Below are 288,358 nucleotides of genomic sequence, written 5' to 3'. Positions count from 1 at the left end.
TGCTGGCTAGCTTAATTTTCCCACATGAGCATGTGATGACGCTTTATTTGCTGAGGGAGTCAAGTTCCTAGTCTATTTGAGCTGGCTTATTTTCCTCCTTCAGAGCCTGCTCAATAAAAAAGATTCATTGGCCGGCAGCATCGAAAAGAATTACCACACTTAAGACACTCGCATGTAGAACTTTCCACCCCCACGACCATGACTAGAGTTTTCGGGCACTGTTGAGCCACATCCTTAAACAGCAGTTATGCCATCAACTGCTACAAAGTTGAAAAAGTAGATCTTTCCCAGGAAGATTTTTTGGCCAGACACCAGCTCCTCTCTTTATTGCAAATCTCACCACCCACGTCCTATGATGATTAGTGATGAGCGAGCATGCTCGCTACTGCTCGGTGCTCGCCCGAGCAGCTCACTGCTCGAGATGCTCGGCGCTCGCCGAGTATTTCCGGGGTTGCTCGGCGGGAGCTCGGGTCCCCTCTCTGCATGTTTAGCACTCTTTAGAGCACCAATCAACATGCAGGGATTGCCTGCCACTCATTGTAATGCTGCTGCCATGGTGATTGGATGGCCGCACAGCGTCATCAGGTCTATATCAGACCTGGCGCCACTGTGCTCGTCACAGTCACTCCGGAATCAGGCAGAGTAGGGAGAGGTGCTGCTGCGTCAGGGAGAGATTTTCTTGTGTATTAGGTAGTGTAGGGAGAAAAACCGTACATTACACATATCCATCTTAACAAACAGTCCTTTTGAGGACTAACTAATCCATCTGCAGAGAAATCAGGCAGGCAGTGTATACAGGCAGGCAGGCAGACAGTGTATATAGCACAAGAGGCTCCATTCCAATTCTGCCTTCTGCTGCTATTAGATATTTCTATACAAAGGCCCAGGTCTCAGAGGCCAGTAATACTTTTTTTTGGATCTTAATCCTCATTATTTGCTTAAAAAGCAATCCAGAGAACACAATTTTTCTGCGCTGTTTGTTTGTTGGCACTGCAGAATAGAGCCAGGTCCTTTCCATATTACAGCGTTAGAAATCCAACTATTTAAAACTGTGCTTTCTTTGTCACACGGATCACATATACGTTTTCAGAAAATATTGCCATTTTTGGCCTCCATTCCAATTTTTTTCACTGTGTCAGCGACATTTTTGACACCGGTTTGCTGTTCAAACTAGTTACCTACAGGCCAGGTATTTGAAACTCTGTTTTCTCTGTCACACGGATCACATATACGTTGTCAGAAAATACTGCCATTTCTGGCCTCCATTAAAAAGTTCGCTCAAAACTCAGTCATTTGTAGTGAGCGTGGAAGATACTGTCCTCCATTTAAAATGGGCAAGGCACGTGGCAAGGGATGGGGAACTGGACGTGACGGTGATGGTGCATGCAGAGGCTGAGACAAGGCCGTGGGCAAGCTGAAATTGTGCCACAACAAACACCCACATCTTCTCGCCCGACCTTCCTGTCCCAATAACTAGGGGACCGCAGCACACCACTATTGAACCCAGAGCAGTGTCAAAAGGTTGTTGGTTGGATAGTGGATAATGCTTCCAGTCTCTTAGCCACCACCACCACCACCACCCTGTCTTCCACACGGTCAAGTCTCAGTAGACGTGAGTCTGGACCCCATATTCCTCACCCTGATCCTCCTTCCTCCCACCATGCTGAGTACCCGGAGACAACTGATCCCACACTTGGACACTCTGAAGAGCTGTTCACTTTTCCATTTATAGATTTGGGCCTCTCGCCCGGTCCACTTGAAGCGGGGCAAGAGGAGATCGCGTGTAGCGATGCCCAAATATTTGAGCAGCCACGGTCACATGAAGGCGACAGTGAGAAAGTGTCACAAGAGGTGGACGACGATGAGACACAATTGCCAGAAGGTCAGGAGGAGGACCAGGGTGCGGAAGTGGAAGACTAGGTGGTGGATGATATAGTAACTGACCCAACCTGGCAGGAGGACATGCAGAGCGAGGACAGCAGCACACAGGGGGGGGGAGGCAGAGCACCCCAACAGGCAGGAAGAAGCAGTGTGGTGGCCACAGACAGAAGGCAGGCAAACGTTGCCCGTAACACCAACACGAAGGAAGTTGCCAGTACAACTGGTAGGTCTACCCCAGTCTGGTTGTTTTTTAAAGACTCTGCCGATAACTCCAAAAAGGCCATTTGCACCACCTGCCACGCCAGCATCAGCAGGGGTGGCATAACAACCAGCCTGACCACCACCAGCATGATCAGGCACAAGGCAGCAAAGCACCCGACTTTGTGGGCCGAACCTCAGGGTTAAGGAACAGTGTCTGCAGGTGGCACCATTGCTTCTTCCGCTGTTGTGCATGCAAGCAAATCCCCTATCCATGGTGCATGCAAAGATGCCTCCTGCCCTGCACAAGTCGTTGTGCACTCTCAAGTAGCAGCATCATGTCCTTGTCCTAGCGCAGCATTCAGTTGTCCATACCCCAGTCCTTGGAATGCAAGCGCAAATATGCAGCCAACGCCCCACAGGCCACACTACTAAATTCTCACGTTGCACGACTGCTTGCGCTTGAAATGTTGCCTTTTAGGCTCGTGGAGACGGAAGCATTCCGCAACTTGATGGCGGCGGCGGTCCCTCGGTACTAGGTCCCCAGCCGCCACTATTTCTCCCGGTGTGCCGCCCCGCTTTACACAAGCACGTGTCCCAAAACATTAGCCGTGCCCTCAGCAAGGCAGTTACAGGGAAAGTCAACCTAACCACGGACACGTGGACAAGTGCTTGTGGGCAGGGACGGTACATCTCGCTGATGGCACACTGGGTTAACATAGTGGAAGCCGGGACCCAGTCGGACCTTGGGACGGAACACGTCTTCCCGACGCCAAGTATTGCGGGCCCTAGGTCAATCAGGGTTGCCCCCACGGTTTACAGCTCCTGCACCTCATCCTCCTCAGCCACCTCCTCCTCTTCAGCCTCCATCTCCAAAATGACCACATCAGTCACAAGCTGGAAGCACTGCAGCACTGCCTCGGCCAAGCGGCAACAGGCTGTGCTGAAGCTAATATGCTTAGGTGACAAACTGCACAATGCTGAAGAATTGTGGACAGCTCTGAAAGAGCAGGCAGATCTGTGCCTCACACCGGTTGAACCTACAGCCAGGCATGGTCGTGTGTGACAATGGTCGGAACCTGGTGGCAGCTCTGAGGCGAGGCGAGCTCACACACATACCATGCCTGGCCCATGTGCTTAACCTCGTGGTTCAGCGGTTTCTCAAATCCTAACTGGAGCTGCCGGATCTGCTTGTTAAAATATGCCGCCTGTGTGCCCATTTTAGAAAGTCAGCTACAGCTTCCGCCGCCCTTGCCGTGTTTCAGCAGCGTTTGCAGCTTCCGGCTCACAGACTGGTGTGTGATGTCCCCACGCATTGAACTGAACACTGCAGATGTTGGGAAGGATTTGTGAGCAGAAGAGAGCAGTTGTTGAGTACCAGCATCAACAAGGCCATCGGTATTCAGTTCAGACTCCACACATAAGACCTCAGGAGTGGACATGGATGTCAGACATATGTACCATGCTCCAAAACTTTGAGGACTCCACCAAGATGGTGAGCAGCGATGACTCCATAATTAGCGTTACCATCCCGATTCTCAGTCTTCTGAAACGCTCTCTGCTCACAATCAAAGAGGATGCATTGCAGGCGGAGCACAATGAGATGGAGCAAGGAACCATACAGGGTGATTACACACAGCCCAGCCTCATCTCATCCCAACGTGGATTGGGTGACAATGAGGAAGAGGAGGAGGAGGAAGGACAGGAGCTAGTTTCATGCACTATAGACAGTACTATCTGCACAGCTGTCATATCGTCTGTTCAGCATGGATGGCCAGAGGACAGAGAGGAGGAGGAGGAGGAGAGCATGGTCAGTCATCCTCTTGGTGAGGACACGGAAGTCTTGCCTGTTAGTAATCTGGCACGCATGGCTGAGTTTATGTTACACTGCCTTTCCCATGACCCTCGCATTCTCAAAATTTTGGGTGACAGTCATTACTGTTTTTGGTGACACTTTTAGACCCACGATACAAGGAGAACTTTATATCTTTTATTCCTGAGGCGGACAGATCTACAAAAATGGAGCTGTACCAGATGGCCCTTGTTGCGGAACTATTAAAAAATTCCCATCTGAAAACGCTGGCGGCAGAGGGCACACTTCTTTGGAAAACCAAGGAGTACAGGCGAGAGAGACACAACTTCAGTTCAGCAGAGGCAGGGGAACACTGTCAAAGTTCTGGGAGAGTTTTCTCAGCCATTCCCATCGCACAGGCCCTGAGGCACGGGGTACTCTCACAAGGAGCACAAAGTTTGAGAAGATGCTGAGGGAGTACCTTGCCGACCGTACCAACATCCTCCGTAATTCCTCTGTGCCTTATAATTATTGGTTATCCAAGCTGGATACGTGGAATGAACTGGCTCTCTATGCCTTGGAGGTTCTGGCCTGCCCTGCTGACAGCGTTTTATCAGAGCGAGTTTTTAATGCCGCTGGTGGAATTATAACTGATAAGAGCATGCGCTCTTATCAGTTATAATTGAACAAGGGCTGGATTGGGCCAGACATCTCAACACCACCGAATGATAGCAGCGTAACATAAACTCAAATCCAGTGTCTTTTCTTGGGAGGTGTATTCCCATGCACCTTTTCACACCCACACATGGGTATACGCTTCCTGATTTTGGCTATTTGCTCTTGTCCTCCTCCTTCTCCTCATCCTCCACCACCATATCACCACCATATAATTTTTTTAAAGGGTGTTTATGATGCCCGTAAAAAAAAATAATTTATACAGTATGTCCATGTATACCCCACTGGGGTAAATGTTTGTTAGCCCATACACTTAGTGCATGGGCATTACAGGTATAGGAGGCCTGCTCCTTTCTAATGGGAGCATTTTTTTTTGAGGCCCTCCTTCACGTCTCTTCCAAGGGGCATTGAAGTGCCTCCAAATTTTTGGCAGCCCTTGCATTCACTGCATAGGCCAACACTATGGGAGACTCTCTCCTTTCTAATGGGAATTTGTCATTACTGTGGCCCTGCTCTATGTCTCTTTAAATTGTTAATGGGGTTTTTCCTAAATTTGGTCAGCCGTTAGACTCACTGCATACCCTATAACTGTATAGCAGACTCTCTCCTTTCTAATGGGAATTTGTCATTACTGTGGCCCTGCTCTATGTCTCTTTAAATTGTTAGTGGGGTTTTTCCTAAATTTGGTCAGCCGTTGGACTCACTGCATACCCTATAACTGTATAGCAGACTCTCTCCTTTCTAATGGGAATTTGTCATTACTGTGGCCCTACTCTATGTGTCTTTAATATCTTAGTGGGGTTTTTCCTAAATTTGGTCAGCCGTTGGACTCACTGCATACCCTATAACTGTATAGCAGACTTTCTCCTTTCTAATGGGAACATGTCGTTCTCGTTAATGTGGCCCTGCTCTATGTGTCTTTCAGAGTCCCTCCATCATCAATGAAACAGGATGTGTCTGATGATGTGTCACACACCACATTGCCAGATAAGGTTGTAAAATGTTAAAATGACATTTCCCGGTGAATGCATTTGCCTTAAAAAATAACGTAAAAAAAATAAAAAACAGTAGGATTTTTCTTTAGTATTAAAAACAGAGTCGCCAATGTAACCTCAATGTAATCACATTGTTCAGCTCCTGCACCTCCTCCTCCATCTCCGATATGACCACATCAGTCACAAGCTGAAAGCACTGCAGCACTGCCTTGGCCAAGCGGCAACAGGCTGTGCTGAAGATAAAATGCTTAATGCTTAGGTGACAAACCGCCCAGCACTGCAGAGTTCTTGAAAGCTGTAACACAGAAGCTTGATCTGTGGCTCTCACCGCTGAACATACAGCCAGGCATGGTTGTGTGTGACAATGGGCGGAACCTGGTGACAGAAAAATGACAGCCGGAGTAGATACGGTTTCCAACTATGCCAGTCCTTTCACCGAGCTAAAGAATATGGCTGTGGTGAAATACAACTCCCACTGAGAAGCTGTTTCAGATTGAAAAACATTGTGCCCACCAGAGGATTTGATTCTGAGGGCTCACCTTTCTCCCCTGATCAAGAGCCCCATAGCAGCTGCAAAGTTAGTGCTATCATGAATAGTGTTGAGCCACCCCCCGTATTGTTCGAGTTTGGTTCGGTTCGTCGAACACTCGTATGTTCGCCGAACTGTTCGTCGAACTGTTGGTCGAACACCTTCGAACACCGTTAAAACCAATGGCAGGCAAACAAAAACACATAGAAACACATAGAAAACACCTTCAAAGGTGTCCAAAAGCTGACAAACTGCACAGAAGACACAACTAACACATGGAAAAGTAACAAGTACATATAGTCATGCGAAAAGAAAAGAGGTGGAGGAGTAAAAGGAGGTGGAGACACAGATATAGCCATGTCATGCCCTTCTAAAACCAAAAAAGTGCGAAGCCGACACGGCCAGTCCGTTCCTGCCTGTGCGACCTCCGTGTCGCCGGGTTTGTGCCAGAGCTGCAGTGGACCCTGAAGGCCAGCCCCCCTCTCCCAATACTGGTGCCTGTCCGCTGGTGGGTCGAGCGAGCCCCCCTGCGGTGGAGGCAGGTCTAATCTTTTTAATTTAAATTGTCTCTCTAATTTGAATGAGTACACTTTAAATCCTTTTACAAGGATCTATTGAAGGGCAAGTCTCATGCCAGCAGCCGCGGTAATTCAAGCTCCAGTAGCGTCCACTAAAGCTGCTGCAGTTAAAAAGCTTTTATAAGGATCGAGCTTGGCGGTCCACCGCAAGGCGTCCTACCGCCAGTCCTAGCCCCTGTGCCTTGGGGTGCCTCCCCGATGTTCTTCACTGAGTGTCCAGGGGGCCCGAACCATTTCCTTTGAAAAAATTAAGTGTCCAACAGGTGGTGTAGCTTGCTTAACAGCTGGGATAATCCGCTGACTAGCAGACACTGCTACTAGGCACAAAGTATTTCCTGGGTTAGATGCAGTTAAAAATTTGTAATTAGATACTCTCGTTGGATGCTGAGAAAGCATTCCATAGAGTCCCCTGGCACGCCATATATTATTCTGTTAAAAAGCTTGGGGTAGGGGTCTAGGGGACCCTTTTATAGGCAAAATCACGGCCCTGTATCGTAATACGTCACCTAGGCTGAAGATAAATGGAACTTTTTCATCACCTTTCACAATCACTAATGGGACAAGGCAGGGATGTCCTCTGTCCCCTCTCTTATACATCCTAGTGATGGAGCACCTGCTCTCATCAATTCACCATAACCCCAATATTAGGTGGATTGAGGTGGGACGCACTGAGTACAAGTGCTCTGCATTTGCTGATGATGTCCTAGTATATATCACTCAATCACATATATCCATCCCTGCTGTTATGGCTGAAATAGATCACTTTGTTACATGGTCAAATTTTAAAATCAATGCAGCGAAATCTGAGGCCCTCGATGTCTCCCTCCCCAAATCCATACAGGATTCCATCCAGTCCAACTTTCCCCTTTGCCTGGCCCTCACAGGGTATCAAATACTTAGGAATTCGTATTCATAGAGACCTCTCCCGTCTATGTTATCTTAATTTTGGGCCCTTTATTGAACAACTCCATACAGACCACGGTTGGCAAGTTAGAACTGTAAGATTCACTACGTGAACCACTGGTGTTTTGTGGAAAAGCACATGTACACTGTGTTCCAAATTATTATGCAAAAAGTGTTTAGGAGTGATAAGGTAAGAATTTTTTTGTTTGTCAGTTAAACTCATTGATGGTGATGTGTGTCAGGGCTCTTTATATCACTGTAAGCAATTGCAGACACCTGTGCTAATTAGTTTGGCAGGTGTGTCCAATGAAAGTCAAGACTACTTAAGAAGGCTGTCCCACATTATTAAGCAGCCTACATTTTCTGCCAAAATGGGAAAGAAAAAGGATGTGTCGGCTGCTGAGAAGCAACAAATTGTGGAGTGTTTAGGTCAAGGCATGACTACAATCAACATTGCCAAGACACTTCATCTTGATCATCGCACAATCAAGAAGTATGTAGCTGATTCACAGTACACACGTGTGCGTGCTGATAAGGGAAAATTGAGGACTCTTTCCTACAGGCAATTACGTCAGGTTAAAAGAGCAGCGACAAAAAAGCCTTGTCATAGCAGCAAACAAGTTTTTGAAGCTGCTGGTGCCTCCAACGTCCCCCGAACAACAAGATACAGGGTCCTTCAGAGGTTTGCAGCTGTGCATAAGCCATCCTGTCGATCTCCTCTATCCACTGTACACAAGCAGAAACGGCTCCAGCGGGCCAAACAATACATGAAGACTGACTTCAAAACTGTTTTGTTCACGGATGAGTGCCGTGCAGCGCTCGATGGTCCAGATGGATGGAGTGGAGGATGGCTGGTTGATGGACACCCCATGCAAACACGGCTACAGCGCCATCAAGGAGGAGGTGGAGTAATGTTTTGGGCTGGAATCATGGGGAGAGAGATTGTTGGCCCCTTTAGAATCCCTGAAGGGGTAAAGATGAACTCCATAATGTATGTGGAGTTTCTCAAACAGCACTTACTGCCATGGTTCAAGAAGAAGAACAGTGTATTCCGCAGCAAGATCATTTTCATGCATGATAATGCACCATCTCATGCTGCGCATAACACATCTGCATCTCTGGCTGATATGGGCATAAAAGGGGACAAACTTATGGTGTGACCCCCATGCTCCCCTGACCTCAACCCCATTGAGAACCTCTGGAGCATCATCAAAAGGAGTGTCTATGATGGCGGGAGGCAGTTCACATCTAAGCAACAGCTCTGGGAGGGTATTCTGTCCTCATGCAAAACAATTGAAGCAGAAACCATCCAAAACCTGACAAATTCAATGGACGAGAGAGTTCAGAAGCTCCTTTCGAACAAGGGGTCCTATGTGCAAATGTAACATCACCTAGAATAAAGTTTTGAGTTGAAAACTGTTTGATTTCAGTTTCTAATAACCTGCTAATGCTTATAATTTCAAAAATGACCAATCTTTTGTACTTTATTAAAATGAAAAGGTTGATCGAAGAGTGTGGAGGATCTAAGAGTGTGGCAACCCAGTAGTCAGGATTATTTCGAATTCTGACAATCTGAGGGTCATGTTGCAGGTAGTACAGCAAGAAGGCACTCATGTGTCTTGCGCATCTAGGAGCCCCAAAATTATTTTCCGGGCTAGATGCAGCTAAAAATTATTATTAATTTGAAAGCTGGTGGAGCTTAGTATAGATGGCCTAATAGAATCAGTACTGCAAACTGCTACAAGGCCCAAATTATTTTCCAGCCAAGATACAGATAAACATGATTAGTAGTTTTAAATCTGGTGGAGTTTAGTATAGATGGCCTAATAGAATCAGTACTGCACACTGCTACAAGGCCCAAATTATTTTCCAGCTAAGATACAGATAAACATGATTAGTAATTTTAAATCTGGTGGAGTTTAGTATAGATGGCCTAATAGAATTAGTACTGCACACTGCTACAAGGCCCAAATTATTTTCCAGCCAAGATACAGATAAACATGATTAGTAATTTGAAAGCTTAAAACGGTTGGTGAGGTGATTTTAACAAATCATCAAGCTATTACTCTCCCCAGGATGACACAGGGGTAGAAAAGTCGTTTCGGATCCATGATTTGTTCATCTTTATGAACGTGAGTCTGTCTACATTATCAGTGGAGAGCCGCGTGTGCTTATCTGTCAGCACACCACCAGCAGCGCTGAACACACGTTCAGACAGAACGCTGGCTGCGGGGCATGACAAGATCTCCAAGGCGTAAGTGGCGAGCTCCGACCATATATTCAGATTGGGAGCCAAAAAGAGCAAGGGTCCAGTGACGCAGTCAGGGCTTCAATGTTTACTTTGAGATACTCCTGTACCATCGTCTCTAGGCATTGACTATGTGTCAGACTTCTTGTCTCCTGTGGCCTTCCAAAGGATGGGCTAAAAAAGTGGTGAAATGATTCCGCAAAATTGATGTTACCAGCAGATACTGTGTTTCTGTTACATTTTGAGTGCTGAACACTCGACGGTCCCACGGCTAGCAAATTGGAACTGTGAGATTCACTACGTGCACCACTAGTGTTTTGTGGAAAAGCACATTTAAGATTCTGCAACAGTCTCTGCTGATACTCCTGCATGCGTGCATCTCTTTCTATGGCAGGAATAATTTCTGCAAATTTACTTTTGTACCCGGGATCTAAGAGTGTGGCAACCCAGTAGTCAGGATTTTATTTCGAATTCTCACAATTCGAGGGTCATGTTTAGTGTTGAGCCACCCCCGTAGTGTTCGAGTTCGGTTCGGTTCGTCGAACACCCGTGTGTTCGCCGAACTGTTCGTCGAACTGTTCGTCGAACACCTTCGAACACCGTTAAAACCAATGGCAGGCAAACAAAAACACATAGAAACACATAGAAAACACCTTCAAAGGTGTCCAAAAGCTGACAAACTGCTCAGAAGACATAACTAACACATGGAAAAGTGACAAGTACATATAGTCATGTGAAAATAAAAGAGGTGGAGTAGTAAAAGGAGGGGGAGACACAGATATAGGCATGTCATGCCCTTCTAAAATCCAAAAAGTGAGAAGCCGACACGGCCAGTCCGCTCCTGCCCGTGCCACCTCCGTGTCGCCGGGTTTGTGCCAGAGCCGCGGTGAACCCTGACGGCCAGCCCCCCTCTCCCAATACTGGTGCCTGTCCGCTGGTGGGTCGAGCGAGCCCCCCTGTGGTGGAGGCAGCTCTAAGCTTTTTAATTTAAATTGTCTCTCTAATTTGAATGAATACACTTTAAATCCATTTACAAGGATCTATTGGAGGGCAAGTCTCATGCCAGCAGCCGCGGTAATTCCAGCTCCAGTAGCGTCCACTAAAGCTGCTGCAGTTAAAAAGCTTTTATAAGGATCGAGCTCGGCTGTCCACCGCAAGGCATCCTACTGCCAGTCCCAGCCCCTATGCCTTGGGGTGCCTCCTGATGCTCTTCACTAAGTATCCCATGGTCCCGAAGCATTTCCTTTGAAAAAATTAAGTGTCTAAACTACAGGTGGTGCAGCTTGCTTAACAGCCGGGATAATCCGCTCACTAGCAGACACTGCTACTAGGCACAAAGTATTTCCTGGGCTAGATGCAGTTAAAAATTTGTAATTAGATACTCTCGTTGGATGCTGAGAAAGCATTACATAGAGTCTCCTGGCACGCCATATATGATTCTCTTAAAAAGCTTGGGGTAGGGGTCTAGGGGACCCTTTTATAGCCAAAATCACGGCCCTGTGTCGCAATACGTCACCTAGGCTGAAGATAAATGGAACTGTAGCACCCTGAGGGCTCGGTTGCTACAGACGTATTGCACCTCACCCAGAGGTGTGATATCTCACTCTCAGGTAAGGATGGAGTGTGGATCAGGACCCGACACCTGCATGCATTACACCACATTGCCGTGGGGCAGGGCGACCAATATGCCCCTGAGATGGGCACGACAGTCCCTGTCCCTGGCTGGAGTGGGGGGAGGGAACACTGAGGAAGGGGAACCCTGTAGTGCAGGAGCAGGGAGGAAGCAGTTCCTGGGTGCATTGAGAAGGGAGTATAAAAGGTGGGCACCATCTTAGTTCAGTGCAGAGAAGTCTGAGCAGAAGTGGTAGGGAGCAGGGGCTCTGCATGAGCTCTGCTCCGGAGGCGGGCCTAGTAACAGAGGCCCAGGCCTGGAAGAGGGAGAAGGAAGGAAGAGGAGCGGAGAAGGCTCCAGGAACGAGGAATGAAGGGATCCCAGGGGTGCGGACGGGCGAGTCGCCACCGCACGCCCGAATCCACCTGCGTGGAGGGGTCAGGCCAAAGGGGGAGACCGGTCCCCGAACTAGTGGAGGCAGGAAACGACCCTCAGCTAGAAACCGGAGGCTCTGACATTTTATGTGGCGCAGCCCCTCGCTACACCCGCTAGGAAGGCACCACATAGGGTCAGGGAAACTGGCGCCAAGTTTACCAAGAGGAGGCCCGAGGCAGCCGGACAGAAGTGTTGGTAAGAAAGGCCAGACAAAGGACACACAAAGGGGGTCCTGTGAAGTGCTCCAAAGTTATCTGGGAGTTGTCTGAGCCCCTCACCTGGTGAGCACAGTACGACGTGTGCAGCCGTTACCTGCAGACGTGGTCTGGATAATAAGAACTGTGAGTAAAGGCCCTGAACTGCATCACTGACTCCGTGTCGTTACTGCTGCTGCCCTGCACCATCACCCCCATCCTCCGCATACACTGCCCTGAGGCTATACTCCTCCCGTGGGGAGTTATGCTACGCTCTGCTGCACCCACAACACCAGCCTCAGTGGTCTGCCCTGTAGCGGCGGTTCACTCTGACCGCAATCCACGGGTGGCGTAGTCGGACATTTAAACATGAAAACCACATAAATAGTTCCGCCACTGGTTTGACCGCCCTGAGCCACGGAACCGGGTCGCCGCCACGAAGACTACAACCACCAGCATCCACCAAAAAGGTTCCGGCTCCGGGTGTCCCAAGGCCCAGGGGGTGCGTCAGAACATTTTCATCACCTTTCACAATCACCAATGGGACAAGGCAGTGATGTCCTCTGTCCCCTCTCTTATACATCCTAGTGACGGAGCACCTGCTCTCATCAATTCGCCATAACCCCAATATTAGGTGGATTGAGGTGGGAGGCACCGAGTACAAGTGCTCTCTATTTGCTGATGATGTCCTAGTATATATCACTCAATCACATATATCCATCCATGCTGTTATGGCTGAAATAGATCACTTTGTTACATGGTAAAATTTTAAAATCAATGCAGCGAAGTCTGAGGCCCTCGATGTCTCCCTCCCCAAATCCATATAGGATTCCATCCAGTCCAACTTTCCCTTTGCCTGGCCCTCACAGGGTATCAAATACTTAGGAATTCCTATTCATAGAGACCTCTCCCATCTATGTTATCTTAATTTTGGGCCCTTTATTGAACAACTCCATACAGACCACGGTTGGCAAGTTAGAACTGTAAGATTCACTACGTGAACCACTGGTGTTTTGTGGAAAAGCACATGTACACTGCGTTGCAAATTATTATACAAAAAGTGTTTAGGAGTGATAAGGGAAGAATTTGTTTGTTTGTCAGTTAAACTCATTGATGGTGATGTGTGTCAGGGCTCTTTATATCACTGTAAGCAATTGCAGACACCTGTGCTAATTAGTTTGGCAGGTGTGTCCAATGAAAGGCAAGACTACTTAAGAAGGCTCTCTCACATTATTAAGCAGCCTACATTTTCTGCCAAAATGGGAAAGAAAAAGGATGTGTCGGCTGCTGAGAAGCAACAAATTGTGGAGTGTTTAGGTCAAGGCATGACTACAATCAACATTGTGCGATGATCAGGATGAAGTGTCTTGGCAATCAAGAAGTATGTAGCTGATTCACAGTACACACGTGTGCGTGCTGATAAGGGCAAATTGAGGACTCTTTCCTACAGGCAATTACGTCAGGTTGAAAGAGCAGCGGCAAAAAAGCCTTGTCATAGCAGCAGACAAGTTTTTGAAGCTGCTTGTGCCTCCAACGTCCCCCGAACAACAAGATGCAGGGTCCTTCAGAGGTTTGCAGCTGTGCATACGCCATCCTGTCGACCTCCTCTATCCACTTCACACAAGCAGAAACGGCTCCAGTGGGCCAAACATTACATGAAGACTGATTTCAAAACTGTTTTGTTCACGGATGAGTGCCGTGCAGCGCTCGATGGTCCAGATGGATGGAGTGGAGGATGGCTGGTTGATGGACACCCCACGCAAACACGGCTACAGCGCCAACAAGGAGGAGGTGGAGTAATGTTTTGGGCTGGAATCATGGGGAGAGAGATTGTCGGCCCCTTTAGGATCCCTGAAGGCGCTAAAGATGAACTCCATAATGTATGTGGATTTTCTCAAACAGCACTTCCTGCCATGGTTCAAGAAGAAGAACCGTGTATTTCACAGCAAGATCATTTTTCTGCATGATAATGCACCGTCTCATGCTGCACATAAAACATCTGCATCTCTGACTGATATGGGCATAAAAGGGGACAAACTTATGGTGTGACCCCCATGCTCCCCTGACCTCTACCCCATTCAGAACCTTTGGAGCATCATTAAAAGGAGTGTCTATGATGGCGGGAGGCAGTTCACATCTAAGCAACAGCTCTGGGAGGGTATTCTGTCCTCATGCAAAACAATTGAAGCAGAAACCATCCAAAACCTGACAAATTCAATGGACGAGAGAGTTCAGAAGCTCCTTTCGAACAAGGGGTCCTATGTGAAAATGTAACATCACCTAGAATAAAGTTTTGAGTTGAAAACTGTTTGATTTCAGTTTCTAACAACCTGCTAATGCTTATAATTTCAAAAATGACCATTTTTTTGGTCTTTATTAAAATGAAAAGGTTGATCGAAAAGTTTGGGGGATCTAAGAGTGTGGCAACCCAGTAGTCATGATTACTTTGAATTCTGACAATATGAGGGTCATGCTGCAGGTAGTGCAGCAAGAAGGCACTTATGTGCCTTGCGCATCTCGGAGCCCCAAAATTATTTTCCGGGCTAGATGCAGCTAAAAATTATTTTTAATTTTAAATCTGGTGAAGCTTTAGTATAGATGGCCTAATAGGATCAGTGCTGCACACTGCTACAAAGCCCAAATTATTTTCCAGTCAAGATACAGATAAACATGATTAGTAATTTGAAAGCTTAAAATGGTTGGTAGGGTGATTTTAACCAATCATCAAGCTTTTACTCTCCCCAGGATGACACAGGGGTAGAAAAGTCGTTTCGGATCCATGATTTGTTCATCTTTATGAACGTGAGTCTGTCTACATTATCAGTGGAGAGCCGCGTGCGCTTATCTGTCAGCACACCACCAGCAGCGCTGAACACACGTTCAGACAGAACGCTGGCTGCGGGGCATGACAAGATCTCCAAGGCGTAAGTGGCTAGCTCCGGCCATTTATGCAGATTGGAAGCCCAAAAAGAGCAAGGGTCCAGTGACACAGTCGTGGCTTCAATGTTTACTTGGAGATACTCCTGTACCATCGTCTCTAGGCGTTGACTATGTGTCAGACTTCTTGTCTCCTGTGGCCTTGCAAAGGATGGGCTAAAAAAGTGGTGAAATGATTCCGCAAAATTGATGTTACCAGCAGATATTGTGGTTCTGTTACGGTTTGAGTGCTGAACACTTGACGGTCCCACGGTTAGCAAGTTGGAACTGTGAGATTAACTACGTGCACCACTGGTATTTTGTGGAAAAGCACATGTAAGATTCTGCAACAGTCTCTGCTGATACTCCTGCATGCGTGCATCCCTTTCTATGGCAGGAATAATTTCTGCAAATTTACTTTTGTACCGGGGATCTAACAGTGTGGCAACCCAGTAGTCAGGATTATTTCTAATTCTCACAATTCGAGGGTCATGTTGCAGGTAGTGCAGCAAGAAGGCACTCATGTGTGTTGCGCATCCAGGAGCACCAAGTCCCTGTTGTGTTGGTGGCGAGGTAACAATCATGCATCTTTCCCCCCAACCTCGCACAACAGAAATGTGATCAAGGTCTCCCTCATCTGATGAGTCTTCCATCAGTTCGTCCTCCACTTCTTCCTGGGCTCCTGCACCTTCCTCACTAGTTTGGCTGCTACCATGCGCCCTGGTAAAACCATCTCCCCCACCCTCACATGCCTGCCGCCTTGGTGCTGCCGACCATCTGGACCTTGCAGATGTTAGCCCTTCCGCATACAACTCCTCCTCCTCTACTTCCTCCACCTCCTCTTGTGCCACCACCTGACTCCGAATTCTGTTTAACATGTGCTCCAGCATGTAAATCACCGGAATAGTCATGCTGATAATGGCATCGTCAGCACTAAACATCTTCGTCGCCATTTCAAAACTGTGCAGAAGGGTGCATAGGTCCCTGATCTGAGACCACTCCTCCAGCGTGATTTGCCCCACCTCTGAATCTCGTTGGCCCAGGCTATACGTCAGAACGTATTGCACCAGGGCTTGTCGGTGCTGCCACAGTCGCTGCAACATGTGCAGAGTTGAATTCCACCGGGTAGGCACATCGCATTTTAGCAGGTGAAGTGGCAGGCCCAACGACTTCTGTAGAGATGTAAGTCGCTAAGCTGCGGGATGCGAACGGCGGAAGTGAGCACACAGCGACCGTGCCCTCTGCAGAAGGCCATCTAGTCTGGGATAGTGGGCTAAAAATTGCTGGACAACCAGGTTCAACACGTGAGCCATACAAGGCACGTGTGTGACATTGCCCCGGCGAAGGGCCGCACCCAGGTTTGCAGCATTGTCGCACACGGCCTTCCCTGGTTTCAGGTCCAGTGGAGACAACCATTCATGAAATTGGTTCTCCAGAGCTGACCACAACTCCTCAGCTGTGTGACTCACATTTCCCAGACATTTCAATGTAAAAACCGCCTGATGACGTTGAGCCCTACTGCCAGCATAGTAAGGAGGTGTGCAGGATCCCTTCTGCGCAGTTAGAAAGCTTGTGGCATGACCAGACAGGCTTTGGGTGCAGGTGGAAGACCGAGAGGAGGTTGAGGAGGCAGAAGCAGTGGAGGAACTTTGACATAAAGAGGATTGACGCACAACTCGTGGGGACGGCAAGACTTGGACAGCAGCCCCTTGTCCTGCTGTCACCATAGTTACCCAGTGCCCAGTCAGCGACATGTAACGCCCCTGTCCATGCCTACTCGTCCAAGTGTCTGTGGTGAAATGCACCCTGTCACACACAGAGTTTCTCAAAGAAGCGGTGATGTTGTGTGCGACATGCTGGTGGAGCGCAGGCACACCTTTCTTTGAGAAGTAGTGCCGACTGGGCATCTGGTACTGGGGCACTGCGACGGACATAAGGTCTCGAAAATCCTCTGTGTCCACCAGGCAGAAAGGCAGCATTTCTGTAGCCAAGAGCTTGCAGATGGTGAAATTCAACCTCTTAGCTTTCTCATGGCTAGGAGGAAATGGTCTTTTACTTGTCCACATCTGAGGGACCGAGGGCTGGCTATTGTGCTTAGACGGGGTTGATAAGGGTGTCCCCGGCAAACTGCCGGTCTGTGAGGAAGATGCAGGCGGACATGTTAGGTTGCCTTGATCCAAAGGTGGTGCTATCGATGTCGGACAGCGCTCAACACCAGCTGGTGTTACCACCTCCAAAGAAAATGATGACCTGCCAATCACGCTGGCTGTTGCGGATAAAGAGGTGGCAGGTCTGCGCCCCAAAACAGGTGTGACTGCTGTCCCCCCAGTCACAGAGGATGAAGAGGCCGCGGATGCACAAGATATGGCAGAAGGTGATTGGCCCGGCCGGCTAGGCCGCATTGTAGCACACTGAGCTTCCCACTGCAACTTATGCTTCATGTCCATGTGCCGGTTCATGCATGAAGTACTCAAACTATGTATTTTTTGGCCTCTACTTAGCTTTTGCTGACAAATGTTACAGATAACACGAGTTGGGTCATCTTTATCGATCTGAAAAAATGCCCAGGCTATGCAAGGCTTAGCACCCATGCGACCTGAAGAGCCACCACCACTTGTGGTGAGAGGCAGAGTTGTGTTTGAGGATGCAGTTGTTGACGTGCTTCCAGTACTACGTCTCTGTCCAGGAAGGCGCAACCTGACCTCGTCGTCACTAGCATCTTCCTCCACCTCCTCTGCTGACCTCATCTCTTGGCTGACTGTGGGTTGACAGTAAGTGGGATCTCCGACCTCATCATCATCACCCTGTGCGTTATCACACCCGTCGTCCTCAGAGCCAACCTGTTCCTGCCCTGACAAAAAACTAAAGTTGTCGCTCCAATCAGGTATTAGAGTCTTATCATCGTCTTCCTCATTGTCTCCACCAACAGGAGTTACAGTTTGGGAATGAGGGTCTACATTATGGTCAGAACCTTCTGCGTCTGGTCCTGGATCCGACTCATAAAGATTCTGGGCATCAGTGCAGATCATTTCCTCGTCTGGATTCACAGAAGCGCTGGAGTCGACCTCTGATTCCCAGGCTATAGTATGAGTAAACAGCTCTGCAGACTCAACCATCTGTTCTACCTCATACTCAGACGGGCAGCTGGAGATTTGGGAGCTGTGAGGAAGCAAGTGCGATTTGGGTGACACCTTTGAGGACTGGAGTATTTGTGATGTTGAAGTTGATGTGGAGGAGAGCCCACTTAAAGGAGCACTTGATATCCGTTGAAGCACCTGCTGTTTTTGTGCCTCATCTGGAATTTGTAGCGATTGGCGTGGCCGTAAGAAAGGGATCTTATCACATTGTCCGCTAAAAGAAGTAGACATTTTAGTTTGGCTGGAAGATGGTCTTTCTTCTGCAGATGTTACTGTTGCTTTAACACCTACCCCACGGACACAACCTTTTTTCCCCTTCCCAACACGCCTATTCCCCTTTCCACCAGCAGCAGGCCTTTTTCCACTCATTTTGGTGGTTAACTAATTCACAACTCTGGAGTTGTTTGCACAAAAAAACAATGGATGGTAACCGAGCAGAGCTGAGTGGCCAAACTGTGGTATTAGGCCAAAACTATTGGCTGGGTTAGATGCAGAAAAAAATTATTTTGAATTTGCAACCTGATGGAGGTCAGTATAGATGGACTAATACAAATAGTCCCACACACAGCTAGAAGCCCAAATATTTTTTCAGAGGTACTGTAGATGCAGATAAAAATTAGTTTTAATTTGCAACCTGATGGAGGTCAGTATAGATGGACTAATAGACCAAGTCCCACACACTGCTAGAAGCCCAAATATTTTTTCAGAGCTAGATGCAGAAAAAAATTATTTTTAATTTGCAACCTGATGGAGGTCAGTATAGATGGACTAATAGACCAATTCCCACACACTGCTAGAAGCCCAAATATTTTTTCAGAGCTAGATGCAGAAAAAAATTATTTTTAATTTGCAACCTGATGGAGGTCAGTATAGATGGACTAATAGACCAAGTCCCACACACCGCTAGAAGCCCAAATATTTTTTCAGAGCTAGATGCAGAAAAAAATTATTTTTAATTTGCAACCTGATGGAGGTCAGTATAGATGGACTAATAGACCAAGTCCCACACACCGCTAGAAGCCCAAATATTTTTTCAGAGCTAGATGCAGAAAAAAATTATTTTTAATTTGCAACCTGATGGAGGTCAGTATAGATGGATTAATAGACCAAGTCCCACACACCGCTAGAAGCCCAAATATTTTTTCAGAGCTAGATTCAGAAAAAAATAATTTTAATTTGCAACCTGATGGAGGTCAGTATAGATGGACTAATAGACCAAGTCCCACACACCGCTAGAAGCCCAAATATTTTTTCAGAGCTAGATGCAGAAAAAAATTATTTTTAATTTGCAACCTGATGGAGGTCAGTATAGATGGACTAATAGACCAAGTCCCACACACTGCTAGAAGCCCAAATATTTTTTCAGAGCTAGATGCAGAAAAAAATTATTTTTAATTTGCAACCTGATGGAGGTCAGTATAGATGGACTAATAGACCAAGTCCCACACACCGCTAGAAGCCCAAATATTTTTTCAGAGCTAGATGCAGAAAAAAATTATTTTTAATTTGCAACCTGATGGAGGTCAGTATAGATGGACTAATAGACCAAGTCCCACACACTGCTAGAAGCCCAAATATTTTTTCAGAGCTAGATGCAGAAAAAAATTATTTTTAATTTGCAACCTGATGGAGGTCAGTATAGATGGACTAATAGACCAAGTCCCACACACTGCTAGAAGCCCAACTATTTTTTCAGAGCTAGATGCAGAAAAAAATTATATTCAATTTGCAACCTGCTGGAGGTCAGTATAGAAGGACTAATAGAACAAGTCCCACACACTGCTAGAAGCCCAAATATTTTTTCAGAGCTAAATGAAGAAAAAAATTATTTTTAATTTGCAACCTGATGGAGGTCAGTATAGATGGACTAATAGACCAAGTCCCACACACTGCTAGAAGCCCAAATATTTTTTCAGAGGTAGATGCAGAAAAAAATTATTTTTAATTTGCAACCTGATGGAGGTCAGTATAGATGGACTAATAGACCAAGTCCCACACACTGCTAGAAGCCCAAATATTTTTTCAGAGCTAGATGCAGAAAAAAATTATTTTTAATTTGCAACCTGATGGAGGTCAGTATAGATGGACTAATAGACCAAGTCCCACACACTGCTAGAAGCCCAAATATTTTTTCAGAGCTAGATGCAGAAAAAAATTATTTTTAATTTGCAACCTGATGGAGGTCAGTATAGATGGACTAATAGACCAAGTCCCACACACCGCTAGAAGCCCAACTATTTTTTCAGAGCTAGGTGCAGAAAAAAATTATATTCAATTTGCAACCTGCTGGAGGTCAGTATAGAAGGACTAATAGAAAAGTCCCACACACTGCTAGAAGCCCAAATATTTTTTCAGAGCTAAATGAAGAAAAAATTATTTTTAATTTGCAACCTGATGGAGGTCAGTATAGATGGACTAATAGACCAAGTCCCACACACTGCTAGAAGCCCAAATATTTTTTCAGAGCTAGATGCAGAAAAAAATTATATTCAGTTTGCAACCTGATGGAGGTCAGTATAGATGGACTAATAGAATGATGCTATGCCCAAAAGATTTTACTTCACTAGGTGCAGTAAAAAAATTGGTATTCTATACACAGGTGTTATATCTTGCAACACAGATAGGCTACTCCACTGACTAACACACTCTGCAATAGGCCAAAAAGGATTAGCTTTGCTAGATTCAGCCAAATGCTGTGAAAAAAACTTGCACAGCACTGGCACAGACCTGCCTGGCAAAAACTGATAGGAACTCATGTAACCTAGTCCTGAAAAGGACTCCAATTACAATTAGTCTTTACTCCCACAACCTATCTATTTAAGAGCACAGACCTCCCTGATAAAAGTCGTAGGAAATGCTGTAACCTAGTCCTTTAAAGGACTGCAATCACAACTATTCCCTACTCCCAAGCTATCTGTATATTTGTGCGAAAATTGGCTTGAAATTAACAAGGTATAGCGCACACAGCAACAGCGGTGCCGTCTAACACGCAGCTGCAGCAGTGAGAAAATGGTGGCGACGGGGAAAATGGCTTGGTCTTATAGGGCAAGGACATGTGACATACACTGCCAATGACACATGCCCTTGCTTGTGTGAAAAAAAGCACTTCGCTCCGTGTGTGCGCTGCTGATAGGCTGACAGATTGCACCTCCCCACTGCAAATGCGGGAAAGAGAAAAAAAAATGGAGATCTTCATTGTTCCTGCAGAGATCCATCCCCTGCCCCTCCCCCCACCCCGCTGTACACTCAAACTGCGTATTAACATTAATTTTCATCATTACTGAGAAAAAATCCAGTTATGATTTTGGTGCACGAACAGTTATCGAACATAACCTCGAACAGCCGAATTTTTCTCAAATTGTTCGTGTTCGCCGAACGGCTCGAACACCGCCCAAAACAGCTCGAATTTGAGATTGGCGAACAGTTCAAGTAGAACAACGCTCATCTCTAGTCATGTTGCAGGTAGTGCAGCAAGAAGGCACTCATGTGTCTTGTGCATCCAGGAGCACCAAGTCCCTGTTGTGTTAGTGGCGATGTAACAATCATGCTTCCTTCCTCTGCCCTCTCCCCCCAACCTCGCACAACAGAGATGTGATCAAGGTCTCCCTCATCTGATGAGTCTTCCATCAGTTCGTCCTCCACTTCTTCCTGGGCTCCTGCACCTTCCTCACTAGTTTGGCTGCTACCATGCGCCCTGGTAAAACCATCTCCCCCACCCTCACATGCCTGCCGCCTTGGTGCTGCCGACCGTCTGGACCTTGCAGATGTTAGCCCTTCCGCATACAACTCCTCCTCCTCTACTTCCTCCACCTCCTCTTGTGCCACCACCTGACTCCGAATTCTGTTTAACATGTGCTCCAGCATGTAAATCACCGGAATAGTCATGCTGATAATGGCATCGTCAGCACTAAACATCTTCGTCGCCATTTCAAAACTTTGCAGAAGGGTGCATAGGTCCCTGATCTGAGACCACTCCTCCAGCGTGATTTGCCCCACCTCTGGATCTCGTTGGCCCAGGCTATACGTCAGAACGTATTGCACCAGGGCTTGTCGGTGCTGCCACAGTCGCTGCAACAAGTGAAGAGTTGAATTCCACCGGGTAGGCACATCGCATTTTAGCCGGTGAAGTGGCAGGCCCAACGACTTCTGTAGAGATGTAAGTCGCTAAGCTGCGGGATGCGAACGACGGAAGTGAGCACACAGTGACTGTGCCCTCTGCAGAAGGCCATCTAGTCCGGGATAGTGGGCTAAAAATTGCTGGACAACCAGGTTCAACACGTGAGCCATACAAGGCACGTGTGTGACATTGCCCCGGCGAAGGGCCGCACCCAGGTTTGCAGCATTGTCGCACATGGCCTTCCCTGGTTTCAGGTCCAGTGGAGACAACCATTCATGAAACTGGTTCTCCAGAACTGACCACAACTCCTCAGCTGTGTGACTCACATTTCCCAGACATTTCAAAGTAAAAACCGCCTGATGACGTTGAGCCCTGCTGCCAGCATAGTAAGGAGGTGTGCAGGATCCCTTCTGCACAGTTAGAAAGCTTGTGGCATGACCAGACAGGCTTTGGGTGCAGGTGGAGGACCGAGAGGAGGTTGAGGAGGCAGAAGCAGTGGAGGAACTTTGAGATAAAGAGGATTGACGCACAACTCGTGGGGACGGCAAGACTTGGACAGCAGCCCCTTGTCCTGCTGTCACCATAGTTACCCAGTGCCCAGTCAGTGACATGTAACGTCTCTGTCCATGCTTACTAGTCCAAGTGTCTGTGGTGAAATGCACCCTGTCACACACAGAGTTTCTCAAAGAAGTGGTGATGTTGTGTGCGACATGCTAGTGGAGCGCAAGCACACCTTTGAGAAGTAGTGCCGACTGGACATCTGGTACTGGGGCACTGCGACGGACATAAGGTCTCGAAAATCCTCTGTGTCCACCAGGCGGAAAGGCAGCATTTCTGTAGCCAAGAGCTTGCAGATGGTGAAATTCAACCTCTTAGCTTTCTCATGGCTAGGAGGAAATGGTCTTTTACTTGTCCACATCTGAGGGACCGAGGGCTGGCTGTTGTGCTTAGACGGGGTTGAGAAGGGTGTCCCCGGCAAACTGCAGGTCTGTGAGGAAGATGCAGGCGGACATGTTAGGTTGCCTTGATCCAAAGGTGGTGCTATCGATGTCGGAAAGCGCTGAACACGAGCTGGTGTTTCCACCTCCAAAGAAAATGATGACCTGCCAATCACGCTGGCTGTTGCGGGTAAAGAGGTGGCAGGTCTGCGTCCCAAAACAGGTGTGACTGCAGTTCCCCCAGTCACAGAGGATGAAGAGGCCGCAGATGCACAAGATGTGGCAAACGGTGGTTGGCCCGGCCGGCTAGGCCGCATTGTAGCACAGTGAGCTTCCCACTGCAACTTATGCTTCATATCCATGTGCCGGTTCATGCATGAAGTACTCAAACTATGTATTTTTTGGCCTCTACTTAGCTTTTGCTGACAAATGTTACAGATAACACGAGTTGGGTCATCCTTATCGTTCTGAAAAAATGCCCAGGCTATGCAAGGCTTAGAACCCATGCGACATGAAGAGCCACCACGACTTGTGGTCAGAGGCAGAGTTGTGTTTGAGGATGCAGTTGTTGACGTGCTTGCAATACTACGTCTCTGTCCAGGAAGGCGCAACCTGCCCTCGTCATCACTAGCATCCTCCTCCACCTCCTCTGCTGACCTCATTGACTTGCTGACTGTGGGTTGACAGTAAATGGGATCTCCAACCTCGTCATCATCACCCTGTGTGTTATCACACCCGTCGTCCTCAGAGCCAACCTCTTCCTGCCCTGACAAAAAACTAAATTTGTCGCTCCAATCAGGTATTTGAGTCTCATCATCGTCTTCCTCATTGTCTCCACCAACAGGAGTTACAGTTTCTGAACGAGGGTCTACATTATGGTCAGAACCTTCTGTGTCTGGTCCTGGATCCGACTCATAAAGATTCTGGGCATCAGTGCAGATCATTTCCTCGTCTGGATTCACAGAAGCTCTGGAGCCGACCTCTGATTCCCAGGTTATAGTATGAGTAAACAGCTCTGCAGACTCAACCATCTGTTCTACCTCATACTCAGACGAGCAGCTGGAGACTTGGGAGCTGTGAGGAAGTAAGTGCGGTTGGGGTGACACCTCTGAGGACTGGAGTATTTGTGATGTTGAAGTTGAGGTGGAGGAGAGCCCACTTAAAGGAGCACTTGATATCCGTTGAAGCACCTGCTGTTTTTGTGCCTCATCTGGAATTTGTAGCGATTGGCGTGGCCGTAAGAAAGGGATCTTATCACATTGTCCGCTAAAAGAAGTCGACATCTTAGTTTGCCTGGAAGATGGTCTTTCTTCTGCAGATGTTACTGTTGCTTTAACACCTACCCCACGGACACAACCTTTTTTCCCCTTCCCAACACGCCTATTCCCCTTTCCACCAGCAGCAGGCCTTTTTCCACTCATTTTGGTGGTTAACTAATTGACAACTCTGGAGTTGTTTGCACAAAAAACAATGGATGGGAACCGAGCAGAGCAGAGTGGCCAAACTGAGGTATTAGCCCAAAAGTATTGGCTGGGTTAGATGGAGATAAAAAATAATTTTGAATTTGCAACCTGGTGGAGGTTAGTATAGATGGACTAATAGAACAAGTACCGCACACTGCTACAAGCCCAAGCCCAAATATTTTTTCAGAGCTAGATGCAGATAACAATTATTTTGAATTTGCAACCTGGTGGAGGTTATTATAGATGGACTAATAGAACAAGTCCCACACACTGCTACAAGCCGAAACCTAAATATTTTTTCAGAGCTAGATGCAGATAAAAATTATTTTGAATTTACAACCTGGTGGAGGTTAGAATAGATGGACTAATAGAACAAGTCCCACACACTGCTACAAGCCCAAGCCCAAATATTTTTTCAGAGCTAGATGCAGATAAACATGATTTTGAATTTGCAACCTGGTGGAGGTTAGTATAGATGGACTAATAGAACAAGTTCCACACACTGCTACAAGCCCAAGCCCAAATATTTTTTCAGAGCTAGATGCAGATAAAAATTATTTTGAATTTGCAACCTGGTGAAGGTTAGTATAGATGGACTAATAGAACAAGTCCCACACACTGCTGCAAGCCCAAGCCCAAATATTTTTTCAGAGCTAGATGCAGATAAAAATTATTTTGAATTTGCAACCTGGTGGAGGTTAGTATAGATGGACAAATAGAACAAGTCCCACACACTGCTACAAGCCCAAGCCCAAATATTTTTTTAGAGCTAGATGCAGATAAAAATTATTTTTAATTTGCAACCTTGTGGAGGTTAGTATAGATGGACTAATAGAACAAGTCCCACACACTGCTACAAGCCCAAGCCCAAATATTTTTTCAGAGCTAGATGCAGATAAAAATGATTTTAAATTTGCAACCAGGTGGAGGTTAGTATAGATGGACTAATAGAACAAGTCCCACACACTGCTACAAGCCCAAGCCCAAATATTTTTTCAGAGCTAGATGCAGATAAAAATGATTTTGAATTTGCAACCTGGTGGAGGCTAGTATAGATGGACTAATAGAACAAGTCCCACACACTGCTACAAGCCCAAGCCCAAATATTTTTTCAGAGCTCGATGCAGATAAAAATTATTTTAAATTTGCAACCTGGTGGAGGTTAGTATAGATGGACTAATAGAACAAGTTCCACACACTGCTACAAGCCGAAGCCCAAATATTTTTTCAGAGCTAGATGCAGATAAAAATTATTTTGAATTTGCAAACTGGTGGAGGTTACTATAGATGGACTAATAGAACAAGTCCCACACACTGCTACAAGCCCAAGCCCAAATATTTTTTCAGAGCTAGATGCAGATAAAAATTATTTAGAATTTGCAACCTGGTGGAGGTTAGTATAGATGGACTAATAGAACAAGTCCCGCACACTGCTACAAGCCCAAGCCCAAATATTTTTTTCAGAGCTAGATGCAGATAAATATTATTTTGAATTTGCAACCTGGTGGAGGTTAGTATAGATGGACTAATAGAACAAGTCCCACACCCTGCTACAAGCCGAAGCCCAAATATTTTTTCAGAGCTAGATGCAGATAAAAATTATTTTGAATTTGCAACCTGGTGGAGGTTAGTATAGATGGACTAATAGAACAAGTCCCACACACTGCTACAAGCCCAAGCCCAAATATTTTATCAGAGCTAGATGCAGATAAAAATTATTTTGAATTTGCAACCTGGTGGAGGTTAGTATAGATGGACTAATAGAACAAGTTCCACACACTGCTACAAGCCGAAGCCCAAATATTTTTTCAGAGCTAGATGCAGATAAAAATTATTTTGAATTTGCAACCTGGTGGAGGTTAGTATAGATGGACTAATAGAACAAGTCCCACACACTGCTACAAGCCCAAGCCCAAATATTTTATCAGAGCTAGATGCAGATAAAAATTATTTTGAATTTGCAACCTGGTGGAGGTTAGTATAGATGGACTAATAGAACAAGTTCCACACACTGCTACAAGCCGAAGCCCAAATATTTTTTCAGAGCTAGATGCAGATAAAAATTATTTTGAATTTGCAACCTGGTGGAGGTTAGTATAGATGGACTAATAGAACAAGTCCCACACACTGCTACAAGCCCAAGCCCAAATATTTTTTCAGAGCTCGATGCAGATAAAAATTATTTTAAATTTGCAACCTGGTGGAGGTTAGTATAGATGGACTAATAGAACAAGTTCCACACACTGCTACAAGCCGAAGCCCAAATATTTTTTCAGAGCTAGATGCAGATAAAAATTATTTTGAATTTGCAACCTGGTGGAGGTTAGTATAGATGGACTAATAGAACAAGTCCCACACACTGCTACAAGCCCAAGCCCAAATATTTTTTCAGGGCTAGATGCAGATAAAAATTATTTTGAATTTGCAACCTGGTGGAGGTTTGTATAGATAGACTAATAGAATGATGCTATGCCCAAAAGGTTTTACTTCACTAGGTGCAGTAAAAAATTTGTATTCTATACACAGGTGGTGTAGCTTGCAACACAGATAGGCTACTCCACTGACTAACACACACTGCAAGAGGCCAAAAAGGATTTGCTTTGCTAGATTAAGCCAAATGCTGTGAAAAAAACTTGCACAGCACTGGCACAGACCTGCCTGGCAAAAAGTGATAGGAACTGATGTAACCTAGCCCTCAAAAGGACTGCAATTACAATTAGTCTTTACTCCCAACCTATCTATTTAAGACCACAGACATGCCTGATAAAAGTGATAGGAACTGATGTAACCTAGCCCTGAAAAGGACTGCAATTACAATTAGTCTTTACTCCCAACCTATCTATTTAAGAGCACAGACCTGCCTGATAAAAGTTGTAGGAAATGATGTAACCTAGTCCTCAAAAGGACTGCAATCACAACTATTCCCTACTCCCAAGCTATCTGTATATTTGTGCGAAAATTGGCTTGAAATTAACACTGAAAGTATAGCGCACACAGCAACAGCGGTGCCGTCTAACACGCAGCTGCAGCAGTGAGAAAATCGTGGCGACGGGGAAAATGGCTGGGTCTTATAGGGCAAGGACATGTGACATACACTGCCAATGACACATGCCCTTGCTTGCGTGAAAAAAAGCAGTTCGCTCCGTGTGTGCGCTGCTGATAGGCTGACAGATTGCACCTCCCCACTGTAAATGCGGGAAAGAGAAAGAAAAATGGAAATCTTCATTATTTATGCAGAGATCCATCCCCTGCCCCTCCCCCCACCCCGCTGTACACTCAAACTGCGCATTAACATTAATTTTCAGCATTACTGAGAAAAAATCCAGTTATGATTTTGGTGCACGAACAGTTATCAAACATAACCTCGAACAGCCGAATTTTTTTCAAATTGTTCGTGTTCGCCGAACGGCTCGAACACCACCCAAAATAGCTCGAATTTGAGATTGGCGAACAGTTCGAGTCGAACACCGCTCATCTCTAATCATGAACTCTCCTGATGTAGAAGCTAGGGCACACCAGAGGATTCTCTGGTGGGACCGTCCAACCCTGCTGAGAAGCAGTCCTGGCTAAGAAAAGTGTGTGAGAAGGTTCCCGGACACTCTGTGGCTGCTTTTTTACTGAGGTGGAAACCCACGCAACCATGGGGAGAACAAACAAAGTCCTTGCAGATGTTGTCCTTGCTGGGATTTGAACCCTGGATCCCAGTGCTGCAAGTCTTCAGTGCTAGCCACTGATCCAATGTGCTGTTGTTCACCCTCTAATATCTAATATCTAACAGGCTGGAGAAACTTCACCTACTGCCACTCTATCTTCAGCTCCTTTGAGAGAAACTAATGTATTTGGGCAGCCACTCAGTCTACCAAATAAAATTCCTGAGAAGGAAATTGGGGATGGCTTCGCTACTGTTACTGGAGGTAGTGCTAATACCATGGCGTCGTACCATAGTTTACTGGAAATATTCCAGACTGGTAGAAGGCAAGCAAATTCCCACAGAAAAGTACCAGCAGTAATGTTCAGGGACCCGTGATTGTAGAACGCGGAGACAACACTGGGAGAAATAGTGACGGCTGGGGACCGAGTAGGGACATGAGGCATGAGGCATGAGGTTGTGAAAAGCTTCCGCCTCCACGAGCCTAAAAGGCCACATTTCAAGTGCAAGCAGCTGCCCAGAAATCTGGCAGTTTAGTACTGCAGCCTGTGGGTGGGTGGCTGGCTGAATACTTGCGCTTGCATTCCAAGTAACAGAAAACTAAGCAGATGGTGGCCTCTATCATCATCATGGCCTTGGCACTATGAACTCACCTGAAGGAGAAGCCAGGGCCCACCGGAGGAGTCTCCGGTTTTCTGGTGGGTCCGTCCAACCCTGCCGAGAAGCATCCCTGGCTAAGAAAAGTGTGGGAGAAGGTTCCTGGACAATCTATGGCTGTTTTTTTAATGTGGATCGGACGTGCTTATGCATGTTATTTCTCAAACCGGATTGCAGATCAGGCCATTGCCCATCTCTGTAGTCATGAAATTAAATGCGCAAAGAAAGATGTTTGTGTGTCAAAGCACCACCAAGAAGTGCGAGTTGATGTTGGATGGGCTGCCATTGCTTCTGCAAAGGCTGCTTTAGAGGACTTCCTGCGAGAAATGACACCCAGAGTAGATACGGTTTCCCTCTATACCAGTCCTTACACCAAGCTAAAGAGTATAGCTGTGGTGAAATACAACTCTCAGCAAAAAAAGCTGTGGACTGGCTCCGTACCATCCCTGGCCACATTCACCTGTCCACGTGTTTGGTTAGGCGGTCCGTCCCAGTAAGTGCACTGGGGAGGGCACGGGTAATGTTGTGGGACCCGTGCTTGTGGAAGGCGGAGACGACACCGGGAAAAACAGTAACGGCTAGGGACCGAGTATGGACACCCGGCGACCACCGTCATGAGGTTATGAAAATCTTCCACCTCCACGAGCCTAAAAGGCCACATTTCAAGTGAAAGCAGCTTTAGAGGACTTCCTGGGAGAAATGACAGCTGGGTAGATATGGTTTCCCAAGTCCTTTCACCAAGTTAAAGAATATGGCTGTGGTGAAATACAACTCAGCAAAAAAAGCTGTGGACTGGCTCCGTACCGTCCCTGGCCACATTCACCTGTCCACGTGTTTGTGGTTAGGTGGTCCTTACAAAGTAAGTGCACTGGGGAGGGCAGGGGTAATGTTGTGGGACCTGTGCTTGTGGAAGGCGGAGACGACACCGGGAGAAACAGTGGCGGCTGGGGACCGAGTATGGACACCCGGCGACCGCCGGCATGAGGTTATGAAAAGCTTCCGCCTCCACGAGCCTAAAAGGCCACATTTCAAGTGCAAGCAGCTGTCAAAATGTGGCAGTATAGTATTGCAGCGTGTGGGTTGGTGGGTGGCTGGCTGTATACTTGCGCTTGCATTCCAAGGAATGGGGTAGGGACAACTGAACGCTGCACTGGGACAAGGACATGGATGGTGATTGTTGCAAGTCTGCAATGACAGGTGCATGGCGGGAGGCATCTTCGCATGCGCCAAGGATCACTTATGATGGGCACACTTTTGGCAGTGACCTGGGAGTCAGAAATGCTTCCAGAGGTCTTCCCCATGCTGTTCCCATGTCTTTTCAGCACTGTATGCATGTGTCTGATGATGTGTCACACACCACATGACCAGATAAGGTTGTAAAATGTTAAAATGACATTTCCTGGTGAATGCATTTGTCTTGGTTGAAAGCAATGCAAAAGTGCAAAAAAGCATCAAAAACACTACATGTGAACATAGCCCAAGGTGTGGAGGAGTATTTTTGTTTTTGGTTATTTATTTTGCCTTATATACAAGTCATTACCCTGGAAAGGATGTTCCTTAACATATTTCCCAGGAAAATCCATTTTGGTTTCGTTTTTGTATGTTTCATTGTGAGTCCATAAAAGTGGCGCAATACTCTGCCAACATTGTTGACAGCAGTGATCTGGGAGTCAGAGATGCTTCCAGGGGTCTTCCCCATGCTGTTCCCATGTCATTTGAGCACTGTTCCCATCGATTTGGGCAATTTTTAGGCCCTCTGCTGGCCGCCTGGGGGAGCCGCCTGAAAAATGCTCAAGTTTCCCATAGACTTACATTGGGCTCGTTGCTCGGGTCGAGCACCCGAGTATTCCAATTTGCTCGATCCGAGTAACGAGTACCCGAGCATTTTAGTGCTCGCTCATCACTAATGATGATATTACTTTCTTGTCACCCCAATCTCATTCCCAGGTTTTATACACCACTCAATCATCATCATCATCATCATCATTATTATTATTTATTACTATTTATTTATATGGCACCATTGTGCTGTACATGAGAAAAGGGTTTCATACAAAATGCAAATATCACTTACAGTGAAAGAACTAACAATGATAGACTGGTACAGAGGGAAAAGGACCCTGCCCTTACGGGTTACATTTAACAGATGATGGGGAAGCAGACAGTAGGTTGGGGGCTTGCAGCAGCTCTGATGGTGGTGAGGAGGCAGCATGGTCATTGCAGGCTGCAAGCTTTCTTGAAAAGATGGGTTTTCAAGTTCCGTCTGAAGGATCCAAATGTGATGGCTAATGAGATGTGTTGGGGCACAGAATTCCATAGGATGGGGGCTATTCAAGAGAAATCTTGGAGGCGATTGGGTGAGGAACGAATAAGAGTGGAGGAGAGAAGGAGGTCTTGTGAGGACCGGAGATTACATGAGGGAAGATATCGGGAGATTAGTTCGAAGATGTACTGAGGAGAAAGGTTATGGATGGCTTTGTAGGTCAGTATTAGTAGTTTGAATTGGATTCACTGGGGAATTGGGAGCCAGTGAAGGGATTTGCAAAGGGGGGTAGCAGAGGAGTAGCGAGGAGAGAGATGAGCTAGTCGGGCAGCAGAGTTAAGGATGGACTAGACAGGTGCAAGAGTGTTAGCAGGTATGCCACAGAAGAGGATCATCATCATCACCATCATCATCATGAAAAAATGGTCTTGATGAATTTGGGCCTAAACCTTTACACAGTAACTCTTCAATTCTGGGGCTTTGCATCCTAACAATATATTGCACAATCTATAATGAAGGTGACCATTTCTCCATCCATCCTCCATCCTCTGTTAAGCCTCATTCAGATGTCCATACTTCCCATATATGTTTTCATAGACAGAACATGTACCCATTACAGTCTGTGGGGATGTTCATGTTTTTTCGCAGTCTGTCTGTGAAAAAATCATGGACATGTGTTTGATTTTGATCCAAGTTGCATAGCAAAAATCACCCAATCAAATTTATGGACCCGTGAAAATCACAAACAGCTCATGATGCTGATAATTTTTAACATTGCAATTTTTTTTTTTTTTTTCATCACATGAGAAAATTTCTTATAAAACACTGGTGGTTCCAAATGAGACACTGACCAAACACTGTTGAAAATCTGATCTAAAAACTGATGAAAATTAGACTGTTTCATTTTATGTATGTGACAAAAAATGGATGTCTGAATAAGGCTTAAGGCCACAGCCCCACTCAGTATTGTTTCTCAGCAGTGGGAGCCAAAACCAGGAGTGGGTGATAAATAAAGAATTGGTGACTTGTTTCTATTATACCTTTTCTCTGATTGTTCCTCACCTGGTATTGGCTTCCATTCCTGAGAAAAAATACTGACCAAATACTGATAGTGGGGGAGTTTTCTTAGTCTCAGAAAGGTACAGTACAGGGGCAAACCTACCACCCGTGCAGCCCGTTCATTAAACGGGGGCCCCGAGGGAGAGGGGGCCCCTCCAGCCTCCAGCAGGGCCGCCATCAGGGCATGACTGCCCTGACTCCAGTATGGGGCCCGGCCGGTCGGGGCCCCCTCGGAGCCCCGTTGGGGCCCCCCTCTTGTGCGTCTCCTCATGGGGCCCCGGCCCCATGCTGAGCGCTAAGCGCCGGGACTTCTCAGCGCTGCTTTCCTCTGTGTAGCAGTGCAGCGTTGCTGCGGCAGCACCTTCATGATTCCCCTGACTTCCGGTCATGTGACGACGCCGTCACATGGCCGGAAGTCAGGAGAACCTGGTGGCAGCGACGTGGACGAGCGCCAGGATTCTGCACCAATCGCATGGGGGTAAGTATAACAAGTTTTATTTTTTTTAAATGCAATTAATTAACTAGGAGTGGGGGGAATCAGAGATGCACGGGGGGATGAGAGATGCATGCGGGGGATGAGATGCACATGGGGGAGATGAGCGATGCATGGGGGAGGATGAGATGCACGGGGGGGATGAGATGGACGGAGGGATGAGATGCACGGGGGGATGAGATGCACGGGGGGGTGAGAGCTGCACATGGGGGGGATAATAGCTGCACATGGGGGGATGAGAGCTGCACATGGGGGGATGAGAGCTGCACATAGGGGGGATGAGAGATGCACGGGGGATGAGAGCTGCACATGGGGGGGGATGAGAGCTGCACATGTGGGGGTGAGAGATGCACATGGGGGGGGTTATGTTTACATAACTTTGTTGCCCTATGAAGGGCAGGGGGGGGGCCCAAAAAATTTCTTGCACAGGGGCCCACTACAGTCTGTGTCCACCCCTGGTACAGTAATATAAGATCACTTAGGTAACAACAAAATGTAAAGTTAACTCAAACAGTTATCAAAGTGGGCCCAAGATATACAGTACCCTAGAAATTGTATCTAATTTTGAATATATATTTTTTTTATTATAGCTACTACAAAATAAATCCCTAAAATAGTAGCTGGTCTGAAAATGACCAAGTTAATGTGTAGAGTGATAGATAATGGGAATGTTTCATCACAGATATTTATGGCAGCTCCACAGCATATGCCATTAATGTCTAATAGATGAAGGACCCAACTCAGGGATCTCCCATCTCTTGTCTTAACTGGTGCTGCAACTACAATTACAGGGAAATATCAGATATGCAAATTGCCTCTTCAGAAGAGGACTTAAACTATAGTTCCACCTATTGGAAGTAGAAATCCTGAAAGTCAATATTGATCCTTTAACGAGCTTTGCCACATGTCTTAGGATAAAAGCCAAACCAGAATCTCTGTTTGCAGACATGTGTTTTGAGGTGTTGTCCCTCTTCAGTGCAAAGCAAGAGATCTGATTTGGCTGTATGAGAGGGCTCTGACTGATATTTAAGGGGTAACAGCTCTCCTTGTGGATTGTGACATGCCAGTGTAAAGAGACTTATAGGCTATTCATGCTCCTCTGGGAAATGAAATCGGAAAATTGCTTATTCAGAGCGGAAGAGGACTTGAACTCTAGTAACATCTATTGGAAGTAGCAATCCTAAAAGATAATTTAAAGAGCCTCGTCAAATGACTTAGGATGAAAGCCAAACCAGAATCTCTATTAGGAGACAAGGGTCGATATTGACTTTTAGGATTGTTACTTCCAATAGGTAGCACTAGAGACAAGTCCTCTTCCTCTCTAAAGAGGCAATTTACATATTACATTTCTCAGAGGAGCATTGCATGGCCTATAAGTCTACTTACACTGGCATGTCATGCATGTCACTATCCACATTGAGAGACGTTACCCTTTAAAACCCAGGGAGATAGCAGGGCATGCATGATTTTCTCTATTTACTGCTATGCTAAACAAGTGGACCCACTGTTCTCAGAGTGCCCATAAAATTGAAATTAGAGAACCGCATCTCTCCCTTCACCATCGCTGCAGCACCAGTCAGGACACGGAATTGGGTAACCCCCATTCTGGAGATGCATGTGACGCGCCCCTGGGCCTGTGTCGCGCAGCGTTGCGCACGCGGGAGCTTACCCGGAGCCGGATCTGTTGAGGGTTGTAGTCTCGTGGCGGTAAGTGGTAGTGGGGCGTCTGTTGGTCACAACACCACCTGGTGCCGGTTCTCGGAGCACTCGGATGGCTCTGTCCTTGAACTGTGCAAATCCCAGATGAGGGTCCTGTAAGGCCATTGCCCGCAACTGGGTTCGGTGGGCATTGCAATATAAACCCTCTATAAATTGTTCAGTCAACAGCCTGTCCTCGTCTCCCACGCCGTCAGGGTCGGTCTGCTTAATGGCTCTCAGGGCCTCTTGTAGGTTCAGGGCATAGTCCCTTATACTCTCATGTGCCCGCTGTTTGCACCCGTAAAATCTAAGCTTGATCTCGGCTGAGGTGCGGGTATCAAAGGTGTCCCTCAGCCGGGTTAGTATCTCTGCGACAGTCCTCCTCCCAGGTGGCCAGGACTTTACCTCCCTTTGGGCTGCCCCGGTTAATTGGGCCACCAGGATGCTCACTTTTTGCTCCTCTGTGAGGGGATACACCTGGAAGAGGCTATCCAGCTTTTCTCTAAAGTCATGCAGGGTATGTGACTCCCCTGAGTACTGGGGTAGCCAGGCTGCCCCCGGGATATAGGGCATGGTGAAAGGCATGACCGCAACGGCGGTGGCGCTGGCGGGGGTTGAAGCGGTGAAGCTCTCCTCCGTATCCGACATCCTTCTCCCCCCTAGTGGACCGTGGCCTACCTTGCGATGATCCTCTTCCGTAGGCCGCGGCTCCGCAGTGGATCGTCAGGGTTGAGGACCTTCCGTCGCGCTCCTGTGACGTCAGCGTCTGCTGGGCTCCTTCTAGGACCTTACGCGACGTCTGGACGTGAGGCGGGGCTTCAGTTCTCGCGCGCTTTTGGAGTCCACGCCCCTCTTCTTCCCACGCGGCGTCTTCAAGATGGCGTCCAACGGCGGGAAAACTCCACGGAAGGCGGGAAGAAGGCTGAAGATGGCGCTGGATGGCGGGAATCTTCACCACTGGTAAGTTTGAACAGTCTTTTTCAGGCACGCAGTACCCGGTGGTTGCGGGCACGAGATCCTGCCGACTACGCCAAAGGTTGACGCACCCCTGGGCCTGTGTCGCGCAGCGTTGCGCACGCGGGAGCTTACCCGGAGCCGGATCTGTTGAGGGTTGTAGTCTCGTGGCGGTGACCCGGTCCGTGCCCAGGGAGTCAGACTAAGTGGCGCTGTATTAGCGGTAGATGTTGTACGACTACGCCACCCGTTGAATGCAGCAAAGGAGCTGCCGCTGCAGGGCAGACCGCTGAGGCCGGTGGTAGGATTGTGCAGCGTGATAGTATCACCCCCAACGGGAGGGGTATGGCCTCAGGGCAGCCGATGTGGATGATGGGGGTAGCAGGAACCACTCGGAGACGGTACGGTGTAGTTCAGGGTCTTTACTGGTGACAAAGATAGACCCTCCCGGAGTACTGGCTAGCGATTGGGGCCTGGTCAGTCCTTGAGCAGATGGGATCTCCCCTGGCCAGGTGGAGTTGTAGGCCTCCCAAACTAACTGTACTCTTCTGGCTACCTTGCTAGAGGCGGGTATAAGTAGCCCACGTCCCTGAGTGTACCGTGTGGTGCTCACCCGTATGGCCGGTGACTCGGGGCCTTCTAGTAGCTTCCGCTCCACGACGGCGGTGCTGGTCCCACGCGTGTGACCGTGCCTTCGGGTTTCTTGGCCAGAGGACCTGAAATCCCCTGCCGGTCGGTTTCTGCTGCTGGATAGGAGTTAGTCCCCACAGCCTCGGACTCCGGGTCCGGTGATAGCTCTCAGTCAGGGCGAGCTCTGCAGCTGCCAGCCCCTGACTCCTTGTAGTACTGCTCCCACAGAGCTCCTGTTGTTTCTTCCTATGCTGCTTCTCTTCTCTGTCTCTACTTCTTCTCTACTCCTGGCATGGCCCAGGAGCTGGGCCCAGCCGGAGCCACAGCTCCCTGTCAGCCCTCCTGGCTGAACTCTCCCTCTGAACTCTCTAACCCTGCCTCAGCCCCAGGTTTATACAGGGGAACTTCTTCCCCTCCCAGGACTGGGCAGGAGGTGTGGCATGCATAGGATTCCTGACCAAGAGACCTCCCACCTGCTCTCAGACATAACATTGCCGTTACTGTGGAAACCAGACCCCTGGGGTGCCACACATGTCCCAGAGGTAATAACTACTTATTTGATGTACTATGTACAGTATGTAACATAAATGTCTCTGATGAGAAAACCCCTTTAAGACAAACTTCACATCTGGATGCACTGTGATTTCTAGACCAGCCACAGGTCTCCTGACTTGAACTCGATTGCTTCATGCATGGCTACCAAGCTGTAGAGAATGAGGCAGGGGAACCACAGTAGGACCAGACAAAGAAAAGCCACCAACTGAAGTACTAGTACTAGATCTGCCAGTCTCTATAATAAGGCACATATTATTGTACTGCATTCAATTAATGTATATACTTGTATATCTTAATTAACAATGTGTAGAAGGATTATTGGCTCCTCTCAGCTTTTTTTTCTAAATTAGTATTATGGGAATACTGGTGCAAGCCAATTAGCTTCACTTTATTAAACCGGAAAACACATTGATCAATTTATAGATGGAACTGCCGTATAACATATATCAGTATTTAGAGTATAAGTGGTCTTAAAGATCTTTTTGTGATATGAACTGTGAAAACATTGTGGTTGAAACTGTGTAAATGCCAACTGCAATGCTGTTGAATGTAATTAATTTCTCCTCAGGGGCGCAAACAATATTATTAATCAGGTTTTGTAAAAAAACACAAGTAGAATTGCTTACGACAGTCCGTGTAATTACTGTTATCAGATATGGTAAGTGAAATTAACATCACCCTTTTAATCAATTACAATTAAAATGCAAAACAGGATAGGTTAATGAAGAGCACGGCAAGTATATTTGGTTTAGATGGTGGGACGAGCGTCATTAACTTTGGTGCTGTTCTGCTGATTATTATTGATTTTCGGAGACCTTTCGCAATAGAAAACCAGGAAAAAAAGACTTCAATTTAGGAACGACTTCCCGTCTGTTAGTTGACAAAACAACTATTTATCAAATCCTACTGATCTAAAGTAATCACTGGGTCTGATCTAGTATGCAATTTACAGTGGTGCGGAGTAGGATTCGGCAAGGAAAGTTAACAATGAAGTTCACGGACTTCCTAATCACTCAGCGCTCAATTAGCCACTGTTTAATAGGGATAATATGCATTAAACTGTTTATATATAGTCAGTTACATATACATTGGTTGTATATACCATTGAGGCAATTAGACAAACTATATGGCTGCCGTAGAGACCTTACAGAGAATTATTCTAGCTCTCCTTGGACTCATCTTCTCCTGGGTGTCAAGAACCTGTGCAGGACTCTTTTCTTCTGGTAAAGTTAAAAAACACAGGTCATAGCAAGGGAGTTGAGGGGAAAGAAGCATCAAGCTCTACTGTTCTGAATGCAAAAATCTACACCATTATGTCGATATCATTTACATATAGGGCTCTTTTTATCTATGTATGCCACTATACATATGCCATAGTGTCACATTAATGACTGACTTCTCATAATATCAGACAGTAGTGATGTAGTCATGCAATATTCCCATGGCATGGGCATCACTAGATTTTAATCAGTATAAAGATCTCAACCCTTTATAATAAAAAAAACTGCTTTCATTTCTCAGTACTACATTTAAAGAGGATGTGACCCTTGCCATACATATTAATTGATGAAAATGTTGCTGTTCTACTGAATCGGGTGGTGTCTTTCTGTTGCTCCTGCACCTTTTGATCCCTGAGATATGGCCTCAAGCCATATTATCTAACTGGGCATGGTCTTCAAGGAGACGCCCAAAGAAAAGAGTTGAGCATCACATCTATTGGGATATATATTATATGGATGCATAATATGCAACACAAAAAAAACAAATCTGATGAGCATCTCCTAACAAAAATAAGGAAATGTGACCAAGTCCAGGCTGTGATGACTGAAATATACTGTATATATATTAAAAAAAATGCAGCCGTACACTGTGTGCCAAGAATATATGCAAACATTGAGTACATGAATTTTATGAAATTTGAACTGTTATATAGACAATTCTTACAAAATTGAGGAACTCTACATAGCACACAAATTGGCCATATCATTTGTGCCCCACACCCACAACAAGGCCTGATGGGCATCTACTCATATCCTCAACCAGTCAGTGCATTGTGGTCTGTACTTTAATTGCAACACACAGGTGTGTTGATCTTGTCTTAAACTGATGAGAGGAATACTCAGCCAACTTTGGATTCAGTCTCTACTTCCAAATGTTAATGAAATATAGAGAAAAATAAAAAATGCCAGACACGGAATAAATATAAAATATAATAAATCTTTATTGAAAACCTTTAAAAACAGATAAGGAATAAAAGGAGATCCAAACTGACATAATATAAAATAAGATAAAAAAGGTAGGTATGTGGACAATTAATGGCTGCAATTATAAGGATCTATAGAAACTTGCAAAGTAGTAGATCAATGGACATACTGTAACCAAATTAATATTAATTAAAATGCAAGTGCAACACAAATTTATTTACAAATGAAACCCTATTAGCTGGAACAAGTAACTAATGAATAAATAGTGACAGTCAGCGGGCTGAAAAATCTGAAAAGTATATAAACAACTTCACAAATTTTGGAAGTTGGAAACAAGTGTCACAAAGTAGAGGAAAAATTGCCAGGATACATACATAGGAAAACCTTCGTTGTCCGACCACCACAACCCATTTGTTTTCCAGACCATTGCCCTTCCCCCATAACCTCCCTCTCCAACATCACTGAAGGAGAGCTTACCCGCCTACTCTCCAAATCACACCTCACCACTTGTGCACTTGACCCCATCCCATCCCACCTCCTCCCCAACCTCACCCCCTACACTCATCCCATCCCTAACCTATCTCTTCAACTTATCACTAACTTCTGGTACCTTCCCCACTGCTTTCAAACATGCCACTATCACTCCTATCCTCAAAAAGCCATCCCTCAACCCAAAAGCTTTGTCCATCTATCGCCCCATATCGCAGCTCCCATTCGCCTCCAAATTCCTTGAGCAACATGTTCACGCTGAACTTTCCTCCCATTTCTCATCTAACTCTCTCTTCAAAAACCAACAAGCTGGCTTCCGTCCCTATCATTCCACCGAAACTGCCCTTACCAAAATTACTAATGATTTACTTACAGCCAAAGCTAACAGACAATTCTCCATACTCCTCCTTCTAGACCTGTCCTCTGCCTAAGACACAGTTGATCACTGCATCCTACTACATATTCTCTCTTCCTTTGGTGTCAAAGACTTTGCCCTATCCTGGATCTCCTCATACCTTTTCAACTGCACCTTGAGCGTATTCCACTCCCACACTACCTCCTCATCCTGCCCTCTCTCTGTTGGAGTCCCTCAAGGCTCTGTCCTAGGACCCCTACTCTTCTCCATCTATACCCTTGGCCTGAGATAGCTCATAAAGTCCCATGGTTTCCAGTACCACCTACACGCTGACAACACCCAGATCTACCTCTCTGGTCCAGACGTCACCTCTCTGCTGTCCAGAATCCAAGCATGTCTATCAGCCATATCCTCCTTCTTCTCCTCTCACTTCCTCAAACTCAATATAGACAAATCTGAACTCATCATCTTTCCTCCATCTCGCGGATCTTCCCCATCTGATCCATCTATCACAATAAATGACATCACTCTTTTTCCTGTACCAGAAATCCGCTGCCTCGGTGTAACCCTCGACTCTGCTCTGTCCATCAATCCACACATCGAAGCTCTTGCCACCTCCTGTCGCTTCCAGCTCAAAAATACTTCCAGAATCCATCCTTTCTTCAGCCCTCAATCTACTAAACTGCTTGTGCATGCCCTCATCATCTCCCGCCTCGACTACTGCAACATCCTCCTCTGTGGTCTACCTGCTAACACTCTTGCACCTCTCCAGTCTGTCCTTAACTCTGCTGCTCGACTAGTTCATCTCTCTCCTAGCTACTCCTCTGCTACCCTTTGCAAATCCCTTCACTGGCTCCCAATTGCCCAGCATATCCAATTCATAATACTAACACCGACCTACAAAGCCATCCATAACCTTTCTTCTCCATACATCTCTGAACTAATCTTCCGATATATTCCCTCACGTAATCTCTGGTCCTCCCAAGACCACCTCCTCTCCTCCTCACTTATTCGTTTCTCACCCAATCGCCACCAAGACTTCTCCCGAATACCCCCCATCCTCTGGAATTCTGTGCCCCAACACGTCTGATTATCTGCCACATTTGGATCCTTCAGACGAAACCTGAAAACCCATCTCTTCAAGAAAGCTTACAACCTACAATGACCACGCTGCCGCCTCACCACCACCAGAGCTGCTGCAACCCCCCACCTACTGTCTCCTTCCCCATTATCCAGTAAGCCCGCAGTCTATCATCGTTAGTTCATTTACTGTAAGTGATATATGTATTGTGTATGTAACCCCTTCTTATATACAGCACCATGGAATCAGTGGCTCTATATAAGTAAATAATAATAATAATAATAATAGGTAAATTAAGTTCAGCCAGCTGAGAGAAAAAAGTTACAAATACTAAATACTAGTCTATGGGTGTGCAGAAAATAATAAATCCCACTTTATAGCATACTTTTTTTATTGGTACAGTACAATTTTTTAACATAAAAACTGTAAATAAAAAATTGCAAATGTTTTATAGCTGCTGCTGAAAAAAACTGACTGCACACGGATGACAAGTGAGAAAAAAATCTTCCAAGTTTTCTGGATGAAACGCTGATTATTTTTATATGCTCATGTGAACCTGCCCTAACACTCACACGGATGTGTGAAATTAGCCTTAGGGCTCATGCAAAAAACCATAGTTTCGGCCCGAGTGCAATCCATCAAAACATTGGATTACACTTGGACCAATGTTATTTAATGAAGCTGTGCACATGTCCAATTTTTTTCTTAGGACCGAGAGGTCTGAGGAAAAAAATCACAGCATGCACGATTTGCCTCCGATCGGATGGCACTTGCGCATTCACGTCAATGGGTCCATGTAAAACATCAGACTGCACCCTGATAACATCCAAGTGCAGTCTGATATTTATGGACTGACAGAATGGAGAAGATGGAGAAACTTTTTTATTTAATTCATGGCTAGAAATGAAATGCACAGTGTGTAGATCCACAAATAGGATAGTAGTCAGTAGTATATTTGGTAACAGAACCTTAGCATGGAGCTGTTAGACGATGGGCACCAGTAGAACCTGCAGTCCCTCCACCCTAATGCACGTTTCGTGTGTAGTACTTCTTCTGGGGGTGTCCCCCTGGGGCTCCATGCTAAGGTACTGTTACCAAATATGCTACTGTCTACTATCCTATTCGTGGATCTACGCACTGCGCATTTAATTTCTAGCTGTGAACTTTGTATATATGAATTTCGTTCATACTTTGTTATTGGCAGTCTGCTATTTTTCTTGAATCTGGCACTTGTAGTACCAAACAGGTTGGATCTACCCATACTTTGATAGCTAGATCTATGTGACATATTTTTGGGCTGATCCATTGTCTGTGCTGTTGTCCCTCACAGTGTGATTCCAATAAAGGTAATTTTTATTTATACAATATGTTATATTGCTGTGTTTGGTCAGTTTAAGGGCTGCGGCCTATTCTGTAAACTCACCCTTTTGATTTATATATCTGCACATACAGCAATGAATAGTGCATGCCTATAAGACATCATTTTTTATTATAAAACTCTACTGAGAGTCTGATTACCATTCAGACCGCTTTTCTCAGATGTACAACATTAGGTCGTCTGCACTAGAGATGAGCGTTGTTCTACTCGAACTGTTCGCCAATCTCAAATTCGAGCTGTTTTGGGCGGTGTTCGAGCCGTTCGGCGAACACGAACGATTTGAGAAAAATTCGGCTGTTCGAGGTTATGTTCGATAACTGTTCGTGCACCAAAATCATAACTGGATTTTTTCTCAGTAATGATGAAAATTAATGTTAATACGCAGTTTGAGTGTACAGCGGGGTGGGGGGAGGGGCAGGGGATGGATCTCTGCAGGAATAATGAAGATCTCCATTTTTTTTTCTCTTTCCCGCATTTACAGTGGGGAGGTGCAATCTGTCAGCCTATCAGCAGCGCACACACGGAGCGAAGTGCTTTTTTCACACAAGCAAGGGCATGTGTCATTGGCAGTGTATGTCACATGTCCTTGCCCTATAAGACCAAGCCATTTTCCCCGTCGCCACCATTTTCTCACTGCTGCAGCTGCGTGTTAGACGGCACCGCTGTTGCTGTGTGCGCTATACCTTGTTAATTTCAAGCCAATTTTCGCACAAATCTACAGATAGCTTAGCTTGGGAGTAGGGAATAGTTGTGATTGCAGTCCTTTTAAGGACTAGGTTACAGCATTTCCTACGACTTTTATCAGGCAGGTCTGTGCTCTTAAATAGATAGATTGTGGGAGTAAAGACTAATTGTAATTGCAGTCCTTTTCAGGACTAGGTTACATCAGTTCCTATCAGTTTTTGCCAGGCAGGTCTGTGCCAGTGCTGTGCAAGTTTTTTTCACAGCATTTGGCTGAATCTAGCACAGCTAATCCTTTTTGGCCTATTGCAGAGTGTGTTAGTCAGTGGAGTAGCCTATCTGTGTTGCAAGATATACCACCTGTGTATAGAATACCAATTTTTTTACTGCACCTAGTGAAGTAAAATCTTTTGGGCATAGCATCATTCTATTAGTCCATCTATACTGACCTCCATCAGGTTGCAAATTGAATATAATTTTTTTCTGCATCTAGCTCTGAAAAAAATATTTGGGCTTCTAGCAGTGTGTGGGACTTGTTCTATTAGTCCATCTATACTGACCTCCATCAGGTTGCAAACTGAATATAATTTTTTTCTGCATCTAGCTCTGAAAAAATATTTGGCCTTCTAGCAGTGTGTGGGACTTTCTCTATTAGTCCATCTATACTGACCTCCATCAGGTTGCAAACTGAATATATTTTTTTTCTGCATCAACCTCTGAAAAAATATTGGGCTTCTAGCTGTGTGTGGGACTTGTTCTATTAATCCATCTATACAGACCTCCATCAGGTTGCAAACTGAATATAATTTTTTTCTGCATCTACCTCTGAAAAAATATTTGGGCTTCTAGCTGTGTGTGGGACTTGTTCTATTAGTCCATCTATACTGACCTCCATCAGGTTGCAAATTAAAAATAATTTTTATCTGCATCTACCTCTGAAAAAATATTTGGGCTTCTAGCTGTGTGTGGGACTTGTTCTATTAGTCCATCTATACTGACCTCCATCAGGTTGCAAACTGAATATAATTTTTTTCTGCATCTAGCTCTGAAAAAATATTTGGCCTTCTAGCAGTGTGTGGGACTTTCTCTATTAGTCCATCTATACTGACCTCCATCAGGTTGCAAATTAAAAATAATTTTTTGTCTGCATCTAGCTCTGAAAAAATATTTGGCCTTCTAGCAGTGTGTGGGACTTTCTCTATTAGTCCATCTATACTGACCTCCATCAGGTTGCAAACTGAATATATTTTTTTTCTGCATCTACCTATGAAAAAATATTGGCTTCTAGCTGTGTGTGGGACTTGTTCTATTAATCCATCTATACAGACCTCCATCAGGTTGCAAACTGAATATAATTTTTTTCTGCATCTACCTCTGAAAAAATATATGGGCTTCTAGCTGTGTGTGGGACTTGTTCTATTAGTCCATCTATACTGACCTCCATCAGGTTGCAAACTGAATATAATTTTTTTCTGCATCTAGCTCTGAAAAAATATTTGGCCTTCTAGCAGTGTGTGAGACTTTCTCTATTAGTCCATCTATACTGACCTCCATCAGGTTGCAAATTAAAAATAATTTTTTGTCTGCATCTAGCTCTGAAAAAATATTTGGCCTTCTAGCAGTGTGTGGGACTTTCTGTATTAGTCCATCTATACTGACCTCCATCAGGTTGCAAACTGAATATATTTTTTTTCTGCATCTACCTATGAAATAATATTGGCTTCTAGCTGTGTGTGGGACTTGTTCTATTAATCCATCTATACAGACCTCCATCAGGTTGCAAACTGAATATAATTTTTTTCTGCATCTACCTCGGAAAAAATATATGGGCTTCTAGCTGTGTGTGGGACTTGTTCTATTAGTCCATCTATACTGACCTCCATCAGGTTGCAAACTGAATATAATTTTTTTCTGCATCTAGCTCTGAAAAAATATTTGGGCTTCTAGCTGTGTGTGGGACTTTCTCTATTAGTCCATCTATACTGACCTCCATCAGGTTGCAAATTAAAAATAATTTTTTGTCTGCATCAAGCTCTGAAAAAATATTTGGCCTTCTAGCAGTGTGTGGGACTTTCTCTATTAGTCCATCTATACTGACCTCCATCAGGTTGCAAACTGAATATAATTTTTTGTCTGCATCTAGCTCTGAAAAAATATTTGGTCTTCTAGCAGTGTGTGGGACTTTCTCTATTAGTCCATCTATACTGACCTCCATCAGGTTGCAAATTAAAAATAATTTTTATCTGCATCTACCTCTGAAAAAATACTTGGGCTTCTAGCTGTGTGTGGGACTTGTTCTATTAGTCCATCTATACTGACCTCCATCAGGTTGCAAACTGAATATAATTTTTTTCTGCATCTAGCTCTGAAAAAATATTTGGCCTTCTAGCAGTGTGTGGGACTTTCTCTATTAGTCCATCTATACTGACCTCCATCAGGTTGCAAATTAAAAATAATTTATAGCTGCATCTAATTCTGAAAAAATATTTGGGCTTCTAGCTGTGTGTGGGACTTGTTCTATTAGTCCATCTATACTGACCTCCATCAGGTTGCAAACTGAATATAATTTTTTTCTGCATCTACCTCTGAAAAAATATTTGGCCTTCTAGCTGTGTGTGGGACTTGTTCTATTAGTCCATCTATACTGACCTCCATCAGGTTGCAAACTAAAAATAATTTTTTGTCTGCATCTAGCTCTGAAAAAATATTTGGCCTTCTAGCAGTGTGTGGGACTTTCTCTATTAGTCCATCTATACTGACCTCCATCAGGTTGCAAACTGAATATATTTTTTTTCTGCATCTACCTCTGAAAAAATATTTGGCCTTCTAGCAGTGTGTGGGACTTTCTCTATTAGTCCATCTATACTGACCTCCATCAGGTTGCAAATTAAAAATAATTTATAGCTGCATCTACCTCTGAAAAAATATTTGGGCTTCTAGCTGTGTGTGGGACTTGTTCTATTAGTCCATCTATACTGACCTCCATCAGGTTGCAAACTGAATATAATTTTTTTCTGCATCTACCTCTGAAAAAATATTTGGCCTTCTAGCTGTGTGTGGGACTTTCTCTATTAGTCCATCTATACTGACCTCCATCAGGTTGCAAACTAAAAATAATTTTTTGTCTGCATCTAGCTCTGAAAAAATATTTGGCCTTCTAGCAGTGTGTGGGACTTTCTCTATTAGTCCATCTATACTGACCTCCATCAGGTTGCAAACTGAATATATTTTTTTTCTGCATCTACCTCTGAAAAAATATTGGGCTTCTAGCTGTGTGTGGGACTTGTTCTATTAATCCATCTATACAGACCTCCATCAGGTTGCAAACTGAATATAATTTTTTTCTGCATCTACCTCTGAAAAAATATTTGGGCTTCTAGCTGTGTGTGGGACTTGTTCTATTAGTCCATCTATACTGACCTCCATCAGGTTGCAAACTGAAAATAATTTTTTGTCTGCATCTAGCTCTGAAAAAATATTTGGCCTTCTAGCAGTGTGTGGGACTTTCTCTATTAGTCCATCTATACTGACCTCCATCAGGTTGCAAATTAAAAATAATTTTTATCTGCATCTACCTCTGAAAAAATATTTGGGCTTCTAGCTGTGTGTGGGACTTGTTCTATTAGTCCATCTATACTGACCTCCATCAGGTTGCAAACTGAATATAATTTTTTTCTGCATCTAGCTCTGAAAAAATATTTGGCCTTCTAGCAGTGTGTGGGACTTTCTCTATTAGTCCATCTATACTGACCTCCATCAGGTTGCAAATTAAAAATAATTTTTATCTGCATCCAGCTCTGAAAAAATATTTGGCCTTCTAGCAGTGTGTGGGACTTTCTCTATTAGTCCATCTATACTGACCTCCATCAGGTTGCAAATTGAATATAATTTTTTTCTGCATCTAACCCAGCCAATAGTTTTGGCCTAATACCACAGTTTGGCCACTCAGCTCTGCTCGGTTCCCATCCATTGTTTTTTTGTGCAAACAACTCCCGAGTTGTGAATTAGTTAACCACCAAAATGAGTGGAAAAAGGCCTGCTGCTGGTGGAAAGGGGAATAGGCGTGTTGGGAAGGGGAAAAAAGGTTGTGTCCGTGGGGTAGGTGTTTAAGCAACAGTAACATCTGCAGAAGAAAGACCATTTCCAGCCAAACTAAAATGTCTACTTCTTTTAGCGGACAATGTGATAAGATCCCTTTCTTACGGCCTCGCCAATCGCTACAAATTCCAGATGAGGCACAAAAACAGCAGGTGCTTCAACGGATATCAAGTGCTCCTTTAAGTGGGCTCTCCTCCACATCAACTTCAACATCACAAATACTCCAGTCCTCAAAGGTGTCACCCCAATCGCACTTGCTTCCTCACAGCTCCCAAATCTCCAGCTGTCCGTCTGAGTATGAGGTAGAACAGATGGTTGAGTCTGCAGAGCTGTTTACTCATACTATAGCCTGGGAATCAGAGGTCGACTCCAGCGCTTCTGTGAATCCAGACGAGGAAATGATCTGCACTGATGCCCAGAATCTTTATGAATCGGATCCAGGACCAGACGCAGAAGGTTCTGACCATAATGTAGACCCTCATTCCCAAACTGTAACTCCTGTTGGTGGAGACAATGAGGAAGACGATGATGAGACTCAAATACCTGATTGGAGCGACAACTTTAGTTTTTTCTCAGGGCAGGAACAGGTTGGCTCTGAGGACGACGGGTGTGATAACGCACAGGGTGATGATGATGAGGTTGGAGATCCCACTTACTGTCAACCCACAGTCAGCCAAGAGATGAGGTCAGCAGAGGAGGTGGAGGAAGATGCTAGTGACGACGAGGTCAGGTTGCGCCTTCCTGGACAGAGACGTAGTACTGGAAGCACGTCAACAACTGCATCCTCAAACACAACTCTGCCTCTCACCACAAGTCGTGGTGGCTCTTCAGGTCGCATGGGTGCTAAGCCTTGCATAGCCTGGGCATTTTTTCAGATCGATAAAGATGACCCAACTCGTGTTATCTGTAACATTTGTCAGCAAAAGCTAAGTAGAGGCCAAAAAATACATAGTTTGAGTACTTCATGCATGAACCGGCACATGGACATGAAGCATAAGTTGTAGTGGGAAGCTCAGTGTGCTACAATGCGGACTAGCCGGCCGGGCCAACCACCGTCTGCCATATCTTGTGCATCCGCGGCCTCTTCATCCTCTGTGACTGGGGGGACAGCAGTCACACCTGTTTTGGGGCGCAGACCTGCCACCTCTTTACCCGCAACAGCCAGCGTGATTGGCAGATCATCATTTTCTTTGGAGATGGTAACACCAGCTGGTGTTGAGCGCTGTCCGACATCGATAGCACCACCTTTGGATCAAGGCAACCTAACATGTCCGCCTGCATCTTCCTCACAGACCGGCAGTTTGCCGGGGACACCCTTATCAACCCCATCTAAGCACAATAGCCAGCCCTCGGTCCCTCAGATGTGGACAAGTAAAAGACCATTTCCTCCTAGCCATGAGAAAGCTAAGAGGTTGAATTTCACCATCTGCAAGCTCTTGGCTACAGAAATGCTGCCTTTCCGCCTGGTGGACACAGAGGATTTTCGAGACCTTATGTCCGTCGCAGTGCCCCAGTACCAGATGCCCAGTCGGCACTACTTCTCAAAGAAAGGTGTGCCTGCGCTCCACCAGCATGTCGCAAACACAACATCACCGCTTCTTTGAGAAACTCTGTGTGTGACAGGGTGCATTTCACCACAGACACTTGGACGAGTAGGCATGGGCAGGGGCGTTACATGTCGCTGACTGGGCACTGGGTAACTATGGTGACAGCAGGACAAGGGGCTGCTTTCAAGTCTTGCCGTCCCCACGAATTGTGCGTCAATCCTCTTTATGTCAAAGTTCCTCCACTGCTTCTGCCTCCTCAACCTCCTCTCGGTCTTCCACCTGCACCCAAAGCCTGTCTGGTCATGCCACAAGCTTTCTAACTGCGCAGAAGGGATCCTGCACACCTCCTTACCATGCTGGCAGTAGGGCTCAACGTCATCAGGCGGTTTTTACTTTGAAATGTCTGGGAAATGTGAGTCACACAGCTGAGGAGTTGTGGTCAGCTCTGGAGAACCAATTTCATGAATGGTTGTGTCCACTGGACCTGAAACCAGGGAAGGCCGTGTGCGACAATGCTGCAAACCTGGGTGCGGCCCTTCGCCGGGGCAATGTCACACACGTGCCTTGTATGGCTCACGTGTTCAACCTGGTTGTCCAGCAATTTTTAGCCCACTATCCCAGACTAGATCGCCTTCTGCAGAGGGCACGGTCGCTGTGTGCTCACTTCCGCCGTTCGCATTCCGCAGCTCAGCGACTTACATCTCTACAGAAGTCGCTGGGCCTGCCACTTCACCGGCTAAAATGCGATGTGCCTACCCGGTGGAATTCAACTCTGCACATGTTGCAGCGACTGTGGCAGCACCGACAAGCCCTGGTGCAATACGTTCTGACGTATAGCCTGGGCCAACGAGATCCAGAGGTGGGGCAAATCACGCTGGAGGAGTGGTCTCAGATCAGGGACCTATGCACCCTTCTGCACAGTTTTGAAATGGCGACGAAGATGTTTAGTGCTGACGATGCCATTATCAGCATGACTATTCCGGTGATTTACATGCTGGAGCACATGTTAAACAGAATTCGGAGTCAGGTGGTGGCACAAGAGGAGGTGGAGGAAGTAGAGGAGGAGGAGTTGTATGCGGAAGGGCTAACATCAACAAGGTCCAGACGGTCGGCAGCACCAAGGCGGCAGGCATGTGAAGGTGGGGGAGATGGTTTTACCAGGGCGCATGGTAGCAGCCAAACTAGTGAGGAAGGTGCAGGAGCCCAGGAAGAAGTGGAGGACGAACTGATGGAAGACTCATCAGATGAGGGAGACCTTGATCACATTTCTGTTGTGCGAGGTTGGGGGGAGAGGACAGAGGAAGGAAGCATGATTGTTACCTCGCCACCAACACAACAGGGACTTGGTGCTCCTGGATGCGCAACACACATGAGTGCCTTCTTGCTGCACTACCTGCAACATGACCCTCGAATTGTGAGAATTAGAAATAATCCTGACTACTGGGTTGCCACACTGTTAGATCCCCGGTACAAAAGTAAATTTGCAGAAATTATTCCTGCCATAGAAAGGGATGCACGCATGCAGGAGTATCAGCAGAGACTGTTGCAGAATCTTACATGTGCTTTTCCACAAAACACCAGTGGTGCACGTAGTGAATCTCACAGTTCCAACTTGCCAACCGTGGGACCGTCAAGTGTTCAGCACTCAAACCGTAACAGAACCACAGTATCTGCTGGTAACATCAATTTTGCGGAATCATTTCACCACTTTTTTAGCCCATCCTTTGCAAGGCCACAGGAGACAAGAAGTCTGACACATAGTCAACGCCTAGAGACGATGGTACAGGAGTATCTCCAAGTAAACATTGAAGCCATGACTGTGTCACTGGACCCTTGCTCTTTTTGGGCTTCCAATCTGGATAAATGGCCGGAGCTAGCCACTTACGCCTTGGAGATCTTGTCATGCCCCGCAGCCAGCGTTCTGTCTGAACGTGTGTTCAGCGCTGCTGGTGGTGTGCTGACAGATAAGCGCACGCGGCTCTCCACTGATAATGTAGACAGACTCACGTTCATAAAGATGAACAAATCATGGATCCGAAACGACTTTTCTACCCCTGTGTCATCCTGGGGAGAGTAAAAGCTTGATGATTGGTTAAAATCACCCTACCAACCGTTTTAAGCTTTCAAATTACTAATCATGTTTATCTGTATCTTGACTGGAAAATAATTTGGGCTTTGTAGCAGTGTGCAGCACTGATCCTATTAGCCCATCTATACTAAGCTCCACCAGATTTAAAATTAATAATAATTTGTAGCTGCATCTAGCCCGGAAAATAATTTTGGGGCTCCGAGATGCGCAAGACACATAAGTGCCTTCTTGCTGCACTACCTGCAACATGACCCTCATATTGTCAGAATTCGAAGTAATCATGACTACTGGGTTGCCACACTCTTAGATCCCCCAAACTTTTCGATCAACCTTTTCATTTTAATAAAGACCAAAAAAATGGTCATTTTTGAAATTATAAGCATTAGCAGGTTATTAGAAACTGAAATCAAACAGTTTTCAACTCAAAACTTTATTCTAGGTGATGTTACATTTTCACATAGGACCCCTTGTTCGAAAGGAGCTTCTGAACTCTCTCGTCCATTGAATTTGTCAGGTTTTGGATGGTTTCTGCTTCAATTGTTTTGCATGAGGACAGAATACCCTCCCAGAGCTGTTGCTTAGATGTGAACTGCCTCCCGCCATCATAGACACTCCTTTTGATGATGCTCCAGAGGTTCTGAATGGGGTAGAGGTCAGGGGAGCATGGGGGTCACACCATAAGTTTGTCCCCTTTTATGCCCATATCAGCCAGAGATGCAGATGTTTTATGTGCAGCATGAGATGGTGCATTATCATGCAAAAAAATGATCTTGCTGTGAAATACATGGTTCTTCTTCTTGAACCATGGCAGGAAGTGCTGCTTGAGAAAATCCACATACATTATGGAGTTCATCTTTAGCGCCTTCAGGGATCCTAAAGGGGCCGACAATCTCTCTCCCCATGATTCCAGCCCAAAACATTACTCCACCTCCTTCTTGTTGGCGCTGTAGCCGTGTTTGCGTGGGGTGTCCATCAACCAGCCATCCTCCACTCCATCCATCTGGACCATCGAGCGCTGCACGGCACTCATCCGTGAACAAAACAGTTTTGAAATCAGTCTTCATGTAATGTTTGGCCCACTGGAGCCGTTTCTGCTTGTGTGAAGTGGATAGAGGAGGTCGACAGGATGGCATATGCACAGCTGCAAACCTCTGAAGGACCCTGCATCTTGTTGTTCGGGGGACGTTGGAGGCACCAGCAGCTTCAAAAACTTGTCTGCTGCTATGACAAGGCTTTTTTGCCGCTGCTCTTTTAACCTGACGTAATTGCCTGTAGGAAAGAGTCCTCAATTTGCCCTTATCAGCACGCACACATGTGTACTGTGAATCAACTACATACTTCTTGATTGCCAAGACACTTCATCCTGATCATCGCACAATGTTGATTGTAGTCATGCCTTGACCTAAACACTCCACAATTTGTTGCTTCTCAGCAGCCGACACATCCTTTTTCTTTCCCATTTTGGCAGAAAATGTAGGCTGCTTAATAATGTGAGACAGCCTTCTTAAGTAGTCTTGCCTTTCATTGGACACACCTGCCAAACTAATTAGCACAGGTGTCTGCAATTGCTTACAGTGATATAAAGAGCCCTGACACACATCACCATCAATGAGTTTAACTGACAAACAAATTCTTCCCTTATCACTCCTAAACACTTTTTGCATAATAATTTGGAACACAGTGTACATGTGCTTTTCCACAAAACACCAGTGGTTCACGTAGTGAATCTTACAGTTCTAACTTGCCAACCGTGGTCTGTATGGAGTTGTTCAATAAAGGGCCCAAAATTAAGATAACATAGATTGGAGAGGTCTCTATGAATAGGAATTCCTAAGTATTTGATACCCTGTGAGGGCCAGGCAAAGGGAAAGTTGGACTGGATGGAATCCTATATGGATTTGGGGAGGGAGACATCGAGGGCCTCAGACTTCGCTGCATTGATTTTAAAATTTGACCATGTAACAAAGTGATCTATTTCAGCCATAACAGCATGGATGGATATATGTGATTGAGTGATATATACTAGTACATCATCAGCAAATAGAGAGCACTTGTACTCGGTGCCTCCCACCTCAATCCACCTAATATTGGGGTTATGGCGAATTGATGAGAGCAGGTGCTCCATCACTAGGATGTATAAGAGAGGGGAAAGAGGACATCCCTGCCTTGTCCCATTGGTGATTGTGAAAGGTGATGAAAATGTTCTGATGCACCCCCTGGGCCTTGGGACACCCGGAGCCGGACCCTTTTTGGTGGATGCTGGTGGTTGTAGTCTTCGTGGCGGCGACCCGGTTCCGTGGCTCAGGGTGGTCAAACCAGTGGCGGAACTATTTATGTGGTTTTGATGTTTAAATGTCCGACTACGCCACCCGTGGATTGCGGTCAGAGTGAACCGCCGCTGCAGGGCAGACCGCTGAGGCTGGTGTTGTGGGTGCAGCAGAGCGTAGCATAACTCCCCACGGGAGGAGTATAGCCTCAGGGCAGTGTATGCGGAGGATGGGGGTGATGGTGCAGGGCAGCAGCAGTAACGACACGGAGTCAGTGATGCAGTCCAGGGCCTTTACTCACAGTTCTTATTATCCAGACCACGTCTGCAGGTAACGGCTGCCCACGTCGTACTGTGCTCACCAGGTGAGGGGCTCAGACAACTCCCAGATAACTTTGGAGCGCTTCACAGGACCCCCTTTGTGTGTCCTTTGTCTGGCCTTTCTTACCAACTCTTCTGTCCGGCTGCCTCGGGCCTCCTCTTGGTAAACTTGGCGCCAGTTTCCCTGACCCTATGTGCTGCCCTCCTAGCGGGTGTAGCGAGGGGCTGCGCCACATAAAATGTCACAGCCTCCGGTTTCTAGCTGAGGGTCGTTTCCTGCCTCCACTAGTTTCGGGGACCGGTCTCCCCCTTTGGCCTGACCCCTCCATGCAGGTGGATTCGGGCGTGCAGTGGCGACTCGCCCGTCCGCACCCCTGGGATCCCTTCATTCCTCGTTCCTGGAGCCTTCTCCACTCCTCTTCCTTCCTTCTCCCTCTTCCAGGCCTGGGCCTCTGTTACTAGGCCCGCCTCCGGAGCAGAGCTCATGCAGAGCCCCTGCTCCCTGCCACTTCTGCTCAGACTTATCTGCACTGAACTAAGATGGTGCCCACCTTTTATACTCCCTTCTCAATGCACCCAGCAACTGCTTCCTCCCTGCTCCTGCACTACAGGGTTCCCCTTCCTCAGTGTTCCCTCCCCCCACTCCAGCCAGGGACAGGGACTGTCGTGCCCATCTCAGGGGCATATTGGTCGCCCTGCCCCATGGCAATGTGGTGTAATGCATGCAGGTGTCGGGTCCTGATCCACACTCCATCCTTACCTGAGAGTGAGATATCACACCTCTGGGTGAGGTGCAATACCTCTGTAGCAACCGAGCCCTCAGGGTGCTACAGTTCCATTTATCTTCAGCCTAGGTGACGTATTGCGATACAGGGCCGTGATTTTGGCTATAAAAGGGTCCCCTAGACCCCTACCCCAAGTTTTTTAAGAGAATCATATATGGTGTGCCAGGAGACTCTATGGAATGCTTTCTCAGCATCCAACGAGAGTATCTAATTACAAATTTTTAACTGCATCTAGCCCAGGAAATACTTTGTGCCTAGTAGCAGTGTCTGCTAGTCAGCGGATTATCCCGGCTGTTAAGCAAGCTACACCACCTGTAGTTTGGACACTTAATTTTTTCAAAGGAAATGCTTCGGGACCACGGGATACTCAGTGAAGAGCATCAGGAGGCACCCCAAGGCATAGGGGCTGGGACTGGCAGTAGGATGCCTTGCGGTGGACAGCCGAGCTCGATCCTTATAAAAGCTTTTTAACTGCAGCAGCTTTAGTGGACGCTACTGGAGCTGGAATTATGCGGCTGCTGGCATGAGACTTGCCCTCCAATAGATCCTTGTAAATGGATTCAAATTAGAGAGACAATTTAAATTAAAAAGCTTAGAGCTGCCTCCACCACAGGGGGGCTCGCTCGACCCACCAGCGGACAGGCACCAGTATTGGGAGAGGGGGGCTGGCCGTCAGGGTTCACCGCGGCTCTGGCACAAACCCGGCGACACGGAGGTGGCACGGGCAGGAGCGGACTGAACGTGTCGGCTTCTCACGTTTTGGATTTTAGAAGGGCATGACATGCCTATATCTGTGTCTCCCCCTCCTTTTACTCCTCCACCTCTTTTCTTTTCTCATGACTATATGTACTTGTCACTTTTCCATGTGTTAGTTGTGTCTTCTGAGCAGTTTGTCAGCTTTTGGACACCTTTGAAGGTGTTTTCTATGTGTTTCTATGTGTTTTTGTTTGCCTGCCATTGGTTTTAACGGTGTTCGAAGGTGTTCGACGAACAGTTCGACGAACAGTTCGGCAAACACACGGGTGTTCGACGAACCGAACCGAACTCGAACACTACGGGGGTGGCTCAACACTAGTCTGCACATGCCCTTACTCAAATGAATGAGGGGAGCTGCAATACCATACACATCCTATGGGCAGGTGGGTCACTTTTTTTGTAAGAAAGATACCATGTTTTCTAATGCTGGACATTTCTTTTGAATAATACCATTATTCCGGAGAAGCAGAATAATCCATAGAGCAATGAATCATTTTTTACATTCCAGCTGTTTGATAATTGCTTTGATGTTCATAGAGGTCACTGTGAAAAATCCCTTCAAGAATGTGTTAAATTTGCAGGAATTAGTCCATGTCATTTCATGTTATTTAATCAAGAGCGGATATGTTTGATGCAAGTGCTTTAACTTCCAGTAATGTATACTAGGGCTGATAAAAGACTGAGCGACTTTTCATATTATTAACTTGGGACTTTTTAATTCACTGATTCGATAAATTTGAATAAGCAGTTGCTCCAGGGTTCCCCTTTCTTGCTTTACTCTGAACAAGTAGAGCAGATATTATTAGAGTACACTCTATCCAAACTCAATATTGCAAATTTGTAGAGCAAACAGATCTTCTAAAAAAATTGCTTGGCAGTGAGGTTGAATGAATAGTAATCGACATTAATTCCTTCATAAAAATGACCATAGATTAAAAGTCAGGAGGTACTAGTGCCTTTGGAGACCCTGTTCTGCTTTGGTCGGTATATTTGCATTTTCCAAGCTGGCAATTCCTTGAAATCTGTTCATGTAATTCATTAAAATCAAACATTTCCTTAACTCTCTTCACTCCTGGCTTCTGTTGCCTTCAGGGCCCAGCAGTGTCATAATCATGTGTGCCTATCTCAAAGGGCCTGATGTGGTAGAGGAGCCTATACAAAACATTAGACTATAGGACCCAGCCATATGGTACACAATTGAACAATAGTACTCTTATTTGTACTCCAATTTCCCACTTCAGTGCCATTCTTCCGCCTGCAGCCTTCTAAATGTAACCTTGCTGTGTCACATCGCTGTGAAAACCAACCCTATCTAACAATCATTGCAGGTGGTGGCTTCAAAATTGTCTTTATGATTACAGTCCTTATGAGTTGCTACTACTGTTTCCCTGACTCCTTAAGATTCCCGTACACATCATACTAATGTTGAAGAATCCACTGATACAGTTTAATGTGCATCGGGGGCTCTCGACTGTCCCCTGACATATGATGTTGGGGAGAACAAAAGGATCCGCTGTGTCCTTTTTCACGCTTTTGTCCTATAAAAGCTAAGATGTCTCCAGAAGAGTCTGACAGCAGCTCTGTGGTAGAGGGCCCAGTAGCTCTTGGTCAATTGAGAGATCCTATGTTTGGGAAATTTGGGGGAGACTGCTGTCCACTGAATGATCAGCTGACACATTGTTCGGCCAACAGCTATTCAAAATGTATGGGAGGGCTTTAGTCTTGCCTTCGTTTTGTCCATCCTGACTTCTCCTCTATTGAAAATCCTTGGCTTTGATCCTGATTTGTCATTCATTTCTGCTTTAGACATTCCCCTTAACATTCCCCTTAGGATGGATTGAGGATCTAGGACATTGGTATTCCCAAGAACCTGCACTTCAGTTAAATTAGCTCCAAACTAATTAAGGTGCCAAAGAGAATTGTAATAGACACCAATTAATTAAACATGTTTGGTGAGGAGATGAGCAAAGCAATGAGAGCAAATGCATCTAGAACACAGCCAAGGCTGGAAATAATGGACTTGCTTTCTACCATCTTATGATTTATTGGAATGAATGGTCACCACACAGAGAAAATGTTGAGACTCTCTCTGTTAGATATTTAAAATCAGTCTAGAAATCCTACTCTGTGACGGGAACCTGTCAGCAAAAAACAACAACAGGTATTTACTTGTAGCCACAGTGGTAATCTTCAGTTAAATATCATTCTACACATGTGCTGTTTAATTAGAAGTGCGGCTGAAGGGAGAAAATTAAATGATATTCTCCCTGCAGCCATTAACTTCCACTCATCAGGGTGGCACCAAGGCAGTGATCAGTCAGTGCTCAGTACACAGCGAGTGTGCTGTAATCACTTCCACCTAACCTTGACTTGCATCCTGCTCAGCACAAATGCTTTTTGTCAAGCAAAATTGGGGATGATTACAATATGCTCACAAAAAAATGGATGGTATTGGCCCCTTAAAAGATGATAGTAGCAAGATGATTATAGACTACAAAGAAAAGGCTGAGATATTAAACAGGCATTTTTCATCGTTGTTCACCAATGAACTGACTATTCCAGGGATCATTCAACACGGCAAAAATCAAAGTTCACCACCTGATATAACTAGTTTAACACAATAAGAATTACTCCTGCATCTGAGCAAATTAAACACTGACAAATCCCCCAGCCCAGATAGCATTCATCAATGGATATTGAGGGAACTGAGCTCAGTAATTGACAGACCGCTGTATCTCATATTCTTAGACTCTCTTGTAACAGGGTTGGTGTCACTGGATTGGAGGATGGCTAACGAGCTACCTATATTTAAGAAAGGTAAGAAGGTGGATCCAGGCAACTACCACCCGGTAAGTCTGACATCAATAATGTGCAAAGTTTTTTAAGGGCATTATAAGAGATGGCTGACAGGAAAGGACATAACTTCAAAAAACATCACAGAAAAAAAAACAGCCTTACCAACACCAGGTCAAATTACCAATGCACAAGCAGCAAGCAGCAGACCCCCATAATAAAGGCGGGGGCAGCACAGGTGAGAAATACTGATGCGACAGCCACCCCCTCCATGAATTGTCAGATATGTGAGGGGCTGTGTAGTATTATAAATGCACACAGATGCGGCTTGCATAGGATATCAGTCACACAGATACGTGTGATGCACAGTGTCTGGCTTAAGTGTCCTATTAATGATACCCAGCATTATATATGTGCACCCCACAAGACAGACACCTCAATTTATCCAACCAATAATAAAGGGCCTTGCTGCATTCTGAAAAAAATGGAAAATGTGCAATAAAAAGATGAAAAATAATGTATAAGATAAATACATTACATGAGGTATTGGTCGCCTTTATCATGGGGGCCTTCTGCATCCTGCTTGTGCATTGGTAATTTGACCTGGTGTTGGTAAGGCTGTTTTTTTCTGTGACATTACAAGAGATGACCTGCAGAAATATATTGCAGAGAATAATATAATAACTGACAACCAGCATGGATTCCTGAAAGGTAAGTCATGTCTAACCAACATGTTTGTTTTTTTTGAGGAGGTACTGTAAGTGCAAATCTGCATATTGGTAGTGCTGCTAATGTGATTTTATCTGGACTTTGCAAAGGCATTTTATACTGTACCACATAACAGTATTATAATGAAGCTCCAGAACAGGGACTAAGGGAAACTATATGCAGTATGGGTAAGTAACCGGCTAAAAGACAAGAAATAAAGTCACGTCGTAAATGATACATTCTCTAAATGGGATATGGTCAGCAGTGGGGACCGCAGGGATCTGTGCTACGACCGATTCTTTTTAATCTCTTTATTAATGACCTTGTGGATGGGATTGAGAGTAAAATGTCAGTCTTTGATGATAACACCAAACTATGTAAGATATTAAAAATTGACCTTGACATTTCAATATTACAAAACGATCTGGATAAGATGACTGAATGGTCAAACACTTGGCAAATGAGGTTTAATGTTGAGAATTGTAGAGTAATGCACCTAGGACGGAGTAATTCTATTGCTGCATATACATTAAATGGGAGTATACTCGGGACTACAGAACAGGAGAAGAACTTGGGTATTCTGGTTACAAGTAAGCTGAGCAGCAGTACTCAATGTCAAGCAGCAGCTGCAGAAGCAAACAATATTTTAGGGTCTATAAAAAGAAAGATAAAATCCTGTGATCCCAAAGTATTGTTACCCCTCTATAAGACACTGGTGAGGCCACATCTAGAATATGGGATCCAGTTTTGGGCTCAACATTTTAAAGAGGATATTCAGAAGTTAGAGTCAGCTCAAAGGCGGGCAATTAAATTATTAAAAGGGATTGAAGGCCTCTCATAAGATGAGAGGTTGGAAAAGTTGGGCATGTTTAGCTTGCAAAAAAGACATCTCAGAGGAGATCTAATATTTATGTATAAATATATGTGTGGCCAGTACCCAGGACAAGCACATGATTTATTCCTTCTAAAGTCCATACTAAGGACCAGGGAGCGCTCATTACGGATTTAAGAAAGGCGATTCCGGCAACTAAATAGGAAAGGGTTCTTTAGGCTATGTGTCCACGATGCAGAAATGCTCCGGATTTTTCCTAAGCGTTTCTGCATCTCCCTGGCAGAAAAAACGCATGCGGATTGTACATGCGGATTGTACATGCCGATTGTACAAGCGTTTTTCCTGCCAGGGAAATTCGGATGTGAAGCGTTCTTCACATGCATTTCCGCATGCGGGTTGACAAGCGCTTTCCAAGCCATTTTAGCATCACTTGGAAAGTGCTTGACAACTTGGTCACACTATATAAATACATGCAAACGGCATGGGTTTATATAGTGTGACCGTAAAAGAATGGTTAAAAATAAAAAAATGAATCTATACTTACCTTCTGATGGCCCCCGCAGTCTTGCTTCACTCTGTTCTCCCTTGTCGGCAGCTCGCGGTACACTGCACTGAAGGACCTGCAGTCACATGACTATGACGTCAGCGCAGGTCCTTCAGTCCACCGTGATCTGCTGGCAAGTGAGGACGAGCGCAGCGGGGACCGTCAGAAGGTAAATATAACATTTATTTTTTATTTTATTCTTTTTTTCACAGGTTCTATGGTACCCGGGTCCGGAGGAGAGTCTCCTGTCCTCTAGACCCGGGTACCATCCGCACATTGAAATGCGCATCTACATATGCAGTGATGCGTAATCCATGCGTTTCAATGCAAGTCAATGGCGGCGAAAACGCAGCACTTCCGCAAAATAATTGGTAGTGCTGCGTTTTTTTCCACAATGATAATCCGCAGCGGAAATTTCCGCAGCATGTGCACAGTACATGCGGATTATCATTGGGGACCATGGCAGACCTTCTACCATGCGTTTTTTAAGCGTTTCTGAGACGTTTTTGCCGCTGCGGAAACGCTTAAAAAACGCATCATGGGCACACAGCCTTATAGTTAGAGCAGTCAGACTGTGGAACACCTGACCACAAGAGGTAGTAATGGCAGACACTATAGCAGCTTTTAAAAAAGGGCTGGATGATTTCCTCATTACACATAACTTTGTGGATTATAGACAATTTAGTGACAAAAATATGTATAATTGGTGGAGAAAGGTTGAACTTGATGGACTTAGGTCTTTTTTGAGCCTATGTAACTATGTAACTATGCAACTAATCACTGCCCCAGTGCTATCCAATGACTGGAAGCAAGGGCTGCAGGGAGAATTTAACTTCATTTTCTTCCTGCAGCTGCACTCCCAACTAGACTGTAACATATGTTTAAAACAGCATATATTTTTGCAGACAGGTTCCCTTAAACATATTAGATTTTGTTTGAAATGGTTTAAATACTCTTGACAAATGTGAACTTCACAACGTTCACCAGTGATTGTCACAGAAGCTCACATATTTGTATGCAGATACTGAAGAGCCTGTCAATCACTGGTGTAAGTCAATCTGCTGTATTAATTGAGTGATTCTACTAGCTTTACATAGTAGAAGCACTCAATACAGAGAGAGAATGGAAATGTTCCCACATTGTGCTGCCCTTAGAATAGCATAGCCTGACCACAGATTTGCTTTTACTTGAACATTTCCCAATCTGGTGGTCTGGGTGTCATTGTTGTGCAACAATTATGTATAGAATAAAAGCTATATCTGTTTCTCGTAACTGGCAGAAGTGGAAGATATTCACATATTATATATCAATGGCCCAAAAGGGGATATTCTCCAGCACAAAAGGAGGGTGATTAATGGATTTTGTACCCAAAGCACATAAGCGTTATTGTTTTTTTTAATAGGTGCTCATTCTGCCATTTTTTAAATCATATATGATTAAAGGCTATGTTTTAACTACTTTTCATTGGTGCTGGAGAACATCCCCTTTTAGAACATTGAGAGCGATTTGACCTGGAAGTCAGACCAGTGCATACTCCATGCACCACACCCAGACCGCAGACAGTTTACCCTGGAAGTTTCAGGGAAAACCTATCTTTAACACAAACGTAATTCCTGATTCCTGATGGGCTAGTCTTTACTACCAATACCCAGCAATGAGTCTTCAGTGTCACTGGTTCACCAGTTGTCCTTCCTTCCACCTCTTTTTGGCACATACTAACCATTGTTGACCTAATCGTCTCACCATCACAATTTGGCCCTTTTCAGAATTGCTTAGATCCTTCCTCTTGCTCATTTTTTCAGCATCTAAGATATCAGCTTTATGAACTGACTGTCCACTCTCCGTCTAATATATTCCACCCCTTGACAAGTGCCATGGACACAAGATAATTTTTACTTTATTGACTACTGCACTCCATCCCAACTTTCTTTCACATTTTTCCTTCCCTTTATCCTACCAACCATATTGACTCTTGCCTTTATAAAGCTGCTCTGTACCCATACTCTGTATTATTGTTTCTTTAGTCTTGATTAAGGCATTGGAACAATAAAAAAAACATTTTGGAACACAAAAGGCTTCTCATTTACCACAGCACAGCTCGTACATTGTGATATCATCCTCCTCTACTATTATACATTTGGAAGAAGATTCTCTCCTCCAGCCATGGGGCCGCCACAGTGGCTACATGGGTCTACATGTGTTGTGACTTCACACAACATCGCCAGGTGAGCCCGTACTCCAGCATTTCACTATCTGTACCAGTTTACATATCAAAAACCAGCTGACAGATTTCATTTAATAGTTCTGTCAAGTAAAGTTATATTGAAGAACTGCTTGGGGGACAAAAGTGCACATACATTGAGCAGTATCAAGGGGTTAAAACACAGAAGTCAACTATGTGTCACCTATCAGGCTGTGTGCTGTTGTTTCCTTTCAGTGAAGGTTTTATCACTAGGCTGGATCTATTCTCCTATCGATTTATTATATTTAATGGGTGAAAAGGAGGGTGATTTGAACTTTTATGTTTTTTTATTTTTTTTCGTATTTTTCAAAACATTATTTTTTTCACTGTTCCTATTAGCTTCCTTAGGGTGCTGCTATCTTGATATGTGTTTTTTTATTTATTTTACTCACTTAGGCACCTTTTACACATCAGTGTCTCCGGCACGTGTGGTGCCAGTTTTCACATGTAGCGGAGACACTTACACACACGTCAGTGTGTTTTCACGGACGGTGTGCCCTTGTGCAAAACATGCTGACATGTCCGTATTTTGCATGCTGCACGGACCGCAAAATTTCCCATACATGTGCACACTGATGATACACGGATGACATCCATGTGTCATCAGTGTGACATGTACTGGCACCTGGGAAACAGAGGTACAGTTTGCGCTGTTCTCCGGCCGGGTGCTGAACGCTGACCTTGTGGCACCCCAGGGGTCTGGTTACCACAGTAATAGAAATATTACGTCTGAGAGCAAGTGGGAGGTTTCTCTGGTCAGGAGCCCTAAGCATGCAACACCGCCCGCCCAGACCAGGGAGGGGAGGAATCTGCCCTTATAAACTGGGTCTGGGGCGGGATTAGGTCAGTCAGAGCCTGGAGACAGTTCCAGACACAGGGAAAGTGTCAGCAAGGAGCTCTGTAGGAGCAGGAGCGAGTGCCAGGGGCTGGAAGCTAGATAGCTCGCCCTGGCTGAAGACATTAAGACCGGACACGGCGTCCGAGGCTGTGGGGACATCCAGGTCCAGCAGCAGAATCCAACCAGCAGGGGATTCCATGTCCTCTGGCCAGAGAAGCCCGGAGGCACGGTCACAAGCAAGGGACCAGCACCGCCATCGTGAAGCGGAGGCTAACAAAAGGCCCCAAGTCGCCGGCTATACGGGTGAGCACTACACGGTATACTCAGGGATGTGGGCTACTTCTACCCGCACACAGCAAGGTAGCCAGGAAAGAGTACAGAAAGACGGGGAGGCCTACAACTCCACCTGGCCAGGGGAGATCCTGCTAGCTCTCAGACTGACCAGGCCTCTACTGCTAGCCAGTACTCCCGGGAGGGTCTGCTTTATAACATCAGTAAAGACCCTGAACTGCACTGCACGGACTCTGAGTTATTCCTGCTGCGCTCGTGCACCATCACTCCCATCATCCACACTAACTGCCCTGAGGCTATACTCCTCCCATGGGGAGTCATCCCATTCTTAGCTGCACACACAACACCGGCCTCAGCGGTCTGCCTTGCAGCGGCGGTCCCCACTGACCGCAATCCACGGGTGGCGTAGTCGGACTATTATCTCACTAATAAGACTGCCACTGAATTGACCATCCTGGGCACGGACCGGGTCGGTGCCACGGAGACTACAACCCCCAGCGATCCGGCTCCGGGTATTCCCTGCACAACACAGGCCCAGGGGGCGCGTCACCCTCATCATTGTCCCCTGCTTGCACTGCAATCAGCGCGAGCAAGGGACAATGTTGAGCGTTGTATTCACCTCCCGCTGTCTCCAACAAGTGTAAACTTAAGAATAAAATAAAAAACACATTATACTCACTTTTATGCCTAATTCCCTGAAGCCATTGTCCCCTGTAAACAAACCAAAAATAAAAAAACACAATATCCCTCACTTGTCCGAATTTGAAATAATCTAGTGTACCGTGCCGTAATCCATCTGTGCGATATTTCTTCATCAGCGTGAGCGGTGGTTTGAGGCAACGGCACACACTGAGGAGCATGACTTGATGCAGCGAGCGGGCCCCTGAACTGATCACAGCGCAAGCAGGGGACAATGATGAGAGCTGCCTCCAGCACCCGGTGCTTTGGAATAGCGCTAACTGTACTGCTGATTCCCAGGCGCTTGCACGTGTGATACTGATGCGGCACATGATTGTCACATGGGTACACACATATCCCTGGTACTGTTTTTTCCAGTACTGGAAATATCAGGTGTGAAAGAGGCCTTATATAGTGCCATTAATTCCACTGCATTTCAGACATTATCAGCACTGTCCCAAATTGGGGCAATCTAGATTCCCTATAAGTACGTCTTTGGAGAGTGGAAGGAAACTGGAGTACCAACGCAAACATGGGGAGAACATACAGACTCCTTGCAGATGGTGTCCTTGGTGGGATTTGAACTCAGGACTCCAAAGCTGCAAGGCTGCAGTGCTAACCACTGAGCCATCGTGTTAAACCACTATTACTGGTACAATATTGCTACAGTGGTGGCCAAAAGTATTGGCACCCCTGCAATTCTGTCAGATAATACTCAGTTTCTTCCTGAAAATGATTGCATTCTTTGGTATTATTATCTTCATTTAATTTGTCTTCAATGAAAAAACACAAAAATAGTTGTCCTAAAGCCAAATTGGATATAATTCCACACCAAACCTAAAAAAGGGGGTGGACAAAAGTATTGGCACTGTTTGAAAAATCATGTGAAGCTTCTCTAATTCGTGTAATTAACAGCACCTGTAACTTACCTGTGGCACCTAACTGGTGTTGGCAATAACTAAATCACACTTGCAGCCAGTTAACATGGATTAAAGTTGACTCAACCTCTGTCCTGTGTCCTTGCGTGTACCACATTGAGCATGGAGAAAAGAAAGAAGACCAAAGAACTGTCTGAGGACTTGAGAAACCAAATTGTGAGGAAGCATGAGCAATCTCAAGGCTACAAGTCCATCTCCAAAGACCTGAATGTTCCTGTGTCTTCCGTGCGCAGTGTCATCGAGAAGTTTAAAGCCCATGGCACTGTGGCTAACCTCCCTAGATGTGGATGGAAAAGAAAAATTGACGAGAGATTTCAATGCAAGATTGTGCGGATGGTGGATAAAGAACCTCGACTAACATCCAAACAAGTTCAAGCTGCCCTGCAGTCCGAGGGTACAACAGTGTCAACCCGTACTATCCGTCGGCGTCTGAATGAAAAGGGACTGAATGGTAGGATACCCAGGAAGACCCCACTTCTTACCCCGAGACATAAAAAAGCCAGGCTGGAGTTTGCCAAAACTTACCTGAGAAAGCCTAAAACATTTTGGACGAATGTTCTCTGGTTAGATGAGACAAAAGTCGAGCTTTTGGGGAAAAGGCATCAACATAGAGTGTACAGGAAAAAAAAGAAGCATTCAAAGAAAAGAACACGGTCCCTAAAGTCAAACATGGCGGAGGTTCCCTGATGTTTTGGGGTTGCTTTGCTGCCTCTGGCACTGGACTGCTTGACCGTGTGCATGGCATTATGAAGTCTGAAGACTACCAACAAATTTTGCAGCATAATGTAGGGCCCAGTGTGAGAAAGCTGGGTCTCCCTCAGAGGTCATGGGTCTTCCAGCAGGACAATGACCCAAAACACACTTCCAAAAGCACTATAAAATGGTTTGAGAGAAAGCACTGGAGACTTCTAAGGTGGCGAGCAATGAGTCCAGACCTGAATCCCATAGAACACCTGTGGAGAGATCTCAAAATGGCAGTTTGGAGAAGGCACCCTTCAAATATCAGGGACCTGGAGCAGTTTACCAAAGAAGAATGGTCTACAATTCCAGCAGAGCATTGTAAGAATCTCATTGATGGTTACCGGAAGCGGTTGTTCGCAGTTATTTTGGCTAAAGGTTGTGCAACCAAGTATTAGGCTGAGGGTGCCAATACTTTTGTCTGGCCCATTTTTGGAGTTTTGTGTGAAATGATCAATGATTTGATTTTTGCTTCATTCTCTTTTGTGTTTTTTCTTTGCAAGCAAATTAAATGAAGATAATAAGACCAAAGAATTTGTGATTGCAATCATTTTCAGGAAGAAACTGAGTATTATCTGACAGAATTGCAGGGGTGCCAATACTTTTGGCCACCACTGTAGGTGTGTGGTGGCATATTTATACAGCCATGGCCGAAAGTGTTGACACCCTTGAAATTGTTCCAGAAAATGAAATATTTCTCCCAGAAAATTATTGCAATTACACATGCTTTGTTATACACGTGTTTTGTGTCCTCCCACAGTGTTTCTACTTGTATATTAATAAAATATTTCATTTTATACTTACTCATTGCCTCAATGAATTTCCAATCTTTTTTTGTGTTTTCTTTCAGTTTTTAATACAGTGAAGCCTGAGGACCTGTAGATCATCTGATATTGTCTGCTGGCCTACTCCTCTGTGCATACAGATTAACTAAATCTTTTGATAAAATTAAAAAAATTAAAAATTCAAAGTCTTTACAATTTTACATTGAGAATCATTTTTGTGAAATTGTTCCACAATTTTTACATGCAATTGTTCACAGATTGATGAACCTCTGGCCATCTTTGCTTCAGAGAGACTCGGCCTATCTAACATGCTCTTTTTATACATAGTCATGTGACTTAGTAGAAAATTGATCCTCCAGATGCTTTTCATTAGTACCATTTACTTTTCCAGCCTTTTGTTAACCCTGTCCCAACATTTTTTTTTACATGTTTTGCTGTCATCAATTTCTAAATGAGGTTTTTTTTTTCAAATGAAATGGAAAAATGTCTAACTTTCAACTTTGAATATGTGTTCTATGTACTTTTTTGAATAAAATCTGGCAATAAGAGATTTACAAATCCAATGGGATTGTATAGTATCAGCAAGACAGGTTAGATATGTACATTTGCTACACCACCTGTAGTTTGGACACTTAATTTTTTCAAAGGAAATGCTTCGGGACCACGGGATACTCAGTGAAGAGCATCAGGAGGCACCCCAAGGCATAGGGGCTGGGACTGGCAGTAGGATGCCTTGCGGTGGACAGCCGAGCTCGATCCTTATAAAAGCTTTTTAACTGCAGCAGCTTTAGTGGACGCTACTGGAGCTGGAATTATGCGGCTGCTGGCATGAGACTTGCCCTCCAATAGATCCTTGTAAATGGATTCAAATTAGAGAGACAATTTAAATTAAAAAGCTTAGAGCTGCCTCCACCACAGGGGGGCTCGCTCGACCCACCAGCGGACAGGCACCAGTATTGGGAGAGGGGGGCTGGCCGTCAGGGTTCACCGCGGCTCTGGCACAAACCCGGCGACACGGAGGTGGCACGGGCAGGAGCGGACTGAACGTGTCGGCTTCTCACTTTTTGGATTTTAGAAGGGCATGACATGCCTATATCTGTGTCTCCCCCTCCTTTTACTCCTCCACCTCTTTTCTTTTCTCATGACTATATGTACTTGTCACTTTTCCATGTGTTAGTTGTGTCTTCTGAGCAGTTTGTCAGCTTTTGGACACCTTTGAAGGTGTTTTCTATGTGTTTCTATGTGTTTTTGTTTGCCTGCCATTGGTTTTAACGGTGTTCGAAGGTGTTCGACGAACAGTTCGACGAACAGTTCGGCGAACACACGGGTGTTCGACGAACCGAACCGAACTCGAATACTACGGGGGTGGCTCAACACTAGTCTGCACATGCCCTTACTCAAATGAATGAGGGGAGCTGCAATACCATACACATCCTATGGGCAGGTGGGTCACTTTTTTTGTAAGAAAGATACCATGTTTTCTAATGCTGGACATTTCTTTTGAATAATACCATTATTCCGGAGAAGCAGAATAATCCATAGAGCAATGAATCATTTTTTACATTCCAGCTGTTTGATAATTGCTTTGATGTTCATAGAGGTCACTGTGAAAAATCCCTTCAAGAATGTGTTAAATTTGCAGGAATTAGTCCATGTCATTTCATGTTATTTAATCAAGAGCGGATATGTTTGATGCAAGTGCTTTAACTTCCAGTAATGTATACTAGGGCTGATAAAAGACTGAGCGACTTTTCATATTATTAACTTGGGACTTTTTAATTCACTGATTCGATAAATTTGAATAAGCAGTTGCTCCAGGGTTCCCCTTTCTTGCTTTACTCTGAACAAGTAGAGCAGATATTATTAGAGTACACTCTATCCAAACTCAATATTGCAAATTTGTAGAGCAAACAGATCTTCTAAAAAAATTGCTTGGCAGTGAGGTTGAATGAATAGTAATCGACATTAATTCCTTCATAAAAATGACCATAGATTAAAAGTCAGGAGGTACTAGTGCCTTTGGAGACCCTGTTCTGCTTTGGTCGGTATATTTGCATTTTCCAAGCTGGCAATTCCTTGAAATCTGTTCATGTAATTCATTAAAATCAAACATTTCCTTAACTCTCTTCACTCCTGGCTTCTGTTGCCTTCAGGGCCCAGCAGTGTCATAATCATGTGTGCCTATCTCAAAGGGCCTGATGTGGTAGAGGAGCCTATACAAAACATTAGACTATAGGACCCAGCCATATGGTACACAATTGAACAATAGTACTCTTATTTGTACTCCAATTTCCCACTTCAGTGCCATTCTTCCGCCTGCAGCCTTCTAAATGTAACCTTGCTGTGTCACATCGCTGTGAAAACCAACCCTATCTAACAATCATTGCAGGTGGTGGCTTCAAAATTGTCTTTATGATTACAGTCCTTATGAGTTGTTACTACTGTTTCCCTGACTCCTTAAGATTCCCGTACACATCATACTAATGTTGAAGAATCCACTGATACAGTTTAATGTGCATCGGGGGCTCTCGACTGTCCCCTGACATATGATGTTGGGGAGAACAAAAGGATCCGCTGTGTCCTTTTTCACGCTTTTGTCCTATAAAAGCTAAGATGTCTCCAGAAGAGTCTGACAGCAGCTCTGTGGTAGAGGTCCCAGTAGCTCTTGGTCAATTGAGAGATCCTATGTTTGGGAAATTTGGGGGAGACTGCTGTCCACTGAATGATCAGCTGACACATTGTTCGGCCAACAGCTATTCAAAATGTATGGGAGGGCTTTAGTCTTGCCTTCGTTTTGTCCATCCTGACTTCTCCTCTATTGAAAATCCTTGGCTTTGATCCTGATTTGTCATTCATTTCTGCTTTAGACATTCCCCTTAACATTCCCCTTAGGATGGATTGAGGATCTAGGACATTGGTATTCCCAAGAACCTGCACTTCAGTTAAATTAGCTCCAAACTAATTAAGGTGCCAAAGAGAATTGTAATAGACACCAATTAATTAAACATGTTTGGTGAGGAGATGAGCAAAGCAATGAGAGCAAATGCATCTAGAACACAGCCAAGGCTGGAAATAATGGACTTGCTTTCTACCATCTTATGATTTATTGGAATGAATGGTCACCACACAGAGAAAATGTTGAGACTCTCTCTGTTAGATATTTAAAATCAGTCTAGAAATCCTACTCTGTGACGGGAACCTGTCAGCAAAAAACAACAACAGGTATTTACTTGTAGCCACAGTGGTAATCTTCAGTTAAATATCATTCTACACATGTGCTGTTTAATTAGAAGTGCGGCTGAAGGGAGAAAATTAAATGATATTCTCCCTGCAGCCATTAACTTCCACTCATCAGGGTGGCACCAAGGCAGTGATCAGTCAGTGCTCAGTACACAGCGAGTGTGCTGTAATCACTTCCACCTAACCTTGACTTGCATCCTGCTCAGCACAAATGCTTTTTGTCAAGCAAAATTGGGGATGATTACAATATGCTCACAAAAAAATGGATGGTATTGGCCCCTTAAAAGATGATAGTAGCAAGATGATTATAGACTACAAAGAAAAGGCTGAGATATTAAACAGGCATTTTTCATCGTTGTTCACCAATGAACTGACTATTCCAGGGATCATTCAACACGGCAAAAATCAAAGTTCACCACCTGATATAACTAGTTTAACACAATAAGAATTACTCCTGCATCTGAGCAAATTAAACACTGACAAATCCCCCAGCCCAGATAGCATTCATCAATGGATATTGAGGGAACTGAGCTCAGTAATTGACAGACCGCTGTATCTCATATTCTTAGACTCTCTTGTAACAGGGTTGGTGTCACTGGATTGGAGGATGGCTAACGAGCTACCTATATTTAAGAAAGGTAAGAAGGTGGATCCAGGCAACTACCACCCGGTAAGTCTGACATCAATAATGTGCAAAGTTTTTTAAGGGCATTATAAGAGATGGCTGACAGGAAAGGACATAACTTCAAAAAACATCACAGAAAAAAAAACAGCCTTACCAACACCAGGTCAAATTACCAATGCACAAGCAGCAAGCAGCAGACCCCCATAATAAAGGCGGGGGCAGCACAGGTGAGAAATACTGATGCGACAGCCACCCCCTCCATGAATTGTCAGATATGTGAGGGGCTGTGTAGTATTATAAATGCACACAGATGCGGCTTGCATAGGATATCAGTCACACAGATACGTGTGATGCACAGTGTCTGGCTTAAGTGTCCTATTAATGATACCCAGCATTATATATGTGCACCCCACAAGACAGACACCTCAATTTATCCAACCAATAATAAAGGGCCTTGCTGCATTCTGAAAAAAATGGAAAATGTGCAATAAAAAGATGAAAAATAATGTATAAGATAAATACATTACATGAGGTATTGGTCGCCTTTATCATGGGGGCCTTCTGCATCCTGCTTGTGCATTGGTAATTTGACCTGGTGTTGGTAAGGCTGTTTTTTTCTGTGACATTACAAGAGATGACCTGCAGAAATATATTGCAGAGAATAATATAATAACTGACAACCAGCATGGATTCCTGAAAGGTAAGTCATGTCTAACCAACATGTTTGTTTTTTTTGAGGAGGTACTGTAAGTGCAAATCTGCATATTGGTAGTGCTGCTAATGTGATTTTATCTGGACTTTGCAAAGGCATTTTATACTGTACCACATAACAGTATTATAATGAAGCTCCAGAACAGGGACTAAGGGAAACTATATGCAGTATGGGTAAGTAACCGGCTAAAAGACAAGAAATAAAGTCACGTCGTAAATGATACATTCTCTAAATGGGATATGGTCAGCAGTGGGGACCGCAGGGATCTGTGCTACGACCGATTCTTTTTAATCTCTTTATTAATGACCTTGTGGATGGGATTGAGAGTAAAATGTCAGTCTTTGATGATAACACCAAACTATGTAAGATATTAAAAATTGACCTTGACATTTCAATATTACAAAACGATCTGGATAAGATGACTGAATGGTCAAACACTTGGCAAATGAGGTTTAATGTTGAGAATTGTAGAGTAATGCACCTAGGACGGAGTAATTCTATTGCTGCATATACATTAAATGGGAGTATACTCGGGACTACAGAACAGGAGAAGAACTTGGGTATTCTGGTTACAAGTAAGCTGAGCAGCAGTACTCAATGTCAAGCAGCAGCTGCAGAAGCAAACAATATTTTAGGGTCTATAAAAAGAAAGATAAAATCCTGTGATCCCAAAGTATTGTTACCCCTCTATAAGACACTGGTGAGGCCACATCTAGAATATGGGATCCAGTTTTGGGCTCAACATTTTAAAGAGGATATTCAGAAGTTAGAGTCAGCTCAAAGGCGGGCAATTAAATTATTAAAAGGGATTGAAGGCCTCTCATAAGATGAGAGGTTGGAAAAGTTGGGCATGTTTAGCTTGCAAAAAAGACATCTCAGAGGAGATCTAATATTTATGTATAAATATATGTGTGGCCAGTACCCAGGACAAGCACATGATTTATTCCTTCTAAAGTCCATACTAAGGACCAGGGAGCGCTCATTACGGATTTAAGAAAGGCGATTCCGGCAACTAAATAGGAAAGGGTTCTTTAGGCTATGTGTCCACGATGCAGAAATGCTCCGGATTTTTCCTAAGCGTTTCTGCATCTCCCTGGCAGAAAAAACGCATGCGGATTGTACATGCGGATTGTACATGCCGATTGTACAAGCGTTTTTCCTGCCAGGGAAATTCGGATGTGAAGCGTTCTTCACATGCATTTCCGCATGCGGGTTGACAAGCGCTTTCCAAGCCATTTTAGCATCACTTGGAAAGTGCTTGACAACTTGGTCACACTATATAAATCCATGCAAACGGCATGGGTTTATATAGTGTGACCGTAAAAGAATGGTTAAAAATAAAAAAATGAATCTATACTTACCTTCTGATGGCCCCCGCAGTCTTGCTTCACTCTGTTCTCCCTTGTCGGCAGCTCGCGGTACACTGCACTGAAGGACCTGCAGTCAAATGACTATGACGTCAGCGCAGGTCCTTCAGTCCACCGTGATCTGCTGGCAAGTGAGGACGAGCGCAGCGGGGACCGTCAGAAGGTAAATATAACATTTATTTTTTATTTTATTCTTTTTTTCACAGGTTCTATGGTACCCGGGTCCGGAGGAGAGTCTCCTGTCCTCTAGACCCGGGTACCATCCGCACATTGAAATGCGTGGAATGCGCATCTACATATGCAGTGATGCGTAATCCATGCGTTTCAATGCAAGTCAATGGCGGCGAAAACGCAGCACTTCCGCAAAATAATTGGTAGTGCTGCGTTTTTTTCCACAATGATAATCCGCAGCGGAAATTTCCGCAGCATGTGCACAGTACATGCGGATTATCATTGGGGACCATGGCAGACCTTCTACCATGCGTTTTTTAAGCGTTTCTGAGACGTTTTTGCCGCTGCGGAAACGCTTAAAAAACGCATCATGGGCACACAGCCTTATAGTTAGAGCAGTCAGACTGTGGAACACCTGACCACAAGAGGTAGTAATGGCAGACACTATAGCAGCTTTTAAAAAAGGGCTGGATGATTTCCTCATTACACATAACTTTGTGGGTTATAGACAATTTAGTGACAAAAATATGTATAATTGGTGGAGAAAGGTTGAACTTGATGGACTTAGGTCTTTTTTGAGCCTATGTAACTATGTAACTATGCAACTAATCACTGCCCCGGTGCCATCCAATGACTGGAAGCAAGGGCTGCAGGGAGAATTTAACTTCATTTTCTTCCTGCAGCTGCACTCCCAACTAGACTGTAACATATGTTTAAAACAGCATATATTTTTGCAGACAGGTTCCCTTAAACATATTAGATTTTGTTTGAAATGGTTTAAATACTCTTGACAAATGTGAACTTCACAACGTTCACCAGTGATTGTCACAGAAGCTCACATATTTGTATGCAGATACTGAAGAGCCTGTCAATCACTGGTGTAAGTCAAACTGCTGTATTAATTGAGTGATTCTACTAGCTTTACATAGTAGAAGCACTCAATACAGAGAGAGAATGGAAATGTTCCCACATTGTGCTGCCCTTAGAATAGCATAGCCTGACCACAGATTTGCTTTTACTTGAACATTTCCCAATCTGGTGGTCTGGGTGTCATTGTTGTGCAACAATTATGTATAGAATAAAAGCTATATCTGTTTCTCGTAACTGGCAGAAGTGGAAGATATTCACATATTATATATCAATGGCCCAAAAGGGGATATTCTCCAGCACAAAAGGAGGGTGATTAATGGATTTGGTACCCAAAGCACATAAGCGTTATTGTTTTTTTTAATAGGTGCTCATTCTGCCATTTTTTAAATCATATATGATTAAAGGCTATGTTTTAACTACTTTTCATTGGTGCTGGAGAACATCCCCTTTTAGAACATTGAGAGCGATTTGACCTGGAAGTCAGACCAGTGCATACTCCATGCACCACACCCAGACCGCAGACAGTTTACCCTGGAAGTTTCAGGGAAAACCTATCTTTAACACAAACGTAATTCCTGATTCCTGATGGGCTAGTCTTTACTACCAATACCCAGCAATGAGTCTTCAGTGTCACTGGTTCACCAGTTGTCCTTCCTTCCACCTCCTTTTGGCACATACTAACCATTGTTGACCTAATCGTCTCACCATCACAATTTGGCCCTTTTCAGAATTGCTTAGATCCTTCCTCTTGCTCATTTTTTCAGCATCTAAGATATCAGCTTTATGAACTGACTGTCCACTCTCCGTCTAATATATTCCACCCCTTGACAAGTGCCATGGACACAAGATAATTTTTACTTTATTGACTACTGCACTCCATCCCAACTTTCTTTCACATTTTTCCTTCCCTTTATCCTACCAACCATATTGACTCTTGCCTTTATAAAGCTGCTCTGTACCCATACTCTGTATTATTGTTTCTTTAGTCTTGATTAAGGCATTGGAACAATAAAAAAAACATTTTGGAACACAAAAGGCTTCTCATTTACCACAGCACAGCTCGTACATTGTGATATCATCCTCCTCTACTATTATACATTTGGAAGAAGATTCTCTCCTCCAGCCATGGGGCCGCCACAGTGGCTACATGGGTCTACATGTGTTGTGACTTCACACAACATCGCCAGGTGAGCCCGTACTCCAGCATTTCACTATCTGTACCAGTTTACATATCAAAAACCAGCTGACAGATTTCATTTAATAGTTCTGTCAAGTAAAGTTATATTGAAGAACTGCTTGGGGGACAAAAGTGCACATACAGAGAAGCCCGGAGGCACGGTCACAAGCAAGGACCAGCACCGCCATCGTGAAGCGGAGGCTAACAAAAGGCCCCAAGTCGCCGGCTATACGGGTGAGCACTACACGGTATACTCAGGGATGTGGGCTACTTCTACCCGCACACAGCAAGGTAGCCAGGAAAGAGTACAGAAAGACGGGGAGGCCTACAACTCCACCTGGCCAGGGGAGATCCTGCTAGCTCTCAGACTGACCAGGCCTCTACTGCTAGCCAGTACTCCCGGGAGGGTCTGCTTTATAACATCAGTAAAGACCCTGAACTGCACTGCACGGACTCTGAGTTATTCCTGCTGCGCTCGTGCACCATCACTCCCATCATCCACACTAACTGCCCTGAGGCTATACTCCTCCCATGGGGAGTCATCCCATTCTTAGCTGCACACACAACACCGGCCTCAGCGGTCTGCCTTGCAGCGGCGGTCCCCACTGACCGCAATCCACGGGTGGCGTAGTCGGACTATTATCTCACTAATAAGACTGCCACTGAATTGACCATCCTGGGCACGGACCGGGTCAGTGCCACGGAGACTACAACCCCCAGCGATCCGGCTCCGGGTATTCCCTGCACAACACAGGCCCAGGGGGCGCGTCACCCTCATCATTGTCCCCTGCTTGCACTGCAATCAGCGCGAGCAAGGGACAATGTTGAGCGTTGTATTCACCTCCCGCTGTCTCCAACAAGTGTAAACTTAAGAATAAAATAAAAAACACATTATACTCACTTTTATGCCTAATTCCCTGAAGCCATTGTCCCCAGTAAACAAACCAAAAATAAAAAAACACAATATCCCTCACTTGTCCGAATTTGAAATAATCTAGTGTACCGTGCCGTAATCCATCTGTGCGATATTTCTTCATCAGCGTGAGCGTTGGTTTGAGGCAACGGCACACACTGAGGAGCATGACTTGATGCAGCGAGCGGGCCCCTGAACTGATCACAGCGCAAGCAGGGGACAATGATGAGAGCTGCCTCCAGCACCCGGTGCTTTGGAATAGCGCTAACTGTACTGCTGATTCCCAGGCGCTTGCACGTGTGATACTGATGCGGCACATGATTGTCACATGGGTACACACATATCCCTGGTACTGTTTTTACCAGTACTGGAAATATCAGGTGTGAAAGAGGCCTTATATAGTGCCATTAATTCCACTGCATTTCAGACATTATCAGTACTGTCCCAAATTGGGGCAATCTAGATTCCCTATAAGTACGTCTTTGGAGAGTGGAAGGAAACTGGAGTACCAACGCAAACATGGGGAGAACATACAGACTCCTTGCAGATGGTGTCCTTGGTGGGATTTGAACTCAGGACTCCAAAGCTGCAAGGCTGCAGTGCTAACCACTGAGCCATCGTGTTAAACCACTATTACTGGTACAATATTGCTACAGTGGTGGCCAAAAGTATTGGCACCCCTGCAATTCTGTCAGATAATACTCAGTTTCTTCCTGAAAATGATTGCATTCTTTGGTATTATTATCTTCATTTAATTTGTCTTCAATGAAAAAACACAAAAATAGTTGTCCTAAAGCCAAATTGGATATAATTCCACACCAAACCTAAAAAAGGGGGTGGACAAAAGTATTGGCACTGTTTGAAAAATCATGTGAAGCTTCTCTAATTCGTGTAATTAACAGCACCTGTAACTTACCTGTGGCACCTAACTGGTGTTGGCAATAACTAAATCACACTTGCAGCCAGTTAACATGGATTAAAGTTGACTCAACCTCTGTCCTGTGTCCTTGCGTGTACCACATTGAGCATGGAGAAAAGAAAGAAGACCAAAGAACTGTCTGAGGACTTGAGAAACCAAATTGTGAGGAAGCATGAGCAATCTCAAGGCTACAAGTCCATCTCCAAAGACCTGAATGTTCCTGTGTCTTCCGTGCGCAGTGTCATCGAGAAGTTTAAAGCCCATGGCACTGTGGCTAACCTCCCTAGATGTGGATGGAAAAGAAAAATTGACGAGAGATTTCAATGCAAGATTGTGCGGATGGTGGATAAAGAACCTCGACTAACATCCAAACAAGTTCAAGCTGCCCTGCAGTCCGAGGGTACAACAGTGTCAACCCGTACTATCCGTCGGCGTCTGAATGAAAAGGGACTGAATGGTAGGATACCCAGGAAGACCCCACTTCTTACCCCGAGACATAAAAAAGCCAGGCTGGAGTTTGCCAAAACTTACCTGAGAAAGCCTAAAACATTTTGGACGAATGTTCTCTGGTTAGATGAGACAAAAGTCGAGCTTTTGGGGAAAAGGCATCAACATAGAGTGTATAGGAAAAAAAAGAAGCATTCAATGAAAAGAACACGGTCCCTAAAGTCAAACATGGCGGAGGTTCCCTGATGTTTTGGGGTTGCTTTGCTGCCTCTGGCACTGGACTGCTTGACCGTGTGCATGGCATTATGAAGTCTGAAGACTACCAACAAATTTTGCAGCATAATGTAGGGCCCAGTGTGAGAAAGCTGGGTCTCCCTCAGAGGTCATGGGTCTTCCAGCAGGACAATGACCCAAAACACACTTCCAAAAGCACTATAAAATGGTTTGAGAGAAAGCACTGGAGACTTCTAAGGTGGCGAGCAATGAGTCCAGACCTGAATCCCATAGAACACCTGTGGAGAGATCTCAAAATGGCAGTTTGGAGAAGGCACCCTTCAAATATCAGGGACCTGGAGCAGTTTACCAAAGAAGAATGGTCTACAATTCCAGCAGAGCATTGTAAGAATCTCATTGATGGTTACCGGAAGCGGTTGTTCGCAGTTATTTTGGCTAAAGGTTGTGCAACCAAGTATTAGGCTGAGGGTGCCAATACTTTTGTCTGGCCCATTTTTGGAGTTTTGTGTGAAATGATCAATGATTTGATTTTTGCTTCATTCTCTTTTGTGTTTTTTCTTTGCAAGCAAATTAAATGAAGATAATAAGACCAAAGAATTTGTGATTGCAATCATTTTCAGGAAGAAACTGAGTATTATCTGACAGAATTGCAGGGGTGCCAATACTTTTGGCCACCACTGTAGGTGTGTGGTGGCATATTTATACAGCCATGGCCGAAAGTGTTGACACCCTTGAAATTGTTCCAGAAAATGAAATATTTCTCCCAGAAAATTATTGCAATTACACATGCTTTGTTATACACGTGTTTTGTGTCCTCCCACAGTGTTTCTACTTGTATATTAATAAAATATTTCATTTTATACTTACTCATTGCCTCAATGAATTTCCAATCTTTTTTTGTGTTTTCTTTCAGTTTTTAATACAGTGAAGCCTGAGGACCTGTAGATCATCTGATATTGTCTGCTGGCCTAGTCCTCTGTGCATACAGATTAACTAAATCTTTTGATAAAATTATGCAATGTAGATGGTGGGATATTCAAAGTCTTTACAATTTTACATTGAGAATCATTTTTGTGAAATTGTTCCACAATTTTTACATGCAATTGTTCACAGATTGATGAACCTCTGGCCATCTTTGCTTCAGAGAGACTCGGCCTATCTAACATGCTCTTTTTATACATAGTCATGTGACTTAGTAGAAAATTGATCCTCCAGATGCTTTTCATTAGTACCATTTACTTTTCCAGCCTTTTGTTAACCCTGTCCCAACATTTTTTTTTACATGTTTTGCTGTCATCAATTTCTAAATGAGGTTTTTTTTTTTCAAATGAAATGGAAAAATGTCTAACTTTCAACTTTGAATATGTGTTCTATGTACTTTTTTGAATAAAATCTGGCAATAAGAGATTTACAAATCCAATGGGATTGTATAGTATCAGCAAGACAGGATAGATATGTACATTTGCGCAAGCAGAAATACTGTACTGTCATTATTCTACGCGACCTTCAGTGTCCTGTGCTCATCCTACTGTGAATGCAATTTATTATTGAGAATTCTCTTTATAATTTATTGTCTAGTTTGGACAGCCTCTAGTTAATCATTATTTCTTTCCATATAGGGGTTAGGAAAAATATCAACTGCTTACTTGGAAATTATCTTTTTTTTATTGTTTTTTGTATTTGCATATAATGTACTTAAACCAGTTAACACGCTTTTATGTGATATATACATATATGTATATACATATATACAGTGGCTGAAATACGTACTGAACATATCACCAATTTTCTAAGTAAATATATTTCTAAAGGTGCTATTGACATGAAATTCTCACCAGATGTCTCTAACAACCCATCCAATCCACACAGGCAAAAAAATCAAACCATAGATGTCCTAAAAATTGAGTTATGTGTAATAATGAGAAATGACTCAGGGAAAAAGTATTGAACACATGAAGAAAGATAGGTGTAAAAAGTCATGGAAAGTCATGATACCAGCTGAAATCTATCAGTAATTAGAAAGCAATTATGCCACTTAGTGAAAAATAAATTCAGCTGGTTCAACTGATGGCCTATAGAAAGGTGTCTCACTACCAAGGTGCCATACAAGAAACATCTCATGATGGGTAAAACCAGTGAACTGTCTCAAGACCTTTGCAACCTTATTGTTGCAAAACATACTGATGATATTGGTTACAGAAGAATTTCTAAATTACTAAAGGTTTCAGTGAGCACTATTGGAGCTATAATCTGGAAGTGGAAAGAACATCCTTTGACCATAAAACGGCCACGATCTGGTGCTCCTCACAAGATTTCAGTCAGAGGGGTGAAAAGAATTATCAGAAGCGTTGTCCAAAGACCACCTGTGGAGAACTATGGAAAAACTAGGAGTCAGCAGGTGTAATTGTTACAAAGAAAACAATAAGTAATGCACTCAACCTCCATGGTCTGTATGCACGCTCACCATGCAAGTCTCCATTTCTGAACAAAAAGAATGTTCAAGTGCTTTTAAAGTTTGCTCAACAACATTTAGACAAACCTGTAAAATAATGGGAGATTGAACTGATTGGATGCTATAATGCACACCATGTTTAGAGGTCAAAAGACACTGCATATCATCCTAAAAACACCATACCAACAGTGAAATTTGGAAGTGGGAACATCATACTGTGGTTCTGTTTTTCAGCATACGGCACTGGCAAACTTCATTTGATTGAATGAAGGATTAATGGACAAATGTACCGAGACATTCTTGCTGCCATCTACCAGGATGATGAAGATGAAATAAGGGTGGACATTTCAAGGAAACTCTCAATTAGTTTCAGAGAAAGAAAATAAAGCTGCAAGAATGGAAAAGAGTTCATAGAAGGAGCCCACAGAACCTTCAAGATTTGAAGAGTGTTTGTGAGGAAGAATGGGTGAAAATCACACCTGAGCAATGCAAGCGACTAGTTTCTAAATACAGGAGACATCTTGAAGATGTCATAACCAACAAAAGCTTTTGTACAAAGTATTAATTACATTTCAGTAAAAGTGCTCAATATTTTTACCCTGGGTCATTTCTCATTATTACACATAACTTAATTTATGGACATCTATGGTTTGATGGATTGAATGGATTGTTGCTGACATCTGGTGAGAATTTCAAGTCAATAGCACCTTTAGAAATATATTTACTTTGAAAATTGGTCACGTGTTCAATACTTCTATCAACTGCTGTATAAAATCACTTCCTTTAAGCACCCTTTAGAATTATTTTACCCATAGGTAGAGCTCATAGCTAGATCACTGGAATATGTACTCTGTTTTGACATCAGAGCACCATTTAGAAATCCAATATAGGAAAAACCCAACTGTTACTTCATTATGTGAATTTAAAGTACACTTTAATTAATATATCTTGGAATAAAAATAAGTTCCACAATTGAATGTGTTAAAAAATGTCCCTGTGCTGAGACAATCTTATGAATGTGCCCCTGCTGTGTACTATGTAATGGCTGTGTCTGATCTGATCATATCACAGCTCCTGGGCAGGGGAGGATGCAAAAAAGAGTATACAGACAGGACAGCATGGTATAGCAAATTATTATTTTTGTGAGGTAAAACATTTCGCTGTCTGTTTTTAAGCAATGTTTTTCATTTAAAGAATCATTTGCGATCCCATGCTGTCCTGTCTGTATACTCTTTTGCTTCCTCCCCTGCCCAGGAGCTGTGATATGATCAGAACATGTTCCTGCACAGTCAGATACAGCCATTAAAGAGTACACAGCACGGGCACATTTATAAGACTATCTCAGCAAGGCAACAATTTTTTTTAACCCTAGAACGCATACCTGGGGCCTCGCAGGCCCGCCCTGTTAATTGTTTTCTATTTTCTGCAAGATTTCTTTAGTTAGAATTTTGAAACTCTAGGTATTCCTCAGGTATATAGTTGTTTGTCATTTTTGTTTGAGTTATTCCATGTTATTTGCACACGGGCCTAAAAGGCCCCAGGTATGTGAAAGTGTAGATTTTTATGGTCATTCGTTCTAGGGTTAAACACATACAACTGTGAAACTTATTATTCTTCAAAGATCTACTGATTAAAATGTTAATTAAAATTAGCTTTGTTTGTGTGAAAACCTCTTTAACTCCAAAGGCTGTTTGCACCTTCATGACCAGGACAATTTTTACAATTCTGACCAGCGTCATTTTATGAGATAATAACTCTGGAACACTTTAACAAATCCCACTGAGTCTGAGATTGTTTTTCTGTGTGACATATTGTACTTCATGATAGTGGTAAAATTTCTTTGATATGACTGGCGTTTATTTGTGAAAAAAAATGGAAATTTTGTGAAAATTTGAAGTCTTATGCCCTTAAATCAGAGAGATATGTCACATAAAATGGTTAATAAATAACATTTCCCACATGTCTACTCTACATGAGCACAATTTTTGAAACAAATTTGTTTTTGTTAGGAAGTTATAAGGGTTAAAAGATGACCAACGATTTCTAATTTTTCCAATAAAATTTACAAAACCATTTTTTAGGGACCACATCACATTTGAAGTGACTTTGATCAGTCTATATGACAGAAAATACCCAAAATTGACACAATTCTAAAAACTGCAACCCTCAAGGTACTCAAAACCACATTCATGAATTTTATTAACCCTTCAGGTGCTTCACAGGAATTTTTGGAATGTTGAAGAAAAAAATGTACATTTAACTTTTTTCAATTTTTTTTTACTTTAGACCCAATTTTTTTTTATTTTTGCAAGGGTAACAGGAAAAAATAGACCCAAAAGTTTGCTGTGCAATTTCTCCTGAGCATGCCAGTACCCCATGTGTGGGGGAAAACCACTGTTTGGGTGCACGGCAATGCTCGGAAGGTATGGAGCACCGTTTGAATTTTTGAATGCAAAATTTGCTGGAATAATTAGCGGGCGCCATGTTGCATTTGGAGAACCTCTAAAGTACCTAAATAGTGGAAACACCTCACAAGAGACATCATTTTGGAAACTAGACCCCTCAGGGAACTTATCTAGATGTGTGGTGAGCACCTTGAATCCCCAAGTGCTTCACAGAAGTCTATAACGTGGAGCCGTGAAAATAAAAATTTCACATATTTCCCACAAAACTGTTTTTAGCCCCTAACTTTGCATTTTCATGAGGGTAACAGGAGAAATTGCACTGTACAATTTGTTGTGCAATTTCTCCTGAGTACGCCGATACTCAATATGTGGAGGAAAACCACTGTTTGGGGGCACAGTAGGGTTTGGAAGGGAAGGACCACCATTAAACTTTTTGAATGTAAAATTTACTGGAATAATTAGCGGACGCCATGTTGCGTTTGGAGAGCCCCGATGTACATAAACAGTTGAAACTCCACACAAGTGACACCATTTTGGAAACTAGACCTCTCAGGGAACTTATCTAGATGTGTGATGAGCACCTTGAACCCCCAGGTGCTTCACAGAAGTTAATAACATTGAGCCATTTAAATATCCGAGTGAAGTAAATCAGATGAAACTCCAAGGGATCCATTCATTATAATGAGGCAGCAAAGTTACTCTGGTCTCCGTCTGGCCTCTATTCAGCAGTGTAGTTTTTTTCAGAGGTTCACAAAACTGTGGCCGAGGGCACTTTTATGCATGCCTAATAAAAAGACGGACACTGTGGGATCAAAGGCCAGACGGCGCCCACGGAGCCTCCATCTGCCTCATTATGGGGAATCTTCTGCCGGGGTTCTGTCTGCATCATGTATTTCAGAGATTTACATGGAAACCCTCGTGTAAACACTCAGCACAGAGCGCTGGATAAACATGAGCCGAGCCTTACAGCTGTCAGCCCAGCAGACACAAGATAGTTAGTTAGATCATGCATTGCGCATGATCTAACTACCTTGCTAGTGCCTGGTGACCCGGATGTCATCATGATGACATCGGGTCACCATGGCAACAATCGGGACCCTGCGATGACATCGCGGGGTCTCCGATGCAAGAGCAGAGGGGCGTCTGTCCCTATGCTCGCTCGCTAAATGCTGCGATCGCAGCATTTAGGGGGTTAAAGTGCCAGGAGTGGAGCGGACACCGCACTTTGCACTGAATTCTGGGTGTCAGCTGTCAGAATCAGCTGACACTCCGTGGTGATCACTGTGCGTTCAAAATCGCCAGAACGTATCCGTACGTCCCATGTCGGTAAGTACCAGGCCACAGGGACGTATGGATGCTTCCCATGTCAGAAAGGGGTTAAACATACTTTTGGGTATTGTATATGAATAAAGAAATTTAAGGATACAGGTATACAGGTCATATAATGACCAGAACTGCAGTGGCATGTAAAAGTTTGGGCACTCCTGGTCAAAATCACTGTTATTGTGAACAGTTAAGCAAGTTGAAGTTGAAATAATCTCTAAAAGGCCTAAAGTTAAAGATGAGACATTTACTTTGTATTTTAGGCAAATTTTATATATATATATATATATATATATATATATATATATATATATATATATATATATATGTATATATATTTTTTAAACTTTTTCATTTTAAAAATTACAAAAAGGAAAATGAGCAGATGTAAAAGTTTTGGCATCCTGCATGGTTAGTACCTAGTAGCACCCCGTTTTGAAAGTATCACAGCTTGTAAACACTTTTTGTTGCCAGCCAAGGGTCTTTCAATTCTTCTTTGAGGGATTTTCATCCATTCTTCCTTGGAAAATTCTTCCAATTCTTTGAGATTACTTACATGCACTGCTGTTTTGAGGACTAGCCAGAGATTTTCAATGATGTTCAGATCAGGGGACTGTGAGGGCCATTGTAAAACCTTCAGCTTATGCCTTTTCAGGTACTCTATTGTGGATTTTGATCTGTAGTCATAGCTGCAACACAACCTCAATGAATGACTGATCCACCCCCATGCTTAATGGTTGGTGAGTATTCTTTTCCTGAAATTCTGTGCCCTTTTTCCACCCCACATACCTTTGATCATTGTGGACAAAGAGTTCTATTTTAACCTCATCGGTCCCCAGGACTTGTTTCCAAAATGCATCAGGCTTCTTTATATGTTTTTTTGCATACTTCTGACTCAGAATTTTTTCTTCTGATGACCCTTCCATGAAGGCCATATTTGTGCAGGTATCTCTGAACAGTAGAACAATGTATCACAACTCCAGAATCTGCTAAATCTTTCTGAAGATCTTTTGCAGTCAAATGGGGGTTCTGATTTGCCTCTCTAGCAATCCTAGAGCAGCTGTCACTGAAATTTTGCTTTTCGTGGCCTCTACTGTTACTGTTAACTGCCATTTCTTAATTACATTTCGAATTGAGGAAAGGGTGACTTGAAAACCTTTTCCATCTTCTTATAGCCTTCTCCTGCTTTGTGGGCCTCTACTATTTTCATTTTCAGAGTGCTAGGCAGCTGCTTAGAAGAACCCATGGCTGCAGTTTTTTGCCACAAGGTTAGAGGAGGCTGGGTATTTATAAAGCTGGAAAATCTGCATCACCTGGCCTTTCCTAACGATGATAGTGAACAAGCCATAACCCTAACAGGCTAATTAAGGTCTGAAACCTTGGTAAAAGTTATCTGAGCACACAAATCTCCAAACTATTGCTTCAGCCCATTTTCCCTTTTGTAATTTTTAAAATGTAATGCTGTGTGCCCACTATGCGTTTTTTAAGCATTTCCGCAGCGGCAATTCCGCCGCGGAAACGCTTAAAAAATGCTTGGTAGAAGGTCTGCAATGTTCCCCAATGATAAACCGCATGTGCTGTGCACATGCTGCGAAAAACTTCCGCTGCGGATTATCATTGCGGAGAAATCCGCAGCACTACCATTAATTTTGTGGAATCGCAGCGTTTTAGCCGCCATTGACTTGCATTGGACCGCATGACATCCGCATGACTACATGTGCACATGCGGATATCATGTGGTTCAATGCGCGGATAGTACCCGGGTCTGGAGAAGAGGAGACTCTCCTCCAGACCCGGGTACCATAGTACCTGTAATTAAAAAAAAAATTAAAATAAATAAAAACCTTATCCTCACCTTTCCGACGCCTCCCGGTCTCCTCTGAGAGGTGCTGCTGTCTCCTTGGCTTCCGGCGGTGGTCTGCAAGGACCTTCCGTGACATCATTTAGTCATGTGACGGCCACGCGACTGCTGACGTCAGCTGTCAGGTGATGGTCACGTGACCATCACATGACTAAATGACGTCATAGAAGGTCCTTCTTAGAGCACCGGGAGCCGCCGCTAAGGAGACTGGGGGCCATCTGGGTGACTATAATGTTTTTTTTATTTTTTTTACTATTGATGCTGCATTTGCAGCATCGTAACTTGGTTACACTATATAAATCCTTGCCGGTTGCATGGATTTATATCATGTGACCAAGTTGTCAAGCGCTTTTCCAAGTGATGTTAAAATCACTTGGAAAAGCGCTTGACAACCTGCATGGGAAATCGCATGTTAAAAACGCTTCACTTACGCTTCTACCTGGCAGAAAAAACACATGTAAAATCCGCATGCGATTTTTTCTGCCAGGGAGATGCAGAAATGCTCAGGAAAAATCTGGAGCATTTCTGCATCGTGGGCACATAGCCTAAAAGATGAAAATATATATATTTTTTGCATAAAATACAAAGGAAATGTGTCATCTTTAACTTTATGCCTTTTAGAGATCATCTCATCTTCAACTTGCTTAACTGTTCACAATAGCAGTAATTTTGACGAGGGGTGCCCAAACTTTTACATGCCACTGTGCAATTGTTCCTCTTGTATACACACACCACAGTTTATTCTGAAAACTCACCTAAAATAACAGGTAATGTTAGAGACATGATATACAGACATGATATACAGCCATTATAATATATCCAAGAATATATTTCCAAATGAAAATAACAGAGGCCAGTGAGATTCAACAAGCATAACAACCTGGAAAGTGTCCATATCATCTTCCTTCTAGAGACCATTCATGGTATTAGTACCCAGACCAATATTACATCCTGACAAGTACAGTTTTACTTTATTGTTGCTTTCACCACATTTACTTAAATTGTAGAATGATAAATGCTACAGATAATCGAATCTTCTGAAATTTGAATTTGCCAGCTTTGATGAATTTTGTTATAAAAACCTAGTTTTTGGCAAATCAATTCACTGCAAATCTCAAGTGCTGCCAAGCCTATAATTGCCTAGAAAAGATGTGCAACATTCTAACATTCTGAAGCTTTCTATGACTGTATTGAACCACTTTCTATCTCTTTAACTCAAACACAGACTTAGAAATGTCAAAGCGACATCAGTATACATGACTATTGTTAAAGAAGCACTACAATTAAGATTTTTCTTAAATCTGTGTATATGTGCATGTAATGTAGTGTGCATGTGTTTATAGACTCACTTACTCCCGCCTTCTGTGAGATCCAGAGCTCTTCTGTTCATCTTCTCAGTAACATCACCATTGTTCGGAGTCTCCGGGCCACAATGCACTCGGCGTGACCTTGAAGTGGCTTTTACAAAGTAAGTCTATAGAGTGTGAGAACGAGGTCCCACAGACTTACATTATAAAAAAGACTTCTGGCTCACATGTAGAACATAGAGTGAGCTAACTAGTCTGAAGAGCGGTCATTGAGAAGAGGAGCAGAACAGAGCTAAATCCCGGAGAAGCCTGTGATAGGTGAGTATACTAATACACTTACCCTGCACTACATGCACATACACAGATTTATAAAAAAAATTATCTTCATGGGAGTTCTTATTTCTACAGTTGGTAACAGGTGTTAACCACCGACCAGTTTAATAACACAGCACAGACAGACTTTTCATGCTTTTAAAAATAAAAAAAAAATGGTCCAATCATTATTCCTCTTACTTTTGTGATTACGTACACCATTCAACAATTAAAATTAACACTAAGGCCAAGACAAGCTATAAGTCACGGCCTGGAAAGAGGAGGCCAAAGAGGATGTGGGTGATCAGGGCAGGGGAAAAGTAGAGGCCTGGAAGATGGGACGACGGGCTTCATGGACAATTTGAACTGTCCATTTAAGTACTAATCAAGGATCAATGCAAAATATCAATAACCCACCCGTCAGAGTGCTTACATACAGCTTATACCGCAGAAGAATTGAGTATAGTAGCACCATACGCTACACCACACGTATGTACTAGCAGTGTTACATACTAACCTGACTCCTAATAGCCCCTAACAAAGAATAGCACAGAGCAGTGTGTTCCATAGTCCATTGGACCACAAGGGAATTACACACCATTCTTCTTAGACAATCGAGCAAATCTATTGTAACATAGTAACATAGTAACATAGTTTTTAAGGTTAAAGGAAGACTAAGTCCATCTAGTTCAACCCATAGCCTAACATGTTGATCCAGAGGAAGGCAAAAAAAACCCATGTGGCAAACACTAAGCTCCACATTGGGGAAAAAAATTCCTTCCCGACTCCATACGACAATCAGACTAGTTCCCTGGATCAACGCCCTATCAAGGAATCTAGTATATATAACCTGTAATATTATGCTTTTCAAGAAAGGCATCCATGCCCTTCTTAAATTTTAATAGTGAATCACTCATTACAACATCATGCGGCAGAGAGTTCCATAGTCTCACTGCTCTTACAGTAAAGAATTCGTGTCTGTGATTATGATTAAACCTTCTTTCCTCCAGACGTAGAAGATGCCTCCTTGTCCCAGTCTCAGGCCTCAGAGTAAAAAGATCAGTAGAAAGCTCTTTGTACTCTCTCATCATATACTTGTACATAGTAATAAGATCACCCCTAAGCCTTTGTTTTTCCACAGTAAATAACCCCAAGTGTAATAACCTGTCTTGGTGTTTCAGACCCCCCCAGTCCTCCAATAAACTTGGCCACTCTTCTCTGCACCCTAGTTTAGCTACAGTACAGACCAAAAGTTTGGACACACCTTCTCATTTAAAGATTTTTCGGTATTTTCATGACTATGAAAATTGTACATTCACACTGAAGGCATCAAAACTATGAATTAACACATGTGGAATTATATACTTAACAAAAAAATGTGAAACAACTGAAAATATGTCTTATATTCTAGGTTCTTCAAAGTAGCCACCTTTTGCTTTGATGACTGCTTTTCACACTCTTGATGAGCTTCAAAACGTAGTCGTCGGAAATGGTCTTCCAACAATCTTGAAGGCGTTCCCAGAGATGCTTAGCACTTGTTGGCCCTTTTGCCTTTACTCTGCGGTCCAGCTCACCCCAAACCATCTCGATTGGGTTCAGGTCTGGTGACTGTGGAGGCCAGGTCATCTGGCGTAGCACCCCATCACTCTCATTCTTGGTCAAATAGCCCTTACACAGCCTGGAGGTGTGTTTGAGGTCATTGTCCTGTTGAAAAATAAATGATGGTCCAACTAAACGCAAACCAGATGGAATAGCATGCCGCTGCAAGATGCTGTGGTAGTCATGCTGGTTCAGTATGCCTTCAATTTTTAATAAATCCCCAACAGTGTCACCAACAAAGCACCCCCACACCATCACACCTCCTCCTCCATGCTTCACGGTGGGAACCAGGCACGTAGAGTCCATCCGTTCACCTGTTCTGCGTCGCACAAAGACACAGTGGTTGTAACCAAAGATCTCAAATTTGGACTCATCAGACCAAAGCACAGATTTCCACTGGTCTAATATCCATTCCTTGTGTTCTTTAGCCCAAACAAGTCTCTTCTGCTTGTTGCCTGTCCTTAGCAGTGGTTTCCTAGCAGCTATTTTACCATGAAGGCCTGCTGCACAAAGTCTCCTCTTAACAGTTGTTGTAGAGATGTGTCTGCTGCTAGAACTCTGTGTGGCATTGACCTGGTCTCTAATCTGAGCTGCTGTTAACCTGCGATTTCTGAGGCTGATGACTCGGATAAACTTATCCTGAGAAGCAGAGGTGACTCTTAGTCTTCCTTTCCTTGGGCGGTCCTCATGTGAGCAAGTTTCTTTGTAGCGCTTGATGGTTTTTGCAACTGCACTTGGGGACACATTCAAAGTTTTCCCAATTTTTCGCACTAACTGACCTTAATTTCTTAAAGTAATGATGGCCACTCGTTTTTCTTTACTTAGCTGCTTTTTTCTTGCCATAATACAAATTCTAACAGTCTATTCAGTAGGACTATCAGCTGTGTATCCACCAGACTTCTGCACAACACAACTGATGGTCCCAACCCCATTTATAAGGCAAGAAATACCACTTATTAAACATGACAGGGCACACCTGTGAAGTGAAAACCATTTCCGGTGACTACCTCTTGAAGCTCATCAAGAGAATGCCAAGAGTGTGCAAAGCAGTCATCAATGCAAAAGGTGGCTACTTTGAAGAACCTAGAATATAAGACATATTTTCAGTTGTTTCACACTTTTTTGTTAAGTATATAATTCCACAGGTGTTAATTCATAGTTTTGATGCCTTCAGTGTTAATGTATAATTTTCATAATGATGAAAATACAGAAAAATCTTTAAATGAGAAGGTGTGTCCAAACTTTTGGTCTGTACTGTATGTCTTTCTTATACATCGGAGACCAGAACTGTACACAGTATTCTAAGTGTGGTCGCACGAGTGACTTGCATAGAGGTAAAATTATGTTCTCCTCATGAGCATCCATGCCTCTTTTAATGCATCCCATTATTTTATTTGCCTTTGCAGCGGCTACCTGACACTGGCCACTAAACGTGAGCTTGTCGTCCACCAATACATCCAGGTCTTTTTCAGTTACAGTTTTGCCCAGTGTTTTATAATTTAAGCATATAATTATACATTTTATTTCCTCTGCCCAAGTGGATTACCTTACATTTATCCCCATTAAAGCTCATTTGCCATTTATCAGCCCAAGCTTCTAGTTTACATAGATCCTCCTGTAATATAAAATTGTCCTCCTCTGTATTGATTACCCTGCAGAGTTTAGTGTCATCTGCAAATATTGAAATATTACTCTGTATGCCCCCTACAAGGTCATTAATAAATATGTTAAAAAGAAGGGGGCCCAATACTGACCCCTGTGGTACCCCACTGATAACTGAGACCCAGTCTGAGTGTTTTCCATTAATAACCACCCTTTGTTTCCTATCACTGAGCCAATTCTTAACCCACATACATATATTTTCCCCTATCCCCATGGTTCTCATTTTATGTATCAACCTTTTGTGTGGAACCGTATCAAAAGCTTTTGAAAAGTCCATATACACAACATCCACTGCATTTCCTTAGTCCAGTCCGGAACTCGCCTCCTCATAAAAACTGATCAAATTAGTTTGACAGGAACGGTCCCTCGTAAACCCATGTTGATATTGGGTCATGAGGTTATTCTTCTTCAGATACTCTAGTATAGCATCTCTTAGGAAACCCTCCAGGATTTTACCCAAAGTAGAGGCTAAGCTTACTGGCCTATAATTTCCAAGTTCGGTTTTTGTCCCCTTTTTGAATATTGGCACCACATTTGCTATACGCCAGTCCTGTGGTACAGACCCTGTTATTATAGAATCTTTCAAGATTAAAAATAATGGTCTATCTATGACGTTACTTAATTCCTGCAGTACTCGTGGGTGTATCCCATCCAGGCCCGGGGATTTGTCAACTTCAGTGATTTTTAGACGCTGCCGTACTTCCAGCTGGGTTAAGCAAGTGACATTTAATGGAGAATTTTTGTTATCACTAATCATGTTTTCTGTCATGCGATTTTTTGTGTAAATACGGTTGAAAAAAATAATTTAGCATATTGGCTTTTTCCTCATCCTCATCCACCATTTCACCCAGACTATTTTTAAGGGGGCCAACACTATCATTTTTTAGTTTTTTACTATTTATGTAGCTAAAGAATATTTTGGGATTATTTTTACTTTCTCTGGCAATGAGTCTCTCTGTCTCAATCTTTGCTGCCTTGATTTGTTTTTTACAGAATTTATTTAATTTTCTATATTTATTTAATGCCTCATCACTACCTACTTGCTTTAGTTCTCTAAATGCTTTCTTTTGGTCACTTATAGCACCCCTTACAGCTCTATTTAGCCATAGTGGTTTCCTCCTATTTCTAGCATGTTTATTCCCATAGGGTATATATTGGGCACAGGTCCTATTCAGGATGCTAATAAATGTCTCCCATTTGCTTTGTGTAGCTTTATGTCTCAGGAAATCGTCCTAGTTTATTGTACTAAGATCATCTCTCAACCGTTGGAAATTTGCCTTCCTGAAGTTTAGTGTCCTTGTAACCCCTCTACTACGCATCTTATTAAAGGTTACATGAAAACTTATTCTTTTGTGATCACTATTACCCAAGTGACCCCCAACTCGTATATTTGAAATGCGGTCTGGCCCGTTGGTTAATATTAGGTCTAGCAGTGCCCCCCTTCTTGTTGGGTCCTGAACCAGTTGTGAAAGGTAATTGTCTCTCATAGTTGTCAAAAACCTATTACCTTTGCTTGAACATCAGGTTTCTGTCCCCCAATGTATTTCAGGGTAGTTGAGGTCCCCCACAATAATGACTTCTCCTTGAGTCGCTGCTTCAACTATTTGCTTTACGAGGATATTCTGTGCTGCTTCTATTATTTTTGGAGACTTATAACAAAACCCTATCAGTAATTTATTATTTTTTCCCCCTCCCCTTATTTCCACCCACAGGGACTCTACATTTTCATTAGATTCACATATATCCTCCCGCAAGATGGGTTTTAAGGATGATTTTACATATAAACACACACCCCCCCTCACTTGTTTGTATGGTCATTTCTGAACAGACTATAGCCCTGTAAATTAACTACCCAGTCATGGCTCTCGTCCAGCCATGTCTCAGATATCCCCACCATGTCATAATTATTTTCCAACAAAATAAATTCTAATTCCTCCATTTTGTGGGTGAGGCTTCTGGCATTAGTGTACATGCATTTTATGTATCCCTCTGTACCTCTATTCATTCTTACTTTATTGACTGTTCTAACCCCACCCCCAATTTCTTTATTTGTGCCCAGGTCACTATCTGCACTATCTTCCCCACCTATAAAATGAATACCCTCCCCCCAATCCCTAGTTTAAACACTCCTCCAACCTTCTAGCCATTTTCTCCCCAGCACAGCTGCATCTTCCTCATTGAGGTGCAGCCGGTCCCTAGCATAGAGTCTGTAGCCAACTGAGAAGTCGGCCCAGTTCTCCAGGAACCCAAATCCCTCCTTCCTACACCAGTTCTTGAGCCACTTATTTATCTCCCTAATCTTCCGTTGCCTCTCTGGTGTGGCACGTGGTACAGGTAGTATTTCAGAGAATACCACCTTGTAGGTCCTTGCTTTAAGCTTGCAGCCTAATTCCCTGAAATCATCTTTAAGGACCTTCCACCTACCTCTAACTTTGTCATTTGTGCCAATGTGCACCATGACCGCTGGGTACTCACCAGCCCCTTCCAGTAATCAGTCAACCCGATCAGTGATGTGCCGGACTCGAGCGCCAGGTAGGCAGCACACTGTTCGACGATCCCTGTCTTTGTGACTGATTGTCCTATCTGTTCCCCTAATAATTGAGTTCCCCACTATCAGCACCTGCCTGGCCTGCCCTGCTCTCCTATTTCCCCCCTTACTGACACTCCTCCGGCTTTCAGGGGACATGCCTTGCTGCAGCAGTGCTACCCCTGTACCGACACCCCCTTCATCTGCCAACTTTGAAAACTTATTGGGGTGTGCCAGATCAGGACTAGCCTCCTTGGCACTCTTCCCTCTACCCCCCCTTCTAACTGTCACCCAGCTAGCTGCCTCACTGTCCTGCAGCTCCCTACTACCACCATCCCTCAGTGAGCATCAGACTCCTTTCCATATTGTCAATGGATCTCAGTGTTGCCAGCTGCTCATTTAGATCCAGTACCTGGGCTTCCAAACGCACAACGTGCACACATCTCGCGCAGCAGTATACAACCCGACCGGCTGTTCAAGGATTGCATACATGTGGCAAGATGTACACTGGATAGCATTGCCAATAATGGAGCTCATTTCCTAATGGGGTTTGCACTAGACAGAAATGTTAGGTAAAAACAAATGTATAGAATTAATAAAATACAGACAGCAATTCAGTCCAAATTCCTCCCTTCCAAACTCCCTGAATCCAAGTCACTGAAAAACTAGTCACACACTTAGTTCCGTTTGCACTTACACTCCGGTCACACTCAGCTCATTCATACTCGCTAAGGAAGAAGATTTAAAGAAGTTTTTTTTTTCCCCTTTTGCAGCAATGCACCCTACAGCTCAATGCACTTCCAAAGGACTGGATGCCCCAACCAGCTGCCCCTTATAAACCCTTAATTATGACCCCTCACCCTCAACAATACAGTGGGGAGCAATATACTGGGGAGAAATGAATTGGGGAGCAATGCAGTGAGGAGCAATACAAAGGGGGAGAAATACACTGGTGAATAATACACTGGTGAGCAATACACTGTGGAGCAATACACTAGGGAGCAATAGACTGGGGAGCAATAGACTGGGGAGCAATAGACTGGGGAGCAATACACTGGTGAGCAATACACTGGTGAGCAATACACTGAGGAGCAATACACTATGGAGCAATACACTGGAAAACAAACTGGGGAGCAATAAACTGCTGAGCAATAAACTGGGGAGCAATAAACTGGGGAGCAAAACAATAGGGAGCAATACACTGGGGAGCAATACACTGGAAAACAAACTGGGGAGCAATAAACTGCTGAGCAATAAACTGGGGAGCAATAAACTGGGGAGCAAAACAATAGGGAGCAATACACTGGGGAGCAATACATGGTGGGGAAAGGACGATGAGAGGGGGTTGGTGGAGGGTTGGGATGGGAGTAAGGGGTGGAAAAGGGACTTCAGGGACATATAATAAACATGTGGAGGGGGGGACGAGGACGTTTGATATGGATTTAAAATGAATTGGGTGGTGGGGAAGGATGCCGAGTCCCTGATAGCGTCATAATGTATTGTGGGATGGGAAAAGAGTCTTCTCCCACCCCATAATTCATAATGACGCTATCAGGGACTTATAATGAATTGGGGTTGGACACAGGATAGGGACTAAGACTATGTGCACATATTTAGGATTTGCAGCAGAAAATTCTGCTGCAAATCCTGATGTGATGGCAGAAAAAACAGTGCATAGAATATGCGTTTTTTCTGTCCTTTTTACAGGTGTTTTTGCTGCAGATTTTTCTCCACTCATTAGAATGGGTGAAATATGCTGCAAAAACACAGCAAGAATTGACATTATGCAAATTTGAATCTGCTACAAATCTGAAAGGAAAAAATATTCAGCATGTGCATGAGACTTCAGGATTCTCATTCACTTTGCTGGTAGTGTAAAACGCTGTGCATTTTCTGAAACAAAAGCGCAGTCTACACATAGCCTTGAAGTTAATTGGGGAAAGAGACTAATTAATTTATATTAAATTATAGTTATTGAGGGGCACAGAGATAGGTTATCACTTTATATTTTTAATGGTGTGTGGCTAATTGTATACAATGGTGTGAAAAAGGGTTTGCCCCTTCCTGATTTCGTATTCTTTTGCATGTTTGTCACACTTAAATGTTTCAGATCACAAAACAAATGTAAATATTAGATAAAGATGACACAAGTAATCCAATGGATGCGTCACTGGATTCAGCTTCTCTTTGCATACATTATGTTGCTCTCAGATAAAGTAGCAAAAACCTGCTGACAGATTTCCTTTTAAGGGATATTCGTATCTCCAAGATCCTATCCCAATGTGTGGTAGGTGTAATATTAACCATATAAGCGAATACCACCAATTAAAAAATTTTATTCTAGTTCTTCTGATTAGCTATATTGCTTACCTCATGTGCAGGGCATTGCAGTAGCTTAGGTATCCATGGTTACAGCCACACACATAGTGACCGTTAATTAAGTAGTCAGCTGTAAGTGGTCATAACCATGGATACCTAAGCTATTACAGTGCCCTGCACATGAGGTAAGTGACATAGCTTATGAGAAGAACTATACTACATTTCTAATTAGAGTTATTTGCTAATATTATTATTATTACACTGACTGCACATTGGGATAAGATATTGGAGATGGGAATGCCCCTTTAATTAAACAGTTTCCTCCTTTATTATATATAACACCATCCCAAATTACGTAGCATCCTCTCTAGTTATGTATGGCGCCATCCCTTATTACGTACCATCCTTTCTCGTTAAGTATGGTGCCATCCCTTATTTTCTAGCGTCCTCTGTTATGTTCAGTGCCGTCTCATTATTACATAGTATAATCTCTTGTTTTGTATAGCGCCATCCCTTACATTGGGCATTCTCATTATACTTCTCTCTATCACATAGAGTCCTCTCTTGTTAGATATAAAATGACTGCTGATGGATCAGCATCTGACCACAAGACCAGTCCATCAGCTCCTCCATTAGAAAAGAAGCTTTCCCATGTGCCATTTCAGTTCATATCTAACAAGAGAGGATGCCATGAAATAAAGGCGGGGTGCTAAAAATAACAAAAATAACGAGAATCCGATATGTAAAGGACAAGAGAGGCCACTATGTAACAGGACTTTTTTCATGCCCTATTGGTTCGTTGTGTTGTAGTTAAATCAAATCTATGTACTAATTCTGCCCCTGTCTATAAAAAAACATATCTGATATATCAAGAGAATTATTACGGATAGGGAAATAAATTTAGAAATTTAATTGTGTAGATCTTTGTGCTCATAAAAAAATATAAAAAAACAGGAACACATTTCCTCTATTCTCCCACCAGCTATAAAAAAAAAATATATATAAAAAACGGAGAGTACCGTATGAACATCGCAGAAACATTACCCCTTTTGTCTTAAAAAACAGATGCAAAAATATCCGAATAAGAACATTTTTAAGAGGTCACTAAACCACATGTACCAAAAAAAGAAAAGGTGCCTGATCAGGAATTGGAGAAAATGGCCTGTTCCTCAACTGTTAAATTATGCAAGTGCGAAGAAGGGTCATCAAAAATTCCATCAATGATCTATTTAAAAATCGACAATCATTTCCGTGAAGTGGCTTCGCCGGAGGTATTGCTGTCGTTCTTACTTTGGCTTCACAACCGGCATCTTTTACTTTATACTGTGAAACAGACAAATGAGCATGTCACTACTTTTAATAGCTTCCTGGTTAAGCAGTTAAACAAAGTGACATAAGACTGAACATGTGCACAGCAATGACATTTTGACATTGCTGTGCATTATGTTCATTTTATAAGGTGTTTTTGAGGAGCCTTTTCAGGCAGATCCCAAGCGGAATCCATGTAAAAAAGACTTCATGTTCATGCATCTTAAACCACACGCTAAACCAACAATTACTACTTTAGAATCATTTGTGGCACTGCTGCTTCTCTTAGAGGAAATTTGTTGGCTCTACATCCCAAGGAAACATACTCTAAAGCAGCAAAATACTCGACCATCGGCTTATCCTTTTAAGCAAAAAATACTAAAAGAAGGCTAATTTTTCCTGTTACACCCCTAATAATAATATTTTATTCCATCCAAATGTTTTTTCTGATTTTGGCCATTGATGAGTAAACAATATAACACTTGGTATTTTTGGTTTTTCGTAGCAACATCATTTCATAATTATGGAGAACGCAATCAAGCACTATATTTTCTTAAAAACACAAAGCCAAATAAAATGTATTTTAGTGGTTAAATAAATACGTATATTGTTATATTAATCACATTGTAATTGGAAGTGTCTTGCTAATGAGTCAGTGTGGCAACAATGACATTTTCACTGTACCTGCCTGTCAAAGCCTCTTAAGTTGACATTCGACAGTGCAGAAATAAAGATATCTCACACAATGTACTATGGCATTCAGTAGAGAAAGAGAGCAGCTTCTACAGTACAATGGTGTGTTACTGTGCAATTAGTTAGACGGGTAATGCTTTACCAGCTTTAAAGTAAGAAATAAAGAAATATAATTTGACCATTATGAAATTGACACAAAACTCGATTTTATACAAACAATAGAATGAATTAATGAAACAAAAAGAGAATAAAATTATATTCTAATTATTAAAGTTTCTAAGGGACGTCTAAACAGTATTTGTATATATACTGTGTGTTATAAACAATATGCTATCATTTACCTTTGGTCATATGAGGTTTTTTTTTTTTTTTAGAAGTTTGTCCAAAAGCTGAATATGATATATTTGTGGCTGTAGAGCAAGATTCCTTGTGCAGTGAAGAGGAATGAACAGATTAGGACCCCTGATTCAGTAATCTATGGAGTTCACAATGATCAGACACTTATCACCTATCCTATGCATAGGTGATAACTAGAGATAAGTGGATATTTTGAAATTCGAATTTGCTGTCTTCGCCGATTTTGTTTTGCAATGGATACATTCTAGTTAATCGCATATTACAAAAGACTCTATTTCCATGGAATATATATACAGTAAGGGAAATAAGTATTTGATCCCTTGCTGTTTTTGTAAGTTTGCCCACTGACAAAGACATGAACAGTCTATAATTTTAAGGGTAGGTTAATTTTAACATTGAGAGATAGAATATCCCAAAAAAAATCAAGAAAATCACATTGTATAAATTAGACACATTTTTTTGCATTTTGCAGTGAGAAATAAGTATTTGATCCCCTACAAACCATTATGAGTTCTGGCTCTTACAGACCAGTTAGACGCTCCTAATCAACTCGTTATCTGCATTAAAGACAGCTGTCTTACATAGTCACCTATATAAAAGACTCCTGTCCACAGACTCAATTAATCAGTCAGACTCTAACCTCTACAACATGGGCAAGACCAAAGAGCTTTCTAAGGATGTCAGGGAAAAGATCATAAACCTGCACAAAGATGGAATGGGCTACAAAACCATAAGAGAAGAGTAAAGTAGGGTTAGGTTTAGTGATGAGCGAACGTGCTCGCCACTGCTCGGTACTCGACCGAGTGCTCGACAAGCTCAGAGTTCGGTGAGTATTTCTGGGTTGCTCGGGCGGGAACTCGGGTCCCCACCCTGCATGTTTGGCGCTCTTTAGAGAGCCAATGAACATGCAGGGATTCGCTGCCACATACTGTAATGTCGTAGCCATGTTGGTTGTGGCATTACAGTGATTGCCTAGCCGCACAGTGTCATCAGGTCGATATAAGACCTGGCGCCACTATGCTCGTCACAGTCTACCGTGGAAACAAGCAGAGTTGGGAGAGCTGCTACTGAGTCAGGGAGAGATTTGCTTGTTTATAGTTAGTAAAAGTATTCCACAACATATATATATATATCCATCTGAACTAATAGTCCTTCTTCGGACTAATCCAGCTGCATATATTCAGTGGTGATAGCAGGAGTTAGGCACGCAGGGTATGTGGCAGACTGCAGTGCATATAGTGCAAGAGGGTCCATTGAACATCCTGTTAGTATAGGTATTCCACAACATATATATATATATATATATATATCCATCTGAACTAACAGTCCTTCTGAGGACTAATCCAGCTGCATAAAATCAGTGTTAGGCAGGCAGGCAGTGTATGTGGCAGACAGCAGTGAATATAGCGCAAGAGGGTCCATTGAACGTCCTGTCTGCTGCTGCTGTAATAATTACAGATATTTGTAGATATAGCCCCAGATATCAGAGGCCGGGGCAAATTTTTGCTTGATCTTAATCCTGGCTATTTGCTTAAAAAGCAATCTAGAGTACACAATTTTTCTGCTCCATTTCCATTTTGTTAGTACTGCAGAATACAGCCAGATCTGTTCCATATTTCAGCTATAAAAGTCCAGAAATTTGAACTGAACGTGGAAAATATTGGCCTCCTTTTCCATTGTGTTGCAGTGTGTCAGTCAAGCTATTCAAACTAGATCTCAGTGAAGAATAATATTAGTAAATTACTAGCCTGCTATTTAAAACCGTGGTTCTCTGTCAGACATAACACATATAACAGCGTTCCAAAATCAGCCATTTCTGCCTTCCATTTCGTTGCAGTGTGTCGGTCAAGCTATTCACACTAGGTCTCTGTGTAGAATAATATTAGTAAATTACAGGCCTGTTATTTAAAACCGTGGTTCTCTGTCAGACGTATCACATATAACTGCGTTCCAAAATCAACCATTTCTCGTGAACATGGAAAATATTGTCCTCCATTTAAAATGGGCAAGGTGCGTGGCAAGGGACAGAGAAGTGGACATGATGGTGATGGTGCATGCAGAAGCTGAGGATGTGGCCGTGGGCAAGCTGAAATTGTGCCTCAACAAACACTCACATCTTGTCACTCGACCTTCCTGTCCCAATAACTAGGGGACTGCAGTACACCACTATTGAACCCAGAGCAGTGTCAAAAGGTTGTTGGTTGGATAGCAGATAATGCTTCCAGTCACTTTGCCACCACCACCACCCTGTCTTCCACACGGTCAAGCCTCAGTAGCCGTGAGTCTGGACCGCATATTCCTCACCCTGATTCTCCTTCCTCCCACCATGCCGAGCGCCTGGAGACAACTGATCCCACACTTGGACACTCAGAAGAGCTGTTCACTTTTCCCTTTGTAGATTCAGGCCTTTCACCCGGACAGCTTCAAGCGAGTTAAGAGGAGAACGCATGTAGTGATGCCTAAATATTGGAGCAGCCACGGTCACATGAAGGCAACGGTGGGAAAGTGCAATTACTGTTGCAAGAGGTGGATGATGATGATGAGACACAATTGCCAGAAAGTCAGGAGGAGGACCAGTGTGCAGAAGTGGAAGACGAGGTGGTGGATGATATAGTAACTGACCCAACCTGGCAGGGGGACATACAGATTGAGGACAGCAGCACACAGGGGGAGGGAGGCGTAGCACCACAACAGGCAGGAAGAAGCAGTGTGGTGGCTGCAGACACAAGGCGGGAAAGCGTTCCTCGTAACGCCAACACGACGGAAGTTGCCAGTACAACTGTTAGGTCTTCCTGACTCTGGTTGTTTTTTAAAGACTCTGCAGATAACCCCAAAAAGGCCATGTGCACCAACTGCCAGGCCAACATAAACAGGGGTAGCAAAACTAGCGGCCTGACCACCACCAGCATGATAAGGCACATGGCAGCAAAGCACCCGACTAAGTGGGCTGAAACCCAGGGTCCAGAAACAGTGTCTGTGGGGGACACCACTGCTTCTTCCGCTGTTGTGCATGCATGCCAATTGTTATGTTCTGCTACCAAAGCTAAGGAAAGAGAGGAGATCTGTCCCTACTATGAGACTCAGCTGAATCCCTACGATGTAACAGGGAACCTGATCCTGCGATCAGACCTGCTAAAGTCCTAATCTAGTCTGTACGAAGACCTATAGATGTGGGGAGGGAATCCCTACAAGTACTAAGGACTGGGAGGAATATGGGACACCTCCTAACAGAAATAGTAGCAGACAGACGAACAAACAAAATAGATAGAACATAGAGGTCCGTAGACCAAGCAAACTAACAGAGTTAGATACAGAGCACAGGCTAGCTAGAAAGTAGATATACAATGAAGTCCAGCAAAGCCAGAAGGGCGGAGCAGGATTAAATAGGCCAACAAGGTCATGTGACCAGCAAAGGAAAAAAAACCTAACAGCAAGGTTCTAACAGTACCCCCCCTTCTAAGAGGATCCTCCGGATCCCCTAGGACCAGGCTTATCAGGAAATCTCCTGTGAAACGCTCTGATAAGTCTGGACGCGGAAACATCATCTGACCTCACCCAAGAGTTATCCTTGGGTCCGAAACCTTTCCAGGCCACAAGATACTGCAAACTACCTCTATACCGTCTAGAGTCAAGGATGCGAGAAATTTCATATTCCCCGTCCTCCACCACCGGAGGAACAGAGGCAGAGGCGTCACCATCCGACACAACAGCTTTTTTTAACAGAGAGACATGAAAGACCGGATTAATTCTCCAGGAGGTAGGAACCTCCAACCTAACAGCAGATTGGTTGACAACCTGAAGCACCTTAAAGGGCCCTACAAACTTGGGACCCAATTTCTTAGAAGGAATCCTCAACCGCAGATTCCTAGAGGACAACCAAACCATGTCACCAACAGCGAACAAAACCTCCTGTCGTTTCCTATCAAAGTAGTCTTTAGATTTTCTGTTGGCCTCCTGAAGATTACCACGCACATCCGTCCAAACTCTTTCCAAATCACCGGAAAAATTCTCCTCCTCAGGCACGGCAGATCCCAACTTGGAGAACGACCCAAACGACGGATGTCTCCCAGAACAACAAAAAAAAGGCGAACAACCAGCAGAAGAAGATGTATGATTGTTCAGAGCAAATTCGGCAAGTGGCAGAAACTCAGACCACCCCTCTTGATTGTCTGCCACAAAACAACGCAAGAACTGCTCAACATCCTGGTTTTTCCTTTCTGTCTGGCCATTAGATTCAGGATGATATCCGGACGAAAACGACAAATGAATTCCCAACCTGTCACAAAAGGCACGCCAGAAACGAGCCACGAACTGAGGACCCCTATCAGAAACAATGTCAGTAGGAACGCCATGAAGTCTGACAATTTCCTTGACAAAGGCCTTAGCAAGAGTTTTAGCGCAGGGCAGTTTGACGAAGGGAACCAAGTGACACATCTTGCTAAAACGGTCCACGATCACCCAGATGACAGTAAAACCCTCAGAGGGGGGAAGGTCAGTTATAAAGTCCATAGCCAAATGTGTCCAAGGAGCACTGGGGACCTCCAAAGGACAAAGCAACCCCGCAGCAGGAGTATGTGAGGACTTAGATCTAGCACATATAGTACATTGACGCACCCACTTAATGACTTCCTTCTGCCATCCAGGCCACCAAAAACTGCGACCCACCAGTCTCTTGGTCTCAGAGATTCCGGGATGACCTGCCAACCGAGATTCGTGACACTCAACAAACAAATCTCTCCTAAAGGTCTCAGGCACAAACAACCTCCCATGAGGAGTGTTAGATGGGGCATTCTCCTGAGCTTTAAGAATCTCATCTTCCAAAACGGAGTCTAAAGCAGCTATCACAACACCTTCTTGTAAAATGTTTTCCTCTTTCTCAGCACCGACTATGGGAGAAAAACTGCGAGACAAGGCATCCGCCTTAACATTCTTAGTACCAGGGATGTAAGTAACGGAGAAATTAAACCGCGAGAAAAACAGTGCCCACCTAGCCTGACGGGCATTCAGGCGCTTGGCAGCATCAAGATATATCAGATTTTTATGATCCGTAAGAACCTGAACGGGAAATTCCGCACCTTCCAAGAAGTGACGCCAGTGTTCAAATGCGAGTTTAATAGCCAATAATTCCCGATTACCAATATCGTAATTCAATTCAGTCTCCGAAAATTTTTTTGAAAAAAAAGCACAGGGATGTAATCCATCCCCGTTATCCTGAGACAATACTGCGCCAACCCCCACAGAGGAAGCATCAACCTCAACCAAAAACGGCCTAGTAACATCAGGCTGCATAAGGATGGGAGCAGAGGTGAACCTCTCCTTGAGATACACAAAAGCTTCAATGGCCTCAGAAGACCACTGAACCGCATCAGCACCTTTCCTGGTGAGATCAGTCAGAGGTTTGACAATACTAGAAAAATTTTTTATGAACTTTCTATAGTAATTGGCGAAACCCAAAAACCTCTGTATCGATTTCAAACCAATAGGCCTAGGCCATTCCTGCACAGCCTGAACCTTAACCGGATCCATCTCAAAACCTTTGCTGGAGATAATGTAGCCCAAAAAACTAATTCTCTGTACAGCAAACTCACATTTCTCCAGCTTAGCAAAAAGCGAATTGTCCATTAATAACTGTAATACCTCACGCACGCTCCGCCAATGAGACTCCAGATCTGGCGAATAAATCAAAATGTCATCCAAATACACAACCACATTTTTACCGATCAAAGGTCTAAGGATGTCATTAATCAGATTCTGAAAAAATGCAGGAGCATTAGTAAGACCAAAAGGCATAACCAGATTCTCAAAATGACCCACAGGAGTGTTAAAAGCAGTCTTCCATTCATCACCCTCCTTCATGCGCAACAGATTGTATGCCCCCTTAAGGTCAATTTTAGAGAACCACTTGGCCCCCAATAACTGGTTAAACAGATCAGGAATCAATGGCAGTGGGTAAGGATTGCGTACCGTAATTTTGTTAATCTCACGAAAATCCAGACAAGGACGTAAACCGCCGTCCTTTTTTTTTACAAAAAAAAATCCAACCGCCACAGGAGACTTAGAGGGCCTAATGTGACCGGCGGCCAAGCTTGTCTGTATGTATTCCTCCAAAGCCTTCCTCTCAGGAATAGTAAGGTTAAATAAACGACTCTTAGGAAGAGTCGCTCCAGGGACAAATTCAATAGAACAATCATAGTCTCTATGGGGAGGCAAAACCTGCGATTCCTTCTCAGAAAAAACTCTCCAAAAATCCTGAATAGGAACAGGCAATTCTCCCCTATCCAAAGCTGCAATACGCCCGTTACAACACTTGTCATAACATTTATGGCTCCAGGATTTAATTTCACTGGTAGACCAATCCAGTACAGGATTGTGAAATTTTAACCAGGGCAAACCCAATATTACTGGAGAAGGCAAGTTATTCAACACTACCAAATCCAATTTCTCATGGTGAACACCATTAATAGTGAGAGGAAATTCACTGACCTTGAGAGTAATATTCTTCAAAGGGGAGCCATCCACAGAAACCACAGCAATGGGGGATGACAAAGGTTCAGGTTTTAAATTGAGTTTTTCCACGAATCCCCCATCAATTACATTCAGTGTAGACCCGCAATCAACAAACACCCAAAATTCCATTAATTTTTCCTGAGCAATCGTGGAAGCAGCTAAAAATATACCCTTGGAATTTAAACAGGCAATACGGGCGTGACTGACCATTTTTTTTTCTTTCTTCATACGAAGCTCACAGCCTTTAATCAAATGACCAGATTTTCCGCAATAGAAATACAAGCCTTGCGAAAAACGACGGTCTTTTTCTTGAGAGCGAGGTGCCACCGATCCAATCTCCATCGGTTCACCACTGTTAGTACACACATTATCATAACCAGAAACTGACATAGCAGAGGATTTGCTCTCATTAACCCTAGCACGCAGTCTTCTATCCACCCGTATAGCTAATTGCATAGCCTGTTGCAAATCTTCAGGTGTAGGATAAGCAATTAGCAGGTCTTTAACCCTTTCACTGAGCCCAGCAAGAAATAGACTTTTCAGAGCAGAATCGTTCCACCCTGTTTGAGTGGACCAACGACGAAAATGTGTACAATATTTTTCCACATTACCCGATCCTTGTTTTAGACGTCTCAACTCAGTCTCAGCTGATGCGACACGGTCAGGATCATCATATAATAGTCCCAAAGCAGAAAAAAAAACTATCCACTGATCTGAAGCATGAATCACTAGGTTGCAAAGAAAAGGCCCACTCCTGAGGCTCTTTGCGCAAAAGTGACATTATGAACCCTACGCGCTGGGATTCATCCCCAGAGGACTTAGGTCTCAAACGAAAATACAATAAGCAAGCATTTTTAAATGAAAAAAATTCTCGGTGTTCACCAAAAAACAAATCCGGCAAACATACCTTAGGCTCCAAGAAATGTGCTCCAGGACAGTTACTCACGTGCTGATGGAGCTCGGCCACCTCCAGAGAGAGTCCCTGCAGGCGATGAGCCAAATCCTGAACCGACACCATGATGGAACAGAAAAATCTTTCCTTAGAGAATTTGCAGGCTGGACTTACTGTTATGTTCTGCTACCAAAGCTAAGGAAAGAGAGGAGATCTGTCCCTACTATGAGACTCAGCTGAATCCCTACGATGTAACAGGGAACCTGATCCTGCGATCAGACCTGCTAAAGTCCTAATCTAGTCTGTACGAAGACCTATAGATGTGGGGAGGGAATCCCTACAAGTACTAAGGACTGGGAGGAATATGGGACACCTCCTAACAGAAATAGTAGCAGACAGACGAACAAACAAAATAGATAGAACATAGAGGTCCGTAGACCAAGCAAACTAACAGAGTTAGATACAGAGCACAGGCTAGCTAGAAAGTAGATATACAATGAAGTCCAGCAAAGCCAGAAGGGCGGAGCAGGATTAAATAGGCCAACAAGGTCATGTGACCAGCAAAGGAAAAAAAACCTAACAGCAAGGTTCTAACACCAATCCCTTGTCCATGGCGCATGCCAAGATGCCTCCCACCCTGTACATGCACACTCTCAATTAGCACCATCAGCAAGCACGTCCACGTCCTTGTCCCAGCACAGCGTTCAAGTGTCCCTACCCCAGTCCTTGGAACGCAATTGCAAATACGCAGCCAATGCCCCACAGGCCACACTACTAAATTCACTCATTTTGCGAATGGGCCGAACCCCAGGGTTCAGCAACAGTGTCTGCGAGTGACATCACTGCTTCTTCCGCTATTGTGCGTGCACGCCAATCCCATGTCCATGGCGCATGCCAAGATGCCTCCCGACCTGCACCTGTCATTGAACACTCTCAATTAGCACCATCGGCAAGCACGTCCACGTCCTTGTCCCAGCGCAGCGTTCAGCTGTCCCTACCCCATTCCTTGGAACGCAAGCGCAAATACACAGCCAACGCCCCACAGGCTTCACTACTAAATTCACACATGTTGCGAATGCTTGCTCTCAAAATGTTGCCTTTTAGGCTCATGGAGACGGAACCTTTCTGCAACCTGATTGCGGTGGCCATCCCTCAGTACTCGGTCCCCAGCCGCCACTATTTCTCCCCGCATTACACGAGCAAGTGTCCTACAACATTGGCTGTGCCCTCAACAACGCAGTTACTGGGAAAGTCCACCTAACCACGGACACGTGGACAAGTGCTTGTGGGCAGGGACGGTACATCTCGCTGACTGCACACTGGGTTAATATAGTGGAAGCCGGGACTAGAACGGATCTTGGGATGGAACACGTCCTCCCGACGCCGAGGATTGCGGGCCCTGGGTCAATCAGGGTTGCCCCCACATTCTACAGCTCCTGCACCTCGTCATCCTCCTCCTCTTCAGCCTCCATCTCTGAAATGACCACATCAGTCGCAAGCTGGAAGCACTGCAGCACTGCCTCGGCCAAGCAGCAACAGACTGTGCTGAAGCTAATAAGCTTAGGTGACAAACCGCACAACGCTGAAGAGTTGTGGACAGCTCTGAAAGAGCAGGCAGATCTGTGGCTTACACCGCTGACCCTAGAGCCAGGCATGGTCATGTGGCTCTGAGGCGAGGTGAGCTCACACACGTACCATGCCTGGCCCATGTGCTTAATCTCGTGGTTCAGCGGTTTCTCAAAACCTACCCAGATCTGCCGGATCTGCTTGTCAAAGTACGCCGCCTGTGTGCTCATTTTAGAAAGTTAGCTACAGCTTCTGCAGGCCTTGCTGTGCTTCAGCAGCGTTTGCAGCTTCCGGCTCACCGACTGATCAGCGATGTCCCCACGCGTTGGAACTCTGCATTGCAGATTTTGGGAAGGATTTGTGAGCAGAAGAGGGCAGTTGTTGACTACCAGCATCAACAAGGCCATCAGTATTCACGTTAAACTCAACACATAAAACCTCAGGAGTGGACATGGATGTCAGACATTTGTACCATCCTCCAAAACTTTGAGGACTGCACCAAGATGGTCAGCGGCGATGACTCCAAAATTAGCATAAAAAAAAATTTCTGTCTTCTGAAATGCTCTCTGCTCACAATTAAAGAGGATGCATTGCAAGCAGAGCATGATGAGATGGAGCAAGGAACCATACAGGGTGATTACAAACAGCCCAGCCTCATCTCATTCCAGCGTGGATTGGGTGAAAATGAGGAAGAGGAGGAGGAGGAAGAACAGGAGCTAGTTTCCTGCGCTATAGATGGTACTACCTGCACAACTGTCATACCGTCTGTTCAGCATGGATGGCCTGAGGACAGGGAGGTGGAGAAGGAGGATGAGGAGGAGAGCATGGTCAGTCATCCGCTTGGTGAGGACACGGAAGTCTTGCCTGTTAGCAGTCTGGCACACATGGCTGAGTTTATGTTACGCCGCCTTTCCAGTGATCCTCCTATTTTCCAAATTTTGGGTGATATTCATTACTGGTTGGTGACAGTTTTAGACTGTTATGCACGTGCCCGGATTGGCTGGCGTGTGCGTGATTAGTGATCCCACTGTACCATGAACAGAGGAGTGCCTGGAGGGGCGTAACTAAGTATCAACCCGAGTCGACCAAGGTCGCACGGCGGCTCAATCGACTCCATGCACCAAGGAGGAACCGGGCAGAGGGACCAGGTGCTACTCCAGGTCAGACCCCGGACACGGCTGTTGGCCCACACCGGGGAATGCAGGAACAAGCAGGTTAGGCTGGCATACAGACAGGTGGGTATTGGCTGGCACAGCTGGTATGCAGGCAGGGTGGGTACTAGCAGGCACGGCTGGTATGCAGACTAGCAGGTTGGAGCGCAGGCTGGATAGGGTCCAGTACAGAATGGGATACAGGAACAGAGCCGCAGATGCAGAAGACAAGCAAAGCAAAGCAAAACCGCCGGAGCGGTGAGCAAACAGAGCAGAGCGAAACCGCAGGTGCGGTAAATGGACAGAGCAGAGCAAAATCCGCGGATGCGGTAAACGAACAGAGCAGAGCAAAACCCGCAGGTGCGGTAAATGGACAGAGCAAAGCAAAACCCGCAGGTGCGGTAAATGAGCAGAGCAAGGCAAAACCCGCGGAAGCGGCGAACAAGCCAAGCAGAGCAAAACCGCAGATGCGGCGAACAAGCCAAGCAGAGCAAAACCGCAGACGCAGTGAACAAGCAAAGCAGAGCAAAACCGCAGACGCGGTGAACAAGCAAAGCTGAGCAAAACTGCAGACGCAGAACAGAGAGGAACCGCTGGAGCGGTGAGCAAGGCAGAGCAGAGAGGAACCGCCGGAGCGGTGAGCAAGGCAGAGCAGAGAGGAACCGCCAGAGCGGTGAGGAAGGCAGAGCAGAGAGGAACCGCCGGAGTGGTGAGCAAGGCACAGCAGAGAGGTTCTGTTCACATGGAACAGACTGGAAGGGAAAAGCAGAACCAGATACACATAAGGTACTTGCAATGAAGTAGCGAGTGGACTCTAAACTCACAAACAGATGGACAGGGACAACGAGTTGGAGTTAGGTGCAGGTTCAGACACTGCAGAAAAAGGGAAGATATGGACATAGAGACAAACAGGCTAGGAGAGTGTTCAGACAGGAACAGACACTGCAACGAGATACAGGAGCGAGTCTGGGTATACAGCCCCCAGAATGGCAGACAAACAGGCTAGGAGACACAGATAACAGGTCTGGGAATACAGCCCCCAGAAAGGCGGGACAGGCAAGAAACAGAAACAAGACCTGGCAACTTCAGAGTAGGAGCACACTGAAATTAGTGTAGCTCAGGCACCTGCTCCAAGGTGGAGTGGGTTTAAACATCCAGTGTCTCACAGCAATAGGCTGGGGAAGTATTAGAAGTGTGCCCACCGCAGCTATAAGAATCAGGAAGTAACCGGGCCGCCGCCCTAAGCAATCAGACCAGAGCATGCACACAGTATGAACAGGAGCACGGCTTACAAACTGGACTGAAGGTTAAGATTGCGATCTTGCATAGTGGGAGATGGTGCACTATGCAAGTACGCCGCCAGGTATGTTACATAGACCCACACTACAAGGAGAACTTTCTGTCTCTTATTCCATTGCAGGACAGGCCTACTAAAATGGGGCAGTATGAGAAGGCCCTTGTTGCGGAATTATTTTAAAAATTCCCATCTGAAAACGCTGGCGGCAGAGGTCACAGTTCGTTGGACAACCAAGAAGTACAGGCGAGAGAGACACAAATGCAATCCAGCAGAAGCAGGGGAACACTGTCAAAGTTCTGGGACAGTCTTCTCAGACCCTCCCATCGCACAGGCCCTGAGGTGCAGGGTACTCTCCCAAGGATGGAAAAGTTTCGGAAGATGGTGAGGGAGTACCTTGCCGACTGTACCAACGTCCTCTGTGCTTTATAATTATTGGGTATCCAAGTTGGACACGTGACATGAACTGGCTCTGTACGCCTTGGAGATCCTGGCCTGCCCTGCCGCTAGCGTTTTGTCAGAGCGGGTTTTTAGTGCCGCCGGTGGAATTATAACTGATAGGCGCATTTGCCTGTCAAATGAAAATGCTGACAGGCTGACTCTTATAAAAATGAACAAGGGCTGGATTGGGCCAGACTTCTCAACACCACCAAATAATATAAGCATAACATAAACTCAAATACAGTGTCTTTTTTTTTGGGAGGTCTAACTCTATTCCCATGCATCTCTGTCTTCACACCCAGACATGAGTATATGCTTCCTGATTTTGTCTATTTGCTCTTGTCCTCCTCCTTCTCCTCATCCTCCACATCCTCCTACATATCACCACCATATCTACGTCTCTTGCAAAGGACATTGGAGTTCCTCCAAACTTTTGGCAACCGTTGCATTCACTGCATAGGCAAACAGTATGGGAGACCCACTTCCTAATAATGGGAACATTGTTTTCAGGAGGCCCTCCGACCACTACGTCTCTTGCAAGGGGCATTGGAGTTCCTCCAAATTTTTGGCAACTGTTGCATTCACTGCATACCCTTTAACTGTATAGCAGACCCTTTCCTTTATAATGGGAACATGTCGTTACTGTGGCCAAGCTCTATGTGTGTTTAAATTGTTAGTGGGGTTTTTCCTAAATTTTGGCAGCAGTTGGACTCACTGCCTACTCTATAACTGTATAGCAGACCCTCTCCTTTCTAATGGGAACATGTCATACTCGTTACAGTGGCCTAGCTCTATGTGTCTTTAAATTGTTAGTGGAGTTTTTCCAAAATTTTGGCAGCCCTTGCAGTCAAAGCATGGGCATTACCACTATAGGAGACCCACTCCTTTATAATGGGAACATTTTTTTTACTGAGACCCTCCTCTATGTCTCTTCAAAGGGGTATTGGGGTGGATCCAAATTTTTGGCAGCCCTTGCAGTCACTGCATACGCAATAACAGTATAGGAGACCCACTCTTTAATTATGGGAACAATAAAGCATAGCTGACTGCTGGCCCTTTAAGAATAGTAAGGCTGTAAAAATAGTGTTTGTGACTTGCACAATCCCTCCTTTATAAATGAAACCGAATTTGTCTGATGATGTTTCACATACCACTTGGCCAGATAAGGTTGTAAAATGTTAAAATGACATTTCTCAGTGAATGCATTTGCCATGGCTGAAAGCAATGCAAAAGTGAAAAAACGCATTAAAAACGCTAAGTGTGAACATAGCCCAGGTTGTGGAGGAGCATTTTTGTTTATGGTTATTTATTTTGCCTTATATACAAGTCAATACCTTGGAAAGGATGCTCCTTAACATATTTCACAGGAAAATCCATTTTGGCTTAGTTTTTGTATGTTTTATTGTGAGTCCGTAAAAATGGCGGAATACCTCTGACAACATTGTGACCTGGGAGTCAGAAATGCTTCCAGAGGTCTTCCTCATGCTGTTCTTATGTCATTTGTGCAGTGTTCCCATTGATTTGGGCAATTTTTAGGCCCTCTGCAGACCACCGGGGGAGCCGCCGGAAAAATGCTCGAGTTTCCCATAGACTTACATTGGGCTCATTACTCGGACCGAGAATTTGAGCATTCCAATTTGCTCAACCCGAGCATTTTAGCGCTCGCTTATCACTAGATATATTAATAAGCTCTAAACATCTCACAGATATGTTCAATTCATCATCCTAAAATGGAAGGAATATGAAAGAACTGTAAAGCTACCAAGACAAGGTCATGCACCAAAACTGACATCCCAAACAAGAAGAGCACTAATTAGAAGCAGCCAAGTGGCCCATGGACACTCTGGAGGAGCTCCAGAGATCTGCAGCTCAGGTGGGAGAATATGTCCACAGGACTACTATTACTCATATACTCCACAAATCTGGCCTGGGATAGTGGCAAGAAAGCCATTTTTGAAAGCAAGCCACAGTTTGCAGTTTGCAAAATGGCATGTAGGGGACACAGCTAGCATGTGGAAGAATGTGCTCTCATCATATGAAACCAAAGTAGAACTTTTCAGGCTAAATGCAAAATGCTATTTGTTGCGGAATACACATATGACGCGCCCCCTGGGCCGTGGGGTACTTGGTGCAAGGCCGGTCGGTGCATGGGATGTCACAGTGGCAGTGACCCGGTCCGTGACCCAGGGCAGTCAATAAAAGGGGATTATAGTTTTTATAGTTTAATGTTCGTGATGCCACCTGTGGTTTGCGGCTATATGGAGCCGCCGCTGTGGTGCAGATCCCCTGGAGCTGATGATGACGCAGCAGAGTTGGTTCAGCTCTCCACAGGTAGAGCTAAGCTCCAGGGAGGTGCAGTGAAGATTAATGAGGCAGATGTTGCTGTGCTGTGTAGTGCAGGGCTGGTGATGGCGCAGCAATAATTCTAGGAGACAGCGGGGTGCAGTCTTTAAGGTTTTACTCACTGTTGTTCAAGACTCCATGTTACCAGCGCTAGTGTGTAACCTCCCACGTCGTCCTGCGTTCACCAAGGAAGGGGTTCAGCAATCTCTCAAGTATCTCAGGAGTACTTAAACGGGACCCCGTTCCATGTGCCTTCCTCGGTCGTCTTCCTGCGCTGGCTCTCATCCTCCTGCCCTGCGCCTCACAATCAGTGTCCCAAGCCGGTAGCCTCGGATCTTGTTGGGTGACGTGCAATCCCCTGAATCCTATGCGGCCACCTTTTCGGCGATGTAATTGTGGTTTTGGGCAGCTGCACCCTGAAAGTACAGAAGCCTCCGGTTATCTACCTGAGCCTTGTAGTTCTCCACTAGTTAGAGGCCGGTCCCCTCTGCGGCCTGATCCTTCCATGTTCCTGCAGATTCGAGCGCACGGGTGGTATCCGCACTTCCCGTGCCCCTGGGATCCCCTCTGTTCCTCTTGGAGCCTTCCCTGCTCCCTTCCTCGTCCTGCCAGTCCTCCTGGGTCTCTCTCTATAGGCCCGCTCCTCTGAGCAGAGCTCCTACAGAGCTCCTGCTCCCACTCCTCCTCCTCAGACAGTCTTTTCTGACTGGACACACTCTCTCAAGATGGCTCCCCTTTTTATACACCTACTGAAGTTCTCCCCTAAACTACTTCCTCCACCCACACCCACTACATGGTTCCACCCTCCAGCTAGGGACCAGGGACTGTGCTCTCCCTTAGGAGCAATCTCGCCCTTCCCTCCTGAAGTGTAATAGATGCAAGTGTGTGGGTCCCGGGCAGTACTCCATCCTTACCTGAGAGTGGGATACCACACCTCTGGGTGAGATGCAGTACCTCTGTGGTGACTGAACCCGCAGGGGCGCCACACAAACACTGTACATCACTCTGAAAACATCATTACTACAGTCAAACATGGTGGTGGCAGCATCATGCTGTATGGATGCTTTTCTGCAGCAGGGACAGAGAAGCTGGTCACAGTTAATGGGAAGATGGATGGAGTTAAATACAGGGCAATCATGGAGGAAAACCTGAAGCAAAAGACTTGAGAAAGGGGCGTAGGTTTACCTTCCAGCAGGACAATGACTCTAAGCAGACTGCCAGATCTACAATGGATGGTTTAGATCAAAGCATATTCATGTGTTTGAATAACCCAGTCACAGTTCAGATATAAATCCCATTGAGAATCTGTGGAAAGACTTGAAAATTGCAGTTCACAGATGCCTTCATTCATTCTTACTGAGGCTAGAGCTATTTTGTAAAGACGTATGGGCAACAATTTCAGCCTCTAGATATGTAAAGCTGGTAGAGACATAACCCAAAAGACTTTCAGCAGCAATTGCAGTGAAAGGTGGTCCTAGAAAGTACTGACTCAGGAAGACTGAATACAAATGCACGTCACAATTTTCAGATTTATATTTTTAACATTTTTATAAAATCATGTATCATTTCCTTTACACTTCACAAACACTTGCTACTTTGTCCAGGAATATCACATATAATCTAAATAAAAATAATTTAAGTTTGTGGGTGTAATGTTAAAAAATGTGAAAAAAGTTCACAAGATATGAATACTTTTTCAAGGCACTTTATATGGCAGTCCTGGGCCAAGACAGCTGAAGAGCTAAAAATATTGGCCAAGTGCTGCACTATGCGGCCTCCCTCCCCCATCTAACATACCATTTCCACCATTATCTGCATTCTCAGGATGCACATAGGAGCAAATATAGGTGGAGAAAGGGAGCCACAGGCTCCTTCTTCCACTATTCAGCTTGTGCGAATGAGTTAGCAGATGCGATGATGTAAATACTGTGCGGAGCCTCAGTGCACACAGCAAAAACACGGAGCAAAGTGCAAAGGGAACAGAAGCAAGGTATTTTTTTTAAATATGTGTGAATGTGTATGAGCTCATACTGTGTATAGGAGATTGGACTGTGGGTTCATACTGTATGTTGGGGGGCTGTGTGTGGTCTCATACCATATATAGGGGGTCTTTGTGTTGGCTCATACCGTAAATAGGGGGCTGTGTGTAGGCTCATACTGTTTAAAGGTAGCTGTGTGTGTGGGCCCATATTGTATATAGGAGCTATGTATGGACTCATACTACACTGCTCAAAAAAATAAAGGGAACACTCAAATAACACATCCTAGATCTGAATGAATGAAATATTCTCATTGAATACTTTGTTCTGTACAAAGTTGAATGTGCTGACAACAAAATCACACATAAATCATCAATGGAAATCAAATTTATTAACCAATGGAGGCCTGGATTTGGAGTCACCCACAAAATTAAAGTGGAAAAACACACTACAGGTTGATCCAACTTTGATGTAATGTCCTTAAAACAAGTCAAAATGAGGCTCAGTATTGTGTGTCGCCTCCACGTGCCTGTATGACCTCCCTACAATGCCTGGGCATGCTCCTGATGAGGTTGCGGATGGTCTCCTGTGGGATCTCCTCCCAGACCTGGACTAAAGCATCTGCCAACTCCTGGACAGCCTGTGGTGCAACGTGACGTTGGTGGATGGAGCGAGACATGATGTCCCAGATGTGCTCAATTGGATTCAGGTCTGGGGAACGGGCGGGCCAGTCCATAGCTTCAATGCCTTCATCTTGCTGGAACTGCTGACACACTCCAGCCACATGAGGTCTGGCATTACCCTGCATTAGGAGGAACCCAGGTCCAACCGCACCAGCATATGGTCTCACAAGGGGTCTGAGGATCTCATCTCGGTACCTAATGGCAGTCAGGCTACCTCTGGCGAGAATGTGGAGGGCTGTGCGGCCCTCCAAAGAAATGCCACGCCACAACATTACTGACCCAATTCCAAACCGGTCATGCTGAAGGATGTTGAAGGCAGCAGATCGCTCTCCACGGCATCTCCAGACTCTGTCACGTCTGTCACATGTGCTCAGTGTGAACCTGCTTTCATCTGTGAAGAGCACAGGGCGCCAGTGGCGACTTTGCCAATCCTGGTGTTCTGTGGCAAATGCCAAGCATCCTGCACGGTGTTGGGCTGTGAGCACAACCCCCATCTGTGGATGTCGGGCCCACATACCACCCTCATGGAGTCGGTTTCTAACCGTTTGTGCAGACACATGCACATTTGTGGCCTGCTGGAGGTCATTTTGCAGGGCTCTGGCAGTACTCCTCCTGTTCCTCCTTGCACAGAGGCAGAGGTAGCGGTCCTTCTTGCCACAGCACGCATTGACGTGCCATCCTGGATGAGCTGCACTACCTGAGCAACTTCTGTTGGTTGTAGAGTCCGTCTCGTGCTACCACAAGTGTGAAAGCACAACCAACATTCAAAAGTGACCAAAACATCAGCCAGAAAGCATTGGTACTGAGATGTGGACTGTGGTCCCCAACTGCAGAACCACTCATTTATTGAGTGTGTCTTGATAATTGCCAATAATTTCCATCTATTGTCTATTCCATTTGCACAACAGCATGTGAAATTGATTGTCAATCAGTGTTGCTTCCTAAGTGGACAGTTTTATTTCACAGAAGTTTGATTTACTTGGAGTTATATTCTACTGTTTAAGTGTTCCCTTTATTTTTTGAGCAGTGTATATATATGGGGCATTGTTTTTATACTGCATATTGGGTGCTATGTTTGGTCAGATGTCAGTGTGAGCCCACAGTTGTCACTGTGACTGTGACCCGCGGTAAAAACCTTACCGTGGATGACTACTACTCTAATCAAACAGCTGTGAGCCGACATTAATAGCAAGGGAACATTGGGCTAATGGACCCTTTCCCTGGCTAGTAATATCAGCCCCTCAGTGGGCTATGTCACGGCTATGTCACTAGACAGGGCGTGGCCTCACTCAATACAAGTGTATGGAGAGCGAGGCTGTGTCCACTTGCTAGGAGTATGTATAACTCATACATACCGTCCGGCCCTGGGTCAAAAACTGACAAATCCCCGCAGCGCACAGTGCATGTGCTGGGGTGATTCATAACACTGCAGTCACACAGAGTGACTGCAGACTTATCTATTTTGTCTGAAGAACCCGTTTAAAATGTACCTTAAAGTTTCCCATGAGGTTTCAGGTCTTCACAGTGCGGTAATAGGATTGAGGTTCATGTAAGCCTTGTATTGGCAGCTGACATGAAGCCCAGGTTAGTGATGGAGGGCATCTATAAGACACCCCCATTACTATCCCCATAGTAAAAGTTTGGAAAGACATGTAAAAAATTCTTTATTTGAAATAAAAGTCCACATGGTTTGACTCATTTATTTAAAAATAAAAGGCTAATTTATACTCCCCTAACGCCTAATCTCGGAAGCAACTGTCACCTGTAAAAAAAACAAAAATAAAAAACAACCATATCCCTCACCTGTCTGATGTGATGAAATAATCCATATTGTCCCACGACAATCTGGATCAGTTGTAGAGCAGTCTCATCAGGAATACATTCTCACACAGGAAGTGTGTAGAGCTGAGCTGCCATGACAGAGTTCACAGGAGTTCATCAGTGGCGGTGCAATAAGTGAGATCACCGGGGTTCGTCAGCTGATGATTTATTATTTTTTCTCTTTTACAGGTGACATGGGCTTCGGGGATTAGGCATTAAGGTGAGTATTATGGTGTTTTTTTATTTTTTACATGGGACAAGGGCTTCAGGGATTAGGTGTTAGGTGAGTATATCTGTGTTTTTTATTTTTGTTTCAATATGTATTTATTTTCATTTTTTTTTACTTTGAGCACAAGTGCCAGCTGATGACTACTTCCATCAGCGGCACCTGTTCTCGCTGTTATCAATGACAGCAGGCGTAAGCTGATGCAAGTAGTAGTACTCTTATCAGCCGACGCCTGTGATCAGCGGTAAGCTACTAACACCAGGTCACAGCCACAGCTGTGGGCTCACGCTGACATCTATGTTACCACCAATCAGAGCCCCGCACGCAGATGGCAGTGTTGGAAACCACGGATGTTTGGGCCCCCCATGAATGGGGTTCAGGTACTGTTCTGGTACCCGAACCCGAACTTTTAGTAGATGTTCGGCCGAACCAGCCGGATCCGAACATCCAGGGGTCCACCTATCACTAAAGTAGACCCCTTGTAAAATGAAAATACCCTATACTCACCTCCTGCATCGGTGCCATTCCAGCGATGTGGACGCCGGGTCTCCTATGGCTCGCATAATACTGTTATGTCACATGAGCCATACAGCTAATTAGCGGATGCTATTTGCCTGCTGTACTCTCACTTTATTTAAACGAACCTCGGACAAGTGGAAGAAGTAAGAATGCAACCACATAACAGTGATCACTGATTGACTAGAGCTCACGTGGCATTACAATGATACGCGAGTCTCGTGAGACCCAGTGCTGACATTGCTGGAATAGTGCCGGTGCAGGACGTGAGCATACAGTGGGGAAAATAAGAATTTGATATACTGACAATTTTGCTAGTCTTCCCACCTACAAAGAATGGAGAGGTCTGTAATTTTTATCATGGGTACACTTCAATTATGAGAGACAGAATCTAAAAATAAAAAGCAGAAATTCACATTGTATGATTCTTAAATTCTTAAATTGCATTTTATTGCATGAAATAAGTATTTGATCATCTACCAACAAGCAAAAATTCTGGCTCTCACAGACCTGTTAGTTTTTCTTTAAGAAGCTTTCCTACTCTGCACTCATTACCTGTAATAATTGCATCTGTTTGAACTTGTTACTTGTATAAAAGACACCTGTCCACACACTCAATAAATCACACTCAAACTTCTCCACCCAGGTCAAGACCAAAGAGCTGTCTAATGACATCAGGGACAAGATTGTAGACCTGCACAAGGCTGGGATGGGCTACAGGACAATAGGCAATCAGCTTGTTGAGAAGGCAGCAACTGTCGGCGCAATTATTGGAAAATGGAAGAAGCACAAAATGACTGACAATCTTCCTCGGTCTGGGGTTCCATGCAAGATCTTGCCTCATGGGGTAAGGATGATTCTGAGAAAGGTCAGGAATAAGCCTAGAACTACACGGGAGGACCTGGTCAATGACCTGAAGAGAGCTGGGATCACAGTCTCAAACATTACCGTTAGTAACACACTACGCCGTCATGGATTAAATCATGCAGGGCATGCAAGGTCCCCCTACTAATGCCAACACATTTACAGGCCTGCTTAAAATTCACAAATGACCATCTTGATGATCCAGAGGAGGCATGGGAGAAGGTCATGTGTTTAGTTGAGACCAAAATAGAACTTTTTGGTATCAACTCCACTCGCCATGTTTGGAGGAAGAAGGATGAGTACAACCCCAAGAACACAATCTCAACCGTGAAGAATGGTAGAGGAAACATCATACTTTGGGGGTGCTTTTCAGCAAAGGGGACAGGACGACTGCACCGTATTGAAGGGAGGATGGATTGGATCATCATTAGTGATTGCCGAGCACTAAAATGGTCGGGGGCTCGAAGCTCGGGTCCAGCAAATTGGAATGGTCGGATGCATGACCCGAGCAATGAGCCAAATGTAAGTCTATGAGAAACTTGAGCATTTTTCAGGTGGCTCCCCCCGGCGGTCTGCAGAGGGCCTAAAAATTGCCCAAATCGACGGGAACAGTGCTCAAATGACATGGGAACAGCATGGGGAAGACCCCTGGAAGCATTTCTGACTCCCAGGTCACCGCTGTCAACAACGTTGTCAGAGGTATTACGCCGCTTTTACAGACTCACAATAAAACATACAAAAACAAAATGGATTTTCCTGGGAAATATGTTAAGGAACATCCTTTCCAGGGTAATGACTTTTTATATAAGGCAAAATAAATATACAAAAACAAAAATACTCCTCCACACCCTGGGCTATGTTCACACGTAGCGTTTTTCATGCGTTTTTGCACTTTTGCATTGCTTTCAACCAAGACAAATGCATTCACCGGGAAATGTCATTTTAACATTTTACAACCTTATCTGGCGATGTGGTGTGTGACACATCATCAGACACATCCTGTTTCATTTATGATGGAGGGACTCTGAAAGTCACAAAGCCTTTTTTTATAGGGCCATCAGGCAGCCCTTAATTTTCTTAGTCGGCCCTTGCTATTGTTAGAGAGCCATCAGCCGGCTATGCTTTGTTGTTCCCATTATAAACAAGTGGGTCTCCTATACTGTTATTGCGTATGCAGTGACTGCAAGGGCTGCCAAAAATTTGGAGGCACTCCAATGTCCCTTGGAAGAGACATAGAGGTCGGAGAGCCTCCTAAAAACAATGTTCCCATTATTAGGAAGTGGATCTCTCATAGTGTTTGCCTATGCAGTGAATGCAAAAGCTGCCAAAAATTTGGAGGCACTCCAATGCCCCTTGGAAGAGACATAGAGGTTGGAGAGCCTCCTAAAAACAATATTCCCATTATTAGGAAGTGGGTCTCCCATAGTGTTTGCCTATGCAGTGGATGCAAAAGCTGCCAAAAATTTGGAGGCACTCCAATGCCCCTTGGAAGTGACGTAGAGGTCGAAGAGGCTCCTAAAAACAATATTCCCATTATTAGGAAGTGGGTCTCCCATAGTGTTTGCCTATGCAGTGGATGCAAAAGCTGCCAAAAAGCAAGATGGAGGATGAGGAGAAGGAGGAGGACAAGAGCAGATAGACAAAATCAGGAAGCATATATCCACGTCTGGGTGTGAAGACAGAGGTGCATGGGAATAGAATTAGACCTCCCAAAAAAAGACACTGTTTTTTAGTTTAGGTTACGCTGCTATCATTCGGTGGTGTTGAGAAGTCAGGCCCAATCCAGCCCTTGTTCATTTTTATAATAGTCAGCCTGTCAGCAATTTCAGTTGACAGGCAGATGCGCCTATCCGTTATAATTCTACCAGCGGCACTAAAAACCCACTCTGATAAAACGCTAGCAGCAGGGCAGGTCAGGACCTCCAAGGCGTAGAGAGCCAGTTCACTCCACGTGTCCAGCTTGGATACCCAGTAATTATAAGGCACGGAGGACGTTGGTACGGTCGGCAAGGTACTCTCTCACCATCTTCCCAAACTTTGCACTCCTTGTGAGAGTACCCCGCTCCTCAGGGCCTGTAAGATGGGAGGGTCTGAGAAAACTGTCTCAGAACTTTGACAGTGTTCCCCTGCCTCTGCTGGCTTGGAGTTGTGACTCTCTCGCCTGTACTCCTTGGCTTCCAAAGAACTGTGACCTCTGCCACCAGCGTTTTCAGATGGGACTATTTTTTAATAATTCCACAACAAGAGCCTTCTCGTACTGCCCCATTTTAGTAGACCTGTCCGCCTCGGGAATAAGAGATAGAAAGTTCTCCTTGTAGCGTGGGTCTAGAAGTGTCACCAACCAGTAATGACTGTCACCCAAAATTTTGAGAACGCGAGGGTCATGGGAAAGGCAGCGTAACATAAAATCAGCCATGTGTGCCAAACTGCTAACAGACAAGACTTCCATGTCCTCACCAAGAGGATGACTGACCATGCTCTCCTCCTCCACCTCCCTGTCCTCAGGCCATCCACGCTGAACAGACAGTATGACAGTTGTGCAGGTAGTACCATCTATAGCGCAGGAAACTAGCTCCTGTTCTTCCTGCTCCTCTTCCTCATTGTTACCCAATCCATGTTGGCATGAGATGAAGCTGGGCTGTGTGTAATCACCCTGTATGGTTCCTTGCTCCATCTCATCGTGCTCCGCCTGCAATGCATCCTCTTTGATTGTGAGCAGAGAGCATTTCAGAAGACAGAGAAGCGGGATGGTGATGCTAATTATGGCATCATCACCGCTCGCCACCTTGGCGGAGTCCTCAAATTTTGGAGGATGGTACATATGTCTGACATCCATGTCCACTCCTGAGGTGTGGATTCTGAACTGAGTACCGACGGCCTTGTTGATGCTGGTACTCAACAACTGCCCTCTTATGCTCACAAATCCTTCCCAACATCTGCAATGTAGAGTTCCAACGTGTGGGCACATCACACACCAGTCGGTGAGCTGGAAGCTGCAAATGCTGCTGAAACATGGCAAGGGAGGCAGAAGCTGTAGGTGACTTTCTAAAATGGGCACACAGGCAGTGTACTTTGACAAGCAGATCCTTCAGCACCAGGTAGGTTTTGAGAAACCGCTGAACCACGAGGTTGAGCACATGGGCCAGGCATGGAATGTGTGTGAGCTCGCCTCGCCTCAGAGCCGCCACCATGCCTGGCTGTAGGTTCAGTGGTGTCAGCCACATATCTGCCTACTCTTTCAGAGCTGTCCACAACTCTTCAGTGTTGTGTGGTTCGCCACCTAAGCATATTAGCTTCAGCACAGTCTGTTGCCGCTTGGCCGAGGCAGTGCTGCAGTGCTTCCAGCTTGCGACTGATGTGGTCATTTCGGAGATGGATGCTGATGAGGAGGAGCAGGAGCTGTAGAATGTGGGGGCAGCCCTGATTGATCTAGGGCCCGCAATCCTTGGCGTCGGGCAACGTGTTCCGTCCAAAGGTCCGACTGGGTCCCGGCTTCCACTATGTTAACCCAGTGTGCCGTCAGCGAGATGTACCGTCCCTGTGCACAAGCTACATGTCCGTGGTTAGGTGGACTTTCCCAGAAACTGCGTTGTTGAGGGCACGTCTAATGTTGTGGGACACGTGCTCGTGTAATGCGGGGACGGCACACCGGGAGAAATAGTGGTGGCTGGGGACCGAGCGCTCCACGAGCCTAAAAGGCAACATTTCGAGTGCAAGCAGTCGTGAAATGTGTGAATTTAGTAGTGAGGTCTGTGGGGCGTTGGCTGCGTATGTGTGCTTGCATTCCAAGGACTGGGGTAGGGACAACTGAACGCTGCGCTGGGACAAGGATGTGGACGTGCTTGCTGGTGGTGCTACTTGAGAGTGTAAAACGACAGTTGCAGGGCAGGAGGCATCTTCGCATGCCCCATGGACAGAGGATTGACTTGTAAGCACAACAGCGGAAGAAGCAGTGATGCCACTCGCAGACACTGTTCCTGGACCCTGGGGTTCGGCCCACTTAGTCGGGTGCTTGGCTGCCATGTGCCTGGACATGCTGGTGGTGGTCAGGCTGGTAGTTTTGCTACCCCTGCTGATGCTGGCCAGGCAGGTGGTGCAAATGGCCTTTTTGGGGTTATCGGCAGAGTCTTTAAAAAACAACCAGACTCGGGAAGATCTAACAGTTGTACTGGCAACTTCTATTGTGTTGATGTTACTCGGAACGGTTGCCTGCCTTATATCTGCGGCCACCATACTGCTTCTTTCTGCCTGTTGTGGTGCTACAACTCCCTCTCACTGTATGCTGCTGTCCTCACTCTGTATGTCCCCCTGCCAGGTTGGGTCAGTTATTATATCATCCACCACCTCATCTTCCACCTCCGCACCCTGGTCCTCCTCCTTACTTTCTGGCAATTGTGTCTTACCATCGTTCACCTCTTGTGACAGTTTCCTACCGTTGCCTTCGTGTGACCGTGGCTGCTCAAATATTTGGGCATCGCTACATGCGATCTCCTCATGCCCTGCTTCAAGTGAACAAGGCGAGAAGCCCGAATCTATAAATGGAAAAGTGAACAGCTCTTCGGAGTGTCCAAGTGTGGGATCAGTTGTCTCCATGCACTCAACATGCTGGGAGGAAGGAGGATCAGGGTGAGAACTAGACTCATGGCTACTGTGACTTGACCGTGTGGAAGACAGGGTGGTAGTGGTGGTGGCAAAGTGACTGGAAGCATTATCTTGTTATTATTGTGTCCCAAAACATTATCCGTGCTCTCAACAATGCAGTTACCGGTAAAGTCCACCTAAACACGGACACGTGTGATACGGATCCGGGTGGTGGAACTTCTGTGCTGCGGTACAAGGAGGGACAAGAGGGGCATAAGTAGGTATCAACTCGGACTGACCAAAGGTCGTACGATCGACTCCGTGACCAGGGAAGGACCAAGCAGAGGGACCAGGTGCTACTCTGGGCCAGACCTTGTATGAGAGCAGGTGACTCCCAAGGGTCAGAAGGCAGGGACTGACCGGTACAGCAGAGGAGCACAGCAGGCAACTGGTAGGAGCCTCCAGGTAGGCTGACAGATAGGCATGGCAGGTAACTGGCAGAAGCCTCCAGGTAGGCTGACAGACAGGCACGGCAGGTAACTGGTAGGAGCCTCCAGGTAGGCTGACAAATAGCCATGGCAGGTAACTGGTACGAGCCTCCAGGTAGGCTGACAGGCATGGCAGGTTACTGGTACGTTCTCCGGGGAGGCAGGCAAGCCAGGCTCATAGACAGACTGGCGTATTTGTGTTATGATCTGCTACAGGGACTAAGGAAAGACAGGAGAACTGTCCCTACAATAGAACTAAACTAGATCCCTACGATGTAACGGGGAACCTGATCCTGCGATCAGACCCGCTAAAGTCCTCGGCTAGTCTGTACGAAGACCTATAGATGTGAGGGAGGGATCCCTACAAGAACTAGGGACTGGGATAAGTTGGACACCTCCTAGCAGAAATAGTAGCAGTCAAAGACAAACACACAACAAAAAGCATAGAGGTCAGAAGACCTAGCAAAACTAACAGAGAACGGCAACAGAGCACCAAGCTAGCTCAAGAGTAGTAAATACAATGAAGTCCAGCAAGACCAGGAGGGCGGAGCCGGATTAAATAGGCAAAAATGGTCATGTGACCAGCAAACTAAAAAAAACTAACAGGAGAGTTCTAACAGTACCCCCTCTTCTAAGAGGATCCTCCGGATCCCCTAGGCCCAGGCTTACCAGGAAACCTCCTGTGAAACGCTCTGACAAGTCTGGAAGCAGAAACATCATCCGCCCTCACCCATGAGTTAACCTCAGGTCCGAAACCCTTCCAAGCGACGAGATACTGCAAACTCCCTCTATACCGTCTAGAATTTAGGATGCGGGAAATTTCATAATCCCCGTCCTCCACCACCGGAGGAACAGTGGCAGAGGCGTCACCATCCGACACATCAGCTTTTTTCAACAGAGAAACATGAAACACCGGGTTAATCTTCCAGGACGTAGGAACATCCAACCTAACAGCAGATTGGTTAACTATCTGAAGCACCTTAAAGGGCCCTACGAACTTGGGACCCAATTTTTTAGAAGGAATCCTCAATCGCAGATTCTTAGAGGACAACCAAACCATGTCACCAACAGCAAACAAAACCTCTTGCCGTTTCCTATCAAAGTATCTCTTAGATTTTTTGTTAGCCTCCTGAAGATTACCACGCACATCCGTCCAAACTCTCTCCAAATCACCGGAAAAACTCTCCTCCTCAGGCACAGCCGAAACCAATTTGGAGAATGACCCAAAAGACGGATGTCTCCCAGAACAACAAAAAAAAGGCGAACACCCAGCAGAAGAGGATGTATGGTTGTTAAGAGCAAATTCAGCAAGTGGCAGAAACTCAGACCACCCCTCTTGATTGTCTGCCACAAAACAACGCAAGAACTGCTCAACATCCTGGTTCTTCCTTTCTGTCTGGCCATTAGACTCAGGATGATATCCAGATGAAAACGACAAATGAACTCCCAACCTGTCACAAAAGGCACGCCAAAAACGAGCCACGAACTGAGGTCCCCTATCAGAAACAATGTCAGTAGGAACACCATGTAGTCTGACAATTTCCTTGACAAAGGCCTTAGCGAGTGTCTTAGCGCAAGGCAGTTTGATGAAGGGAACCAAGTGACACATCTTGCTAAAACGGTCCACGACCACCCAGATGACCGTGAAACCTTCAGAGGGGGGAAGGTCAGTAATAAAGTCCATAGCCAGATGTGTCCAAGGTGCACTAGGAACCTCCAGAGGGCAAAGCAACCCCGCAGCAGGAGCATGCGAAGACTTGGATCTAGCACACACAGTACATTGGCGCACCCACTTAATGACTTCCTTCTGCCATCCAGGCCACCAAAAACTGTGACCCACAAGTCTCTTGGTCTCAGAAATTCCTGGATGACCTGCCAACCGAGACTCATGACACTCAACAAACAAATCTCTCCTAAAGGTCCTAGGCACAAACAACCTCCCATGGGGAGTGTTAGATGGGGCATTCTCCTGAGCTTTAAGAATCTCATCCTCTAAAACGGAGTCCAAAGCAGCAATCACAACACCTTCTTGTAAAATGCTCTCCTCTTCCTCCACAACACCGACCATGGGAGAAAAGCTGCGAGACAAAGCATCCGCTTTAACATTCTTGGTACCCGGGATGTAAGTAACGGAAAAATTAAACCGCAAGATAAAAAGTGCCCACCTAGCCTGACGGGCATTCAAGCGCTTGGCAGCATCAACATAGATCAGATTTTTATGATCAGTGAAAACCTGAATAGGAAATTCAGCACCTTCCAAGAGGTGACGCCAGTGTTCAAATGCGAGTTTAATCGCCAGCAATTCCCGATTACCAATATCGTAATTAAGTTCAGTCTCAGAAAATTTTTTTGAAAAAAAGGCACAGGGATGTACTCCATCCTTGTTTTCCTGAGACAACACCGCACCGACCCCCACCGAAGAAGCATCAACCTCAACCAAAAACGGCTTAGTCACATCAGGCTGCATAAGGATGGGAGCAGAGGTGAACCTCTCCTTTAGAAACACAAAAGCTTCAATGGCCTCAGAAGTCCACTGAACCGCATTAGCACCTTTCCTGGTGAGATCGGTCAGCGGTTTGACAATAATAGAAAAATTTTTTATGAATTTTCTGTAATAATTGGCGAAACCCAAAAACCTCTGTATCGATTTCAAACCAATAGGCCTAGGCCATTCCTGTACAGCTTGAACTTTAACCGGGTCCATCTCAAAACCTTCACTGGAGATAATGTAGCCCAAAAAACTAATTCTCTGTACAGCGAACTCACATTTCTCCAGCTTAGCAAAAAGCGAATTGTCCGTTAATAACTGTAATACCTCACGTACGCTCCGCCAATGAGACTCCAGATCAGGCGAATAAATCAGAATGTCATCCAAATACACAACCACATTTTTGCCTATTAAAGGTCTAAGGATGTCATTAATAAGATTCTGAAAAAATGCTGGAGCATTGGTAAGACCAAAAGGCATAACCAGATTCTCAAAATGACCCACAGGAGTGTTAAAAGCAGTCTTCCATTCATCACCCTCCTTCATGCGCAACAAATTGTATGCCCCCCGGAGATCAATTTTAGAGAACCACTTGGCCCCCACTAACTGGTTAAATAAATCAGGAATCAATGGCAGTGGGTAAGGATTGCGTACAGTAATTTTATTAATCTCACGAAAGTCCAGACAAGGACGTAAACCGCCATCTTTTTTTTTACAAAAAAAAATCCAACAGCCACAGGAGACTTGGAAGGCCTAATGTGACCGGCGGCCAAGCTTGTCTGTATGTATTCCTCCAAAGCCTTTCTCTCAGGAATAGTAAGATTAAATAAATGACTTTTAGGAAGAGTCGCTCCAGGGACAAATTCAATGGTACAATCATAGTCTCTATGGGGAGGCAAAATTTGTGACTCCTCCTCAGAAAAAACTCTCCAAAAATCCTGAATAGGTACAGGCAATTCCCCTTTATCCACAGCAGCAATACGTCCGTTACAACACTTGTCATAACACTTAGGGCTCCAGTACTTAATTTCATTGGTAGACCAATCCAGTACAGGATTGTGCAATTTTAACCAGGGTAACCCCAATATTACTGGAGAAGGCAAATTATCCAATACCACCAAATCCAAATTTTCTTGGTGAATACCATTAATAGTGAGGGGAAATTCACAGACCTTATGAGTAACACTCTTCAAGGGAGAGCCATCAACAGAAACCACAGCAATAGGGGATGACAAAGTTTTAGGTTCTAATCTAAGTTTTTCCAAGAATCCCCCATCAATCACATTCAGAGTAGAACCACAATCCACAAATACCCGAAATTCAATTAATTCATCCTGAGCAGCAGTAGTGGCAGATAGGAATACTCCCTTAGAATTTAAACAGGCAATACGGGCATAACTGACCATTTTTTTTTCTTTCTTCATACGAAGCACACAGTTCTTAAAAAAATGACCAGAATTTCCGCAATAGAAGCACAAGCCTTCAGAAAGCCTGAGGTCTTTTTCCTGAGAGCGGGGTGTCATCGCCCCAATCTCCATCGGCTCTCCATTGTCAGCACAGACCCTCTCAGGACTTGGAGCTGACATAGCAGAGAATTTGCTCTCATTAACCCTTGCACGCAGTCTCCTGTCCACCCGTATAGCTAATTGCATTGCCTCCTGCAAGTTTCCAGGTGTGGGATAAGCAATCAGTAAATCCTTAACCCTTTCACCTAGCCCTGCAAGAAACAAGCTTTTCAAAGCTGAATCGTTCCACCCCACCTGGGCAGACCACCGACGGAAGTGAGAACAATATTTTTCCACATTACCTGATCCCTGCCTCAAACGTCTCAATTCAGACTCAGCAGATGAGACACGATCAGGATCATCATACAACAAACCCAAAGCAGAAAAAAAACTATCCACTGATCTAAAGCACGGATCACTAGGTTGGAGAGAGAAGGCCCATCCCTGAGGATCTTTGCGCAAAAGTGACATTATGAACCCTATGCGCTGTGATTCATCACCAGAGGATCCGGGTCTCAAACGAAAATACAATAAACAAGCATTTTTAAAAGAAAAAAAATCTTCTTGTTCGCCAAAAAATAGATCAGGCAGACGTACCTTTGGTTCCACAAAATGCGCTCCAGAACAGCAACTCACGTGTTGTTGGAGCTCGGCCACCTCCAGAGAGAGTCCCTGCAAGCGTTGAGCCAAATCTTGAATCGAGACCATGATGGAAAACTGGAGGTCTTTCCTTAGAGAAAATTTTTTTTTTCTTTTAGGGCTGGACTTACTGTTATGATCTGCTACAGGGACTAAGGAAAGACAGGAGAACTGTCCCTACAATAGAACTAAACTAGATCCCTACGATGTAACGGGGAACCTGATCCTGCGATCAGACCCGCTAAAGTCCTCGGCTAGTCTGTACAAAGACCTATAGATGTGAGGGAGGGATCCCTACAAGAACTAGGGACTGGGATAAGTTGGACACCTCCTAGCAGAAATAGTAGCAGTCAAAGACAAACACACAACAAAAAGCATAGAGGTCAGAGGACCTAGCAAAACTAACAGAGAACGGCAACAGAGCACCAAGCTAGCTCAAGAGTAGTAAATACACTGAAGTCCAGCAAGACCAGGAGGGCGGAGCCGGATTAAATAGGCAAAAATGGTCATGTGACCAGCAAACTAAAAAAAACCTAACAGGAGAGTTCTAACAATTTGGATCGTAGGCAGACCGTCGGGCTGGAGAGTACACTTGGCAGGCGGAGACAGGGAGTCAGGCTGGCGGGCTGGACTGGTAGTCAGGCTGGCGGACAGGACAGATAATCAGGCTGGTGGACAGGACTGGAAGTCAGGCTGGCGGACTGGACTAGTAGTCAGGCTGGCGGAATGGACTGGTAGTCAGACTGGCGGACTGGACTGGTAGGCTGGCGGACTGGACTGGTAGTCAAGCTACCGGACTGGACTGATAGTCAAGCTGGCGGACTGGGCTGGTAGTCAGGCTAGCAGCGGGACCTGAGGGCTGAAGCAGAGTTTAGGACACAAAGCTACAACCTTGCACGGGCACCTCCATTTTGGAGGAGGTGCCTTTTATATGAGAGGTCCTCCGGCCATTGGCCGGGGACTCCTTAGGACGGCACGAGCGGCTCCTTTAAGAGGGAGGGAGCATGCACTCGTGCCCTAAGCACAGTGCCTGGGAAGCTGCGCACGCCGGCAGCAGCAGCAGGAGCGCCGGGGGATGCCGGGTGGGGAGCATGGCTGTAAGAGGGACGGCGTCTCTGCCTGTCAGGGGGCAGAGATGCCAATACTACAACGTGGACAAGTGCTTGTGGGCAGCGACGGTACATCTCGCTGACGGCACACTGGGTTAACATAGTGGAAGCCGGGACCCAGTCGGACCTTGGGACAGAACACGTCCTCCTGACTCCAAGGATTGCGGGCCCTAGGTCAATCAGGGTTGCCCCCACGGTCTACAGCTCCTGCACCTCATCCTCCTCAGCCTCCTCCTCTTCAGCCTCCATTTCCGAAATGACCACATCAATCACAAGCTGAAAGCACTGCAGCACTGCCTCGGCCAAGCGGCAACGGGCTGTGCTGAAGCTAATATGCTTAGGTGAAAAACCGCACAATGCTGAAGAGTTGTGGACAGCTCTGAAAGAGCAGGCAGATCTGTGGCTCATACAGCTGAATCTACAGCTAGGCATGGTCGTGTGTGACAATGGCTGGAACCTGGTGGCGGCTCTGAGGCGAGGCGAGCTCACACATGTACCATGCCTGGCCCATGAGCTTAACTTCGTGGTTCAGGATTTCTCAAATCCTACCCGGAGCTGCCGGATATGCTTGTTAAAGTACGCTGCCTGTGTGCCCATTTTAGAAAGTCAGCTACAGCTTCCGCCGCCCTTGCAGTGTTTCAGCAGCGTTTGCAGCTTCCGGCTCACAGACTGTTGTGTGATGTCCCCACGCGTTGAAACTCTACACTGCAGATGTTGGGAAGGATTTGTGAGCAGAAGAGGGCAGTTGTTGAGTACCAGCATCAACAAGGCCGTCGATATTCAGTTCAGACCCCACACATAAGACCTCAGGAGTGGACATGGATGTCAGACATATGTACCATCCTCCAAAATTTTGAGGACTCCACCAAGATGGTGAGCGGCGATGACGCCATAACTAGCATCACCATCCCGCTTCTCTGTCTTCTGAAACGCTCTCTGCTCACAATCAAAGAGGATGCATTGCAGGTGGAGCACGATGAGATGGAGCAAGGAACCATACAGGACAATGAGGAAGAGGAGCAGGAGGAGGAGGAAGGACAGGAGCTAGTTTCATGCACTATAGATGATACTACCTGCACAGCTGTCATACCGTCTGTTCAGCGTGGATGGTCAGAGGACAGAGAGGAGGAGGAGGAGAGCATGGTCAGTCATCCTCTTGGTGAGAACACAGAAGTCTTGCCTGTTAGTAGTCTGGCACGCATGGCTGAGTTTATGTTACGCTGTCTTTCCCATGACCCTCGCGTTCTCAAAATTTTGGGTGACAGTCATTACTGGTTGGTGACACTTCTAGACCCACGCTACAAGGAGAACTTTATATCTCTTATTCCTGAGGCGGACAGGTCTACAAAAATGGGGCAGTACCAGAAGGCCCTTGTTGCGGAACTATTAAAAAAAATTCCCATCTGAAAACGCTGGCGGCAGAGGGCACACTTCGTTGGACAACCAAGGAGTACAGGCGAGAGAGACACAACTTCAATCCAGCAGAGGCAGGGTAACACTGTCAAAGTTCTTGGAGAGTTTTCTCAGCCCCTGCCATTGCACAGGCCCTGAGGCGCGGGGTACTCTCACAAGGAGTGCAAAGTTTGGGAAGATGCTGAGGGAGAACCTTGCAGACCGTACCAACGTCCTCCGTGATTCCTCTGTGCCTTATAATTATTGGGTATCCAAGCTGGATACGTGGAATGAACTGGCTCTCTACGCCTTGGAGGTCCTGGCCTGCCCTGCCGCCAGCGTTTTATCAGAGCGGGTTTTTAGTGCCGCTGGTGGAATTATAACTGATAAGAGCATCCGCCTGTCAAATGAAAATGCTGACAGGCAGACTCTTATAAAAATGAACAAGGGCTGGATTGGGCCAGACTTCTCAACACCACCGAATGAGAGCAGCGTAACATAAACTCAAATCCAGTGTCTTTTCTTGGGAGTTGTATTCCCATGCACCTTTTCACACCCACACATGGGTATACACTTCCTGATTATGTCAATTTGCTCTTGTCCTCCTCCTTCTCCTCATCCTCCACCACCATATCACCAGGGTGACCGTGGTCCATGATGCAACACCCACATAATTTTTTTAAAGGGTGTTTATGATGCCCGTGAAAAACATTTTTTATACAGTATGTTCATGTATACCCCCCAGGGGTAAATGTTTGTCAGCCCATACACTTAGTGCATGGGCATTACAAGCATAGGAGGCACGCTCCTTTCTAATGGGAACATTTTTTATGAAGCCCTCCTCCACGTCTCTTCCAAGGGGCATTGAAGTGCCTCTAAATTTTTGGCAGCCCTTGCATTCACTGTATAGGTCAACACGAATTTGTCGTTACTGTGGCCCTGCTCTGTGTGTCTTTAAATTCTTAGTGGGGTTTTTCGTAAAATTGGTCAGCCGTTGGACTCACTGCATACCCTATAACTATATAGCAGACCCTCTCCTTTCTAATGGGAACATATTGTACCTTGTTACTGTGGCCCTGCTCCGTGTGTCTTTAAATTCTTAGTGGGGTTTTTCCTAAAATTGGTCAGCCGTTGCACTCACTGCATACCCTATAACTGTATAGCAGACCCTCTCCTTTCTAATGGGAACATGTCGTACCTTGTTACTGTGGCCCTGCTCCGTGTGTCTTTAAATTCTTAGTGGGGTTTTTCCTAAAATTGGTCAGCCGTTGGACTCACTGCATACCGTATAACTGTATAGCAGACCCTCTCCTTTCTAATGGGAACATAGTAACATAGTCTTCCTTCAACCTTAAAAAAGCTAAGTCCATCTAGTTCAACCCATAGCCTAACTTGTTGATCCAGAGGAAGGCAAAAAAAAAAAACATGTGGCAAACACTAAGCTCCACATTGGGGAAAAAAATTCCTTACCGACTCCATACGACAATCAGACTAGTTCCCTGGATCAACGCCCTATCAAGGAATCTAGTATTTATAACCTGTAGTATTATACTTTTCAAGAATGGCATCCATGCCCTTCTTAAATTTTAACAGTGAATCACTCATTACAACATCATGCGGCAGAGAGTTCCATAGTCTCACTGCTCTTACAGTAAAGAATCCCCGTCTGTGATTATGATTAAACCTTCTTTCCTCCAGGCGTAGAAGATGCCCCCTTGTCCCCGTCTCAGGCCTCAGAGTAAAAAGATCAGTAGAAAGGTATTTGTACTGTCCCCTCATATACTTGTACATAGTAATAAGATCACCCCTAAGCCTTCTTATTTCCACAGTAAATAACCCCAAGTGTAATAACCTGTCTTGGTATTGCAGACCCCCCAGTCCTCTAATAACCTTGGTCGCTCTTCTTTGCACCAGCTCTAGTTCAGCTATGTCTTTCTTATACACCGGAGACCAGAACTGTACACAGTATTCTAAGTGTGGTCGCACTAATGACTTGTATAGAGGTAAAATTATGTTCTCCTCATGAGCATCTATGCCTCTTTAAATGCATCCCATTATTTTATTTGCCTTTGCAGCAGCAGCCTGACACTGGCCACTAAACGTGAGCTTGTCGTCCACCAATACACCCAGATCTTTTTCAGTTACAGTTTTGCCCAGTGTTTTACAATTAAGCTTATAATTATACATTTTATTTCCTCTGCCCAAGTGCATTACCTTACATTTATCCACATTAAAGCTCATTTGCCATTTATCAGCCAAAGCTTCTAGTTTACATAGATCCTCCTGTAATATAAAATTGTCCTCCTCTGTATTGATTACCCTGCAGAGTTTAGTGTCATCTGCAAATATTGAAATATTACTCTGTATGCCCCCTACAAGGTCATTAATAAATATTTTAAAAAGAAGGGGGCCCAATACTGACCCCTGTGGTACCCCACTGTTAACTGAGACCCAGTCTGAGTGTTTTCCATTAATAACCACCCTTTGTTTCCTATCACTGAGCCAATTCTTAACCCACATACATATATTTTCCCCTATCCCCATTGTTCTCATTTTATGCATCAACCTTTTGTGTGGAACCATATCAAAAGCTGTTGAAAAGTCCATATACACAACATCCACTGCATTTTCATGGTCCAGTACAGAACTTGCCTCCTCATAAAAACTGATCAGATTAGTTTGACAGGAACGGTCCCTCGTAAACCCATGTTGATATTGGGTCATGAGGTTATTCTTCTTCAGATACTCTAGTATAGCATCTCTTAGGAAACCCTCCAGGATTTTACCCACAGTAGAGGTTAAGCTTACCAGCCTATAATTTCCAAGTTCAGTTTTTGTCCCCTTTTTGAATATTGGCACCACATTTGCTATACGCCAGTCCTGTGGTACAGACCCTGTTATTATGGAATCTTTAAAGATTAAAATAATGGTCTATCTATGACGTTACTTAATTCCTGAAGTACTCGCGGGTGCATCCCATCCGGGCCCGGGGATTTGTCAACTTTAGTGATTTTTAGACGCCGCCGTACTTCCTGCTGGGTTAAGCAAGTGACATTTACTGGAGAATTTTTGTTATCACTAATCATGTTTTCTGTCATGCAATTTTCTTGTGTAAATACGGTTGAAAAAAAATCATTTAGCATATTGGCTTTTTCCTCATCCTCATCCACCATTTCACCCAGACTATTTTTAAGGGGGCCAACACTATCATTTTTTAGTTTTTTACTATTTATGTAGTTAAAGAATATTTTGGGGTTATTTTTACTTTCTCTGGCAATGATTCTCTCTGCCTCAATCTTTGCTGCCTTGATTTGGTTTTTACATAATTTATTAATTTTCTATATTTATTTAATGCCTCATCACTACCTACTTGCTTTAGTTCTCTAAATGCTTTCTTTTGGTCACTTATTGCACCCCTTACAGCTCTATTTAGCCATAGTGGTTTCCTCCTATTCCTAGCATGTTTATTCCCATAGGGTATATATTGTATACAGGTCCTATTCAGGATGTTAATAAATGTCTCCCATTTGCTTTGTGTAGTTTTATGTCTCAGGATATCATCCCAGTTTATTGCACTAAGATCATCTCTTAACCGTTTGAAATTTGCCTTCCTGAAGTATAGTGTCCTTGTAACCCCTCTACTACACATCCTATTAAAGGTTACATGAAAACGTATTATTTTGTGATCACTATTACCCAAGTGACCCCCAACTCGTATATTTGATATGTGGTCTGGCCTATTGGTTAATATTAGGTCTAGCAGTGCCCCCCTTCTTGTTTGGTCCTGAACCAGTTGTGAAAGGTAATTGTCTCTCATAGTAGTCAAAAACCTATTTCCTTTGCTTGAACTACATGTTTCTGTCCCCCAATGTATTTCAGGGTAGTTGAAGTCTCCCATAATAATGACTTCTCCTTGAGTCACTGCTTCATCTATTTGCTTTACGAGGATATTCTCCGCTACTTCCATTATTTTTGGAGACATATAACAAACTCCTATCAGTAATTTATTCTTTTTTCCTCCTCCCCTTATCTCCACCCACAGGGACTCTACATTTTCATTAGATTCACATATATCCTCCCGCAAGACAGGTTTTAAGGATGATTTTACATATAAACACCCCCCCCCCCTCGCTTGTTTGTACGGTCATTTCTGAACAGACTATAGCCCTGTAAATTAACTGCCCAGTCATGGCTCTCGCCCAGCCACGTCTCAGATATCCCTACCATGTCATAATTATTTTCCAACAAAATTAATTCTAATTCCTCCATTTTGTTGGAGAGGCTTCTGGCATTAGTGTACATGCATTTTATGTATCTCTCTGTACCTCTATTCCTTCTTACTTTATTGACTGTTCTAACCCCACCCCCAATTTCTTTATTTGTGCCCAGGTCACTATCTGCACTATCTTCCCCACCTATAAAATGAATACCCTCCCCCCCAATCCCTAGTTTAAACACTCTTCCACCCTTCTAGCCATTTACTCCCCCAGCACAGCTGCACCCTCCCCATTAAGGTGCAGCCGGTCCCTAGCGTAGAGTCTGTAGCCAACTGAGAAGTCGGCCCAGTTCTCCAGGAACCCAAATCGCTCCTTCCTACACCAGTTCTTGAGCCACTTATTTATCTCCCTAATCTCCCGTTGCCTCTCTGGCGTGGCACGTGGTACCGGTAGTATTTCAGAGAATACCACCTTGGAGATCCTTGCTTTCAGCTTGCAGCCTAATTCCCTGAAATCATCTGTAAGGACCTTCCACCTACCTCTAACTTTGTCATTTGTGCCAATATGCACCATGACAGCTGGGTCCTCACCAGCCCCTCCCAGTAATCTGACAACCCGATCAGCGATGTGCCGGACTCGAGCGCCAGGTAGGCAGCACACTGTTCGACGATCCCTGTCTTTGTGACAGATTGCCCTATCTTTTCCTCTAATAATTGAGTCCCCCACTACCAGTACCTGCTTGGCCTGCCCTACTCTCCTATTTCCCTCTTTACTGGAGCTGACACTCCTCTGGCTTTCAGGGGACATGCCTTGCTGCAATAGTGCTACCCCTGTACCATCACTCCCCTCATCTGCCAACTTTGCAAACTTATTGGGGTGTGCCAGATCAGGACTAGCCTCCCTGGCACTCTTCCCTCTACCACCCCTTCTAACTGTCACCCAACTAGCGACCTCACTGTCCTGCAGCTCCCGACTACCACCCTCCCCCACATCTATCCCAGTGAGCTGCTGCTCAGTGAGCAGCAGACTCCTTTCCATGTTGTCAATGGATCTCAGTGTTGCCAGCTGCTCATTTAGATCCAGTATCTGGGCTTCCAAACGCATAACGTGCACACATCTCGCGCAGCAGTAAGCAACCTCGATCGGCTGTTCAAGGAATACATACATGTGGCAAGATGTACACTGGATAGCATTGTCAATAATGGAGCTCATTTCCTAATGGGGATTGCAATATACAGAATATTAAGTAAAAAGTAAAGTAAAGAAATTAATGAAATACAGTCAGCAATTCAGTCCAAAGTCCTCCCTTCCAAACTCCCTGAATACAAAGTCACTGAAAAACAAGTCACACACTTACTTTCGTTCGCACTAACGCTCCGGGCACACGCAGCTCGTTCACACTCGCAAACTAAGAGATTTAAAGAGTTTTTTTTTTTCCCTTTTCCAGCAATGCACCCTTCACCTCAATGCACTTCCAAAGGACTGAATGCCCAACCAACTGCCCCTTATAAACCCTTAATTATGACCCCTTCACCTTAATTAACCCCTTGTGAGTAAAGCTACACCTCAGGATTTTAGTGCAATGTAGTTAACCCTTAAATACACAGGTAGTAAACTAAGAAACTAAAACTGTAGTGAGAAAATAGGGTTTAAAAAGCCCAATAAATCTAAACAGGTAGAAAAGCACTCGGCAGGTCACAATGCAGCACTCACCGCAATTCACACAGGTATTTTCTGCAGGATTCCCAATCCCTCTTCACTGAAAAACAAGTCACACACTTACTTTTGTTCGCACTAACGCTCCGGGCACACGCAGCTCGTTCACACTCGCAAACTAAGAGATTTAAAGAGTTTTTTTTTTCCCCTTTTACAGCAATGCACCCTTCAGCTCAATGCACTTCAATGTCATACTTTTTATTGCGGCACTGCTCCTTGTGTCTTTAAATTCTTAGTGGGGTTTTTCCTAAAATTGGTCAGCCATTGGACTCACTGCATACCCTACAACTGTATAGCACACCCTCTCCATTCAAATGGGAACATATCGTACCTTGTTACTGTGGCCCTGCTCTATGTGTCTTTAAATTCTTAGTGGGGTTTTTCCTAAAATTGGTCCGCCGTTGGACTCACTGCATACCCTATAACTGTATAGCAGATGCTCTCCTTTCTAATGGGAACATGTCGTACTTGTTACTGTGGCCCTGCTCCATGTGTCTTTAAATTCTTAGTGGGGATCTTCCTAAAATTGGTCAGCCGTTGGACTCACTGCATACCCTATAACTGTATAGCAGACCTTCTCCTTTCTAATGGGAACATGTCGTACTTGTTACTGTGGCCCTGCTCTGTATGTCTTTAAATTCTTAGTGGGGTTTTTCCTAAAATTGGTCAGCCGTTGGACTCACTGCATACCCTATAAATGTATAGCAGACCCTCTCCTTTCTAATGGGAACATGTCGTACTTTTTATTGCGGCCCTGCTACTTGTGTCTTTAAATTCTTAGTGGGGTTTTTCCTAAAATTGGTCAGCCGTTGGACTCACTGCATACCCTATAACTGTATAGCAGACCCTCTCCTTTCTAATGGGAACATGTCGTACTTTTTATTGCGGCCCTGCTACTTGTGTCTTTAAATTCTTGGTGGGGTTTTTCCTAAAATTGGTCACCTGTTGGACTAACTGCATACCCTATAACTGTATAGCAGACCCTCTCCTTTCTAATGGGAACATGTCATACTTGTTACTGTGGCCCTGCTCTGTGTTTCTTTAAATTCTTAGTGGGGTTTTTCCTAAAATTGGTCAGCCGTTGGACTCACTGCATACCCTATAAATGTAAAGCAGACCCTCTCCTTTCTAATGGGAACATGTCGTACTTGTTACTGTGGCCCTGCTCTGTGTGTCTTTAAATTCTTAGTGGGGTTTTTCCTAAAATTGGTCAGCCGTTGGACTCACTGCATACCCTATAAATGTATAGCAGACTCTCTCCTTTCTAATGGGAACATGTCGTACTTTTTATTGCGGCCCTGCTACTTGAGACTTTAAATTCTTAGTGGGGTTTTTCCTAAAATTGGTCAGCCGTTGGACTCACTGCTTACCCTATAACTGTATAGCAGACCCTCACCTTTCAAATGGGAACATGTCGTACTTTTTATTGCGGCCCTGCTACTTGTGTCTTTAAATCCTTAGTGGGGTTTTTCCTAAAATTCGTCAGCCGTTGGACTCACTGCATACCCTATAACTGTATAGCACACCCTCTCCTTTCTAATGGTAACATGTAATACCTGTTACTGTGGCCCTGCTCTGTGTGTCTTTAAATTCTTAGTGGGGTTTTTCCTAAAATTGATCAGCTGTTGGACTCACTGCATACCCTATAACTGTATAGCAGACCCTCTCCTTTCTAATGGGAACATGTCGTAGTTGCTACAGTGGCCCTGCTCTGTGTGTCTTTAAATTCTTAGTGGGGTTTCTCCTAAAATTGGTCAGCCTTTGGACTCACTGCATGCCCTATAACTGTATAGCAGACCCTCTCCTTTCTAATGGGAACATGTCGTACCTTGTTACTGTGGCCCTGCTCTGTGTGTCTTTAAATTCTTAGTGGGGTTTGTTCTAAAATTGGTCAGCCGTTGGACTCACTGCACACCCTATAAATGTATAGCAGACCCTCTCCTTTCTAATGGGAACATGTAGTACCTTGTTACTGCGGCCCTGATCCATGTGTCTTTAAATTCTTAGTGGAGTTTTTCCTAAAATTGGTCAGCCATTGAACTCACTGCATACGCTATAACTGTATAGCAGACCCTCTCCTTTCTAATGGGAACATGTCGTACTTGTTACTGTGGCCCTGCTCTGTGTATCTTTAAATTCTTAGTGGGGATTTTCCTAAAATTGGTCAGCCGTTGGACTCACTGCATACCCTATAACTGTATAGCAGACCCGCTCCTTTCTAATGGGAACATGTCGTACTTTTCATTGCGGCCCTGCTCTGTGTGTCTTTAAATTCTTAGTGGGGTTTTTCCTAAAATTGGTCAGCCGTTGGAGTCACTGCATACCCTATAACTGTATAGCACACCTTCTCCTTTCAAAAGGGAAAATATAGTACCTAGTTACTGTGGCCCTGCTCCATGTGTCTTTAAATTCTTAGTGGGGTTTTTCCTAAAATTGGTCAGCCTTTGGACTCACTGCATACCCTATAACTGTATAGCAGACCCTCTCCTTTCTAATGGGAACATGTCGTACCTTGTTACTGTGGCCCTGCTCCGTGTGTGTTTAAATTCTTAGTGGGGTTTTTCCTAAAATTGGTCAGCCGTTGGACTCACTGCACAACCTATAACGGTATAGCAGACTCTCTGCTTTCAAATGGTAACATGTCATACTTGTTACTGTGGCCCTGCTCTGTGTGTCTTTAAATTCTTAGTGGGGTTTTTCCTAAAATTGGTCAGCCTTTGGACTCACTGCATACCCTATAACTGTATAGCAGACCCTCTCCTTTCTAATGGGAACATGTCGTACCTTGTTACTGTGGCCCTGCTCCGTGTGTGTTTAAATTCTTAGTGGGGTTTTTCCTAAAATTGGTCAGCCGTTGGACTCACTGCACAACCTATAACGGTATAGCAGACTCTCTGCTTTCAAATGGTAACATGTCATACTTGTTACTGTGGCCCTGCTCTGTGTGTCTTTAAATTCTTAGTGGGGTTTTTCCTAAAATTGGTCAGCTGTTGGACTCACTGCATACCCTATAACTGTATAGCAGACCCTCTCCTTTCTAATGGGAACATGTCGTAGTTGTTACTGTGGCCCTGCTCTGTGTGTCTTTAAATTCTTAGTGGGGTTTTTCCTAAAATTGGTCAGCCTTTGGATTCACTGCATGCCATATAACTGTATAGCAGACCCTTTCCTTTCTAATGGGAACATGTAGTACCGTGTTACTGTGGCCCTGCTCCATGTGTCTTTAAATTCTTAGTGGGGTTTTTCCTAAAATTGGTCAGCCATTGAACTTTCTGCATACCCTATAACTGTATAGCAGACCCTCTCCTTTCTAATGGGAACATGTCGTACTTGTTACTGTGGCACTGCTCTGTGTGTCTTTAAATTCTTAGTGGGGTTTTTCCTAAAATTGGTCAGCCATTGGACTCACTGCATACCCTATAACTGTATAGCAGACCCTCTCCTTTCTAATGGGAACATGTCGTACCTTGTTACTGTGGCCCTGCTCGATGTGTCTTTAAATTCTTAGTGGGGTTTTTCCTAAAATTGGTCAGCCGTTGGACTCACTCTATACCCTATAACTGTATAGCAGACCTTCTCCTTTCTAATAGGAACATGTCGTACTTTTCATTGCGGGCCTGCTTTGTGTGTCTTTAAATTCTTAGTGGAGTTTTTCCTAAAATTGGTCAGCCGTAGGACTCACTGCATACGCTATAACTGTATAGCACACCCTCTCCTTTCAAATGGGAACATATCGTACCTAGTTACTGTGGCCCTGCTCCATGTGTCTTTAAATTCTTAGTGGGGTTTTTCCTAAAATTCGTCAGCCGTTGGACTCACTGCATACCCTATAACTGTATAGCAGACCCTCTCCTTTCTAATGGGATCATGTCGTACTTGTTACTGCGGCACTGCTCCATGTGCCTTTAAATTCTTAGCGGGGTTTTTCCTAAAATTGGTTAGCCGTTGGACTCACTGCATACCCTATAACTGTTTAGCAGACCCTCTCCTTTCTAATGGGAACATGTCGCACCTTGTTACTGTGGCCCTGCTCCGTGTGTCTTTAAATTCTTAGTGAGGATTTTCCTAAAATTGGTCAGTCGTTGGACTCACTGCACACCCTATAACGGTATAGCTGACGCTCTGCTTTCTAATGGGAACATGTCGTACTTGTTACTGTGGCCCTGCTCTGTGTGTCTTTATATTCTTAGTGGGGTTTTTCCTAAAATTGGTCAGCCTTTGGACTCACTGCATACCCTATAACTGTATAGCAGACCCTCTCCTTTATAATGGGAACATGTCGTACCTTGTTACTGTGGCCTTGCTCTATGTGTCTTTAAATTCTTAGTGGGGTTTTTCCTAAAATTGGTCAGCCGTTGGACTCACTGCATACCCTATAACTGTATAGCAGACCCTCTCCTTTCTAATGGGAACATGTCGTACTTTTTATTGCGGCCCTGCTCTGTGTGTCTTTAAATTCTTAGTGGGGTTTTTCCTAAAATTGGTCAGCCGTTGGACTCACTGCATACCCTATAACTGTATAGCAGACCCTCTCCTTTCTAATGGGAACATGTCGCACCTTGATACTGTGGCCCTGCTCCGTGTGTCTTTAAATTCTTAGTGAGGTTTTTCCTAAAATTGGTCAGCCGTTGGACTCACTGCATACCCTATAACTGTATAGAAGACTAGTGTTGAGCCACCCCCGTAGTGTTCGAGTTCGGTTCGGTTCGTCGAACACCCGTGTGTTCGCCGAACTGTTCGTCGAACTGTTCGTCGAACACCTTCGAACACCGTTAAAACCAATGGCAGGCAAACAAAAACACATAGAAACACATAGAAAACACCTTCAAAGGTGTCCAAAAGCTGACAAACTGCTCAGAAGACACAACTAACACATGGAAAAGTGACAAGTACATATAGTCATGCGAAAAGAAAAGAGGTGGAGGAGTAAAAGGAGGGGGAGACACAGATATAGGCATGTCATGCCCTTCTAAAATCCAAAAAGTGAGAAGCCGAGACGGCCAGTCCGCTCCTGCCCGTGCCACCTCCGTGTCGCCGGGTTTGTGCCAGAGCCGCGGTGAACCCTGACGGCCAGCCCCCCTCTCCCAATACTGGTGCCTGTCCGCTGGTGGGTCGAGAGAGCCCCCCTGTGGTGGAGGCAGCTCTAAGCTTTTTAATTTAAATTGTCCCTCTAGTTTGAATGAATACACTTTAAATCCATTTACAAGGATCTATTGGAGGGCAAGTCTCATGCCAGCAGCCGCGTAATTCCAGCTCCAGTAGCGTCCACTAAAGCTGCTGCAGTTAAAAAGCTTTTATAAGGATCGAGCTCGGCTGTCCACCGCAAGGCATCCTAGTGCCAGTCCCAGCCCCTATGCCTTGGGGTGCCTCCTGATGCTCTTCACTGAGTATCCCGTGGTCCCGAAGCATTTCCTTTGAAAAAATTAAGTGTCCAAACTACAGGTGGTGTAGCTTGCTTAACAGCCGGGATAATCCGCTGACTAGCAGACACTGCTACTAGGCACAAAGTATTTCCTGGGCTAGATGCAGTTAAAAATTTGTAAGTAGATACTCTCGTTGGATGCTGAGAAAGCATTCCATAGAGTCTCCTGGCACGCCATATATGATTCTCTTAAAAAGCTTGGGGTAGGGGTCTAGGGGACCCTTTTATAGCCAAAATCACGGCCCTGTATCACAATACGTCACCTAGGCTGAAGATAAATGGAACTGTAGCACCGAGGGCTCGGTTGCTACAGACGTATTGCACCTCACCCAGAGGTGTGATATCTCACTCTCAGATAAGGATGGAGTGTGGATCAGGACCCGACACCTGCATGCATTACACCACATTGCCGTGGGGCAGGGCGACCAATATGCCCCTGAGATGGGCACGACAGTCCCTGTCCCTGGCTGGAGTGGGGGGAGGGAACACTGAGGAAGGGGAACCCTGCAGTGCAGGAGCAGGGAGGAAGCAGTTCCTGGGTGCATTGAGAAGGGAGTATAAAAGGTGGGCACCATCTTAGTTCAGTGCAGAGAAGTCTGAGCAGAAGTGGCAGGGAGCAGGGGCTCTGCATGAGCTCTGCTCCGGAGGCGGGCCTAGTAACAGAGGCCCAGGCCTGCAAGAGGGAGAAGGAAGGAAGAGGAGCGGAGAAGGCTCCAGGAACGAGGAATGAAGGGATCCCAGGGGTGCGGACGGGCGAGTCGCCACCGCACGCCCGAATCCACCTGCGTGGAGGGGTCAGGCCAAAGGGGGCGACCGGTCCCCGAACTAGTGGAGGCAGGAAACGACCCTCAGCTAGAAACCGGAGGCTCTGACATTTTATGTGGCGCAGCCCCTTGCTCCACCCGCTAGGAAGGCACCACATAGGGTCAGGGAAACTGGCGCCAAGTTTACCAAGAGGAGGCCCGAGGCAGCCGGACAGAAGTGTTGGTAAGAAAGGCCAGACAAAGGACACACAAAGGGGGTCCTGTGAAGCGCTCCAAAGTTATCTGGGAGTTGTCTGAGCCCCTCACCTGGTGAGCACAGTACGACGTGGGCAGCCGTTACCTGCAGACGTGGTCTGGATAATAAGAACTGTGAGTAAAGGCCCTGAACTGCATCACTGACTCCGTGTCGTTACTGCTGCTGCCCTGCACCATCACCCCCATCCTCCGCATACACTGCCCTGAGGCTATACTCCTCCCGTGGGGAGTTATGCTACGCTCTGCTGCACCCACAACACCAGCCTTAGCGGTCTGCCCTGTAGCGGCGGTTCACTCTGACCGCAATCCACGGGTGGCGTAGTCGGACATTTAAACATCAAAACCACATAAATAGTTCCGCCACTGGTTTGACCGCCCTGAGCCACGGAACCGGATCGCCGCCACGAAGACTACAACCACCAGCATCCACCAAAAAGGGTCCGGCTCCGGGTGTCCCAAGGCCCAGGGGGTGCGTCAGAACATTTTCATCACCTTTCACAATCACCAATGGGACAAGGCAGGGATGTCCTCTGTCCCCTCTCTTATACATCCTAGTGACGGAGCACCTGCTCTCATCAATTCGCCATAACCCCAATATTAGGTGGATTGAGGTGGGAGGCACCGAGTACAAGTGCTCTCTATTTGCTGATGATGTCCTAGTATATATCACTCAATCACATATATCCATCCCTGCTGTTATGGCTGAAATAGATCACTTTGTTACATGGTAAAATTTTAAAATCAATGCAGCGAAGTCTGAGGCCCTCGATGTCTCCCTCCCTAAATCCATATAGGATTCCATCCAGTCCAACTTTCCCTTTGCCTGGCCCTCACAGGGTATCAAATACTTAGGAATTCCTATTCATAGAGACCTCTCCCATCTATGTTATCTTAATTTTGGGCCCTTTATTGAACAATTCCATACAGACCACGGTTGGCAAGTTAGAACTGTAAGATTCACTACGTGAACCACTGGTGTTTTGTGGAAAAGCACATGTACACCGCGTTCCAAATTATTATGCAAAAAGTGTTTAGGAGTGATAAGGGAAGAATTTGTTTGTTTGTCAGTTAAACTCATTGATGGTGATGTGTGTCAGGGCTCTTTATATCACTGTAAGCAATTGCAGACACCTGTGCTAATTAGTTTGGTAGGTGTGTCCAATGAAAGGCAAGACTACTTAAGAAGGCTCTCTCACATTATTAAGCAGCCTACATTTTCTGCCAAAATGGGAAAGAAAAAGGATGTGTCGGCTGCTGAGAAGCAACAAATTGTGGAGTGTTTAGGTCAAGGCATGACTACAATCAACATTGTGCGATGATCAGGATGAAGTGTCTTGGCAATCAAGAAGTATGTAGCTGATTCACAGTACACACGTGTGCGTGCTGATAAGGGCAAATTGAGGACTCTTTCCTACAGGCAATTACGTCAGGTTGAAAGAGCAGCGGCAAAAAAGCCTTGTCATAGCAGCAGACAAGTTTTTGAAGCTGCTTGTGCCTCCAACGTCCCCCGAACAACAAGATGCAGGGTCCTTCAGAGGTTTGCAGCTGTGCATACGCCATCCTGTCGACCTCCTCTATCCACTTCACATAAGCAGAAACGGCTCCAGTGGGCCAAACATTACATGAAGACTGATTTCAAAACTGTTTTGTTCACGGATGAGTGCCGTGCAGCGCTCGATGGTCCAGATGAATGGAGTGGAGGATGGCTGGTTGATGGACACCCCACGCAAACACGGCTACAGCGCCAACAAGGAGGAGGTGGAGTAATGTTTTGGGCTGGAATCATGGGGAGAGAGATTGTCGGCCCCTTTAGGATCCCTGAAGGCGCTAAAGATGAACTCCATAATGTATGTGGATTTTCTCAAACAGCACTTCCTGCCATGGTTCAAGAAGAAGAACCGTGTATTTCACAGCAAGATCATTTTTCTGCATGATAATGCACCATCTCATGCTGCACATAAAACATCTGCATCTCTGGCTGATATGGGCATAAAAGGGGACAAACTTATGGTGTGACCCCCATGCTCCCCTGACCTCTACCCCATTCAGAACCTTTGGAGCATCATTAAAAGGAGTGTCTATGATGGCGGGAGGCAGTTCACATCTAAGCAACAGCTCTGGGAGGGTATTCTGTCCTCATGCAAAACAATTGAAGCAGAAACCATCCAAAACCTGACAAATTCAATGGACGAGAGAGTTCAGAAGCTCCTTTCGAACAAGGGGTCCTATGTGAAAATGTATCATCACCTAGAATAAAGTTTTGAGTTGAAAACTGTTTGATTTCAGTTTCTAACAACCTGCTAATGCTTATAATTTCAAAAATGACCATTTTTTTGGTCTTTATTAAAATGAAAAGGTTGATCGAAAAGTTTGGGGGATCTAAGAGTGTGGCAACCCAGTAGTCATGATTACTTCGAATTCTGACAATATGAGGGTCATGCTGCAGGTAGTGCAGCAAGAAGGCACTTATGTGTCTTGCGCATCTCGGAGCCCCAAAATTATTTTCCGGGCTAGATGCAGCTAAAAATTATTTTTAATTTTAAATCTGGTGAAGCTTATTATAGATGGCCTAATAGGATCAGTGCTGCACACTGCTACAAAGCCCAAATTATTTTCCAGTCAAGATACAGATAAACATGATTAGTAATTTGAAAGCTTAAAACGGTTGGTAGGGTGATTTTAACCAATCATCAAGCTTTTACTCTCCCCAGGATGACACAGGGGTAGAAAAGTCGTTTCGGATCCATGATTTGTTCATCTTTATGAACGTGAGTCTGTCTACATTATCAGTGGAGAGCCGCGTGCGCTTATCTGTCAGCACACCACCAGCAGCGCTGAACACACGTTCAGACAGAACGCTGGCTGCGGGGCATGACAAGATCTCCAAGGCGTAAGTGGCTAGCTCCGGCCATTTATCCAGATTGGAAGCCCAAAAAGAGCAAGGGTCCAGTGACACAGTCGTGGCTTCAATGTTTACTTGGAGATACTCCTGCATTGTAGCACACTGAGCTTCCCACTGCAACTTATGCTTCATGTCCATGTGCCGGTTCATGCATGAAGTACTCAAACTATGTATTTTTTGGCCTCTACTTAGCTTTTGCTGACAAATGTTACAGATAACACGAGTTGGGTCATCTTTATCGATCTGAAAAAATGCCCAGGCTATGCAAGGCTTAGCACCCATGCGACCTGAAGAGCCACCACGACTTGTGGTGAGAGGCAGAGTTGTGTTTGAGGATGCAGTTGTTGACGTGCTTCCAGTACTACGTCTCTGTCCAGGAAGGCGCAACCTGACCTCGTCGTCACTAGCATCTTCCTCCACCTCCTCTGCTGACCTCATCTCTTGGCTGACTGTGGGTTGACAGTAAGTGGGATCTCCGACCTCATCATCATCACCCTGTGCGTTATCACACCCGTCGTCCTCAGAGCCAACCTGTTCCTGCCCTGACAAAAAACTAAAGTTGTCGCTCCAATCAGGTATTTGAGTCTTATCATCGTCTTCCTCATTGTCTCCACCAACAGGAGTTACAGTTTGGGAATGAGGGTCTACATTATGGTCAGAACCTTCTGCGTCTGGTCCTCGATCCGACTCATAAAGATTCTGGGCATCAGTGCAGATCATTTCCTCGTCTGGATTCACAGAAGCGCTGGAGTCGACCTCTGATTCCCAGGCTATAGTATGAGTAAACAGCTCTGCAGACTCAACCATCTGTTCTACCTCATACTCAGACGGGCAGCTGGAGATTTGGGAGCTGTGAGGAAGCAAGTGCGATTTGGGTGACACCTTTGAGGACTGGAGTATTTGTGATGTTGAAGTTGATGTGGAGGAGAGCCCACTTAAAGGAGCACTTGATATCCGTTGAAGCACCTGCTGTTTTTGTGCCTCATCTGGAATTTGTAGCGATTGGCGTGGCCGTAAGAAAGGGATCTTATCACATTGTCCGCTAAAAGAAGTAGACATTTTAGTTTGGCTGGAAGATGGTCTTTCTTCTGCACCTACCCCACGGACACAACCTTTTTTCCCCTTCCCAACACGCCTATTCCCCTTTCCACCAGCAGCAGGCCTTTTTCCACTCATTTTGGTGGTTAACTAATTCACAACTCTGGAGTTGTTTGCACAAAAAAACAATGGATGGTAACCGAGCAGAGCTGAGTGGCCAAACTGTGGTATTAGGCCAAAACTATTGGCTGGGTTAGATGCAGAAAAAAATTATTTTTAATTTGCAACCTGATGGAGGTCAGTATAGATGGACTAATAGACCAAGTCCCACACACCGCTAGAAGCCCAAATATTTTTTCAGAGCTAGATGCAGAAAATTTTTTTATTCAATTTGCAACCTGATGGAGGTCAGTATAGATGGACTAATAGACCAAGTCCCACACACTGCTAGAAGCCCAAATATTTTTTCAGAGCTAGATGCAGAAAAACATTATTTTTAATTTGCAACCTGATGGAGGTCAGTATAGATGGACTAATAGACCAAGTCCCACACACCGCTAGAAGCCCAAATATTTTTTCAGAGCTAGATGCAGAAAATTTTTTTATTCAATTTGCAACCTGATGGAGGTCAGTATAGATGGACTAATAGACCAAGTCCCACACACTGCTAGAAGCCCAAATATTTTTTCAGAGCTAGATGCAGAAAAAAATTATTTTTAATTTGCAACCTGATGGAGGTCAGTATAGATGGACTAATAGACCAAGTCCCACACACTGCTAGAAGCCCAAATATTTTTTCAGAGCTAGATGCAGAAAAAAATTATATTCAATTTGCAACCTGCTTGAGGTCAGTATAGATGGACTAATAGACCAAGTCCCACACACTGCTAGAATCCCAAATATTTTTTCAGAGCTAGATGCAGAAAAAAATTATTTTTAATTTGCAACCTGATGGAGGTCAGTATAGATGGACTAATAGACCAAGTCCCACACACCGCTAGAAGCCCAAATATTTTTTTAGAGCTAGATGCAGAAAAATTTTTTTATTCAATTTGCAACCTGATGGAGGTCAGTATAGATGGACTAATAGACCAAGTCCCACACACTGCTAGAAGCCCAAATATTTTTTCAGAGCTAGATGCAGAAAAAAATTATTTTTAATTTGCAACCTGATGGAGGTCAGTATAGATGGACTAATAGACCAAGTCCCACACACCGCTAGAAGCCCAAATATTTTTTCAGAGCTAGATGCAGAAAATTTTTTTATTCAATTTGCAACCTGATGGAGGTCAGTATAGATGGACTAATAGACCAAGTCCCACACACTGCTAGAAGCCCAAATATTTTTTCAGAGCTAGATGCAGAAAAAAATTATTTTTAATTTGCAACCTGATGGAGGTCAGTATAGATGGACTAATAGACCAAGTCCCACACACTGCTAGAAGCCCAAATATTTTTTCAGAGCTAGATGCAGAAAAAAATTATTTTTAATTTGCAACCTGATGGAGGTCAGTATAGATGGACTAATAGAACAAGTCCCACACGCTGCTGGAAGCCCAAATATTTTTTCAGAGATAAATGAAGAAAAAAATTATTTTTAATTTGCAACCTGATGGAGGTCAGTATAGATGGACTAATAGACCAAGTCCCACACACTGCTAGAAGCCCAAATATTTTTTCAGAGCTAGATGCAGAAAAAAATTATTTTTAATTTGCAACCTGATGGAGGTCAGTATAGATGGACTAATAGACCAAGTCCCACACACCGCTAGAAGCCCAAATATTTTTTCAGAGCTAGATGCAGAAAAAAATTATATTCAATTTGCAACCTGCTGGAGGTCAGTATAGAAGGACTAATAGAACAAGTCCCACACACTGCTAGAAGCCCAAATATTTTTTCAGAGCTAAATGAAGAAAAAAATTATTTTTAATTTGCAACCTGATGGAGGTCAGTATAGATGGACTAATAGACCAAGTCCCACACACTGCTAGAAGCCCAAATATTTTTTCAGAGCTAGATGCAGAAAAAAATTATATTCAGTTTGCAACCTGATGGAGGTCAGTATAGATGGACTAATAGAATGATGCTATGCCCAAAAGATTTTACTTCACTAGGTGCAGTAAAAAAATTGGTATTCTATACACAGGTGGTATATCTTGCAACACAGATAGGCTACTCCACTGACTAACACACTCTGCAATAGGCCAAAAAGGATTAGCTTTGCTAGATTCAGCCAAATGCTGTGAAAAAAACTTGCACAGCACTGGCACAGACCTGCCTGGCAAAAACTGATAGGAACTGATGTAACCTAGTCCTGAAAAGGACTCCAATTACAATTAGTCTTTACTCCCACAATCTATCTATTTAAGAGCACAGACCTGCTTGATAAAAGTCGTAGGAAATGCTGTAACCTAGTCCTTAAAAGGACTGCAATCACAACTATTCCCTACTCCCAAGCTATCTGTATATTTGTGCGAAAATTGGCTTGAAATTAACAAGGTATAGCGCACACAGCAACAGCGGTGCCGTCTAACACGCAGCTGCAGCAGTGAGAAAATGGTGGCGATGGGGAAAATGGCTTGGTCTTATAGGGCAAGGACATGTGACATACACTGCCAATCACACATGCCCTTGCTTGTGTGAAAAAAAGCACTTCGCTCCGTGTGTGCGCTGCTGATAGGCTGACAGATTGCACCTCCCCACTGCAAATGCGGGAAAGAGAAAAAAAAATGGAGATCTTCATTGTTCCTGCAGAGATCCATCCCCTGCCCCTCCCCCCGCCCCGCTGTACACTCAAACTGCGTATTAACATTAATTTTCATCATTACTGAGAAAAAATCCAGTTATGATTTTGGTGCACGAACAGTTATCGAACATAACCTCGAACAGCCGAATTTTTCTCAAATTGTTCGTGTTCGCCGACCGGCTCGAACACCGCCCAAAACAGCTCGAATTTGAGATTGGCGAACAGTTCGAGTAGAACAACGCTCATCTCTAGTACCTAGTTACTGTGGCCCTGCTCCATGTGTCTTTAAATTCTTAGGGTATGTGCACACGATGCAGAAATGCTCAGGATTTTTTCCTGAGCGTTTCTGCATCTCTCTGGCAGGAAAAAACGCATGCGGATTGTATATGCGGTTTCCTGCCAGGGACATGCGGAAATGAAGCGGTCTTCACTTTCATTTCCGCATGTGGGTTGACAAGCGCTTCCCAAGCGATTTTAGTATCACTTGGAAAGTGCTTGTCAACTTCACACTATATAAATCCATGCAACCGGCATGGATTTATATAGTGTGTGATGTCAAAAAATAAAAAATAAATCTATACGTTACCATCTGATGGCCCCCGGTGTCCTGCTTCATCGGTCCCGGCTGCCGGCAGTGAAGACTGTAGGACCTTCCGACGTCAGCGTCACGTGACCCGTCACATGACTCTGACGTCAGCGAAGGTCCTTCATTCAACCGCGAAGTGCGCGGGAAGCCGGCAGGACGCAGCGCGGGCCGTCAGAAGGTGAGAATATATATATTTTTTATTTTATTCTTTTTTTTTTAATGGTACCTGGGTCTGGATGAGAGTCCTCTCATCCACACCCGGGTACCATCCGCACATTAGACCGCATGAAAAGCGCATCAACATATACAGTGATGCGGATTCCATGCGGTCTAATGCAAGTCAATGGCGGCAAAAGAGCAGCGTTTCCGCAAAATTAATTGACATGCTGCGGATTTTTGACCGCAGCGTTTACGCTGCGGAAAAATCTGCATCATGGGCACAGCACATGCGGATTTCCATTGGGGAACATTGCTGCCCTTCTACCATGCGTTTTTCATGCGTTTCCGCGGCGTTTACGCAACTGCAAAAACGCCGCGGAAACGCATGAAAAACTCATCGTGTGAACTCAGCCTTAGTGTGGTTTTTCCTAAAATTGGTCAGCCGTTGGACTCACTGCATACCCTATAACTGTATAGCACACCCTCTCCTTTCAAATGGGAACATATCGTACCTAGTTACTGTGGCCCTGCTCCGTGTGTCTTTAAATTCTTAGTGGGGTTTTTCCTAAAATTGGTCAGCCGTTGGACTCACTGCACACCCTATAACAGTATAGCAGACTCTCTGCTTTCAAATGGTAACATGTCATACTTGTTACTGTGGTCCTGCTCTGTGTGTCTTTAAATTCTTAGTGGGGTTTTTCCTAAATTTGGTCAGCCGTTGGACTCACTGCATACCCTATAACTGTATAGCAGACCCTCTCCTTTCTAATGGGAACATGTCGTAGTTGTTACTGTGGCCCTGCTCTGTGTGTCTTTAAATTCTTAGTGGGGTTTTTCCTAAAATTGGTCAGCATTTGGACTCACTGCATACCATATAACTGTATAGCAGACTCTCTCCTTTCTAATGGGAACATGTAGTACCGTGTTACTGTGGCCCTGCTCCATGTGTTTTTAAATTCTTAGTGGTGTTTTTCCTAAAATTGGTCAGCCATTGAACTCACTGCATACCCTATAACTGTATAGCAGATTCTCTCCTTTCTAATGGGAACATGTCGTACTTGTTACTGTGGCCCTGCTCTGTGTGTCTTTAAATTCTTAGTGGGGTTTTTCCTAAAATTGGTCAGCCATTGGACTCACTGCATACCCTATAACTGTATAGCAGACCCTCTCCTTTCTAATGGGAACATGTCGTACCTTGTTACTGTGGCCCTGCTCGATGTGTCTTTAAATTCTTAGTGGGGTTTTTCCTAAAATTGGTCAGCCGTTGGACTCACTGTATACCCTATAACTGTATAGCAGACCTTCTCCTTTATAATAGGAACATGTCGTACTTTTCATTGCGGGCCTGCTCTGTGTGTCTTTAAATTCTTAGTGGGGTTTTTCCTAAAATTGGTCAGCCGTAGGATTCACTGCATACGCTATAACTGTATAGCAAACCCTCTCCTTTCAAATGGGATCATATCGTACCTAGTTACTGTGGCCCTGCTCCATGTGTCTTTAAATTCTTAGTGGGGTTTTTCCTAAAATTCGTGAGCCGTTGGACTCACTGCATACCCTATAACTGTATAGCAGACCCTCTCCTTTCTAATGGGAACATGTCGTACTTGTTACTGTGGCCCTGCTCCATGTGCCTTTAAATTCTTAGCGGGGTTTTTCCTAAAATTGGTTAGCCGTTGGACTCACTGCATACCCTATAACTGTATAGCAGACCCTCTCCTTTCTAATGGGAACATGTCGAACCTTGTTACTGTGGCCCTGCTCCGTGTGTCTTTAAATTCTTAGTTAGGATTTTCCTAAAATTGGTCAGCCGTTGGACTCACTGCACACCCTATAACAGGATAGCAGACCCTCTGCTTTCTAATGGGAACATGTCGTACTTGTTACTGTGGCCCTGCTCTGTGTGTCTTTAAATTCTTAGTGGGGTTTTTCCTAAAATTGGTCATCCTTTGGACTCACTGCATACCCTATAACTGTATAGCAGACCCTCTCCTTTCTAATGGGAACATGTCGTACCTTGTTACTGTGGTCTTGCTCTATGTGTCTTTAAATTCTTAGTGGGGTTTTTCCTAAAATTGGTCAGCCGTTGGACTCACTGCATACCCTATAACTGTATAGCAGACCCTCTCCTTTCTAATGGGAACATGTCGTACTTTTTATTGCGGCCCTGCTCTGTGTGTCTTTAAATACTTAGTGGGGTTTTTCCTAAAATTGGTCAGCCGTTGGACTCACTGCATACCCTATAACTGTATAGCACACCCTCTTCTTTCAAATGGGAAAATATCGTACCTAGTTACTGTGGCCCTGCTCCATGTGTCTTTAAATTCTTAGTGGGGTTTTTCCTAAAATTGGTCAGCCGTTGGACTCACTGCACACCCTATAACTGTATAGCACACTCTCTGCTTTCTAATGGGAACATGTCGTACTTGCTACTGTGGCCCTGCTCTGTGTGTCTTTAAATTCTTAGTGGGGTTTTTCCAAAAATTGGTCAGCTGTTGGACTCACTGCATACCCTATAACTGTATAGCAGACCCTCTCCTTTCTAATGGGAACATGTCGCACCTTGTTACTGTGGCCCTGCTCCGTGTGTCTTTAAATTCTTAGTGAGGTTTTTCCTAAAAATGGTCAGCCGTTGGACTCACTGCATACCCTATAACTGTATAGAAGACCCTCTCCTTTCTAATGGGAACATGTCGTACTTTTTATTGCGGCCCTGCTCTGTGTGTCTTTAAATAATTAGTGGGGTTTTTCCTAAAATTGGTCAGCCGTTGGACTCACTGCATACCCTACAACTGTATAGCACACCCTCTCCTTTCAAATGGGAACATATCGTACCTAGTTACTGTTGCCCTGCTCCATGTGTCTTTAAATTCTTAGTGGGGTTTTTCCTAAAATTGGTCAGCCGTTGGACTCACTGCACACCCTATAACGGTATAGCACACTCTCTGCTTTCTAATGGGAACATGTCGTACTTGCTGTTATGTTCTGCTATCAGAGCTAAGGAAAGAGAGGAGATCTGTCCCTACGATAGAACTCAGCTTAATCCCTACGATGTAACAGGGAACCTGATCCTGCGATCAGACCTGCTAAAGTCCTAAGCTAGTCTGTACGGAGACCTATAGATGTGGGGGAGGAATCCCTACAAGTACTAAGGACTGGGAGGAATATGGGACACCTCCTAACAGAAATAGTAGCAGATAGACGAACAAACAAAATATATAGAACATAGAGGTCAGTAGACCAAGCAAACTAACAGAGCAAGACACAGAGCACAGGCTAGCTAGAAAGTAGATATACAATGAAGTCCAGCAAAGCCAGAAGGGCGGAGCAGGATTAAATAGGCCAACAAGGTCATGTGACCAGCAAAGGAAAAAAAAACTAAGAGCAAGGTTCTAACAGTACCCCCCCTTCTAAGAGGATCCTCCGGATCCCCTAGGACCAGGCTTATCAGGAAATCTCCTGTGAAACGCTCTGATAAGTCTGGACGCGGAAACATCATCCGACCTCACCCAAGAGTTATACTCGGGACCGAAACCTTTCCAGGCCACAAGATACTGCAAACTACCTCTATACCGTCTAGAGTTAAGGATGCGAGAAATTTCATATTCCCCGTCCTCCACCACCGGAGGAACAGAGGCAGAGGCGTCACAATCCGATACAACAGCTTTTTTCAACAGAGAGACATGAAATACCGGATTAATTCTCCAGGAGGTAGGAACCTCCAACCTAACAGCAGATTGGTTGACAACCTGAAGCACCTTAAAAGGCCCTACAAACTTGGGACCCAATTTCTTTGAAGGAATCCTCAACCGCAGATTCCTAGAGGACAACCAAACCATGTCACCAACAGCGAACAAAACCTCCTGTCGTTTCCTATCAAAGTAGTCTTTAGATTTTCTGTTGGCCTCCTGAAGATTACCACGCACATCCGTCCAAACTCTCTCCAAATCACCGGAAAAATTCTCCTCCTCAGGCACGGCAGATCCCAACTTGGAGAACGACCCAAACGACGGATGTCTCCCAGAACAACAAAAAAAAGGCGAACAACCAGCAGAAGAAGATGTATGATTGTTCAGAGCAAATTCAGCAAGTGGCAGAAACTCAGACCACCCCTCTTGATTGTCTGCCACAAAACAATGCAAGAACTGCTCAACATCCTGGTTTTTCCTTTCTGTCTGGCCATTAGATTCAGGATGATATCCGGACGAGAACGACAAATGAACTCCCAACCTATCACAAAAGGCACGCCAAAAACGAGCCACGAACTGAGGACCCCTATCAGAAACAATGTCAGTAGGAACGCCATGAAGTCTGACAATTTCCTTGACAAAGGCCTTAGCGAGAGTTTTAGCGCAGGGCAGTTTGACGAAAGGAACCAAGTGACACATCTTGCTAAAACGGTCCACGACCACCCAGATGACAGTAAAACCCTCAGAGGGGGGAAGGTCAGTTATAAAGTCCATAGCCAAATGTGTCCAAGGAGCACTGGGAACCTCCAAAGGACAAAGCAACCCCGCAGCAGGAGTATGTGAGGACTTAGATCTAGCACATATAGTACATTGACGCACCCACTTAATGACTTCCTTCTGCCATCCAGGCCACCAAAAACTGCGACCCACCAGTCTCTTGGTCTCAGAGATTCCGGGATGACCTGCCAACCGAGATTCGTGACACTCAACAAACAAATCTCTCCTAAAGGTCCCAGGCACAAACAACCTCCCATGAGGAGTGTTAGAAGGGGCATTCTCCTGTGCTTTAAGAATCTCATTTTCCAAAACGGAGTCCAAAGCAGCTATCACAACACCTTCTTGTAAAATGTTCTCCTCTTTCTCAGCACCGACTATGGGAGAAAAACTGCGAGACAAGGCATCCGCCTTAACATTCTTAGTACCAGGGATGTAAGTAACGGAGAAATTAAACCGCGAGAAAAACAGTGCCCACCTAGCCTGACGGGCATTCAGGCGCTTGGCAGTATCAAGATATATCAGATTTTTATGATCCGTAAGAACCTGAACGGGAAATTCCGCACCTTCCAAGAAGTGGCGCCAGTGTTCAAATGCGAGTTTAATAGCCAATAATTCCCGATTACCAATATCGTAATTCAGTTCAGTCTCCGAAAATTTTTTTGAAAAAAAGGCACAGGGATGTAATCCATCCCCGTTATCCTGAGACAATACTGCGCCAACCCCCACAGAGGAAGCATCAACCTCAACCAAAAACGGCCTAGTAACATCAGGCTGCATAAGGATGGGAGCAGAGGTGAACCTCTCCTTGAGATACACAAAAGCTTCAATGGCCTCAGAAGACCACTGAACCGCATCAGCACCTTTCCTGGTGAGATCAGTCAGAGGTTTGACAATACTAGAAAATTTTTTTATGAATTTTCTATAGTAATTGGCGAAACCCAAAAACCTCTGTATCGATTTCAAACCAATAGGCCTAGGCCATTCCTGCACAGCCTGAACCTTAACCGGATCCATCTCAAAACCTTTGCTGGAGATAATGTAGCCCAAAAAACTAATTCTCTGTACAGCGAACTCACATTTCTCCAGCTTAGCAAAAAGCGAATTGTCCATTAATAACTGTAATACCTCACGCACGCTCCGCCAATGAGACTCCAGATCCGGCGAATAAATCAAAATGTCATCCAAATACACAACCACATTTTTACCGATCAAAGGTCTAAGGATGTCATTAATCAGATTCTGAAAAAATGCAGGAGCATTAGTAAGACCAAAAGGCATAACCAGATTCTCAAAATGACCCACAGGAGTGTTAAAAGCAGTCTTCCATTCGTCACCCTCCTTCATGCGCAACAGATTGTATGCCCCCTTAAGGTCAATTTTAGAGAACCACTTGGCCCCCATTAACTGGTTAAACAGATCAGGAATCAATGGCAGTGGGTAAGGATTGCGTACAGTAATTTTGTTAATCTCACGAAAATCCAGACAAGGACGTAAACCGCCGTCCTTTTTTTTTACAAAAAAAAATCCAACCGCCACAGGAGACTTAGAGGGCCTAATGTGACCGGCGGCCAAACTTGTCTGTATGTATTCCTCCAAAGCCTTCCTCTCAGGAATAGTAAGGTTAAATAAACGACTTTTAGGAAGAGTCGCTCCAGGGACAAATTCAATAGAACAATCATAGTCTCTATGGGGAGGCAAAACCTGCGATTCCTTCTCAGAAAAAACTCTCCAAAAATCCTGAATAGGAACAGGCAATTCTCCCCTATCCAAAGCTGCAATACGCCCGTTACAACACTTGTCATAACATTTATGGCTCCAGGATTTAATTTCACTGGTAGACCAATCCAGTACAGGATTGTGAAATTTTAACCAGGGCAATCCCAATATTACTGGAGAAGGCAAGTTATTCAACACTACCAAATCCAATTTCTCATGGTGAACACCATTAATAGTGAGAGGAAATTCACAGACCTTGAGAGTAATATTCTTCAAAGGGGAACCATCCACAGAAACCACAGCAATGGGGGATGATAAAGGTTCAGGTTTTAAATTGAGTCTTTCCACGAATCCCCCATCAATTACATTCAGAGTAGACCCACAATCGACAAACACCCGAAATTCCATTAATTTTTCCTGAGCAATCGTGGAAGCAGCTAAAAATACACCCTTGGAATTTAAACAGGCAATACGGGCATGACTGACCATTTTTTTTTCTTTCTTCATACGAAGCTCACAGCCTTTAATCAAATGACCAGATTTTCCGCAATAGAAACACAAGCCTTCAAAAAATCGACGGTCTTTTTCTTGAGAGCGAGGTGCCACCGATCCAATCTCCATCGGTTCACCACTGTTAGTACACACATTCTTATAACCAGAAACTGACATAGCAGAGGATTTGCTCTCATTAACCCTTGCACGCAGTCTTCTATCCACCCGTATAGCTAATTGCATAGCCTGTTGCAAATCTTCAGGTGTAGGATAAGCAATTAGCAGGTCTTTAACCCTTTCACTGAGCCCAGCAAGAAATAGACTTTTCAGAGCAGAATCGTTCCACCCTGTTTGAGTAGACCAACGACGGAAATGAGTACAATATTTTTCCACATGACCTGATCCTTGTTTTAAACGTCTCAACTCAGTCTCAGCTGATGCGACACGGTCAGGATCATCATATAATAGTCCCAAAGCAGAAAAAAAACTATCCACTGATCTGAAGCATGTATCACTAGGTTGCAAAGAAAAGGCCAACTCCTGAGGCTCATTGCGCAAAAATGACATTATGAACCCTACGCGCTGGGATTCATCCCCAGAGGACTTGGGTCTCAAACGAAAATACAATAAGCAAGCATTTTTGAATGAAAAAAATTCTCGGTGTTCACCAAAAAATAAATCCGGCAAACATACCTTAGGCTCCAAGAAATGTGTTCCAGGACAGTTACTCACGTGCTGACGGAGCTCGGCCACCTCCAGAGAGAGTCCCTGCAGGCGATGAGCCAAATCCTGAACCGACACCATGATGGAACAGAAAAATCTTTCCTTAGAGAATTTGCAGGCTGGACTTACTGTTATGTTCTGCTATCAGAGCTAAGGAAAGAGAGGAGATCTGTCCCTACGATAGAACTCAGCTTAATCCCTACGATGTAACAGGGAACCTGATCCTGCGATCAGACCTGCTAAAGTCCTAAGCTAGTCTGTACGGAGACCTAGAGATGTGGGGGAGGAATCCCTACAAGTACTAAGGACTGGGAGGAATATGGGACACCTCCTAACAGAAATAGTAGCAGATAGACGAACAAACAAAATATATAGAACATAGAGGTCAGTAGACCAAGCAAACTAACAGAGCAAGACACAGAGCACAGGCTAGCTAGAAAGTAGATATACAATGAAGTCCAGCAAAGCCAGAAGGGCGGAGCAGGATTAAATAGGCCAACAAGGTCATGTGACCAGCAAAGGAAAAAAAAACTAAGAGCAAGGTTCTAACACTTGCTACTGTGGCTCTGCTCTGTGTGTCTTTAAATTCTTAGTGGGGTTTTTCCAAAAATTGGTAAGCTGTTGGACTCACTGCATACCCTATAACTGTATAGCAGACCCTCTCCTTTCTAATGGGAACATGTCGCACCTTGTTACTGAGGCCCTGCTCCGTGTGTCTTTAAATCCTTAGTGAGGATTTTCCTAAAATTGGTCAGCCATTGGACTCACTGCACACCCTATAACGGTATAGCAGACGCTCTGCTTTCTAATGGGAGCATGTCGTACTTGTTACTGTGGCCCTGCTCCGTTTGTCTTTAAATTCTTAGTGGGGTTTTTCCTAAAATTGGTCAGCCTTTGGACTCACTGCATACCCTATAACTGTATAGCAGACCCTCTCCTTTCTAATGGGAACATGTCGTACTTTTTATTGCGGCCCTGCTCTGTGTGTCTTTAAATTCTTAGTGTGGTTTTTCCTAAAATTGGTCAGCCGTTGGACTCACTGCATACCCTATAACTGTATAGCACACCCTCTCCTTTCAAATGGGAACATATCGTACCTAGTTACTGTGGCCCTGCTCCGTGTGTCTTTAAATTCTTAGTGGCGTTTTTCCTAAAATTGGTCAGCCGTTGGACTCACTGCACACCCTATAACGGTATAGCAGACTCTCTGCTTTCAAATGGTAACATGTCATACTTGTTACTGTGGTCCTGCTCTGTGTGTCTTTAAATTCTTAGTGGGGTTTTTCCTAAAATTGGTCAGCTGTTGGACTCACTGCATACCCTATAACTGTATAGCAGACCCTCTCCTTTCTAATGGGAACATGTCGTAGTTGTTACTGTGGCCCTGCTCTGTGTGTCTTTAAATTCTTAGTGGGGTTTTTCCTAAAATTGGTCAGCGTTTGGACTCACTGCATACCATATAACTGTATAGCAGACCCTCTCCTTTCTAATGGGAACATGTAGTACCGTGTTACTGTGGCCCTGCTCCATGTGTTTTTAAATTCTTAGTGGTGTTTTTCCTAAAATTGGTCAGCCATTGAACTCACTGCATACCCTATAACTGTATAGCAGATTTTCTCCTTTCTAATGGGAACATGTCGTACTTGTTACTGTGGCCCTGCTCGATGTGTCTTTAAATTCTTAGTGGGGTTTTTCCTAAAATTGGTCAGCCGTTGGACTCACTGTATAGCCTATAACTGTATAGCAGACCTTCTCCTTTCTAATAGGAACATGTCGTACTTTTCATTGCGGCCCTGCTCTGTGTGTCTTTAAATTCTTAGTCGGGTTTTTCCTAAAATTGGTCAGCCGTAGGATTCACTGCATACGCTATAACTGTATAGCACACCCTCTCCTTTCAAATGGGATCATATCGTACCTAGTTACTGTGGCCCTGCTCCATGTGTCTTTAAATTCTTAGTGGGGTTTTTTCTAAAATTCGTCAGCCGTTGGACTCACTGCATACCCTATAACTGTATAGCAGACCCTCTCCTTTCTAATGGGAACATGTCGTACTTGTTACTGTGGCCCTGCTCCATGTGCCTTTAAATTCTTAGCGGGGTTTTTCCTAAAATTGGTTAGCCGTTGGACTCACTGCATACCCTATAACTGTATAGCAGACCCTCTCCTTTCTAATGGGAACATGTCGCACCTTGTTACTGTGGCCCTGCTCCGTGTGTCTTTAAATTCTTAGTTAGGATTTTCCTAAAATTGGTCAGCCGTTGGACTCACTGCACACCCTATAACGGTATAGCAGACCCTCTGCTTTCTAATGGGAACATGTCGTACTTGTTACTGTGGCCCTGCTCTGTGTGTCTTTAAATTCTTAGTGGGGTTTTTCCTAAAATTGGTCAGCCTTTGGACTCACTGCATACCCTATAACTGTATAGCAGACCCTCTCCTTTCTAATGGGAACATGTCATACCTTGTTACTGTGGTCTTGCTCTATGTGTCTTTAAATTCTTAGTGGGGTTTTTCCTAAAATTGTTCAGCCGTTGGACTCACTGCATACCCTATAACTGTATAGCAGACCCTCTCCTTTCTAATGGGAACATGTCGTACTTTTTATTACGGCCCTGCTCTGTGTGTCTTTAAATACTTAGTGGGGTTTTTCCTAAAATTGGTCAGCCGTTGGACTCACTGCATATCCTATAACTGTATAGCACACCCTCTCCTTTCAAATGGGAACATATCGTACCTAGTTACTGTGGCCCTGCTCCATGTGTCTTTAAATTCTTAGTGGGGTTTTTCCTAAAATTGGTCAGCCGTTGGACTCACTGCACACCCTATAACGGTATAGCACACTCTCTGCTTTCTAATGGGAACATGTCATACTTGTTACTGTGGCCCTGCTCTGTGTGTCTTTAAATTCTTAGTGGGGTTTTTCCTAAAATTGGTCAGCTGTTTGACTCACTGCATACCGTATAACTGTATAGCAGACCCTCTCCTTTCTAATGGGAACATGTCGTACTTGTTACTGTGGCCCTGCTCTTTGTGTCTTTAAATTCTTAGTGGGGTTTTTCCTAAAATTGGTCAGCCGTTGGACTCACTGCTTACCCTGTAACTGTATAGCAGACCCTCTACTTTCTAATGGGAACATGTCGTACGTTGTTACTGTGGCCCTGCTCCATGTATCTTTAAATTCTTAGTCGGGTTTTTCCTAAATTTGGTCAGCCGTTGGACTCACTGCTTACCCTATAACTGTATAGCAGACCCTCTCCTTTGTAATGGGAACATGTCGTACCTTATTACTGTGGCCCTGCTCTATGTGCCTTTAAATTCTTAGTGGGGTTTTTCCCAAAATTGGTCGGCCATTGGACTCACTGCATACCCTATAACTGTATAGCAGACCCTCTCCTTTCTAATGGGAACATATCGTACCTTGTTACTGTGGCACTGCTCTATGTGTCTTTAAATTCTTAGTGGGGTTTTTCCCTAATTTTGGCTGCACTTGCAGTCACTGGATACGCAATAACAGTATAGGAGACCCACTTGTTAATAATGGGAACAATAAAGCATAGCCGGATGATGGCTCTCTAACAATAGCTGGGCCGACTGCTGGCCTTTTAAGAATAGTAAGGGCCGACTGATGTCCCTGTAAAATAGACATTATGACTTTCAGAGTCCCTCCATCATAAATAAAAAAGGATGTGTCTGATGATGTGTCACACACCACATTGCCAGATAAGGTTGTAAAATGTTAAAATGACATTTCCCGGTGAATGCATTTCTATTAAAAAATAACGTAAAAAAAAACAAAACAATATGATCTTTCTTTAGTATAAAAAACAGCGTCACCAATTTAACCATCTCCGAATTGACCACATCAGTCACAAGCTGAAAGCACAGCAGCACTGCCGTGGCCAAGCGGCAACAGGCTGTGCTGAAGATAACATGCTTAATGCTTAATTGACAAACCGCCCAGCGCTGGAGAGTTGTTGAAATCTGTAACACAGCAGCCTGATCTGTGTCTCTCACCGCTGAACATACAGCCAGTCATGGTCGTGTGTGACAATGGGCGGAACCTGCTGATGGAGAAATGACAGCCGGGGTAGATACGGATTCCCTCTATGCCAGTCCTTCACCGAGCTAAAGAATATGGCTGTGGTGAAATACAACTCCCACTGAGAAGCTGTTTCAGATTGAAAAACATTGTGCCCACCAGAGGATTTGATTCTGAGGGCTAACCTTTCTCACCCGCTCAAGAGCCTCATAGCAGCTGCAAAGTTAGCGCCATCATGAACTCTCCTGAGGTAGAAGCCAAGGCACACCAGAGGATTCTCTGGTGGGACCGTCCAACCCTGCCGAGAAGCAGTCCTGGCTAAGAAAAGTGTGTGGGAAGGTTCCCGGACACTCTATGGCTGCTTTTTTACTGAGGAGGAAACACACACAAACACGGGGAGAACATACAAAGTCCTTGCAGATGTTGTCCTTGCTGGGATTTGAACCCAGGATCCCAGCGTTGGAAGGCTTCAGTGCTAACAACTGATCCAATGTGCTGCCGTTCACCCTCTAGTATCTAACAGGCTGGAGAAACTTGCACCTACTGCCACTCTATCTTCAGCTCCTTTGTGAGAAAATGTATTTGGGCAGCCACTCAGTCTACCAAATAAAATTCCTGAGAAGGAAGTTGGGGATAGCTTCGCTACTTCTACTGGGGGCAATGCTAATACCATGGCGTCGTACCATAGTTTGCTGCAAATATTCCAGGCTGGTAGGAGGCAAGCAAATTCCCACAGAAAAGTACCAGCAGTAATGTTCAGGTCACATTTCAAGTGCAAACAGCTTTAGATGACTTCCTGGGAGAAATGACACACAGGGTAGATATGGTTTCCCTCTATGCCAGTCCTTTCACCGAGCTAAATACAACTCTTAGCAAAAAAAGTTGTGGACTGGCTCCGTACCGTCCCTGGCCACATTCACCTGTCCACGTGTTTGTGGTTAGGCGGTCCTTCCCAGTAAGTGCACTGGGGAGGGCACGGGTAATGTTGTGGGACCCGTTCTTGTGGAAGGCAGAGGCGATACCGGGAAATATAGTGGCGGCTGGGGACCGAGTATGGACACCCGGCCGCCGCCAGCATGAGGTTATGAAAAATTTCCGCCTCCACAGCCTAAAAGGCCACATTTCAAGTGCAAGCAGCTGTCAAAAATTTGGCAGTATCGTATTGCAGCCTGTGGTTGGGTGGGTGGCTGCCTGGATACTTGCGCTTGCATTCCAAGGAATGGGGTAGGGACAACTGAAAGCTGCTGTGGGAGAAGGACGTGGACCATGATTGTTACAAGTCTGCAACGACAGGTGCATGGCGGGAGGCATCTTCGCATGCGCCAAGGATCACTTATACATAGTATACATAGTATACATAGTTTATACATAGTTTAATAAATATATTAAATAATATAGGGCCCAAGACAGACCGTTGAAGCACCCCGCTAGTAACCCTGACACACCCTGAGCTTACTCCATTGATAACCACCCTCTGCTTTCTATCACTCAGCCAGCTATTTACCCACTTGCACACATTATCCCCCAGACCAAGCATTCTCATTTTATATACCAACCTTTTGTGTGGCACGGTATCAAACGCTTTGGAGAAGTCAAGGTATACAACATCCACTGACTCTCCCCAGTCCAGCTGTGAGCTCACCTCCTCGTAGAAGGCAATCAGGTTTGTTTGGCAGGAGCGATCCCTCATGAATCCATGTTGATATGGAGTTAGACAGTTATTATCATTAAGATATTCTACAATAGCATCTCTAAGAAATCCTTCAAACAATTTACCCACAACAGACATTAAGCTTACTGGTCTATAGTTTCCAGGGTCACTTTTAGACCCCTTTTTGAATATTGGTACCACATTTGCTTGGCGCCAGTCTAGTGGGACAGTCCCTGTCCATAAAGAGTGCTTGAATATAAGATACAGCGGTCTGTCTATCACATTACTTAATTCTTTTAGTACCCGGGGGTGTATGCCATCTGGGCCTGGTGACTTGTTTATTTTGATATTATTTAGGCATTTCTGAACTTCCTCCTGGGTTAGGTGGGTGATATTTAGCGGAAGGTTTACTTTATCACTCTGCATTTCCTCCAATAAATTGTTTTCTTTTGTGAAAACAGTGGAGAAGAAGCTATTGAGTAGGTTTGCTTTACCCTCATCACCCTCTATGATTTTACCCAGCTTATTTTTCAATGGGCCAACTCCATCAGTTTTAATCCTTTTACTGTTTATATAGTTAAAGAACAGTTTGGGATTCGTTTTACTTTCCTTGGCAATTAGTCTCTCTGTCTCCTCTTTTGCTATTCTTATTTGTTTCTTACAGATTTTGTTTTTTTCCCTATAAGATATTAGCGCTTCCTCGCAATGATGGGCACACTTTTAGGCAGTGACCTAGGAGTCAGAGACGCTTCCAGAGGTCTTCCCCATGCTGTTCCCATGTCTTTTCAGCACTGCATGCATGTGTCAGATGATGTGTCACATACAACATGGCCAGATAAGGTTGTAAAATGTTAAAATGACATTTCCTGGTGAATGCATTTGTCTTGGTTGAAAGCAATTCAAAAGTTCATAAACGCATCAAAAACGCTACGTGTGAACATAGCCCAAGTTGTGGAGGAGTATTTTTGTTTTGGTTATTTATTTTGCCTTATATACAAGTCATTACCCTGGAAAGGATGTTCCTTAACATATTTCCCAGGAAAATCCATTTTGGTTTCGTTTTTGTATGTTTTATTGTGAGTGCGTAAAAGTGGTGTAATACTCTGACCACGTTGCAGACAGCAGTGATCTGGGAGTCAGAAGTACTTCCAGGGGTCTTCCCCATGCTGTTCCCATGTCATTTGAGCACTGTTCCCATCGATTTGGGCAATTTTCAGGCCCTCTGCAGACCGCCGGGGGGAGTCATCTGAAAAATGCTCGAGTTTCCCATAGACTTACATTGGGCTCGTTGCTCGGGTCGAGCACCCGAGTATTCCAATTTCCTCGACCCGAGCAACGAGTACCTGAGCATTTTAGAGCTCCCTCATCACTTATGTTCTGCAGTCCCCTATTAATTGGGACAAGAAGGTCGAACGACAAGATGTGGGTGTTTTTTGTGGCACAACTTCAGCTAGTCCTCAGCCTCGTCCTCGTCCTCTGCATGCACCATCATCACCATCACGTCCACTTCCCCGTCCCTTGCCACACTCCATGCTCACTTTAAATGGAGGACAATATTTTCCACGTTCGCTACAAATGGCTGGATTTGAACTGCAGTAATATGTGATCCGTGTGACGGACAAAACACAGTTTTAAATAGCTGGCCGGTACGTAATTATTTTTAACAGCAACCTCGTGTCAATAACTTCTGACATACTGAAACAAAATTTCAATGGAGGCCAGAAATGGCAAAATTTTCAGCGCACTTATATGTGATCCATGTGATGGACAAACCACAGTTTTAAATAGCTGGCCTGTAGGTAACTATTTTTAACAGTGAGCTCGTGTCAATAACTTCGCTGACACACTGCAACAAAATTTCAATGGAGGCCAGAAATGGCAAAATTTTCAGCACACTTATATGTGATCCATGTGACGGACAAACCACAGTTTTAAATAGCTGGCCTGTAGGTAACTATTTTTAACAGTGACCTCGTGTCAATAACTTCGCTGACACACTGCAACAAAATTTCATTGGAGGCCAGAAATGGCAGAATTTTCAGCACACTTATATGTGATCCATGTGACGGACAAAGCACAGTTTTAAATAGCTGGCCTGTAGGTAACTATTTTTAGCAGCGACCTCGTGTAAATAACTTCGCTGGCACACTGCAACAAAATTTCAATGGAGGCCAGAAATGGCAAAATTTTCAGCACACTTATATGTGATCCATGTGACGGACAAACCACAGTTTTAAATAGCTGGCCTGTAGGTAACTATTTTTAACAGTGAATTGGTGTCAATAACTTTGCTAACACACTGCAACAAAATTTAAATGGAGGCCAGAAATGGCAGAATTTTCAGCGTACTTATATGTGACCCGTGTGACGGACAAACCACAGTTTTAAATAGCTGGCCTGTAGGTAACCATTTTTAACAGCGACCTTGTGTCAATAACTTCGCTGACACACACACTGCAACAAAATTTCAATGGAGGCCAGAAATGGCAAATTTTTCAGCACACTTATATGTGATCCATGTGATGGACAAACCACAGTTTTAAATAGCTGGCCTGTAGGTAACTATTTTTAACAGCGACCTCGTGTCAATGACTTCGCTGACATACTGCAACAAAATGCCAGAAATGGCAGATCCGTGAGACGGACAAACCACAGTTTTAAATAGATGGATTTTTAGCGCTGTAATATGGAAAGGATCTGGCTGTGTTCTGCAGTGCCAACAAGCAAATGGAGCAGAAAAATCATGTTCTCTGGATTGCTTTTAAAACAAATAATCAGGATTAAGATAAAAAAAAATATTCCTGGCCCCTGATACCTGGGGCTATTTCTAGAAATATCTGTAAAAGCACCAGTAGACAGAACTGGAATGGACCCTCTTGCTATATGCACTGCAGTCTGCCACATGCACTGCCTGCCTGCCTAGCACTGATATCTATGCAGCTGGATTAGTCCTCAGAAGGACTGTTAGTTGAGATGGATATGTGTAGAATATGTTGTGGTATACCTACACTAACTAAGAAACAAGCAAATCCCTCCCTAGCTCAGCAGCACCTCTCCCTACACAGCCTGATTAAGGAGTAGACTGTGACGAGCATGGCGGCGCCAGGTCTGATATAGACCTGATGACGCTGTGCGGCAAGCCAATCACTGTAATGCCCACAACCAACATGGCTACTGCATTACAGTGTGTGACAGACAATCCCTGCATGTTCATTGGCTCTCTAAAGAGCGGCAAACATGCAGGGAGGGGACCCGAGCATCTCGAGCAGTGAGATACTCGGGTGAGCACCGAGCAGTAGCGAGCATGCTCGCTCATCACTAGTCATCATGTATCTCGAGATTTTGGCTGACAACCTCCTTCCCTCAGTAAGAGCATTGAAGATGGGTCGTGGCTGGGTCTTCCAGCATGACAATGACTTGAAACACACAGCAACTAAGGAGTTCCTCCATAAGAAGCATTTCAAGGTCCTGGAGTGGCCTAGCCAGTCTCCAGACCTGAACCCAATAGAACATCTTTGGAGATCTTTGAACATCTTTGAAACTCAATGTTGCCCGGCGACAGCTCCGAAACCTGAAAGATCTGGAGAATATCTGTATGGAGGAGTGGGCCAAAATCCCTGCTGCAGTGTGTGCAAACTTGGTCAATAACTACAGGAAACGTCTGACCTCTGCAATTGCAAACAAAGGTTTCTGTATCAAGTATTCAGTTCTGCTTTTCTATTGTATCAAATACTTATTTCATCCAATAAAATGAAAATTAATTATGTAAAAATAATACAGTGATTTTCTGTACTTTTTTTTTTATAGATACCATACTGTCTCGTTAAAGTGTACCTACGATAAAAACACAGACCTCTCCATTCTTTGAAGGTGGGAAAACTTGCAAAATCGGCAGTGTATCAGATACTTATTTTCCCCACTGTATGCTAGTTTTATTTTACAAGGAAGACTAATTCATTTAAAAAGGGAATTTTCTTGCTAATGGACAACTCCTTTAAAACTAAGCTGTGATTGCTTGCTATGTGAAACAATGTCAGTTTGTCTTTTAGACATTTTTCATAATCTGCTGTATAAAGTGAATATTTTTTACTAAAGTAACTTCTTAATCAGTCTATAGAGAGCACACACAAGCTAATTTTTATTTAGATCCTAAATGATGCTGATATCATTAACAACAGAGGTCATATCATAAATACATTGTTATAAGGCATTTGTGAATCCACCAATGGGTTCCAAAGTAAAAATATAAAGACATTTTTTTCTGAAATATTCTAGTAGATAGACTGACTGGAGAACTAAATTGTAGTTGACATTAGTCTGATGTCTTTTTTCTTCTGCTCTGCCATTTGCATATTTCAATGTAAATGACTTTCTGTTTTTACTCTAGAGAATTTCCTTTGATTTCCTGAAAGGTAAACAAGAATAAAACTCATAACTTTTGGCAATGTTACAGCCAAGTGGGAATGAAAGTTAACAAAGCTCCATAGTACATGATCTAAAGTCTAGCTTTTTATATACTGCAGTGTGATGCATCTAGATTTCCATATCAAATATTGTTTACTAATAGCATTAACTACACTGTGTTCCAAATTATTATGCAAATAATATTTTCTCAGATTTTCCCAAATTACCTATATGAATTGCAGTCATTGTAATTTTCCAGTTAAATAACTATTATGGTACAATTAAAAGGTTTTTGTACAAACTGCCTATGATAACAGTATATTTTTAAAAAAATAAAAAACTCAAACTGCACTCAAAATGCATGTTCCAAATTATTATGCACAGCAGAGTTTTCAACCTTTTCATCTTAATAAAGAACAAAAAAATGGTCATTTTTGAAATTATAAGCATTAGCAGGTAATTACAAACTGAAATCAAACAGTTTTCAACTCAAAACTTTATTCTAGGTGATGTTACATTTGCACATAGGACCGCTTGTTCGAAGGAGCTTCTGAACTCTCTCGTCCATTGAATTTGTCAGGTTTTGGATGGTTTCTGCTTCAATTGTTTTGCATGAGGACAGAATACCCTCCCAGAACTGTTGCTTAGATGTGAACTGCCTCCCGCCATCGTAGGCACACCTTTTGATGATGCTCCAGAGGTTCTTAATGGGGTTGAGGTCAGGGGAGCATGGGTGCCACACCATAAGTTTGTCCCCTTTTATGCCCATAGCAGCCAGAGATGCAGATGTGTTATGTGCAGCATGAGACGGGGCATTATCATGCATGAAATGATCTCTTTGGCGCGGGCTCCAGCGATGAGCTCGCACCTTTCCGGGGACATGACAGCTGATCTGATCAGCTGTAATATGCCCCTATCAGCCACTGGTGGTATCGTGATCCACCCATGGCTATTAACATGTTAAATGCTGCTGTCTCTGACAGCGACATTTAACATGGCCGTGGCGGAAAGACAATAGTCCCACCTATCAGCGCCTGTGTCACATGACTGCGGGTCGCCGATGGGTTGGCATGACAACCCAGGGTCTGCAGGAGACCCGTGCGGTTGTAATTGCCAAGATGCTATGAGCGCCACCCAGCGGTCAGCGCTCAGAGCAAGTGAGCATTTCTGCTACGCACAGGCGATCAGATGCAGCTTCTAGTCTCCAATGGAGACTATTAGGATATGTTCACACTAGGCTTTTTTTCAGCGTTTTTTTAATGCGTTTTTTGTGCAAATTTTATGCTGCGTTTTACAGTATCAGCAAAGTCTACGAGATTCCAGAAATCTGAAGCACACACCTTGGTTTTTGTTTCATCAGTATTTTGTGCTTTGCATGTTTTTTTGCAGAATAGAGCATGTCACTTCTTTCAGCATTTTGTCAGCGTTTTTTTAGCGTTTTTCACCCATTGGAAGTAATGGATGGTGAAAAAAACTCACCAAAAAACACAGGTATAAGGTTTTGCATTGTTTTTTGTGCCAAAACCTGATGAAGTAGAATGAGATTTTTTTTTTCACTGAACTTTATGTACATGCCTAAAGAGAAGAAAGGACAGTGAAAAAAAACGCAGCAAAAAACAAGCAAAAAAAAAAAGCAAAATCCTGAACAAACCTTCCTGGCAAGTGATCAGGATTTGTTGCAGAAAAAAAACACTGAAAAAACACCTAAAACACCCTACAAGCATGTAAAAAGTAAAAAAAAATGTTTTTAAAAATATAAAAGTTTAAATCACACATATTTGGTATCGCCGCATTCAGAATCACCCAGTCAATCAATATATAAAAAGAATTAATTCGATCGGTAAACAGTAGTGATGAGCAAGCATGTTCACTACTGCTCGGGCGAGCATCTGACTGCTCGACATGCTTGGCACTCGCCGAGTAATTCCGGGGTTGCTCGGCGGGAGCTCGGGTCCCCTCCTTGCATGTTTGGCGCTCGTTAGAGAGCCAATGAACATGCAGGGATTGCCTGCCACTCACTGTAATGCCATAGTCATGTTGGTTGTGGCATTACAGTGATTGGCTGGCCGCACAGCGTCATCAGGTCTATATCAAACCTGGCGCCGCCATGCTCGTCACAGTCACTCTGGAATCAGACAGTGTAGGGAGAAGTGTTGCTGAGCTAGGGAGAGATTTGCGTGTTTCTAGTTAGTGTAGGTATACCAAACTATATTAGAGACACATATCCATCTCAACAAACAGTACTTCTGAGGACTAATCTATCTGCAGAGATATCAGGCAGGCAGTGTATATAGGCAGGCAGGCAGGGTATATAGCAGACTGCAGTGCATATAGCACAAGAGGCTCCATTCCAGTTTTGTCTGCTGCTGCTGTTATATTTCTAGAAATAGGCCCAGGTCTCAGGGGCCAGGAATAATTTTTTTTGGATCTTAATCCTCATTATTTGCTTAAAAAGCAATCTAGAGAACACAGTTTTTCTGCGCCATTTGCTTGTTGGCACTGAAGAATACAGCCAGATCCTTTCCATATTACAGCTCTAAAAATCCAGCTATTTAAAACTGTGTTTTCTCCATCACACAGATCACATATATGTTTTCAGAAAATTCTGCCATTTTTGGCCTCCATTAAATTTTTTTTTTCAGTGTGTCAGCAAAGTTTTTGACACCGGTTTGCTGTTCAAAATTGTTACCTACAGGCCAGGTATTTAAAACTGTTTTCTCTGTCACACGGATCACGTATATGTTTTCAGAAAATACTGCCATTTCTGGCCTACATTAAAAATTTGTTTCAGTGTGTCAGTGAAGCAATTGACACTAGATAGATTGCTGTTCAAAATAGTTACCTACAGGCCAGGTATTGAAAACTGTGTATTCCCCGTCACACGGATCACATATACGTTTTCAGAAAATACTGCCATTTCTAACCTCCATTAAAAATTTGTTTCAGTGTGTCAGTGAAGCAATTGACACTAGATAGATTGCTGTTCAAAATAGTTACCTACAGGCCAGGTATTGAAAACTGTGTTTTCCCCGTCACACGGATCACATATACGTTTTCAGAAAATACTGCCATTTCTGACCTCCATTAAAAATTTGTTTCAGTGTGTCAGTGAAGCAATTGACACCAGATTGCTGTTCAAAATAGTTACCAAACAGGTCAGGTATTTAAAACTGTGGTTTGTCCGTCAGACGGATCACATATAATTCACTCTAAATTCAGTCCTTTGTTCTGAGCGTGGAAGATATTGTCCTCCATTTAAAATGGGCAAGGCACGTGGCAAAGGAAGGTGAACTGGACATCATGGTGATGATGGTGCATGCAGAGGTCGAGGCCGTGGGCTAGCTGAAATTGTGCCACAACAAACACCCACATCTTCTCGCTCGACCTTCCTGTCCCAATTAATAGGGGACCGCAGAACACCACTATTGAACCCAGAGCAGTGTAAAAAGGTTATTGGTTGGATAGCAGATAATGCTTCCAGTCACTTAGCCACCACCACCACCACACGGTCAAGTCTCAGTAGCTGTGAGTCTGGACCGCATTTTCCTCAACCTGAACCTCCTTCCTCCCACCATGCTGAGTGCCTAGAGACAACTGATCCCACACTTGGACACTCCGAAGAGCTGTTCACTTTCTCATTTATAGATTCGGGCATCTCGCCTGGTCCACTTGAAGTGGGGCAAGAGGAGATCGCATGTAGCAATGCCCAAATATTTGAGCAGCCATGGTCACACGAAAGCAACGGTGGGAAAGTGTCCTAAGAGGTGGACGATAATGAAACATAATTGCCAGAAAGTCAGGAGGAGGACCAGAGTGCGGAAGTGGAAGACGAGGTGGTGGATGATATACTAACTGACCCAACCTGGCAGGAGGACATGCAGAGCAAGGACAGCATCACACAGGGGGAGGAAGGCAGAGCACCCCAACAGGCAGGAAGAAGCAGTGTGGTGGCCACAGAAAGAAGGCAGGCAACCGTTCCCCGTAACACCAACACGAAGGAAGTTGCCAGTACAACTGTTAGGTCTTGTTGTTTTTTAAAGACTCTGCCGATAACCCCAAAAAGGCCATTTGCACCACCTGCCAGGCCAGCATCAGCAGGGGTGGCAAAATGACCAGCCTGACCACCACCAGCATGATCAGACACATGGCAGCAAAGCACCCGGCTTTGTGGGCCGAACCCCAGGGTCTAGGAACAGTGTCTGCCGGTGAGACCATTGCTTCTTCCGCTGTTGTGGTGTGAGCCAATCCCCTGTCCATGGTGCATGCGAAGATGCCTCCTGCCCTGCACCTGTTGTTGCACACTCTCAAGTAGCAGCATCAGGAAGCATGTCCACGTCCTTGTCACAGCGCAGCGTTCAGTTGTCCATACCCCAGTCCTTGGAACGCAAGCGCAAATATGCAGCCAATGCCAATAAATGCCACAGTACTAAATTCCCACATTTCACAACTGCTAGCGCTCGAAATGTTGCATTTTAGGCTCGTGGAGACGGAAGCATTCTGCAACCTGATGGCGGCGGCCGTCCCTCGGTACTCGGTCCCCAGCCGCCACTATTTCTTCCGGTGTGCCGTCCCCGCATTACACAACCACGTGTCCCAAAACAGTAGCTGTGCCTTCAACAACGCAGTTACCGGGAAAGTGCAGCTAACCACAGACACGTGGACAAGTGCTTGTGGGCAGGGACGGTGCATCTCGCTGACGGCACACAGGGTTAACATAGTGGAAGGCGGGACCCAGTTGGACCTTGGGATGGAACACGTCCTCCCGTCATCGAGGATTGCAGGCCCTAGGTCAATCAGGGTTGCCCCCACAGTCTACAGCTCCTGCACCTCATTCTCCTCAGCTTCCTCCTCCTCTTCAGCCTCCATCTCCGAAATGACCACATCAGTCACAAGCTGGAAGCACTTCAGCACTGCCTCGGCCAAAAGGCAACAGGCTGTGCTGAAGCTAATATGATTAGGTGACAAACCGCACAATGCTGAAGAGTTGTGGACAGCTCTGAAAGAGAAGGCAGATCTGTGGCTCACACCGCTGAACCTACAGTCAGGCATGGTCATGTGTGACAATGGCCGGAACCTGGTGGCGGCTCTGAGGCGAGGCGAGCTCTCACACATACCATGCCTGGCCCATGTGCTTAACCTCGTGGTTCAGCGGTTTCTCAAATCTTACCTGGAGCTGCTGGATCTGCTTGTTAAAGTACGCCGCCTGTGTGGCCATTTTAGAAAGTCATCTACAGCTTCCCCCGCCCTTGCCATGTTTCAGCAGCGTTTGCAGTTTCCGGCTCACAGACTGGTATGTGATGTACCCACGCGTTGGAACTCTACACTGCAGATGTTGGGAAGGATTTGTGAGCAGAAGAGGGCAGTTGTTGAGTACCAGCATCAACAAGGCTGTCGGTATTCAGTTCAGACTTCACACATAAGACCTCAGGAGTGGACATGGATGTCAGACATATGTACCATCCTCCAAAACTTTGAGGACTCCACCAAGATGGTGAGCGGCGATGACGCTATAATTAGCGTCACCATCCCACCTCTCTGTCTTCAGAAACGCTCTCTGTTCACAATCAAAGAGGAAGCATTGTAGGCGGAGCACGATGAGATGGAGCAAGGAACCATACAGGTTGATTACACACAGCCCAGCCTCATCTCATCCCAATGTGGATTTGGTGACAATGAGGAAGAGGAGGAGGAGGATGAACAGGAGCTAGTTTCATGCGCTATAGGTGGTACTACCTGCACAACTGTCACACCGTCTGTTCAGCGTGGATGGCCAGAGGACAGAGAGGAGGAGGAGGAGAGCATGGTCAGTCATCCTCTTGGTGAGGACACGGAAGTCTTGCCTGTTACCAGTATGGCACGTATGTCTGAGTTTATGTTATGTGTGGCCGCACTTTGTCTGAGCTGAAAGGTTCATTCTGCCTCTCAGGTCTATGCTTCTACTAGGGGTTCAGTCTCTCTGCCCTTATCCATATGTATGTCACTTGACAAATGGTAAGGTTTTAATATTAGAGTTAGGACTGTCCCATAAGGGTTGCGGAGACGTGGTAGGATGGCTTTTACATTATTTTGATCAAAATTATGCTAACTAAATACCCTTTATTATTTATCATATTTTTTTGCACTGTGCGATTTATCCATTTACTTCCAGTTATTTGGGTATTTTGCTTGTCTTTGGTTTTTCTCTGAGTTTATGTTACGCTGCCTTTCCCATGACCCTCGCGTTCACAAAATTTTGGGTGACAGTCATTACTGGTTGGTGACAATTCTAGACCCACGCTACAAGGAGAACTTTATATCTCTTATTCCTGAGGCAGACAGGTCTCAAAAATGGGGCAGTACCAGAATGCCCTTGTTGCGGAACTATTAAAAAAATTCCCATCTGAAAACGCTGGCGGCAGAGGTCACAGTTCGTTTGACAACCAAGGAGTACAGGCGAGAGACACAAATGCAATCCAGCAGAGGCAGGGGAACACGGTCAAAGTTCTAGGACAGTTTTCTCAGACCCTCCCATCGCACAAGCCCTGAGGTGCGGGGTACTCTCACAAGGAGTGCAAAGTTTGGGAAGATGGTGAGAGAGTACCTTGCCGACTGTACCAACATCCTCCATGATTCCTCTGTGCCTTTTAATTATTGGGTATCCAAGCTGGAGACATGGAATGAACTGGCTCTCTACGCCTTGGAGGTCCTGGGCTGCCCTGCAGCTAGCGTTTTATCAGAGTGGGTTTTTAGTGCCGCTGGTGGAATTATAACTGATAATAATGGGAACAACAAAGCATTGCCGGCTGATGGCTTTCTAACAATAGCGAGGGCCGAATGCTGGCCTTTTAGGAATAGTAAGGGCGGTCTGATGGCCCTATAAAAATAGGCTTTATGACTTTCAGAGTCCCTCCATCATAAATAATACAGGATGTGTCTGATGATGTGTCACACATCACATTGCCAGATAAGGTTGTAAAATGTTAAGATTACATTTCCCGGTGAATGCATTTGTCTTAAAAAATAATGTAAAAAAACAAATCAAAACAATAGGATCTTTCTTTAGTATAAAAAACAGCGTCACCAATTTAACCTCAATGTAATCACATTGTTCAGCTCCTGCACCTCCTCCTCCATCTCCGAAATGACCACATCAGTCACAAGCTGACAGCACTGCAGCACTGCCTTGGCCAAGTGGCAACAGGCTGTGCTGAAGATAACATACTTAATGCTTAGGTGACAAACTGCCCAGCGCTGCAGAGTTGTTGAAAGCTGTAACTCAGGAGCCTGATCTGTGGCTCTCTCCGCTGAACATAGAGACAGGCATGGTCGTGAGTGACAATGGGCGGAACCTGGTGACGGAGAAATGACAGCCGGAGTAGATACGGTTTGCCTCTATGCCAGTCCTTTCACTGAGCTAAAGAATAGGGCTGTGGTGAAATACAACTCCCACTGAGAAGCTGTTTCAGATAGAAAAACATTGTGCCCACCAGAGGATTTGATTCTGAGGGCTCACCTTTCTCCCCCGCTCAAGAGCCCCATAGCAGCTGCAAAGTTAGCACTATCATGAACTCTCCTGAGGTAGAAGCCAGGCACACCAGAGGATTATCTGGTGGGACTGTCCTACTGAGAAGCAGTCGTGGCTAAAAAAAGTGTGGGGGGAAAGTTCCCGGACACTCTATGGCTGCTTTTTTAATGTGGATTGGACGTGCTTATGCATGTTATTTCTCAAACCGCATTGCAGACCAGGCCATTGCCCAACTCTGTAGTCATGAAATTAAATGCGCAAAGAAAGATGTGTGTGTGTCAAAGCATCACCGACAAGTGCGAGTTGATGTTGGATGGGCTGCCATTGCTTCTGCAACAAGCTGCATTGGAGGACTTCCTGGGGAAATGACACCCAGAGTAGATACAGTTTTCCTCTATGCCAGTCCTTTCATTGAGCTAAATACAACTCAGCAAAAAAAGCTGTGGACTGGCTCCGTACCGTCCCTGGCCACATTCACCTGTCCACGTGTTTGTGGTTAGGCGGTCCTTCCCAGTAAGTGCACTGGGGAGGGCACGGGTAATATTGTGGGACCCATGCTTGTGGAAGGCGGAGATGATACAGGGAGAAATAGTGGTGGCTGGGGACAAAGTATGGACACCCGGCCGCCGTCGGCATGAGGTTATGAAAAGCGTCCGCCTCCACGAGGCTAAAAGGCCACATTTCAAGTGCAAGCAGCTTTAGAGGACTTCCTGGGAGAAATGACAGCTGGGTAGATTTGTTTCCCAAGTCCTTTCACCAAGCTAAAGAATATGGCTGTGGTGAAATACAACTCAGCAAAAAAAGCTGTGGATTGGCTCTGTACCGTCCCTGGCCACATTCATCTGTCCACGTGTTTGTGGTTAGGCAGTCCTTCCCAGTAGGTGCACTGGGAGCGCACGGGTAATGTTGTGGGACCCGTGCTTGTGGAAGGCGGAGACGATAGCGGGAGAAATAGTGGCGGCTGAGGACCGAGTATGGATACCCTGTCACCGCCACCATAAGATTGTGGACAACTTCCGCCTCCACGAACCTAAAAGGCCACATTTCAAGTGCAAGCAGCTGTCAAAAATTTGGCAGTATCGTATTGCAGCCTGTGGGTTGGTGGGTGGCTGCCTGCATACTTGCGCTTGCATTCCAAGGAATGTGGTAGGGACAACTGAACGCTGCAGTGGGACAAGGACGTGGACGGTGATTGTTGCAAGTCTGCAATGACAGGTGCATGGAAGGAGGCATCTTCGCATGCGCCAAGGACCACTTATGATGGGCACACTTTTAGGCAGTGACCTGGGAGTCAGAAATGCTTCCAGAGGTCTTCCCCATGCTGTGCCCATGTCAATTCAGCACTGCATGCATGCGTCTGATGATGTGTCACACACCACATGGCCAGATAAGGTTGTAAAATGTTAAAATGACATTTCTCAGTGAATGCATTTGTCTTGGTTGAAAGCAATGCAAAAGTGCAAAAACGCATCAAAAACACTACGTGTGAACATAGCCCAAGGTGTGGAGGAGTATTTTTGGTTTTGGTTATTTATTTTGCCTTAGTAAAACCAATGGTGTCATTCAAAAGTACAACTCGTTCCGCAAAAAACAAACTGTTACACGGCCATATTGACTTAAAAATAGTTATGGCTCTGGGAAGAAGAGGAGTTAAAAACGAAAGTGCAAAAACTGAAAAGGGCCACGGTGTCAAGGGGTTAAAGGGGCATGACAGAGGTGTGAAAGGGGAGGGGGGCATGGCAGAGGTATAAACTGGACATTGCCGTAGGGAAGATATATTAGCAGCACACTTAATTGCAGAAAAGTCTCCATAAAACTTGAAAAGAATGGCTAGTATAGTATGCATGAACAAGAGTGATCAGATTCATGCTCAGGGGCAAAGCTACGAGGGGGCTCACAGGGCATTTCCATTGGTGCTGACAGTTGGGTGCTCTAGCAAACTATTATACTATAGCCAGGTGTGACAATACAGCTTAAAATCTTAATTTGCCAGACGATTAGGTTTGTTAAGTCAAGAGAAATACACTATTGTGTTGTGTTGACTTATAAATGTATTTGTATTTTTCTTGCTGATCAAAAAGGTCATACTATTTGTATAACTTTGAATGCTGACTTATCTTCGTTTGGAAACAATGATGTTGATTGAAAGAGCCCCCTACTATACCAACTATGTACAGTGGGTACGGAAAGTATTCAGACCACTATAAATTTTTCACTCTTTGTTTCATTGCAGCCATTTGGTAAATTCTAAAAAGTTCTTTTTTTTCTCATTAAAGAACACTCTGCACCCCATCTTGACTGAAAAAAAACAGAAATGTAGAAATTTTTGCAAATTTAATAAAAAAGAAAAACTGAAATATCACATGGTCATAAGTATTCAGACCCTTTGCTCAGTAATGAGTAGAAGCACCCTTTTGAGCTAGTACAACCATGAGTCTTCTTGGGAATGATGCCACAAGTTTTTCACACCTGGATTTGAGGATCCTCTGCCATTCTTCCTTGCAGATCCTCTCCAGTTCCGTCAGGTTGGATAGTGAAGGTTGGTGGACAGCCATTTTCAGGTCTCTCCAGAGATGCTCAATTGGGTTTAGGTCAGGGCTCTGGCTGGGCCAGTCAAGAATAGTCACAGAGTTGTTCTGAAGCCACTCCTTTGTTATCTTAGCTGTGTGCTTAGGGTCATTGTCTTGTTGGAAGGTGAACCTTCAGCCAAGTCTGAGGTCCAGAGCATTCTGGAAGAGGTTTTCATCCAGGATATCGCTGTACTTGGCTGCATTCATGTTTCCTTCAATTGCAACCAGTCGTCCTGTCCCTGCAGCTGAAAAACACCCCCATAGCATGATGCTGTCACCACCATGTTTCACTGTTGGGATTATATTGGGCAGGTGATGAGCAGTGGCTGGTTTTCTCCACACATACCACTTAGAATTATCACCAAAAAGTTCTAGTTTCATCTCATCAGACCAGAGAATCATATTTTTCATAGTCTGGGAGTCCTTCAAGTGTTTTTGAGCAAACTCTATGCAGGCTTCCATATGTCTTGCACTGAGGAGAGGCTTCCGTCGGGCCAATCAGCCATAAAGGCCGACTGGTGGAGGACTGCAGTGATAGTTGACTTAGTGGAACTTTCTTTCATCTACCTACTGCATTTCTGGAGCTCAGCCACAGTGATTCTAGGGTTCTTCTTTACCTCTCTCACCAAGGCTCTTCTCCCACGATTGCTCAGTTTGGCTGGACGGTCAGGTCTAGGAAGACTTCTGGTGGTCCCAAACTTCTTCCATTTAAGGATTATGGAGGCCACTGTGCTCTTAGAAACCTTGAGTAATGCAGAAATTCTTTTGTAACCTTGGCCAGATCTGTGCCTTGCCACAATTCTGTCTCTGAGCTCCTTGGGCAGTTGCTTTGCGCTCATGATTCTCATTTGGTCTGACATGCACTGCGAGCTGTGAGGTCTTATATAGGCAAGTGTGTGCCTTTCCAAATCAAGTCCTATCAGTTCAATTAAACACAGCTGGACTCCAATGAAGGAGTAGAACCATCTCAAGGAGGATCACAAGGAAATGGACAGCATGTGACTTAAATATGAGTGTCTGAGCAAATGGTCTGAATACTTATGACCATGTGATATTTCAGTTTTTCTTTTTTAACAAATTTGCAAAAATTTCTACATTTCTGTTTTTTTTCAGTCAAGATGGGGTGCAGAGTGTACTTTAATGAGAAAAACAAATTAAAACTTTTTAGAATTTACCAAATGGCTGCAATGAAACAAAGAGTGAAAAATTTAAAGGGGTCTGAATACTTTCCGTACCCACTGTAAATTGATTAGCTCAAACAATGAGAGCTGAGCCATGTGAGTAATGCCCTCCCTAACCCCGACCTGTGACTGATGACCTTTATATGTAAATAGAAAAAAGGTTTATCTATCCTGCTGAAAGGAGGCTTTGGACTGAAATTAGAAAGAGACTTTGCAAGCAGAACCCAAGGACGATCAGAAAGACTTTACAAGGAGATTGAGAGACATCCTTCAGGACAGTAGATTGACTGCATGGCATCCAAAGAGACACAGATTTGGATTCTATATGATTCTAGCCTAAGGGTATATAGCCCTGACTGGAAAGATTCGGATCTGCTCCATTGACCATCAAAGAGACATGGATACATTTTGGGGAGACCAGGGTGGGATAAGGAAGTCACCTGGAGTAGCCAGGAGGGACCCACCACTCACCTGGAACCCATGAGACATTCGGAGATGCCAGATTGTGACCTGCCGGTCATCTGGCCCCATGGAAACTCTCAGAGAGACCAGGGTGGGACCCTCGAGTCTCCTGGCCTTGTACCTTGATGGACTGCTAGCTTCCTAAGCTTGCCACTACCTTCTCTCTGTGGGGGCATGCCAGAAGCGGCGGGCTACTGGTTGAGGGAGTCTGCCCTGTAAGTCTCTAAAGTCGCAGCTGTTCTTTCCCAGGCAGGTGGAGAAGGAAGGGTGAGACTGTGTAATGTTGTACCATCTTGGGTATTTTCCTGGGACTGTTCTATGTGTTTATTGTCCGCTTTGTGGTTCAATAAAGTATTGCCATGCTGTTTTACCCTCACCCTTTGTTGTCTGAGTAGCCTTACGCCCACGGAAGACCCCGGGTCTTCACACCAGGGTATTTACAAATCGTTTTAAGAGCATGCACAAGAGACAGAGTTTAACCACACTATTACGCTACGTGCACACAATCAGGAACACTAGCATTTTGGAAGCGGCGTATTTTTTCTGCATCCAAAACGCTGCATTCTATTACATGCATGTGTATAGTTAACTATGCGGATTTACCGCATCTAATGACAGTCCTACGGTAAATTTCTGCAGTAATTCACATGCTGTGGCTCATAAACCCGCACCGCGGGTGAGTTTGTGCAGCGTTAAATTGAAGCACAGTGGGCATGGGATTTTTATAAATCCAATCCTGTGTGCTTGCAATGTAGAACACAGCATTTTGGACGCAGTGCAAATGTGTTGCATCCAAAATGCTGCTAATCCTGATCGTGGGCACGCAGCCTTATTATTCTGAGAAGTTTGTTGTAGGTCCCTAGATAGAGGGAGTCCCTGGGTAATTAACTATCTTGCCCTCCCTATATTAAAAATCCATTGCTCAAAGTGAACTGCCAAGTGGCATTTTTATTTAAAATCTTCCAAGGGAATTCATGTCAATGTGCATTACTGGAACATGGGATTTTTTTTTTCTTTTTGTCAAAGTCAAAATGAATGGGGTCTCATATATAGAGTGCTGTATTATAAATAGCATACAAAATAAATAGAAGTCTAAAGTGGATGTCACCAGCAAATTCACAAATGCAATAAAAACATCAACTAAAGTATACATCTTGCTCGTGATCAAGCATAAGTCTTGCCATAACCTTTGGAGTTTTATTATGATATTGTGGTTTTAATTGATTTTATGGGTATTGGGGCATTGCCTTTTGTACATTTTGTAATTATTAGAGAATGATTTATTTTACCACTTCTACTTTGCTTGATTGTGAATGTTTCACCAATGTTCAAAACATCAATCTCCTTTCTAAAAATGTAGGCTAGAGATGAGAAAATTGGTTCTCCTGAAACCAATTTTTTGTGATTCTATTTGTAGAGGTTTGTGAAAGGGGTTAACATTTTTTAAAAAAAATAATGAATCCAATGTGAAAAAAATGGGGCACTCACCACCTCATGGTAAAATTTTCACTTTCACTCCATAAAAGAAAATGTGAAGACAATAATGTCTGACAGCAGTTTCGCATGTGAACCACGCTTCCTCTGAGCCTTCAAAACATACGTCACTACCTCTTCAAATATAGAGAGCTTTATACAAACATACAATTAAAGAACAATAATTTTACAATTACAAATACATAGTGATAAAAGCAGTTACAGTGCGTTAAACATTTCTCATCATAGGGAATCATTACTTTTTATTATATATTCATTATTGCCGAAACGGACTTAGATCATTATGATCATTCAATCCACCTGGACCCAAAGCCTCAGTACGCAGTATTAGTTGTGCTTTTTTCTGTAGTAATTGATTATGTTCAACACCCCCTCTATTTGGTGCTGGTACCTGATAAAGTACTAAAAAACACATACAGTGTGCATTACTAGCATGGCAATCCTGCATATGTTGTATTAGCCTCAGAGAACCTTTTCCTGTTTCCTAGGATTTAACATGTTCTTTAAATCTCTGAAAACATCGGACATATAGTTTTGCCTATGGAGAAATGGCCACAATCACATGTGACAGTATACACCTCAAACTGGGATTTACAAATAAAAAAAATGATCTATTCGACAATAAAAGTCGCCCATTGTAATTTCCTTTTAGGTAGATATAGGTCCTTTATTAAAATATAAAACCAGCTCTGTCAATATAATATGCTTACTTCACATACGACAACGGGAAAAGGGGGGAAGCCCAGCAACTAGGGAAAGGGAGAGTGGAGACCCCTAAGCAGATCTAACAACACCCTGACTCCCCTATCATCCCTAAATAGGTTCCGCACCTATCGCCAAGCAGGATACCTTAGCCCTGGCTGACCCTAGAGCTAGGCCCTAGGTAGGGAGGAGGAGAAGTGAGCACTAGTCAGCCCCACTGCAGCTAAAGACAAATCAGGGAAACAGACAAGGGGATACACTTAGCTTTGAGAAGACACCAGAGAGATCATGACTACAGTCCACAAACGAACTCCAAGGAGAATCCATCCGACTGCCAGAGTTCCAGACCTGAACAGAGGAATTAACTCAATTACCAGCAACTCTCTGGAGAAACTGAGTGCATTTAACATCCAGCAAGGCTGTGTTAATTAGCATCAGAAGGGGGAGATCACCGCTGGGTCCTAAAGAGGGAGGGATAATGAAAGGATCAAGTAGGTGTCTGCAAGGCGAAGCGCAGTGACCTTCTACAGCCGGATCCAGAATGACTGTCTGTCAAAGCTGACACATCCGTGACACATTGGGGTTGCGTTTCAACATTCAAAAAATGGGATTTAGATGGAATCCCTCAACTGAGCCATAGGCTTCAATTAGTCACCATCCAAAACAGGCAATCTTGGACAATGTTTGGCCTTTTTTGTTGGTGTCAGTCTTTTCAGCTAGTCTACTATGCTGTTGTGTCTAGCAGAAAAAGTGGACACAGCCAAATGGCAGGTCAAATGGCATTAAAAGCATTTTTTGAACTCCGTTTGACAAATTGAAGTAAAAAGCTCCTTTGAGAGTTCTGTCCGAATATTTTTAAAGTTTCAGACAGAACCCTGGAAGGAGTCATGAACATGGGGCTAAAACCTAATGTGAAAACAGATTTCTAAAAGGCAGCGTATTATATTCCCAGAACTGATGAGATATTAAAAGGACAAAAAAGTGATTCAATTGACTTATGCATTTCAGTCCAGTGTATCCATTAGGAGAAAGCCCCCAATATCTCTTATCAACTCCACCCATTTCTCGTGATTGGCATCAGCCATAGTACTTTAGTATACATTTTTATAGCTATCATTCAGAAGCGGGGAGGACAGAATACATGAAAGCAAGCATTCATAAGTATGAGTTCACTGTATTCTTTCTAGTCAGCTATTACGCACAATTTTTATTTAGTCATTCGGCACAATAGCTTAGGTCATATCTTACCCCTAACTAGGGCAGGAAATTTTACTGAAAAATCCATTGAAAGTGCTAATATTATTTTATTCCAAAATATCATAATGTAATAAATTATTTATGGCACAGATTTAATAATTTATCTTTAGCTAACAGAGCCATCTGCTGACAACCCATGCATTTTTAGAATACTATGAAAAGGTGCAATAAAAAATTGATCATGCTTTTAGAAAGGCATAACATGTTTTCAGTAGGATAGTCGTAGGAGTGTTAGGCACTATCACAGGGAATTAAATTCATCCTCACCTTGTAGATTTGCAGGTAGAACAGATAACCCACAGGAACTTCCCCCTGAGTAACATAGCTTGTCTGATTCGCAGAGTTTAAATTATTCCCAGTGAAGCCATTTTCAAGCCACATTAAAAATAAAAGCTTAATACTATATTTCCCTTTTGGGCTTACAATAAAACACATCTGTCAAATACAATGAAATTAAAACAGGAGCCAGAAGCATTGCTTATGCTAGGAAAGATTTGAACATAGAAACACTAATACCATTCTTCAAAATTCATTCCTGGGGTCTAAGAGATAAGAAAATGCTTGGATAATAAACATTAATAATAACAATGAATAACAACAATATTGATGCCAAACCTGTAGACATATTGCAGATTGACTGCTTTAGCACTATTTTAAAAAGGATCTTTTATGTAAATGACATTTAACCACAATTCTCTTCTTGTGGAGATGCTCAAATGTATGAGATATAGAATTAGTTCTGCAGTGAAGTTGTGGTTACAAACATAAACATCTAATAAAACTCTTTTTAGAGATACTTTACCAATATTTTAAATATACCATTCCTCTCATATTCCTCCAAAAAGTTATGAATAATTTGTCAACTAGGAGTTATCACTCCCTGCATGGAAAACCTGCCTGAAGAAGGGATCTCTGTGCTCCAAAAATTTGCAATATTTAAAGGCAATCTGTCACCCCCTGGGAGATATCAAACCTCTACTATGGCCATACAGGGTATAAAAAAGTAAATCTATACATACCTGTATGGCCCATAGTAGAGGTCTAATTGCAGAGAAAAGCACTTTAATCAATTCTGTTTTCCACAGGCTTGGCGTCCAGGGGACGCCAAGCAATCCCCGCCTATCTGCTAATTATTCACCTAAATCCCCGCCTCTCTGCTTAATTATCATATCCCCCCCTCCCTGCCCATCACAGGCCCTGTGACATGCACTGTGCTCCCTGACTTCCGGGCATGCGCAAAGCGCCGCTCACATAGAGCGCACTTTGCTTCATCCCGGCCCCAGTCTACCTGTGCTCTGCGTCACAGGTTTCTATTGCGCAGGCATCGGGGGGGTCACTGTCACTTTTTGGCGCCTGTGCAATAGAAACCTGCAGCGCAGAGCACATGTAGACAGTGCCAAGATGAAGCAAAGCGCGCTCTATGTGAGCTCTATGTGAGTGGCGCTTTGCGCATGCCCGGAAGTCAGGAAGCACAGTGCACACCACATCGCCTGTCACAGGGCCCTGTAAAGTGCAGGGGAGGGGGGGATATGCTAATTAAGCAGAGAGGTGGGGATTTAGGGGAATAATAAGCAGATAGGCGGGGATTGCTTGGCGTCCCCCGGACGCCAAGCCTGTGGAAAAAAGAATTGATTAAAGTGCTTTTCTCTGCAATCAGACCTCTACTATGGGCCATACAGGTAAGTATACATTTACTTTTCTATACCCTGTATGGCCATAGTAGAGGTCTGATATCGCCCAGGGGGTGACAGATTCCCTTAAATTTCTCTGGAATTACATCTATTAGAGGCCGCAGCCTCGGACAGACTTGGCACGAGCCACTGCATCTGGTAGATTCTAGTGGAACCATGGCCTTCACCCTTTAATCCCAGTACAGGGATCTGGCTTTAAAACAGGGACCACTGGATTGCTTCTACAGTAGAGCTGCTATCTGGAGGAGCAAATAAAAGGCAAGAGAGTAGCTGGGTAGCTGGGTCAGAATCAGGAGGTTGGTGTAGGGATTAAATCATAAAAAAGAATACCCAAAAAAGCAAGCCGAGGTCAAAATTTATGACTGTCCACTGGGAGAACATCAAGGCACACAATACACAGAAGCAAGTCAGATTATAACTGGCAGTGGATAGCAGGATTTCAGGATATTAAATAACTTTCCCCCCACCCAAATCACACAGCAGTTAATTCTATATTTCCCAGTCTGGATGGGACTACAAGACCCAGAAGAAACAAAACTAGAACTGTTGCCCCGCCTCTCCCGCAGCGAGAGCACATCATCCTTACAAAAATAAATTCAAAATATAATAATGTGGGTTTCAAGGTGTAACAGACTTAGACGTGTCTACTGCTGCCATAGGTGCCTCTTCTACCACTCCACTACACGGTGATGACAGTTGGGATGGTGGTGTGCATTTCATAATGTAATTTACTCCTCTGTAGGAGTAATACTCTTCAGATCCTTCTAAATGGCAAACTGCAATGGCAATGGCAAGATAGTATCTGCAACTATAGGGGAATCTGTTGAAACACTACGTCTTACTGTAACTGTCCCTTACCGGTTACTGTACTGCTTGTATAAGGTGTGCATATAGTGCATTTGTTTTCAAACTCGGCTTTGTTCCTTTTTCAGTTTTCTGCTTGCCTTTGGATAACTTTCTGGATCTGACCATGAACTGTTTACTCTTTTGCTCTTCCTCTCTGCCTGACGCCTGACTCTTGAGCCCAGTTGTTCCACGACTATGCTTTTGAAATACAATTTTGTCATTTTGTTATAGTTCCCACTTTCCTGGTCCTTTATTTCATGGAAGTAAAGACTATGTCTCTGTACAGGTGTTAAAAGGTAAACTCTATGGTACTGCTAACCTTCTCCGACCTTGGGAGTGGCTTATGCCAAGTCTTCCAATTGTAACCTTTTTGAGTTGACCAATACAATACCTTGAGTCATTTTATGAGAAGTCATATGCCCTTTTTTTTATGATAATGCTGGATATTGAAGTAAATAAAACAAATATAAAGTTATGTGATTTAAATTACTTAAACATATACATTTTACAAAATATGAAAGTATGCCTTCCATCATTCACTTAACCTCTTAGGATGTGTCTTTCAGTGTGTTAATTTAAATTTCCAATTAATGAAATGATGAACGTTGCTGTATAATAGCATAATTCACTTGCAGGCTGCATACTTTCATTCCAATATGGGTAGAAAAAGGGAGACATGAATTACCGCAGTCCTTTACTTCCTCCCTGCTGATGATTGCTGCAGGAGCAGATAGAAAAAGATAAATACAGAGAGAGAAATATAAATAGAGAGAGTTTGGAATAGATGGATAGCTTATGAGAGTTTACCTAATCTCGGAATTACACGCTTTTCTTGTGTTTATAGAGAGAATTTGCTAGCTTGCAGAACTCTTATGATTACTCTCAGTTAGTGAATCAAGAAGATGGAAAGGTCTGCATTACTAATGTATGAGCTTTGAAGGAAAAGGTATCACAAAAGTTTGTTATTGAAAATCTAAGAGTATCTGCTTTTTTTTTTAATATATATATTTTGTTGGAAGTATACTTTAATGAGGACCTATAACCTGTTTAGATAAATAGCAAGTTGTCAATTTATTGATAGATTTCTGGAAGGAATTACATGAATATCACAACACACAACTAAGACATGATGTTCCAAATTTATTTTTATCGAATTTTTATTTAATAAAATAGAATATATTTCTATACACTGCAAGGGGGTTGACAGTTTTAAGAAACAATATAAGTAATCTGTTTGCCTACTGAGTATATTAAGAAAACTCAAGATCTTAAATCAGCTGTAAGTTTAGTGGATACTTGTATACATATCTTATATCAAATCAAAAGAATCTAGAGAGCTGTATCCAATAAAGTGTTTTGAAAATAAGTTGGGCCAAGTGGCTTTTAGAAGCAGTTGATTAATTTACTTTATTAATATTTCAGGCCTTATCAGTGTCAAGACGTTCTCTAGGGCTGTTCAGTTTCAAAGCAAAGAACAAAACAATACAAAGATTGTAACTTTTAAGCACTGTCCAGAGTGAGATTTCATCAACCTAAGCATAGATTAATTACAGAATTACTTAACTTCTAATGATTCTTTCGCCGGAACATAATGTTTAAAAGGAAAAGTGTTATTTGCTATGCAATAGTCAGACATTTGTTTAAACAGTCTCTTCAACTAGAATCTTTGGCTTAAGGCTCCATTATAGCTCTGAACAATCTCTGAATTATAAGCAGTTGTAACATTGCACCCAAAGTCAAGTGGACCATAACTGTACCAAAGAAGAAGGAAAATTTCCAGCATCAAAATCTTCAGTTGAAAACCATGAATTTATTCAGAAATATTAAAAAAGTCGCAACACCATAGAAAATTGTAAGAAAATCTGGCAAACTCATTTCAGGCAACCATCTTTAGGCATGCATTATTACTAAATAAAATACATTTTCACGACTTTTTTAATATTTCTGAATAAATTCATGTTTTTTAACTGAAGATTCTGATGCTGGAATTTTTCCTCTTTTTACGTTATGTCCCTTGTGGCACTACAATCTTCTTCATCGAGGTAGTAGAGAAGAAATGGCGGTGGTGTCTGGGTGCTGCCGAGGATGTCAACCAGGTGTTGAAAAAACAAATATATTTTCAAAACAATGCGTTTCACAGTTAGTTCAACTCCTTCTTCAGATATAACTAGGAAATGCATTGTACTTAAAAGAAATTATTTTATTCCATACTTAGTTGACATCCTTGGCAGCGCCCAGACATGACACCACCCCCATTTCTTCTCTACCACCTTAATCTTCCTCTCTACCCACTGGGTGCGAGCGTAACGGCCGGAGCAGAAGCCTTACATTGTTTGGTCTCACATAAATACCGGAGTTGTGCCGCACACAACTCACCCAGGTGAGCGGCTCACATCCTATCACCTTCCCAATCACCCTGCGGTTTTACACAAGGATTGCTTCCTTTCTCTTTTTTCTCAGATCTTTTCATGGGTGAGCTGACTTTCTTGTACTTTTTCTGATAACTGTACCAAAGTACACCTCTGATTTTCTATGGTTTTCAGTCTCATTTATGATGATATTAAGTTTAAGTTAAAAAAGGCACCATGCTCTACTGGACACCTTATGGTAAAGGTATTATTCTAAATACAATGACACATGTACAGCCTCTGTAATGAGGTGTAAAGTTATTTTTAGAAAAATCTGATTAATAATTCGGACTCAGATAGGGAAGTACACCAACCTATTGCTATCAAATTATGTCTTCTGAGCGCAGTACTTGGCTAGCTTTGGTTGTCTAAGAGACTAAGGAAGAGAGGTGCACATTCTTAACCTGAACTCCATTTAGATGGGGCTCTGTAGAGCCCCCATTATTTACAATGGTGGTGGTTGCAGTTGTTAGACCCCAAGTGACTAGTAACCAATTCCCTATCCAATGGATAAAGGATTCATTTTAGGACAACGCTTTTAATGCATTTGCTCTTTATCATGTATCTATAGGCACAATGTTTGAAAATATTATAGCAGGGAATGAGTTATTAAATGAACAGTTAATTTCTATAACTACAATAACTCTAAAATAAAGGAAGAAATAACTTGTAACTTTAGAAGACTAAAGAAACTAATTTTAGAATTCTTTTATGAAAACAGACAAAAATGTAACAGAAATAGAAGTTAAACCCACACATCTGTGAATCAGGTTTTGTGTACGCAATTCAGTTACATAACCCAGAATCTGACTATTGCGATGATTTATCTTAAGAACAATTTACAGTGATGTTATTCTCGAAATGAACTCAATGCCTTGCCGTTACAATCCTGTGATGTTAAAGAGGTTGTCCACTACCTGGACAATCCTTTTTAAATGAAGTAGTCCCTCTTGTGAAATAAAAGTAGCATATACTCACCTCCTGCCATTCCAGCGATGTCAGTGCCGGATTTCCTGAGGATTGAGTGTTATGGTTATGCCATGTAAGCCCTGCAGCCAATAAGCTCACTTCCTTTGCATGATCTTCAGACATCAGAAGAAGAAAATTAGAGTGCAGCCGCCTAATAGCAGCCACTGATTGACTGCAGGGCTCATGTGGCATAACAATGTGATTTGGGATCCAGGAAACCCAGCACCACCATCACTTGAATGGCACCATTGCGAGAGGGCGAGTATATGTTTTTTTTATTTTAAAAGAGGGTTGATTTAATTTATAAAGGGTTGTCCAAGTAGTGGATATTACCTTTAAGATGAATTATATTTTACATGTAGAGTACAATCCACATAAACATCTGTATGTACTTTGACAGGTAATAATGGTAGGAATAGGAACGATTACTGAAACCATGAAGTTCAACTTTTTATACTTTCAAACCCCAATTGATCACTAGAAGTTAAAGGGGTGGTCTGAAATACAAAATAATCTTTCTTGTAAATCCCTATCTATTTAATGCCATAATCTAAACTATTCTCTAATATACTTTCTTCAAAAATTCCCTATCCTTTCCCAACTACACTATCTAACTGCTTTCTTTTTTTTCCTACTTCCCTTTTGATGAAGCTATGTTTGAGAATTCCAGTGTATTTTGGGATACTCAAATGAAGCATCACCATGGAGAAGAGGCTGCCGCAGACTCAGCACCCTCCCTGAATAGAAGAGTCATCAGTGACCTGCATTTTCGGGGCTACACTACTACCTGCCCGATAAGCACTGTGCGATGTGCACAATGTCAGTGCGTTGTCGCCGGCTCAGATCAGCAGTAATGAGCCAGCAACAGATAGTGTGTGTTGTCAGAATACCTGGTGTGCAGAGACCAGCGGCACCCCCACCAGTGAAGTGATTGGGTTCTGTATGCTGCGTATTCTGACAACGCACACTGACAGTGTGCTCTTTTCGGCTGCTGATATAAGCCAGCGAGAGATCACGCTGTCATTGTGCATATTGCGCAGGGACTAGGCCACACCCTGAAATGAAGGTCACTGATGACGCTTTATTTGAGTATAAAAATTGATTTGTATTTTGGACCACCCTTTTAAAGATGGAATTAGTTAAAGGAGGGAAAAACAGCTTTCCTTCTTTCTAGTAAGTAGGGATGAGCGGACCCATGGAAGTTCAGGTTTGCTGGGTTTGACCGAACTCTAGTCCAAAGTTTGATTCGGGTACCAGAACTGTATCCAAACTTGAACCTGAAAACCAACCCCATAGAAATCAATTGTGACCCAAACTCTCTCTTTCTGTCTCTTTCTCGTCCTCGGACACCCGAACTGTAAAATGGACTTACAGGCGAAGTCCTTGTTCGGAGTTCAGCACCTGTCTAGTATGAGCCAGTGCTGCCTTCTTCAGGTAACAAAAAACAAACAACATACAAAATACAAAAAGCACTATAACGTGGTGTTACAACCTCAAAGCTTTCTTATTTATGAGGGTTCCCAGAAGCGATTAGCAGGGCGGGACCCAGAGTCTAACCTCCTCCCTGACAATTATCTACATAGTTGGGATTAAAAAGACTCAGTATCCTTATATATATATATATATATATATATACAGTACAGACCAAAAGTTTGGACACACCTTCTCATTTAAAGATTTTTCTGTATTTTCATGACTATGAAAATTGTACATTCACACTGAAGGCATCAAAACTATGAATTAACACATGTGGAATTATATACTTAACAAAAAAGTGTGAAACAACTGAAAATATGTCTTATATTCTAGGTTCTTCAAAGTAGCCACCTTTTGCTTTGATGACTGCTTTGCACACTCTTGGCATTCTCTTGATGAGCTTGAAGAGGTAGTCACCGGAAATGGTTTTCACTTCACAGGTGTGACCTGTCAGGTTTAATAAGTGGGATTTCTTTCCTTATAAATGGGGTTGGGACCATCAGTTGTGTTGTGCAGAAGTCTGGTGGAAACACAGCTGATAGTCCTACTGAATAGACTGTTAGAATTTGTATTATGGCAAGAAAAAAGCAGCTAAGTAAAGAAAAACGAGTGGCCATCATTACTTTAAGAAATGAAGGTCAGTCAGTCCAAAAAATTGGGCAAACTTTGAATGTGTCCCCAAGTGCAGTTGCAAAAACCATCAAGCTCTACGAAGAAACTGGCTCACATGAGGACCACCCCTGGAAAGGAAGACCAAGAGTCACCTCTGCTTCTGAGGATAAGTTTATCCGAGTCACCAGCCTCAGAAATCGCAGGTTAACAGCAGCTCAGATTAGATACCAGGTCAATGCCACACAGAGTTCTAGCAGCAAACACATCTCTTCAACAACTGTTAAGAGGAGACTTTGTGCAGCAGGCCTTCATGGTAAAATAGCTGCTAGGAAACCACTGCTAAGGACAGGCAACAATCAGAAGAGACTTTTTTGGGCTAAAGAACACAAGGAATGGACATTAGACCAGTGGAAATCTGTGCTTTGGTCTGATGAGTCCAAATTTGAGATCTTTGGTTCCAACCACCGTGTCTTTGTGCGACGCAGAAAAGGTGAACGGATGGACTCTACATGCCTAGTTCCCACCGTGAAGCATGGAGGAGGTGTAATAGTGTGGGGGTGCTTTGCTGGTGACACTGTTGGGGATTAATTCAAAATTGAAGGCGTACTGAACCAGCATGGCTACCACAGCATCTTGCAGTGGCACGCTATTCCATCCGGTTTGCGTTTAGTTGGACCATCATGTATTTTTCAACAGGACAATGGTTTGGGGTGAGCTGGACCGCAGAGTGAAGGCAAAAGGGCCAACAAGTGCTAAGGATCTCTGGGAACTCCTTCAAGATTGTTGGAAGACCATTTCCGGTGACTACCTCTTGAAGCTCATCAAGAGAATGCCAAGAGTGTGCAAAGCAGTCATGAAAGCAAAAGGTGGCTACTTTGAAGAACCTAGAATATAAGACATGTTTACAGTTGTTTCACACTTTTTTGTTAAGTATATAATTCCACATGTGTTAATTCATAGTTTTGATGCCTTCGGTGTGAATGTACAATTTTCATAGTCATGAAAATACAGAAAAATCTTTAAATGAGAAGGTGTGTCCAAACTTTTGGTCTGTACTGTATATATATGTATATATTTAAAATAAAGTGTTATGACAGTCTAGTATCTGTATTCTATCCAAAATGAGCTTTTAAACACCTGGTGTTACATTGTAGGAGAGTTACAGCTTCATCATGCTGGATGTAAATTCATTGTACTCCAACATTGATCACACACTTGGCACTAGATCAGTAGACCATTATCTATCACTACTATCAGGATTGTGGGAGGAACAAAAAACCTTTTTGCTGGAAGGGTTAAAATTTATATTAACACACAACATCTTTGAGTTTCAGGGCAAACTCTACCTACAGCGCCTCGGCACAGCGATGGGGACTCGGGTCATGCCAAGTTTCGCAAATCTATTCACGGGGTGGTTCGAGTCCTCATTGCTGTTGTATGCATCAGAATGTAATGAAAAAATACTATTATACCATAGAAACATAGACGATTTTTTGGGCTGGGACGGAAGATGAAGTCTGCAAACTAATAGATTCCCTTAATAGTAATAACTGGGGCATCTCCTTTACGTCATGTATTAGAAAGGACAAAATTGTGTTCCTGGACCCGGAAGTGGGTCATGAAACAGGTCAAATTATAACAAAAATGCAGTTTAAAAGCTGTGATTCGAATAGTCACGTCGACTTTAGAAGTGAGCATTATAAGAAGTGGAAAACCAATGTACTGTACCATTCAGTCAGTTTTTAAGCATCCGAAAAAACTGTACTAATACTAAAGATTATATGACCCAATCAGCAATACTGAAGAAAAGGTTCAGGGATAAAAAATATCCAGAAAAATTAATTGAGGTTGCTTACAGAAAGAATTTGGATAAAGAACAGGGGGTTTGTCTCCCAAGTAAAAAGAGAAAAGATCGTAATGCAGATGAAAATATAGGGAAAGAAGGGAAAACAAAAAAAGGGGAAAATAAGAAGAACCTTTGGAAGTTTAATTTTATAACAACTTATAATAAAGGGAATGTATTGATAAGAAGAATTTTAAACAAATATTGGTCTATTTTAAAAAAGGATGTGATTCTTGGGAAAATGCTTCCGTGTGATTCGGGAATAACGTTCAGGAGGGGGGCGACGGTGAAAAATATTGTAGCTCGGAATAAATTAAAAGAGGTTATAAACATAGAAAATATGATAGGAAACAATACTAATGTGAATGGAGGGAAGGTAAATGCAGGAGTATATAGATGCTCTTCGAATAAATGTAAATGTTTAAGATCATTGACCATGGAGCAAGGAGTATCCGATCTAATACCACTGGGGAAATAATTAAAATTAAACAGAGACTCACATGTAGAACGGATTTTGTTATCTACGCAGTGACTTGTAGATGTGGACTTCAATACGTGGGACAAACTTCCCAGGAACTGAGTGCCCGGATGAATAATCACCGCTATAATGCAAAGAACGGGCAGATTAAACATAGTTTGTCCCGTCATCTTTTGCTGAAGCACAAAAAATGTTTTTGCATCACGGTCACACCATTGGAACATATATCAAAAGGGGCTAATAATAGGAATATTAAACCGAAAGGAGTCGTATTGGATATATAGGCTACAAACCCTTTATCCGAATAAACTCAATGACATCGTAGAGAATGTGTAAAGGTTTATCTTTATTTTTTTTTTTGCATCGCTCACTTTTAAATGGGAAGAATTGATCTATGTAGAGATGTTTTTACGAAAGCATCAGAATATTATATTTATATTTTTTTGTTGTATTTTTTATGATTTTTAGCCACAATGTAACAACAGATATTTAAAAGCTCATTTTGGATAGAAAATTCAGATACTAGACTGTCATAACACTTTATTTTATATAAGGATACGGAGTCTTTTTAGACGCAACTATGTAGATAATTGTCAGGGAGGTTAGATTCTTGGTCCCGGCCTGCTAATCTCTTCTGGGAACCCTCATAAATAAGAAAGCTTTGAGGTTGTAACACCACGTTATAGTGCTTTTTGTATTTTATATGTTGTTTGTTTTTTGTTACCTGATGAAGGCTGCATTGTAAAAATAGAAGCCGAAATGCGTTGTACTGTATTTTAACATTCTTTCTTTGAGAAATTAAATTGATTTTTTGGAATAGATTTTTCACTGAAATTGGATGTATTTAAGAAATATTGATTAGCGCCACATTCGTTTGGAGTTTCTTTTTCCTTTTAGAATTTACTACCTATGTAGATCCGAATCAGGATCAGTACATAGTTCTCCAAAGTGAGCTGCACACCTAATTGGACTATACAAGACATGGAGGAGAGGTGCCCAAAGAATTGATTCCATGAGAATCTCACCGTGCATTTCTTACTGATTAAAGGAGAGCATAACCACAACGAAAATATTTTTTTATTTGTCGGTAAAAAGGTATTACGCTCAGAGGAAGCGCCGCACTTGTCTTTCTTCCCTCTCTCCCTAAATTAGGGTTCTTCTGAAGGCTATTTAATCACAGAGCTGGTTTCACAGCTACACTGCTCTGTACTGTTGTATAATGTCCTCCATGATGCTGCTTCATTGAAATGTGCTATATAGAGATACTATAGCAGGAATCCCTTCAAGTCTCCAAGTACTGTGTATGGGAGTCACCATACCTAGTTTTTACCCACTAGTTGAGAGTTAACTGAAACTTAGAGATAGTGACTGTGACGCTCCCCCTGGGCCATGGGGTACTCGGCAGCCGGGCCTATGGATGCTGGCGGGGGATATCACGGTGGCTGGCTCAGTCCATGACCCAGGGCGGTCAATAAAAAGGGGGAATTATTTATAGGGGATTTGAAAAGTTTGTGATGCCACCTGTGAAATGCGGCCAAAGGGAGCCGCCGCTGCTGAGCAGTCCTCTGAAGCTGATGTTACTGCAGCAGGGATGGTGTGGCTCTCCACAGGAAGAGCTAGCTCCATGGCAGTGCAGATATCGTTGGTTGCGCTGGGCGTTGTAGTGCAGGGGGAAAGATGACGCAGCTGAAATAATGGACGGAGGCAGTGCGGTGCAGTCATCCGAGTCTTTACTCACAGTTTTCATGTACGTTCCACTGTTACACTGCGTGGGTGCCAGTCTCCCACGTCGCGCTGCGTTCACCAGACCGGGGGTTCAGCTCTTCCTCAGGTAGGTTAGGAGCACCTGACGGAACCCCGCTTTCTCGTGTTCCTCTCTAGACCGACTTCACGCTGGGTCTTCTCCCTCCTGCCCTGCGCTTCCCCACTCGCAGTCCCGCTCGGGTGCTCTGAAGTCCCTCCTGTCTAACTGGAGTTCCCGGACCTGCTTGACCCTCATGGTGATTGGAATGAGGCTTTGGCAACTGAACTATGAAAGCCAGAAGCCTCCGGTTTTTCCAGCCGAGACCTGAAGTAACACGGCTGGTCCAGGGGCCGGTCCCCTTCTTGCGGCCTGATCCCTCTGTCTTCTGACAGATTCGGGGCGTATGGGTGCCGTCCTGCACTCGCCGTACCCCCTGGGATCCCTTCAATAGAACGGAGCCTACTCCTCTGCTCCCCTCCTGGGCCTCTAGCACTAGGCTCCACTTGTGGGGCAGAGCTCCTAAGGAGACTCTGATCCCAGACTGTCTTCACTCTCTCCTCTCACTGACTGATCTCCTCCACTGCCACCCTAAGATGGCTTCCCTTTATATACCTCCTGTAAAAGTGCTCCCCTAAACTGCTTCCTCCACCCATACCCACTACTGGTTCCCCCTACCTTTGAGTTCCCCCCACTCCAGCCAGGGACAGGGCTCAGCAGGAAAACACATTGCATCTCGCCCTTCCAGCCGGCCTGGAGCAGTGTAGTGTTGGATGCAGGTGTTGGGGTTCCGGGCAGCACTCCCTCCTTACCTGAGAGAAGGGGACACCACACCTCTGGGTGAGGTGCAGTACCTCTGTGGCAACTGAACCCTCAGGGGCGCCACATTCCCCCCTGGTAAAACACGGCAAGTCCATGGGCTGGAACTGAGCAAAACACGGTATATTAGACATGCAGTTTTCAGAATGCATTTGCATATAAGATTATAACAAAACATCTCTTCCCTTTATGGGAGGCACTTCACTTTAACGTTACAAGGTATCATCATTACAAACACTTTTCACTGGCATATATACATCTTCATGTAAAACATTTTCAAACATCTTGCAGTAAGATCCCAAGCAGGGTGTCCATCTTACTGGTAAAAGAGTGCAAAGGTAGCAGCATGAGGGACCCGTCCGCAAACCCTCAACGTAGGCCCTGGGCGTGGCTGCAGGGCATAAGTGATCCTGGTGCTGGACCACGTCTTCCGCCACGCCAAACGGGCTTTTCTTCTGAGGCCACTTGATTGCACTTATAAAGCCAATAGGGAGCACTTTAAGAAGTGCAGAACTATGTACAATATCAGTTCTCGGCTGCTCACAGTCCTCAGCCTGAAGTCTATATATCCTGACGGGTAATTATGAAAACACACATAAATCAAAATCAAACATTATTTCAAACTCCTATACCCTTATGGGTGACTATATACACAATGTTCAGTCCCACTTACTGCACTTAGTAATTGGGTCCCCGCCTGGGGTACTTTTGGTTTTTGCTGGACCCAGCCGGGTCATCAGCTAAGAAACGCGGGGGCGTGTCTTCTCCTTCCTCAATCACGCGGTACACCTTGAGGGCATACCACCCGCGTTCCCCGTGGTGTCGAGTGTAAGTGACACGGTCACCGGAGTACAAGTTCCGGTCAGGATGGCCCTGTTCCAGCTCGGGCTCAACATCCCGCCGGTTCACAAAAATGTCCCTGGTGAAGTTGGGATCACGAATAAAGCCCCACCCAGCCTTGAAGTCGAACTTTACCACGAGTCCTTCTTCACGGGGGCTGGGGTGGGCAGACTCCGCCTGCCGGGCCTGAGCTTTTGCGGCCTTGTTCCGGGCCTCTAACCGCTCACAACGCGCCCCCGCCGAGCGCGCCGCTCCTTCTCCAGCTGTTGGAGCTCCCGCCTGCAGAACTCCTTCCTCTGCAGGGCTTCGGCTTGTGTCTCCTGAGGGAACCCCATCAGGTCCCCCCCCGGTTGTCCCAACTAAATTCTTCTCCGCTGGGGCAGGCAACCGGGGGCGCTGGTGTCGGGAGTAGCGGGCACGGTTGCTGGTCCTCAAACCGGGTGGACCAATCAAAAGCCGGCGCGCCATACACCCACTCGGGTGCCGGAGGTGGAGGCTCCGGGAGGGAACCGAGCAGGAGGTTCCTGGCTTCAGCGCCCGGGGGTGGAGGTTCCAGGAGGGAACCAAGCAGGAGGTCCTCAGGATCAGCGCCCGGGGGTGGAGGTTCCGGGCTGAGCAGCTGCTCCAGGGGGTAGATGGCGGGGTATGGGGAGTGCTGGTGTAGGAGGCCCAGGAGCAGGTCGGCGCTTGCAGCGCCCGGGAATGAGGAACTCTTCCTTCCTGCTCCTGTGCTGCACACGGCCTCCTGGTAATCAGCGGGCTCCGCCGGGTCTGGGGTGCCGATGATGGCATCCGGTGCTGTCCGCCGCCGTGCTGCTAATTTCTCCAGCAGCCCGCTCTTCCACTTGGTGACCGCTGCTTGCTGGGCCTGTTCCACCTGCTGGCTCAGCTCCAGGATCTCACTTTGGAGGAATTCCGCATCCTCCAGGGAAAGTTTACTGGATTCCCCCTCCAGGGTGAGGGGGGTCGCTTGTGGCCGCAGGCAAGAGGCGGAGGCTGGATCCTTGCTTCCGTTCATGCTGGCTGCAGGGTGCGGTCTGTCTAGACTTGTTAAGGCCACACCCTGTCTACATTCCTTCTCTCTTCCTCCCCTCTCCTTTCGGGGGCGGTCCCATGGCAGCTTGCTGTCGGTCACTCCTTGTGACGTCCTCCCTGCCTTGACGGACACATCTATGCGGACAGTCACTGTTGCAAGGGGCAGGGTGTGCTTTTGGCGCCATTCTGGGACCCGGCCCATGATGGGAGGTTCCATATTGTTGTTTTTGATCACGCACATAATGGCGCCCGTTCTTCTGGGGAGGGCGCCACATTCAGTAACATAACACAGTCCTTTAAGGCGCACAGTACCCAGTGGCAACGGGCACGAAATCCTGTTTGTGACGCCAAGGTTGATGGATATCATGGTGGCTGGCCCGGTCCATGGCCCAGGGTGGTCAATAAAAAGGGGGAATTATTTATAGGGGATTTGTAAAGTTCATGATGCCACCTGTGGAATGCAGCCAAAGGGAGCCGCCGCTGTGGAGCAGTCCTCTGAAGCTGATGTTACTGCAGCAGGGATGGTGTGGCTCTCCACAGGAAGAGCTAGCTCCAGGGCAGTGTAGATATCGTTGGTTGCGCGGGGCGTTGTAGTGCAGGGGGAAAGATGGTGCAGCTGAAATAATGGACGGAGGCAGTGCGGTGCAGTCATCCGAGACTTTACTCACAGTTTTCATGTACGCTCCACTGATACACTGCGCGGGTGCCAGTCTCCCACGTCGCGCTGCGTTCACCAGACCGGTGGTTCAGCTCTTCCTCAGGTAGGTTAGGAGCAACTGACGGAACCCCGCTTTCTCGTGTTCCTCTCTAGACCGACTTCATGCTGGGTCTTCTCCCTCCTGCCCTGCGCTTCCCCACTCGCAGTCCCGCTCGGGTGCTCTGAAGTCCCTCCTGTCTTACTGGAGTTCCCGGACCTGCTTGACCCTCACGGTGATTGGAATGAGGCTTTGGCAACTGAACTATGAAAGCCAGAAGCCTCCGGTTTTTCCAGCCGAGACCTGAAGTAACACGGCTGGTCCAGGGGCCGGTCCCCTTCTTGCGACCTGATCCCTCTGTCTTCTGACAGATTCGGGGCATACGGGTGCCGTCCTGCACTCGCCGTACCCCCTGGGATCCCTTCAATAGAACGGAGCCTACTCCTCTGCTCCCCTCCTGGGCCTCTAGCACTAGGCCCCACTTGTGGGGCAGCGCTCCTAAGGAGACTCTGATCCCAGACTGTCTTCACTCTCTCCTCTCACTGACTGATCTCCTCCACTGCCACCCTAAGATGGCTTCCCTTTATATACCTCCTGTAAAAGTGCTCCCCTAAACTGCTTCCTCCACCCACACCCACTACTGGTTCCCCCTACCTTTGAGTTCCCTCCACTCCAGCCAGGGACAGGGCTCAGCAGGAAAACACATTGCATCTTGCCCTTCCAGCCGGCCTGGAGCAGTGTAGTGTTGGATGCAGGTGTTGGGGTTCCGGGCAGCACTCCCTCCTTACCTGAGAGAAGGAGATACCACACCTCTGGGTGAGGTGCAGTACCTCTGTGGCGACTGAACCCTCAGGGGCACCACAACTGCAGAGAGGAAGGCTGGTTAAACATACATTATATAAGCCTAAAAGTAATATAATGATCTTATATAGTGTTATTTCTCATACATGCATTTCACACACATGACAGCTTTTTTTAAATGAAAAGTACCCTTGAAATCTATAAAAACTCTCATCTATTATCATATCTGTGGCAGCATGATGTATAGCATTAAAATTAGGTCTTATTGTGAAATTTAAGATGAAATTGCACTTGTATTAACTAAAGGCATTGACCACTTTGTCATGTGGGGTCTTCAAAAAATGCAAACAAATATTTACTGCATTGATTTAGAACAACATGCCATTTATAGATAATGATATGTCACCCTGCGACTTTCTCTTCTTTTTTTTTAGAGTAAATAAATGTAGTTTTGAAAACATTTCAGTGTAAATGAGATCTTCCACACCTCTTATCTGTCTGCCCTTCTCTGAATCTCATCCAGCTCTTTAATGCCTTTCTATGGGCTGGCGCCAAGAAGTGGACTGCCCATCAGAGATGCACTTGTGCTTTATAAAGATAAAGATAAAACATTTTTTCTTCAAGTCATGCTTTTCCTAATGCAAGATAATGACAATAAGCCTTATCTGTTAGTTAAATGCCAATTAACCCCTTAATGACATATTTTTTTCATAGACCGCATGCATGGTATATGGAACTTTCTCAGGAACTAAGCCAGCATATGCCATCTCTGTTACATAACCACTATCTTCCTGTAACATCAGCAACCAGAGCTTGCTCCAATTACTGTTTTTTCACCATTTAAATGCGGCTGTCAATCATTGAAATTTATTGGTTGCTAGTACAAGTGTTCACCAGTTCCTATTAACCTTCCCATAAAGCGATCATGGGGATCCGATGGGTAGCCATGTCAGGTGGGTGCCCAATTAAAGCCCCCGTCGCTGCCACTTTAGTTTTCTTGTGAAGCCCATGGAGAATGTACATTTTGCTATATACTGCAATACTATAGATTTGCAACATATACAAGAAGCAATCAAATGATGACAGGTTCAGGTCCCCTAAAAAGAATAAAAAAACTAAGTAAAAAGTAGTGTAACAATTTTAAGCAATAAAAAAATAAAAGTTTAAATCACGCTCCTCTTCACAGTTCAAAAATAAAGAAATTAAAAATACAGAAATAAACATATTTGGTCTTATCTTGTCCTTAAAAGCAGAGGCAAATATGGATTTTCCTGCACAAGGGGCAAAAATTTAGTTTTGCACCTCCTCCTATACAAAAGTTAAACGGCTTGAGTAGTAGTCATCTGACCACTCATATGAGATTTGTATACATACAGAGGATACTTACTAAAAGAGGATGGGTCGGAACTAATAACGTTTGCAATTAGATTAATGGAGTAGCATTTAGAAATGAATATCATTGTTTAAAGAGAACCTGTCACCATGAAAATTCAGTCCAGTCTGCAGGCACCATGTTACAGAGTAAGGGGAACTCAGCAGATTCATATATAGCTTTGTGGGAAAAGATTCAGTATAACCTGTGCGTTAATCATTTAAAACTCTGCAATTTCTGGGATTTTGGGTCCAGTGGGTAGTCCTAGCAGTGATTGACAGCTACTTCTGTATTCACTCTTGTACAAAGAAAGCTGTCAGTCACTGATAGGACCGCCCACTGGACTGAAAGGCCCAGAAAGAGGAGAGGATTAAATAACAGCACAGGTTATATTGAATCTTTTCTCACAAAACTATATCAATCGTCTCAGCTCCCCCTGCTCTATAACATACTGATTGAAGATTAAACTGTATTTTCATGGTGAAGGTTCCCTTTAAGTCCCAATCAGTTATATCATAGTCACACATGGTGCTCAACACAAACAGGCAATATCAAATAGGAGCAGAGAAAAAAGTATGACCCTCACCCAGTGGCTAAAAAGTTATGTCTTTATTACATACCAGTCAGAGAATACAGACAGACTTAAAATAGAGCGATGGCCGTTTCATGCTGCCAAGCACTTCTGGATGAAGCGCTTGGCATCGTGAAATAACTCTTTTCTGTGTCCTTCGCCCAGGATGTAATAAAGTTCTAACTTTTTGGCCACGTGGTGAGTGCCACAGTTTTTTCTCTGCTCCTATCTACTTCTCTTAATGTTCATAGAATCATAGAATGGTAGAGTTGGAAGGGACCTCCTGGGTCATCTGGTCCAACCCCCTGCTCAAAGCAGGATTCACTAGATCATCTCAGACAGATGTCTGTCCAGCCTCTGTTTGAAGACGTCCATTGAAGGGGAACTCACCACCTCTCGTGGCAGCCTGTTCCACTCATTAATCACCCTGTCAAAAAGTTTTTTCTAATATCTAATCTGTGTCTCCTCCCATTTAGTTTCATCCCATTGCTTCTAGTCTTTCCTTGTGCAAATGAGAATAAAGATGATCCTTCTACAATGTGACAGCCCTTGACATATTTGTAGACAGCTATTAAGTCTCCTCTCAGTCTTCTTTTTTGCAAGCTAAACATTCCCAAATCCTGCAACCGTTTCTCATAGGACATGGTTTGCAGACCAGTCACCATTCTGGTCGCTCTTCTCTGAACTTGCTCCAGTTTGTCTATGTCTTTTTTAAAATGTGGTGCCCAAAACTGTACATAGTATTCCAGATGAGGTCTGACCAAAGAGGAGTAAAGACCGATAATGACTTCACGTGATCTAGACTGTATGCTTCTGTTAATACATCCCAGAATTGTATTTGCCTTTTTTGCTGCTGCATCACACTGTTGACTCATGTTCAGTCTATGATCTATTAGTATACCTAAGTCTTTTTCACATGTACTGTTGCTTAGCTCTATTCCTCCCATTCTGTTTATGCTTTTTTCATTTTTATTGCCCAGATGTAGTACTTTGCATTTTTCCCTGTTAAAAACCATTCTGTTGGTTGCTGCCCACTGCTCCAGTTTATTTAGGTCTTTTTGAATCCTCTCTCTCTCTTCTCTAGTATTAGCTATCCCTCCTAGCTTTGTGTCATCAGCAAATTTAATCAGTTTACCCTCAATTCCTTCATCTAAATCATTGATAAAGATGTTGAACAATACAGGTCCCAGGACGGAGCCCTGTGGTACCCCACTTGAGACATTCATCCAGCTGGATGTGAAGCCATTTACAACCACCCTTTGAGTCCGATCACTAAGCCAGTTATGAATCCACCTAACAGTTGCCTGGTCCATTGCATACTTGGTCATTTTTTCAATAAGGATGGTGTGAGATACTTTGTCAAATGCTTTGCTGAAGTCAAGATATACTATATCTACAGCATTTCCCTGATCCACCCAGTCAGTGATTCTGTCATAGAAGGAAATTAAGTTAGTCTGACATGACTTGTTAGTTACAAACCCATGCTGACTCTGGTTAATCACTTCATTCTTATCCATGTACTTACATACATGTTGTTTAATAATTTGTTCAAAGATCTTTCCTGGTATAGAAGTCAGACTCACCGGCCTATAGTTCCCTGGGTCCACCTTCTTCCCCTTTTTGAAGATAGGAACAACATTTGCTCTTCTCCAGTCTTCTGGGACTTCTCCTGTTCTCCAAGAATTTTCAAAGATTATGGAGAGTGGTTCTAAAATTTCTTCTACGATCTCCTTCAGTACTCTGGGGTGTAATTCATCTGGACCTGGAGACTTGAACTCATTTATGTTAGCTAAATATTCCCTCACAATCTTTCTGTTTACAGATAACTTGGATTCCTCTATTCCTTTAAAAGGACAGTGAAGATCAGTTGATGTTACATTTTCTTTCTGAGAGAAAACAGATGCAAAATAGGAATTAAAAAGTTCGGCCTTCTCAACATCCTCTCTTACCATTTCTCCATTTTCATCCTGTAAAAATCCTATAGCATCTTTGACTTTTCTTTTACTTTTGACATACCCCCAAAATCCTTTTTTATTGCTTTTGACATCTCTTGCAAGCCTTAATTCATTGTCAGCTTTAGCTAACCTGATACGTGCCCTGCAGGATCTGCAGACTGCATTATAATCTTCTTTAGATATGCCTCCCTCTTTCCATTTAATAAACATTTCTTTCTTTCTTTTTAGCATGTGTTTAAGTTCTGTGTTCATCCATCCTGGTTTCCTTAAATGCTTCCCATTCTTCCTACTTTTCGGGATTGTTAACGATTGTGCTTTGAGAATCTCATTTTTAAAAATTTCCCATCCTTCCTGGACATTTTTGTCCTTAAGGACATCCAGCCATTGGATCCCTCCTATTCTCTTTCTGAGTCTCTTAAAATCTGCCTTTCTAAAATCTAACCTTGAAGTTTGAGTCTTCACATGTCTTCCTCCTCTAGTTATCCAAAATTCTATAATAGCATGATCGCTGCCTCCTAGGGTCCCAGCCACCTTTACCTCCTCAACCATTTCCTCCCTGTTTATAAGGATTAGATCCAAAGTAGCAGATCCCCTTGTTTTCTCCCCTACCTTTTGGAAGATAAAGTTGTCAGCAAGAGAGGATAAGAATTTGCTTGACCTGTTAGTTTTACTTGAGATTCCCAACAAATGTCTGGATAGTTGAAATCTCCCATGACCACTACGTCATATTTTTTGGAGAACTTGGTCATTTGATACATAAAGAGTTCATCCATATCTTCAGCTTGCCCAGGTGGCCTGTAGTAAATGCCTACAATGGTGTCCTTTCCGTTGTTCTCTCCTTGTATTCTTACCCAAACAGTTTCCACAGAACTCCCAGTCTCTGAAGCTTCAATCTCTGTGCAGATATACGCTTTTCTAACATACAATGCAACACCTCCTCCTCGTTTATCAAGTCTGTTTCTTGCAAATAAGTTGTATCCTTTTAGCCTTTTATTCCAATCATGTGTATCGTCCCACCAAGTTTCAGTGATTCCAATGACATCATATTCCTTTTCCTGCATTAGTAGTTCCAATTCTCCTTGTTTGTTGCCCATGCTTTGTGCATTTGTATAAAAACATTTTAGTTTGTGATTGGTTTCTCTTCCTCCCATATTTTTATTATTTAAATTGTTTTGTCTTTGTTCTTCCTTTCCACTTCCAGTAGCAGAGATCTCAATAGTATTTGTCAGCTGTATGGCTTTTTCTGGCCTTTTGCTTCCCTTCCCACATTGTTCTAGTTTAAAGCTTTTCTGATGAGTGTAGCAAGGCGACTTCCAAATACATGTTTTCCAGTCTTCGTAAGGTGCACCCCATCTCTAGCAAGTAGTCCATCGTATAGGTAATTCATTCCGTGATCCAGAAATCCAAATCCTTGTTGACGGCACCATCGACGTAGCCAGTTGTTCACCTGTAGAATCTTATTCCACCTCATTGTTCCATGGCCATCCACTGGGAGGATGGATGAGAAGACCACCTGCGCTCCCAATTCTTTCACTTTCTTGCCTAAGTCTTCAAAGTCACTGCAGATGGTTTCCAGGTCCTTTCTTGCGGTGTCATTTGTCCCCACATGTATTAGCAGGAATGGGTAGTGATCTGTAGGTCTGAAGAGTCTTGATATCCTGTCAGACACATCTTTAATTTTTGCTCCTGGAAGACAGCACATTTCTCTTGAGGTTATGTCTGGTCTGCAGATAGCGGCCTCTGTTCCTCTTAACAGGGAATCCCCCATGACCACCACTCTCCGTTTTTTCTTCACAACATTCTTCTTTCTCTATCCAGGAGGATTCTGAGGGCTTACAAGGTTATTCATTGCTGGCAAAGTCTTATTTTGCTGTATTTCTTCATGGTTCTCCTGCGTGAGAGCCTGGTACTGGTTCCTGAGCAGTATGGGTGCTGACTGCCTCTCGATCCTCCTGCTTCTGTGGGTCACATGCTTCCATTCCTCTGTTTCGTCAGGTGCAGTTCGAATTTCTTCTCTTTCTGAATCATGAAGAGATAATTCTGCTCTGTCTAAGAACTCTTCACCTTCCTTAATGATTTTCAAGGTAGTTAACCTCTCTTCTAGATTTCGCAACTTTTCCTCCAACAGGGACACAAGCTTGCATTTCTGGCATGTGAAGTTTGGCTTTTCCACTGGCAAGTCTGTGAACATGTAGCAGGATATGCAGCTCACCAAATGGCTCCTGGACTCTTCCATGTTCTTATTGTTAATGTTCTGAAAACAGTGAAGAAAGCTTAAAAAAAAAAGCTTCAAAATGCGCGCGGTTCTCGCCATGAATGTCAAGTTACCATGCCCCTGTCCCACCAGGTTCGCCCACTTTGTTGGAATTGGACGAAAATGGAGTGAGGATGCCAAAAGTTGCAAAATTGGAATACACGTGTGGTGTTTTGTCTGCTGTCTCTGTGAATGACTACTCATATGGATACTAACAAAGTTATGTCTCCATCGTTTGTTTTAAGGGATTATATGGACAACTAAGAATTTAAAGTGCTGCATAAGGACACTACAAATGTGGGGGATATATCAGTGATTAAATGGTGAAACTATGTTATACCATTTGCACTAAAATATAATGAATGCAAAAAAACAGCTTTTTTCTGTGCATTTATTTATTGATTCCTAATATGGGTATGGTTAGAATCCATAAATTGCATATTGTTACTCAATTCCATTGTTTATCTTTCCTCTTGCTCTATGTTTTTGCCAAAATTTTCTGACACATCAATGCTTTTTACTCCAGAATTCTTTCATAAAAGCTTTGCTCAATCAGGCCCAACATCTTTTAGACGCCAGCATACCCACCAAGTTTACCAGGGCAAAGACGCTGTTAATGATTTCCTGTTGTTTTTGCGGCGGCAGCATTTTTGTGGGACAAACTTTAAATAGTGAGCAGCTTCCTAGTGGAAGCTGCCCAGAGAATGAAGATGTTACTTCTTTTAATCACTTCCCAGCTTTGGTATCTTAAAGCGATGTGACAAAAGATGGAATATATGCACAGCAAGTCATTTTTACATTATTCATCATGTTCATTGTTTATAGCATTTTTTATACTGCTGTTATTTGTTATGGTTAATATTTTATAGCTTGCTTTGAGTATCATTTAAACAATTTCTATCTGTATATCATGCTTTAAAATCTCCATGTATTTGCATGCTCAGTATAAGTTCTGCTTTTAAAAGCAATGAGAGAATATACAGTAGGTTTAATGATTTTGAGACACTGTTTAAGCCGTGTATTCTCATTTAATCACATTAGATATAAACTATAATTGTACAAAAGTCTAGTGAAATCTAAGCAGCAAAACAGGGCATTGTCTTTTAGTAAACTTTTGAAGACTTAGGACTGCCACTTAGGCAGAAATGAATTACTTGTTTTTGCTAAAAGTAAGCAATTATCTTCTTTCTTATGTTTGGTCTTTTTTGTAATGTGATACTTCCTCTTTTAGCTACTCAATAAAAGCCTTCACCTCTTTCAGCAGGGTGGGCAAGCCTTTTATACCAACTGATTCTGTGGTGTATGTTCCTGTCCCGGATCAATTGCCACATTGATTTGAATAACACTGGCAAAAATGTGGGACCCCTTGTTCTTGTTTCTCCTCAAAAGCCCTCACTATGGAGGGGTTTCCACAACACTGCTTTTTCAGATGGGTTCCAGGGGAAATCTGCTTGAAAAAGATATTGTGTGCACATATCCCATGTATGAAAATTATTGATCATATGATGAATGCTGGAGCCAGCCAACAGAGTCAAATCCAGACAGCGAGTATATTACACACTGGTAGGAAATGGCATGCTACAGTGCTTAATTTTATTATTCATTCAGTAAACCTTAACTTGTCAGACAGCATAATACTTTATTAACATAGCCATTAGTGATGAGCGAGCACTAAAATGTTCGGGTACTCGTTGCTCAAGTCGAGCAAATTGGAATGCTCGAGTGCTCAATCCGAGCAACGAGCCCAATGTAAATCTATGGGAAACTCAAGCATTTTTCTGGTGCCCCCCCCCCCCCCCGAAGGTCTGCAGAGGGCTTAAAAATTGCCCAAATTGATGGGAACAGCATGGGGAAGACCCCTGGAAGCATTTCTGACTCCCAGGTTACTGCTGTGAACAATGTTGTCAGAGTATTATGCCACTTTTACGGACTCACAATATAACATAAAAAACAAAGCCAAAATGGATTTTCCTGGAAAAAATGTTAAGGAACATCCTTTCCAGGGTAATAACTTGTATATAAGGCAAAATAAATAACCAAAAACAAAAATGCTCTTCCACACCTTGGGCCATGTTCACACATAGCGTTTTTGATGCGATTTTGTACTTTTGCATTGCTTTCAACGGTGAAAAATACCTTCACCGGTAAATGTCATTTTAACATTTTACTACCTTATCTGGCCATGTAGTATGTGAGACATGAGCAGAAACATCCTGTTTCATTTATGAAGGAGGGACTCTGAAAGTCACAAAGCCTATTTTTATAGGGCCATCAGGCGGATTACCTATTCTTAAAGGGCCAGCAGTCGGCCCTTGATACCTTGATATTGTTAGAGAGCCATCAGCCAGCTATGCTTTGTTGGCAGGGCAGGCCAGGCCAGGACCTCCAAGAGACAGTAGAGAGACAGTTCATGCCACGTGTCCAGCTTGGATACTCAATAATTATAAGGCACAGAGGAATCATGGAGGACGTTGGTATGGTCAGAAAGGTACTGATTCAGCATCTTACCAAACTTTTACCTCTTTAAGAGAGTACCCCATGCATCAGGGCCTGTGCAATGGGAGGGTCTGAGAAAACTGTCCCAGAACTTTGACAGTGTTCCCCTGCCTCTACTGGATTGCATTTGTGTCTCTCTCGCCTGTACTCCTTGGTTGTCCAACAACCTGTGACCTCTGTCACCAGCGTTTTCAGATGGGAATTTTTTTAATAATTCCGCAACATGGGCATTCTGGTACTGGCCCATTTTTAGGCCTGTTAACAGGCAAGACTTATGAGTCCTCTCCAAGAGGACGACAGACCATGCTCTCCTCCTCATCATCTTCCTCCTCCCTGTCCTCAGGCCATCCACGTTGAACAGACGGTATGACAGCTGTGCAGGTAGTACCGTCTATAGCGCATGAAACTAGCTCCTGTTCTTCCTCCTCCTCCTCCTCCTCTTCCTCATTGTCACCATATCCACATTGGGATGAGATGACACTGGGCTGTGTGGAATCACCCTGTATGGTTCCTTGCTCCATCTCATTGTGCTCCACCTGCAATGCACCCTATTTAATTGTGAGCAGCGAGCATTTCAGAAGACTGAGAAGTGGATGGTGACACTAATTATGGCGTCATCGCCTCTGACCATCTTGGTGGAGTCCTCAAAGTTTTGGAGAATGGTACAGATGTCTGACATCCATGTCTACGCCTGAGGTCTTATGTGTGGAGTCTGACCTGAATACCGATGGCCGTGTTGATTCTGGTAGTCAACAACTGCCCTCTTTTGCTCACAAATTCTTCCCAACATCTGCAATATAGAGATCCAATGCTTGAGGACATCACACACCAGTCAGTGAGCTGGAAACGGCAAATGTTGCTGAAGCACGGCAATGGCAGCGGAAGCTGTAGCTGACTTTCTAAAATGGGCACACATGTGGCGTACTTTGACAAGAAGATCCAGCAGATCTGGGTAGGTTTTGAGAAACCGCTGAACCACGAGGTTAAGCACATGGGCCAGGCATGGTACGTGTGTGAGCTTGCATTGCTTCAGGCCGCCACCAGGTTCCGGCCAATGTCACACACGATCATGCCAGTCTGTAGGTTCAGAGGTGTCAGCCACAGATCTGCCTGCTCTTTCAGAGCTGTACACAACTCTTCAGCATTCACCTAAGCATATTAGCTTCAGCACAGCCTGTTGCGGCTTGACCGAGGAAGTGCTGCAGTGCTTCCAGCTTGTGACTGATGTGGTCATTTCGGAGATGGAGGCTGAAAAGGAGGAGGAGGTGCAGGAGCTGTAGAATGTGGGGGCAAACCTGATTGATCCAGGGCCCGCAATCGTCAGCATTGGGAGAATGTGTTCTGTCCCAAGGTCCGACTGGGTCCCGGCTTCCACTATATTATCTCAGTGTGCCTTCATCGAGATGTACCGTCCCTGCCCACAAGCACTTGTCCACGTGTCCATGGTTAAGTGCAAGGCGGGAGGCATCTTGGCATGCCTTGGCAGTACATTCCTTTTTGGACAATGATGGAACCACAGTGCGTGCTTTGTTCTTTGATTTCTCTAGTGCGTTCAACACATTACAGCCACTCTTACTGCGTGGAAAGTTGATTAAAATGGTGGTGGATGAGGGACTTGAGAATTGGATAATTGACTACCTGTCGGATAGGCCACAGTTTGTTAGGTGGGGAACGGCTACATCAGATAGTGTACTGAGCAGTGTCGGAGCCCCGCAGGGAACAGTGCTGTCGCCATTCCTCTTTACATTGTACACAGCTGACTTTCAGTATAAATCAGACCGTTGTCACCTCCAGAAGTACTCGGATGACTCTGTGATAGTTGGCGGTATTGGGAAGGACCAGGATGAAGAGGAATATAGAAGGGTGGTTGCGGACTTTGTAGTATGGTGCCAGGCTAACCATCTAGAACTAAATGTTAAGAAAACCAGGGAGTTGGTGATGAGCTATGGAAGGTGCAAGAAGGTATGCCTACCTGTTACCATTGACGGTCAGGATGTGGAGATGGTGGACAGTTTCAAATATTTGGGGGTTTACCTGGATAGCAAGCTAGACTGGAAGTGCCACATGAAGAAGGTCTACAAGAAGGGGATGAGTAGATTGTACTTCCTAAGGAAGTTAAGGTCTTTTAATGTGTGTGGCAAAATGCTTGAGGTGTTCTACCAATCCATTGTGGCTAGTGCCACCTTTGCGGCAATAATTTGCTGGGGTAACAGTGTGCGTGTTGCTGACGCCAACAAGCTCAACAAACTTATAAAGAAGGCTAGCGCGACGGTGGGCCTACAGCTTGGGACTTTTGAAGAGGTGGTAGAGGATAGGATTAAGAAGAAGTGCAGAGCTATAATGGGCAACAACACACACCCGCTTTATGAACTGTTTGCGAAACAGAAGAGCACATTCAGCAATCGCCTAATACAACTAAGGTGTAAAAAGGAAAAATACAGGAGATCGTTTGTTCCAACAGCTATGGGGGTGTTTAACAAATGTCTGAAAAGCAATGTCTAAAGCATTCCAAATGTTATGTTATCATATGTGTCATGTTCGAGATCTTTGTTCTGCTGCTGTGAAACCGCAATTTCCTCCGGGATAAATAAAGTATATCTTATCTTATCTTATCTTATCTTATCTTATGCACCATGGACAGGGGATTGGTGTGCAGGCACAACAGTGGAACAAGCAGTGGTGTCACCCGCAGACACTGTTGCGGGACCCTGGAGTTCGGCCCACTTAGTCAGGTATTTTGCTGCCATGTGCCTGATCATGCTGGTGGTGGTCAGGCTGCTAGTTTTGCTACCCCTGCTGATGCTGGCCTGGCAGGTGGTGCAAATGGCCATTTTTGGGTTTATCTGCAGAGTCTTTAAAAAACAATCAGACTCAGGAAGACCTAACAGTTGTACTGGCAACTTCCGTCGTGTTGGCGTTATGAGGAGAGCTTTCCCTTGTGTCTGTGGCCACCACACTGCTTCTTCCTGCCTGTTGTGGTGCTATGCCTCCCTCCCCCTGTGCGCTGCTGTCCTCGCTCTGTATGTCCCCCTGCCAGGTTGGGTCAGTTACTATATCATCCACCACCTCGTCTTCCACTTCCGCACCCTGGTCTTCCTCCTGACTTTCTGGCAATTGTGTCTCATCATCATCCACCTCAGTAACTGCACTTTCCCACCGTCGACTTTGTGTGACAATGGCTGCTTCAGTATTTCAGCATCGCTACAGGCGTACTCCTCTTGACTTGCTTGAAGCTGGCCAGACGAGAGGCCCGAATCTACAAATGGAAAAGTGAACAGCTCTTCTGAGTGTCCAAGTGTAGGATCAGTTGTCTCCGGGCACTCGGCATGGTGGGAGGAAAGAGGATCAGGGTGAAGAATATGCAGTCCAGACTCACGGCTACTGAGACTTGACCGTGTGGAAGACAGGGTGGTGGTGGCGGTGGCTAAGTGGCTGGAAGCATTATCTGCTATCCAACCAATAACCTTTTCACACTGCTCTGTGTTCAATAGTGGTATTCTGCAGTTCCCTAGTAATTGGGACAGGAAGGTCGAGCGACAATATGTGGGTGTTTGTTGTGGCACAATTTCAGCTTGCCCATGGCCACGTCCTCGGCATCTGCGTGCACCCGTCCCTTGCCACGCACCTTGCCCATTTTTAATGTAGGACAATATTTTCCACGTTTACGAGAAATGGCTGATTTTGGAACACAGTTACATGTGATACGTCTGACAGAGAGCCTCAATTTTAAATAGCAGGCCTGTAATTTGCTAATACTATCCTTCACAGACACCTAGTGTGAATAGCTTGACCGATACACTGCAAGGAATGAAAATGGAAGAAATGTCTGATTTTGGAACAATTTTATAGGTGTTATGTCTGACAGAGAGTGACGGTTTTAAATAGCAGGCCTGTAATTTGCTAATACTATCCTTCACAGACACATAGTGTGAATAGCTTGACCGACACACTGCAATGGAATGAAAATGGAAGAAATGTCTGATTTTGGAACAATCTTATAGGTGTTATGTCTGACAGAGAACCACGGTTTTAAATAGAAGGCCTGTAATTTACTAATACTAGTCTTCACAGACATCTAGCGTGAATAGCTTGACCGACACACTGCAACAGAATGGAAAAGGAGGCCAATATTTTCCACGTTCAGTTTAAATTTCTGGATTTTTATCGCTGAAATATGGAACAGATCTTGCTTTATTCTGCATAGAGAACAAGCAAATGGAGCAGAAAAATGGTGTACTCTGTACTCTGGATTGCTTTTTAAGCAAATAACCAGGATTAAGATTAAAAAAAAAAATCCCTGGCCCCTGATATTCGGGGCTATGTCTACAAATATGTGTAAGAACAGCAGCAGCAGGAACGTTCAATGGACCCTTTTGCACTATATGCACTGCAGTCTGCCATATACACTGCCTGCATGCTTAATTCCTGCTATCACTTCTGAATATATGCAGCTGGATTAATCCTCAGAAGGACTGTTAGTTCAGTTGTGTAAATATATATACACACTGCTCAAAAAAATAAAGGGAACACTTAAACAACAGAATATAACTCCAAGTAAATCAAACTTCTGAGAAATCAAACTGTCCACTTTGGAAGCAACACTGATTGACAATCAATTTCACATCCTGTTGTGCAAATGGAATAGACAATAGATGGAATTTATTGGCAATTATCAAGACACACTCAATAAAGGAGTGGTTTTGCAGGTGGGGACCACAGTCCACATCTCAGTACCAATGCTTTCTGGCTGATGTTTTGGTCACTTTTGAATGGTGGTTGTGCTATCACGTTGTAGCATGAGACGGACTCTGCAACCCACAGAAGTTGCTCAGGTAGTGCAGCTCATCCAGGATGGCACATCAATGTGAGCTGTGGCAAGAAGGTTTGCTGTGTCTGTCAGCGTAGTGTCCAGAGGCTGGAGGCACTACCAAGAGACAGGCCAGTACATCAGGAGACGTGGAGGGGGCCGTAGGAGGGCAACAACCCAGCATCAGGACCACTACCTCCTCCTTTGTGCAAGGAGGAACAGGTGGAGCACTGCCAGAGCCCTGCAAAATGACCTCCAGCAGGCCACAAATGTGCATGTGTCTGCACAAACGGTTAGAAACCGACTCCATGAGGGTGGTATGAGGGCCCAACGTCCACAGATGGGGGTTGTGCTCACAGCCCAACACCATGCAGGATGCTTGGCATTTGCCACAGAATATCAGGATTGGCAAAGTTGCCACTGGCGCCCTGTGCTCTTCACAGATGAAAGCAGGTTCACACTGAGCACATGTGACAGACGTGACAGAGTCTGGAGATGCTGTGGAGACACTGGAGAGCGATCTGCTGTCTGCAACATCCTTCAACATGACCGGTTTGGCAGTGGGTCAGTAATGGTGTGGGGTGGCATTTCTTTGGAGGGCCGCACAGCTCTCCATGTGCTCGCCAGAGGTAGCCTGACTGCCATTAGGTACTGAGATGAGATCCTCAGACCCCTTGTGAGACCATATGCTTGTGCGGTTGGCCCTGGGTTCCTCCTAATGCAGGACAATGCCAGACCTCATGTGGCTGGAGTGTGTCAGCAGTTCCTGCAAGATGAAGGCATTGAAGCTATGGACTGGCCCGCCCGTTCCCCAGACCTGAATCCAATTGAGCACATCTGGGGCATCATGTCTCCCTCCATCCACCAACGTCACGTTGCACCACAGACTGTCCAGGAGTTGGCGGATACTTTAGTCCAGGTCTGGGAGGAGATCGCACAGGAGGCCAACCGCAACCTCATCAGGAGCATGCCCAGACATTGTAGGGAGGTCATACAGGCATGTGGAGGCGACACACAATACTGAGCTTCATTTTGACTTGTTTTAAGGACATTACATCAAAGTTGGATCAGCCTGTAGTGTATTTTTCCACTTTAATTTTGGAGGTGACTCCAAATCCAGGTCTCCATTGATTAATAAATTTGATTTCCATTGATGATTTTTGTGCGATTTTGTTGTCAGCACATTCAACTTTGTACAGGACAAAGTATTCAATGAGAATATTTCATTCATTCAGATCTAGGATGTGTTATTTGAGTGTTCCCTTTATTTTTTTGAGCAGTATATATATATATATATATATATATATATATATACAGTCATATGAAAAAGTTTGGGCACCCCTATTAATCTTAAGCTTAATGTTTTATAAAAATTGGTGTTTTTGCAACAGCTATTTCAGTTTGATATATGTAATAACTGTTGGATACAGTAATGTTTCTGCCTTGAAATGAGGTTTATTGTACTAACAGAAAATGTGCAATCTGCATTCAAACAAAATTTGACAGGTGCATAAGTATGGGCACCCCACCAGAAAAGTGACATTAATATTTAGTAGATCCTCCTTTTGCAAAAATAACAGCCTCTAGTCGCTTCCTGTAGCTTTTAATGAGTTCCTGGATCCTGGATGAAGGTATTTTTGACCATTCCTCTTTACAAAACAATTCCAGTTCAGTTAAGTTTGATGGTCGCCGAGCATGGACAGCCTCTTCAAATGATCCCACAGATGTTCAATGATATTCAGGTCTGGGGACTGGGATGGCCATTCCAGAACATTGTAATTGTTCCTCTGCATGAATGCCTGAGTAGATTTGGAGCGGTGTTTTGGATCATTGTCTTGCTGAAAGATCCATCCACTGCGTAACTTCAACTTTATCACTGATTCTTGAACACTATTGCCAAGAATCTGCTGATACTGAGTGGAATCCATGCGTCCCTCAACTTTAACAAGATTCCCAGTGCCGGCATTGACCACACAGCCCCAAAGCATGATGGAACCTCCACCAAATTTTACTGTGGGTAGCAAGTGTTTTTCTTGGAATGCTGTGTTTTTTTGCCACCATGCATAACGCCTTTTTGTATGACCAAACAACTCAATCTTGGTTTCATTAGTCCACAGGACCTTCTTCCAAAAAGAAATAGGCTTCTTCAAATGTGCTTTTGTATACCTCAGCCGACTCTGTTTGTGCGTACTTGCAGAAACGGCTTCTTTCGCATCACTCTCCCATACAGCTTCTCCTTGTGCAAAGTGCGTTGTATAGTTGACCGATGCACAGTGACACCATCTGCAGCAAGTTGATGCTGCAGCTCTCTGGAGGTGGTCTGAGGATTGTCCTTGACTGATCTCACCATTCTTCTTCTCTGCCTTTCTGATGTTTTTCTTGTCCTGACACTTCTGGCCTTAACAAGAACTGTCCCTATGTTCTTCCATTTCCTTACTATGTTCCTCACAGTGGAAACTGACAGGTTAAATGTCTGAGACAGCTTTTTGTATCCTTCCCCTGAACAACTATGTTGAATAATCTTTGTTTTCAGATCATTTAACAGTTGTTTTGAGGAGCCCATGATGCCACTCTTCAGAGGAGATTCAAACAGGAGAACAACTTGCAAGTGGCCACTTTAAGTAGCTTTTCTCATGATTGCATACACCTGGCTATAAAGTTCAAAGCTCAATGAGGTTACAAAACCAAAAAAAGTGCTTTAGTAAGTCAGTAAAAAGTAGGCAGGAGTATTTAAAACAAGAAAATGATAAGGGTGCCCATACTTATGCACAGGTCAAATTTTGTTTGAATGCAGATTGCACATTTTCTGTTAGCACAATAAACCTCATTTCAAGGCAGAAACATTACTGTGTCCAACAGTTATTACATATATCAAGCTGAAATAGCTGTTGCAAAAACACCAATTTTTATAAAACATTAAGCTTAAGATTAATAGGGGTGCCCAAACTTTTTCATATGACTGTATATATATATACAGTACAGACCAAAAGTTTGGACACACCTTCTCATTTAAAGATTTTTCTGTATTTTCATGAGTATGAAAATTGTACATTCACACTGAAGGCTTCAAAACTATGAATTAACACATGTGGAATTATATACTTTACAAAAAAGTGTGAAACAACTGAAAATATGTATTATATTCTAGGTTCTTCAAAGTAGCCACCTTTTGCTTTGATGAGAGCTTTGCACACTCTTGGCATTCTCTTGATGAGCTTCAAGAGGTAGTCACCGGAAATGGTTTTCACTTCACAGGTGTGCCCAGTCAGTTTTAATAAGTGGGATTTCTTGCCTTATAAATGGGGTTGGGACCATCAGTTGTGTTGCGCAGAAGTCAGGTGGATACACAGCTGATAGTTAACAGCTAACAGGTTAACAGCAGCTCAGATTAGAGACCAGATCAATGCCACACAAAGTTCTAGCAGCAGACACATCTCTTCAACAACTGTTAACAGGAGACTTTGTGCAGCAGGCCTTCATGGTAAAATAGCTGCTAGGAAACCACTGCTAAGGACAGGCAAGAATCAGAAGAGACTTTTTTGGGCTAAAGAACACAAGGAATGGACATTAGACCAGTGGAAATCTGTGCTTTGGTCTGATGAGTCCAAATTTGAGATCTTTGGTTCCAACCACCGTGTCTTTGTGCGACGCAGAAAAGGTGGACGGATGGACTCTACATGCCTGGTTCCCACCGTGAAGCATGGAGGAGGAGGTGTTATGGTGTGGGGGTGCTTTGCTGGTGACACTGTTGGGGATTTATTCTAAATTGAAGGCATACTGAACCAGCATGGCTACCACAGCATCTTGCAGCGGCATGCTATTCCATCCGGTTTGCGTTTAGTTGGACCATCATGTATTTTTCAACAGGACAATGACCGCAAACACACCTCCAGGCTGTGTAAGGGATATTTGACCAAGAAGGAGAGTGATGGGGTGCTACGCCAGATGACCTGGCCTCCACAGTCACCCGACCTGAACCCAATCGAGATGGTTTGGGGTGAGCTGGACCACAGAGTGAAGGCAAAAAGGGCAACAAGTGCTAAGCATCTCTGGGAACGCCTTCAAGATTGTTGGAAGGCCATTTCCAGTGATTACCTCTTGAAGCTCATCAAGAGAATACCAAGAGTGTGCAAAGCAGTCATCAAAGCAAAAGGTGGCTACTTTGAAGAACCTATAATATAAGACATATTTTCAGTTGTTTCACACTTTTTTGGAAAGTATATAATTCCACATGTGTTAATTCATAGTTTTGATGCCTTCAGTGTGAATGTACAATTTTTATAGTCATGAAAATACAGAAAAATCTTTAAATGAGAAGGTGTGTCCAAACTTTTGGTCTGTACTGTATATGTTGTGTAATACCTATACTAACTATGAAGAAGAAATTCACTCCCTGATGCAGCAGCAGCTCTCCCTATTCTGCCTGGTTCCGGAATAGACTGTGACGAGCATGGCGGCGCCCGGTCTAGTATACACCTGATGATGCTGTGCAGCCAGCCAATCACTGTAATACCCACAACCAACATGGCTACGCCATTACAGTGCATGGGAGGCAATTCCTGCATGTTCATTGGCTCTCTAAAGAGCGCCAAACATGCAGGGAAGGTACCCGAGTTCCCGCCCGAGCAACCCAAAAACACTCGCCGAGCTTGTCAAGCACAGTGATGCTCGGGTGAGCACCGAGCAGTGGCGAGCATGTTCGCTCATCACTAATGTCTACATGTATACAGGATCAGAACCTATAACAGTACAGTAATACATCATCAGAACCAACATTTTTACAGGAATTAAGCACCACCATGAGTACAGTAAAACATCACCAAAATCACCATCAGTACAAGAATACATCATCAAATCCACTATCAGTACAAAAATACATCACCAGAACCACCATCACTACAGGAATATTTCACCAGAACCACCATAAGTACATGCAATCAATTGCAATGTCAGGCCAGCCCCATATACAGTTGTATTGCATGAACCTACAATTTCCTGTATGTCTTTAGTAGGAGTCCATCAGAACAAAATTATTTTTCAAACCAAGCACAGGCACTTGGTGCACTCTTGGGCTTGGCCAAACAGTTCAGTGCACCTTCCCACCTACTTGTTTTGCCTCTGTCTCCGTCTTTCTCTGTCTCTATGAAGCCAGAGTTGTCAATCTAAATAGAGAGGTAGAGATAAAGGGAAAACAAGTAGGTGGGAAGGTGCTCTGAACTGTTTGGCAACACCAAGGGAGCACCAAGGGAGCCTGTACTTGCAGAGAGCCAGCCTTTAACTTGTTTTCTCAGTTAACTGTCTGTCAAATTACTGGCTTGGAAAATGTCTGAATCGCACTCCCAGCGATAAGAGCAATGAAATCCATATGAGTGTAAATAGGTAACACAAACAAAACTATGAACAATATCACCATTTAATTATGAGCCAGGCACTCAAACACATATTTAGAATATATGACATTATTATGACTACCTAATATACGGTATAAGTATCAGCCAGAACAGAAAATTAACCTATAAGGGAAAATAGTCCCTTTAGGGGAGCTGGTAAAAAAAGATGGGGGTGGGATATCTGCTAGAGACACGGTAATATCTATATGGTTCAATTTAGTGTTTTTTTCTTTACAATGTGTCAATTGTATATCATTAAATGGGGTATCTCTTGGAGACAATCCTGTCCCATATTTATTTTAGGACATGGATGTCATTGAGAGGGATCTTTCGCTATGGATTTCAATCTATTAACTAATTGGGGACAAACAGCATCTCTTGCTATGTTGAGCCTGGATAATCCATGTTTTGAATGCCTGGCATATAATGCCACATTTCTGTAAATTCCCCAAATAATTTTGGGGGTTCTTCAAACTGGACTTAATTTGATCAAAGTTAAGTTGATTTACGAATTGATTCAAACTTAAAAAGGTTTGTATTGATGAGACAGCCCTCTTTAAGGAATCTTGTACTATCTTCTTATGTTCGTTTCATGGATTCTTCTCGAGTTTATCTATGAGAATGCACTGACTAGGAAAATAAGAAACTAAACTGTAGCAAAGGAGCACATTATTCAGCCTAATATCAATTCAATATCAGCTTCAGTATTACATCTGAGCACTCTATGTCAGCATATTTCTGATTAAAGATAGATGACAAATAGATGTCTTCATCAGCAATAGTATATTCATAAAAAATATCATTACCACAAAGTGCATATTGCGCATATCTAGCATAACGTGATACTGTTTGTATAATGAAACACAAAACTGGTCCATTTTCTACACTTCAGAGGAATGATAAAAGTACAAAAGCAGAAATAATGTTCTGATGGACAATAATGGCAAATAAATTAGATCAAGAGTAATATAAAAAACAATATCCACAGTTTAGCAGAAAACACACATTTATTTTAAAGCACAAACTGATATAAAGAATGTTATGCAGTAAAACTCCACTAATGGAGAACTTAGAGGAGTCGTTCGTCCACTTAAGTTATCTCAAAATGAAGTGAAATAATGAAAGAAGTAATATTTCCCTTACCAATCCTCACTGTTCTTATTCCAATGCTTTATGGGTCCCACACTGGTCTTTGGTTTGTGCTCCATCTGGACAGACATGTGACAGCTGGAGATAATCACTGGTCCAGCAGTGACCAACACGTGATTGTCAACAGTAGTCTCATGGCAGGAAGCAGAGATCATAAAGGTGCATGGGAAGTGTGAGGAGCTGCCCACTTACTAAAGACTATGATACTTTTCCAGCAACGGACCACCATTTTTGTCAATATTATTATTGTGTATTATTAGTGATTTACTTGTTATGTTTTATATAGTTCTGCTTACTTGTCAATATGTAAGATTCACTTTTAAAATGTCCACCATTCCACTAATCTCATCTTTATCTCAGGAGTCCATTGTCTCAACAGCCAATAATCTCATTAGGTGAGTGTAGATTGAGACACAGTGGAGCCGTCACCACAGGGGGTCTTACAGGCAGTCACAGGTGAAGGCTTCTAGAAAATTCTTCATTGCTTTTTAGCTAACAGTAAATGCTTAAGGGGGAGGGTGATCACTTCTGACCTGGGAGGGGACTGATCCCAGGGAAAGAAAGGAGAGTCATGTTTTAGTAGAGTTAGTGGGAGGATGCCGGAGGGTTAGGATCTGTGGCTGTGGAACTGGAGCTGTTGGATGGATAACTTACGGAGTGTTGAAGATCTGTTATCAACTAAAGTGGATAAACGTGTTTCAGTTGTGGATATGTGATTTGGATTTAAACTTTATTGAAGGATTGCTGCTACTGGATACCTGTGCTTTCATCATTTTATCTGCTGTCTGGAGGATCGTGGACTGTGGCTACAGACTGGCTGGAGATACGAAATCTGTGGGCCAACCAAAAGTTGCGAGACAATGGGTATCACCTGATACAAAGCCAGTGGAACTACTGAACCCAGATTGGGAACTTGAGGACTGAGAGAACTATATTTTGGCCATTCACCTGGAATTGCTTTATTACCATGGCTGTGATCAATAAAATAGTGTTGCATTGTTAACCTGCCTAGGTGATTACTTACAACCCACAACCTCAGATCTTTACAGGAAGCATTAGAACGGGAGCATGGGATTAGCAATGTGATTATTACTTTTGCTATTTTACACCGTTCTGAGTGTCATGGCAGTCTAAGCAAGATGGAAAAGACAGGAAAAGTGAACGACTCCATCAGAAAGGACATCATCTATAAGTCACCAAATATAACTGTACTCCAATCACTGATATGTTCTGCACTAGGTCAGAAGAGGCCATTTTTTGCCCTTATTTTATTCACGCTGCTTTTCTGGATTTTCCACTTTTTTTTTTTTTAAATCTACCATAATGTTCCAGATATAAGAACCAATTTATTTAGTGTGCCCAATATGCTAATGTTTATAGTCTTTACCAGGGGAGCGACATAGAAGGAGAATGAGAGACTCACCACTTTGCGTTTAAGATGTTGCTTTATTGCGGTTCCATAGCAAAAATTGTGGAGACAAAGTGGCAGATAGCTATTTCGTGTGAGTGTCTTCCTCTGAGCCTTCCTCAGTAGGCTCAGAGGAAGCGTGACTTTCACACGAAACGGCTGTCAGCCACTTTGTCTCCACATTTTCTGTTATGGAAGTGCAATAAACCAATATTTTAAAAGCACGGTAGTGAGTTTCTCATCTATCTATATGGTTTCAATCTGGACTCTTTCTTGGTGAGCACCATCAAGGCGGTTTGTTAGCTGCTAAACTCTGACATTATAACCATTGTTGCTAAATGTACATAATGTGAATGGCAGCAGTGTCAGATCCTTGTTTTTCTACATATTTTTCACCAAGGGAGCGTTGCTCTCCAGCTTCTCTAGGGGGATGCATTTAGGATGCTCTGCATTGTTACCCCATGAGCAACACCCTCTTGGTAATGACAATATGAATTAGAATCCTAGATGCACTAAAAAGAAAGGCCCATATCTCCAAAACTGTAGATTAATAAAAAAGCAAAAGTGGAATACTCGGGGGAGTAGTGAGAATAAAATATGGAGAAAAACTGACACTATTGACGTGGTGAAAGATCCTCTTTAAAAAGAAATATTCAAAACTTTTATTTTTGACATTATTTTTAACAAGTGTTTATTTATTTTATGCTTTCAAAATATACTAATGAGGTTTATCAATGGGGTACCATAATAGTGGCGAGCAGTTAAAGAGGTTGTCCAGTCCAATTCGATAAGTCTGCAGTCACTCTGTGTGACTGCAGACTTATGAATCCCCCCAAGTGCACACACTGACACTACGGGGTTTCACACAGAGTGACTGCAGACTTATCAATTTGGACCAGACAAGCGCTTTAACAAAGTGCTACTTTCCCACTTGTGGAGAGAAGAGACACATCATGATTAGTGTTGAGCCACCCCCGTAGTGTTCGAGTTCGGTTCGGTTCGGTTCGGCGAACTGTTCGTCGAACACCTTCGAACACCGTTAAAACCAATGGCAGGCAAACAAAAACACATAGAAACACATAGAAAACACCTTCAAAGGTGTCCAAAAGCTGACAAACTGCTCAGAAGACATAACTAACACATGGAAAAGTGACAAGTACATATAGTCATGCGAAAAGAAAAGAGGTGGAGGAGTAAAAGGAGGGGGAGACACAGATATAGGCATGTCATGCCCTTCTAAAATCCAAAAAGTGAGAAGCCGACACGGCCAGTTCGTTCCTGCCCGTGCCACCTCCGTGTCGCCGGGTTTGTGCCAGAGCCGCGGTGGACCCTGACGGCCAGCCCCCCTCTCCCAATACTGGTGCCTGTCCGCTGGTGGGTCGAGCCCCCCGCGGTGGGGGGGGGGTAACATCTGCAGAAGAAAGACCATCTTCCAGCCAAACTAAGATGTCGACTTCTTTTCGTGGACAATGTGATACGATCCCTTTCTTACGGACACGCCCATCGCTACAAATTTCAGATGAGGCACAAAAACAGCAGGTGCTTCAGCGGATATCAAGTGCTCCTTCAAGTGGGCTCTCCTCCACCTCAATTTCAACATCACAAATACTCCAGTCCTCAGAAGTGTCACCCCAATCGCACTTGCTTCCTCACAGCTCCCAAGTCTCCAGTAGTGTTGAGCCACCCCCGTAGTGTTCGAGTTCGGTTCGGTTCGTCGAACACCCGTGTGTTCGCCGAACTGTTCGTCGAACTGTTCGTCGAACACCTTCGAACACCGTTAAAACCAATGGCAGGCAAACAAAAACACATAGAAACACATAGAAAACACCTTCAAAGGTGTCCAAAAGCTGACAAACTGCTCAGAAGACATAACTAACACATGGAAAAGTGACAAGTACATATAGTCATGCGAAAATAAAAGAGGTGGAGGAGTAAAAGGAGGGGGAGACACAGATATAGGCATGTCATGCCCTTCTAAAATCCAAAAAGTGAGAAGCCGACACGGCCAGTCCGCTCCTGCCCGTGCCACCTCCGTGTCGCCGGGTTTGTGCCAGAGCCGCGGTGAACCCTGACGGCCAGCCCCCCTCTCCCAATACTGGTGCCTGTCCGCTGGTGGGTCGAGCGAGCCCCCCTGTGGTGGAGGCAGCTCTAAGCTTTTTAATTTAAATTGTCTCTCTAATTTGAATGAATACACTTTAAATCCATTTACAAGGATCTATTGGAGGGCAAGTCTCATGCCAGCAGCCGCGGTAATTCCAGCTCCAGTAGCGTCCACTAAAGCTGCTGCAGTTAAAAAGCTTTTATAAGGATCGAGCTCGGCTGTCCACCGCAAGGCATCCTACTGCCAGTCCCAGCCCCTATGCCTTGGGGTGCCTCCTGATGCTCTTCACTAAGTATCCCATGGTCCCGAAGCATTTCCTTTGAAAAAATTAAGTGTCTAAACTACAGGTGGTGTAGCTTGCTTAACAGCCGGGATAATCCGCTGACTAGCAGACACTGCTACTAGGCACAAAGTATTTCCTGGGCTAGATGCAGTTAAAAATTTGTAATTAGATACTCTCGTTGGATGCTGAGAAAGCATTCCATAGAGTCTCCTGGCACGCCATATATGATTCTCTTAAAGAGCTTGGGGTAGGGGTCTAGGGGACCCTTTTATAGCCAAAATCACGGCCCTGTATCGCAATACGTCACCTAGGCTGAAGATAAATGGAACTGTAGCACCCTGAGGGCTCGGTTGCTACAGAGGTATTGCACCTCACCCAGAGGTGTGATATCTCACTCTCAGGTAAGGATGGAGTGTGGATCAGGACCCGACACCTGCATGCATTACACCACATTGCCGTGGGGCAGGGCGACCAATATGCCCCTGAGATGGGCACGACAGTCCCTGTCCCTGGCTGGAGTGGGGGGAGGGAACACTGAGTAAGGGGAACCCTGTAGTGCAGGAGCAGGGAGGAAGCAGTTCCTGGGTGCATTGAGAAGGGAGTATAAAAGGTGGGCACCATCTTAGTTCAGTGCAGAGAAGTCTGAGCAGAAGTGGCAGGGAGCAGGGGCTCTGCATGAGCTCTGCTCCGGAGGCGGGCCTAGTAACAGAGGCCCAGGCCTGCAAGAGGGAGAACGAAGGAAGAGGAGCGGAGAAGGCTCCAGGAATGAGGAATGAAGGGATCCCAGGGGTGCGGACGGGTGAGTCGCCACCGCACGCCCGAATCCACCTGCGTGGAGGGGTCAGGCCAAAGGGGGAGACCGGTCCCCGAACTAGTGGAGGCAGGAAACGACCCTCAGCTAGAAACCGGAGGCTCTGACATTTTATGTGGCGCAGCCACTTGCTCCACCCGCTAGGAAGGCACCACATAGGGTCAGGGAAACTGGCGCCAAGTTTACCAAGAGGAGGCCCGAGGCAGCCGGACAGAAGTGTTGGTAAGAAAGGCCAGACAAAGGACACACAAAGGGGGTCCTGTGAAGCGCTCCAAAGTTATCTGGGAGTTGTCTGAGCCCCTCACCTGGTGAGCACAGTACGACGTGGGCAGCCGTTACCTGCAGACGTGGTCTGGATAATAAGAACTGTGAGTAAAGGCCCTGAACTGCATCACTGACTCCGTGTCGTTACTGCTGCTGCCCTGCACCATCACCCCCATCCTCCGCATACACTGCCCTGAGGCTATACTCCTCCCGTGGGGAGTTATGCTACGCTCTGCTGCACCCACAACACCAGCCTTAGCGGTCTGCCCTGTAGCGGCGGTTCACTCTGACCGCAATCCACGGGTGGCGTAGTCGGACATTTAAACATCAAAACCACATAAATAGTTCCGCCACTGGTTTGACCGCCCTGAGCCACGGAACCGGATCGCCGCCACGAAGACTACAACCACCAGCATCCACCAAAAAGGGTCCGGCTCCGGGTGTCCCAAGGCCCAGGGGGTGCGTCAGAACATTTTCATCACCTTTCACAATCACCAATGGGACAAGGCAGGGATGTCCTCTGTCCCCTCTCTTATACATCCTAGTGACGGAGCACCTGCTCTCATCAATTCGCCATAACCCCAATATTAGGTGGATTGAGGTGGGAGGCACCGAGTACAAGTGCTCTCTATTTGCTGATGATGTCCTAGTATATATCACTCAATCACATATATCCATCCCTGCTGTTATGGCTGAAATAGATCACTTTGTTACATGGTAAAATTTTAAAATCAATGCAGCGAAGTCTGAGGCCCTCGATGTCTCCCTCCCTAAATCCATATAGGATTCCATCCAGTCCAACTTTCCCTTTGTCTGGCCCTCACAGGGTATCAAATACTTAGGAATTCCTATTCATAGAGACCTCTCCCATCTATGTTATCTTAATTTTGGGCCCTTTATTGAACAATTCCATACAGACCACGGTTGGCAAGTTAGAACTGTAAGATTCACTACGTGAACCACTGGTGTTTTGTGGAAAAGCACATGTACACCGCGTTCCAAATTATTATGCAAAAAGTGTTTAGGAGTGATAAGGGAAGAATTTGTTTGTTTGTCAGTTAAACTCATTGATGGTGATGTGTGTCAGGGCTCTTTATATCACTGTAAGCAATTGCAGACACCTGTGCTAATTAGTTTGGCAGGTGTGTCCAATGAAAGGCAAGACTACTTAAGAAGGCTCTCTCACATTATTAAGCAGCCTACATTTTCTGCCAAAATGGGAAAGAAAAAGGATGTGTCGGCTGCTGAGAAGCAACAAATTGTGGAGTGTTTAGGTCAAGGCATGACTACAATCAACATTGTGCGATGATCAGGATGAAGTGTCTTGGCAATCAAGAAGTATGTAGCTGATTCACAGTACACACGTGTGCGTGCTGATAAGGGCAAATTGAGGACTCTTTCCTACAGGCAATTACGTCAGGTTGAAAGAGCAGCGGCAAAAAAGCCTTGTCATAGCAGCAGACAAGTTTTTGAAGCTGCTTGTGCCTCCAACGTCCCCTGAACAACAAGATGCAGGGTCCTTCAGAGGTTTGCAGCTGTGCATACGCCATCCTGTCGACCTCCTCTATCCACTTCACACAAGCAGAAACGGCTCCAGTGGGCCAAACATTACATGAAGACTGATTTCAAAACTGTTTTGTTCACGGATGAGTGCCGTGCAGCGCTCGATGGTCCAGATGAATGGAGTGGAGGATGGCTGGTTGATGGACACCCCACGCAAACACGGCTACAGCGCCAACAAGGAGGAGGTGGAGTAATGTTTTGGGCTGGAATCATGGGGAGAGAGATTGTCGGCCCCTTTAGGATCCCTGAAGGCGCTAAAGATGAACTCCATAATGTATGTGGATTTTCTCAAACAGCACTTCCTGCCATGGTTCAAGAAGAAGAACCGTGTATTTCACAGCAAGATCATTTTTCTGCATGATAATGCACCATCTCATGCTGCACATAAAACATCTGCATCTCTGGCTGATATGGGCATAAAAGGGGACAAACTTATGGTGTGACCCCCATGCTCCCCTGACCTCTACCCCATTCAGAACCTTTGGAGCATCATTAAAAGGAGTGTCTATGATGGCGGGAGGCAGTTCACATCTAAGCAACAGCTCTGGGAGGGTATTCTGTCCTCATGCAAAACAATTGAAGCAGAAACCATCCAAAACCTGACAAATTCAATGGACGAGAGAGTTCAGAAGCTCCTTTCGAACAAGGGGTCCTATGTGAAAATGTAACATCACCTAGAATAAAGTTTTGAGTTGAAAACTGTTTGATTTCAGTTTCTAACAACCTGCTAATGCTTATAATTTCAAAAATGACCATTTTTTGGTCTTTATTAAAATGAAAATGTTGATCGAAAAGTTTGGGGGATCTAAGAGTGTGGCAACCCAGTAGTCATGATTACTTCGAATTCTGACAATATGAGGGTCATGCTGCAGGTAGTGCAGCAAGAAGGCACTTATGTGTCTTGCGCATCTCGGAGCCCCAAAATTATTTTCCGGGCTAGATGCAGCTAAAAATTATTATTAATTTTAAATCTGGTGAAGCTTATTATAGATGGCCTAATAGGATCAGTGCTGCACACTGCTACAAAGCCCAAATTATTTTCCAGTCAAGATACAGATAAACATGATTAGTAATTTGAAAGCTTAAAACAGTTGGTAGGGTGATTTTAACCAATCATCAAGCTTTTACTCTCCCCAGGATGACACAGGGGTAGAAAAATCGTTTCGGATCCATGATTTGTTCATCTTTATGAACGTGAGTCTGTCTACATTATCAGTGGACAGCCGCGTGCGCTTATCTGTCAGCACACCACCAGCAGCGCTGAACACACGTTCAGACAGAACGCTGGCTGCGGGGCATGACAAGATCTCCAAGGCGTAAGTGGCTAGCTCCGGCCATTTATCCAGATTGGAAGCCCAAAAAGAGCAAGGGTCCAGTGACACAGTCGTGGCTTCAATGTTTACTTGGAGATACTCCTGTACCATCGTCTCTAGGCGTTGACTATGTGTCAGACTTCTTGTCTCCTGTGGCCTTGCAAAGGATCAGCTAAAAAAGTGGTGAAATGATTCCGCAAAATTGATGTTACCAGCAGATACTGTGGTTCTGTTACGGTTTGAGTGCTGAACACTTGACGGTCCCACGGTTGGCAAGTTGGAACTGTGAGATTCACTACGTGCACCACTGGTATTTTGTGGAAAAGCACATGTAAGATTCTGCAACAGTCTCTGCTGATACTCCTGCATGCGTGCATCCCTTTCTATGGCAGGAATAATTTCTGCAAATTTACTTTTGTACCGGGGATCTAACAGTGTGGCAACCCAGTAGTCAGGATTATTTCTAATTCTCACAATTCGAGGGTCATGTTGCAGGTAGTGCAGCAAGAAGGCACTCATGTGTGTTGCGCATCCAGGAGCACCAAGTCCCTGTTGTGTTGGTGGCGAGGTAACAATCATGCTTCCTTCCTCTGTCCTCTCCCCCCAACCTCGCACAACAGAAATGTGATCAAGGTCTCCCTCATCTGATGAGTCTTCCATCAGTTCGTCCTCCACTTCTTCCTGGGCTCCTGCACCTTCCTCACTAGTTTGGCTGCTACCATGCGCCCTGGTAAAATCATCTCCCCCACCCTCACATGCCTGCCGCCTTGGTGCTGCCGACCGTCTGGACCTTGCAGATGTTAGCCCTTCCGCATACAACTCCTCCTCCTCTACTTCCTCCACCTCCTCTTGTGCCACCACCTGACTCCGAATTCTGTTTAACATGTGCTCCAGCATGTAAATCACCGGAATAGTCATGCTGATAATGGCATCGTCAGCACTAAACATCTTCGTCGCCATTTCAAAACTGTGCAGAAGGGTGCATAGGTCCCTGATCTGAGACCACTCCTGCAGCGTGATTTGCCCCACCTCTGAATCTCGTTGGCCCAGGCTATACGTCAGAACGTATTGCACCAGGGCTTGTCGGTGCTGCCACAGTCGCTGCAACATGTGCAGAGTTGAATTCCACCGGGTAGGCACATCGCATTTTAGCCGGTGAAGTGGCAGGCCCAACGACTTCTGTAGAGATGTAAGTCGCTGAGCTGCGGGATGCGAACGGCGGAAGTGAGCACACAGCGACCGTGCCCTCTGCAGAAGGCCATCTAGTCTGGGATAGTGGGCTAAAAATTGCTGGACAACCAGGTTCAACACGTGAGCCATACAAGGCACGTGTGTGACATTGCCCCGGCGAAGGGCCGCACCCAGGTTTGCAGCATTGTCGCACACGGCCTTCCCTGGTTTCAGGTCCAGTGGAGACAACCATTCATGAAATTGGTTCTCCAGAGCTGACCACAACTCCTCAGCTGTGTGACTCACATTTCCCAGACATTTCAATGTAAAAACCGCCTGATGACGTTGAGCCCTACTGCCAGCATAGTAAGGAGGTGTGCAGGATCCCTTCTGTGCAGTTAGAAAGCTTGTGGCATGACCAGACAGGCTTTGGGTGCAGGTGGAAGACCGAGAGGAGGTTGAGGAGGCAGAAGCAGTGGAGGAACTTTGACATAAAGAGGATTGACGGACAACTCATGGGGACGGCAAGACTTGGACAGCAGCCCCTTGTCCTGCTGTCACCATAGTTACCCAGTGCCCAGTCAGCGACATGTAACGCCCCTGTCCATGCCTACTCGTCCAAGTGTCTGTGGTGAAATGCACCCTGTCACACACAGAGTTTCTCAAAGAAGCGGTGATGTTGTGTGCGACATGCTGGTGGAGCGCAGGCACACCTTTCTTTGAGAAGTAGTGCCGACTGGGCATCTGGTACTGGGGCACTGCGACGGACATAAGGTCTCGAAAATCCTCTGTGTCCACCAGGCGGAAAGGCAGCATTTCTGTAGCCAAGAGCTTGCAGATGGTGAAATTCAACCTCTTAGCTTTCTCATGGCTAGGAGGAAATGGTCTTTTACTTTTCCACATCTGAGGGACCGAGGGCTGGCTATTGTGCTTAGACGGGGTTGATAAGGGTGTCCCCGGCAAACTGCCAGTCTGTGAGGAAGATTCAGGCGGACATGTTAGGTTGCCTTGATCCAAAGGTGGTGCTATCGATGTCGGACAGCGCTCAACACCAGCTGGTGTTACCACCTCCAAAGAAAATGATGACCTGCCAATCACGCTGGCTGTTGCGGGTAAAGAGGTGGCAGGTCTGCGCCCCAAAACAGGTGTGACTGCTGTCCCCCCAGTCACAGAGGATGAAGAGGCCGCGGATGCACAAGATATGGCAGACGGTGGTTGGCCCGGCCGGCTAGGCCGCATTGTAGCACACTGAGCTTCCCACTGCAACTTATGCTTCATGTCCATGTGCCGGTTCATGCATGAAGTACTCAAACTATGGATTTTTTGGCCTCTACTTAGCTTTTGCTGACAAATGTTACAGATAACACGAGTTGGGTCATCTTTATCGATCTGAAAAAATGCCCAGGCTATGCAAGGCTTAGCACCCATGCGACCTGAAGAGCCACCACGACTTGTGGTGAGAGGCAGAGTTGTGTTTGAGGATGCAGTTGTTGACGTGCTTCCAGTACTACGTCTCTGTCCAGGAAGGCGCAACCTGACCTCGTCGTCACTAGCATCTTCCTCCACCTCCTCTGCTGACCTCATCTCTTGGCTGACTGTGGGTTGACAGTAAGTGGGATCTCCGACCTCATCATCATCACCCTGTGCGTTATCACACCCGTCGTCCTCAGAGCCAACCTGTTCCTGCCCTGACAAAAAACTAAAGTTGTCGCTCCAATCAGGTATTTGAGTCTTATCATCATCTTCCTCATTGTCTCCACCAACAGGAGTTACAGTTTGGGAATGAGGGTCTACATTATGGTCAGAACCTTCTGCGTCTGGTCCTGGATCCGACTCATAAAGATTCTGGGCATCAGTGCAGATCATTTCCTCGTCTGGATTCACAGAAGCGCTGGAGTCGACCTCTGATTCCCAGGCTATAGTATGAGTAAATAGCTCTGCAGACTCAACCATCTGTTCTACCTCATACTCAGACGGGCAGCTGGAGATTTGGGAGCTGTGAGGAAGCAAGTGCGATTTGGGTGACACCTTTGAGGACTGGAGTATTTGTGATGTTGAAGTTGATGTGGAGGAGAGCCCACTTAAAGGAGCACTTGATATCCGTTGAAGCACCTGCTGTTTTTGTGCCTCATCTGGAATTTGTAGCGATTGGCGTGGCCGTAAGAAAGGGATCTTATCACATTGTCCGCTAAAAGAAGTAGACATTTTAGTTTGGCTGGAAGATGGTCTTTCTTCTGCACCTACCCCACGGACACAACCTTTTTTCCCCTTCCCAACACGCCTATTCCCCTTTCCACCAGCAGCAGGCCTTTTTCCACTCATTTTGGTGGTTAACTAATTCACAACTCTGGAGTTGTTTGCACAAAAAAACAATGGATGGTAACCGAGCAGAGCTGAGTGGCCAAACTGTGGTATTAGGCCAAAACTATTGGCTGGGTTAGATGCAGAAAAAAATTATTTTTAATTTGCAACCTGATGGAGGTCAGTATAGATGGACTAATAGACCAAGTCCCACACACCGCTAGAAGCCCAAATATTTTTTCAGAGCTAGATGCAGAAATTTTTTTTATTCAATTTGCAACCTGATGGAGGTCAGTATAGATGGACTAATAGACCAAGTCCCACACACTGCTAGAAGCCCAAATATTTTTTCAGAGCTAGATGCAGAAAAAAATTATTTTTAATTTGCAACCTGATGGAAGTCAGTATAGATGGACTAATAGACCAAGTCCCACACACTGCTAGAAGCCCAAATATTTTTTCAGAGCTAGATGCAGAAAAAAATTATTTTTAATTTGCAACCTGATGGAGGTCAGTATAGATGGACTAATAGACCAAGTCCCACACACCGCTAGAAGCCCAAATATTTTTTCAGAGCTAGATGCAGAAAAAAATTATATTCAATTTGCAACCTGCTGGAGGTCAGTATAGAAGGACTAATAGAACAAGTCCCACACACTGCTAGAAGCCCAAATATTTTTTCAGAGCTAAATGAAGAAAAAAATTATTTTTAATTTGCAACCTGATGGAGGTCAGTATAGATGGACTAATAGACCAAGTCCCACACACTGCTAGAAGCCCAAATATTTTTTCAGAGCTAGATGCAGAAAAAAATTATTTTTAATTTGCAACCTGATGGAGGTCAGTATAGATGGACTAATAGAACAAGTCCCACACGCTGCTAGAAGCCCAAATATTTTTTCAGAGATAAATGAAGAAAAAAATTATTTTTAATTTGCAACCTGATGGAGGTCAGTATAGATGGACTAATAGACCAAGTCCCACACACTGCTAGAAGCCCAAATATTTTTTCAGAGCTAGATGCAGAAAAAAATTATTTTTAATTTGCAACCTGATGGAGGTCAGTATAGATGGACTAATAGACCAAGTCCCACACACCGCTAGAAGCCCAAATATTTTTTCAGAGCTAGATGCAGAAAAAAATTATATTCAGTTTGCAACCTGATGGAGGTCAGTATAGATGGACTAATAGAATGATGCTATGCCCAAAAGATTTTACTTCACTAGGTGCAGTAAAAAAATTGGTATTCTATACACAGGTGGTATATCTTGCAACACAGATAGGCTACTCCACTGACTAACACACTCTGCAATAGGCCAAAAAGGATTAGCTTTGCTAGATTCAGCCAAATGCTGTGAAAAAAACTTGCACAGCACTGGCACAGACCTGCCTGGCAAAAACTGATAGGAACTGATGTAACCTAGTCCTGAAAAGGACTCCAATTACAATTAGTCTTTACTCCCACAATCTATCTATTTAAGAGCACAGACCTGCTTGATAAAAGTCGTAGGAAATGCTGTAACCTAGTCCTTAAAAGGACTGCAATCACAACTATTCCCTACTCCCAAGCTATCTGTATATTTGTGCGAAAATTGGCTTGAAATTAACAAGGTATAGCACACACAGCAACAGCGGTGCCGTCTAACACGCAGCTGCAGCAGTGAGAAAATGGTGGCGACGGGGAAAATGGCTTGGTCTTATAGGGCAAGGACATGTGACATACACTGCCAATCACACATGCCCTTGCTTGTGTGAAAAAAAGCACTTCGCTCCGTGTGTGCGCTGCTGATAGGCTGACAGATTGCACCTCCCCACTGCAAATGCGGGAAAGAGAAAAAAAAATGGAGATCTTCATTGTTCCTGCAGAGATCCATCCCCTGCCCCTCCCCCCGCCCCGCTGTACACTCAAACTGCGTATTAACATTAATTTTCATCATTACTGAGAAAAAATCCAGTTATGATTTTGGTGCACGAACAGTTATCGAACATAACCTCGAACAGCCGAATTTTTCTCAAATTGTTCGTGTTCGCCGACCGGCTCGAACACCGCCCAAAACAGCTCGAATTTGAGATTGGCGAACAGTTCGAGTAGAACAACGCTCATCTCTAGTCTCCAGCTGCCCGTCTGAGTATGGGGTAACACAGATGGTTGAGTCTGCAGAGCTGTTTACTCATACTATAGCCTGGGAAACGGAGGTCTGCTCCAGAGCTTCTGTTAATCCAGATGAGGAAATGATCTGCACTGATGCCCAGAATCTTTATAAGTCGGATCCAGGACCAGATGAAGAAGGTTCTGAGCATAATGTAGACCCTCGTTCCCAAACTGTCACTCCTGTTGGTGGAGACAATGATGAAGACGATGATGAGACTCAAATACCTGATTGGAGCGACAACTTGACTTTTCGGTCAGGGCAGGAAGAGGTTGGCTTTGAGGACGATGGGTGTGATAACACACAGGGTGATGATGACGAGGTTGGAGATCCCACTTACTGTCAACCCACAGTCAGCCAGTCGATGAGGTCAACGGAGGAGGTGGAGGAGGATGTGACTAGCCCAAGGGATGGGGATGACTCGGTACCCGGGCCTTTGCCTGGCCTTGGGGATGTCGCGGTGGTCGGCTCCCTGGCCCGTACCCTGGGGTCACTCTTTAAAAGAGTGGATAATTGTTAATTTTATAAGAGTTCGTGACGCCACCTGTGGTATCTGGTGAGAAGCACCAGCGCTGCAGCAGTCCACTGAGACCCGTGATAAGGCAGCTCGATGGTATAGCTCCCCACAGGTGGAGCTAGGTCTCAGGGCAGCGTATGCAGGGGGAATGCAGGACAGGCGAGACCCAGCTAGGTCAGAGCAAGAACGGGAACGGACACGGTAGTCACTTCAGTACCTTTTACTGGAGGAAATTCAGGCACATCCCGGAGCACTGTAGGGTGAAGGGTGAATATCAGGATCCTCCCCAACGAGCGGGTGTAGGGCCTCCTGTTTTTTGCCTCTGCGTAGTAAGTTTCTGACCTGCCTGGAGCTAGGCCTAACTTTGTCTCTGTCCTGCGCTGACTGACCTTGTGGTAGGGCCTTCTCTTGGAGTTCACGCTCCCACTATGCGGGGCCTAAGCATCTCCTGGCTCTGTTACGTATCAGCACCTTAGCGATCCTGGGACTTGTAGTTCTCCAGGGATTCCGGTTATGCCTTACTGAATCTAGCTAACAGGAGCCTCGTGCTCCACTGCTGAACTATTAACTGAGTTCTCTAAACTAGACTGAGCTCCACTGCAGACTGACCTCTCTTAGGCTTCTCTACTGCAGGAACTCTTCAGAGGAACTGAACTGCCTAGCTCCACCTTCCCTATTTATATCCCTAACGGGCTCCCTCTGCTGGTCTGAGGTGGAAGGTGGAGATGTGTGAATGTTTCTGGGGGCCTCTTGTGGAGGATTCCATCAATACACTCTTCCAGGATCTGTTATACCAAGCACAGCGGGGCGTCACAGATGCTATTGACGACGAGGTTAGGTTGCGCCTTCCTGGACAGAGACGGAGTACTGGAAGCACGTCAACAACTGCATCCTCAACCACAACTCTGCCTCTGACCACAAGTCGTAGTGGCTCTTCAGGTCGCATGGGCTCTAAGCCTTGCATAGCCTGGGCATTTATTCAGAATGATAAGGATGACCCAACCCGTGTTATCTGTAATATTTGTCACCAAAAGCTAAGTAGAGGCCAAAAAATCCATAGTTTGAGTACTTCATGCATGTACCGTCACATGGATATGAAGCATAAGTTGCAGTGGGAAGCTCACTGTGCTACAATGTGGCCTAGCAGGCTGGGCCAACGACCGTCTGCCCCATCTTGTGCATCCGCGGCCTCTTCATCCTCTGTGACTGGGAGGACAGCAGTCACACATGTTTTTGGACGCAGAACTGCCACCTCTTTACCTGCAACAGCCAGTGTGATTGGCAGGTCGTCAGTTCATTGGGAAGTGGAAACACCTGCTGGTGTTGAGCGCTCTCTGACATCGAGAGCACCACCTTTGGATCAAGGCAACCTAACATGTCCGCCTGCATCTTCCTCACAGACCGGCAGTTTGCCGGGGACACCCTACTCAACCCCATCTAAGCACAACAGCCAGCCCTTGGTCCCTCAGATGTGGAAAAGTAAAAGACCATTTCCTCCTAGCCATGAGAAAGCTAAGAGGTTGAATTTCACCATCTGCAAGCTCTTGGCTACAGAAATGCTGCCTTTCCGCCTGGAGGACACAGTGGATTTTCGAGACCTTATGTCCGTCGCAGTGCCCCAGTACCAGATGCCCAGTCGGCACTACTTCTCAAAGAAAGGTGTGCCTGCGCTCCACCAGCATGTCGCACACAACATCATCGCTTCTTTGAGAAACTCTGTATGTGACAGGGTGCATTTCACCACAGACACTTGGACGAGTAGGCATGGACAGGGGCGTTACATGTCGCTGACTGGGCACTGGGTAACTATGGTGACAGCAGGACAAGGGGCTGCTGTCCAAGTCTTACCGTCCCCACGAGTTGTGCGTCAATCCTCTTTATCTCGAAGTTCCTCCACTGCTTCTGCCTCCTCAACCTCCTCTCGGTCCTCCACCTGCACCCAAAGCCTGTCTGGTAATGCCATCTGCATTCTAACTGCGCAGAAGGAATCCTGCACACCTCCTTACTATGCTGGCAGCAGGGCTCAAGGCATCAGTGTTTACTTTGAAATGTCTGGGAAATGTGAGTCACACAGCTGAGGAGTTGTGGTCAGCTCTGGAGACCCAGTTTCATGAATGGTTGTCTCCACTGGACCTGCAACCAGGGAAGGCCGTGTGCGACAATGCTGCAAACCTGGGTGCGGCCCTTCGCCGGGGCAATGTCACACACGTGCCTTGTATGGCTCACGTGTTGAACCTGGTTGTCCATAAATTGTTAGCCCACTATCCCGGACTAGATGGCCTTCTGCAGAGGGCACGGTCGCTGTGTGCTCAGTTCCGCCGTTCGCATCCCGCGGCTCAACGACTTACATCTCTACAGAAGTCGTTGGGCCTGCCAGTTCACCGGCTGAAATGCGATGTGCCGACACGGTGGAATTCAACTCTGACCATGTTGCAGCGACTGTGGCAGCACCGACAAGCCCTGGTGCAATACGTTCTGACGTATAGCCTGGGCCAGCGAGATCCAGAGGTGGGGCAAATCACGCTGCAGGAGTGGTCTCAGATCAGGGACCTATGAAGTTGACGCGCCCCCTGGGCCGTGGGGTACCCTGAGCCGGGCTGGTAGACGCTGGGGGTTGTAGTCACTGTGGCGGTGACCCGGTCCGTGATCCAGGGCGGTCAATCCAAGGGTAATTTGTATATATGGGTTTTATAATGTCCGACTACGCCACCTCTGGAGTGGGGCAAAAGGGGCCGCCGCTGCGGAACAGTCCTCTGAAGCTGGTGGTTTTGCAGCAATGGTATTATTACTCACCACAGGAAGAGTGTAGCTTCAGGGCAGTGTGGGTGGATGATGGTGGTTGTAGTGCAGGGAGTCAGTAATGAACACAGAGTCCGTGTGATGCAGTCCCAAGATCTTTACTCACAGTTGTTGCAGTCCAGATTACAGGTACCAGAGCAATCTCACCCGTCGTGCTGTGCGTACTCAGTGAGGGGCTCAGTCCACCCCCAGATAGCTCCAGAGTACTTAGCAGGACCCCCTTCTGTGTGTCCTTTCTCTGGCCTTCTCCCTGCACCTCACACCCAGTGACACTTCTATCCGGTATCCTCGGGCCTTGGCGGGCGATTTGTGTTCCGTCCCCTGGGTCCTATGTGTCTACCTTCTTAGTGAGACTGGTGTGGACTTTTACCTGCAGTACATGAAATGCTGCAGCCTCTGGTTTCTAGTTGAGCCTTGCTGTTTCTCCGCTAGTTGAGGGACCGGTTCCCCTTATCTGGCCTGACCCCTCTACCTCCTGGTAGCAGCAGGAGTACGGGTGGCCTTCTGCTCGGCCCGTAGCCCTAGGGTCCCTTCGGTTCTTGGAGCCTTCCTGCTCCCACTCCTCTCTTCTCTCCTTCAGTCCTGGGCCTCTCAGACTAGGCCCGCCTCTGGAGCAGAGCTCATGCCGAGCCTCTGCTCCTGTCACTTTTCCTCCTCTGACTGGCTTGCTCTTTCTAAGATGGCTTCCTATTTATACTCTCCCTGTCATGTGCTCCGCTAAGCTGCTCCCTTAACCACCCACTACATAGGACCCTCCCACCAGCTAGGGACCTGGGACTGTGCTCTCCCTTAGGAGCAATCTCGCCCTACCCCCACTGCGGGTATGTGTTGGATGCAGGTGTTAGGGTCCCGAGCCATATGCCTTCCTTACCTGAGGGTGAGATACCACACCTCTGGGTGAGATGCAGTAACTCTGTGGCGACTGAACCCTCAGGGGCACCACACACCCTTCTGCACAGTTTTGAAATGGCGATGAAGATGTATAGTGCTGACGACGATGCCATTATCAGCATGATTATTCCGGTGATTTACATAATGGAGCACACATTAAACAGAATTCAGAGTCAGGTGGTGGGACAAGAGGAGGTGGAGGAAGTAGAGGAGGAGTCGTATGCGGAAGGGATAACATCTCCAAGGTCCAGACGGTTGGCAGCACCAAGGCAGCAGGCATGGGAGGGTGGGGGAGAGGGATTAACCAGGGCGCATGGTAGCAGCCAAACTGTTGAGGAAGGTGCCGGAGCCGAGGAAGAAGTGGAGGACGAACTGGCGATGGGCATGGAAGACTCATCAGATGAGGGAGGCCTTGATCACATTTCTGTTGTGCGAGGTTGGGGGGAGAGGGCAGAGGAAGGAAGCATGATTCTTACCTCGCTACCAACACAACAAGGACTTGGTCCTCCTGGATGCGCAAGACACATGAGTGTCTTCTTGCTGCACTACCTGCAACATGACCCTCAGATTGTCAGAATTCTAAGTAATCCCGACTACTGGGTTGCCACACTCTTAGATCCCCGGTACAAAAGTAAATTTGCCGAAATAATTCCTGCCATAAAAAGGGATTGACACATGCAGGAGTATCTGCAGACGCTGTTGCAGAATCTTACATGTGCTTTTCCACAAAACACCAGTGCTGCACGTAGTGAATCTCACAGTTCTAACTTGCCAACCGTGGGACTGTCGAGTCTTCATCACTCAAATCGTAACAGTAACACAGTATCTGCTGGTAACAGCAATTTTGTGGAATCGTTTCACCACTTTTTTAGACCATCCTTTGCAAGGCCACAGGAGACAAGAAGTCTGACACATAGTCAATGCCTAGAGAGGATGGTGCAGGAGTATCTCCAAGTGAACATCGAAGCCATGACTGTGTCACTGGACCCTTGCTCATTTTGGTATTCCAATCTGGAAAAATGGCCGGAGCTCGCCACTCACGCCTTGGAGATCTTGTCATGCCCTGCAGCCAGTGTTCTCTCTGAACGTGTGTTCAGCGCTGCTGGTGGTGTGCTGACAGATAAGCGCACGCGTCTGTCCACTGAGAATGTAGACAGACTCACGTTCATAAAGATGAACAAATCATGGATTCGCAAGGACTTTTCTACCCCTGTGTTATCCTTGGGAGACTAAAACCTTGAGGATTTGGTAAAATCACCTCACCAACCGTTTTAAGCAACTGTGGGGCAATTGATGCCACTTAACCCTAGAACGCATGACCATAAAAATCTACACTTTCATATACCTGGGGCCTTTTAGGCCCGTGTGCAAATAACATGGAATAACTCAAACTCAAATGACAAACAACTATATACATGAAGAATACCTAGAGTTTCAAAATTCTAACTAAAGTAATCTTGCAGAAAATAGAAAACAATTAACAGGGCGGGCCTGCGAGGCCCCAGGTATGCGTTCTAGGGTTAAGTGGTGTCTGTGCCACAATTTTGGGAAAAAATGGAGACTCTTTTTGGAGTCCCCTTGCTGTGTCTTACGTGACGTTGGCATCGTCAATTCCAGGTGGGTTGGGTCGCTCCCCCCCCCTTTTAACTGTAAGAAACTACATACACTATGGCTTGGGGTAACACAGATGGTTGAGTCTGAAGAGCTGTTTACTCAGAGGTCTGCTCCAAATCTTTAGTGTTTGCTAGTCAGCGTAGAATTTTTAACTGCATCTAGCCTAGGCAATACTTTGGGCGTAGTAGCCCAGCTGTGAAGCAAGCTGCACCGCCTGTGTATCTAATAAGAATTTTTAAATGCATCTAGCCTAGGCAGACTGTGGGGACCCCCACCCAAACCCAGACGCTCAGCCCCCCTACCGCCCCCCTTTCCTTGACAATACAATAATGTAACTCTTACAACTGTATGGGTGATGATCGGTCACAGCTTTATTAACTCTTTATACTCATTCCATTAGAAAGGCATTTTATTTCTAAAATAATTCAGCTTGTTGCAGCATGCCCTGGGTCTCCACTCCGGCAAGTTGGCCAACAAGTGTAACTCTCCAACATGTCCTTTCTATTTCCAGGCCACGGAGGATCCTGCGTACTCGTATGCAGGACTCTGACCCCCACCCATCACTCTTAACGCTTGTTCCACTCCGTCCTGGAGTCCTGACAGGAATATGTCCAGTACAATATCCATTAAGTGAACAACGTCGGGCCGTATGAGGCCTGCTTTATCTCCTTCCAGTTGTCGGTGTCGTACCACTACACCACCTCTGTCTCTTCTAAATTTTGCCATCCGAATATTTATTACCCGCCTTGTCCGTTTGATGGCCGTGATGTCTCGCGCACCTTGCCATACCGCTATCGGCACAATCTCTGACCATACTATAGCTAGTTTTGTGAAAAATTCTGTGAAATATGTGTTATGAAACTCTAATTTCCTCCCGCCTGGGCAGACTTTCGCCCTTTTTTCTGCCCAATACATATACGAGTGGCCTATCACCCACACTGTTGGCTTAGCGTCACCTGTAAAAGTAACAAACCACGTTAGGATAACAAGTCCGGTCTTATGTATCTTGCCAAACACGTGGATCGCCATCTCCCTATCCTTTGAACTTCCGTTTCTGACAGTCCTGCTCTTGCTGCTTCCGTGGCCGCGCCTATGCGGAATGAGTGTGTCCCGTAATCTTTGGGGTGGTTCCCTGCCGATGTTATGCATTTATTAAATATAGCTTGGAACTGGTATCTTGATAATGGCATTCCATCAATGTGTGATAGGAAGAAATTACTTTGTGATCTGATGGTTAGATATGGTTTTACTATTGTTACCTGACTCAGTGTACCGTTTGTGGGTTGTAGAAGTACCCAAGTGCCCCTGCCCGCTGGAACCGTTTTCGATTTGTGTATGTGTAGACGTATTGCATTATTGGCTATGACTACGTCCTGGTGTAATAAGCCTCCACTGGTGGTAATTTTGGATTGAGGGACTAATTCGCTTATGCATAGAGCCCTGAAGAAGGCGATCACAAATTCAGTAGACAGTAGTGTTGCTTCAAATTGTGAGTGTCATGTTAATGGTGTTAGGGATATGATGTGAGAAATCAGTTTTAGTGACACGGGACGGGACGTCTACACTCCTGACTTGGCTGACCCCTTTTCCACCCTTTTATGGATTTTCTGATGATGAACCTTTGTCACATCTCCCCAATTCAGTAGTTGGAAGTGAAATGCTATTCCGGTCAGACACCGCTGCGCTGACGCCCCTGATATGCCCCTCATAATTAGCTGGTGGAGAAATTCTATGGTGACTTGTGATCTGGCTTGTTCACATTGGTCAACCCGTCTGCCTGCTACTAGTCGTGTCCACTCTTCCCATGCCTTACCGTATGCTTGCCACGTCGACGGGGCAACTGACGCTCTGATTAATGGCATCAACTATTCGCCACTAGATCCCATAGGGAAGGTGGGCAACTGTTGCCCGATGGGTGGGCGTTGTGGAAGAGCTCTGTGAAAATCTGCCAATTGAATTGTTATAAAGCATTAGCAGCAGCTTTAGACCCCTCAGCATAGTGGCTAGCGCGGACCCATACATTGTGTTTTAGGCACAGGAATGCTAGCCTGGGTAGTAGGCCTAGCACTGGGAGAGACGATGATGCCATCTTATTAATGCAGTGCGCTAGGCTGGTGTTTTTTGTTATGAAGCGTATATTTTTGTAAGCCAGGCGCGCGCCCCATATTTCTATTGCTACCACTATTGGGAAGAAAAATTATTTTCAGGGCTAGATGCAGCTAAAAATTATTATTAATTTAAAAGCTGGTGGAGCTTGGTATAGATGGCCTAATACAATGAGTCCCACACACTGCTAGAAGGCCAAATATTTTTTCAGAGCTAGATGCAGACAAAAAATTATATTCAATTTGCAACCTGATGGAGGTCAGTATAGATGGACTAATAGAACAAGTCGCACACACTGCTAGAAGGCCAAATATTTTTTCAGAGCTAGATGCAGATAAAAATTATTTTTCATTTGCAACCTGATGGAGGTCAGTATAGATGGACTAATAGAGAAAGTCCCACACACTGCTAGAAGGCCAAATATTTTTTCAGAGCTAGATGCAGACAAAAAAATATTTTTAATTTGCAACCTGATGGAGGTCAGTATAGATGGACTAATAGAGAAAGTCCCACACAGAAGGCCAAATATTTTTTCAGAGCTAGATGCAGATAAAAATTATTTTTAATTTGCAACCTGATGGAGGTCAGTATAGATGGACTAATAGAGAAAGTCCCACACACTGCTAGAAGGCCAAATATTTTTTCAGAGCTAGATGCAGATAAAAATTATTTTTAATTTGCAACCTGATGGAGATCAGTATAGATGGACTAATAGAGAAAGTCCCACACACTGCTAGAAGGCCAAATATTTTTTCAGAGCTAGAAGCAGAAAAAAATTATATTCATTTTGCAACCTGATGGAGGTCAGTATAGATGGACTAATACAACAAGTCGCACACACTGCTAGAAGGCCAAATATTTTTTCAGAGCTAGATGCAGATAAAAATTATTTTTAATTTGCAACCTGATGGAGGTCAGTATAGATGGACTAATAGAGAAAGTCCCACACACTGCTAGAAGGCCAAATATTTTTTCAGAGCTAGATGCAGATAAAAATTATTTTTAATTTGCAACCTGATGGAGATCAGTATAGATGGACTAATAGAGAAAGTCCCACACACTGCTAGAAGGCCAAATATTTTTTCAGAGCTAGATGCAGAAAAAAATTATATTCATTTTGCAACCTGATGGAGGTCAGTATAGATGGACTAATACAACAAGTCGCACACACTGCTAGAAGGCCAAATATTTTTTCAGAGCTAGATGCAGATAAAAATTATTTTTAATTTGCAACCTGATGGAGGTCAGTATAGATGGACTAATAGAGAAAGTCCCACACACTGCTAGAAGGCCAAATATTTTTTCAGAGCTAGATGCAGATAAAAATTATTTTTTATTTGCAACCTGATGGAGGTCAGTATAGATGGACTAATAGAGAAAGTCCCACACACTGCTAGAAGGCCAAATATTTTTTCAGAGCTAGATGCAGATAAAAATTATTTTTTATTTGCAACCTGATGGAGGTCAGTATAGATGGACTAATAGAGAAAGTCACACACACTGCTAGAAGGCCAAATATTTTTTCAGAGGTAGATGCAGAAAAAAATTATATTCAGTTTGCAACCTGATGGAGGTCAGTATAGATGGACTAATAGAACAAGTCCCACACACTGCTAGAAGCCCAAATATTTTTTCAGAGGTAGATGCAGAAAAAAATTCTATTCAGTTTGCAACCTGATGGAGGTCAGTATAGATGGACTAATAGAACAAGTCCCACACACAGCTAGAAGGCCAAATATTTTTTCAGAGCTAGATGCAGAAAAAAATTATATTCAGTTTGCAACCTTATGGAGGTCAGTATAGATGGACTAATAGAATGATGCTGTGCCCAAAAGGTTTTACTTCACTAGGTGCAGTAAAAAAATTGGTATTCTATACACAGGTGGTGTATCTTGCAACACAGATAGGCTACTCCACTGACTAACACACTCTGCAATAGGCCAAAAAGGATTAGCTTTGCTAGATTCAGCCAAATGCTGTGAAAAAAACTTGCACAGCACTGGCACAGACCTGCCTGGCAAAAACTGATAGGAACTGATGTAACCTAGCCCTGAAAAGGACTGCAATTACAATTAGTCTTTACTCCCAACCTATCTATTTAAGAGCACAGACCTGCCTGATAAAAGTCGTATGAAATGATGTAACGTAGTCCTTAAAAAGACTGCAATCACAACTATTCCCTACTCCCAAGCTATCTGTAGATTTGTGCGAAAATTGGCTTGAAATTAACAAGGTATAGCGCACACAGCAACAGCGGTGCCGTCTAACACGCAGCTGCAGCAGTGAGAAAATGGTGGCGACGGGGAAAATGGCATGGTCTTATAGGGCAAGGACATGTGACATACACTGCCAATGACACATGCCCTTGCTCGTGTGAAAAAAAGCACTTCGCTCCGTGTGTGCGCTGCTGATAGGCTGACAGATTGCACCTCCCCACTGTAAATGCGGGAAAGAGAAAAAAAAATGGAGATCTTCATTATTCCTGCAGAGATCCATCCCCTGCCCCTCCCCCCGCCCCGCTGTACACTCAAACAGCGTATTAACATTCATTTTCATCATTACTGAGAAAAAATCCAGTTATGATTTTGGTGCACGAACAGTTATCGAACATAACCTCGAACAGCCGAATTTTTCTCAAATCGTTCGTGTTCGCCGAACGGCTCGAACACCGCCCAAAACAGCTCGAATTTGAGATTGGCGAAAAGTTCGAGTCGAACAACGCTCATCTCTAATCATGATCAGTGAATCACCAAACCAGTTTAAATTGATATGAAGCCCCTTTAATACACCGCATTTTGAATATAATCAGACATTCATTTTAATGATAATTTCCCTGTATTTGCATTTAAAAAATAAGTTAAATATGTAATTCTCTGCAGAAGGCAGTGCTTCACATCCTTGTGTTAACAGCTCATTACTGAACTTTATACAATAATGATTACTCAAGAGTTCAATGATAAATGAAGAAGTGTCTGCACAAGTCAAAGAAAAATAATAATTATTGGATTTGCTATGGATTGAAGATAAATTTGCATTTGTTTCATGAAAGTGAAATCCATAAAATTATTTTCCCTAAAGTGCTTTAGTTAATTCCAAACATTAAAATCCATTTCATGCTTGATTTCCATGTTATCTTTTTTTATTCTTTATTTAAATTATTTATTGCATAACCCATTCCAGTTGAACTGGCATATTGAAGATATTGTCTTAAAGGGGATATACATTGTATCTTTACTTCAACAAGTGTCGAGGGAAATTTTGTGGCACTTACGAATATATAGATGTTACAGGTCTCCCTTGAACTTGTTAGTACAGCCTTCCTCACAAACTATTGAAACTACTGTGTTCTTCTGTTCTCAAAGTGGCTGCTGATATTTTTTTCAATTGAAAAATAGCTTTTCCACATACAATGTTTTTCAATTGGAGGATGCTGATGGAAAGGTCTAATTACATGTCTTTCCATCAGGGATATATATTAACCAGCTTCACAAAATCATGTTCTCAGCACATTTGTTAAATTAAAGATAAAGTGGAAAACCCTTTTAAGCTTCAAATGACTATCCATCATTTAATATGGGCTCACCTGTTGAGCTGGAGTCCCTAAGCCAAAGATCAGGGTGAGCAGCACGGACCAAAGGTGGCACGAGGATCTATTAGGACAAGCACAATAGGGTGTGCACGATGACAGTTGGGTAAGTGGAGCTGGAAGCAATAGTTGCAGCAAGAGTGTGACCACACAATGGAATAACAGAGATGTATGTGCAGTCTGGTATCTTGCAGCAGGGGTGTGGCTACACAGAAATAGCAGAAATGTATATGTGTGTGACGCTCGAAAGCCCTACCCTGGGAGATGGGGGACTCGGAGCCGGGTCCTGTGTGGTAGATGGGGTGCAGCCGTGGCCCGGACCCACTCCGTGCCCAGGGCCGTCGCACTAAAAAGGATGGTATGGGCTTATCCGGGTTGAGTGGCTGATCTCGACTACGCCACCTGTGGCACCTGGTGAAGGCCACCAGCGCTGCTGCAGTCCGCTGAGGCAGGGTGTTATGGCAGCCGTCGTTCTTACTACTCCCCACAGGCGGAGCAGTGCCTCAGGGCAGAGAGGGACAGGATGGAGGGAGTAGTAGTCTAGGAGGTCTGGTGCTGCGTAATGCGGTGTAATGCAGAATAAAGAGTCCGGAGGCCATAGGGGTTAACTTCCAGGGTTTTTACTCACAATAGAGATGGCAGTAGGAAGGCGTCTCCCTGCTCCTCGCGGAGTTCAGTGGTCACCAGAGACAGGGGGGGGGTCCGACAACCTCCGAGTAAGTCCAGTGTTCAATCAGGACCCCGCACCAGAGTGTTCCTAGACTTCAGACCGGGTCCTTTCCTGTCTGTGTGTGTGTAGATAGGCCGGGTCTCCATCTGAACTTCACTCAGAAAAAGGGTACGGGTGGCAGCTCCGCTCCTTCCGATACCCGGTGGGATCCTCAGGGCCTACCGGACTTCCCTGACCAGGACGTAGAGTAGCAAGGTCAGGTGTCGGGGGCCGGTACCCCTCTTGCAGCCGGAATCCCTCTGAATAGATCAGCTTGGCGAGGACAGGTGGCGTATACCGCTCCGTCTGCATCCCCCTGGGATCCATTTGAGGTGGAGCTACACTCCTAAGCTCCGGGCCTTCTTGATCATGGTCCTTGACCGGGCTGAGACATACATTGTCTGCAGCCTGCCCCTCGACCCAAGGCCGGTGTATGAGGGCCGTGTCTCCGTCCTCTGCAGGTCCACACAGGATGCACGCTCAGGGAGGAAGGTCACGATAAAGAAAAGTCAAAGAACCAAGAACCAAAATAGCTGTGGATTAAATATGAAATTTAAAGTGTCACTAAAATGTGAATCCTCCACCCTCACCCACTAATTGGTTCCCCTATCTCTTGGTTCCCCAGTCTCCCAACTTCCAGCAGGGGCAGCACCTAGTGCCTTCTAGCCCCCTCTGATGGGAGAAGTGTGGTGTTGGATGTGGAGGTGGGGTCCTGACCATCACACTGTTCTTACCTCAGAGGAGGAACACTACACTCCCTTAGAGAAGTGCAGCATCCCTTTGGCGGTCGAACCCTCAGGGGCGCCACATATGCTATCTGTTATTTTGCAGCAGAGTATGCACACAAGAACAGCAGAGCCATAAATGTGCAGTAGTACAGAACAGCAGAAACAATTTAATCATCAGGCACCTTGAGAGCAGAGATGAGTTTGTAAAGATGTAACTTGACAAAGCAGAGCAGAAAATACAATAGAACCACAAGTAGCTGGACCAAGCTGAATAACAGAAGCTGGTTGCAGGATTGAATGCATAAATAGCTGAGAAGAGTTTACTACCTCTTGAAGCTCATCAAGAGCATGCCAAGAGTGTGCAAAGCAGTCATCAAAGCAAAAAGTGGCTACTTTGAAAAACCTACAGTATAAGACATATTTTCAGTTGTTTCACACTTTTTTGTAAAGTATATAATTCCACATGTGTTAATTCATAGTTTTGATGCCTTCAGTGTGAATGTACAATTTTCATAGTCATGAAAATACAGAAAAATTATTAAATGAGAAGGTGTGTCCAAACTTTTGGTCTGTACTGTATATATATTGTAATAGGGTCACTGGTAAAACACTGGAAGGGAGATATGTTTCACTGAGGGTGTTAGCTTCAGTGATATGAACCCAGAAACAAGCTCCAGCATGATATGTGCTGAGAGGGGTTAATCGTCCATGAGGGCTGAGAAGGGTTTGGCCACCCTTCATTTGAGCTGGATATCACATTAAAAGCATCTCACTAGCTGTGTGTCCATGTTTGGGACCCGGTCCTTCTCAGCCTTTATTCACACAGGATGTCACTATGACGCAGGGTAAGATTTTAATATTAGAGGTTAGGACCATCGAGCTTGGGTACACCTTGACGTTGGTGGGATGGCTTCTACGCTTTTTTTGATCAAAAATGGTGCTTACTAAGTACCCAATGGCCCATATATTGTACTTGCACAAGGGTTTTTTCTGTCTGTGACCACCCATTGTATATATTACTGTATATATATATATATATATATATATATATATATACAGTGCATTGTGAAAGTATTTGGCCCCCTTGAACTTTTCTATCTTTTGCCACATTTCTGGCTTCAAACATAAAGATATAAAATTCTAATTTTTTTGGGAAGACTCAACAACAAGTGGGACACAATCGAGAAGTGGAACGAAATTTATTGGATATTTTAATCTTTTTTAACAAATTAAAAACTGAAAAGTGGGGCGTGCAATATTATTCGGCCCCCTTGAGTTAATACTTTGTAGCGCCACCTTTTGCTGCGATTACAGCTGCAAGTCACTTGGGGTATGTCTCTATCAGTTTTGCACATCGACAGGCTGAAATTCTTGCCCATTCTTCCTTGCAAAACAGCTCGAGCTCATTGAGGTTGGATGGAGAGCGTTTGTGAACAGCAGTTTTCAGCTCTTTCCACAGATTCTCGATTGGATTCAGGTCTGGACTTTGACTTGGCCATTCTAACACCTGGATACATTTATTTTTGAAACATTCCATTGTAAATTTTGCTTTATGTTTGGGATCATTTCTTGTTGGAAGATAAATCTCCGTCTCAGTCTCAGGTCTTTTGCAGACTCCAACAGGTTTTCTTCCAGAATGGTCCTGTATTTGGCTCCGTCCATCTTTCCATCAATTTTAACCATCTTCCCTGTCCCTGCTGAAGAAAAGCAGGCCCAAACCATGATGCTGCCACCACCATATTTGACAGTGGGGATGGTGTTTTGAAGGTGATGAGCTGTGCTGCTTTTACGCCAACCATATCGTTTGGCATTGTGGCCAAAAAGTTAGATTTTGGTTTCATCTGACCAGAGCACCTTATTCCACATGTTTGGTGTGTCTCCCAGGTGGCTTGTGGCAAACTTCAAACGAGACTTTTTATGGATATCTTTGAGAAATGGCTTTCTTCTTGCCACTCTTCCATAAAGGCCAGATTTGTGCAGTGTACAACTGATTGTTGTCCTATGGACAACCTCTCCCACCTCAGCTGTAGATCTCTGCAGTTCATCCAGACTGATCATGGGCCTTTTGGCTGCATCTCTGATCAGTCTTCTCCTTGTTCGAGATGAAAGTTTAGAGGGACAGCCGGGTCTTGGTAGATTTGCAGTGGTCTGATACTCCTTCCATTTCAATATGATCGCTTGCACAGTGCTCCTTGAGATGTTTAAAAACTTGGGAAATCTCTTTGTATCCAAATCCGACTTTAAACTTCGCCACAACAGTATCTCGGACCTGCCTGGTGTGTTCTTTGGTCTTCATGATGCTCTCTGCACTTGAAACAGAATCCTGAGACCAGGGGTGGATTAAGAGTAGCAAGGGCCCCGGGCAGTTTAGAAGGCGTGCCCCCCCCCCACGCACACACACCTGATGTGTGTGTGCATGAGGGGGGTGGGGGCCCGCGCCTTCTAAACTGACCGGGGCCCTTGCTACTGATGCCCTATGATAGATCATGTGATAGTTCACGTGAAATTAATTTGGCACAATATTAATATATTAATTATAACAGTTTTTTTTACATTAATTGTATGACTTAATATTGAGCACAATTAAATATGCTGACATCCCCTATAAACAGTATGAGACCCTACACACAATATGAGCTGCTACAATCCTCCTATAAACAGCAGGAGGCCACACGTAGCCATCTATACACAGCGGGAGGCCGCACGGTGCCATCTACACACAGCAGGAGGCCGCACGTAGCCATCTATAAACAGCAGGAGGCCACACGTAGCCATCTATACACAGCGGGAGGCCGCAAGTAGCCATCTATACACAGCGGGAGGCCACACGTAGCCATCTATACACAGCGGGAGGCCGCACGGCACCATCTATACACAGGAGGAGGCCGCACAGCGACATCTATACACAGCGTGAGGTCTCAGGTTGCCATCTATACACAGTGGGAGGCCGCACGTAGCCATCTATACACAGCGGGAGGCCACACGTAGCCATCTATACACAGCGGGAGGCCGCACGGCACCATCTATACACAGCAGGAGGCCGCACAGCGACATCTATACACAGCGTGAGGTCTCAGGTTGCCATCTATACACAGCGGGAGGCCGCACATAGCCATCTATACACAGTGGGAGGCCGCACGTAGCCATCTATACACAGCGGGAGGCCGCACGTAGCCATCTATACACAGCAGGAGGCCACACGTAGCCATCTATACACAGCGGGAGGCTACACGTAGCCATCTATACACAGCGGGAGGCCGGACGTAGCCATCTATACTCAGCGGGAGGCCGCACGTAGCCATCTATACACAGCGGGAGGCCGCACGTAGCCATCTATACACAGCGGAAGGTCGCACGTTGCCATCTATACACAGCGGGAGGCCGCACGTAGCCATCTATACACAGCAGGAGGCCGAACATAGCCATCTATACACAGCAGGAGGCCACACGTAGTCATCTATACACAGCAGGAGGCCGCACGTAGCTATTTATACACAGTGGGAGGCCGCACGTAGCCATCTCTACACAGCGGGAGGCCGATTGGCGCCATCTATACACAGCAGGAGGCCGCACGTAGCCATCTATAAACAGCAGGAGGCCACACATAGCCATCTATAAACAGCAGGAGGCCGCACATAGTCATCTATATACAGTAGTAGGCCGCACATAGCCATCTATACACAGCAGAAGGCCACATATAGCCATCTATACACATCAGGGGGCCGCACTGCACCATCTATACACAGCAGGAGACCGCACGTAGCCATTTATACACAGCGAGAAGCCGCACGGCACCATTTACACACAGCAGGAGGCCGCACGGAGCCATCTATACACAGCAGGAGGCCGCATGTAGCCATCTATACACAGTGGGAGGCCGCACGTAGCCATCTATACACAGCTGGAGGCCGCACGGCGCCATCTATACACAGCAGGTGGCCGCACATAGCCATCTATACACAGCAGGGGGCCGTTCGTAGCCATCTATACACAGCGGGAGGCCGCACGTAGCCATCTATACACAGTGGGAAGCCGCACGGCGCCATCTATACACAGTAGGATGCCGCACGTAGCCATCTATGCACAGCAGGAGGCCGCACGTAGCTATCTATACACAGCAGGGGGCCGCACATAGCCATCTATACACAACAGGGGGCCGCACATAGCCATCTATATACAGCGGGAGGCCACATGTAGCCATCTATACACAGCAGGAGGCCGCGTGTCGCCCCCCAGATACAGTGGGAGGCCACACAGCGCCCCCCCAGAGACAGTGGGAGACCTCACGGCGCCCCCCCAGAGACAGCGGGTGGCCGCACGCAGTCACGCACACACACAAACATATACAGACATATACATACACGCATAAACACATTTGAAACACAAAAATGCATAAACAGACAGCATACAATGATATCTGCCTGCACACACACACACACACTCACTCATATACTCACACACACACTCAATCACACACTCACTCACACACTCACACACACACTCACACACTCACTCACCATCCCCCTGGCTAGGCTCCAGTCGTCCAGCTCTTCTCCGGTGCAGCCGTGCAGGGCGTACACTGCATGATGTAATGCTAGCAGACACGGCCGCGCATAGGGCCGTGTCTCCTAGCTGTGACGCGGCCGGGCCAGCAGACAGGGAAGTTAATAGGTGCAGTGCTGGCCCGGCCAAAGAAGAAGCAGCGGCCGTGCGCAGCTGCTGGGGGAGTGGTCCGGGGGCCCCTTTTCCTGTGCCTGCCAGTATGTGCCGCATTGGTGCCAGCGCCGCACATATTATAAGGAGGGCAATCTGATAGCCCAGATTGCCCTCATTAAAATCCGCCTGCGCCTGAGACTATCACAGAGCATGTGCATTTATATGGAGACTTGATTACACACAGGTGGATTCTATTTATCATTACCAGTCATTTAGGACAACATTGGATCCTTCAGAGATCCTCACTGACCTTCTGGAGTGAGTTTGCTGCACTGAAAGTAAAGGGGCCGAATAATATTGCACGCCCCACTTTTCAGTTTTTAATTTGTTAAAAAAGATTAAAATATCCAATAAATTTCGTTCCACTTCACGATTGTGTCCCATTTGATGTTGATTCTTCCCCCAAAAATTAGAATTTTATATCTTTATGTTTGAAGCCAGAAATGTGGCAAAAGGTAGAAATGTTCAAGGGGGCCAAATACTTTCATAATGCATTGTATATATATATATATGTATATATATATATTGTAGTAGATCAGCTCACTCAGCTGCTTAATGAGGTAGTCAGAGGAATGTTTTTCATTTAATTCTTCAACTGGTTTATTAAATAAAACATAAAAACATGCTTCATGAACCAGTCCAAAATAAAACCAAAAGAAATTAACTGTAGTCAAGTTGGTATGCATGCAAAATAGAAGCATGTTCAGACTGGCTGAGAAACAGACAAAAATCAAAGCAGAAACAACATAAATGAAATAAATAAATACCCTACTGTAAATAAATAAGTAAAAGCAATAGTGGATATAAATAACCTTTTCAATCTAATAGCTCATCATAGGTGCTCACTCACACCACCGTATTATCTGTCAGAATGTGATCCAAAGAAACATCGGATTGCACCATTCGAGTTTGATCCCATATTTGGATTGCACTCTGTCATACAAGTCAATAAGTGCATGGAAAACTTCGAAGTGCACTCGGATGACATCTGACTGCAGTCCAATTTCTGCACACTGACACAATGGAGAAGATGGAAAAATTTTGTCTGCAGTTTCCAGTAACCTTGCTACCTGTGAGTGGAAGACCTTATTCTGCTCTTCTGGCACTTAGGGGCTTTGCATATGGTGCCCACAAACTATTCTACAAAAATTTGTCCAAGAGCGCTCCTTCCCTCCCGAGCCTCACTGTGTGTCCAAGCAGTACTGTACAGCCACATATGGGGTATGGCCTTGTTCAGCAGAAATTGTGCAACAAATTTAGTGGTTATTTTTACATTTTTCTTCTTGTGACAATGTAAAATCTGGGGCTAAAACAATAGTGGTAAAAATTAGTGATGGGCGAGCACTAAAATGCTCGGGTGCTCGATGCTCGGGTCGAGCACATTGGAATACTTGAGTGCTCGACCCGAGCAACGAGCTCAATGTAAGTCTATGGGAAACTCGAGCATTTTTCTGGCGCTCCCCCCCCCCCCCCCGGCGGTCTGCAGAGGGCCTAAAAATTGCCCAAATCGATGGGAACAGTGCTCAAATGACATGGTAACAGCATGGGGAAGACCCCTGGAAGTATTTCTGACTCCCAGGTCACTGCTGTCAGCAATGTTGTCAGAGGTATTACGCCACCTTTACGGACTCAAAATTAAACATACAAAAACAAAACCAAAATTGATTTTCCTGGGAAATATGTTAAGGAACATCCTTTCCATGGTAATGACTTGTATATAAGGCAAAATAAATAGCCAAAAACAAAAATACTCCAGACCTTGGGCTATGTTCACACGTAGCGTTTTTTATGCGTTTTTGCACTTTTGCATTGCTTTCAACCAAGACAAATGCATTCACGGGGAAATGTCATTTTAACATTTTACAACCATGTCTGGCCATGTGGTGTGTGACACATCATCAGACACATGAAAAAGAAGTTGTTTCTGCATTCTTCTCATCTTGTGTACATGCTGAAAATCTGACAATAGGCTTATATTGTATGGAGGGAAATGTAAAAACTATCTCCAAAAAGGAAGGAAGTATTAATATTACGTCAATAGGGACAAGAAATCTGAAAATCCTTCCGATACAGTTTAATTTGTCCCAAATAAATAATTTCCCTTGGATACGTGGACAAATGAGATAAAGAAAGACAAAGGTTTGTTAAATTTGTTAACAAACCACTAAAAGAAGCTGAAATTGTATTCAGACACGAACAAGGCAATTTAAATGATATTGAACATGAATGGACAAGTATGTCAGGCTCATCTTGGTGGAAAAATTTAGGAAGATCAGTTACTAATTGGTCACAGTCTTCAGCGCAAATGGCAGCAGGAAATGTATTAACAAATCGAATCATAATCATATTTATTTTGATTTTGTTGTGTATCATCTATCAGATTTTAATAACGTATAAAATTAGGAAAATATATAAAAAGATAAAGACAGAAATGAAAAAGGAGGATGATATTTTAAGAGCAATGCTAAAAAGAAAAATTAACTTTTTGAGTGAATTTTTATTTTTAAATTTAGAAGTTTTTGGGAACTCAGATGACGTTCAATACAGGTGTTGATACAAGGTGTTCAGAATAAAGAATAAATGTGATACGAATGGTGAGAGAGTGAGTTTAGGATTGATTATGATATTTCTTAAATCATAATCAGGGGGGACTGTAAAATATTAATCTCTTATGATAAAAAAATACATAATAAGCTTTGAAGCTTTGGTTCGAACCATGTTTAGTTTAAATATTTTCAGAGAAAGACTGAGGGGTTATTTTGAAGATCTTGGCAGACACACCTGTTCTGTATGTCAAACCTTTAGGGCCCTTGTCAATATGGGTTATTTGGAGATAACTAATGATCCTTTTAAAGGTCATTAGCCATATGTTTAAAATATGCCAACATGAGGTAATTGCGCACGTAGGCAAAATAAATACATATTCCATTACTAGGTTTGCCTTAATATGGAGAAGCCACTACTATATCAGCAAGTCGCCATATTGGGATATGAAACTGTAAAAATAATCTTCAACGTATGTCTTTGGGGAAAGATGGTATATAAGCAGAGACAGTTGTATGGAGAAGAGAGATCTCATTCCTTGAGAATCTCCACCACGGACCATCTTATGCTTCTAAGACTGGATACGTAAGAACTTATAATTGCTTCCTTTCTCTTTTTAACCTGATACTTCTTTTTTGTGTGCTATGAACTATTTATTTCCATTTTTGTAATCACTTTTGAATGAACATTAAATAAGCTTTTGTTTTATCCACACAACTCAAGATTGCTTTCCTTCTATCTTCACCGTGCCCTTATCTAAAATAAGGAAGTTTTAATTTTTCTAACACACAGTAATGACATGTTTCCATTACAAAGGAGCGGGTGTGCTATACTGTTATAGGGTATGCAGTGAGTCCAACGGCTGACAAAATTTAGGAAAAACCCCACTAACAATTTAAAGACACAAAGAACAGGGCCACAGTAATGACATATTCCCATTAGAAAGGAGAGGGTCTCTCATACTGTTTGCCTATGCAGTGAAGCAACGGCTGCCAAAAATTTTGAGGAACTCCAATGCCCCTTGCATGAGATGTAGAGGTCAGAGAGCCTCCTAAAAACAATGTTCTCATAATTAGGAAATGGGTCTCCCATAGTGTTTGCCTATGCAGTGAATGCAAAAGCTGCCAAAAATTGGGAGTAACTGCAATGCCCCTTGCAAGACACATAGATGAGGTGATATGGTAGATATGGTGGTGAATGATATGGTGATGGAGGAGGACAAGAGCAAATAGACAAAATCAGGAAGTGTATACCCATGTGTAGGTGTGAAGAGGTGCATGGGAATCAGGGGTGGATTAAGAGTAGCAAGGGCCCCAGGCAGTTAAGAAGGCGCGGCCCCCACACACACACACACATGCCCCGTCTCATGCTGCACATAACACATCTGCATCTCTGGCTGCTATGGGCATAAAAGGGGACAAACTTATGGTGTGGCACCCATGCTCCCCTGACCTCAACCCCATTGAGAACCTCTGGAGCATCATCAAAAGGAGTGTCTATGATGGCGGGAGGCAGTTCACATCTAAGCAACAGCTCTGGGAGGGTATTCTGTCCTCATGCAAAACAATTAAAGCAGAAACCATCCAAAACCTGACAAATTCAATGGACGAGAGAGTTCAGAAGCTCCTTTCGAACAAGGGGTCCTATGTGAAAATGTAACATCACCTAGAATAAAGTTTTGAGTTGAAAACTGTTTGATTTCAGTTTGTAATAACCTGCTAATGCTTATAATTTCAAAAATGACCATTTTTTTGTTCTTTATTAAAATGAAAAGGTTGAAAACTCTGCTGTGCATAATAATTTGGAACATGCATTTTGAGTGCAGTTTGAGTTTTTTATTTTTTTAAAAATATACTGTTATCATAGGCAATTTGTACAAAAACCTTTCAATTGTACCATAATAGTTATTTGACTGGAAAATTACAATGACTGCAATTCATATAGGTAATTTGGGAAAATCTGCGAAAATATTATTTGCATAATAATTTGGAACACAGTGTAAATCCATGCCGGTTGCATGGATTTATATAGTGTGACCAAGCTGTCAAGCACTTTCCAAGTGATGCTAAAATCGCTTGGAAAGAACTTGACAACCCGCATGCGGAAATGCATGTGAAGAACGCTTCACTTCCGCATGTCCCTGGCAGAAAAACGCATGTACAATCCACATGTACAATCTGCATGTACAATCCGCATAAAAAATCCGAATTTACAATCCACATGCATTTTTTATGCCAGGGAGATGCATAAATACTCAAAAAAAATCCGGAGCATTTCTGTATCGTGGGCGCATAGCCTTACATTAATTGTATGACTCAATATTGAGCACACGTAGCAATCTATACACAGCGGGATGCCGCATGTAGCCATCTATACACAGCGGGAGGCCGCACGTAGCCATCTATACACAGCGGGAGGCCGCACGTAGCCATCTATACACAGCGGGAGGCCGCACGATGCCATCTATACACAGAGGGAGGCCGCACGATGCCATCTATACACAGCGGGAGGCCACACGATGCCATCTATACACAGTGGGAGGTCGCACGGTGCCATCTATACACAGCGGGAGGCCGCACGATGCCATCTGTACACAGCAGGAGGCCGCACGTTGCCATCTATACATAGCGGGAGGCTGCACGTAGCCATCTATACACAGCGGGAGGCCGCACGTAGCCATCTATACACAGCGGGAGGCCGCACGTAGATATCTATACACAGCGGGAGGCCGCGCGATGCCATCTATACACAACGGGAGGCCGCACGATGCCATCTATACACAGCAAAAGGCCGCACGATGCCATCTATACACAGCGGGAGGCAGCACGATGCCATCTATACACAGCGGGAGGCCGCACGGCGCCATCTATACACCGCGGGAGGCCGCACGATGCCATCTATACACAGCAGGGGGCCGCACGGTGCCATCTATACACAGCGGGATGCCGCACGATGCCATCTATGTGCAGCGGGAGGCCCCATGATGCCATCTATACACAGCGGGAGGCAGCACGGCGCCATCTATACACAGCGGGAGGCGGCACGATGCCATCTATACACAGCGGGATGCCGCACGATGCCATCTATACACAGCGGGAGGCCGCACGATGCCATCTATACACAGCAGGGGGCCGCACAATGCCATCTATACACAGCGGGAGGCAGCACGATGCCATCTATACACAGCAGGGGGCCGCACAATGCCATCTATACACAGCGGGAGGCGGCACGGCGCCATCTATACACAGCGGGAGGCGGCACGATGCCATCTATACACAGCGGGATGCTGCACGATGCCATCTATACACAGCGGGAGGCCGCACGGTGCCATCTATACACAGCGGGAGGCCGCACGATGCCATCTGTACACAGCAGGAGGCCGCACGTTGCCATCTATACATAGCGGGAGGCTGCACGTAGCCATCTATACACAGCGGGAGGCCGCACGTAGCCATCTATACACAGCGGGAGGCCGCACGTAGATATCTATACACAGCGGGAGGCCGCACGTAGCCATCTATACACAGCGGGAGGCCGCACGATGCCATCTATACACAGCGGGAGGCCGCACGATGCCATCTATACACAGCGGGAGGCCGCACGATGCCATCTATACACAGCGGGAGGCCGCACGATGCCATCTATACACAGCGGGAGGCCGCACGGTGCCATCTATACACAGCGGGAGGCCGCACGATGCCATCTGTACACAGCGGGAGGCCGCACGATGCCATCTATACACAGTGGGATGCCGCACGGTGCCATCTATACACAGCGGGAGGCCGCACGATGCCATCTGTACACAGCGGGAGGCCGCACGATGCCATCTATACACCGCGGGAGGCCGCACGATGCCATCTATACACCGCGGGAGGCCGCACGATGCCATCTATTCACAACGGGAGGCCGCACGATGCCATCTATACACAGCAAAAGGCCGCACGATGCCATCTATACACAGCGGGAGGCAGCACGATGCCATCTATACACAGCGGGAGGCCTCACGGCGCCATCTATACACCGCGGGAGGCCGCACGATGCCATCTATACACAGCAGGGGGCCGCACGGTGCCATCTATACACAGCGGGATGCCGCACGATGCCATCTATATGCAGCGGGAGGCCCCACGATGCCATCTATACACAGCGGGAGGCAGCACGGCGCCATCTATACACAGCGGGAGGCGGCACGATGCCATCTATACACAGCGGGATGCCGCACGATGCCATCTATACACAGCGGGAGGCCGCACGATGCCATCTATACACAGCGGGAGGCAGCACGATGCCGTCTATACACAGCAGGGGGCCGCACAATGCCATCTGTACACAGCGGGAGGCAGCACGATGCCATCTATACACAGCAGGGGGCCGCACAATGCCATCTATACACAGCGGGAGGCGGCACGGCGCCATCTATACACAGCGGGAGGCGGCACGATGCCATCTATACACAGCGGGATGCCGCACGATGCCATCTATACACAGCGGGAGGCCGCACAATGCCATCTATACACAGCGGGAGGCAGCACGATGCCATCTATACACAGCAGGGGGCCGCACAATGCCATCTATACACAGCGGGAGGCCGCACGGCGCCATCTATACACAGCGGGAGGCTGCACGGCGCCATCTATACACAGTGGGAGGCCACACGGCGCCCCCCCAGAGACAGCAGGAGGCCTCATGGCGCCATCTATACTCAGCAGGAGGCCGCACGCATTCAAGCACGCACGCAAACATATACAGACATATACATACACGCATAAACACATTTGAAACACAAAAATACATATAAACAGACATCACACAATGATATCTGCCAGCACACACACACACACACACACACAGACAGACACACTCACCATCGCCCGGCTCGGCTCCAGTCCTGCTTTTTTCCGGTGCAGCACTGCAGGCCGGGTGCGCACTGCGTGACGTCACTGCTAGGAGACACGGCCGCGCACAGGGCCGTGTCTCCTAGCAGTGATGCGGCCGGGCCAGCTCAGGGAAGTTAACTGCTGCAGTGCTGGCCCGGCCAAAGAAGAAGCGGTCCGGGGCCCCCCCCCGCCACTGTCTGCCGGTATGTGCCACGGCGCCGCACATAAAATTGAGGACAATGTGACCATAAAAACCCTGGAGTCTGGACACTGGAGGTTTGGGGCCCCGGGCGGTAGCCCAGATCGTCCTCATTATAATCCGCCTATGATGGGAATAGACCTCCCAAAAAAAGACACTGGATTTGAGTTTATGTTACGCTGCTATCATTCGGAGGTGTTGAAAAGTCTGGCCCAATCCAGCCCTTGTTCATTTTTATAAGAGTCAGCCTGTCAGCATTTTCAGTTGACAGGCAGATGCACTTATCAGTTATAATTCCACCAGCGGCATTAAGAACCCGCTCTGACAAAACGCTAGCGGCAGGGCAGGCCAGGACCTCCAAGGCGTAGAGAGCCAGTTCACTCCACGTGTCCAGCTTGGATACCCAATAATTATAAGGCACAGAGGAATCACGGAGGACGTTGGTACGGTCGACAAGGTACTTCCTCACCACCTTCCCAATGCTTGTGAGAGTACCCCGCGCCTCGGGCCCGTAGGATGGGAGGGTCTGAGAAAACTGTCCCAGAACTTTGACAGTGTTCCCCTGCCTCTACTGGATTGGAGTTGTGTCTCTCTCGTCTGTACTCCTTGGTTGTCCAACGAACTGTGACCTCTGCCACCAGCGTTTTCAGATGGGAATTTTTTTAATAATGCCGCAACAGGGCCTTGTGGTCCTGACCAATTTTAGTAGACCTGTCCGCCTTGGGAATAAGAGATAGAAAGTTCTCCTTGTAACGTGGGTCTAGAAGTGTCACCAACCAGTAATGACTGTCACTCAAAATTTGGAGAACGCGAGGATCACGGGAAAGGCAGCGTAACATAAACACAGCCATGCGTGCCAAACTGCTAACAGGCAAGACTTCCGTGTCCTCACTAAGAGGATGACTGACCATGCTCTCCTCATCCTCCTCCCTGTACTCTGAACAGACGGTATGACAGATGTGCAGGTAGTACCGTCTATAGCACATGAAACAAGCTCCTCCTCCCCTTGCTCATTGTCACCCAGTCCACGTCGGGATGAGATGAGACTGGGCTGTGTGTAATCACCATGTATGGTTCCTTGCTCCATCTCATCATGCTCCGCCTGCAATGCATCCTCTTTGATTGTGAGCAGAGAGCGTTTCAGAAGATAGAGAAGCGGGATGGTGACGCTAATTATGGCGTCATCGCCGCTCACCATCTTGGTGGAGTCCTCAAAGTTTTGGAGGATGGTACATATGTCTGACATCCATGTCCACTCCTGAGGTCTTATGTGTGGAGTCTTAACTGAATACCGACGGCCTTGTTGATGCTGGCAGTCAACAACTGCCCTCTTCTTCTCACAAATCCTTCCCAACATCTGCAATATGGAGTTCCAATGCATGGGGACATCACACACCAGTTGGTGAGCCAGAACTGCAAACGCTGCTGAAACATGGCAAGGGCGGCGGAAGCTGTAGATGACTTTCTAAAATGGGCACACAGGCGGCGTACTTTGACAAGCATAACTGGCAGCTCCAGGTAGGTTTTGAGAAACCTCTGAACCACGAGGTTAAGCACATGGGCCAGGCATGGTATGTTTGTGAGTTCGCCTCGCCTCAGAGCCGCCACCAGGTCCCGGCCATTGTCACACACGACCATGCCTGGCCATAGGTTCAGCGGTGTCAGCCACAGATCTGCCTGCTTTTTCAGAGCTGTCCACAACTCTTCAGCGTTGTGTGGTTTGTCACCTAAGCATATTAGCTTCAGCACAGCCTGTTGCCGCTTGGCCGAGGCATTGCTGCAGTGCTTCCAGCTTGCGACTGATGGTCATTTCGGAGATGGATGCTGAAGAGGAGGAGGAGATGCAGGAGCTGTAGAATGTGGGGGCAAATCTGATTGACCCAGGGCCCGCAATTCAATGGCATCGGGAGGACGTGTTCCGTCCCAAGGTCTGACTGGGTACTGTTTTCCACAATGTCAACCCAGTGTGCCATCAGCAAGATGTACCGTCCCTGCCCACAAGCACTTGTCCACGTGTCCATGGTTAGGTGGACTTTCCCAGTAACTGCGTTGTTGAGGGCACAGCTAATGTTGTGGGAAACGTGCTCATGTAATGCGGGGACTGCACACCGGGAGAAATAGTGGCGGCTGGGGACCGAGTACCGAGGGATGGCCGTGGCCATCAGGTTGCGGAAAGCTTCCATCTCCATGAGCCTAAAAGGCAACATTTCGAGCACAAGCAGTCTCGACATGTGTGAATTTAGTAGTGAGGCCTGTGGGGCGTTGGCTGCGTATTTGCTCTTGCGTTCCAAGGACTGGGGTAGGGACAACTGAATGCTGCGCTTGGACAAGGACGTGGACGTGCTTGCTAATGGTGCTACTTTAGAGTATGCAATGACAGTTGCAAGGCCGGAGGCATCTTCGCATACGCCATGGACAGAGGATTGGCTTGCACGCGCAACAGCGGAAGAAGCAATGGTGCCACCCACAGACACTGTTCCTTGACCCTGGGGTTCGGCCCACTTAGTCAGGTACTTTGCTGCCATGTGCCTCATCATGCTGGTGGTGGTAAGGCTGGTAGTTTTGCTACCCCTGCTGATGCTGGCCTGGCAGGTTGTGCAAATGGCCTTTTTGGGGTTATCGGCAGAGTCTTTAGAAAACAACCAGACTCGGGAAGACCTAACAGTTGTACTGGCAACTTTCGTCGTGTTGATGCTATGGGGAACGGTTGCCCGCCTTCTGTTTGCGGCCACCACACTGCTTCTTCCTGCCTATTGTGGTGCTACGTCTCCCTCCCCCTGTGTGCTGCTGTTCTCGCTCTGTATGTCCCCCTGCCAGGTTGGGTCAGTTACTATATCTTTTACCATCTCGTCTTCCACTTCCGCACCCTGATCCTCCTCCTGACTTTCTGGCAATTGAGTCTCATCATCGTCCACCTCTTGTGACAGTTTCCCACCGTCGCCTTCATGTGACCGTGGCTGCTCAAATATTTGGGCATCGCTACATGCGATCTCCTCTTGCCCTGCTTCAAGTGGATCGGGCGAGAGGCTCAAATCTATAAATGGAAAAGTGAACAGCTCTTCGGAGCGTCCAAGTGTGGGATCAGTTGTCTCCGGGCACTCGGCATGGTGGGAGGAAGGAGGATCAGGGTGAGGAATATGTGGTCCAGACCAGACTCACGGCTACTGGGACTTGACCATGTGGAAGACAGGGTGGTGATGCTGGTGGCTAAGTGACTGGAAACATTGTCTGCTATCCAACCAATAAACTTTTCACACTGCTCTGTGTTCTGCGGCCCCTATTAACTGGGACAGGAAGGTCGAGCGAGAAGATGTGGGTGTTTGTTGTGGCACAATTTCAGTTAGCCCGCGGCCTCTGCCTCGTCCTCTGCCTCGTCCTCTGCATTCACCATCACATCCACTTCCCCGTCCCTTGCCACAAGCCTTGCCTATTTTAAATGGAGGACAATATTTTCCACATTCACTATAAATGCCTGGATTTGAACCGCAGTGATATGAAAAATTTCAATGGAGGCCAGAAATGGCAGAATTTTCAGCGCAATTATATGTGATTCATGTGACCGACAAACCACAGTTTTAAATAGATGGATTTTTAGCACTGTAATATGGAAAGGATCTGGCTGTATTCTGCAGTACCAACAAGCAAATGGAGCAGAAAAACTATATTCTTTGGATTGCTTTTAAAGCAAATAATCAGGATTAAGATCCAAAAAATAATTATTCCTGGCCCCTGATACCTGGGGCTATTTCTAGAAATATCTATAAAAGCACCAACAGACAGAACTGGAATGGACCCTCTTGCTATATGCACTGCAGTCTGCCACATACACTGCCTGCCTGCCTAACACTGATATCTATGCAGCTGGATTAGTCCTCAGAAGGACTGTTAGTTGAGATATATTGTGGTATACCTTCACTAACTAAGAAACAAGCGAATCTCTCCCTAGCTCAGCAGCACCTCTTCCTACATTACCTGATTCTGGAGTAGACTGTGACGAGCATGGCGGCACCAGGTCTGTAATGCCACAAACAACATGGCTGCGGCATTACAGTGTGTTTGACAATCCCTGCATGTTCATTGGCGCTCTAAAGAGCGCCAAACATGCAGGCAGGGGACCCAAGCTCCCACCGAGCAACCCAGGAAATACTCGACGATCGCCGAGAATCTCGAGCATGCTCGCTCATCACTAGTCCTCATGCTTTTGAGTCCCTACACTAAATTCAAAAAGCAAAGCCACAAGTGTGAACAGCACCCTATACAAGCCTTTCTGTGTGCAATTCAAATGCTAAGCAGTCACCCCCTCCAAGAAATGGTAGGCTGTGAGTGGTTGTCCACTCAGTATTTTGCAACTGTGTAGCCACCATCTTTATTTGGGTCAGCTGCACCCTGCTAGTGCATTTTGGTCTGAAGATCTGAGCAGGTAAATACTGCTGATTATCTAGCTGTGTTTTTTTCTTGAATTTTGAGGAATTTTAATGCTTCTTATTGTGGCTTTGCTTTTTGTATTTAGTGTAGGGACTCGTAAGAATCAGGACCCTTGACGCGGAATACGAGCTTACGTATTTTGGCCAAAATATCAACTAATACCTCATATATTATATATATGCATTTTTGCGTTTTTTTATTCCGGGGTACAGCCAGGCCCATCAGCCCCGGCATTGTAAACTGGGGAGTCTGTTCCCATGAGGTACACTTGGATAGTACTGGGCAGCCTGCCTAATCTAATAGTATGGGCGTAACTAATAGGCTGTAAGCCGGATACTGTGCACTACCCAAGTATGAACAGCACCCTATACCTTTTTCTGTGCAATTCAAATGCTAAGCAGTCACCCCCGCCATGAAATGGTAGATTGTGAGTGGTTGTCTCATCAGTATTTTGCACCTGTGTAGCCGCCATCTTTATTTGGGTCTGCTGCACCCTGGCAGTGCATTTTGGTCTGAAGATCTGAGCAGGTAAATACTGCTGATTATTTTGCTGTGTTTTTTTCTTGAATTTTAGGGAATTTTAATTCTTCTTATTGTGGCTTTGCTTTTTGTTTTTGCTGCTGATATTAACAATATTTTTTTTAAATGTGGATACTCCTGATTGGGTCTCCATCTGCTGGGTAGGCTGGGTGGGCCGTAGTGGAAAGGGTGCCGGTCCCCATTATAAGAGTCCAACTCTAGTGAAATAGATGCCACTTTGGCGGTGTCTGGCCTGGCCCTAATTTTTGGAAATGTTCAGACTCCTGATTGGGTCACCTTCATGTGTATTGCCTGTAGCCATAGGCGGATTATAATGAGGGCAATCTGGGCTACCGACCGAGGCTCCTGGGGGGCCCATGGCCAGATTGCCCTCATTATAATATGTGCGGCACCAATGTGGCACACACTGGCAGGCAGAGGAGGGGGCCCCCGGACCGCTCCCCCAGCAGCTGCGCAGGGACGCTGCTTCTTCTTCGGCCGGGCCAGCACTGCACTTGTAAACTTCCTTGTGTGCTGGCCCGGCGGTGTCACAGCTAGGAGACACGGCCCTGTGTACGGCCATGTCTGCTAGAATGACGTCACGCAGTGTGCGCTGCACTGCTGCTTACCACCGGAGAGGAGCTGGACGACTGGAGTCGAGCCGGGGGATGGTGAGTCAGTTTGTGTGTGTGCAGATATCATTGTGTGATGTCTGTTTATATGTATTTTTGTGTTTCTAATGTGTTTATGCTTGTATGTATATGTCTGTATAGGTTTGTGTGTGTGTGCGTGACTGCGTGCGGCCTCCCGCTGTATCTGGGGGGCACCTTGCGGCCTCCCGCTGTATCTGGGGGGCACCTTGCGGCCACCCGCTGTATCTGGGAAGCACCATGCAGCCTCCCGCTGAATCTGGGAAGGTCCATGCGGCCTCTCACTGTATCTGGGGGGCGCCATGCTGCCTCCTGCAGTGTATAGATGGTTCCGTGCGGCCCCCTGCTGTATCTGGGGGGTGCCGTGCAGCCTCCTGCTTTGTATAAATGGCGCCGTGCGGCCTACTGCTGTGTATAGATGGCGCTGTGCGGCCTCCTGCTGTGCATAGACGGGTACGTGCGGCCCCCTGCAGTGTATAGATGGTGCCGTGTTGCCTCCTGCTGTGTATATATGGCGCCGTGCGGCCCCCTGCTGTGCATAGATCGCGCCGTGCGGCCTCCCACTGTGTATAGATGGCTACTTGAGGCCTCCTGCTGTGTACAGATGGCACCGTGTGGCCTCCTGCTGTGTATAGATGGCTATGTGCGGCCACCTACTGTGTATAGATGGCTATGTGCGGCCTCCCGCTGTGTATAGATGGCTACGTGCAGCCTCCCGCTGTGTATAGATGGCTACGGATGGCCTCCCGCTGTGTATAGATGGCGCCGTGTGGCCCCCTGCTGTGTATAGATGGTGCCGTGCGGCCTCCTGCTGTGTATAGATGGCTACATGTGACATCATGCTGTGTATAGATGGCTACGGGCGGCCTCCCGCTGTGCATAGATGGCACCGTGCGGCCCCCTGCTGTGTATAGATGGTGCCGTGTGGCCTCCTGCTGTGTATAGATGGCTACGTGCGACCTCCTGCTGTGTATAGATGGCTACGTGCGGCCTCCTGCTGTGTATAGATGACTACGTGCGGCCTCCTGCTGTGTATAGATGGCTACGTGTGGCCTCCTGCTGTGTATAGATGGCTACGTGCGGCCTCCTGCTGCGTATAGATGGCTACGTGCGGCCTCCTGCTGCGTATAGATGGCTACGGGCGGCCTCCTGCTGTGTATAGATGGCTACGTGTGGCCTCCTGCTGTGTATAGATGGCTACGTGCGGCCTCCTGCTGTGTATAGGAGGATTGTGGCAGCTCATATTGTATGTAGGGTCTCATAATGTATATAGGGGATGTCAGCATACTTAATTGTGCTCAATATTAAGTCATACAATTAATGTAAAAAAATTATTAGAATTAATATATTAATATTGTGCCAAATTAATTTCACGTGAACTGTCACATGATCTATCAAAACGTGATCATGTGACATGTCACGTGATACATCAGGTGTGTGGGGGGGGGCCCGCGCCTTCTAAACTGCCAGAGGTCTTTGCTACTCTTAATCTACCCCTGCCTGCAGCAGTAGAGCTCCCAGACTGGCAGGCCTGCACTTACTTTCAGTCAACTACGTGTGTTACTATCCTTAAATTTTACTACCAATAGTAGTCTACAAAGCTAATATTTGTACCATCTTCAAAGCTGTAAATGCTGGCCCAGACCCTCATACCTCATGCATGGCCCATGGATGACTGCTGCTGTGCCATTATAAAATTTGTACTGTGGGTCAATTGATGCCACTTTTCCTGGTGTCTGCCCCTAATTTGAGCTGTGTTGGCAGCTTTTGAGCCCCTTTGAAGGAGTTGTGTATGCGTTTGGTTTTGCCTCCCATTTAATCCAAAGGGATTCGGATATGATCGTCAAACTGTTTGTCGAACTGTTCGCACTGCTTGCTCGCTGTAGTTCTATACCTCATTCATAATAAAATGACATGACAGCTCCGTGAGAGGAGAGTTGCAGTGTGCATGTCACATTTATCACATACAATGTTCTGGATTTATTACTTGTAATGTCAGTAAGAGCAGGGATTGAGAAGATCTCAGTGTGATCAGGTTTAGACACATCAGGCTTACTAAATCACACTGAGCTGGTTTTGACCTTCTATGGGGGCGTTTACTTTTTACCCCTTTTTTTTAGCCTACGTCTTATGATTGGTCAATATCATAGGGTAAAAAGTAAATGTCCCAGAGCAGAATCTTTGCAAATGTCCATTTCTTGACCAGAAAATACACATATTTTGCTTCCTAACCTTTAGAAACCAATATCACCACAATGGAGAGGAGAAATAAAAAAATAAAAACTACAGTGGGTACGAAAAGTATTCAGACCCCTTTAAATTTTTCACTCTTTGTCTCATTGCAGCCATTTGCTAAATTCTAAAAAGTTCAATTTTTTTCTCTGCACCCCATCTTGACTGAAAAAAAACAGAAATGTAGAAATTTTTGCAAATTTGTTAAAAAAGAAAATCTGAAATATCACACGGTCATAAGTATTCAGACCCTTTGCTCAGACACTCATATTTAACTCACATGCTGTCCTTTTACTTGTGATCCTCCCTGAGATGGTTCTACTCCTTCATTGGAGTACAGCTGTGTTTAATTAAACTGATAGGACTTGATTTGGAAAGGCACACACCTGTCTATATAAAACCTCACAGCTCACAGTGTATGTCAGACCAAATGAGAATCATCAGCTCAAAGGAACTGCCCAAGGAGCTCAGAGACAGAAATGTGGCAAGGCACAGATCAGGCCAAGATTACAAAAGAATTTCTGCAGTACTCAAGGTTCTTAAGAGCAGAGTGGCCTCCATAATCCTTAAGTGGAAGAAGTGTGGGACCACCAGAAGTCTTCCTAAACCTGGCCGTCCAGCCAAACTGAGCAATCGTGGGAGAATAACCTTGGTGAGAGAGGTAAAGAAGAACCCCAAGATCACTGTGGCTGAACTCCAGAGATGCAGTATGGAGATGGGAGAAAGTTCCACTAAGTCAACTATCACTGCAGCTCTCCACCAGTCGGGCCTTTATAGCAGAGTGGCCCGACGGAAGCCTCTCCTCAGTGCAAGACATATGAAAGCCAGCATAGAGTTTGCTCAAAAACACATGAAGGACTCCCAGACTATGAGAAATAAGATTCTCTGGTCTGATAAGATGAAGATAGAACTTTTTGGTGATAATTCTAAGTGGTATGTGTGGAGCAAACCAGGCACTGCTCATCACCTGCCCAATACAATCCCAACAGTGAAACATGGTTGTGGCAGCATCATGCTATGGGGGTGTTTTTCAGCTGCAGGGACAGGATGACTGGTTGCAACTGAAGGAAACATGAATGCAGCCAAGTACAGAGATATCCTGGATGAAACCTCTTCCAGAGTGCTCTAGACCTCAGATTTGGCCAAAGGTTGACCTTCCAACAAGACAATGACTCTAAGCACACAGCTAAAATAACAAAGGAGTGGCTTCATAACAACTCTGTGACCATTCTTGACTGGCCCAGCCAGAGCCCTGACATAAACCCAATTGAGCATCTCTGGAGAGACCTGAAAATGGCTGTACACCAACATTCACCATCCAACCTGACAGAACTGGAGAGGATCTGCAAGGAAGAATGACAGAGGATCCCCAAATCCAAGTGTGAAAAACTTGTTGCATCATTTCCAAGAAGACTCATGGCTGTACTAGCTCAAAAGGGGGCTTCTACTCAATACTTAGCAAAGGGTCTGAATACTTATGACCATGTGATATTTCAGTTTTTCTTTTTTAATAAATTTGCTAAAATTTCTACATTTCTGTTTTTTTCAGTCAAGATGGGGTGCAGAGTGTACATTATTGCGAAAAAAATGAACTTTTTAGAATTTACCAAATGGCTACAATGAAACAAAGAGTGAAAATTTAAAGGGGTCTGAATACTTTCCGTAACCACTGTACATGTTCATTCAGCTCTCCAGCCTCTTTATCATAAGGTAGCCTCTTTAACATGCCAAGAGAGGTAAATTATGTTCTCTATATATTAAGAAATTTATGTTATATCAACTGAGTGTGCAATAGATATTTGGCAGTCCTACATTGGAGCTATTTAGTCACTATGATTTTTCTAACACTGGCCTATTTGGTTTGGTCAAGAAGGACAGGGGAACCCCTCCAACCAGACATTTATTGTACAGAATAACCTTTGTATAAAATAAATATCTAAATTAAGAAAACCCATTTAGACATTATTATATAAGTATTTATACATCCTTTTTATATTGCTACTGTTTTAAGCATTGCCGAGGCCACAGATGATTACGACATAGAAATCAGTTATTTCCCCAAGTTTTCTGCATGTCTTGTTTTATCAAGCTAACACATTATCATGCGGACCTAAAGCTAAATGATTCTGCAATCTTGTCATCATTGAACAAACTGCACCGCTATAATTCTTCTAGTCAGTCATTTTACTCTCTTTACATTGTACGAAACAAGCTTTTTCAAGGTTATATGATATTGCTTCCAGCAATAGTTAGCGCAGAATAATGAAAAAACTCCCGTGCATATTGTGGGAGATAATTGGTCATTCATAAAATGCTATCAAATTCAGAGGGACAAGTTCACCAAATATTGTGGTCTGCTTGGTGACACGAATGAAATGGAACATTAATAAAAGGATTATTTTATACAATATGTATGTACAGGATATTACCGTTTCTTTTTGGCTTGTAGAAGAAGTGTTATGCCTGAGAACATGAGTTTGTGTGAGAACCTTGGAGTAGATTCAGATGTAGCAGACTGAATTTTTTAATTTATAATGCATTTTTATGTAGTAGGCAGTGACCATCGTGCAAATCTGGTAAATGCCAGATGGGCCGATCCAGCCGTGTGCCACATTGACCTGCAAAATTACTGACAGTATCGTCGTGCTCAAGACGCTGATACTGTTAACAATTGGAGAGGGCCAGAGAGACATCTGCTTCCTGCTCTGCCAGTTACTCCGGTAGCTCTCAAGCTGCTTTGGGCACCACAGAGGGAACAACGGCAGCTCCATCGCAATACATTCTCTGCATCGGCCCATTGCTAGCCCAGCCAGACCAGAAGCCAGAAGCTGCAGTGGATGGGAAGCCAGGTGAATATAAGTTTTTTTATAATATCTTTATTATTATGGTGGTCAAGGACTCTAGGGCCATCATGCAATACATAGGAAGCTCATATCACGAAGATCACTAATTATTTCCTAATCCATTGAAGCCAATGTCCACTGTTAAAAAAAAAATAAGTAAATAAACAACCATATCCCTCACCTGTCCAACGTGAAGATATTCCTCCAATGACCATGTCCCCTGTAAAAAAAATAAATAAATAATAAGCAACTATATTCCTCACCTGTCCGACGTGAAAATAATCTATACTGTCCCACGCCGTAATCCATCTGTACGACATCCGGTTTTCAAAATAAAAGGTAGCGTGATATGACCAATCACACTGAAACCAGGCGAGAATGAACTGCTGAGAGAGGGCCAACGAACTGCGGTGACCTCAATGAGATCACCGCTAGCATCGTGAGAAAAATTCTCACGGTGCTTGCGCTGAGCTCAGTGAGGTAACCTCTAGCACCGTGAGATTTTTGTTACGTTGAACTGTAGTGACCTCACTGAGATCAGTGCAAGCACCATGAGAATTTTTCGCATCATGCCACCGTTTATTTTGAAAATCAAATGTTGCACAGATGGATTACGGCGTGGGACAATATGGATTATTTTCACGTCACACACTAGTGAAGGATATGGTTGTCTATTATTTATTTATTTTTTTATAGGGGACATAGGCATCAAAGGATTATTTTCATGTCGGACAAGTGAGGGATATGGCTGTTTATTATTTTTGTTTTTTCACAGGGGACATATCACGCAAGGTGTGAGAAAGAGTTAGTGCAACACAGAGGGAAGAGGGAAAGGGAGCCCAGACACTAGGGAAAGGGGGGAGTGGAGACCTCTTAGTCTGGTCTAGTGTCACCCTGTCTCAACTATCGACCCTATATTGGTTATTAACCAATTGGCGCATGTGTTCCTCGCCCTGTCTTTCCCTGGTGTTAGACTCAGGCTAGGGAAGGGAGCAGATGCACTAGTCGATCTCCACTGAACTCTAAAGACAAAAAGGAAGGACAAACAGGGGAAATCACTTAGCTTTTAGACGAATCCAGACAAATGCACACATTCCTCCTCAAACACCAGAGAGGAGGAAGTACTGCTCTTGCTGAAGTCTCACAAGTAGTGTTGAGCATTTCGATACTGAAATATTGGGTATCAACTGATACTCGCGGTATCGGAGTTCCGATACTGAGTTCCGATACTTTTAGAATATTGAATACCGGAATCGGAAGTTCCCATAATGCAATGAGCCAGTTTCATTTTATTCAGCCAATGAGGATCCTAAGAAGTGTGGGCATATCCTGTTAGGCATGTTAACTAATGGCATGGCTGTGATTGGCTGCTGAAATGATGTCATGATGCACTATAAAAGCCGCCGCCGCCATTTTGGGTTCATTCTGCTGTGAATTCAGTTAGGGATAGGACACTGCTGTTCTGAGGGACAGTTTTAGCTACCTATTTGCTTTATTGTGCTTTACCCAGGCTACGTTATAAAGCTTTCTTTTGCCTTGCAGCGCTAGTGCACAGTTCTCTGCACTGTTCACGGCTGTCTGCAAGGTCTCTGTGTGTGAGTGCAGCTCATGCTGTAGTGTGTGCTGCAGCCACGTCCGGTTGTAGTCTGCTCAGCGTGCGTCACTGCCTCATACATTGTGCTTTTTTGCATTAGTGCTGCTCATTTTTCCTGATTTCTCCTATTAGTGTGGTTCCATCTGTATCCAGATAGATTGCTTCCAAACACACTACATAGGAGTAGATAGAGAAGCTTTCTTTTGCCTTGCAGCGCTAGTGCACAGTTCTCTGCACTGTTCACGGCTGTCTGAGAGGTTTCTGTGTGTGAGTGCAGCTCACGCTGTAGTGTGTTCTGCAGCCACGTCCGGTTGTAGTCCGCTCAGCGTGCGTCACTGCCTCATACATTGTGCTTTTTTGCAATAGTGCTGCTCATTTTTCCTGATTTCTCCTATTAGTGTGGTTCCATCCGTATCCAGATAGTTTGCTTCCAAACACACTATATAGGAGTAGATAGAGGAGCCTTTCTGCAGCCTTGTGCCCTGCAGCCCCAGCCAGATTAGTATTAGAATATTTTTTGCAGCCTCATCTATTGCATTGTAGGTTACCTTCCTGCATTGTAATAGCTACAACAAGTTTGTGATACTATCGGTTTTACATCTTTAGGCACATCCAGTGTCTTTTTGTGAAAAAAAAAAACGTAAATAAAGTTCACCAAACACTCCACTTTACAGTTGTGAAGGCCACATTAGCTCATATTAAAGTCTAGTCCACACTTTATAAAATTAGTGTTTCTTATACCTGTTAGCAGCTGTTCAGGAATAAGCACACTAAGCCCTTAGTACTTTTCTGCCTATCTTTATCTACCAAGATGAAGAAGGCAGGGAGTAAGGCATGTGGTCGTGGGCATGGAGTTTCTGCAGGGAGAGGACGTGGGGATTCTGTGCCTGCAGGGAGAGGACGTGGGGATTCTGTGCCTGCTGCGGGCACCAGTGACTCAACATCCCCCAGTTTTACCAGGGAACAGTCCTTTATGCGCAGCTTTGTAGGAGCTCTCCATACCCCACTGTTGCGGGAGGACCAAATTGAAGCCGTTGTTTTGGATGGATGGCAGCTAATGCATCGACTTCAATTAGGTCCAGATCCTCTCAGGTCCTGAGCACTGAAGAGCACCCATCTGTCTCTTCACCACCTGCCAAATTGCCCAGGCAGTCAGAGAGCCCTGGACAGGAGCCATCTCTACTTCTGTTCTCTGAATCTCTTGGCTTGGAAAGAGGAGGCCAGCCAAGCAGAATTCTAGAATTTGAAGAAGAGGTAGTATGCAGTGACGCGCAACCGCTTTGTCTCTCTGAATCTGAAGAGGCGGGTGGGCCAGTGCCTATGGTCAGCACACCTCAATATGCATCTGATGATGAGACTCAGGTGCCACTTTCTGGTGCGTACTGTGCTCTCGAGATTACCCAGCAGAAGCAGTTGTTTGAAGAGGGTAGTGTAGATGATGAGGTCCTTGACACATCATGGCGTGAGGTACAGGAAGGTGGTGGGAGCAGCTCTGAGGAAGAGATTCCCCGAACGGCCCAAAAAGGAGGGAGAGGGAGGGGGCAGACTTGGTTGCCTGTAGCCTCCACTTCGGCACCCATTATGAGCATGCCTCTTCCAAAACCCAAAACTGGCGCTCCCAAGACTTGCAGTGCCTGGTCCTTTTTTGACACAGTTGCAGATGACATTTGCTTTGTCAAATGCAAGCTGTGTAATCAGAAAGTGAATAGAGGGAAAAGTGTCAGCAACCTCAATACCACAAATATGTGGAAACATGTGCAGACCAAGCATGTGGTGGAGTTACAAAGACTCACTGAAGACCAAGGCCAACCTACAGTGCCACCTACCACCTATTCAGTTCGTGTTGTAGCCTCTTCCTCCAGCTCACACATAGCTGGTTCGGCTTCCTCACAGGATCGCCATGGAAGAACCTCTGGCACTGTTGTACAGAGACACAGTGTCATTCCACCCACAGCACCACATTCCCTGTCATCCTCACACTCCCAGGCCAGTCTACAGCCATCGTTAGCACAGACATGGGAGAAAAGGCGCCCATACTCAGCAAACCACCCCCGAGCACAGGCTCTGAATGCTGGCATTGCAAAACTACTGGCCCTTGAAATGCTATCATTCAGGCTGGTGGAGACTGACACCTTCCGTAACTTGATGGCATTGGCAGTCCCACAATACAATGTGCCCAGCTGCTTTTATTTCAGCAGGCAAGCCGTCCCTGCCCTGCAACAGCATGTGGAGGGAAAAATTAAACATGTGCTACAAAACGCCGTCAGTAGCAAGGTCCACCTGACCACTGATGCGTGGACCAGTAAGCATGGACAGGGACGATACCTTTCCCTCACTGCCCATTGGGTAAATGTTGTGGAGCCGGGTACAGATCTTGAGAGTGGCGCTGTACATGTTCTGCCAACTCCAAGGATTGCAGGAATCCAGTCTGTACACATTGGCTCCTCTTCATACTCCAGTTCCTCTGAATCAGCGCTGCAGGAGCCGTCACGGTCTTCCTCCACATCGACCCGTGAACGGTTACCTGTTACGACCGATATGAGCACAGCCGTGGCCAAACGTCAACAGGCCGTATTGAAATTAATTTATTTGGGGAATCGAAGCCACACAGCGCAGGAGCTCTGGAATGCCATCAAGCAGGAGAGCGACGTGTGGTTTGTGCCAGCGAATCTCCAGCCAGGCATGGTGGTGTGTGACAATGGCCGAAATCTGGTGGCAGCTCTGGGCCTAGGCAACCTCACTCACATCCCATGTCTGGCACATGTGCTCAACTTGGTCGTGCAGAGTTTTTTGAGGGACTATCCGGATCTTGATGCACTGCTGCACAAGGTCTGCATAGAGTGCGCTCACTTGCGGCGTTCCAGCATCGCAAGATCGCGCATTGTAGCTCTGCAGCGCCGATTACGCCTTCTGGAACATCGCATCATATGTGACCTACCCACCAGGTGGAATTCAACGTTACATATGTTGGAGAGGTTGTGTGAGCAGCAGGCAGCAGTAATGGAGTACCAGCTGCAGCAGGCGCAAACAAGTCGCACTGCGCACCGTTCACACTTCACCACCACTGAGTGGGCCTCTATGAAGGACATCTGCCACGTTTTGCGTGCCTTCGATTATTCCACACGGATGGCGAGTGCAGATGATGCACTAGTCAGCATGACTATCCCCCTTATCTGCCTGCTTGAAAAAACACTGCAAGCACTAAGGGAGGAGGTTTTGGAAGAGGTGGAGGATGAGGAGTCACAAATTCCATCTGCTTCTGTACAGTCTGCGCAACGTGTTTCCTCACAAAGGCCGAGGCAGGGGACACTTTGTGAGGAGGATGAGGAGGAGTCAATGGAGGAGGAAGACATCTGTCCAGAGGAGGGAGGTACACAATGCTCTAGTAGTCAGTATCTAGAGCGAGGGTGGGATGATGCAGAGCAGGCAGAGATCATGCCTCAAGCAGGGGACAACGTTTCTTGGCCAGTTGGCAGTCTGCAGCACATGGTTGATTTCATGCTGCAGCGCCTGAGAAACGACCGCCACATCGCCCACATTCTCAACACGGCTGATTATTGGGTGTCCACCCTCCTAGATCCTCACTACTGGGACAACTTACAAAGCTTCATAACACCGTTGAACTGGGAGTATAAAATGCGGGAGTACCAAGACACACTGGTGCATTCCATTATGTTCTCCATTCCACCCGAGAGCAGTGCTGCTAGTGCTTTACAAAGCAGCTCAGTGCATCGAGGCAGCTCTGCACAAAGAGGGAGCAGAAACAGCGCCTCAGCACAAGGCAAGACCAGTATGGCCCAAATGTGGCAAAGTTTTGTGTCCCAGCCACAAATGTCTACACCATCACAGACGGCTCCAGTCAGCAGGAGGCAACGTTTCCGTCAGATGGTGACAGACTACATGTCTTGCCCTGTCAGTGTACTCCCAGACGGCTCTTCCCCCTTCAAGTTTTGGGTCTCTAAGCTGGATACATGGCCAGAGCTTAGCCAGTATGCATTGAAGGTGCTGGCTTGCCCTGTTGCTAGTGTATTATCGGAACGCGTCTTTAGTGCCGCAGGTGGTGTACTAACAGACCGTCGCATCCGACTATCCTCCGATAACGTTGACCGGCTTACTTTTCTGAAAATGAACAAGGCCTGGATCTCGCATGAATTTGCCAGTCCTCTTCCAGATTAAATAATTAGTTGGCAACAGTATCCAGGTCTCCTGTTGTGTTCATGTTTCTACCACCTGAACTGTAATCCCTGGGCTCCAACACCGCCAGTTGCAGCTCAGAAGTGCCGTCTGCACAGTCAACACTTGCTCCAGTGTTATTGCGGTTCAGTAACGTCAGCTGTTCCCCTGCTGTGTGTCCGGCAATTTCTCCTGCTCTGTTCACATTCACACTACTACTGATTTTAAACTGGCTCCAATTAGGCCTCTGTCTGGCTCCTCTCTCTTTTCAGTATTTACCCTGGGCTCCAACACCGCCAGTTGCTGCTCAGAAGTGCCGTCTGCACAGTCAACACTTGCTCCAGTGTTATTGGGGATCAGTAACGTCAGCTGTTCCCCTGCTGTGAGTCCGGCAATTTCTCCTGCTCTGTCCACATTCACACTACTACTGATTTTAAACTTGCTCCAATTAGGCCTTTGGCTCCACTCTGTTTTTAGTATTTACCCTGGGCTCCAACACCGCCAGTTGCTGCTCAAAAGTGCCGTCTGCACAGTCAACACTTGCTCCAGTGGTATTGGGGGTTCAGTAACGTCAGCTGTTCCCCTGCTGTGTGCCCGGCAATTTCTCCTGCTCTGTCCACATTCACACTACTACTGATTTTAAACTTGCTCCAATTAGGCCTCTGGCTCCACTCTGTTTTTAGTATTTACCCTGGGCTCCAACACCGCCAGTTGCTGCTCAGAAGTGCCGTCTGCACAGTCAACACTTGCTACAGTGTTATTGGGGTTCAGTAACGTCAGCTGTTCCCCTGCTGTGTGCTGGACAATTTCTCCTGCTCTGTCCACATTCACACTACTACTACTGATTTTTAACTTGCTCCAATTAGGCCTCTGGCTCCACTCTGTTTTCAGTATTTACCCTGGGCTCCAACACTGCCAGTTGCTGCTCAGAAGTGCCATCTGCACAGTCAACACTTGCTCCAGTGTTATTGGGGTTCAGTAACGTCAGCTGTTCCCCTGCTGTGTGCCTGGCATTTTCTCCTGCTCTGTCCGCATTCACACTACTACTGCTGATTTAAAACTTGCTCCAATTAGGCCTCTGGCTCCACTCTGTTTTCAGTATTTACCCTGGGCTCCAACACTGCCAGTTGCTGCTCAGAAGTGCTGTCTGCACAGTCAACACTTGCTCCAGTGTTATTGGGGTTCAGTAACATCAGCTGCTCCCCTGCTGTGTGCCCGGCAATTTCTCCTGCTCTGTTCACATTCACACTAATACTGATTTTAAACTTGCTCCAATTAGGCCTCTGGCTCCACTCTGTTTTTAGTATTTACCCTGGGTTCCAGCACCGCCAGCTGTTTCCCAGCAGTGTCTTTGGCATGGGTACTCCCTCCTGCCCAGCCTGGTTCCAGCACGCCAGCTGTTTCTGGGTAGTGTCAACGTCACTTTGCCTCCAATATGTTGTCCTGTCGTGTTGCGGTCGGGTTTGCCGACTCTATGGTGCCTGCAGTTTAGGTGACTCCTATGTGGGCTGCTGGATCTGGCAATGAAGGCTGGTTCCATAGTGCCAATAGGACAAGCACCCACTGTAGGACTGTGGGTTTCGGTAACTTTGGCCGGCTCGCGGCCTTGCAACTTTTTTTTTCATGTGTACCTTCTGCTACACATCCAGGTTCCAGTACCGTCAGCTGGTTCTTGGCAGTGCCTTTGGCTTAGGTGCCTCCTTCTCGGTATCCGAGTTCCACCAACGTCTGCTGGTCCTTGGTAGTGCTTTCTGGCACAGGTACCTCCTGCTTAGTAACCGGGTTCCAGTACCATCAGCTGGTCCTCGGTAGTTCCATTGGCTCTTGTACCTTCTGCTACCCATCCGGGTTCCAGTACCGTCAGCTGGTTCTCGGCAGTGTCTTTGGCACGGGTACTACCTCCTGCCCAGCCTGGTTCCAGCATGCCAGCTGTTTCCAGGTAGTGTCAACGTCACTTTGCCTCCAATACGTTGTCCTGTCGTGTTGCGGTCAGCTTAGCCGACTCTATGGTGCCTGCAGTTTAGGTGACTCCTATGTGGGCTGCGGGATCTGGCAATGAAGGCTCGTTCCATAGTGCCAATAGGACAAGCACCCCCTGTAGGACTATGGGTTTCGGTAACTCCGGCCGGCTCGCGGCCTTGCAACTTTTTTTTTCATGTGTACCTTCTGCTACACATCCGGGTTCCAGTGCCGTCAGCTGGTTCTCGGCAGTGCCTTTGGCTTAGGTGCCTCCTTCTCGGTATCCAAGTTCCACCAACGGTCTGCTGGTCCTTGGTAGTGCTTTCTGGCACAGGTACCTCCTGCTTAGTAACCGGGTTCCAGTACCATCAGCTGGTCCCCGAAGACGACGACCCTGAAGACGACGACCCTGAAGACCACCCTGAAGAAGACGAGGACCCCGAAGATGACGACCCTGAAGACGACCCTGAAGACCACCCCGAAGAAGACGAGGACCCCAAAGAAAACGACCCTGAAGACCACCTCGAAGAAGACAAGGACCCCGAAGACGACGACCCTGAAGACGATGACCCTGAAGACCACCCCGAAGAAGACGAGGACCCCAAAGACGACGACCCTGAAGACGACGACCCTGAAGACCACCCCAAAGAAGACCAAGAAGATGACCCTGAAGAAGATGACCAAGAGGACAAAGAACAAGAAGACAAGCACCAAGATACAGAAGAACAAGAGACAGAAGACCAAGAAGCAGAAGAACAGGAAGCTGCAGAACAAAAAGCAGAAGTACAAGCATAAGACTAAAAATCAGAGCAAAAGATATTATCTAAATTATAAGCAGAAGAACACTAAGCAGTGTATGGGGGTGAGTCCGTTCCTCCTCGTGGTGCCCCTGGAAAATACCTGCTGCTGCAGGCCAAACTGAACGCGGACAAATCCTGTTGTAAATCTTTTGTGACAGGCAGAACGGAAGGTGTAATCTTCAAACTTTTATAGATAACAACTACAGGAATGCCTGTCACAAATAAGAATATGATGAAGAAGAAGAATATGAAGAAGATGAAGAAGTAGAATATGAAGAAGAATAATAGTAGAATAAGAAGAATATGAAGAATATAAAAAAAGAATAATAGGAAGAAGGTGAAGAAGAAGAAGATGAATAAGGTGAAGAAGAAGTTGATGAAAAAGATGCTGCTGCTGAGGATGATGAAGGAGAAAGTGTGGGAGAAGTAAAAAAGAAGGTGAAGAGCATGGAAGTAGTGAAACATAAATATCTGACCAAATATAAAAAAGATTAACATAGTCAATATCTTTGTAACTCCAAACGTCTTAAAAAAAAAATTAATTCCTGCTATTCCATTTGATTGGATTAAACCTCTATGCCTTAATGTCTCCTCCACCTCCCCCAATACATTCTACATTATTCTTAGTTGTTTTCCTTCATGTAGAATTAACCTACAAGGAAAGAAAGGGTTTATTTTCATTCCGATATTTGGGTCCCATTGACTTGCATTGGTTTCCGGTATCGGAATCGGCGAGATCCGATATTTTTTGGGTATCGGTCCGATCCAATCCAATCTGATATTTCCCGATATCGGAAGGTATCGCTCAACACTACTCACAAGGAGTAATGAATATCGCCGGCACCTCCTTCTGTACACAACAGGTGTTTATACACCCAGACCAGGGAGTTAATTAGCCAGAGGAAGGAAGTCGCTAGGTCCTAGAGACAGCCTCTAAGAAGATGTCTGTAACGTAGCGATCTCCCGCAACCAACTGCAGGGCGACTGTCTGTCACTACTGACACACCCGTGACAGAACATTGGCTTCAATGGATTAGGTGTAAATATGAGTATAACTTTGCTTTTTTATTTAGGAGTCTGTGTCATTATTTCAATTAAAGGACTTTATTCTGGCTGTGTTTTTTATTTACAATTTGACAATGGGGTTAGTAATGAGGGTGTCTTACATAAGCCACTACATTGCTCACCCCTGGGCTCAATGTCAGCTGACAATACAAAGCTGACATCAACCCCAAACCTATTACCCCACTGCCACCGCACCAGGACAAGTGGGAAGAGCCGGGCAAAGCGCCACAATTGGTGAATCTAATAAATGCACCTTTTCTGAGGCGGAAGCAGGCTGCTATTTTTAGATTGGGGAGGGCCAATATTAATGGCCCCTTTCCGGTCTGAGAATACGAGCCCCCAGCTGTCTGCTTTAGCTTGATTTGTTGTAAAAAATGGGGGAACCCAAGCCGTTTTTTTAAATTATTTATTTAAATAATAGTAAAAAAAGGCACGGGGACCCCTCTATTCTTAATAACCAGCCATAATAAAGCTGACAGCTGGGGGTTGCAGCCAGCAGCTGTTGGTTTTGCCTGCGCTGGTTATGAAAAATAGAAGAGACCAAACGTCAAATTTTTAAATTATTTATTTATAGCACAGGCCTAACAGAGCTGCTAACTCACAAGCTGTCATCTGACAATGCTGCTACCTATCAAAGCCGCCTGTGTTTTTCGCGCTGTCACACAGATGACAGTGTGGGAAACAGCCAATGTTCGGGCTGCCAAAGCCGAACAGTAAGGCCACGGCCCCACTATCAGTATTTGGTCAGTATTCAGTCAGTATTTTTTCTCAGGAGTGGGAGACAAAACCAGAAATGGGTGATACATGCAGAATTGGTGCACTTGTTTCTATTATACCTTTTCTCTGATTGTTCCTCACCTGGTTCTGGCTCCCACTCCTGAGAAAAAATACTGACTGAATACTGACCAAAACTTGATAGTGGGGCCGTGGCATAACACAGACTTCCTGGAGCAGTACGTGTTTGATGTCCATGCCCGAACACTAGATGTTCGGTAAGGACCCCAAACTTTAGTGTTCAGGTCAGCCCATCACTATTCATCTGCTGTTGATTTTTTCATTCTGCCTCCCAAAGATCACAGTAAGGCTCGGCTGACATTTATCCTGCGCGCTGCGCTGAGTGATTACGCCGGGGTTTCTGTGTAAATCTCTGAAATACATGATTCAGATAGAACCCCCGGCAGAAGATTCCCTATAATGAGGCAAATGGAGGCACTGTGGATGCTGTCTGGCCTATGATCTAGCCGTGTCCACTTTTTTAGGCATGCATAAAAGTGTGGCCCACCACAGTTTTGTGTACCTCTGAAAAGAAGGACACCGCTGAACAGAGGCCAGATGGAGTCCAGAGTAACTCTGCTGCCTCATTGTAGTGAATGGTTCCCTCAGAGGTCTCATCTGAATCTTGTCATTCATAGATTTAGATGGAAGCCCCGATAAAAATGTTTAGCTTAGAGCGCTGGATAAATGTAATCCCAAATGTTATGTAAAATGTTCCCAATAAAAGCTTCAATGCAATCCACAAAAAAAGCAAGTCCCCACTCAGTCCGTCATCTGTTAACAGAAAAATAGGGGGCTTCCACGTTACTAATAGCACAAAGGCTCTGGAAAAGTGCTATGGCTCCTCGCCCACCAAAAGAAATCCAGCAAATTCAGTAGTCCCAAATCCAAATGCCCCCCTCCCTTCTAAGCTCCACAGTTTGCCTAAACCACATTTAGCATCCACATAGTTGGCATTTCTGTAGTGATGAGAGCCCGCTTAATTTACGGGTGCATGTCTCCAGAAGCATGAGCTGGGCGTAACATACTGGGCATTACAATGTACTGGGCATTACAATAGCAGATTTGCAATTTTCACTCAGCAACATCCACTGCTGCTTGTTTCTGGAAAACACTCATGGAGTCAAAATCATCACTACACTTGTAAATAAATTCCCAAAGGGGTATAATTTCCAAAATGGAGTCAGCAAACTATTCTAGGAAAATCTGCACTCCAGGAGGCAAATAGCACTCCGGGAGGCAAAAAATGCTCCAGTCCTCCCGAGTCTCACCGTGTGGCTAAGTAACATTTGGGGTATTTCTTCATTCAGTAGAAATTGTGTCACAAATTTTGGTGCCATTTTTACCCATTTCTCCTTCTAAAAATGTAAAATCTGGGGCTAAAACAAAGTTTTTGTGGTAAAAATGTAATTATTTTTTCTTCACTGCCCAATTGGTTTAAAATTCTGTTACACACCTGTGGTGTCAATATGATCACTGCACCATTAGATGATGAATTCATTGAGAGGCGTAGTTTCTAACATGGGGTCACATACGGTGGAGTTATGCTATTCTGGCACCTCAGGGGCTTTCCCAGAGGGTCATGGCACCCACAAATGCCAACAGTAAAATTTTCACTAAATTATGACGCTCTTTCCCTTCTGAGTTTTGCACTGTTCCTCAAAAGTAGTTTCTGCTTACATGCAGGGTATTCGCGTACTCAGGAGAAATTGCACAACAAACTGAGAGGTTCATTTTTTCCGATTAGCCCTTATAATAATAAAAAATTTAGGTCTAAAACAACATTTTAGTGGTAAAAATGAAATTCTCCTTTTTTCACTGCCCAGTGGTATAAATTTCTATGAGGCACATGTGGTGTCAACATGCTCACAAAAACACCTAGATGAACTCATTGAGAGGTGTAGTTTGTAAAATGAGGTCACTTATGGGAGATTTCTGCTGTTCTGTCACCTCAGGGGCTCTGCCAACGTGACATGGCACCCTAAAACCATTCCAGCAAAATCTGAACTCTTCCCTTCTGAACTCAAAAGTAGTTTTCGACCACATATGGAGTATCAGTGTATTCAGGAGAAATTGCACAACAAATTATATGGTGCAATTTCTTCTGTTACCCTCATGAAAATAAAAAAATTGGGGCTAAAAGAACATTTGTGTGGAAAAATGGGATTTTTTATTTTCACAGCTCAACATTATAAACTTCTGTGAAGCAAGTGCTCACTACACATCTAGATACATTCTTTTAGGGGTCTGGTTTCCAAAATGAAGTCATTTTTGCGTGGCTTCCACTATTTAGGCACCTCAGGGGCCCTCCAAACGCGACATGGCATCCGCTAATGATTCCAGCAAATTTGGAGCTCAAAAAGTCAAATGGCGCTCCTTTCCTTCCGAGCCCTGCTGTGTGCCAAAACAGTAGTTTTCACGCACATATTGGGTATCGGCATACTCAAGAGAAATTGCACAACAAATTGTATGCTGAATTTTCTCCTGTTACCCTTGTAAAAATAAAAAGTTTGGGGCTAAAGGAACATTTTTGAGGAAAAAATGTGATTTATTATTTTCACTGCTCAACGTTATAAATTTGTGAAGCACCTAGGGGTACAAGGTGCTCACCAAACATCTAGATAAGTTACTTGAGGGGTCTAGTTTCCAAAATGGGGTCACTTGTGGCAGTTTCCACTCTTTAGGCACATCAGGGGCTCTCCAAATGTGACATGGAGTCTGCTCTCAATTCCATCCAATTTTGCGTTAAAATAGTCAAACGGTGCTCCTTTCCATCCGAGCCCTGCCGTGCGCCTAAACAGTAGTTTCCCCCCACAATTGGGGTATCAGCATGTTCAGGAGAAATTGGGCAACAAATTTTGAGGTCCATTTTCTCCTGTTACTCTTGTGAAAATAAAAAAAATGCGTCTAAAGTAAAATTTTGTGAAGAAAAGTTAAATGTTCATTTTTTCCTTTCACATTCCATTAATTCCTGTGAAGCACCTGAAGAATTAATAAACTTCTTGAATGTGGTTTAGAGGACTTTGATGGGTGCAGTTTTTATAATGGTGCCACTTTTGGGTATTTTCTGTCACATTGACCCCTCAAAGTTGCTTCAAATGTGATATGGTCCCTAAAAAGCTAAAGAAACTGGTTTTGTAAATTTTCTTGGAAAAATGAGAAATTGTTGGGCAACTTCTAATCCTTCTCACTTCCTAACAGAAAAAAATATATGTTTCAAAAATTGTGCTGATGTAAAGTAGACACTTGGGAAATGTTATTCATTAACTATTTTGTGTGACATAACCCGCTGGTTTAAGGGCACATAAAAATGAAAAGTTTGAAAATTGCTAATTTTTTGGTCAATTTCTTGACATTCCAGAATCACTGGAATTTATTAAAGCATTCCAGAGTTATTACCACATAAATTGACACTGGTCAGAATTTAAAAAATTGGCTTGGTCAGAAAGGGTAACACAGGCTTGGGGATATAGGGATTAAACACCAAAGCAGTGAAATAAGAGAAATCCTTCGATTTAGGCCACGGCCCCACTATCAGTATTTGGTCAGTATTTTTTCTCAGGAGTGGGAGACAAAACCAGGAGTGAGTGATAAATGCAGAATTTGTGCACTTGTTTCTATTATACCTTTTCTTTGATTGTCCCTCACCTGGTTTTGGCTCCCACTCTTGAGCAAAAAATTCTGACCGAATACTGACCAATTACTGATAGTGGGGCCGTGGCCTTATATTTAGACCACATTCACAGTATTTGGTCAGTATTTTACATCAGTATTTGTAAGCCCAAATCAGTAATTGAACAATCAGCGGAAAAATATAATAGAAACACGTCACCACTACTACATTTTTCACTCATTCCTGGCTTTGGCTTACAAATACTGATATAAAATATACTGACCAAATACTGAACATGTGAATGTGGCCTAACAGGATAATTCCAGAAGCTCCTAAAATAGTTCACTGTAGGCCAAAACAAATATATTTGCAAGGAATAAGCTGTAAAAGATTAAACAAATAGACTGGAAAATATAGATAAGGTTAACTCCGTTCCAACTTCCGCCGTTCATGTTCGGAGCAAGTCACTCACAAGCCCACCCCATACCTGGCAAATAATGGCTATGACACACAGCCAGAATCAGTTTCTTATAACCAAGGATGGAGCAGGGCTCCATCTGTGACTATTAACCTGTTAAATGCAGGTCAATCTCTGAAAGTGGCATTAACTGCACCAGCATGGAGGTGCATCATTCTATGTGCCCATCATTGTTATGACAGCTTTGTGTCTGTTAAAGACCTCTGTGCCTGTCATTACAGAGTTTCATTGCTGTATATAGCACAATCGATAATACAATCGCAGGTTCAAGTACTCTAAGGGGATTAGCAAATGTAATAAAAAGTAAACAAAAAGAAAAAAGTTTTAAAAAATATGAAACAAAAAACATAAAAGTTCAAATCACACCTCATTTCCCCCATTAAAAAAATTAAAAACAACAAATATACACATACTGTATGTAGTATCACCTAGTCCATAAAAGTCCAATCTATCAAAATATGAAATGAATTAACCCGATCAGTAAACACTCGAAACTTAAAACAATTTCAAAACACCAAAATTGCGAGGTTGTTTGGTGTTTGCAAAACCACAAAAAAATGATAATATCAAAATATCATAACTATTCATAACTAAAATAGCATCAGTAAAAACATTGTCTCACCCTGTGAAAATTAATCACACACCTCCATCGACAGAAAAATGAAAACGTGATGGGTTTTGTAAAATGGTGACACAATCCAAATTTTTGTTTTTTACAAATTTCTGGGTTTTTTTACCATTAAAATAATAAAAAAAAACTGGATAAGTTTAGTATCCCTGTAATCGTACTCACAAGGAGAATCATACTGTTCAGTCATTTTTACAATATAATGTATGCCGTAGAAACAAATGTCAGAATTGTGTTTTTTTCGCAATTTAACTGAACTTTTTTTCTTGTTTTTCAATACACTATGTGGTAAAATGAATGGTGTCATTCAAAAGGAGAGGAAAAAATGAAAACGTGTAAATGAAAATTGGCCACGTCATTACACGTACATGTTCTACCCGTATTTTTTACAGGTAGAACATGTCATCATTACAGTTTATATGGCTGTTCAGATGTCCATGTTTTTTTCACGGCCCATGTGTCCATGCAAAACTCATGGAGACGCATCTGTTTTTCTCTGGTGTAATGGGTGAAAAGTGCCAATATAAGTCTATGGGTATGTGAAAAACACGTACAGCACACGGATGGCATCAGTGTACAGTCTATGTGCTCCGTATTTAATATTGCAAAGTATAGGAAAGGCTTTATAATTTATTTATCCATCCTCGAAAAACAATAATGAAACTGATGGTAAAACTGGACACACGGACGGTACATTGATGACACACTGATTCAAGACACTGATAATATCAGTACCATTTTGTCATGTACGTGTTTAAACATGGATTTGTGAATGGGGCCTAACAAAAAGAGACAAAAACTGCAGCATCAAAAATGCGATAGAAACTCGTATTAAAACCGCAAGTAACTTAAAGAGGTTTCCACTACTTTTTGACTGATGACCTATTCTTAGGTCATCAATGTCTAGTCGGCCAGTGTTCGACACCCGGCACCCCCTCCGATCGGTGTCAGCGGCAGCAGCTGCCGGACGGAAATTCTCATTTGCGGAGCTGGCTGTCCTCTGATAATACCCTGTGGTGGCCACTACTTAGAAGACACCCAGCTCCGCAAGTGAGTACTTCCGACTGGCAGCCGCCACCGATAACAGTTGATTGGCAGAGGTGTCGGGTGTCAGACCCCGGCCGATCAGACATTGATAACCTATCCTCAATCAAAAGTAGTGGACAACCTCTTTAATTTAGCTACTGTAATTCGTGCATATTCTGCAAAAAACTGTAACAACAAAAGCTCACCAAATATTCACCATGGGAACTTAGAGATTAAAGTTTACAGCTTGAAATCCAAAATGCAAAATGACTCTCTCCTTTTAAGGCTAAGTAGCTGTAAGGTGGTCTTAGATTTAGTGTAGTTCCTTCCTCTGATATTTTACTTACATTTTTTAGTAGTTTTTTTTTGAAGAAGGTGTATTACAGAATTGATTTTAAGAGATGCATTCCCTCGGTTTGCTACATCAATTGTGGTCACTCTTAGTGACCCCTTTAGGTATTTTCATATTTTATATGAAGATATTTATAAGGTCTTCCATGGTATTATTTTTATTAATAATCTGGAGCTGAACAGATTTTTTATATAACCCTGAATCTTATTTCTTAACAGTCACTATGGTGATGCCGATATCAGGTGCATTATTTATATATGTACATCCCCACAGTGATGGACCATCACCTCCGGCCATACAGTATGTACGCTATGTCACTGCTTGAAAAAGCTTCCTGTTTTTATGACATGTTTCCATAGTGATGTTATCTCTCCTTAGGGGTATTCATACCACTATGATGGGCTCCCAAATGGACCATTCCTGGTGACATTGACGCATTCCTGTAGTGACGTATGTGTTCACATGACGGTGTAACCATGGAGATGGAATATCACTTATGAATGAAGGTGAATGATGTCACCTCCACATTGGATAAGTGATATGTTTGAAACTGTTTTACGTTGATGGTTTAAATTTCGAGCTTATCTTTGTCTTAATATTGAATATTTCATCACTTTTGATTTGTTGATGTGTAATAATTTCATGGTCACAATATACTTACCCCTTAGAATAATAATTTTTATACATGAAAATGTTTTTACTTGTAATATCTTGGGACACCAAATGAATTTGATTTTTTCATATAATTTTTTACTATTATGGTTTTAAAAGGAATCTGTCATGTGAAAAAAACTCTATTAACCTGCAGATTTGGTGTTGCAGTTAATCTACAGATTTATAGCCTTTTGAACCAGCTTTGCGCCTGCACTTAGAGCCCACTCAGTAACCACTCTGGGCATAGAGAGCGGCAGCTGTAACCGCACCCCGGTCACTGACTGACGGCAGCTCAGCATTAGGCCCGGCTGTCAGTCAGTGCTGACAGAACAGTTACAGCGTTACAGGAGACTGCGCGGCCGCACAAACGCTGGCAGCATTCAGAAATGAGCATTGACAATCCGAAGTAGGGGACATGTGCAAATGAGGAGGCGTAATATTGACTCAAACTCTTTTCCACACCAAGGGTGCATGAAGCCTCTTCATTTGCAGATGAATTAAAAGTTATTTTCTCAGGCATTGTACCAATAACAGGTACAGTTCTAATATGGTTGTTATAGAGGATAAGTCAACTGCAACACTGTTTTACCCATTTAAAATGCCTTTTTAAGGGTGATAGACTCCACCTAACAGCTATACAGGAGAGTCTTCTGATGAGAAGAGTTAAAGAAAATCGACATGCAAGTTCATTACAATTAGCTAAAGAAGTAGAAAGCCAAACTGGAGTGAGTGTTTCCCATGACACAATACAGCGTACACTGCAGAAAAGAGGAAGCCTCTCCTATGAATAAAAAAGCCCGCCTACAATATCCCTTGGCCCCTGCTTAAAAATATGAAGACTCTATACTTTGGATTGATGAGTCAAAGATAAATGTTTTTGTAACTGATAGCTTCAAAACTGTATGGCGTCGCAAAGGTGAAAAGAACAAAGAAAAATGCATAGCACCTACAGGGAAACATGGTGGTGGCAAGGTCCTTATATGGGGCTGCATGAGTGCTGCTGGTGTCAGAGAGTTGTATTTCATTGATAGTATCATGAATTCACAGATGTACAATGCTATATTGAAAGAGAAGATGCTACCATCACTCTGTGTCCTTGGTAGACGAGCACTTTTCCAACATGACATTGACCCAGAGCACACATCTGTCTGAAGAACAGGGTGAAAGTTATTCAGTGACCAATTATGTCTCCTCATCTGAACCCAATGAAACACCTATGGGGAATAGAGATGAGCGTTGTTCTACTCGAACTGTTCGCCAATCTCAAATTCGAGCTGTTTTGGGCGGTGTTCGAGCCGTTCGGCGAACACGAACGATTTGAGAAAAATTCGGCTGTTCGAGGTTATGTTCGATAACTGTTCGTGCACCAAAATCATAACAGGATTTTTTCTCAGTAATGATGAAAATTAATGTTAATACGCAGTTTGAGTGTACAGCGGGGTGGGGGGAGGGGCAGGGGATGGATCTCTGCAGGAATAATGAAGATCTCCATTTTTTTTTCTCTTTCCCGCATTTACAGTGGGGAGGTGCAATCTGTCAGCCTATCAGCAGCGCACACACGGAGCGAAGTGCTTTTTTTCACACAAGCAAGGGCATATGTCATTGGCAGTGTATGTCACATGTCCTTGCCCTATAAGACCAAGCCATTTTCCCCGTCGCCACCATTTTCTCACTGCTGCAGCTGCGTGTTAGACGGCACCGCTGTTGCTGTGTGCGCTATACCTTGTTAATTTCAAGCCAATTTTCGCACAAATCTACAGATAGCTTGGGAGTAGGGAATAGTTGTGATTGCAGTCCTTTTAAGGACTAGGTTACAGCATTTCCTACGACTTTTATCAGGCAGGTCTGTGCTCTTAAATAGATAGGTTGTGGGAGTAAAGACTAATTGGAATTGCAGTCCTTTTCAGGACTAGGTTACATCAGTTCCTATCAGTTTTTGCCAGGCAGGTCTGTGCCAGTGCTGTGCAAGTTTTTTTCACAGCATTTGGCTGAATCTAGCAAAGCTAATCCTTTTTGGCCTATTGCAGAGTGTGTTAGTCAGTGGAGTAGCCTATCTGTGTTGCAAGATATACCACCTGTGTATAGAATACCAATTTTTTTACTGCACCTAGTGAAGTAAAATCTTTTGGGCATAGCATCATTCTATTAGTCCATCTATACTGACCTCCATCAGGTTGCAAATTGAATATAATTTTTTTCTGCATCTAGCTCTGAAAAAATATTTGGCCTTCTAGCAGTGTGTGGGACTTTCTCTATTAGTCCATCTATACTGACCTCCATCATGTTGCAAACTGAATATATTTTTTTCTGCATCTACCTCTGAAAAAATATTGGGCTTGTAGCTGTGTGTGGGACTTGTTCTATTAATCCATCTATACAGACCTCCATCAGGTTGCAAACTGAATATAATTTTTTTCTGCATCTACCTCTGAAAAAATATTTGGGCTTCTAGCTGTGTGTGGGACTTGTTCTATTACTCCATCTATACTGACCTCCATCAGGTTGCAAATTGAATATAATTTTTTTCTGCATCTAGCTCTGAAAAAATATTGGGCTTCTAGCTGTGTGTGGGACTTGTTGTATTAGTCCATCTATACTGACCTCCATCAGGTTGCAAACTGAATATATTTTTTTCTGCATCTACCTCTGAAAAAATATTGGGCTTCTAGCTGTGTGTGGGACTTGTTCTATTAATCCATCTATACAGACCTCCATCAGGTTGCAAACTGAATATAATTTTTTTCTGCATCTAGCTCTGAAAAAATATTTGGCCTTCTAGCAGTGTGTGGGACTTTCTCTATTAGTCCATCTATACTGACCTCCATCAGGTTGCAAATTAAAAATAATTTTTATCTGCATCTAGCTCTGAAAAAATATTTGGGCTTCTAGCTGTGTGTGGGACTTGTTCTATTATTCCATCTATACTGACCTCCATCAGGTTGCAAATTGAATATAATTTTTTTCTGCATCTAGCTCTGAAAAAATATTGGGCTTCTAGCTGTGTGTGGGACTTGTTGTCTTAGTCCATCTATACTGACCTCCATCAGGTTCCAAACTGAATATATTTTTTTCTGCATCTAGCTCTGAAAAAATATTGGGCTTCTAGCTGTGTGTGGGACTTGTTCTATTAATCCATCTATACAGACCTCCATCAGGTTGCAAACGGAATATAATTTTTTTCTGCATCTAGCTCTGAAAAAATATTTGGCCTTCTAGCAGTGTGTGGGACTTTCCCTATTAGTCCATCTATACTGACCTTCATCAGGTTGCAAACTGAATATAATTTTTTTCTGCATCTAGCTCTGAAAAAATATCTGGCCTTCTAGCAGTGTGTGGGACTTTCTCTATTAGTCCATCTATACTGACCTCCATCAGGTTGCAAATTAAAAATAATTTTTATCTGCATCTAGCTCTGAAAAAATATTTGGGCTTCTAGCTGTGTGTGGGACTTCTTGTATTAGTCCATCTATACTGACCTCCATCAGGTTGCAAACTGAATATATTTTTTTCTGCATCTACCTCTGAAAAAATATTGGGTTTCTAGCTGTGTGTGGGACTTGTTCTATTAATCCATCTATACAGACCTCCATCAGGTTGCAAACTGAATATAATTTTTTTCTGCATCTACCTCTGAAAAAATATTTGGCCTTCTAGCAGTGTGTGGGACTTTCTCTATTAGTCCATCTATACTGACCTCCATCAGGTTGCAAACTGAATATAATTTTTTTCTGCATTTAGCTCTGAAAAAATATTTGGCCTTCTAGCAGTGTGTGGGACTTTCTCTATTAGTCCATTTATACTGACCTCCATCAGGTTGCAAACTGAATATAATTTTTTTCTGCATCTAGCTCTGAAAAAATATTTGGCCTTCTAGCAGTGTGTGGGACTTTCTCTATTAGTCCATCTATACTGACCTCCA

Source organism: Phyllobates terribilis, unplaced genomic scaffold (assembly GCF_046119375.1).
Source record: "Phyllobates terribilis strain yellow unplaced genomic scaffold, ASM4611937v1 Scaffold_1__5_contigs__length_1240528914, whole genome shotgun sequence".
Taxonomy (NCBI): domain Eukaryota; kingdom Metazoa; phylum Chordata; class Amphibia; order Anura; family Dendrobatidae; genus Phyllobates; species Phyllobates terribilis.
This window is presented reverse-complemented; position numbering follows the sequence as displayed.